At 36.8% G+C, this 288,358-nt stretch overlaps 3 protein-coding genes across 11 annotated transcripts; 1 reads left to right on the top strand and 2 right to left on the bottom strand.

Moving 5' to 3' along the window:
- Positions 1 to 439: 439 nt before the first annotated feature.
- On the bottom strand, positions 440 to 60,460 carry Dcbld1 (discoidin, CUB and LCCL domain containing 1). 3 transcript variants are annotated; one of them, XM_076858314.2, is made up of 12 exons: positions 60,259 to 60,460; positions 39,903 to 40,115; positions 26,204 to 26,338; positions 24,411 to 24,462; positions 20,656 to 20,728; positions 13,606 to 13,739; positions 7,877 to 7,917; positions 7,075 to 7,182; positions 6,083 to 6,170; positions 5,061 to 5,110; positions 3,434 to 3,553; positions 440 to 2,230 (listed from the first exon to the last, which is right to left on the bottom strand). In XM_076858314.2, exons 1-12 carry the CDS (start codon positions 60,368 to 60,370, stop codon positions 1,701 to 1,703), a joined length of 1,656 nt encoding a protein of 551 aa, XP_076714429.2. In that variant the 5' UTR covers positions 60,371 to 60,460; the 3' UTR covers positions 440 to 1,700. The 3 variants fall into 3 exon arrangements, with proteins under 3 accessions (XP_076714429.2, XP_076714430.2, XP_076714431.2); XM_076858315.2 differs by lacking the exons at positions 440 to 2,230; positions 3,434 to 3,553; positions 5,061 to 5,110; positions 6,083 to 6,170 and adding an exon at positions 6,563 to 6,680; XM_076858316.2 differs by lacking the exons at positions 440 to 2,230; positions 3,434 to 3,553; positions 5,061 to 5,110; positions 6,083 to 6,170 and adding an exon at positions 7,719 to 7,763 and having other exon boundaries at positions 7,096 to 7,182.
- Positions 60,461 to 100,883: 40,423 nt separating this feature from the next.
- On the top strand, positions 100,884 to 226,414 carry Ros1 (ROS proto-oncogene 1, receptor tyrosine kinase). Of its 3 annotated transcripts, none has more exons than XM_076859793.2 (44): positions 100,884 to 101,006; positions 107,915 to 107,959; positions 110,578 to 110,637; positions 112,367 to 112,393; positions 118,683 to 118,743; positions 122,141 to 122,289; positions 123,326 to 123,464; positions 129,984 to 130,185; positions 130,815 to 130,891; positions 132,349 to 132,471; positions 132,919 to 133,103; positions 133,864 to 133,961; positions 137,149 to 137,645; positions 138,917 to 139,129; positions 139,865 to 139,975; positions 140,923 to 141,101; positions 143,127 to 143,318; positions 146,616 to 146,716; positions 159,115 to 159,332; positions 159,656 to 159,816; positions 160,189 to 160,333; positions 162,448 to 162,710; positions 164,632 to 164,695; positions 164,978 to 165,180; positions 167,118 to 167,320; positions 168,189 to 168,475; positions 171,341 to 171,520; positions 183,538 to 183,740; positions 185,087 to 185,231; positions 185,984 to 186,216; positions 186,304 to 186,480; positions 192,462 to 192,630; positions 193,540 to 193,657; positions 196,285 to 196,475; positions 198,135 to 198,218; positions 201,423 to 201,558; positions 202,895 to 203,057; positions 204,665 to 204,729; positions 206,129 to 206,258; positions 212,119 to 212,216; positions 212,465 to 212,668; positions 213,750 to 213,884; positions 220,505 to 220,668; positions 226,104 to 226,414. In XM_076859793.2, exons 1-44 carry the CDS (start codon positions 100,884 to 100,886, stop codon positions 226,412 to 226,414), a joined length of 7,032 nt encoding a protein of 2,343 aa, XP_076715908.2. The 3 variants fall into 3 exon arrangements, with proteins under 3 accessions (XP_076715908.2, XP_076715909.2, XP_076715907.2); XM_076859794.2 differs by having other exon boundaries at positions 159,118 to 159,332; positions 171,344 to 171,520; XM_076859792.2 differs by lacking the exon at positions 112,367 to 112,393 and having other exon boundaries at positions 137,149 to 137,646; positions 138,876 to 139,129; positions 159,118 to 159,332.
- A 12,039-nt stretch (positions 226,415 to 238,453) lies between these two features.
- On the bottom strand, positions 238,454 to 246,326 carry Vgll2 (vestigial like family member 2). 5 transcript variants are annotated; one of them, XM_076859799.1, is made up of 4 exons: positions 246,053 to 246,326; positions 243,433 to 243,742; positions 240,879 to 241,400; positions 238,454 to 239,513 (listed from the first exon to the last, which is right to left on the bottom strand). In XM_076859799.1, exons 1-4 carry the CDS (start codon positions 246,131 to 246,133, stop codon positions 239,473 to 239,475), a joined length of 954 nt encoding a protein of 317 aa, XP_076715914.1. In that variant the 5' UTR covers positions 246,134 to 246,326; the 3' UTR covers positions 238,454 to 239,472. The 5 variants fall into 5 exon arrangements, with proteins under 5 accessions (XP_076715914.1, XP_076715913.1, XP_076715912.1 ...); XM_076859798.1 differs by having other exon boundaries at positions 240,879 to 241,403; XM_076859797.1 differs by lacking the exon at positions 238,454 to 239,513 and adding an exon at positions 239,596 to 239,654 and having other exon boundaries at positions 240,879 to 241,403.
- Positions 246,327 to 288,358: the final 42,032 nt, after the last annotated feature.

Below are 288,358 nucleotides of genomic sequence, written 5' to 3' on the forward strand. Positions count from 1 at the left end.
ACAAATGTGAGCCAGACAAGGCTTTCTCCAAATACCATTTTTTAAAAAGCAATTTAAACTAAGGTGACCATTCATCAGAGGTATTATCTATAGTAAAGCTAGCATCAGTCTATTCAGGTTTCCTATGAATGAGTTTCAGAAAAGAAAAATGTGCTCTTTGATTTTAATTTTAACTAGGAAGGGATTTTTTTTTTTTTTTTAAATTTCATTATGGGAAATTGGTTTCAGAGTGAGCCTCTCAACAGCCCAGCAAACAGGGCACCAATGAGAGTCAGGGGTACTCTGATTTGGCATAGTTTATTACAGTCGGTATGCACATGAAACTATGTAAACTCCAAAAAATGGTTTATCCTCCACAGTAACCAACAGAGTCTCCCTTTATCTTCCAGCACCCTTGCTACTTTATATACATTTCACAGAAAGTGATAACTATACGAAAGGGTTATAAATATGTTTTTTTAGAGGAAAAAATTTTGGTTCATATTGTCCATTAAAAAATGAAACACTCTCCTCTTTGGCAAAAGAGGTTAAATCCCCACAGCAAACTCAGATAAAAAATCAATGAACATGGGTATAGCTGAGATCTGGGCTACTCCAGAAATGTAGACACTTTGGGGTAAATTAAAGCTCTTTTTAGACAACCTCAGTCACTTTCATTGGAATACATTTCAAATAATTTTATTCTGTTTAGGGAACAATGGAAGTCACCAGCATGCACCTTTTATGAAGGTCATGAAAAGTGTGAGTTTCTGTCTTCAGCAATATTTTTAATTTGAGGTACAGAAACAACTGACAGTAATTCAGGCTGTAATTCTGTGCCACCTCATTACAATTTGTGGAAAAAACAGTTTGGGTTGCTTTTAAGTCTCAGCATTTGGCTTTGCAGTTCAAAAGGCAGATTTGCATTTGAAGGCTGCATAACATTTATGCAGTTCCTCAGAGCCCATTGCCTCCTGGCCTAGAGTAGCTGGAGTACCTGAGGGTCAGAGGATAATGGGCTTCTGTGGCAGGCCACTTCACATCTGCATCTGAAATGCAGCATAAGGAAACTAGCAGCTGTTGAGGTGGTGTGTGTCGTTATTCAATCTACAATTATGATTCCAAACAAGCAACCACCCTGGTGTGGTTTTCATACTTCAAGTAATTCCATTTCTTCCAGGAGAAGAATGTTAAAAATGCTTTTAATTGTAGTTATCAAAGGAAAGGAAATGAGCCACAATAACAAGATCAAGTTTAAACAGACCTGCTGTTAACACAGTATCAGATAATCAAACTTTGAAAAAAGTGAACACATACTATTACTATTTGTTTTTGCAACCGCTGCATTTTTCACTTAACCTCTGCGCAGAACTAAAATCTGACAAAGCAAACTTAAGTTACTTTAATTCTTGTTAAATACAATTCTGTACAGATTGCACATTTTGCAAGAAAGCAGCTCAATATCACAGTTAGAGAAATGAAAATGCCATCAGAATTTTTTCCTCCCATTTTTCTAGTCCAACAAAAACCAACAGGCTCTCTCACCTAAGGGTCAGAACAAAACCAGCTGCAGAGTTTTGTAAACAGTATGAGAAGTTCTCTCTAGGATCCTATTGAGTCACGTGCACGCACACACACAACTTGAACAGCACTCTCCCATCTTCCAGTGACTGGCCACAGCCGCAAGCTCAGTACCACAGCAGGTTTCTTTCACATTGTGTTCACAGAAGAGCGGTCACGGCTGTCTGGTTGAGCGGGGTGAGGCAGTCTCTGGGGGCTGAATAACCATCATTCACCCGGGGATTCGTCTCTGGCTTCTGAGAAGCGGAGTCTCTGTTCTCTGCAGCGAAGCTGCTGCTGGCTTTGGGCTTGTCGTAGCCCCTGTCCGCAGGCTTAGGGCTTTGTGGCAACTGATAGTCTCCGCTCTTGGTGGCCCCTGCCTCAGGGGAGAAGCTGCCGGAAGAAAGGGAATGTTTGTGAGCCGGCCTGGGCCCGGGAACGTGGTAGCCACTCTGGGCCGAGAAGGTGTGGGCCCGCGGCAGGTGCCGCTCCACGATGGGCGTGGCGTACTCGGGCTCCACGTGGGTCAAGGGCAGCGCGTACTCGTGGCGGCCAGCGCGCTGGGGGCAGTCGTAGTGGCTGCTGGCCTCGGCGCCCGTCCCGGCCTCGTCGGCGTCAGTGTCTATGGGCCGGAAGGTGGAGCCCTTCCTGGCGACTGTCCCGGTTCCAATCATGAGAGGCTGCTGGTAATCTGAAACCAAGCGAATAAAAGGCACAGAGTTTGTGCACGACGTAGGTACAAGGACAAGCCAGCTGCCTGTCGCTTGGGGATGCTCTGCTTTCCCCTCCACTCAACTCTTCACTGAGTGCCTACCTAATGTGTCCCAGGCTCTGTGGGAAAGACCACAAGCGAGTCACAGATAACAACCAGGGACTCTACAACCACACTGCCTGCTTCAGGAAGCCTCAAAAGGCCATAGCAATCTAGGGAAGGGAGACAGTAAATTGCACCTGAGGTAGAGGGAAAATAAGCTGCTTCTCGAGATGCCAATTTTAGAGGTGGAGATAACCCTGAGGAAAAAAGAGAACAACCATGAAAAGAGAGTTTGATATGGCCAGGAATGAGGGATGCTGATTAGTTTGTTTAATGGAAATGAAGAACAAAGCAGGTTGGGAGCTAATGATGATGGTGAAGATAATGAAAGAGATCACATTTGTTGAGCCTAACTGTGCCAGGCACTATTCTAAGATAGCAAGATATTCACAACTTAAATCTTTAAAAATAACCCTCTAGTAGGAATTATTACTTTGTTTTACAAGTAAGAAAACAGAGCAAGACTATGTTAACTTTTTCCAGATCACTTGGCTAGCATGATTCAAACCCACATTACAAGTGCTTGCTGTTAACCATCTGTTAGATATTGGGATGTGCTGAGTGCCTTGCTAGGGAGTTTGGTTTAATTCTGTAGAAACCTACACACTGGCACAATTAGAAGTAATTCTGAAGGCAGACTGAAGAAGGAAAGATAAAAAATTGAGAAGTAGCAAAGAGAGCTGACACATAGATGGCTTCTTAGGGACACTGTTCCTAACATTGGAAGAGTTTCTCCATATAGCTCCCCCTCCAGGGCAGGAGCTGTATTTAATTCATCTTCCTAGTCCCTCTTTTCCAGTCTTAGTCAAAACCTTGGTAACAAAAGTAGATTAAGGCCTTTCCTTACTAATGTTACTTTGGGCCATCACAATGAATCTCATTATGTGACCCACAGGTGTAAGAGACTCAGCTGAGTGGAGCTGCTGGATATATTTTGGTGTTGGTTTATAACCATACAGAGTGCAGGAAAAAATAACATTTCCACTTTTTTAAAGGATTATAGTGTTATTTCCATCCTGTCTCCCCTTCCTGCTGGGCAGCAGCTATCTGCTAGCATTGTCCTGGAGGTGTGACACTTACCTGCCATATCACTTGTGATGAGATCTAACTTTTGTGTCATCTCCTTCTCATTGTCATAGGTGATGGTAAACTCAGCTGACTGATGTCTGGCAAAGGGATATTTAATCTGCTTCCAACAACCTGAAACAAAGATCATGTGAAGCAAACTGATGTCAGAAATGTAATCCATGTACTCTAAAATGTGTTCCTTAATCAATCAGAGGTCAGGCTGTGGCTTGGTGACTGACAGTGACAAATGCACAGCCAGAATGCCTCAGGTACGAATGATGAGAATAGCATGCTAAGGCCAATACTCGATGACAATAGCAAACACTACTACAAGGATGTTTCCACTGGTTTTAAAAGTGTTTGTGTACTGATTGTGTCCCAGATTATCCCTGTGTGAACCATCTGGACATGGTTCTCTGTCATCCACACTAACACAGCATTCATGACCCAGAAGGGACAGCACAGCTGGCATTCAGACTCAGCATCTTCAGGCCTTCACTGTATTTTCTGGTAAAGTGAGGAAAGGACCAGATAGGGATCAGGTGCAGGTTTCAGAGTACCCTTAGGCCACATATTGCCCAAGCAATGAATTAGCTGGGGTCCAGAGAGAGACCTGAAGATGCTTAGAGTGCTGGACTACCTAAATGATGGGGCTGTTGTAACTTCTCCTTCATGACAGTGTAGTGACTTCAACTCCATGGCAAAAAAAAAAAAAAAAAAGCTTATGAATGATAGGGATAATATTGAACATATAAGTAAAGTGGCCATGAAAATTCTGAATTAAAGTACAGAGGCAAGCAAGTCCCGCATGATGGTGCATGCTTGTAATCTCAGCTACTCGGGAGGCTGAAACAGGAGGTTTGTAAGTTCCAGACCTGCCTGGGAAACTTAGCAAGACCCTGTCTCAAAACATATACAGAAAGAGACTACACACAATAAAATTTCTACCTTGTAGAAATTTAATTACCCTGTTAATTTAAAGGTTACTAAAGCTTAATAAAAAAATAGTTTCCCCCATCCATAGTTTTGCTTTCCAAAAAAAAGAGGACCCCAGTCAACATGAAACAAAAATATTATATGGAAAATTCCAGAAAAAAATTACAAGTTTTAAATTCTGTGCTGTTCTGAGAAGCATGATGAAATCTGGCACTGTTCCGGCTGAGGCTATGATTCATCACTTGTGTAGAATATCCACTGTGTGTATGCTACCCACCACCTTCCCTTTAGCCACTTAATAGCAGTCGCAGTGATCAGATTGACTGTTGCAGTATCACAATGCTTATGTGAACCTTATTTACTTAATAATGGCTCCCAAATGCAAACATTGTGACACTAGCAATTTTATTTCCGTATTTTATTATAGTTGTTCTTTTTTATTGTTAGTTATTATTGTTGATTTCGTACTAACCTAATGTATAAATTAAATTTTATTATAGGTATGCATATGTAGAGAAAAACATAGTATGTATAAGGCTCAGCACTATCCATAGTTTCTGGCATTCACTGAGAGTCCCCCACAGATAAAGGGGGACTGTGGTATAATTATGAGCCACTGGGCTCCTTATGTTTTCAATCAGCAAATCCTGTTACTTCCTCAAAGACAGAATAAAATTGCAGATGAAGAACGGATTTAACCAACCTGTTTTCTGGGCCTCAGCTGATATATATGGATTTCCTTTCTTCTTCCTCCTGTCAAGACAAAAAATCCTATTTAATAATTAAAAGCAAATATATCTACCTCTGTCTCCTTGCATAACATAAAGTTCATAATAGTACTTACCTCATAGAGCTGATGTGAGGATTAAATGAGAGAGCAGCTGCCATGTGCTCACAAAGTCATATGAAAATAGGGTTATATATAAATTTATCTCACTTATAATAATGGTCACAATATTTTCACTAAAGGATGTGTACTAATTTTTTGTATATCAGAAAGTAATGCCTTATTATTCTATTTTCACATTAGCTCATGCAGTCAATGAATCCTGAAAAAATTCCTCATGACCATGTGCTCTCACTTCATCTCAGTTTTGTACACTAAAGTACAAAATTGTCGGTGTCTTTAAAAGAATTTAACTCAAACATGTTAAGCTAAGAGTCACAAATATCTTCCTGAAGCTTAGAATTCTATGCCCTTGCTCATGTTAGTAAAATTCTTCATTCTGTTTGCACTATTATACACATTGACACATTATGAAGCTGTTTAAAAGGCAGAAAGAAGACTTCAGAATGATTTTCATTTAAAAAAATCTAACTCCTGAAATATGTTATAATAAATATGGAATAAGCTCCTTTATTTTATACATGAGAAAATTGGGGTTTGGAGAGACTGGGATGGGATCATAACATGGGCCTCCTTGTTTCCATTTAATAAGTCTTCCTACTGTACAGGTAGGAGAGAGGACACCTCAAAAGGAATGTGTCAGTGCCCAGACTCTCCTCAACAGTGCTCACTGATTAAGCCTTTATCAAAGGACAAGAACTGCCTTTCATAAGACATCAGAATTTTTACTTCTATCTAACTTGTTTTTAAAATAGATTATTATTTTATCTTGAAAGCAGTCATGCTGCTCTACATATGAATATCCAAAAAGTAAACATTTTGGGTGTATGATTGCTTACATAATTAGAGGAAAAATCTAAAAATGTAAAGTCACATACTTTCTAAGGGCGGCAAAGACCCCCATTCCAGCCAGCAGAAGGGCGACAAGTAGCACCAATGGGATCGCCACAGTTGTAATGTTTATTCCTAGAGAAGGGGAAAGCCACCATGTTACAACATAAAGGACCAGTAAGGGGAATAGTTAACTAAATAATGGTATATCCATTGAAAAAATACCATAAAGATATTAATAATTGTTTTTTAACTATGTAATAACATTAGAAGAGTCTCATGATATGTCAAATGAAAATATATGCAACAAAACAGAATGTAAGACATGCTACTATTTTGTCTTAAAGTAAAAAATATAAATACAGTTGACTGAATACAATGGAATATGGTAATTATCTATAGATGCTGATTTATGGTTCACCTTTAGCTTCTTATTTATATTTTTCTAATCATTCCAAATTTTCTAATGTTGATATGCAAATTATATTCTGGGGAAAATAAAGCACTTTCAATGTACATTACCTGAATATACAATTACGTGTTCAAAATTCAAAAAGTATGAGAAGGTATGGGGAATAAAATGACTTCTCTCTCCCTCTCGGTTCCTCTTCTATTAGAATCCAAATTGTGTTTTTTGATATTCTTCTAAAGATATGGGAATTATTCCCCCTTTTATACAAATGACCATATAGATTGCTCCATAACTTATGTAAGTTGCCAGTGTATCTCAGACAACTTTCCATATTACTAACACATTCTTTTTTATGGCTGCAGAATATTCAATTATACAGATTTGCTATTATAGTTTTCCATAAAATATGACCTGTTTGAAGGACATACAAGTTTTTCTACTCCCAAGATTATATCAAATAGTTGTAAACAGAGAGATATCATTTTACATATGTGCAAATACCACTGGACCATCTTCTCCAGCATTTATATGATAGAAAAATAAATTCTGTTAAAACTATTATGCTAAATCTTGTGGGGTACCAGTTACAATACTCCTTATGAAACCATGAAACCGTAGCTTCTCTACCTGTGGGCATGTCTTCTGAGGGGATGGGCTTTGTGATTGTCTTCTCGTCTCTTTCGGTTGAAACATCAGTGTTTGAAATTGTTTTGTGCCATACCAGTGAGTCATTCTCTGGGAAAAAAGGGTGTTGGAGAAACCACATTAGTAACAATGATGTGTGAAGGGGATGACAAGAATCTAACTCACTGACTCGCCGTGAGTCCTACCACCATACATTTTCTTTTCTAACCTACATTGCCCCTGATTTCAACACACTGTAGTGTCATAGGACCTTAACTCTTCTTGGACAGGTAGCAGACAATGTGGATGTAGCAAATAAAGGCCAGATTCCTCTTTTGGGGCAAAGACACATTCATATTGTTTTCCTTAAAATAATTTATTTTATGCTCAGGGAGAATATTTATGTGGATTATATTTCATGATGGGTGAACTAAAAAGTTTATTTTATATACTCATGTCCAATCACCTTATTCAAGATAAGCCAGATTTAGATATAATCTTTAAAAGCTTCTCTTCTTAAAACTGAACATAAAGGAATTATCTGAATAAAATCAATGTCATTCTGTTTTTCCTTCTTTCTGACAGAAGTTTGAGAGATGTTAGCTCGTGAAGAAAAACCTTTTCTACGTAATGCTAAGGGGACTTACTGTCTTGCATATTTTTAAGTCACAGAAAATTTGGTGCTATGTGACCTGTGGAAAAAAGAAAATGCTTTAAACTATATGATCTTGTGGGGTTTGTAGGAATAAACTATCACTGGAGAAATTTTAAATGATCAAATTCTTAAGGAAACCGTGATCCTTACCAGTGGAGGTAAACAGAAATCGCTTTTCTGACAGGGAACCACTGAAAGAATAAAGACAGATACGAGGAGTGAGTGGCTTCATAGATCTGAGTGACCCATACAGGGCCTAGTCCCAGGGCTCACAGAGCCTTCCCACAGATGCCGCCTCAGTAATCTCTGTGACACCCTGTGGGGCCCACTGCTGTTATCTTCATCATCATATTTTATGGATCAGGAAACTCAGGCCTATGGAGCTGAGACACTTTCAAAAATTCATGCAGGTGACGAAGACCAGGATTCTGAGACATTGCTTTTGAGTCAAAATCCTGTACTGTTTCCCTCATGCCACATTAACAAATGGCCTTCTTAATAGAGAAGGAATGTACAGAAATATAGTCTCAAAAACGATCATAAATCCCAATTAATACACGGTGACAGAGACAGAAAGGACTACTCCCCTGAAATCTCCCTTCACTTCAGCAATCACCTTAAAAGCCCCATACTCATTGTCAACAATCAAAGACCATGGAGAGAAATGAAGAAGCCCAGTCATTTTTATAAAATGGGCAGGGCATGTACAGCTGCCTTTTCTACAGACTGCTCTACTGTTTCCCTAAGGAGCACTGCTCTGGGGACTGATGGCCTCAGCCCCGTCTCCCTTTCCACAACCACACTTCTACCTACTCTGGCAACCAGCACCAAGCCACGAACTATGTCCTGCTTCTGCACAAAAAGGCAGAAAAGCTGGAGAGAACTCACGACATCTCAGTGACCTGGCTGGAGCACTCCTCCTGCTACCAGATGCTCTTCCTGCCCTCCTGACACCCATCCTCTGGCCTTTGGGCCCCTGTAGCTCTCCAGCTTATATTACCCACATAGGAGAGCTTACCAAATCAGCCTAGTTCTATGGTTGTCTCCTTCAGTGAAGAGATGCTAAAGCCCAAGACCATCTCTACCTTAAAACAAACAAACAAACAAACAAAAATTCTCAGCAAGTCAGTGATGTGAAAACTACATAGAATGAATAGAAATTCTGGAATCCTCAGTGTTACTCCCTTGTGTAGTACTTACTATATTAGATACTGGAAATAAACCTAAAAAGTAATACACCATGGCTGCGTTCAATTATTTCACATTCTGAGAATATTTCTTACAATTCTGCTTAATTCTGAATTATATACTTTATGGGAATAATGGAGAGAGAGAGAGAGAGAGAGAGAGAGAGAGAGAGAGAGAGAGAAGGGAGGGGAAGTGAGGGGAGGGAAGGGGAGGGGAGGAGAGACAAGAACGAAAACATAAAACCCATAAAGAATCCAAAATAATCTGTTTAAGAATGTAAGGACCAAAGTAAGGACCTTCCCATCAAAGGCTCTCTTGAGAAGTGTCAGGTAATAAGGCTCTGTAATAGATTTTCTCCTTCACATTGTTCGTCTACTCTTAAGAACAGCCTCCACAAATCCTGGACTTCCACATAAAGGTTCTATTATAATCTCTGCACTGAATATAATGCAGGTGCCAATCATCTCTCCTGTGAGAAAACTTAGACCACTTGGGCCATGAGACCTGCCTACATTCAGCATTAACGACGATGCTGGGACCAAGACCTAGCTTTCATCACACTTAAAAGAAGGTGCACATTGTTGCAAATAAATTTAAAATTTATTCTGAGAATCCCTTTTCTCTGATTTTCTCTAATGTTCCTGTACTGAGTCTTACACTTGAAATTTGGCCCAGGTAAGCCTGAATCATACTGCTGTGACCATGAAAGCCTATGTTCTCTCCCACTGCAATGAAAGAGTAAAATGTTTATTTTTACTTCTTGATGACCAAAGAGAATGCATGTGGATAGAGGGATAACTTTGGCATTGACAGGGAGAAGAAGACAGTAGGCAAGGCTCTGCTCCTAACAGGTATGTCAAGCTTTCTTCCAGTTTCAGCATAATATCTTTTTCTCTTTTGTTCTACTGAAGTAGCCAAAAGTGACCACCTAGAGAATGCTATAGGTAACTAAGCCTTCTTTCTCTTTGAAAAAAGAAAACAGCCCTGGGGAGTGGGAGGTGGTTCAGAGGTTCTGGCACACTGGAGTGAATGAATTCAGATTATAGGAATGAGGAGACTCCCCGAGGCTACAGAAGCAAGCAAGAATAATCTGATGTAAACACAAAGAAAGGCTTTCCCTGCGGATGGCCAGAGCCCTCATCCTCTGTCTGAGGTCAGTCCCTCTTCCTGATTCCATTCTGGTCTCCTCGGATCAAGGAAATGGCCTGACCCGGGGATGAATCCCAGAACCCTGGATATTTACTTAAGGGACTCCTTCTTCCTCAGCTGCAGTGCTTCCTTCTCTGTTTTTTCCTGAACGCCAAACAATCATGTGTGGGAACAGAAGTTCAATGACCGCATGTACAGTGGCTTCCCAACAGCAAAACAACACGGATAAAAACAACTGTTCCCTGAAGATTTGGGAGTTCAAGTGAGTGGAAGTGACTGTATTAACATACAGTTTATTCGTGACTCAGAGCAAAAGTCATAGAACTAGAAGGAAGAAGAGACCTTGATATAATTCTGGGCTATTGAAATCCCACCAAAACAAAAATCAGACAATTATTTTAAATAACTATGTGCAATATAGAGCAAACCTTTTTCCAGTTCTTTAATGGTTTAAATTTACGTGGTGTTTTTTTTTGGGGGGGGGCATGGACATTTAATTTCAAATTACATAAAAGTTATCTACATGTATTACGTCCAATTGATGCAGAAATCATTGAAAGAGTGAAGGCTAGTTTTTTAATCTAATAATTTGTGTGTGTGTGGGGGGGGGCAGGTGCCAGGGATTGAACTCAGGGGTACTCGACACTTAGCCACATCCTCAGCCCTATTTTATATTTTATTTAGAGGCAGGGTCTCACTGAGTTGCTTAGCATTTCGCTTTTTGCTGAGGCTGGCTTTGAATTTGCTATCCTCTTGTCTCCGCCTCCCAAGCCAGTGGGATTATAGGCATGTGCCACCACACCTAGCTCCAATAATTTTAATAACTTTTCTTCAAACATAAAATAAAATCCAAGCAGTATGAGTTAACCTTTATCTATTTTTTTTTAAACAAAAGAAGCATCTGATTGTATACAAACATAGGCAAGAGATTTGAATCCAAACACCAAGTCTTCATTCCTATTTGGAGACAAAGGTACCCAACAGATCTACCCTGGGGCCTCATATCTTCCTGAAATAGCATACTAGTGTCAATAGAAGAAACCATCAAAAGACTAGAAAGAGAGAAATCCTCAGAAGTCATGATCAAGTGGACGTTAAAAGACAGTGCATAACCAATCACTTTTACTATAAATCAAGGTCTAAATGTTAATGTTCCAAAAGTTTGGAAACTCACTTAAGTTTTTACATATGTGAAAAAAATGTGTGTGTGTGTGTGTGTGTGTGTGTGTGTGTGATTTTATTTATTTGAATGAGGATTTTAATTTTCTAAAGGAATCCTGTTACTAAGCTGTTATATCTTCAACTTTGGCACAAATTTAAAGACTAATTTATCTCTGATTGTTCAGATAGTATGGAAAGAAGACTTTGTGGCCTTTCATAACTAGAAATCCTATCCAGAAGAGGAAAGTAAATAGAAAGTTGTATAGGTAGAAAACACCTCCATGGGTGGGGGGTAACCCTGCATGTCCAATGTGTAATGCATACCCTGTCCTTAAGGTATGACAACCTTTGTGGATTACACCAGTAGAGCTGGTGAATGAGTTAGACTGGATCACACTTGCAGGTTGCCCACTCCTAAACCAGACTGGGAGTTGCCAGAGTTCTGCTGTTTCTCCTTGGTCACCCACTAGCCTCCTGCTGGCCAGGAGCATGAGGACAACACAAATCCCCTCTGGCGTCCCTCCTCAGACCTTGACTCTATCAGGGTATTCTTCCTAGGCCTTGTTCCTGCCTCACATCAAACCCAAGGCTCACCCCCTTCATGATAGTGACCCAATCAACTTCCAAACCCCTCTCCTATGAGCCTGGGCCAACATCCCATCTTGAAATCGGTTTTAGTCCCAAAATTTACTTGTGACTTCATTATGTCTCTTTTTGGAATTTAGAATATGTTTTAGTATAAAAACATTTATCACCTATGGTCAGGATCACTATTTGATTCATGACATTGCTATGTTGTAATACATTAAAAAAAAAAGTAGACAAGAGGAAAATTGTGTAATATTCTCGCCATATTCAATGCTGACTTACTTGGGAACCTAGTTACCACCCAGAAGGTGATTTTTACCCGAGGGGCCAGACAGTGAGGTTGGAGATCTTTACACCGCCTGGTGACTGGCAAGAAGACAAGGTTCCTGTAAGCATCATCTGCCATAGACATGCTGGGACTCACTAAGTTGCTGGCTGAAAGGAAGGGCAGCCACAGGCATACTTAGTCATGTCTGGACGCAACTGATAAGGACCATCATCTAGAGACAGACAGAACGCTGGAGCGTAATAACAATGAGCACCAACTTGGAACTGTATATAAACCTCCTGTCCTGAGACATCAGAGAGATTTTCTCCAAGGACATGGGTGAGACTGGCTGCCTTGCTCCCTAGACTGACTCCACCATTCCTGACGTCCAACTGTCAACTGGAGAGAACCACCCGACAATGACAACATTTAATCTTCATCTAGTGGCATCGGAGGTATTTTGGGGCTTGTGGTTGCCCTGGGATTGCATGCTGTGTTTGCTGTGTTTAATTACTGTCAATTGAGTTAACTACTTTTGACAATTAGTGTGATCACTTATACACTTGCATTCAAAGACAGTCCGCCTCCAAGTAATTATTAAAGCACTGCTCACGACACTGACTTACTTTTTCCCACTTTTGGATCCCCAAATGCCTATACTCTCTGTCTTGTGCCTTATCACTGGGACTAAAACTATGTAGAAACCTGTCCAAAAAGACAGAGCTGAAGTACAAAAAGACATTTCCAGGAGCACAAGGAGAATGAGGAAATGAAAGAGAAATCTGGGGGCTCCCTCACTAGTTGTCTGTCCTAGAAGAACCTCCTTCTCCACCACTCCAAGCTGCCTATTCACATATGCAGACATCTGCAGCACAAAGCAAGCCTGCAGTGGGTTCCACACAGCTCTTGTGTTCTACGTCTGGACTCCCAGGAAATCTGAAAGTATGGAGCGCGTAGGTTAAAATGTTTAAAGCAATTGACATACTGTTTCCTTATGAAGTAAAATGAGAAGATAACACCAAGTCAAGATCCTAACAACATTAACAAAAGTCATTTTTTTTTTTTTAACTTCCATTTCTTCACTACTACTCATCATTAAGAGACTATCTCTAGGAAACTTCTGGGAATCTCAGTGGTTCTAAAAGGGTTTATTTCAGTTTCCTGTCCCCTTCAGTATCTTAAGTAAAATCATAGATAGCTAGTAATATACTGAGACTATAAAATCAAAAAAAGAATAAGCCTTTATTCTCTCCCACTAAAGCACCTGAGAGTAGAAATACTCCCCTACTACGAGGCTTCAGATGTGGGCCATTTTAATTTACATGTCAGCCTAATGAGTGGGCTTTTTTTATTACTACATTTATCTTCCACACAGAGACTGTAAATGCTGCTTAAGCACTCACACTTATTTATCCCAGCTGGCAAATGCTTGGTATCACATCCCTGCTGCCCTTTCAAGGCTGTGAGCTGATTAATTATGGCCTCAGTACTAGTTTCCTCTTAGAACAAAAAGTAAAGTACTTACATCCTTGAGAGCACACCATTGGCCAGGATGCCTTCATAGCGGCTTATCCCCTTGCGCAGAAGCACACTGATCCGGCCACCCAGTTCATCTGCAATTATTCCTGCGTGGATAGCAGCTTTACACAATAAAGAGGTCTGAAACACAGCAGAATCATTGTTCAGAGCTTACCGAAGAACACACTTAAGATTTGATTGGAGCTTTCCATTTTTATTATGTGGTAATTTACAATAATGCCCTTCCCCCCACAAAGAATAATGCATTCTGGTGGCCATGGCTTTATGCAGTCAATTCCCACAAGCACTCTGAACTGGCCCCTGGAGCTTGTTTTGTTCTGGGGCAAATTGTGTGGATCTGCCAACCTACACATGTGAAGAAAGTCACCTTTGGTCTCTGAAGCTCCAGTTGATCTGCCACATGAGCAATTCCAATGCTAAGGGAGATGAAGAATGATCTACCCAAACACTAGCAAATTTGCAAACTCATCTGCAAATAAAATGGTGGTTATTTCAAGCTACTAAGTTTTTAGGTGACTTGCTATGCATAAAAAGATAAATAAGTCGGGCACACCAGTAATCCCAAGAGCTCAGGAGGCTAAGAAAGAAGGATCACAAGTTCAAAGCCAACCTCAGCAAGAGCGAGGTGCTAATAAGCAACTCATCGAGACCCTGTCTCTAAATAAACTACAAAATAGGGCTGGAGATGTGGCTCAGTGGTCCAGTGACCAAGTTCAATCCTCAGTACCAACAAAAATAAAAATTAAAAAAAGATAATGGACCTGACTTAGACCTGGTTTGCCAGAAACACATACTAGGTGTTGAGAAGGTGAACTCTCCATACCAGAGTCTCATCTATTAATTTAGAGATTCAGCAAGGCTTCAAAACCATAATGGTAGCAACAGCCAAAGAACACAAAATGGAACAGAAAATTCAATGTGGGTCTTGGAGAAATGATGAAAACATCACAATCCACAGCCTTATCTGATTTTCTGAATGCTTTCAGAGAAAGTCAGCCAGCAGGTGCCTGCCCAGCCCTGCCTGGCTTGGGCGAGGCTTCGGCAGGCTGCAGGATGTTCTGGCAAACTGAAGCAGGAACAACTCACTGGCTCTGGTTGATACACAGTGATGGGATTTGGAATTGGGTCTTTTGGAAAATGGGTCTTCAGCCTGACTAAAACTTTCCTGTGGGGCACCCAGGTTCCGAACACAGAACTATGTGGGAAAGTAATATGGCAGACAGGCCCAGGATTGAAGAGCTGAGACAATCATTTTGTAAATAAACTTCAGCTATGTTCCACTTCCCCCTGATAGCTTATGCCCAAAGAGAGAATAGCAGCTCATGAAATTGTGAATATCAATAACTGACCTTAGGAGTTACTCTGTGGTAAGGAGTGCTATTTACCTTCCTTGTAATAGAAAATTTCCCTTAGATTTAAGTTACATATTAGCAGGACCAATGAGACAAGTCACATTTTGTAAGTATAAAAAATAAATAAATTTGAGAACTTTTGTAGTTTTCAATTTAGACACTTCATATTTTCCAAACTAGACTAGATTTGCAGAGAAAGTCAGTTTTGTACTAACTGCTATCATAGCCAAAGAGAGGGAAGACTTCATGACAGAAAAGAAAATGAGAATGCTGAGACCCAGAGGCAGATGTTTCCTGACTGGCGGGTGGGGTGGGGTAGGGCAAATTTCATTTTTTTTTTTCTGAATTTGCTTTCATTTAAAAGAAAATATCCTATCACTGGCTTAGATTCTTAGGGTATAAAATGGAGAAGCCAGTTGTAAAAAATAAATAAATAAATAAAATAAAGTGCTGAATTTAAATTGAGTTTGTCATCTGGTTCTGTCTCTAACCCCACTAGATAAACTGAGTCATTTCTATGCTCTTGGCCTGGCTTCCCAACTCATCTGGGCAATGAAAAGGACTAGATCTTATCTAGTGTCTATTCTGAGGTTCTGTCACCCTGTGATTCTTAAGAGTACCCAGTGTACTTTTTGTAGGGTCCATATATGTCTGCTTCTCTAAAGAATGAAAACCAAATCAGACCACCAGTCTGTTGAGCAGCTATTTCGACCATCCTTAGGACCATGCTTTCCTCGGAATTCTGCCTCGGGATGGGTGGGTCTTTATCCCAAGAACCCTGCCCTATGTAGAGCTCTCACTGGTTTCAAGAGTGCAGATTCACAGGTCAACAAGCAGCAGAACCTCCCCTCATCTTTGTCCAACAGATATTCTCATTTCCTACAATACCCACTACTGAAGAAATCCAAAGGCTTATGCCCTTCGTATGGAATTTATCTAATTGCAACTTTTATTTTTTTCCCTGATATTTAATGTAGGCCATAGGATAAATCTCCAAGAGAAGAGCCATCAGATCTGCCTGTCATATCACTGTAAAATTACCAGCCTTTTCCATGATTATTTCCTTTTAAAAAAAATTCATCAGGCTGGAAACATATAGTTCAATGGTAGGGTGCTTGTCTAGCATGTGTGAAGCACTAGTTTGATACCCAGTACTGCAAAAAAAAAAAAAAAATCATCCCCTTGCCCATCCAACTTAAACAAAATTGATGTCTATTTTAGTGTAGCTTTTTGGCATCAATTTAAAAAATTCACCTTCATTGAATCTGATTTCTTAAAAAAAATTCCCTTTTGAGTAGAGATAAAATTTATACTGTGATTATCTAGCTACATTTGGAGTCTTAACTCTCACTCAAATGTAAATATAGGAGAGCCATATCATTGGCCTGTGTTAATTACTGATTTACTTTAAACAACATTTATTAAACAAAATGAAGTAATTTAAGTATAATAATTCCTCAGAAATCGGAGGAGAACACCTGCAGTTGAAGATAGACCATGTCATCTACACTAAATATTTTTGAAGCTCACTAAGCCACAAAAGATGGTCAAACAGATTAGCATGAAATAAGAGTAAAGCAATTGTCAAATCACACCATAATTGAAGCATTTTCTTAAGTCTTTCCTTAGGAAAATCCAACTTGTTTTAAAAAAGTATTGATAGGGCTGCATGCAGTGGCACACGCCTGTAATCCCAGGGACTTGGAAGGATAAGGCAGGAGGATACCAAGTTCAAAGCTAGCCTTAGCAACTTAGTGAGGCCCTGTCTCAAAATAAAAAATAAAATGAGCTGGGACATGGCTCAGTGGTTAAACAACCCTGGATTTAATCCCAGGTACTAAAAACAAACAAACAAACAAACAAACAAACAACAACAACAAAAAAAAAACCCAAAAAGTATGGACAATGCATTAAAAAGAATTGAATATAAAAGTCAACATTTTAGGTTGTGTTTAAGCATGAACCAAAAACAGTAAGTTGGAATAAAGAACAGACTTCAAAATGTTGGTGGAATGATGGTAAAATGATGGTAAATTATAAATATATTCTAGGGCTGGGGATGTAGATGCCTGTTCTAGTATGTGTGAGGCCCTTGGTTGGATCCCCAGCACTGGGAGGGTGGGTTAAAAAAATAAAAATTAAAAAAAAAAAAAAAAAAAAAAATATATATATATATATATATATATATATATATACATACACACATAAATATACACACATAAATATAAATTTGTATACATAAAAATTATAATAATATAAGTACACACATAATTATATTAATACCTTCATAATTATTATATCAATATTTTCTTTTTTTTTAAGAGAGAGAGAGAATTTTTAATATTTATTTTTTAGTTTTCAGCAGACACAATATCATTATTTGTATGTGGTGCTGAGGATCGAACCCAGGCCGCACACATGCCAGGCAAGCACACTACCACTTAAGCCACATCCCCAGCCCATATAAATATTTTTTTTTTATGAAAGAAACACATTATTATAGAAATGTTGGAAAATATAGAAAACAATAAAATCATTTCCTCCTCACTCAGAGATAATCATTCACAATACACTGTATCTCCCTGAGTCCCTGAGACTTTCCATGAATGTATACATGAGGCCTGGTTTCTCTTCTTTCCCACTTGAACTAGGAACACACTATATGGACTTTATTTTATATTACTTCTTGATTGTTTTTTGAGAAGGAGCATTACCAAGATGAACTAACTAAGCCATGTTTCCCACTTAAAAGCAGTAGGTACAATCAGCAGGCTTACAGGTGCCAAGAGAAAGACTGTTCTGGAGGCAGGTAAGCAGGTCTTAAAGAGAAACCCACACTGCTTGCCTTGCTGACATTGGAAGCAGACACCAATGCAGATGCCTGAATTCTAAGGAGATAGAATCCAGAAAAAGACCAGTTAAAGTTGTCATTTCTTTCCTCTCGACAGATCATCCCCCATCTCCACACCATTGTATCCCTCTGCACACAAACTATGGCCAACAAATTTTTGCAATGTCTACATGAGTTTTTCCAGCCATCCTTATCCCATTTTGCATTGTTCAATTATTTATTACATGCACCTGAAATTGGTCTCCCTATAACTTTTATCCACTGATTCTAGTTTTGCCATTTGGATCCACACAGAATGAAACAATGTGTTTGCTATAACAGCTCTTTAAAACAACATATTCTCTCCTGAAATATAGCACCTGCTTCTTCAGTGACTCCTCTAGTATTTTGCTTTACAGATTCTATCATCCTAACATAGGACATGCTTTGGTTTTGCAAAGACTCTTCCAAGAAAGACTTGCTACACTGAATACATTTCCCAAGATGAAGATGCCATCTGGAGCAAACTCTAAGACAATGCCTATGATCCCTGCCTCCAGATACCCGCCTTGTAGAATAACCCTAGTCTGTGGCTGGAGTTGTGACATTCTTTTAATTCATAACATATGGCAAAGGAGGGGGATACCATCCCTGTGAAAGTATTACATAAGATTGTAATCTGTTTTATTAGGAGACTCTTTTACTAGAAGATTCTCCTGTAGTGGCTTTGAGGAAGCAAATGGCCATGGTGGGAAGGCCCACATGACACCAGCTGAGGACAGCTTAGCCCCAGTCCATGAAGAAACTAAGGCAACAAATCCCAAGTAACCAAACGCTGCAAACACCATGTAAACTTTGAAAGCACATCTCTGTGAAGCTGAGCCTGGGAAGATCGGAGCCCTGGCTGACACCTTGGGTGAACCCTTGTGAGATCCTAAAGTAGAAAGCCAGTGAAGCCACACCCAGACTCCTAACCCACAGAAAATGAGAGATAATAAATACATGTTTTTTTAAGTCTTAAATTTATGGTAATATTGTTATGCTACAATAAATATCTAATATTCCCACCATATAGACATATACAAAAAAGATACTAGTCAACTTTTCTTTAAATTGATTAGCTTTCAAAATACAAATTTTCCCTTTAGATAAAAATCATTCTAAAAGCAAAGGGTGCCAAATCAGTTAGTAAGTCAATGGGAAATCTATTTGCCAGCACTTGCAGATCAAGTACAAAATCCACCACGTAGGAAACCATTTACCTGTGTCACTGAAAAAGATAGCTGTCAAGAGGCAGCAAGATTAACACCCAGGGAAAGAAAAACCTATGCTCTTTCTCTTATTGTACATAATTCTTAATGCTTCTTGTACAAAACAGTAAAACAGAAAATTAAAATTTTCTATTGTTAGGGGAAAAAACCCTGTACTTCAACATTTTAATTCTTTGAGCTTATTTCCTGGGATCATTTGTGCCAAGTAAATCTTCAAACTTAAGAAGTATAAATCATTTTGAGATTAAAATAATTTACATGTCAACTGAATATCCTGTATCAAACTTATAATTAAAAGCAATACAGGGAAAAGGAAACAAAAAGCAACATAGTAAAATCTGCCACTATCAGAATCAGGATGTACTAAAAAGTAAAAAAAAAAAAAAAAAAGTCAAGTTTTTATTCCTCTCTGCCAGAGATAAATTGTCAATCTTTAAAATGTGTAAAAGGGTATTTCCCCCTATGCTTGAAGACATAGATGAATAACTTTAAGAATAGTTCCAACACTATATAGATTTTTCAATTTCTAATCATTCAAACCAATTCCCCAAAGCCAAGCTGTAAACCTATTTTAAATTGTAATGTTAATTTTTAAAAACTTAGATACCAGATTTCTAGCATAGAAATCTGTAAATAAAAATAAATGAAGGATTAGGTATCTGTAGATAGGATATATAGCTTAGAAAAATGATCTCCTGGGAATTTATTTTTGCCTTGAAATAATGTATATAATCTAAATGGTTTCACTTGGCACAAAAACTGGGGGTGCAGGGAGGGAGGGGAGAGGGGAATAATCTACAAGTGGAGGGCAGATGGCTTTACTGGGCTCAGATACAATGTCACTATTCTGTGATGTGAATATTCATGTCATTTGCTCTATTATAGAAACCAATTGAAATATTAAAGAAATAAATAATAAGAAAAGGACACAAATCTACAACCTCTTTTAAAAAGTAAACGGATGCTAGTATTTGGATCTGGAATGTCCTCAAAGGACCATATATTAAAGGTTTGATCTCCAGACCATGGCACTACTGGGATGTGGTATAAACTTTAGAATGTGGGCTTAATGGGAAGAAGTTAAACTCCTGGGAGTGTGCCCCACAAAGGAAACTGTAGGACCCTTCCCATTCCCTTCTCTGCTTCCTAGCTGCCATTAGGTGAGCAGCTTGCTTACCACATACTCCCCCATGATGCATGCCCTCACCATAAGCCCAAAAGCAACTGGGCCAATTGGTCATGCACTGAAACCTCCAAAACTGTGAGCTAAAAATAAACTTATCTTCTTTTTAAGTAGATTTATCTCAGATATTTGTTATAGTAATAGAAATCTGACTAACAAAACTCTTGGTGTTGAAAAGATTTTGTTTTTCATTTCATTTATAATATGCATAATTGGAAATGCTAGAAATAGGAATTAATGCATGCATAGATAACCTTGGTTTTAATTTAGTTTCAGAAAAGAGAGAACCATGCATCCATTTAGAGTTTTATATATTAATTCACTTTGAAATGAATTTAGACAAAGCAACCAACATTTCTTTTAATTCCTTCCCTCTCTGCCATTACCCTCAATTACTCACATCTCTATAGCCATCTATTATGTTCCCAGAAATGTCTCCTGCTATGTCTCTACAACCAGCTGGGCAGAATTTGCTGGAAAAAGAAAAATAATTTGTATTTATTAAATTATACTGAAACAGAAGAAATATTATACTATACTTAAATTTAAAAGTACTTTCTTTTATAGAATAGAAGGGGATACTTGCTTTAATGACAAATCACAAAACTGACTCATGAAAACAAGTTGATGTAAAATGTTAATCTAAAAGCAAGTTTTACCCAGTAATTATTTATTTTATATGAGGATTGACCATAAACTCTATACTAAACAATGCGTTTTCCTAATGCGTTTTGATTCAAAGATGTCTAAGAAGTATTTTTAAGGTAAAAGAAAATTGTCATCTATATAGTGTAATCTCATTTTTATAACAACAAATGCTTAAAATGTATAATAATTTATTTATTTTAAAAATAGTTTTTAGGGCTGGGGATATAGCTCAGTTGATAGAGTGCCTACCTTGCATGCACAAGGCCCTGGGTTCAATCCCCAGAACCACACACACACAATTTTTTTTTTTTTTAGTTGTCAATGAACCTTTATTTTATTTATTTACATATGATGCTGAGAATCCAACCCAGTGCCTCACACATGCTAGGCAAGTGCTCTACCACTGAGCCACCACTCCAGCCCCTGACAATTTATTTATTTAAATATTTTTAGTTGTATATGGACACAATTCCTTTAATTTTATTTAGTTTATGTGATGCTGGGGAATTGAACCCTGTGGTTCACACAGGCTAGGCAAACACTCTATCACTGAGCCACAACCCCAGCCCCTGACAATTTATTTTTTATGAATAAAAATAAGGTAAAAAAGAATGCTCCTGAATTCTCTCTGAGAATAAAATTGTAAGGAATTTTCACTCTGTATGCTATATTTACCATAATATCTTCAATCTTTGTGCTGGCACTGATAAAAACAGAATGGAAGCTACATATGCAAATTTAAATATTTTAGTAGCCAAATTAAAAATATAAAAGTCATAATTAATAATATACCCCAATTTGTTCATTTTTACATGTCATAAAAAACTATCAATGAAGATATTTTACTTTCTTTCTTCTTTTTTCCTTTTTATTTTTTTAAACTTAGTTCTCAGTAACTGAGGTGTATTTTACACCGTCAGCACATCTCCATTTGAACTTGCCCCCAGTTCAAGCATTTGATAGCTACAAGTCACCAGTGGTTACTGTACTGGGTAGTACTCATCTATGTATGTTTAAAATTAGGGTTTGGTTTACTGAACAGCCATCTTTCAAGAACCTTTCGAGAAGCACATTATGAAATATAGTGTGGCTGAGGGTCTTAGAGATATGAACAAATTGGGATATATTATTAATTGTGCCTTTTACATTTTTAATGTTACCTCCTAGCTAGCTGTGTGACCCTAATACTGCATATACTCCCTCTTCATTCAGTTTTTTTCACCTTTAGTTCCTTCAAGAATTAACATATCAGTAGGATATGAGAGAGAATGATTTACATTTATGAAATTAAAAAAGGAAGCTAAGTCTTATGAGAACATTAATAGCTTTGAAGATGAATGACATATGCTCTAGTTTCTATATATGCCAGTTAATAGTGTTTACTTGGTTTGTTTAAAAAGAGTGTGCCAGACCACATTCCAAAATAACAGCTGTTTTTATTGCATTTCCTTTCAGTTTTCCCTTGCTGTCTCAGCAAATTGTACTGTAATGACAACTAATTATCACAACTATCCAAATAAATATACCAAATAAACTATCCCAGTAACCTTTTGGAGTACTGGTATTAAAGCAGTAATCAAGGAATTAACAACTAAAAATAGTGGGGAATCTTACTTTAGGTTCACAATTTCTTAAGAGTCAGTTCTCTTCATGTCTGCATTTAAAATGTTTTGGATATCAGGAAAGTTAAAAGGTGCTAATGATACATATAATGTGAGACCCCTGTAGAGTCAAAACAGTAATAGCTCTGTTTCAAACACATGAAGAGCAACTTTAAATAAAATACATAAAGACTAAATAACTTTATGTGAGTGAATCTAATCCAATTTTGCTGTCAAATGAATTTAAAGTCACATTAATCAGATTAATGTCACCAAATGAGTAGCAAAGGATTTCAAAGTTTTTCATATTTCAGGATTATGGATGAGGGATATGAATCCACTACAAAATGGCTGGCCTACAGCTTAGACCATCTGGCATCATATTGCCACCCTGTGGCCTTGAGTATTTTTCCTATTTCTAGGTTAGAAAATGACCTCGGATGCCCAGAGGCCTTATCACTTTGAAGGCATGGCTGGCAAAGCCTTAGAGAAGCTGGAGTATGTGGGTGTGGGATAAATGGCAAGACTACAAGGCAACACTGCATTGTTACTCATTTCTGGTTTTCCCTTTCCTCTACTATACAGTATTAACCAACACTGGAGTTGGTTCTGTACATAAAATAATCACATTCAGAATGTCCAAATGTCTGAGATATTATAAGCACAGGTTGTTAAACCCTCTCCCCTGGGATGTACTTTAGTAGCTGTGTGGGCCTAGGCAAGTTACTTAATTGCTCTGTGCCTCATTTTCAGGATAAATAAGAACACACCTTATAGGAACAATCGCATGAATTATTCCTGTGCTAAGTGCAGGGAGAGCCACTAAGGAAACACTCTAAAGCACTACAGTTTTTGTGGGCAGTGATCTCTAGACAAGCGGTTCTCAGCTGGGGGTGCTTTTGCTCACCAAAGACTTTTAACAATGTCTGGAGACAATCTTGGATATCACAGTTGGCATGTAGAGGGGAGAAGCCAGGGGTGCAACAATGCACAGGACAGCCCCACACAATGACAACCAGAAGCATCACCAGTGCTGGGATTGAAAATCCTGCTAAAGACCATTTTATTCTATAGAGGAGGAAATGTGTATCAAAGAGATTAAGTAGACATTCCAGTTAAAGTAAAGTGGGGAATGACAATTTTCATCTCCTTATTCTCAGTAGCTTTTTTTTTTTTAATTCTTTTTCTTTTCTTTCTTTTAAGTGGGAAAGACAAAATAAAGCCCTCCTTACCAACACTCACCTATGAAAGAATTACAAAAGTCACTCCCAAATACTGATCAGGAAAAAAGTGTACTCTAGACTCAATTATGGCTCTTTGGTAAAACAATAAGCAAGTTATAGCTCGTGGGCCAAATTCGGCCTGCTTCTTGTTTTGGTAAAATTTGGAGCGTAGCCATGTTTATTTGTTTACATGTTAGCTATGTTTGCTTTTTCACTACAACAGCAAAAGATGCTGTATGAATCCATCCCATGTATTCTAAAATATTTACTATCTGGCCTTTGATAAAAAATGTTTGCTGACCTCTGCTGTATTAAAAAATCATTTTTGTTGGGTACGGTGGCACATGCCTGTAATCCCAGAGGCTTGGAAGGCTGAGTCAGGAGGTTTTTGAGTTTAAGGCCAGCCTCAACAATTTAGCAAAGTCCTAAATAACTCAACAAAGTCCTAAATAACTCAGGAGACCCTGTCTCTAAATAAAGTACAAAAAAGGGCTGGGGAAGTGACTCAGTGGTTAATCGCCCCTGGGTTCAATCCAAAAAGAAAAAAAATCATTTAAAATATTCAGCATTAGTTAAACCATGAATGGTTTAAGTACAAATACAGTACTTTCTCTGATTTCATATTAAAGAAAACATAATGTCTAGCAACATGGCTGAAGTGCAGTTGGGACACCTATATTTACCTGTATTCTGTCTTCAAATAGTGGTTACCTCGTTCCAAACACGTAATTAAATCTGTCATAAATAAAGATAATTGCAGTTAGTAAACCAAGTGGAAATTAAGGCACTCATATTCTAAAGATTTCTTTTTAAATAAAAAAGACAATTTTAAAAAAGCATTTATTCATTATCTAGTTATCTGGATTTTCCTGTTTAAAAATAAACAAAAACTGAGGACATTATCTCTAGTATGAAATCAGTTCCTTTCCTTTCTTTTTTCTATCACTGTGAGGGTTTTTCAATGTTATCATCTAGTGCATGATAAGAGAATCTATTTTCAACAGAAAAACCAACACCAGTTAGTTATTATCCACTACATACCTACACAGATCCTGTGCATAACTCCCCTGACAGGAGGAAAAGAATTTCAAAAGCCCAGCATGGTTCCTACAGTTTCCCAGGAACATTTTATCAACAATTTAGTCAGTGGCCTCCAGTGACACAAAAGCAGGTATTTACCCAGAACACCAATAGCATATCAGTTTTGATCATTTAGGGTCAAGCACTTAAAACAGAGTATGCTTTCTAGAGTTATTTACATAACTAAACTAATATTCAGCAATTGGGAAGTTAAAATACTATAAATCACTGTTTTGTTTTGTTTTTTTTCCCCCTTTTTGATACAAGTAAATGAACCCATGGACACTCTTATTACTGAGTTATACCTCCAGACCTTTTTATTTTGTGAAGGGTCTCAGTAAGTTGCCCAGCCTGTCCTTGAACTTATGATTCTCCTGCCTCAGGCTCCTAAGTAGCTGGTATTAGAGATACCACCACAGCCAGAGATACTATGTGGATCTCAACAAATTCAGATAAACTTACTTCAATGCCCTAAATATTCCACTCTTGATATAATAGTTTTTTTCTTTCATAAACCTTTTCAAGAATCGTAGGAAGCAAGATACAGTGAACACTGGCCATGTGGCCCATCAGATCTAGTTAGCTGTGAAAGAAATGAACAGCGCATCCCTTTTCCAGAATATTTCTGCCAGAGGGTACTGAGGGCAGAACTTTTGGGCACCTCTGTGACCCTGGGAGGGAGTGAAGTGGGCTGCATAGTAATTACTCTGGAGTTCAAGGAGCCAGGACAGGAGGACACACTTTTTCCCTCTCCTCACTTTGTGTTTCCTTTCCCTTCTCTTTCACTCAAGGTTAGCTCCAAGGTTAAGACACCATGTGAGAGCACCTTCTGCATACTACTTAAATTGTGGGTGTCTCCTGAGATGGGGTCACCAGTTCAAAGGCTTGTCCCCTGAGGAAAGGGAAGCTAGGGGAGAACTCAGAGAAGACCAGGCCTTAGAAGGGCCAGGAGAGGAGCCCTGAAGAAGTATCACCCAAGGGGCTGGGGATGTGGCTCAAGCGGTAGTGCGCTCGCCTGGCATGCGTGCGGCCCAGGTTCGATCCTCAGCACCACATACAAACAAAGATGTTGTGTCCGCTGAAATCTAAAGAATAAATACTAAAAAAATTCTCTCTCTCACTCTCACTCTCTCTTAAAAAAAAAAAAAAAAGAAGTATCACCCAAGCCTTTTAGGAAAAATGAGATCCACCTTAGGCCACATAGGTCAACAGATCCATTTATGACATAATGATTCCATTCAAATCTAACCACCTCTACTTATGAAGACAGTTTTCTTCTCTTCCCTCACATCTTAATTGTGCACTTCAGATCACAATTCTGCCCAGAGAAGGTGATAAGTACTGAGAGGAAGTCTTAGATAGCATTTACAGATTTGTGTTGATTCTTATGCTATACCTGGATGGTCGCTGCTGGCATAGGTCAGCAAGAAACCTCGACCAGAAATGTGGGATCCACTCTCAAAACGGACAGTTACTTCACTTGTATTCAGCAAGAGTTCTCTCGGAACAGTCATTCTTCCACAATATGGACCTAAAAACAAAGCATACTAGTGGCACATTTCAAAATTTACACCAACTGAAAAAATTGCTTATGTTATTTCTTCCCTTAAGGGTCAAATTTATCACATAACACATAGGTAAGATTCTAATCCTTATCCCTCTGGAATTTTGCTTGACCTGGAGATTGATAATTTGTGACTGAGTTGTGAACTTGATAGGAACACTAGGCTAAGGGGTAAAGTGGCATAGGTTGTAGTTAGTTAATCATGAACAACCTGGATAGGTTTTGATTTTGAAAAAAGAAGACTAATAAACACAGATGCATTAGGTAATAAAGAAAATATTATCACAAGAAAGATATTCTAGGGTTGTTCTAAATTTGCTCAAAGAAACTCATAAATTCTGAGGTTCCAGAATGTAGACTGCCCAACGCATGATGAAAATCTTACTCATCTTACAATGTTCATGTTTGTCTCTGTCTTATAGAAACTTCTGCTTAAACCATACAGTGTATTTTGATGGATACAATAGGTTTACAAAAAGCAGAAAAATGTCTAAAGTCTTGTAATACCATAGTATAAATTATGTAGTTTTCAAAAAAAAATTCTTGAAAAGCAATAAGAATCTCAATGAACTTTACAAGAGCAAAATTACATTTGCAGCTTAAAAAACAAACAACAACAACAAAAACCTTTTTTAAGACCATTCAAATAAAAGTTTAGCTTGCAAGTGTCACCTTAAAAGTCAGGTAGGTAAAATAATCTCTATGAAATAGGGATTTGGATGCAAATTTGGAAGAGAGGTATTCTTCATGAACTTCTCTCAAAACAAGAACAATGATCAAGTTAATGAAAGAGAAGGAAAGGAAGAAAAATGACCACTTCCACTCAGTGTGAATAAAACTGTGTTACACAAACCACAACCAACAAAGGGACTGAACTGTTTAACATCCAGGAGATCATGAATCAACTAATCCTTTCTCTCTAGCTATGAAGGATTTGATCTCTCTCCTATCCTGTCCAGGGTTCACTTCTGGAGATGTGACAGAATAAGCGTGCTGGGTGCTTACCTGCATGCCCTGCATCTCTGCTGTTCCTTATTATTGAGTCATAGTTAATTCCAAATAAAAAATGACCATGTCCTTCTTTAGAAACATCATCACATATAATTAAAGACTAAATGCTGCAAATTACTTAAAATAGTATACCTAGAACATAGTGAAATCAATATAAAAGCTTATTAAATAAATAAATGAACAAATTAAAAATGAACAAACAAATAATGCCTATTTTCTCTTTAGACTGCATTCCAGGGAGCAAGGAAGTTTTATATCCATCTATTTGGCTCCAACAGATTGCACCTGATAGGTGCAGTTTGTCAAATATCGTATGGATTGAATTGATCCAAATGGTCTTCTATTTACAACAGTATATTAAAGCCAAACCCAAATAAAAGGATAATAAAATATTTTTAATTTTGTCACTTTAAAACAACATGGAAAGCCAGAGGTGGTGATACACACCTGTAATCCCAAAGACTTGGGAGGTTGAGGCAGGAGAATCATAGGTTCAAAGCCAGCCTCAGCAACTTAGTGAGGCTGTAGGCAACCTAGTGAGATCCTGCCTCTAAATAAACAAACAAACAAATAAACAAACAAATAAATAAATAAATAAATAAAGAGCTGGGGATGTTGCTCAGTGTTTAAGCGCTTTGGGTTCAATCCCTGGTACCACAAAAATAAAAACACAGAAAAGTCAAGAAGAAAACAATAGAGAAGAAAAAAAATAGTGTAATGGATAATATAGATTTTTATGTTTTATATTTTAATATTGCTCATAAATATTGTAGATAAGCAATAGAGACTAAATCTATTTTAATATAATGAGGTTGAATGACAAGCATTTTAAAAATTTTTTAATGTATTTTTTTGTTGTAGGTGGACACAATACCTTTATTTTATTTAATTAATTAATTAATTAATTTTTTTAAAGAGAGAGAGAGAGAGAGGGAGAGAGAGAGAGAATTTTTTAATATTTATATTTTAGTATTTGGTGGACACAACATCTTTGTTTGTATGTGGTGCTGAGGATCGAACCCAGGCTGCACACATGCCAGGTGAGCGCGCTACCGCTTGAGCCACATTCCCAGCCCCTTTTATTTTATTTTTAATATGGTGCTGAGGATTGAACCCAGGCGAGCGCTCTACCATTGAACCCCAGCCCCAGACCAAATGACAAGCATTTTTACAAGATTAAATTGAGTCACATTGATTTACTTGACTTAATTATCAATGGGAATGTTTGCTTTTTTGTTTTTGTTTTGTTTAGATTTTTATGGAAAAGTTGAAAGGAAAGATTGCAAACTTGTATTCATTTTACACAGATAAGTGTATGTTATCACACTAAGTTGTGCAATATATATGATTCCCTAGACTCAAAAATACAGTATATACAGTAATACAGTAAAACTCTAATTTGGTTTTATCCTCCCAAAGTTATGATGGGCATGTAAATACTTCTGGAAGAAGCTCAAAGAAAGAAAAGGTAAACACACTCTCCTGTAATTCCCTTATGCCCCAGACACCAACCCCTCTCACATCTACCAAAAATGTGCTGCAAAAATGTAACTGAATCCTAGAGGGAGTGGAATACACCCTCTTTGTGTAAATGTCATGATCAAGAGTCATTTTCATGGTTTCCTCAAAATTGCCACCATCACAACAGCAGGAGGGAATGATCTTGGCATGGGCATAGGAGGGAGCCCCAGCTACAGGGTGGCCTGTAGCAAAACGGATGTTTTTTATATAAATATATATAAATATTTATAAATATATATAAATATATATAAATATTTTTTATATAAATATAATAAATATATTTTATATATTTATTATACCATCTCAAGGCTTGACAGATGCAGATTCCTTAGAGACGAGATATCAGTAACTACATTCCTAGCATTAAAAGGGAAAAGAGAGAAAACAGAAAAATGGGACTGACTGTGAGAGAAAAAAAATAATTCATGGGAAACCACTGAAAGGCCCTGGTCTGTCCTAGCCATGTTCTCTGTTTTCACTAGATGGTATCTTTTCTTATGAAAGCCTTTCTCAGCCCACTCCTGCCCAAAGGATGTAAAGTCATCTACTGCATAAAAATATTCTGGTCAATGACAGACTATTTTTATTTTGGTGGTCCCATACAATAGTAATGGAACTGGGATTCCTATTGCCTTGTGTCACTGTGGCCATTGTTGTCAGCACAACATGGTAACAGTAACTTCCTAGGCTACTAACTGTATAAAAGTACAGAGCATACAAGCATGTGCAGTACATATGCTAGCTAATGTTAAATAATTATAGTACTGGTTTATCTATTTATATTTTTATCATTATTTTGGAGTGTACTCCTTCTATTCATATATTAAAAAAAAAGGTTTACAGTTAAAGAGTAAGCCACATGTCACCAGCAGCAGCTTCATACATCTCATGCCTGCCACATCATGGGTTGCATCAAGGACCGTGTAAAGTGATTGATCTGTCCCATCTAGGTTTGCATGACGACAGTCTGATGTTTGAACAATGACAAAATTGTCTAACAGGGCATTTCTCAGAATCTATCTCTACTGCCAAGTGACAGTAGAGACACGTCTCTTCACTGTTATGCTCTGTCTTGACTTTTAAGAAGGGTTCACACCTGTATTTAAACATTTACAAGGACAAATTTAATTGGAAATGAAAGCTTAATGATTTCTAATTTTGACCATGGTTATATTTTCTAGCCCAAGCAGTGTTACTGAATTTGCAAACCTCTCTCAATTCAAAGCCAGAATGGACTCCAGCTTTTTAGTTCCCTCTAAAAAGAAGACTTGCACTTTCCAGGGATGTTTGCTTCACAACCAGCAGGGCCACACTACACTGGGACTTGCCACCTAACTTTTACCTTTTGTGGAATGTAACTGGCAGCCTTGGATTGTGGGAAGAACTGTCAGTGATACCAAATGCAACCATTTTGTGGCATTTGGCATCAGACGTGAGAGACCAAGACCTAGTAGACAATGGACTGATTCCTTGGACAAAAGGAATAAAGGGCCAAGAACCCTAGGAGTTGCCTTCTTTTGAGCCCAGTAGCCCCATTCCTCTCCGCACATCCCCTGTTTGGGGCTACTGTTCCCTTAGCAGCTGAGAGGAAAACCCTTTATCTTTCCATCCATGAATAAAGAGAGCTGTCCTACAAGGAAGAATAAATTGCCTGTTCCTAGCCAAGGCCAGAATCCTCTTGATTCTCTGACAATCTCTGAAGCAATTTACAGCATTTCTCCATTCTCCATGAACTGTCTGCCCAAGTCTCTGGGCATTAGGAAGCAATGGGAGTTTGATTAAAAAGTGTTTCAGGCCATTCATTCAGGTGCATGTGTGGTTTTGATCTTGAAATTGATGAAACTATGTTATTGTTTCATCTGTGAAAGGGACATGTTTTTTAAAGTGCTATGACATCTTTAGAAAAAGACAAAGAAACCTCACCCCTCCATAACCACACTCTCAGTGGTAAGAAACAGAAACACTAAGTCAAATACCTAACTCCTGAGGGGGTTGGCATAAATTAAGAGGAACAAGAACAAAACAGCCTCCTAAAACCCCTGGTCAGTCTTACAAAGCTCCTTCTGAAGTACACATGTATTTTTCGTAATAGCTAAGAACGTGCCTGGTGGACCTCAGTGGCCTTGCCTGGGAGTATCACTGGCAGAGGCAGCTACATGGCACACCCTCAGCTGCCAGAGAAGTGGCTCTGGGCTTGGCCTGGCTTTGAGGCATGCTGATAAAACAACTTCCAGAAATGCTGAAGCTGCAGACACATTAGATTTGTGTCCATTTTCCATTTGCTTTTTCAATGCAGTCCAATAGCAGGGTTTGTCCTTGCTTGCTAATTGTAGTAGAGTCATTGTGCAAAATTACAGAATTTTCAGGGCCATTTTCTTTGAAAAGGAGATAAATTAGCATTAAAAAGGGATATTCCTAGACTGTGCCATTAAAACCATAGTCACGTAACAATGTAAGTGGTATCCCTAGAGAGTTTTGGTCTCTGGTTCCCAGACAAAAATCAGTGACAGATGACAAATGAACAGGCGGGTTCCTAGACAAAGGTGCAACTTTCTTTGGGGTTCAGGGACCCAGGTCAATAGTGCCTTAGCACTGGAGCTTATTGCTGTTCCCAAAAAGATGACAGTTACTGACACAGTTTGTCTTGGGAAGTATTTGGGAGGAAGGAAAAGGAGGAGGCCAATAGCTCTTTCTTCTGGACACATATGGTCATGTTAATGAAATATTTAGAGTGGAACATTTTAGTTGATTTGACCTTTAATATGTTTAAAATTTCTTTGAAGTTTTGATTTATCTTTAAAACTCATAATTCTAATCAATAATACATCTGAGAGACATAAACTACTTATAAAATAGAGGTTTCTGATGTATTGTTTCCCCTCTTCGGGCTTTTAAAAAATCAAGAGACATTACAATTAGATCTCATTGAAGTATGTCAGATATATATCATTCTAAAAAATAATCAGAGAAATATTATGATTATGAGTCAAAACTCTTACTATTGCTTCCTGCTTTCCCCATTTCTTTTTTTTTTTTTCTAGTGCGAACGTCAACAGTTGACTTCACATCATTGTACTTCTAAGTCACTGACAATGGTTAAAAAATTGAGGTTGGAGGTGGAGATATAGGAAATGCAAGAGAACAATTCTTGAACTTCCTGATTTTCCTACAGTGCAAATCATTTAGCAGAACATGATTAATGTAATGACTGCACGTAGGATCCTGTAGTAAAGCAATTCCTTGTCTCCCTGGCCAACCTGCCTCCTCTAAGTATTTTAACTAAAAAGCATTTTTTTTTTAAGTTTTAAATTTATACCAGTAGTCTGTGAGTGAGTGATTTCTCATAATCCCATCTTATTTTCAGGATACACCTGTGGAGAGGCCTGGAGAAGTTTCCCTTTCTTCCAGCAAGTGATAAATAAGAACTGTAATAGGGGTCTTCTAAAGCACAAACCAAGGGATCAGACAGTGTGGTGCTTAAGAGTGGATTTTTTTTGGAGCCAAATGAGCACTTGTATCTTGCTAAATAATCTAAGCATATTTCTTGACCTCTTTAAGCTTCAGTTTCCTTATGTACAGTGGTTAGTAACAGGACCTGTCTCACAGGGATACTGTGAGGGTGAAATAAGTCAGGAACTCTAAGGTACTGAGCACATGGTTGAGTGCTCAGTCACAGGCACCTTCTACACTATTTCAAAGTCTTTTCCACATAATGAATGTAGACCTAAAACTTTATGGACATTTATCTGAAATGCTCTGGACCAGGAGTGTTTCAGATCCTGAAGCTTTTGAATTTTGGAATATTTGCCAAAATTTTACCAGCTGAACTTCCTTAACTTTTGAATTTTGGAATATTTGCCAAAATTTTACCAGCTGAACTTCTTTAACTAAAAACCCAAAGCCAACATGTTTTGAAATCCAAAGTGCTCTAAAATCCAAAACTTTTTGAATGGACATTGGATCGTTTAATGCAGAAGAGATGTCTATAGATAGAGAAATCTTACTGTGAGTCTTCTTACAGTGTGAATAAATACATCTTTTCTAAAAATCCAGACTTTTATATTTTGTTTGTCAAAATCAAACTACATACAACCTGATGTTGATTGAGCATCTGCAATTGTAGGGCTATGCTAAGCATTAAGCGATAATAAAAGGATGAATAAAAGGTACTTTGTGGTTCAGAGAACCCCATATCTGGTAGAGAAGACAAAATAATTATCTCAACTGAAAATGGATACTCTGCTGAAAGTTTAGAAAAGGTTATTGGCAATGAAGATAGTGATTGAAATTGCCAGACATTTGAGAAGTTTCTAGGGCAGGTAGCCCTAGATTTTGGAACTTGAAATGTGTGTGTATGTGTGTGTGTGTGTGTGTGTGTGTGTGTGTGTGTGTGTTAGAAGGAGCAGGAAAAGCAGGAGAAGGAAGAAAAAGAGCTCATGAGAGCAAAAACATCAACAAATGCAAAAACATACCAGGACAGGAAACTGTAAGATATATTTAGGAAGAGGCATGAAGTTAACAGTTTTAGAGATGAGGCTGGAAAGGAAAGTACAGAAGAGAGAAAGAAGTGTCTTGATGTCATGCTAGAGAGTTCCTTTAGCCAGAGGAGCACAATTGACAATTTCTGAAACAAAGAATTATTACCACGATATTTAACAAGATAACCTTGGATGAAATGGAGACTGGCAAGAGGAGAGAGGAAAACCAGGAGGATTGTTCATAAAGAAATACAGGTTTAGTGCCCTTTATCTGAAATGCTCTGGACCAGAAGTGTTTCAGATCCTGAAGCTTTTGAATTTTGGAATATTTGCCAAAATTTTACCAGTTGAACTTCCTTAACTAAAAACCCAAAGCCAACATGTTTTGAAATCCAAAGTGCTCTAAAATCCAAAACTTTTTGAATGTCATGAGTGCTTAACAAGTTTTACATTTCAGAGCATTTTGGATATCAGATTTTTGGAGTAGGGAAGCTCAACTTGTAGATATAGAGATGTGACCTGGTATTATCAGTGAAAAAAACTTAAAAAGCCAGGCTGATCATACTTAATGAATGGTCTTAATGAATAGTCTTGATGAATAGGTGTTTTCTGTTCATTTCACAAAGATAAATGGAGAATATCCATATACAGAGCTAGTTCTGGCTCAGGGAACACCTGCCATTGGCTTGGAATGATTTGAGCAAATTCTAAGGCCACTGAAACATACCAGGAGTAAAGTAGGGTATGCCGTTGTCGTTCAGTCTCTGCTTGGTGGAAGGACCAAGGAGCATCTTAAGACAAGGAATAACAATGTGCAAGATCACTGGGAGGAGGAAAGGGTGGGGGAGGAAGGACAGAGCTGATGAGGCTAACAGTTACTGAATGCTTATTCTGAGCCAGACATCATTCTTTAAATGTACACACATATGCATCCATCACCCATAAGTGGTAGACACTATAATTTGCTCATTTCAAAGATGAGGAAATGGAGACACAGAAAGGCTAAGTAATTTGTTCAAAGTTAAAAATATGTGGTGAGAAGTATAAAAATTTTGTCAGAAACAAAAACTCAATCCATGCTGAAGGCCAGCCTGAACAAGGTCCTTTTGAGGTCATAAGGGTCTATGAGAACTGGCCAGTATCTGGTTCCTGCTAAGACCTCTCCAGGAGTATTTCAGGATGTCAAGGAACAACCCAAACTTCATCCATAGGGAAAAGGTCAGTTTTTAGGGAACAGAGTCAATCTCTTGAGAGACCAAGAAAATGAAAATGATAGTTCCTCTGGGGTCCCCAAAGACAGTGGTGGCACAATGTACCTGTAAGTGAATTCAAATCCCTAGGTCCCTTCTGGTCAGCAAGACTGGAGATGGAACTTAGCCAGAAGGCAAGTGAAATTTTAAAGTTAAGAATAAAGATCACCTGTTGGGCATGGTGGTGCACAAGGGTTTGGGAAGCTGAGGCAGGAGGATTGCAAGTTCAAAGCCAGCATCAGCAACTTAGCGAGGCCCTAAGCAACTTGGTGAGACTCTGTCTCCAAATAAAATACAAAAAGGGCTGGGGATGTGGCTCAGTGGTTGATTACCCTTGGTACCAAAAAAAAAAAAAAAAAAAAAAAAGAATAAAGATCACCCATATGAACTCAGTCTTTCCTCTTCAGTAAAGCAACCTTAGACATTTTATATTTAGGTGCCTGAGTTAGCACCCATTTTTTTCAAGATTTTTTTTTTTTTTTTTTTTTTTTGGTGGTGCTGGGGATTGAACCCAGGGCCTTGTGTATGCTAAGCAAGCACTCTACCAACTGAACTATATCCCCAGTCCCTTTTCTCCAAGATATTTTAATGTTTCATGTAGCAACCTACTATTTTACATCATGAACATAAAAGTGGGGGGAGGGATGGTATGCGAAGCAGTACAAAAGCAGCATTCTTAAAGTCCTACATAACAATTTTAAATTTAATGAATAGGTGTTTTCTGCTCATTTCACAAAGATAAATGGAGAATATCCATATACAGAGCTAGTTCTGGCTCAGGGAACACCTGCCATTGGCGATGGTGTTGGGGACTGAAAGAAAGACTACTTAACTAAAGGTTACTTGTTTGAAACTTCAATCTCCACCTTTAAAAGTAAGTGTATTCAGTCTTAGAACAGATTTACTACCTTAATCAAGTTTCTGTTATTTTACATGTCCAAATAGAAGGTAAACTTGTTTCCCAAAATTATGTTCCAAAAACAAAGCATCACCTTTTATATGAGTCCTGTTGAAGTCTCATAATGATCTATTTGAAGAACAAAGAAACAACCATTCAGGAAGATGTTTGAGCTTGACAGAACCTAAAATCAATACAATTTTGAATGTGCAAAAAGAGTCCACCTGACAAGATAGTGAAAAGGAAAACAAGAAAATTTAATGCAGATTTAGTTCTTATTTTGTGGGGCAGGGATCTATGACCTCACAATTTTCAATGGAAATTGGAAATTGTTATAATATTATGCCAGCCAAGAATGTATCATCTGAAATTGGAAATTGTTATAATATTATGCTAGCCAAGAATGTATCATCTGAATTTAATCATAAGGGCACATCAAACAAACCTAAATTGATAGATACTCTATAAACTAACTGGTCAGCACTCTTTAAACCATACAAAAGATAAAGACAGGCTGAGTAACTATTCTAGATTAAAGGAGACTGAGAAGCATGGCAAATAAATGCTTTGTAATCCTGAATTGAATCCTAGACCAAAAAAGGGACATTAGTGTTTCTTTTGAAGGAAATCTCAGTTAAACTGAGAAGCATGGCAAATAAATGCTTTGTAATCCTGAATTGGATCCTAGACTAAAAAAGGGACATCAGTGTTTCTTTTGAAGAAAATCTCAGTTAGTTTGGTCTCTTAAATAAAAACTTACAGTTCCCTTGGTACTAGAAAAGACAATGTTTACTAAGCAAAGTATAGTACTTATTAAAGACTTTTTTTTTTTTTTGCTAAGATAATAGCACACACAATCTTGAAAAAACTTATCCAAAGAAGAGGAAATGGAGACACAGAAATTAAATTTTTATTGAAATGTGAAATTAATTTTTATTGAAAAGTGAAATTAATGTTTATAATATCTCAATAACTTGTTTTTTCTATAAAAATCTTAACATATTTTCTAAAATGAAGTTGATACATTTAACATTATAAATTTTTCTGTCTTTTGAGTGTTTCAAGGGTATTTTGAAGAGACAGTTTCTTCACTCAGCCATAGACATAAAAATACATTCTTGGGCTGGGGTTGTGGTTCAGTGGTAGAACACTCACCTAGCATGTGGGAGGCGCTGGGTTCAATCCTCAGCACCACGTAATAAATAAATAAAATGAAGGTATTATGTCAACTACAACCAAAATATACATAAAAATATATGCTTTCTACAGATACTGGAATCTGAAAGATAAGCTACAGTTGTAATATACATAACAAAGAGAGTAATATTATCATCTAGCCTGTATCAGACCTTTTAACACTGATGAAATCAAGTGTACTGTGAAAGCTGTTGTGGCTGTTGACACTTATTTACAGTTCATTTTGTTACCAAGAATGTGGATCTTAAAAATGCCCAAAGTATATGAAACAAATATTTTAAAACAATATTGACATGGGGATGAACTTTTAAAAATTAACTGCACAGTGATAAAACTGTGCAGCTGCAGCATATTCACAATGATTAATGTAATCACATTCCAAGTATGTCCACTCTTGGCGGAGCTCATAAACACTAATGCCAGAAAACATTATTCTTTTTCAAAACATTAACTCTACATTCAAAATTCTGACAACTATGAGTCTTAAAATACCTTGGCAGTGGGTTTTAACAATTAGTTGGTTAATGAAAATTATCGAGCTGGATAAACTAAAATTAATCAGCTGCTCAGCCCTATATACACAACTGCTAGAGCTGCCATATATCAAAATTTGAGAGGCTATTCCAGAATGTACTGCTGTAACTCAGGGGGCATCCCCTCCACTGCTGGCCCAGGCTATACAACTATGGATGTCTGGGATCCCGTGCTGGCCACAGGGCCAGACATCTGCAGTCATGCTGATCCTGTGAAACCCTCCCTCTCCAATGTAGAGGTGCCTCCCATCCTTCTACCATCCTACCCTCCCAGGGAGCTGGGCAGCTGCCACACAGGACCCACAGAAAGACAAAGCACTTCTGCTTCCACCCCCTTCTGCATTCCTTAGGGCAATTCAAACTGACCAAGGGACTATTTAACTCAGTTAAAATAGATGTCTGGTTAGTGTTTTTGGTAAAAGAAAACCTTAAAAATAGCCACAAAAGAGAGAATTCTGAGTACCACTAAACATTTTATCTTAAGAACACTCCCAACTAAGAAAATTACTTCCTCCTTGTGATTTAGGCAAAATTGCTACATAACATAATAATGGGCTGGTCTACCTTGGAAGGTAATAATTCAATGGCTTTCTTTGGGTGGTAGAACTGGGAGATGGGAGCAATGTCTTAGAGCCACAAAGATAAAGAAATCAATCTTTCTTTTAGCCTTTAGTTTAGCTAGCTAGCCATATGGTCCTGGACATGTTACCTAATCTCTTTGTGCCTCAGTTTATCTGTAGAAAAAAGTTAATAATATTTACCTGAGGATGGATGTTGGGGATTCTAGAAGATATATAAAAGGGTCAAGTGTGTGCCTAGCAGCATAATAGGGACTGAATATGTTTATTTCCTGGATCATATACTCTGTTTTAAAAAGACAAATATAACTTTATACAGAAAAATTTTAAAGAGAAATAAAACATTTATTTGGCTTTACTGTGACAAATGAATTGCAATTCCTAGTGAAAAGTGTGTCTTGAAAACTCTAGAATCTAGAAATGCGGAGTGCAGCACCCTGAAGCCAAGTTCACCTATGCAACTACAGAAGTAGTTAATCTCATTCTTTTCCTCCTTTTTGTATATTTGGGAATATACATCAAAGTTGATGGAGAAACTTCCTGGTGTGGGAAGCTGCATTTATTTTCCAAGTCCTGCTTTGGAAGGATTTGCTCCCCTCTGTACTGCTGCCACCTCACCAAGGCAACAGGGATGAGCCTCCACTGCTCTGTCAGCAGGTGGAATTACCTGCTCATTTATTTTCCAGGCAAGGAGATGCTTCTCCAAAGGGGCCAGTGTAGGAAAGTCGTGTTTGGTCCTGCAGCAGCCGTCTCATATTTTACACTGAAGCTCTGACACTCCCTCCCTCCGTGGCATCTGAAGGGAATCCCTGGCTAAGGAATTCCTTGGCAAGTGCCTCCCTGAGCCAGTTCACTTTAGATTATCAGAGGTTACTGAATTATCATTGTCTCCAGGGGACTTCAACATTCCCACAAGTGTCATTTTTCACATTTGTGCCAAACTCCAGTTATAAAGTTACAACCAATTGTATGAAACCACCACCTTGACTCTGTCAGAATAATTCAGCCATCATTAAAATAGGCATAATATTCCAAAAGATTAAAAAAAACTTAGATGTTTATACCTTTGTGGGCTAGACAAGTTTAGACTTCTAAGTTGTCTTGGGGCTGGACTGGGTTTCTAGACTGTGAGGGAGGCACTAAGAGCAAGAAAACTACTGGGCAAAAGGATGAAGATAGGTGGACAGTTGAGTGTGTTTGAGAAACTACCTGTAGAGCTAATGGGTGACAGATTGGAGTTGAACGAATACAGAATTAAAAAAAAAATTCCTAAATGCAGAAGAACCTATATAGAGAATTTTGTCTTTGTCTAACTCCAAACCATCTTCTGGAGCTTAGGATTAAAGGGTTGCTGTTACTTGTGACTTCACACTCTGATACACTTACACCACATCTGGAAGCACAATAAAGCTAAATTTCAACAGTTACTTAGGAAAGTATCTTTTGCACTTTGTGTTCCCTTTCCCAGAAAATTCCTGTGGAGTTCATTCCTTCACTTCATTCAAAACTCTGCTCAAATGTCCTCTTATTGGAGTGACCTTCATGACCATGCCTTCTGATGTAGAACAGACAGGCTCAACATCATCACAGGATGCCTTATTTTTCTTACTCCCTGTTTTTCTTTCTCACCACCTGTCATATTATAGATGCTTTTATTTATTTCCTTCCTTCCTTTAGCTGCAAGTATCAGCTTCATGAGAGGAACTTTATTTTTTAACTGCTACATTTCATTTCTTTACAGTGTCTGAAACACATGGTCACTATTTGATAAACATTGGTAAAATGAGTGAATGAACTGTAGACATTTTAGCCAAATGTCACATATCTCAAATTCTCTTTCCAGCAAGACTGAAACCCAAATGAAGCTTCTGAGATACACATCTCTTCACTAGATGTCCACTGTTGTTTGAACTTATGAGCAAATACATCCATCTAACTTATCCCAAGAGTTTACTAACAGCAAGTTTCTCTTTCTATCTTCCCAGGCTGTAATATTAATTAGCACATCATATTCCCTTCTCCCCAAATGTTCCATGCTCCCAGAACACCAAGTCTGTTTTCTTACCATACTGATCTGAAGAACTGGTGAAGAGAAGATAGTCAGAAGCACAGGTCTGGGATTCGATGTCCAAATCTCCCAACCTCAGAATTAGCCTCTTCCCTTTTGGGACTGTGATAGTCTTTTCGCAAACAGTGTGATTGGGGTAAGTTCCTGGATAATTCTTAGATGTCATTGTTCCACTATCCTGATAGGTCACTATGTGCCCACAGCCATCACCTGGTAAAGAATAAAAGATAAAAGACATAAATGCAATTAATTCTGAGAACTTACAGAATCCAGTACAATTTTATTCCTTTATTTTTCTGAGAGAAGAAAAAGCTAATCAATGAAGATTGAATTACTAAACAGTATTTATCATTTTAGGTTATTTCATTTCTTGCTTCCCAGTTTAGTCTTCTGAACACTGATGATCAAAATGTTTCATACAGTGTATTAGAACGAAAAGCTATTATTTTTCTTATCACATATCTACCCATCTGAATTTGTCCAGTAGGCCCTTGACTCATTTGTTAAGACACTCCAAAAACCAACATCATAAAATAATTTGAAGCAGAAAAAAAAAGTTACTCATCTCAGACACTTGTGCTGATAAATGAAATATTATATTTATATATATATATATATATATATATATATATATATATATATATATATATATATATATAAATATATAATGCCCCTGGTAGAATCCCAGGCTTACACTGAGAGGACTTGGTTTAGGTGCAAGTCACTTAGCTGGGGAGTGAGCCTACTGGTCATTTCGTATTTATGTTTTATTTAATGACAGTCACAGGTTTGAATGTTCCTGATAGACTCAGTATGTATCCTTAGAAAACATCAAGAATCTACTTGCCACATTCTAGACACACGTTGACTATTGGACACCCAAAAATAGCATGAGCTACCCCATGGACTCGAGTAAAATGGATGATAGTCACGCATTTGAATAACTAATTTTAGATGCCACGCACTCTCTACCAAGGGATCAAACAAAATGCCTAAGGGGACAAAGAAGAAAAAAGCAAGACAGACTCTGTTTCTGTGAATTATTAGCATTTCACTAAAACAAGAATTATTTTAAGACTTTCTGAATAAGGAAGTCCATCAATTAACCAACAAGTTGTTTCAGTTGATTAGTGATCAAGTTAATCGCACAAATATCTAAGACATGTACAACCCATTGGGCTGCAAACATCCAGATTACAAAAAGCCTGCGGCTAGTGTGGTTTCACAAAAACAGAGGAAGAATTTCTGACCTCAGCAGGAGTGAGGGAAAGCAGAAATCTGTTGAAGAAGGATCTCTTTAAGGTAGTGCAAGAAGGTCTCTCCATGCAAAGATCTGCCACAAAGAAGCCATAACTGGGAATCTGAAGGACCCAAAGAATCTCATTCCGCCCTGCCTCTTCCCTAGTTAGAGGAGGTCCCATTTGGAGTTTTCCACTATTCCACTTCCTTCTTGCTGAGGCTTCTAGCCCAAAGGGTAAACAGGACAAATAGTCAAAACAGCTATACAACTCCAGAATCTATCTGAACTCAGGAGCCAAAGCCGAGGAAAAGGATTCACCCATTATCTAGACACTTGGACAAAGATTCACCCATTATTCAGAAACTTGGACAAGGTTCTTGGCAGCTCCTGGGTGGGGGAAGCAGAGTTGGTTCTAATGGAATGCCAGGAAGAAATATTGGAGAGACAGCTAAGATAAAACGACCATGAAATCTTGAGATCTAAAGAAGTAGTTGTGAAAGTTACATGGTAGGAAATAAAGACCTACAGATTTTTCTCAATAGGGAGATAAGGACAGGGTATCAGAAAAAAAAAATGATCAATTGGTTGGATAATATTCCAGGAACTAGAAAGGAGAGAAAATTTTATTAGAAAAGCAGCAGGCAAGGTGGGGAGGAAAGGAAAGAAAAATGGGAAATTCACAGACAAAATCAAGTCTCAAGCTTGGGTTGGTTATATAGAGAAAGACAAGAGGGAAAAAAAATCCAAGTTTTGAGTGAAGAAAAATGACTGGAGCACTGATGCTAATACAGAAAAGAATTCCAGAAAGGAAGCAGGTCTGGGGCAAAGGTTGTAAGCTTGGTTGTAGAGTTTAAAGTGACAACTAAATTCCCTGGCTCTTGGGCAGTTGTCAGTAAGCACAAAATTGTTGAGACTTAAATGAATACTACACTAGAGAGAGGCATATTGTATAGAAGCAAATAGTGCATAGAGCATTGATTTAAATTTTAAATTATTTTCTTTCCTTTAAAAGCTTTAATAGTAAGTCAGGTGCAGTGATGTATGCCTGTAACCCAGTTGGGATCACAAGTTCAAGGCCAGCCTTGGCAACTTAATGAGACTCTGTCTCAAAATAAAAAAGAATGAAAAGGGCTGGGGATGTAAATTGGTGGTAGAGCATCTCTGGCCTCAATATCTAGTACCAAACAAACAGACAAAGCCAAAAACCAAAGAAACTGCACTTACAGTTTCTCTTGGAAACTGGAAGACATGACAATCACATTGTCACAGTGCTAGTGAGATGGTGGCTGCCCCTTTAAAGGAAACAAACTGGATCTGGTAGTTCCCCACTGGATCCTTGTCACTTGCCCCACCACTGTAGGACTGATTTTTGAGCACACTGAGAAAGCACCCCTGGGGTAACTAGTGTACAAACAACTGTGCACATAAACATACACATAACTTCTCCAAGACACCAAGGTAGGGCTTGGCCGAACATTTGAACACCCTTTTCCTATTAGAATTCTCCTCAATAAAAGAAGAAAAAGAAAACTCTTATTTAAAAGATAAACAAGCTAATATAAAATGAGTAGCAATTATGTGACTCAAACTGTGTGAGGTTCTTGTATTCTAAATTTTATTTTTTAAAGGGTGACATGTCACAACAAAGGAACACCCCAGGGTGTCATTTTCATTCAATCCTATAATTCTACTTCTTTCCAACAACTTCTATTCTAAAACCCAAGAGGAAACTTGTCACCCAGAGAGGCTGGCAGGATGAAGGCAGGTTTGTCTTTGACATCCCCATCCTTAACATCCCTATCCTTTGCCTGGGGACTTGGAGCTCCTTGGGAAAATTCCACTTTTCCATTAACTATCAGACTGAAACCTTATGAGTCTTTGTTCTGCCAAAAAACTGAATTGAAAAGCAACTGTAGAGTCCCAATTTATTAAAAGGAAAACTGTCATCAAAAATTGAAGTTTCACTCTTCTTCATGGAACTAGACCATGGAGTTTCCTGTGACAAGCTTTAATGCAATGTAGTTAAATGTGGGTCTTACTGCATCAGGAATTTTCATCCAGTTTTTCTTCTAATGATGTCCCAGGACTAGATAGAATATGCCAAATGGGAAAATGAAAAACTAGCAGGGAGAGAAAATGTCTATCGTTTCATGTTCTGAATAAGACAGACACATGTAAATGAAAAAACAAGAGAAGTACTGTTTCCATGATATGATCCTGACACTCAGGCAGCCTAAATCTCACAGTTAGACTCTTTAATTCAGAATCCTGGACAAGGGAGTAGATGATATTTAAGAATCCATCAGCTCAAGTTCCTTATTTTGTACATCAATGTGAACATTCTGGTTGTGATATTGTAGTATGGTTTGCAAAATATTACCATTTGGGAAAACTAGAAAAAGAGTATACAACATCTTTCTGTGTTAGTTCTTATAACTATATGTGATCTATAATTATCTCAAAACAAAAAATATAAACATGCTGAAAAAAATCTGGTTAAAAAATCAATGTTAAAAAAAATCTGAGCTGGGCACAGTGGCACATGCCTGAATTCCTGCTACTTGGGAGGCTATGACAGGAAGATGGCAAGTTCGAGCCTCATCAACTTAATTAGACCCTGTCTGAAAACAAAAAGTTAAAAACAGGGCTGGGGGTGTAGCTTAGTAGGACATGACCTATAGTACTTAATTTTTGTGTTTTTTTTTTTTTGGTCAGTTCACTTAAGTTTGGCTGGTAGAGGTAAAAATGAGGGGACTTTTAATTTCTATTTTAATACTTTACTATTTGAGCTTCTTGTTATCCTGTGTTTCTTCTATTTAAGTTGCTTTCATTAAATGAAGCATTTATACAAGTTTGTATTGAAGAGATCTTTCTGAAATGAGAACCAATAAAGGAGGCCAATTTTATTCTAAAACTTCTGTATACCAAATCCATTATCCCAGTTCCTTCCATTTGTCTAAGGAGCATGAAGCCCTGTGTCTGAAGAGGCTCACAATACATGTTCCAGTTCATAGATGAGAAAACAAAAGATAGATTGACTTTCTTTAGAGCTGGTGGGTTTTTCAAACATTTTAGTCTCACTGCTGTATTTGATTGAACAATACTTGTGTTTTTGTGTTAAATCTTGAAAAACACCTGAATTTCTGCCCTATCAGACCATCCCTTTTGATATTTTTACAACATTCTTCCATTAAAAGGGATAGCTCCTAGTGAGATGTAACAGACTCTGGCAATCTTATCCATAGATAATCAAACTATTTGGTAGAAGGTTGAACAACTTGAAAAATGGAGGGATGATACTTGCTATCATCTAAACTCACAGCCAGATCTCAGTGTGACTACATGTGAGGAGACATATTATGTGTCTCCCTGGAGGATAAAATATACATCAATACCTATGAAGCACTCCTGCCCAAAAGCAAAACATGTGAATCAACAATAATTGATCTTGAATCTCATCAGTTTTTTCCTAGTCTACAGGAATCACAAGGGATAGAAGCACAAATTTACTGATTCCAAGAGGATGTCATTAAAGCCAGGCATGGGACCACATGTCTCTAATCCCAGTGACTAAGCAGGCTGAGGCAGAAGAAATCCAAGTGTGAGGCCAGTCCAGGCAACTCAGTGAGATTCTGTCTAAATAAACAAATAAGCAAATAAGCCATTAGTTAAATCCAGGCTGTAGACATTCTGGGTGCAATTGACATTGTTTTCACCATATTGAATTGTAGGAAGAAACACACTTATCAAAGTGTTAATTTTAGATTAAAGGAGATTAAAGAGCCACAATAAGCAAATGAACCTTGTTCGAGTCCTAACTTGAAAAACTAACCTTATAAAACCTTTAAAAAGAGAATTGGCATATTAAATAATAAAATATCAGGAATAATAATTAATTTTATTAGTTGTGACAAGAGTATTGAGGTTATGTTAGAAAATGTCATTTTAACAGATGTCTACTGAGTTATATAGGGCTGAAATGACGTGAGTACTGGGATTTGCCTTAAAATACTTAGCAAAAAAGAGGAGAGACAGTATAAATAATAAGATATGGGGACATGTTGATGGTTGCTATAGCTGCATGGTGAGTGGCCACAGTGCTAAAAGAAATTATAATTCAAAAGTAATAAAAGTCAATTTTTAAAGAAAAAAAAAATAAAGCCATGGTTTTATGCTTAAGTTTCATGCAGTGTAGGGAGGAAGACTGGTGGACAGAAAGCTGCAGTGATGCTGTCATGCATAGTGACAGCTGGATTAAACTGCCACCTACCTACCTAACATCAAAAGGTGGGGGAATTTGGGGAGAGAAGAGGGAAGGAGGAAGTTTCGCCACAGGGAATTGTCTGCTCTTCAAAAGCAACTACTACACAATGTTTATCTTTTCCTTTCTTTGAACTATAATTTAATTGCCAAAACACATGGTGACTAAACTATGTATCATTTCCTCCTTGCCCCAGACTGAAAGCTCTCCACTTCAGAATATTTCAAGGGTGGTCCCTCCCTCCATGATGGGCCTGCATTCTGGTATTTGCTGAGGGTAGATGGTCTTCGAGTCCAAGCAACCACCTACACCTCACAAAAATAAAACTGGACGAATAAAATTTAGGTTTTGGAAAAAGCTGTGAGTACTCATAAATATTTTACAACTCTCAAAGTGATCTGTACACAGAGTTAAGTATTTTATTTCTGAACATTTGGAAGCAATTTCATTAGAAAAGAACAAACTATAATATTGCCAAGCAATGTGATATTAAGAAAATTCATCATGTTTTGGAAGAACATTAAAATTTAAAACAATATATAATACATGCATGGATATGTAATAAAAGTGCTTAGTTAAGAAATACTTTATTTCTGTGGTATGAGTTTAAAGGCAATTTTCATCTTATTACTTTTATTTTCTAAATTTTCTATAATACGAATCCATCTAAATCAGAGGAAAAATAATATTGTTAAAAACACCAAACTCATCAAATGCTCTTTGTAGCAATTAAAGCTACTTTCAGCATTATTCTTATAATACAGACAGGAAAGAGGCTCCATAAACCAGGATGCTTAAACTGTCATTAAAAATGCATGCAACACACAGCTCAGAATTTAGGATAATGGTAGTTTTTACTTCAAGGAGCCCATGGTCATGAGAGACATATTCACAAATAATTCTCAAGAGTAAAGTGGCAGGCACAAAGCCAGAGATATGGACTCAACATCTATTTTCCAAATAGCGGATATGCCTCTACCTATTAGCTTTTAACATCAGTAATTCAGGAGGTATGGGTATATAAACTATTTTCTAAATAAGCTTAAAATGAACCCTATATGCTTGTCTGAATGAGCCAACCTTTTATTTAGTCTACTCTAATTCAACCCACAAAGAAAGGAAAACAATAACTTCCTTAAAAGACTATTTCCTTTTGATAAGAAATCATGTTCCACTAACAGAAAAGCAAAATAAGATATACCTAGTATGGTCTCAGATCTGCAATACTAGAAAGCATGACTTAAAATTGAAAAGAAAACTGAGTTTGCACTTGTAAGAAAATGATTTGGGTGAACTACAATGAATATTGCCAAATTGTCTTTCCGACTATTTACTAACTAGTCTCTAAACTATGACGGCAGTTTCAAACTTTTTTGATTATGAGCTATAGTTAGCATATAACCAAGTAAACACATATGCATACACATGCATAAACAACACATAAAAGTTAATGATACAATGCTTTTATTATATGTGAGGCACTGTCATATTCTCTCTTTTATTCCATTTCATTGTTTATTAAAAGAATACTGGTTGTGCCTACTGAGTTGATTTCATTATTTACTAGTGGGTTCCCACCAACAATTTGAAAAGAGCACTCTCTAAAATATCATAAGAGTGAAACCATTTTTTTAGAAAAATGATTTCATTACAGTTGCATCCTCGCTTTTCTAAAGTTCAAGTCACAACAGGTCTGAAAACACACAATCATCCATATGTGGGTGTGAGAAAATTTCTTCCCATGTCTAAGATCAAGTGAGCTTTTGATGACTATAATCTTTTCAACCACAAAGACGAGCTTGCAATTATTACAAAGGTCTTTGTCTGATGGTAAGGCAGACAGATTTCCCTAGGTATCATTAATTTCACTGCCAGCCATACTCTAAACTTTGTTCTTTTCCAATTTGTGCTTAACTTTATATTTTGGATGTTGCCATAAGAAATAGAAAAACAAAGGCAGAAGCGTCTCAGTGGCTATGTGAAAATAAAGAGAGGTAAAACAAAGTCGTGATGATAAAACAGAACAATTATTCAAAATCTTTAGTTTTCCTGAAAGGAAAAGGCATAATACTACTATGCTGAAAATAAATCACAGCTAATTGTGCAAAACTATTTGGTAATCTCTTTCAATCTTATTACATATAAAACAGATGCTAATGATATGACTAAAGATCTAATGAAGATGATAATAATTTTGCCTGAGCAGATAAAAGACATTTGAAAGTAAAAGGAAATACTAGAAACTTGTCAAAAGTCTCTTCAAAGGAAATTCTCAATTCCATGTTTCCTATAGCCATATTTATCACTGAAAAAAATCAAAACCTAATTCAGTATTACTCTTTAAGGTACTATAAGTACAATCAGTGAACATTCTGTAGTTCTTGGTCATTCTCCAGTTTCATGATTTCCACCAGAAATTAAGGATGTTGTGGGAGTGTCTGCACACCTATCATTTTCTTATTTTGTAAATTATTTCCCTATGCTTGGGAGGTGACAGAGAACTACAATCCTTGGTTCTGGCACAGCGCTGCCCAATACTGACTGTGTGGCCTTAGGTGAGTCTTTTCACTTCTCCAAGCTTTAACTTCATGTGTAATATGCAGACAATGGAAGTGCCCAACTCATAGCATTATCATGGGCATTAAAAGAAACAAAGGCACAGAGACAACCATATGTTAAGAATTTAATTTGTGTGTGTGTGTGTGTGTGTGTGTGTGTGTGTGTGTGTGTTTGTACCAGGGATTGAACCCAGGGGTGCTTAACCACTGAGCCACATCCCCAACCTTATTTATTTATTTATTAAATTTTGGGACAAGGTATCACGAAGTTGCTTGTTAAGTTGCTGAGGCTGACCTTGAACTTGTATCCTCCTGCCTCAGCCTCCTGAGTGCTGAAATCACAGGCATGCACCACTGTGCTGGGTGAATCTAATGTATTTTAAATTGCTATTAGTATTATTTCAACATACTACAAATATTAGAATATAAAGACTCTTGCTTTGAATGAGCTGATTTTGCCCAAATTCCATCACTCATTGATTGTATGATCTTAAGAAGTTACCCATTTTGTTTGTTATCCATTTTCCTCATCTTTGAAATTACCAACCATAACAGGGTATTGGTAACGATAAATGAGGCTGGATGTGCTCAATGCTTTAAACTGCTGAGAAAATCTAAAAGTCTAATAAGAATGCATTCTCCAACAGTAATATAATGCCCAATTCCTGCTAGTCAGCATATCCTTGAGTACTCGTACCACAAGTCCTTGAGAAGTATAAGGAAATTGTTCCCTTTTCCCCAAAAAGGAGATGTATGGTAAATGAATAAACCTGCTTCCTCCACCACAGTGCATCTCAAAGCCCTAGCAGTGCACAGTGAAGCTCTAATAGGGGAGGAGGTCAGCTTGCAGTATTTCCCAGGAGGCTCCTTCCTCATCAGGCATCTCCTGGGAGTAGGAACATATTGGTGAACTTCTGCACTAGGCTCTGACAAGTGGGACTCACAGAGAGATCCCAGAATGGGGCTTCTGAGGTTCTAGATCCAGCGTGGAGAAGTGGACTTCAGCTTTTAGAGTTCTAAAAATGACATTGCAATTGTACTATGTGATTTGATATTCAAAAGCAAGAGTTTCCACACTGTGACTAGGTGACAAGTGCTTTGGAGGCATTGACAACAAATTCGACACATTGGTTAAAAAGAAGTTTCTTAATTTCACAGATAAACATTTAGGAAAAAGAACTTGTTTATGCAGCAAAAAATGTCTAAGACGACTATGTTGAATAGATGCTCAGAATAAGGAAGTCAGAGAAAAGTGGCCACTGACCTTTACTAATAATGTCAGGATATTGACGTAATGTTCCAAACTGCTGATTCTTAAGTTGAAGATAAATTCAGAAGTCTTTCCTGACTCTACAACACGCTGTGTTTTCTAATCTTGGTTTCATGTTAAACATGGATCCACCAATACTCAGATAAAGACACTGACACTGTCTTTTCTGTCTGAAGTCAGAACATACAATTTACTAAATACCAAGTTATATCAGTTATAGAAATTAAATTGGTAAACATCTTCCCTTCACACACATCTGTTTTCACTTTCACACTTATTGTTTAAAAAAAATCATTAAGAACCAAAAAGTTAGTGGAATGGGAGGAAAATTATAAAATTAATTTTGAGAGGGTCTTTGCCAAGAATTAGCATTTATCATGCATTTATTGTAAAAGGTAACACCTACAGATTACTCTGGGGGCTTTTTATGTTATCTTGATCTTTATAATCATAATTGATAGGTGATATTGATACTTTTTAAAAAATATCACATATATATACACACAGATACAGACATATAGACAGTGATATCTTAGACAACAAAGGTATATCCTATAGCTTATAAGACAGGACATTTCCAATGCAACAAATTGAAACCTACACACCCTTTCTTCACTATGTGTCCCTCCAAGTCTCCCTATTCTACATGTGAAGAAATGGAGGCTCTGAGAGGCAGAATAACTCAGCCTTTGTGGCTGAGCTGAGATCTGAGCCTGTCTGGTCTGACTTCAGAGACAGTGGGACAGAATCACTATACTCTAAGGGTATCTTTACCTTAGTCACCCAGCTCAAAGGTCAGGAAACTGAGGCAGATAGATTTAGAGCACTGCCCAAGCTTATATTACTGCTGAGCAGCACAACTGGTATTCAAACCAACAATACATTTCATTATTTGCAGTTATATAGTTTTTATCTCAAAATTAACTTGAGGAAAATAGTCATGTTTAATTCAAGGTTTCTTATAAAACTTATATGAGAAATCTCATCACTATCTTTTTAATTATTTAAGTACTCTTCACTAGACTATGAAGGGAACAGCCTAATGAGAGGTGACTGTTTCACCTCCAACAAAGATTGTTCTCTTTGCTTAGCACTCCTGTGGCTCCTAAAAGATGCTCTGTAAATGAAGCTGTCAGTAGATCAAAGTGCTGCTTCCCAAACTTCATTCTGCACACTGAGCACCTTGAGATCTTATGCAGGGCCTGGAAATTCTGCATTTCTGAAAAGCTCTTGGTAATTACTATTCTGCTGGTCCCTGTAAGGTATACTCTGAGTAGGAAAAAACTAAAAAAGTCCTCAATATTGATTTGAATCTTGAGGTGAATCTTTTTTTTTTTAAAGACACACCCAAGGGAGAGAGTAGATCATCATATTTTTTATATTTTTAGTAGATGTTCACAATACCTTTATTTTGTTTATTTAGTGTTTTTATGTGGTGCTAGGGAACGAACCCAGTGCCTATGCGTGCTAGGCAAGCCCTCTCCCACTGAGCCACAACCCCAGCCCCTTGAGGTGAATCTTTTTAAAAGTAAAATGTCCTTGATATATCAGTTTTATATTTTATTTTAACATCTCTTCCTAAAATTGGAATACATCTGCTTTTCAATTTTCCAATATTTATTTTCATTCTAGATTTCATTTATAAGTCCAAATCAGGCAATAATAAGATCCAGGATCTATATTTAAGCAAGGGTGGTATTTATGACACCTGGACGAGAACGTCAATTTAAGGAATTACTTGAGTGTACTGTGGAAAATACACAAGAAATGGAATGAGAAGGTTTGTAGGCACATAAGTGTATGTACTATAAATAAGAAAAGTGTCATCAATATTTACTAATCAGAAAATAGCAAATCTTAGTAGGGAAAGAGAGCATGTATAATAAGGTATGAAATACAAGTTGAGAAGAAAAAATAAACTAAATAAAACTCATATCACATTCCACAGCCTGGAAAACAACTGTTTTTGCACATTCTGTATTCTACGCTGCTGAATTTATTATAATGTGATAGAAGCAAATAAATTAGCTACAAATGGAAGTTTCAAATGTGTTATTGTTTCTGCAGCAAATGTGATCACTACTGAGAAAAACCAAAGACTATTAACTTAAAACTTGATTGCATAAGCTGGGCATGATGGCACATGTCTACAATCCCAGTGACTTGAGAGGATGAGGCAGGAGGATCACAAGTTCAAAGCCCCAGCAACTTAGCGCAGCCTGAAGCAACTCAGTGAGACTCTGTCTCAAAATAAGAAATAAAAAGGGCTGAGGATGTATGTAGCTCAGTGGTTAAGCATGCCGGGGTTCAATCCCTGGTACCAAAAACAACTTTATTGCATAAATAATGCTCTGACACTGTTCCTCCAAGACTTGTTTTCTTTCTTTTAGTTAATTAATTTTACTATATATCTATTTATTTATTTATTAATGCTGGCGATAGAACCCTGGTCCTCAGGTATGTCATATCTTTGAGCTACATCTCCAACAAAACCTCTTTTCTTTAACTTGCTCTCCCCTAGACATAAGCATACGATAGGCTTCTTTATGTGATGAGCAAGTGACCATATTAAGAATTAAAATTCACAGAGTCCGCACCTGCACACATGAAGTGAATGTGCCTGGGAGAAATGATTCAAGCTTTCTGGATCTCAGTTTCCTTAATATTCTTGGAATTGTTGGGACTAAATTAGATATTTTTAAAAACCACACACATAGTAAATCTAGATGCATATGAAGACAGGGGTTTGAAAATTTATTCCATGGGTTGGGGTTGTAGCTCAGTGGTTGAGTGCTTGCCCAACATACATGAGGCACTGGGTTTGATCCTCAGCACCACATAAAAATAAGTAAATAAATAAAATAAAGATTAAAAATGTATCTCCATGGATCAGCCAACGGGACAAGCAACCACAAGTGACTGCACACTTGAAGCCATTGAATGAAATGTTGATGGGGAAGTAGTTTAACTAGAAGACTATCATTCTACAAAGTATTTGCAGGTCTTCAGGAGAAAAGGCAACAATATAATGGAGGTATCAAACTGTCACTTCCTAAAATCATGGATCATTCTCAGCATCATTAAAAATATGTGCATCTTATTTTAATTAGAAGTGCTTGGTATGTTTACCTCAATCTAATTAAGACTTTAAGTCTAACTTCAGGTTTTTCAGAAAAAATATAGGGGATAATGACCAATGAGAAGAAAGCAGTCAGTACAATTAGAATGTGAGCTGTGTCATAGGACAGGGAAGCTGGCTTCCTCACAGGAAAAGAAAGGACATGAAGGTGAGGGTCAGTGGAAGACTGAAAATGATTCAAGAGATAGGACAACTAACTGCAATTTGAGACCTTCCTTGTACAAATCAAAGGTATAAAAGATGATGCTTAGGAAACGGGAAATTTGAATAGGATTTGACAATTAGATAATGTAAATTCAGTATTCTTCAGTGTGCTCATGGCATTGCAGTTCTGTAAGAAAATGTTTAAAGATGTAAATGAAATATTTAAGGAGCCAGGTACAGAGGCACATGCCTGTCATCCCAGCTACTTAGCTTGGGCAACTTAGTAAGAGCCTGTCTCAAAGTAAAAAATAAAAAGTTCTGGGGATATAGCTCAGTGGTAGAGGGTCCCTGGGTTTGATCCCTAGTACTGCAGGAAAAAAAAAAAAGGATAAAAATGTTATAAAATTTTTCATAGAATTTTAGTTTCTTCATAATAGACTTTGAAGTCTCGAAAGATTTTTAGACTTTGCTGAGCTAGTTGTGACAGCAGGTACAGAGCCATTTCTCTACCTATAGGTTTAGGTCATCTCCTATTTAACTCGTTGGCTTCCCAAGGGGCTAGCAGAAAATTGAAAAAAAGGCAAATCTCGGTTCATTTTATTCTCATAACAAGCAGTCTACGTTCTAAAGTCCCTGAAGTAGGAGCAATTCAATACATAAATCTCATGTTCCGGTGATCCCACGGGCTATTAAGTCTCCCCGTTTACTCCTTGAACTGAAATCAACCATGTTTCAATCTGAGTTGAACTTGCTTTTGTGAGACTCAATAAAAGGACTGAATTAAATCCACTCAACCATTTAAAAATTAAATGGCAAACACAGAAATGTTTGCCTGTTTTCCCTGTAGGAAATTTTATGCACTGGTAATTCAAACTTAACTGGACTTTAGTTTTAATATCCTTTTCTCTTGTTCTTCATCAGAAATAATAATGAAAACTCTTTTTTTGGTTCAAAAATACGATGCTTCATAAAAGAGTAATTTACATACAAGTTTTAGGTACATCCACTAAGCATGCTCAATTGCAAAATGGAGCCATATAATACTAATTTGCAAGGATTTTCATTTGTGATGAAAGAGAACAAAGACTGTGTTCTTTCTCCTTGCAGTAAGATGTAAATATGGTAGGCAGTGAATAAAAAGGCTATAATAGTGGTTATAATTTGATTTGGAAAATGATGATTATAAAACCAAATGTGGTTCTCAGACTTCAAATAGTCTAATATTTGACATTCAACCCCTTTAATATAAATTAAGAATCTCATCTAAAAAGGATTTAAAAATACACCTTACCTTTTTTTATGCTTAATATATTTAAAGTTATGTACTTTTTTCAAATAAAGTATGGATGAGCAAATTACTTCTAATTTCATAAGGAAGGAAGAGTTATTTGTATAATACACAGACAAAATTCTTGACAAGATTCATAGTTGATGTATCAGTCAAGATGAAAATTCTCCTTTCCCATTGGATATTAGTAGGAAGCCGTAAATGACTTTGAAATAAATCTTTTGGTTTAGCTAAAAGCAAATTATAAAAATAAATATCTGTAGAATTTTTCCAAATATTATGGTTAGAATCTTTTTATAAGTGAGTTTGAAAGAAACAGAGCATAAAAGCATGTACACCTGTATAATTTAATGAACAAATTCATTAAATAATAGCAAACAAAAATATGATAAAAAAATGTGCAGAGTATATAATAGATTGGGTATCCATGTATTATGGCTGTTGTTTATATTTTACACATACTTTATAAATAATTTCATGTCCATCTGATATTTAATAAAAATAAATAGTAGACAATAAACAGTGTATAAGTGTGTGTACACATATCTGACAACTTGGGTTAACACAGTACAAACATCACAAATGCCTAAATAGTGTCTCTAAATGATCACTGAGGTGAAATAGGTCCCTGCTGTCCTATACTCATTGCAGATCTTAGGGGTACACTGACTTACCTGGTCCAGATCAGTGTGCCACCTGCTCTTTTATTCTCACAACTGCCGGCACCTAACTCATGGCAGTTTGTAGCTGATGCCCAAAAGAGACTTCAGAGATTCTCAGCCCTTTCCAGAGTTGGAATTCAGTTATTTTCTTGAATACATGTGCAATGTTCTCTGAGGTTTCATAATAGTCCTATATATAATGTCTGCTGAAATTAAACAGTTAGCCTTTAGCTCATTCTTTCAAACCTCAGCCACAACATGACTGCCTCAGCAAATGCTAACTCAGGAAACAGCTTTTGGGAGCCTATTCTCCACCAGGCACTGTACTGGGTGCTAGTGGTAAAGTAAGAGACTCCTACTCAGATGGACATGGTGGCGCATGCCTGTGATCCCAGCAGCAAGGGAGGCTGAGACAGGAGGATGAGAATTCAAAGCCAGCCTCAGCAACTTAGCAAGGCCCTAAGCAACTCAGCAAGACCTTGGCTCTAAATAAAATATACAAAAAGGGCTGGGAATGTGGCTCAGTGGTTAAGAGCCTCTGGATTCAATCCCCAGTACCTCCCTTCCCCCCCAAAGAGGCTTCTTCTCACTTTTGCTCTCATGAATTTGAGAGAATCCCTCAATCCCTCTCTAATCTCCAAACAATCCCTCCTCTTCAAACCTGCTAAAAGGCAAATCTGGTAGTTGGTTCAGTGTACCAGGGCTTACAGTTTCAACTTCATTTTCACATTGGGTTAGAAATCACCATATGTTCCACCCCACCCCCAATCAAGTAAGTTTCCTCTACCCCACAAGGCAAACAATTACTTCTTAAAAATATATACAAAGCAGAGAATGAACATCTGGAACATGACAACGACATGACTCTTCAGTTGCAAAAATACAAAATTACTTCACAGTCTAATGAGGAAAAAAAAAAGAAAGAAAGAAAGAAAGAAAGAAAGAAAAAAGACCTGAAATTCTAAAAAATATAGTTTTCTTTGCACCCCAAATGCCAGACTTCTCATACAACCAGAATGAGTTTCTCTATTTTAAACCCATACTTTCAGACGTTTTACTTACAAACAACAGTTGAATTAGACACACAGTTTCATTATTCTGCTGCTTCCAGGATTTAATTCTCAATGAGTCAGGTGTGAGTCTTTAATGGGGCAAGGACTGTTTCACTGGGTCCTCACCCCTTGAGCACTCTTCCCCACTGAGCACCCAAAGATGCAGGCTGCTGTTCAAGGCACAGACCTCCTCGTGGACCTTATATTCAGGTAGGGGGAAGACAGTCCAATGAAAGAGGTTTTGTGCTCTAGAAAAAACTGAAAGAAGAGAAGGGGAAGATGGTGTTCTGGGAATGGAGGGAGGGTTTCATGTGGTTAAGGAAAGTTCACTTTGAGAGATAACATATGGACAAAGACTCAAGGAAGAGGGAGCCATGTGGATATTTGGAGGAAGACTGGTTCAGGCACAGGAAACTACCTCTGCAAAGACCCCAAGGGTAGACGGGTGCCTGACCCCTTGGAGAAATAGCAAGAAAGCCAGTATGGCTGGACAGTCCTGAATATGTGGGAGCATGACAGGGAATAAGGTAAGAGAGGTGGCAGAGGAGGCAGAAGCCCTAATATTTTTCAAACTAATAGTAATAAACAGTAATGCTGAGTAAGGTAGCTGAAATTTTTGAGCTTTAAATATATACTAATTGCAACACCAGACAGGTTATGTGCAATATTTCCTTAACAAAGAAAACAATCCATTGCTCTAATATGTCTAGAGTTCACTCTAAGCTTTAGGAAACACAAAGAGACAAATCCCAAACTCTTTAGGATGTATTGCCATGACCAAGCTTTCTTTTATTTTCTGCCTTAACCTGATCAAACCTTTGTCATGTATTTTAATAACAAAAAATACTAGAAGAAATACATAGATGGATATGTTTTCATAGTCTGCAATTAATTAAACTTCCCCAAGCATCTTAAAAATAAAAATATAATTTCTTATAAATGTCAGAAATTTTACTTATTTCCAGGTTGTAGGGGTTCCCACCCCACTCCCCGGGGTGGATGTGGTTCAAGTCTGTCTCAGTACTTCAAGGTTAAAGGGCTTAAATTATGAGATGAAAAGTTAATAAATATAGTACGGGGCATGATTCAGAGTTCAAATCCTGCTTTAATAACATGCTTTGAGCTCTCTTGCTTCCCTATGACATCTCTCACTCTCTCCTTCCCTTTTCCCCTTACACCATGAACAAAAAAATTCCTTTGATTTGTTCACTGAATCCTTTAACATAATGTCTTTCTTAATGTTTCTGAGTGTTGCAAATTATGTCTACTAAAACCAAGAGACATGGTACATATTGTCCTGCTGGTACATTCTCTCCTTTCTGCTATACTTCATTTAAAAGGCATCCTTACATGTAGAAATAAGCGTGCAAGAGAGCTGGGCTTGAAAATTTAATTAGTGGACACTGTAAACATACCTTCATAAAGAACTTTAGTAGGTTCTTTACTACTTAGTTTCCACTAACTAGGAAATGGTCTAAAAATATCTCCTGAATACAAAGAAGGTGTTCAGTTCAACTCAAGAAATATTTATTGAGTGCCTCTGTCAGATGCTAGAAAGACAAAGATGACAGTCCCAGTCACTACCCTCAGGAACTCAGAAGACTCCAGGGCTGACTGAATCTCAGACTTTTTCCTAGACAGATAAGATCAGGGAAAGTCTGGGGGGAATGTATACACTAGTGTAGAAGGTGCCAGAATAAACTTGTACTTACTTTTTAAAAAGCCACTCACCTAAAACATCAGATATCAGTGGAACCCACGTCTAACCACACACATATGACTGAAGACTGAAGAGCAGACCTTCTAAGAGTAACAAATGAGCAATTGTAAGCATCCAGGTTTTCAACTGACACTTAGAAGTTTCTTCAGAGGTTCAACTGATTATTTTTATTTCCCCCCACTACTTAAATCAAAAGAAGGAAATTCTTAGTACCCATTTGCAAATATTTTTGTAAAGAAAGAATTAGAGATTTTTAGTTTGTGCAAATACAACAAAAGAATTAAGGATATTTTATTCTACAAAACTTACATGAAGGTAGTAAAGCAGGACTAAACCCAATCCTATGGATTTATACAAATTGAATCAAAATTAGTGGTCAACTTACATGTCATATTAAGTTGACATGTAACTTAATATGGAAGTTACATGTCAAAAATCATGTGAAATAGTCTATGCAAATATCTAATTTTACTTAAGTGGGTCCAGAAGAACAGTGTGAAAGATTAAGCTGAAGTCAGCCCACATTGTTCACCAAGTGCCTAGGGCTTAGCAGGCACACCAGGAGGGATGGACACTTTGTAAATAAATTCAACAAAAGCATGATCTATATCAAGCAGCAGTCACACAAAGAAACCAGCATAACTTCATAGGGTCACCAGACCCTAACAAACATGCAAAAATTCAAAATAATTTCATTGATTAGGCTTATAAATGTTTGAGTTAGATTATGACATTTGTTTCCTGAAACATAACAAATGAATAAAAGTCTATTACACAAATGGTAGCCCTTCAGCCAGCCCAACCCTAACATTTGAAAATGTTTCCACCATCTCAAAGGTGATTTGAATCAGAATTACCTGGGGGAACTTTGTGAAATTGCAAATTCCCAAGCCCCACCTTCTAGAAATCTGATTTAAAATAAGGGACAGAGGCTTTTTAAAGCCTCCAGAGAGATTAATTATCAGATAGGTTGGGGAGCCTGGAGAACCAAGAAGCCTCACATTAAGTTGAATCCATGAACAAGAAAGGTAAAATACAAAAAAAAAAAAAAAAAAAAAAAAAAATATATATATATATATATATATATATATATATATATATATATATTGTGTTTTTTTTCTCACAAGAAATAGGCTATTACATTAAAGCTGCCCTCTTCTAAACAATGAGAGACCTGATATCATGTATGACCACCATTCAACTACACACCAGGAGCATACCTCAACTTTTAGTGGGTATCCATGCTTAAACTTATGAACACTTGAAAAATACATGACCAAATGCTAGTCTGAAAAATCACAGATGTAAAAAATAAAATTAAAAAAAAGAAAAACAGAACAAAACAACAAACAAACCCCCAAACAACAAAACACTGACTATGCCTCTTTGCTTAAATAAGATATTTTTCTTTTTATACTGAAGATGTTTTTCAGTAAAAGACCCAAATATAAGCTTTACTTTTTTTTTTTTTTTTTTTAGGTGCTGAGGATGGGACCCAGGGTTCCTGGCACACTAAGCAGGTGCTTTACCACTGAGGTACATCCTCAATCCTAACTTTACCTTTTGTGTGTGACTACATACCTCCATCTTTACTGTCTTAAAAAAATTCCTAACTATATAGAATGTTTTGCAAAAACCCAAAAGACAATATTCTCTTACATCAATCTTTGACAATAAAGTCTCAAATTTAAAGCTTGGTAAGAATCTAAACAATCACACTTCCCAGAGAACTGTTCTACACTGTGCCCAGTTAACAGCCTGGATGGCCACATGGAAAGAAAAGTGACAGCTTTGGCCAGATTAGTGTGGAGACATACTTTTGGATAAATTGGTAAAAATGTACAGTATAAAAGATGCATCTTCAAACAGTGACCTGAAAAAAAACTCTAATACTTCAAACGTCCATTGTAAAAATCTTGTATATTTAATAAAACTTTACATATTTATTACAAAATTTACCATATGTGTTATGGTGACTGTCAACAAAGTAACTTTGGGGTTAGTCTTTTGACAAATTGGTATGCAAGAAAACTCAGGAACCACTACCTACTGGAATGGATGGATGATTTAGTGGAAAAAGTGCCAGCATTTGGTTTAGCTTTGAAATTTGTTTCACCAAAAAACACAGCGGTGACGGGAGCTGTCAACTATTCTGCATAGACTACCTGCTGCTAAATAACCTGTTATACAGGGGCAAAAGCAAGGGAGGAGAGGAAAGAAACAAAAGCTAAAAAATACTTGACAGAAAGCTGGCCGGTCTATCAAAAAAAGAACTAATTTGGGAGGATTAATGAAGTAGAGCCACCTAGGGCTGGTAACTAGTTTCCGGCTTCAGTCTGGTAGACAGAGAGAAGGTAAACTCGGTTGTGGGTTAATGAGTTCCAATTTGAAGTCAGGTCTGGAGAAAAGGTAGTCTGGTCAGGAGGTGACACTCTCAAACACCCTAGAAGGATCCGGGCCAAGCAGGACACTCGTGAGGAGAAACGGTCTGGCCGCCTGCTCGGAGGTCTACCTGGGGGCGGGGAGGTGGGGGTACCCTCCCCAACCTTTCACCAGGAGCAGACAAACGCACACGCCAGGATTCCAGCGCCGCGCGGGAGGAGCGGCATTGGGAGGGCCCAGCCGCCCAGCCTGAGCAGTTGTTCAAAAGGAGACTGGAGAGAACCGACCCTTGCACAGACTCTCCCCTAAGGCGACCCCTGGGCCAAGTCACTTCTCACCGGGCCGGCAGAGTCAGAAAGTCTGGAAACTGTGTGATCTAGGCTGGGAGACAGGAAAGAGAAAGTGGAGGGGCGCCAAGTTGATTTTCTCGTTTGGTAGGGAAGTAAGGAGTTTGTGGGGGAGCGATCGGAATGCAGTAACTTATTTTACCCCGGAGCCGCGGCCTGGCAGAGCCAGCGCCAACAGTGTAGGCAGCCAGCCCGACTTCCTCCCGCGCTGGGTCTCTGGGGCCGGGCCTGCCCCGCAGCCCGCCCGCAGCGCCCAGGGTCCCCCTGTCCGCCAGACGCGCTCTACTCACCGAGCTCCTCCGCCTGCAGCCAGAGCGGGGCGCAGACAGCGAGCAGCAGGGCCAGGAGGCCGGGTCCGGGAGCCGCAGCCAGCGCGTCGCCGCCGCGGGCGCGGGGCACCATAGCCCCTCCGGGAGCCAGCTTGGCAGGCTCGTCCTCCCTCCGACCGGCCCTGCGCCGCCGCTGCCCCAGCCGGGCCGCCTCCTCCGTGGCCCAGCTCGGCGCCTGGATGGGGCGCCGCCGCTGCCCGGCACCGAATCCCATTGGGGCGGCCCAGCGCCCAGTCGGGCGGGGGCGTCTCCGGTCCCGCCCCGCCCTGCCCCGCCCCGCGCTGCGCTCTAGCCCCCAGAAGAGGGAGTCGTATTCCTAGGCGGTGACCCGAGGCGGGACCGGGACTCCCCTCAGGGGAGCTCCCTTCTTCGCTTCCCCGCCTCGCCTGGGCTCCACCTGTTCCATCACCTGTGAACCTGGGAACCAGAAGAACGCCAGGTGGAAAGACCAGTCCAAAGCCTAGTTGTGCGGTCATATTCCACGGTGTCTGAGCGCGTGGCAGGCGCTGCAGCAGAGACCCTTATCCTTCATGACTTTGCCAACTCGGTGGGGGTGGCATGCCAGTGATAGCACCTGAAATAGTTTGACGATAGGATGTTGATGGTGGCAAGTAAAATCCAGTTTAAGTCTCCCTATTCATTCATTCATTCATTACCTTCATTCAAAGTTATTCAAAGTTAAGGCAGTGTGCTAAGTTCAGGTGGCGCTTGCAGACATTTAAAATGATAAGGCAAGCACAAATGACATTAAGTGACACGAAGGGTGTTCTGGTAGCACATTTAGGGAAATCTAATTAGATGAATGGTGAAGGGGCTACGGGGCGGGGTGGGGATGGGGGGTCTACCAGAAAAGATCTCACACTAAGTGGCATCTAGGCTAAGACTTGGGGAACCCGTGCGACTTGGAAAAGCAGAACTTGGAGGACAGAAGTAAGTAATCGGCAGGGTGTTCAAGGACTTAGGGAAGAACAGGCTGAGGGAGCGAGTGAACACGTGGGTGTAAGGCCAGAGGTGAAAGTCAGTGTACAGTGTCGGGTCTAGAACTTGTAGCGCCAGGCAGGCCACGAAAAGGATTTTTAACTTGGTGCTCGGTAGCCACCGAAGATTCAGACGGAGCAGTGACACGGTTTGATTCACTGGGTTGTGACTGACAAAGGCTTGGGGGAGGCATCTTGGAAGAGTGAATTACAAGCCCATTACCGAGTAGTTGAATGGGGGTAGTAACAGTGTAAATGGACGAGGGGCGATTACATACTCGTTTTAAGGACTCTGATTTCTCTAAACTTCTAGTGGTCTCTCAGCACTTCCACTGCGCAAATTCGTAAACTTTGCACCGCCCGGTGGTGTACTGGGGTGGTTACACCTGGAGTGCACGGAACGGGTGTACTGTGGGAGGGCGGAGAGGAAGCAGCAGCCTCTCCAAGGCCGAGTATTGGTCTATCACGTGATCTATGGATAACAGCGAGGATCTGCTTTCATACATCCTGTTCTTTTTGCTTCTGTTTTTATTTTTTAACTTTTGAAATTGAAAATCAGAATTGTCTTTGGGACTTTGCTTTCCCAGAGGCAGCGACCTTAGAGTGGGAAACAAACAACAAAACCTTGTCCTTTAGAAATGAAACCCAACCAAGTGATGAATCCTGGGTCAGCCACAGACTGGAATTTGATTTTTTGGGGGCCTCAGTTTTATTGGGGAATGTACTTAACTCTCCTGATGGTTGCAGATGAAATTAGTATGTATTTAAAGTTCTAGTATGTGAAGGAGGTACATTAATAGTAGGCTTAATCATGTTTAAATTGAAAGTAAATTTATTTCCATGAAAATAATGGTCTTTGAATGTCCTTGTGTGCAACATACATACACCATAAAAAGACACCTTGGGGCATGAAATCCCTTCCTAACTCCAGCTTTTTATTTTCTTATTTCTCTTCATTCTTTTTTAAGAAAGTGAGTTTGGACAGCTGCTGCCAGACTCTAACAGGTTTGGCCCTGTGAGATATGTAGGAAGCAAAGACAATGGGAAGCATTGTTTACCAGGGAGGAATTCATAGAGTGCAGCAGGTGGGCTCCCAGGGATGACCTTTCCCATTTCAGCCAATATCTTGATAGGAATGGCCTTATCTTGCTACACCAAAATCCTGAGTAGGATAAGGAGAGAGATTTAGAATCTAGTAATAATGAGGAAACAAAAAGACCAGCTGGATCCTATTGTTTTTCATATACTATTCTTTCCTCGAAATATAAAAGAAAATTTTTAGTTAAGAAAATCATAGTAAAAGAAAAACGTGAAGATACAATACATGATAAATTCTATTTCTGTATATAATAAAATAAACAAAGCTTATTAAATTAATATACATAATTCACATAGATTTTTGTTAAGCTTATGTGACTTTTAATCTTGAGAAGATTCCATTTTGAGTTTTTAAAATAATGCATTTGGGAACCTCTAAGCCAAGTTCCAGTAAAACAAAAATAATCTATCCACAAACATCTCACTAAGATGCAAAACTTCCCTAGGGAAAAATCTTTTATAAAGCTACTTCACATTTAATCCTTTCACCACTTATCATCTACTCTTTATTTTGCATATCTCTTTGCAATTTATGCTTATATTTTCTAGCTCTTCTGTAAAGATAAGAGCTGGTCAGGGCCTGCCTTATTTTATATATAAAATATGTGCTCTATCTTGCTTAAGATAACAAAGCAAGATATGGTAAGATACAATTCAAGCAGAACTGTAAATGTAGTATGATTCTAAAATAGTTAGAAAGCTTCAAAAGAGTTTGTGGTTCAATTTGATGACCTTGTCAATTTTATCCTCAACATTTAGTAACTCTGATTTTGACTCCATGAAAAAGAGATCTGAGATATAAAATTGAAACTCTTATTTACTTTCTCAGTACTCTCCTCTTTTCCATTCAATTCAGTGCATATGTTTTAAACATTTTCTATTTGCAAAACAACATGGTGAAGGTATAATGGAAAGAAATGCAATTAACATCCCTCTCATTTATGATCTAATAATAAAAATTAAAGAAAATTAATTAAATAGATTGATAAGTTAAATGATAGGAGATGTTCAGGGTGCTATGAGATCACAGAGGAAGGGCATATAAATCTGGATTTTTAAAGTCTAGAAGGGTCCAGGAGGGAATAAGATAGTAACTAGAAGAAAAATAATTTTTGTCAGATAATTGAACTTGTGAGAAAACTCAGAAATAGAGGTCACAGGGTGTTTATTAAGATTGGAACATTAATTCATCAGTGAGCTTGAGTCTGAACCAGTGTGAGAGGCAGGAGTAGGATCTGAGACCGCTGGGAAGAGAGAAAGTGAAGGAACTTATTCAAATGTCCATTTTAAAGAAATCACTCTAGCTGCAGATTGGGTAATAGATTGGAAAGGGAGGTAGGAGATCAATTAGGAGTCTGTCACAATTCTCCAGACCGAAAATGATTGAACCTAGATCACTTACACTCAAAGGGGGTCCCCAGACCAGCAGCCTCTGCATCCCCTAGGAGCTTGCTAGAAAGGAATACTCATGTCTCCAACCCTACTTGACCTTTGATCACAATCTGTTTTTTTTTTTTTTTTTTGTAGCAGGGATTGAAACAGGGGTGCTTAACTACTGAGCCACATTCTCAGTCCTTTTTTGTATTTCGTTTAGAGCTAAGGTCTTGCTGAGTTAGTTGCTAAGGGCCTTGCTAAGTTTTTCTTTTTTAATATCTTTATTTTTATTTATTTATTTTTATGTGGTGCTGAGGATCAAACCCAGTGCTTCACACTTGCAAGGCAAGTGCTCTACTACTGAGTTACAAACCCAGTCCCCTTGCTAAATTTTGAGTCTGGTCTTGAACTTGCTATCCTCCTGCCTTAGCCTCCCAAGCTGCAGAGATTACAAGTGTGCACCACTGTACCCAGCCAGAATCTGCATTTTAAAAAATTTATTATTTTTTAGTTATAGATGGATACAATACCTTTATTTTATTTATTTCTATATGGTGCTGAGAATTGAACCCAGTGCTTCACACATGCTAGTTAAGCACTGTACCACTGAGCCACAACCCCAGCCCTGAGAATCTTTTTAATATGAACACAGATCAGGATAAAGCCATGGTCATATCTGAGAGACAAAGTACAGAAAACCAAGACATGTTTAATCTTAGGGTATAGGCAGGGGGAGAGAAGAAGGTTTAAATTCTAAATGCAACACTGAAACTAATTTGAATCATCTACATTATTTCCTCATCTCGAGCTTCCTATTGATTTTTTAAAAAACTTTTGTTGCTGGTGTTCATCAAGTAACTATGTCATCTAAGCTCCAGAAAGGATTCTTCTTAAATGCTATAGCTCACTGTGTCAAGGTATTATCCTCTAATCCTCTCTTTTGTGGCCCAGAAACTTGATTTATGTCAATGTGTTTGATTTGGGGATAGTGCTCTGTGATCAATTTACACACACACAAGTATATAAACTGGTATTAATATCTATTAAGAATTAACAGTGAGAACAGTAAACATTCTCCTTAGCCTGAAAACAACTTTGGAAGCTAGAATTCAATCTCAGCATTTATTAGATGAACATGAAAGAAAAGGAAGGCCAATTATTTGAGTGGTTCTGATATTCTAAGGTAACAAAGTAGAGAATCCTTCTCACTGGATCCTTCCCACTCCTCACCTTTGTTAAAGAAAAATTATTTTGACATTTGTAAACATGGAATCCAAACTTTATGCAGGGCTATTGTAATAGGTGTGAAGGCTAGGGCCACAGGTAAGAGCTCAGTTCTTTAAAAACAGTCAGGAATTTCCAACCAATGGGCAGAGTGAGGGGATCAGAGATGGAAAATTAATTAGATGAGGCAACTACATAACTACATAACATAACATCAATATGTTACTTTGCCTCATAGGTCTTCCAGCCTTTAGGGTATTCTATAAATAGCCCAGTGAAAATATACCTACTCTTGGGACCACGATTTGGAAACAGTTGTCCTAGAGTTGTCATTAAGAACTAATTCAGATTACATACATGAAAGTTCTTCAAATACTATGTTTTGAAATGGCACAAAACTTATTTACTGAACCTATTGTTTTCCAAATGTATTTGAAATTTTGTTTTCATTTTTGTTTTTGGATGGTGTGGAAAGAAAGTGGGTAAATATATGTCCCCCGCCCCTGCAAGTATACTCAGTGAACAGAGATGAATGAGGGCAAGATGCCTTTATCCTTTTGACTTCCCATTACCAACTCCAATAGCTTGTTTCTGCTGTCTCTAACTCTGAGTGAGACTGAGATGGAGGAGAGTTTGGAATGTTTAGTAGAGCAGGTAGAGGAGACCTCCAGGCTTTGCTGTCTTCAGTGTTCCCATTTCTAGTTCTTGGGACTCAGGATTTCACCATGCCCTGGGTGATTGGCCTGTGTGAGGAGGGAGGGAGTAGAACTTGGAAGGGCTTACTTCCCTCTGGCAGACAGAGCCAGGGTCCTTATAAGTCTGGGAAATCTTCCCATAACTATGCATGTTTATAACAGCACAACTATCATTTGGAAACCCCAAGATAAAGTAGAAGAATCCTCCATTTCACCCACAGGGGCAGCAAATGATTAAGACCAGGGGCCAGGTCTCAGGAGGGTCAGCTAAAAGATTCAGGTACCTTACCCTGCTGAGAGCCATAGCCAAGTAGGAATGGCGCATGGCATTTTTGGTTGAAAGGTGATGCCAGCAAGCCATTGAGATGATAATGATCATGTTAAGATGTGCATTCAATTGGAGATTAGACGTAGGAGGGTTAAGGAATTCCGGAGGAGGGATTTCCTGTTGCTGTAGTGTGTCCCGGGAGAAGGCCAGGACGCCTTCTGTGTGTGGCATTCGCGGGAGTTTTGGAAATAAAGTTTGTTCCTGCTTGAGTGGCTCGTGATTTTGTGCCCAGCCAGACTGCGGCAGTACCCTTTTTTGCTCTGGCCCCTCCATCTTAACCTAGAAAGAAGTAGGAAGACGTGGAGAAGCAGCCTGGGAAGCAAGTGGTCAACAGGGAGAGGACGGAAGCAGGAATGCCATATGTGGGGTGAGGGGCTTTAGGGTGCAAAGCTTAGTCTCTCCAACACTTGAGGCCAAGCTTGATCTTCAAACCTTTAGGCTGTGACCAGTGAGAGATTAAAACCAATGTTTTTTGAGCTGGGGAGGTTGAGAGGAGGGGATAGAAGAGCAAAGCAGCCCACAGTACATCTTTACCCCAGTATCCAACCGGCATAAGCTCAAGTAATATATGGCACAGGGAAGGCCCTAGACAAGGAGTCAGAGAACTAAGATCTAGGCCTGGCTCCACACACTGTTCCCTGGTAAAAATCCCTCTTCCACTTTGTTCTTCAGTTTATTCACTTATTTATATATTTTTTGAAATATTTATTTCTTAGTTGTATTTGGATATAATACCTTAATTTTTATTTATTTTTATGTGGTGCTGAGGATCGAACCCAGGGTCTCGCATTTGCTAGGCATCCACTCTACCACTGAGCCACAAGCTCAGCCCCAGTTTATTCATTTATGCAGAAAAGAGACTGGACTGGAAAATCTACAATACTTCCTGCTTGCCCATTTGAGATGCTATTCTGATGCTCACTTGAACCTCTAGGGAAGAAGAGGCAATCTCTTGGGGTCTCTGGAAAACATTACTGGAATTTTAAAACATTAAACCAAATAGAAAGAACAACAACAACAAAAAGCTTCTTGGGAAGAAGTGTTCCAGTGCCCTGGCTTCCCACTCTGAGGGTCTGATATTCAGATCTAAGGACTGAAGTTACCCCAGAATAGGTATCTATTGTGGATTGGGTGGGAAGACTCCCAGGGAAATACCCAGGAATGCTTTGCAGTGTCTGCAGTAGGGAAGTTATGGTGCACAGTACAAATGAGTGATTGCCATGCACAAGACTCTCTGGTGGGAGTTTTCGGTAAGGAGGGAGGTCCTGTACATGAAGGATAGGGAGTATGCAGGAACTGTACATTCTCCTCACTGTTGCTGTGAGCCTAAAACTGCTTTAAAAGTAAATTTTACTGATTAAAAAAAAAAAAAAAAAAGAGGAATCATGCATTTTTCTAAAGTCTTTTACCTCCTACTTTCACAAATTGTATCCCAAGAAAGGTCTTTTTGAAGAATTGAATTGAAATATTTGAAGAATTGAATCTTGCCACGTTTGGGGAAAGACAAATTTTAGCTTTTCAAAGAGGATTTCCTCCACCATCTTCTCTGAAAATCTTAATGTTTCTGTCATAGAACTTGAAATGAACATGACTCTAGGTCAAATTGAGATGATCATAGGTCAGAAGAAAATAAAGAAAAATCTTGAAATCAAGAAGTTGAATAATTAAAAAAAAAATTCTGAAGTGTTTTATCCAGAAAATCCTCTTCGTTAATAGATCTTTTCTTAGAATAGAGAATGTAGGACTAGGAAATCTAGAGTACCTCATTCTTGGTAGCAGAAGTCCCATCGGAAGCCAGGTCATCTATTTCTACCTTCCCTCTCCTTGCCCCCCTTTTTTCTTACCACTCTGTTTTTATATCTCAAACTTAACCAAATAAGATCTTTAATCCTATAGTTTGACAGACTGTGTTAAAATATGAAATAAATAGTTAATCTTCCACCCCCTGTTTCTACCTTTCCCTCTTTGCAGTTCTAAAGGATCTTCCATTCTTATTTTATGAACCATGTTACAAAGCTTTTCCCATTTTTTTTTTTTTTTTTTGTACCAGGAATTGAACCAAAGGGTACTTAACCATTGAATCACATCTCCAGCCCCTTTTTATTTTTTATTTTGAGACAGGGTCTCACTATGTTGCTTAGGGCCTTGCTAAATTGCTGAGGCTGGCTTCAAATCTTCGATCCTCCTGCATGTGCTAGCTACCATCCCTGGCAGTTTTTTCATTTTTATATTCCATAAATCTCTTTGAAATGTTAATAAAACACATCTTAATAGAGATTTACTTTTTAAGAAGAGCTATTGAACAGAAACAGCATTAATCTAGTCTTATTTTCTAAGCCAAGGTTTTCTGTTCCACTTGATTGTGAACCCAGTTTGCATTAATTCCTAAATCTTCCTCTGTGAGGTGGATACACTTCACTCTCCTCCCAACTAACAATGGAACTTGGAATTATTTACCATTCATCAGATTTGGGTCCTGATGACTCATCCCATCTCTATACCCACATTCTCAAGTCTCCTTTTCCCTCAGTTACTAACTATATCTGAGATTCAGAGAGCAACTTTAGGATGTCTGAAATCACTAAACCCTCCCTGGAGGCCAAGCTGATCCTGATTTTCATTAGAAAATCCATAAGTCCAGTTGATTTCTAATTAGAGACACAATAGAGCACCATTAAAATAACAAAGCACATTATAAAATGTCACAATGTTGAAAATTGTTGAGACCAAGCTAAAGGTCAAGATGAGGCCTTAGGATTAGGATGGGGATCTCCAGAGACAAATAAACAAAACCACCTACTTTGGAAACAGAGTCTACTCACTCATAGAGTATGGTATGTTTCCTGCTATGCTTTAAATGTCAATGCTCAAAGAATAAAAGTACAAGAGTGGAAATGATAGGTTGTGGAACTGAAATTTTGTTGGGATCTCAAGTACTCTTACACAGTGTATTAGGCTGCTTCTGCTAGTGGACAAGATTGATGAGATCATCTTAGAACAGCCTTTTCCTTTCTACCTGCCCACCTCTTATGACCTTAAGCTTATTTTCCCCTTTGTTCTTTTGTATGTATTATCACAGAAATTTCATAATCTTCTTAATCCACTCCACAGAAAATTTGCTCTAGAAATTTACTATGTGATCTATGATCAAAATACATTATATAGAAGGAAGCTAGAGGCTGGGATTGTGGCTCAGAGGGAGAGCACTCACCTCACATGTGTGAGGCACTGGGTTCAATCCTCAGCCCCATATAAAACTAGAAAAAGATAGAAAAAGCTATTGGATTTCTTTCTGCAAAGATGGAGTAGACATTTTTTTTTCTTTTCTTTCCACTAGGTACAATTAAAAAATAAGAAGACTTTGGAAGGAAAAGAGAGAGCAGACTGCTTAGAGATATGGGGACCTGAGGAATGACACAATAGTGACTTCCCTTGGTTTTCTTCTTGCTTTACATATCACAGAAGTGGAGCTGGAAAAGACTGTAACCAGCAAACACCAATGGGTACAACCAAACAAGAACAAAACCAAATAACAAGAAAGAACAAAAGCTTATTCTCTCTAGTCAAAGGCCAGAAAAGGGTCAGCAGAGCAAAGCAAAAAGCTTTTAACTAGTAACTAGTCTAATCCATCCAAGGACCAGAGGCAAAGCTGTGGCCCTGCTTTCATTCATATCATCAAAGAACCCTGCCTAGAGAAAGAGAGCTAAAACAGAAGGATTAAATAAAATCCGGAGTCTCATAGCATAATAGAAAAATGTCCAGGTTTCAGTCAGTCATACCAAGACCCCGAAAACCTGAAACTGAATAAAAAAAAAAAAATCACACAAAGATTATAAGTCAGCCATGATAAAAATACTTCAAGGAACAAATATGAAAACACTTGAAACAACAGTAGCAACAAAATAGAAAGCCTTAGCAATAAAATAAAGCGCATAAAGAAGAATCAATTAGAATTTTTAGAACTAAAAAATGCTATAACAGACATTAAAAACTCAGTGGATGAGCTGAACAGCAGAATGTGAGGGAATAAGGAAAGAACTGTGAACTGGAATAGAACAATGGAAATTGCCTTATCTGAACAAAAGAGAGAAAAATAAGCAAACATACAAAACTGAACAAAGATCATTAGCACAGCTTCAGGGACCTGTGGGACTATTACGAAAGGTCTAAAACTAGTACCATGGGAGTGCTAGGAGAGGAAAGAAAGATCATGGCTGAAAGGATACTTGAAGGAATACTGTCTGGAGCTCCCAAATTTAGTAAGAGACAAAACAACCAAACCAAACCAAACCACAACAGAAAAACCCTACAGTTTGAAATGATGAACAAACCCCAGGCAGGATAAACCCGAAGAAATACATGGCAAGAACATTATAATAAAACCTCTTAAAACTGAAGGAAAAAAAAAAAAAACCTGAAAAGCAATCAGAGAAAGGCAACACCTGTGTATAGGGAGAAAATGATTACAATGTCGTCAGAAATCTCTCACCAGAAATCATGGAAGCAATAAGGAAGTTGCAAGGGTGGTACCTCAAGAAAAGTCAACCTGGAATCCTATACCCAGAGAAAATGCCTTTCAAGAATGAGAGACAACACATTCTTAGAAGAAAGAAAGAGGGATTTTTCTCTAGCAGATTTGTGTAAAAGAAGAGCCAAAGATATTTTCTAATCAGAAAGGAAACAACAACAAAAAAAGAAACTTTGTAATATTAGGAAGGAAAAAAAGAATAGAGTATCCGAAATTATGGGCAAATAAAATAAACTTTCATTCTTATTTGGGATGTTTTAAATTATGCTTTGGGGCTGGGGTTGTAGCTCAGTGGTAGAGCGCTCGCCTCGCACGTGTGTGAGACCCTGGGTTCTATCCTCAGCGCCACATAAAAATAAATAAACAAAATACAGATATTGTGCCCGTGTAAAACTTAAAAAATATTTTTTAAAAATAAATTATGTTTAATGATTGAAGCAAAAATTATAATACTGTATAATGTGGTTAAAATGTTTGTAGAACTAATGTATAAGATAATTCTATTGTTAATGGGATAACTAAAGGCTAGTAAGATTTCTATACTTTAATTGAAAGAAAAAATAATGGCAGCAATAAACTATAATTAAGATCTCTATGTCCAATTAGGCAGAGGGACGTGAAGGAGGGGAGGGGATATGGGGGTAGGAAGGACAGTAGAATGAATCAGATATAATTACCCTATGTACATATATGCTTAGGTGTAAACTATCAAAACATGTCCATAGCTTTATGTGACCGGTGTGATTCTACAACATGTACAGTCAGAAGAATGAGAAGTTATACACCATTTACTTATGATGTATCAAAATGCATTCTACTGTCATGTATAAGTAATTAGAACAAATCAAAAAGATCTATATGTCCATATCTATCTCTTCATTACATACCTACCTAAAGTATCTAATAAAAAGTCTTATAGCTGGACGTGATGGTGCACACCTATAATATCAGCTACTTGGGAGGCTAGGACACAGGATCACAAATTCAAAGCCAGCCTGGGCAACTTAGCAAGACCTTGTCTCAAAGTATGAAGTTAAAAGGAATGGGAATGTAGCTCAGTGACAGAGGGTCCTTGGGTTCAATCCCCAGTGTCACAAAACAAAATTTTAAAAAGTGTAAAACACCATATAAAGAGATATTCAAAAACACTTAGATGAAAGCAAATAGAACTCTAAAATATGTTCAAGAAAAGGATAAAAAGTCAAGAAAAAGAAAACAAAAATATGCAAATGGGAGAAAACAGAAAAACCATAATGGCACACTTACATGTATTTCACAAGCTCAGCTTGTTCTGTCAATAAGAAAATTCCTTCAAATATAAAAATTTAGGCAGGTTGAAAGTAAAGAATGTAAAAAATATGCAAATACTAAAGAGTAGTGGGAGTGCCTATATTGTCTGATAAAATGACTTCAAGGCAAAAATTTATCAGATAGAGAAGGATATGATTAAGAAATCAGGCCAATCCATCAGAAAGACATAGCAGTCCTAAATGTACAAATACCAACAACAGAGTTATAAAATTTATGAGGAAAAAACTGATAGGAGAAGTAGAAAATACATAATTATGATTAGAGACTTATGTCTCAATAACTGATGGAACAATTAGGCAGGAAATCAGAAATTACACATAACTCAACAAGACCATGTATACAGCACTTCACCCTAAAAAAGCAGAATATACATTCTTTTCGATCATCTGTAGTACATATACTATATGCCAGGCCATAAAATAAACTTAAACCAATTTAAAATTATTGAATTCATACAGTATATTTTTTTATTAGAGTGGAATCCAACTAGAAATCAATAACAAAAACTTCAAGGATTTAGAAAAAGAAGAGCAACCTAAAACTTGGTATGATTGATTGGCACTATATACTAGTGGTAAACATGTAGATATCAAAAGCAAAAATACCATATCAGTTAGAATCACTCAGAAATAAGATGCTTAGGTATAAAGCTATCAAAACATGTCTAGGGCTTAAATGCTTATATCTAATAGAAACCAAAGAAGATCTAAATAACTGTTGAGTTATTCTTTATCGGGAAATCTCAACCTGGTAAAGGTGTCAATTATTCTGAAACTGGTATATAAGTTTAATGCAATTCCTATAAAAATCTCAACAATATTTTCATAAATATAGATAGGATTATCTAAAAATTTATATAGAAAGCAAAGGAGCTAGAATAGTTAACACACTTTTTTTTAAAAGTTGAATTAAGCAGGGAAAATAGTTTTTTCTCACATCAAGACTTAATGAACAGTTATAGTCATCAAGATTGTTTGGTACTAGAGGAGAAACAGATACATAGACCAATGGAACATAACATAAAACCTAGAAATACACCTATACGAATACACCAAGTTACTGTTAAAAAAAAAAAAAAGCTAAAGCATTTCAATAGAGGAAAGATAGACTTTTGGCAAATGATGCTGAAGCTGCTGGGCATCCACCGTCAGAGAAAGAAGTGGGACAATTATGGTCCCATGGTCTTAAATGTAAAATTTCAATTTATGGAATTTCAGGACAAAAAAAGAGCCAATCTTCAGAATGTGGGGCTGTTTAGAAAGTTCCTAGTTTGTGGATATCAAAAAGCACAATACAAAAAGGTCACATTGGTAAATTAGAGTAACTCTATGTAAAAACATTTTACTCTGCCAAGAATCCTGCTAAGAGGATGAAAAGATATGCTATAGAGAGGAAAAAATATTTTCAAACACATATCTGACAAAGGACTAGTTTCTAGAATGTATAAATAATTTTTTTTTAATTCAACAGCTAAAAGACAGTCACATTAGAGAATAGGCAAAAACCCAAGAAGTAGTTATACAGAAGATGCTCTATGGATAATAAATAAGCACATGAGATGTTCAACTCCATTAACCAATAAGGCAATTCAAGTTAAAACGACAAAGAGTTATCAGCCCTAGTTATCACAACAGCTAAAATAAAAATGACAACAACACCAAATACTGGTAAAGACATGGAGAAACTGGATCACTTATACAATGCTGGTGGGATGATATAATGGTATAGCCAATATGGAAAAGAGTTTGGTGATTTATTGAAATACCAGACTTTCAACTACTACATAAACTACATAATAGCAATGACAATCATGGGTAATTATTCTGGAAACAGGAATACTTATGTTCATATAAAAAACTGTACACAAATTTTTACATCAGCTTTATTCACAATAACCAAAATCTAGAAGCAACTCAGATGTCCTTCAATGAATGAATGATTAAACAACAGAGCACTACATCCCTATCATGAGATACTCTTCAGCAAAAAATAAAAAAATTTTAAAAAGGCACAAACTACTTATATACACAACATCTTGAATGAATCTCCAGTTTCATTTAAGATTATCCTGAGTGAAAAAAGCCAATGCTGAAAGGCAATGCCTGTATGATTCCGTTTCCTTAATACTCTCAGAAGGATATAATTATAGAAACAGAGAACACATTTTAGTGGTTGCCAAAAGTTAAGGAGAGGAGTTGTAGTGGTAAGACGTGAGTTAGGCTATAAAAGAGCAACATAAGGGATCCTCATGATCATGTAAATTCTTTATATCTTGTCGGTCTTAATGTCCACAACCTGGTTGTGACATTGCTGCATAGTTTTGATGATGGTACCTGTGGGGAAACTTAGGCCAACAGCACACCAGCTCACTACCCATTATTTCAATGCATGTGAATCCAAAATGATCTTAAATTAAAAAGTTAAAAAAAAAAAAAAAAGCTGCTGAGAATATATACCGCTCTGGAAGGACCATAGCAAAACAAGGCTCTAATGGAAGACCTTGTAACTAACTGCAGATGCTAAATTAGTTTGGGCCTTTGCCCTTTGATTTGGGTTTGGCTTGATTTAAGATTGACTTGATTTGTGAGTTTTTCTGCTCAGGTATGGACAACTCTCTTCTCTCTTCTCATTTTTCTCTCTCTTCTCATTTTTCATTCTACTATCTAGGGCAATATTATGCACATTCACTGAAGGAGTTAGATGAGGATATTCTTATTCAACTTCCATTCTGTAGTTACTAAGTCTATTTATCCACAAAACCCTGAGACTAAAACAAAACAAACTTTCCTACTGAAAGCAAAATATATTATTTTTATATAGATAAAATAGGTCATATATATCTTTTATTAAGTTTGTAAATAAACTCATCATACAGTTTGATTGTATGGGAAACATAAACCTGCCAGGCATGGTGGCTATAATCCCAGTGGCTCAGGAGGCTGAGGCAGGAGGATTGCTAGTTCAAAGCCAGCCCCAGCAATTTAGCGAGGTCAGCAGCAACTTAGTGAGACCCTGTTTCAAAATAAAAAATAAAAAAGGCTGAGGTTGAGACTCAGTAGTTCAGCACCCCTGGTATCACTCTAGAACAAAAAATAAACAAACCAAAAAACCCCATGAGTAGCCTATCCTAAAATATCACCAGAAAAAAAAAATGCAGACTCAATTAGGTGTCAGAAATAACAAAAGTAAAACAACAAGGCAATCTAATTTAAAAAATTTTTTGCAAAAATTTAAGGATTTATATTTTGCAAAGAACACAATGGACAAAAGGTTTAGATAGATGAAAGATTAGGAAAAGATATTTATAACTACTAAATATACAAAGGACAAATATTGGGAATATGTGCATATCCACAAATCCCCCCAATACAGAAAATTTTGCAAAAAAAATGGGCAAAGGATATTACAATCATTCCCAGAACCTCAAATGTCTAGCAAGCATATCAAGAGCTGTCCAAACTTGTAAGTAATCAGATAAATGTGAATAAAATGCAATGAGATACCAGCTTCTATCCATGAGAATGGTAAAAATAGAAAGACTAAATTGAGTGGGGTTTTGGGGTAACAGGAGCTCTCCTGCTCTGCTGGAGGGAATGTAGACTTGTACAGCCATCCTGGATGGTGATCTGGCTATCCTTAATCAAACTAGGTAGATATATCGCTATGATCTTGCCAGGACTTAAAGGGGACACACACAAGAGGTGGAGATATTGGGATATCCGTCATTTACAAAGAGCACAAGAAATGTAAAGGTACATCTTGAGGCAGTATATATTGTTAGAAGCAATGAACTTGTATGTATAATAGCACAGATAGACCTTATCAACTCGGTCTAGAGTTAAAAAAAGGTAAGATCCAGAATGGATCCTGTGTATGATCTAAATTTACATAAAGTTTAAAAATATACACTGAAACATCAATGATTTTTTTCCAAGCTGCATGATGCATAAAAATTCAAGAAAACTACGAATCACATTATAGCTGTTGCCTATAATGGGAAAGGGAACAGGGATGATATATAAATAGTGTGATAACAATGTAAATAAACAATAGAAGAACTTTAAATGGATACTTGATGATATTATGACATGAAATTGATATGCTCAACTCTGGTGCCTAAGGTAATTAAAAGAAGAAGCGATGAAGTCAGGGAAGGCTGGTTATATGGAATTTAAAGCCAAACAGACTTAATGTAAAAATCAACTAAGAGGTTTTGGAAAATTTGGAAAGATACACAAAGCATGAACAGCTGAGTACCTTCTATTTCTTTGGGGAAAAAGCCTCCACTGTGTGGGACAGCTTAGGTTCAGGGCTCCTACAATTGGAAGGGCAAATTTTCCCCTCTGTAGTTTAACCGGTAGGCCCGACTGGGTCGCATATTTTCAATGAGTTATTAGTGGCTTCCATTCTTTATTACTCAATTGCTTACCACTGGATGAATAAAGAAGGTGTTGTCTATTGGGAGTAATTCTTGGTATGCAGCTTCCATAGTCTTGCTGATAATTTAAACTGTGTTGTTATTATTATTTGGCAACCAGTTTCCCTACTGTCTTACCCATCTGGATCAAGTACAGCCTGGACTTGAACAAAATCAGCCTACTGAGGTGAGGAGTGAATGTCTTGTTCTCGCTGCCAGAGAGGAGTGAAGCAGTTGTTGGAGCTTCTTATCAGAGCCTGTTGACTAGGGTTTGTGTGTAAAATTACGTTTACAGATCAAACTTGCTTATCAGGCTTTTGCTGGATGCTTTTAATTATTACTATGTAACCAGGGTGTGGGATACTAGAAAAATGAAAAGGGGGTTGTGGGCAGGCTGGGAACACAGGCAGCAAAAGAGATAGCAAGGGAACCAAATAACATTTAAGAAACTTAGTAATCATAGAAGTACCTCCTACAATGCAAGGGCTGATGTCCCTAACCTCAGGAAAAAGGTAATTTTTTATTCAATATATTTTGCTCATTAAGGGAGAAAATATCAAGTACATTTTCAATACCGTATCACTTTAAAAAAAAACATTTGAAATGGTTAACTTCAGCTTTTTGAGAAATGAGTAATGTACAACACCTAATTACCTAGTCTTATTAATAAATGAAGTATGACTTAGTATTACTATTTTAAAATAATTATGCTTATATAAAGTCTACTTTTATGTTCATTTAAAAATGTACACCTTATCCTTCTCTGTGGTTATCTAGGTAATAAAGCCATTATTATAGATTCTTTACACTTTCAAGATCTTTTCTAAAACCAGTTAAATGTGTTTTAAACAAGGAAGTGTCTTCAATTGAATCATTATATTGAATGCCCCATTGCTTTATAGAATGCTGTGAATTTGCATTATGTGTGTTTTATTTCAAGCAATTGTAGACTTTGATCAGAAGAAACATAGTTAAATATTAATCTGTAATAAATTTGTATTACATATATATGTTGCAGAATTTCTTTCCAGTCTCAGAATAATAATAATACCTTTTAACTTTTAATTTCTTCATTTCCAGTTGGAGGAAAACCTTGGCTTGCATTAATGTTTCTGATATCATTAAAAGCACATATCTTTCAGTGTGTTAGAAACACAAACCTGATCTCTGCAAATGTCAGTCACTCATCCTGACTCAGAAGGAATCAATATGAATATGAGTAGACATCATTATAGAACAGAGTAGAAATCTGCTGGGAATTATTTACCTATCCCATAAACTCCAGAAAGAGAATATAAAATTTTTTTTTAATTATTATTATTTTTGCTTAAAATTCAATATGTGATTACTGTGAAACAATGAGACATTTCAGAAGTATAGAATAGAGTCTTGTTTAATTGACTTTCATTCTACCCAGATAATATTTGTTACATTTCATGTGAACTCCCCCAGAGCTCCCAAAACTGAGCTTTAATTTTTGCTACAGAACACTACTAGTTGAATATAATTATTACACCATGACTATCTTGCCCATCACATAGATACAATTTTTAAATGCTGGTAAATTTGGTTTAATGTATATAAAGTTATAATAAGGACTTTGACAAATCATTTGGTTAGACAGGACTCACTGCACAGTCCATTCTTTGGCACAAGAAAAGCTGGTTAGGCCTGTTTTTCTTGGTTTACCCAAAATGTTTACATACTCATTTGCTTCTGGACTGTCTGTATATATTTTACTTTTAATAAATCTAGGACAAAATTAATTTTCTACCTTTTTTTCTTTGTAGGAAAAACGTCAGCTTGTACTGGAATGTAGTTTAAACTTTGATGAGAACAATAGCTGCCTTTGACAAATCGAGAAATACCTTTTGGATGGTTATGTTGAGGTCTTTGGATCTTCGATAGATACAAAAACTGAAAAACCTGTCATTTCATGATTTTAATTACTGTAACTCACTCTTGGCTTATCAGTAGGGTTGAATAAGTAGAAGACTAATTAAATAAGTGGATAAAAGTACTTATTAAGCAAATGGATAAACAAGTGGCTCTAATAAGAATGTTGCAAAATTTTCTTATCAATAACTAAAAACACAAATTAACTCACTCATTTGTTGCTTAGTTGTTGTTGTTGTTGTTATTATTGTGTGTGTGTGTGTGTGTGTGTGTGTGTGTGTGTTTGGGTGGGTACTGGGGATTGAACCCAGAGGTGCTTAACCTACTGAGCCACATCCCAGCCCTTTTGAATACCTTATTTCGAGATAGGGTCTCACTGAGTTGTTGAGGGCCTGGCTAAGTTGCTGAGGTTGGCTTTGAATTTAAGATCCTCCTACCTCAGCTTCCTGAGCCTCTGGGATTACCACTGCAGTCGGCTTTGTACTTTCAGTCCTCTAATCATCTGTTCATTCATCCATCTATTCATCCATTCATCTTTCTACCCACCTATCCCTTCAAAAAGTACTTTTTTGAATACCCTTTCTTGGTGTGGCCCCGTGGAGGATATTAAACAAACAAACAAACATAGAACAAACATCACTGACATTACCAAGAAGCTAAACATGCATGCATTAGAATTACAATGAAAAATTGAAATGAAAATTACAGACACAGATGACTAAGCTTCATAACAATGCCAATAAGACAGAGGATGGTGGGAGGAATATTTGAACTACACTGTGATCCCCCAGATTCAGCTTCAAACTTCTCAGAAAATCCATAATTCAGTTATTTTTCTCAGTGCTCAGTAATGTGCATTACTCTTAAAACTATCAAATGCATCTGTGATGCTGATTTTTAGATCTTTCTGCAATGCTTTAAAAATTTTATCTTCTTTGCCTTAAAAATCATTATTATTTTTCTTTTTCCCATATTTTTATTGATGCATTATAATTGTACATAATGATGTAACTCATTGGTACACATTCATACATGTACACAATATAACAATATAATTTGGCCAAGGTCATTTCCCTAAACCTGCCTGAAAAATTATAAATTTGTAGAAATTTCAAACAGAAATGAATAAAGCAGTAAGAGCCTTGAAATATGACAGGTGATGGAAGAATGAGAGTCAAGGATATCTATAATAAAAATCAATTTTGATAGAGGCCAAGTGTTCTGCCTCAGTACTTCCAGGGCTGGGGCTTCAGCTCTGCAGCTTTCTAACTTTTGAGGTAGGGCCAGTGTCACTACCATGCTGTGTCTTGGGGTGGTCTTCCAGGTATTTCCCATGCAGGATGTTGTCCTTTCTACTGTGTTGAGCCCCAGGACTGATGGATGCAGCACTGAGTAGGTCTTTGAGCTTTCCAATCTCACCTTCCTCATCTGCATGTGTGCATGAAACCACTTTGCACGTTGCAAGGATTAGGCATCCAGTCCAACAGTAAGGAGTTTGATAAGTGGTCACTATTATGATTGCTTACCATCAGGCAGTTCTAGTTTGAACTTCAGGGCCACTCTGGCAGCAACCTAGATTCTCAGAGATGAGCACAGCAGGTCCAATAGTAGCTCCTGGTGACAAATCATCATATGCTAGGAAAGCCTGTATTGCATTCCAATGCAACAGCAGCAGGAAGTTATCTGAATTCTGTCACAAGGTGAGCAACCATCCCTAAAAGAAACATCAAAGACAGAGTTCTTAGAAGCAATGTGCATATCAGATGAGTGCTCCTACTGCTTATCCTATTAAATAGGAAATCATAGGAGCTATTGAAAAGCTCTAAGTGGGAATTGACTGGCCTCCTGAGGAAGAGAAAGTAATTGTGTCAAATAATTATGGCAGATCACTTTACACCCGTCAGGCAATAATATTTAGAGAGTGTATTAGTCTATTTAATCCATACTAATACAGCAACTTTCACACACCTAAGATATACATTTTGTGCCTCAAAGTTTCTCTGCAGTCCTAGAGGGCACTCATTAATATTAGAAACAAAAATGTCTCAGTTCAATCCAATTAGAATTATTCAGCACTGTTGAGAGAAATGTAGAAGCAGGCATTTTGAAAACTAAAATGAAAGTTCATAGAACAGAGTAGAGAATTTAAACAAGTGCAACTTTATTTTCTCCTCTTTTAGATTTTTACTGCCTACATGTTTGAATTTCAGCAATGCTATGATAAATGCCTAGTCAACATGGGCAAATGAAACACAAGCAACTAAGATTAAGTCTGAAGATTACTGGAAGAAAACAGATCACAGCATAAAGAGTCCTTAAAGATCAGATTGCTTTTTAATTCATGACATTGTGATCTGACATTACAAAGGAAGAAAATGTGAATGTATGCCAGTAGGCTTATAGTCAGTCTGTGTTGGTTTTTCTTTTGCTAATTATCTTTACTCAGCCTTTGAGTCTATAGTGCCTCATTATTAACAGAAGGTGAAAGCTGGTCTGGTGCACAAGTCAGAAACCTCAACAGAAGCTATTTCTTAAAGGTTTCAATGTTGTTTTTCAGTTGTGAAAAGGGACATATACATATATAAAATAAAAATTAGTCTTGCAAATGCTGATATCTGTTAAGAATGTTGTAGAAACAGGTTCAGCATTCAATGAGTGATTGGACTAGGATATTTTTTAGTTTAAGAACTCTAACATACTCATGTTTTGAAACGGGGAGTAAAGCATACGGAAGTAATTTACTCCTAAAAATCAAGTATTGAAGCTAGTGAATGGTTAACTTAAAAACAAAGACTCAAGATTATCCTTATAATGTCCCTGACACTCACCTGAATTTCAATATCCTTTCTTAAATAAAAGGCAAGAGGTGAAGTTACAGTACACCAAATGGCAAACACATGTGTAATACCAGAAAAGGCAACCTGCGTTTTGTGGGTATTTTTTTTTTTTTTTGGTGGAAATAAGGCTGAAAATATTAAATTTTGTGATTTAGAAGGCTTCTAGAATTCTATAATTCTGTCAAAGGCAATGGAAAAAAAAAAAGACTGTCTATAAAAGGTCTGAATCAATAGCCATTGAACTCTTTGGTCCATTTTATACTTCTTGTGTTGAGCATGTGGTTTGGAGATATCTATAGAGAGTTCTGTGGGTCTGTTTACCATCATTGATGTTTACCAACCATTGATCTTGCAAATAGTTGATTGGCTTTATCTGTTTTCCCATAAAATCACACACAGTTCAAGCAAAAGGTGGGATTTATTAATTTTGCACTTCCTTTAATTCTATTTGGGTTTGTGGTATGTTGCACTGCCACCCTGTGGATATGAGGTCTTTCAGCTTTTATCTAGCCCTATCTTTTTTCCCCTTGGAACATTTTTTTTTTTTAAATCAGTGCCTTATAATTGTACATAATATTGGGATACATAATGCCATATTTGTACATACACATAAACTATCAATCACATTTCCCAGTACTTCTTCTTTCCCTTCCCTCTTCCCTCTCCTGATCCATTTGCTCTATTCTACTGATCTCCCTATTATTATTATTATTACATTATAATCATATATAAAAATGGGATTCACTGTGGTGTAATCATACATGCACACAGCATAATTTGTTGGATTTCATTTCCTAGTATTTATTTCCCTATGCCCTCTCCTCTCTGATCCTCCACCTCTCCTCCCCTTTGTTTACTCCTTTTTTAATTTCACAACTCGTACCCTGCCTAAAAAGTATGCAAGACAAATAGCTTTAGCTATTATAACTTCAAAATGAGTACATGTGAAAATTCTAGGTATCGTTCATTATGTAAGAATTAAAAGAAGAGTTGTTTTCTCTTAAATGAAAGTGTATCACATGACAGTTACTACATAAGGCAGTTTCTTTAAATAGAACTTCATCAGAGAACACAAAACTCATCCCAAGAAGTGGATTTTCTAGAATTACCTTCTGAATTCAGTCGCAGTTCAAGATGACTAACTGTCTTTTTTTTTTTTTTTTGCCTGGGACCAAAAGTGTTCCTAGGACTCAGGATTTGCACAGAGATTTTATCGTTATTTGTTTCTAGTAATTTGTGACAGACTTATGGGAGATCACAGGAATTTTTTTTAGGCTAAAAGGAGAATCTGATGAATCAAAAATAAATGGATGTATTGTTATTGGCAACACTATGTATTATATCCCCCAAAGTAGAATCAACCCAATTATTTCCCAACTGTTGTGTAGATAAATAAAATATGGCATATTCATACAGTAGAATATTATTAAGCAACAAATTAGAATGAAGTGCAGACATGTACAACCATGTTGATAAACCTTGACAACGTTATGCTACGAGAAAGAAACCAGACACAAAAGACCATGTGTTGTATGATTTATTGATTTGAAATGTCTAGAATAAGTAAATCCATAGAGACAAACAGTAGGTTAATGGTTGCCAGTTTCTGGAGGGAGGGGAATGTGGAGTGACCTTTAATGGATAGGGGTTTCTTTTCAGGTTATGAGAATATTCTGGAATTTGGTAGTGGTGTTGGTTGTACAGTTCTGTAAATATACTAAAATCCACTGAATATCGCACTTTAAATAGGTGAATTGTGTGTGTGTGTGTGTGTGAATTATATCTTAATAAAGGTATTTTAAAATAATATGTAACAACAAATCTTATCATCATTTACAACTATAATGTACCAATAAAAAATGTGGAAAGGAGAAAATGAGCAGATCCTTGATGTTATGTTCTCACTGTAGCAGAGAAGATGATGAGTAGGAAGGCAATATATGAAAAGCTAATTTACATGTCAAAATTTCTATGATTAACTCCTTTCAGTTCTACAAACTATAGAATCAATTAACTTGGAAATGGTTCAAGAGTGTAAGGAAGCCATCCATCTAGGGTGCAACCTTAACTTGTATAGAGATCTAGATTTAATGTCAGGTGCATCTGGGTTTTGACTCCTGGCTCAATCACATAATTGCTAAAGCCTCAGTTTCCTCATCTGTAAAATGATTTTGATAGTAGCGTTCACTGATTTGAATTGCAAGAAGAAAGGAGGGGTCTTGCAGAATTTCATGGCTGTCTGACATTCATATCCTGCTTTTCTTTTATTATTGGGGTTGTTTTGTCTCGTTGCCAGGCACTGACCAAGGGCTGACTCTGGGTGAAGGAGGGAAGGCTTCTTTGCTCAGGCCCTGCTTCAACTTTGTCCTTTGGAAGGTGGCTCTGGTCTGGCTATGCTGAAAGGTTCTCAGAGCTGCCACCAGAGGAGTCCCGTGGGGTTATAAATGCTAGGGGAGTTTGGGAATTTCTGGAGAGAAGTTCCTGGGTGAGATGACCAGGTGCAATCCTTACTGGTAGATTGCACCTGGAAGAGCTTTTTGCCTCAGGATCTCTGAGGGTGGGGCTTTATTGCCCAAACCTCAGGCAATTCTCCAGGTAGACAGTAGATAGGGCGTGATGTTCTCAAGAACCTTCTTCCTGAAGGACCTGATTTTTTTCTTGTTACATCTTTTATTCTCCCTTCATCTTTGTTTTCTTCTCACCAGTCACTGGATACCATTTTATTTTATTTTATCCTATATTTTAAATGCAGTGTTTTCTTTCTTTCTTTTTTTTTATTTTTTTATTTTTTAGTGTTACTTTTAGTACAAAGCATGGGCATTTAGCAAAGGTTTTTACAGATTTCTTGACAAACTGTTTTGGTTGCCTTCTCATTCCTGGTTTTCTTTATATCACCAAATCACCTTTTTAACTTTCCTTGGGCTTTATGAGCCAGGAAACCAGCACCTCTAAGGCACTGATTATGTGGCCTGACACAGGACGTGCCTGATGAATGCTGGCTTGTGGTGAGTAAATAATTTGATTTATAACAATGACACTTTGAGATGTGGAACAGAATTCCATGTACTGTTTGTCACGTCCCCTACCGCTGTCTTTTCCCATTTACCTAAATATTCCCTTCATTCAAAGTCTCTGAGGTGGGTAATCTGCAAAAATACAACTGAATGTCTCAAAAATGCCTTAGCATGGTCTCAACTCAGATACCTGACTCTGCATCACCACACATCACCACACATTTTGTATGCTGTGCTTGAACCAGAGGAGTCCTGTGGGGTTATAAATGCTAGGGGAGTTTGGGCATTTCTGGAGAGGAGTTCCTGGATGAAATGACCAGAAAGTTTTACATGGTTAAGTCAGTGTCAGCAGGGGAAAATGACAAAAAGCTCTGGCCACCACCGATCATGCTCATGCTGATGGGGAATGGTGGGGATAGCAGTGCAAAATCTAGATATGGTCCTGATTCCCCCTCCACAGGTCAGAAGGAAATCATGCAGAACCCATCTGCAAGGGAATCAGAGAACTCAAGGGATGAGTGAGCTTATTCTTACAGAAGAAAGAAGAACATTCAGCAGAATAGAAATTGACCTAAGATCAAAGCAGCCGAGGAAACCTGCTGAACTTGTATTTCCGATAGAACCTGTTGGGAGAATTTGCTATTGTATTTAACTGAAAATTCTTCACGAAACCAAATTGCTATTGTGTTCGACTTTGAAAAAATCTCTCTGAAACCCAATGAGATAAGAAAAGTAGTGGAACTCAAGGAAATTCTTTTAACTGTAGTTGACACTAGTAGCTAATCTCCTCTCTTACTCACACACAGTCTAAAATTTCAGGGAATGACTTTTAAAATTTAATAAGTATTTATTGAATACATATTAGGATGATTCATGAAATTGACTATTTTTAGGTTAAGGTATTTGAATATCCTACGGTTGCACGTTTTGGCCAAAGTAGTCGAAGGAATAAGCAGTGAAACCTCCCATATTCTCAGGAAATTGGCAGACTATTGTGAAATATACCTTTAAACAAATCATTAAAGAGAGAGCAATCTGTAAATAATAGTAAGGGTGCCCGATATAAGTAAAAGAAACCTAGGAGGAGCCATGGGACCATATACTAAAGAAGCCAGGCCTAGTCTTGAGGGTCAGAGAGGGGGCCCCTGGGGAAGGTATGGGAGAGATAGGTAGAAGGAGCCATATGGAGAGAGGGTGGGGCCTTCTGGTGGTGGAGACTGATGGGAGCTGGCCTTTCTAGGGGGGAAGGAACCAGAGGGGTCCTAGCTAGTTGGGTTAACATGGGAGGAGAGCAGAGGGGGAGAAGCTGAGCATGTAGCTGGGAAGGATTTTGTGAACTACATCAACTTTAAGGATTTCAGATAGTTCTAAGGGGAATAGGAAGGCACCAAATGTTTTAAGTTAGTGAGCAATTAGTATATTGGAGAAAAAAATGAAAGCAGAGCTTCACGATGGAGATGGGGTGGTGATAAAGAAACCCCAGTTTTCTTGTAACTTGAAGACCAGCTGTTAAGAGAGCCCCTCAAATCAATTGAGCAATGTTTGATAGTGAATATTTCAGTAATAATTTAGGGCAAATATAAATGCAACTAAGAAAAGCACACCAATGACTAGGGTGGCTGCTTTGGGTCATCACCCACTCTACATAATACTCCAACGTAAAGCCATTGTGGCCGTGGAGAGCGCATGGAGGCTGAGTAAGACCATTTAATATCTGGGACAAATCTTACGAGTATATGAAGACACCGTGCTCCTGAGATTTAATTAGGCCCATCCTGCACGTGTTAGTGAAATACATAACCAGGAAAAAATATAGACTTTTTCTTTTGATTTTTTGACATTAAAACATTTCCCATTTGATATCTATCTAGTCAACATTAGAAAACGTTTTTGGAGCACCTTTGGCTTGCAGGGTGCTGGGCTTCATCTGTTGTCATCAACATTTGATATTCTTGCTTTTGTTATAGTGTATCAATTTAGATGTTTCTGACTAAGAATCAGAATAAGAAACTGAAAATGTCTTCAACCATACAAATAATATCTCACTTAAATACGGATGGAAGTAGATAGGCCTGATTTTATTTTTAATTGATTTTTACATTAAAACATGCATGGAATAAAATGCTAAATTTGCATGAATTTTAAAGCCACATTGGAGACAAGGAGAAACTCAAAGCCCAAGTCCAGAGAGCATCAGCCCCACTTAACTCTTAATTCTCCCCTGCTGTCAGGGTTTTCACAGGGAGAAGACTTAGACACTTAGGGCCCAGTGATCCTGGGAACATAGTGGTCTTCAAGATTAGAGCTCATGACTGAGGTCTAGTTTTTTTCATACATGCTAAAGTGATTTAGTAGGATAAACTTTTCAAAATTCTAGAGACCAGGCAATAATAGTGTGATGATTTAAACTACATCTCCAGTCATAGATATTATCTGTTTGAGAAATATCTAGTGTGATGTAAATATTTATTTAAGGAATGTTACTATTATAACTGATAATAATAGGCTTAAAATATTCCCATTACCTCCAAGAATTTGATTAAAATTCTAAAACTGAGATATGATTAGTCATAGCAGCAACTGTAATACAATTTACTATGGTCCAAGGATTATTTCTCTCCTATACCTGATTATATGTTTGTTTGCTTGTTGGTTTGGGTGGGTAGGTATTTCTAAACTTTAAATTGATAAATATAAATGAAACACACTATTCCAGTGATCTATTCCAGACCAGAGAGATGAACGATGTGCTGAAGACCCACTTACAATATTACCTGGATTAAGGCAATTTAATGTTGATGTTAAGGATAAAGTTTCAGATTTTGAAATCTGTGCATTTCAGCCCCATTTTCCTACCTTCTGTCTGTATGAGTCTGAGAAACTTTAAAACCTCCTCAGCTTCAATTTTCTCTATTGCAAACTGAATCTGCTAACAATTATTTGAGTCTTAAGAGTAAACCATTTTCCAATAAATACCACATAGACAGCACTTGTTAGTATGAGGTAAGAGAATACACTGCAGATCTGCTTCAAAACAGCTGTGAACTCTCGGCAGAGGCCATTAGAATCATTCTTAGTTGAGTGTAAATTTCAAACAGGGGTTAAAATTTGATGTATTATATAAAAATTAAAATAGCATATCTTCAAAAATTTTATTGCAGACTCTTTTCTCCATAATGACAATCTTTTAAAATAGGAACCCTGATAGATGCCCCAAAAGCAGTTTACTTCCTATTCACAAAGCAGGTAATGGGCATGTAAGCTCCTGTCCCTGGTGATAGGGTGGCTCTGTGCCCTGCACCACTGACTGTGCCTTCATCCACTAATGCTCTGTTGCCTGTGGTTGAACCAATCGGCTTCTCCAAGGACAGTCTCTGAAATGGCAAAGTAAATATTGCATTGTTCTATCCTAGAGGGTTTCACAATCATTTTGCATGGTGAAATTTTTTTCCGACTAAAGGATACAATTGGAAACTTTGAAATATATGTTGCAATATTTGCAAATGCAGATATTTTCTAAACTTGAAGTCCTGGTTGCCTAGTTCTTTATCTTCTATGAGTTTAAACAGTACTTTCTATCATTATAACAACAATACAAACTTCTAAAATAAAAACACTTTGCTCTCATGCGGACCTTTACTTCTAAGTGGTCGAAATGCTCTCAGTAAAGTTATGTAAGAGAGACTGAGAAATCTTTTTTTTTTTTTTAACTAATTTTAATTTTTAAACTTGTTCCTTTTAGATAGACATGACAGTAGAGTATATTTTGATATATTATACATATACAGAGTATAACATCTTAATTAGGATCCTATTCATATGGATGTTTATGATGCGAAGTTCCACTGTGATGTGTGTTCATATATGAACCTAGGAAAGTTATGTCAGATTCATTTCCCTATCATTCCCATTCCTCTCCCCGCTCCTTTCCCTTTATTCTATTCTTTGTCTAATACAATGAACTTCTATTCTTCCCCTCTTCCCTTGTTGTGTGTTAGCATCCACATATCAGAGAGAACATTTGACCATTGGTCTTTTTGGGATTGGAATTTTTTTTTTCACTTAGCATGATAGTCTCCAGATTTACTAGCAAAAGTTATAAAGTCATTCTTTTTGGCTGAATAATATTCCATTGTATATATGTACCACATTTTCTTTATCTATTCATCTGTTGAAGGGCACCTAGGTAGGTTCCATAGCTATGCTATTGTGAATTGAGCTGCTATAAGCATTGATGTACTATGTCACTGTAGTATGATGATTTTAAGTCTATTGGATATATACTGATGAGTGGGATAACTGGTCAAATGGTGGTTCTATTCCAAGTTTTCTAGGGAATATCCATACTGCTTTCCAGAATGGTTGTATCAATTTTCAGTCCTACAAGCAATGTATAAGTGAACTTTTTTCCTCACAGCCTCACCAACATTTATTGTTACTTATATTCCTTTTTTAAAAAATATTTTTAGTTGTAGATGGACACAATACTTTTATTTTATTTATTTATATGTGTGTGGTGCTGAGGATTGAACCCAATGCCTCACACATGCTAGGCAAGAGCTCTACCACTGAGGTACAACTGAGCCCCTTGTTATTTGTATTCTTGATAATTGCCATTCTTACTGGAGTGAGATGGAATACCAGTGTAGTTTTAATTTGCATTTCTGTGATTGCTAGAGATGTTGAACGTTTTTTCACATATTTATTGACCAATTGTATTTTTTCTTCTGTGGAGTATCTGTTCAGTTCCTTTGCCCATTTATTGATTAGGTTAATTTTTTTTGGTATTAAGGTTTTTTTTTTTTAAATTAAAATTTAAATATCCTGGGGATTAATGCTCTATCTGAGGTGCAGGTGGCAACGATTCTTTCCCATTCTCTCTTCACGCTCTTGGTTGTTTCCTTTGCTGTGTTTAGTTTGATACCGTCCCATTTACTGATTATTTATTTTACTTCTTGTGCTTTAGGAGTCTTGTTGAGGAAGTCAGTTCATAAGCCAACATGATGGAGTTGGTTCCATTGGTCTTCATGTCTGTTTTTGTGCTAATACCATGCTGTTTTTGTTACTATAGCTCTTTTGTATAATTTAAGTCTGGTATTGTGATGCTTCCTGATTTACTTTTCTTGTTAAGGATTGCATTGGCTATTGTAAGGTTTAGTTATGGTGTCCCCAAAAGCTCATGTGTGAGACAAAGCAAGAAGTTTCAGAGAAATGGTTATGTTGTAAGAGTCTTAACCCAATCGGTGAATTAATCCTCTGAGTGGGATTAACTGAATGGCAACTGGAGTGGTAGGGTATGGCTGGAGGAGGTGGGAATTGGGGTATATGGCTTTGTTGTATATATTTGTACCTGGAAAGTAGAGATCTCTCTCTCTCTCTCTGCTTGCTGCTCATCATATAAGTTGCTTCCCTATGCCACATTTTGCCACCATGTTGGTCAACCTCACCTTGAGTCCTGAGGAATAGAGCCTGCTATCTATGGACTGAGAGCTCTAAATCATGAGCCCCCAAATAACATTTCCTCCTTTATACTTGTTCTGTGCTTTAGGAGTATTTATTTTACTTCCTGTGCTTTAAGAGTCTTGTTGAGGAAGTCAGTTCATAAGCCAACGTGGTCAGGTCCTTTTGTCACAGTGGTGAAAAGTCTGACTAGAATAGCTTTTCTGGGCCTCTTATGCCTCCAAATGTATTTCATGACTGCCTTTTCTATTTCTATGAAGAACATCATTGAAATTTTTATAGGAATTGCACTGAATCTGTATAGTGCTTTTGGTAGTATGGCCATACTGACAATATTAATTCTGCTTATCCGAGAATATGGAAGATCTTTCCATCTTCTAAGATATTCAATTTCTTTCTTTAATGTTCTGCAGTTTTAATTATAGAGATCTTTCACCTCTTTTGTTAGATTGATTCCCAGGTTTTTTTTCCTCTCTCTTTTTTGGAGGGTATCATGAATGGGATAGTTTCCCTAATTTCTCTTTGGCAGATTTATCATTGGTGTATAGGGATGAAATTTATTTATGAGTGTTAATCTTATATCCTGCTACTTTGCTGAATTCATTTATGAGTTCTGGAAGTTTGGGGGTGGACTTTTTTTTTGGTATTCTAAATATAGGATTGTGTCACTAGAAAGTAAGGATGTTTGAGCTCTCTTTTTCCTAATTATATCCCTTTAATTTCTTTTACCTAATGGCTTTGGCTAGAATTTCAAGGACTATGTTGAATAAAAGTGGTAAAAGAGGTCATCCCTGTATTATTCCAGATTTTAAAGAGAATGATTTAAATTTTTCTCCATTTAGAATGATATTGGCCTTCAGTTTAGCTATATAGCTTTCATAATGTTGAGGTTTGTTCCTACCATCCCTAGTTTTTCTCATATGTTGAACTTGATACTATATTTTGTAAAATGATTTTTCTGCATCTATTGAGATAATCATGTGATTCATGTCTTTAAGTATATTGATGTAGTGAATTATATTTATTGATTTTTCATATGTTGAACAAACCTTGTATTATTAGGATGAAACTACTTGATCATGGTGCACTATCTTTATAAAATATTTTTAGGTTATTTGCCTGTATTTTATTAAGAACTTTTGCATTTATGTTCATTAGGGATATTTGTCTGAAGTTTTCTTTCCTTGAGTATTTTTGGTTTTGGTATCAGGGTGATACTAGAATAAGTTTGGAAGGGTTCCCTCCTTTTCTATTTCATGGAATAATTTGAGGTGTATTGGTGTTTATTCTTTGAAGGTCTGGTAGAACTTGGCTGAGAATCCATCTGGATCTGTGCTTTTCTTTCTTGGTAGGCTTTTGATGGCATCTTCAATTTCATTGCTTGAAACTGATCTGTTTAAATTTTCTATGTCCTCCTGTTTCAATTTGTGTAGGTCATATGTCTCTAGAAATTTGTCAATGCCTTTGTGATTTTTTAATTTTATCAGAGTATAGATTTTCAATGTAGTTTCTGATTATTTTCAGTATTTCAATAGTGTCTGTAGTGATATTTCCTTTTTCATTGTGAATTCTAGTGATTTGAGTTTTCTTTCTTTTTCATTCTTAGATTGGCTCTTAGTTTTATTGATTTTATTTTATTATTTTCAAAAAACCAACTTTTTTTCATTAAATTTTTTTTGTTTCAATTTCATTGATTTTGGATCTGATTTTAATTATTATCTGTCTTCTACTTCTTTTAGTGTTGATTTCTTTTTCTTTTTCTAGGGCTTTGAGATATACTAATAGCTTATTTATTTGGTGACTTTCTATTCTTTTAAATAATGTGTTCAGTGCAATGAACTCTCCTCTTAGAACTGCCTTTGTAGTGTCCCAGATATTTTGATAAGGTGTGTCATGATTCTCATTTACTCTAAATAATTTTGAATTACATTCCTGACTTCTGCTACTATCCATTAGTCATTCAATAGTGTATTACTTCATTTCCAGGTGTAATAGAGTAGCTTCTATTTTTTATTTTATCATTTCTAATTTAATTCCATTATGATCTCATAGAATGCAAAGTATTATCTCTATTGTTTCCAAGAGTAGCTTTGTGGTATAAGATATGGTCTATTTTACAAAATGATTCATGTGCTGCTGAGAAATATATTTAGTCATTGACAGATGAAATATTCTATATATGTCTGTTAAGTCTAAATTATAAATTGTATTTCTTACAATTCTATAGCTTCTTTATTTCTATAGCTTATTTACTTAGTTTTTATCTGGAGGAATAAAAACTAAATAAAGTTTAGTTATGGTGAAAGAGGTGTGTTAAAGTCACCCAGTATTATTGTGTTGTGGTCTATTTGATTCTTGAAATTGAGAAAGGTTTGTCTGATGTACGTTGATGCTCCATCGTTTGGGACATAAATATTTATGATTGTTATATCTTGTTGATGTCTAATTCCCTTAAGCAATATAAAATTACCTTCTTTGTCATCTTTTGATTAACATTGGCTTGAAGTCCACTTTATCTGTTATGAGGATAGAAACCCATGATTGTTCATGAGATTCATGAGAATGATGTTTTTTTCCCATCCTATTATAACTCTTCAGTCTGTTGATGTCTTTGTATATAAGATGAGTCCCTTGGAGACAGCACATTGTTTGGTCTTTTTTTTTTTTTTAATCCAACCTGCCAGTCTATGTCTTTTGATTAATGAGTTTAGGCCATTTACATTCAATGTTCTTATTGAGAAATGATTTTTACTCCCTGTCATCTTGACTTATTTCTGGTTTTTAATTTGAATTAGTTTCTCCTTTGATGAGTCATCTTCTAGTGTAATTCTTCCCTTTTCTGGTTTTCTCTTTTATTTTTCATTTGTTCTGCAGGAAATATTTTATTGAGTATGTTTTGTAGAATAGGCTTTTTATTTGTGAATCCTTTTGGCTTTTGTTTATCATGGAAGATTTTTATTTCATTGTAAATTCTGAAACTTAATGTTGCTGGGGATAGTATTTTTGACTGACATTCATTTTCTTTCAGAGCTTGGTATATATTATTCCAAAACCTCGTAGTTTTTAGGGTCTGGTTTGAAAAATCAGCTGAGATCAATATTAGTTTCCCTCTAAATGTTACTTCTTGTTTTTCACTGGCAGCCTTTAAAATCCTATCCTTATTTTGTATGTTAGGCATTTTCATAATAAGGTGACTTGGTGTGGGTTTGTTGTAATTTTGTATATTTGGGGTCCTCTAAGCCTCCTGAATTTGATTTTCCATTTCATTCTTAAGGTTTAGAAAATTTTCTGATATTATTTCAATGAAAAGTTTGTGCATTTGTTTAGTTTGTATGCCTGAGCCTTCATCTACTTCAAGAAATCTTATATTTTGTCTTTTCATGCTATCTCATATTTCTTGAAAGTTCTGTTCATGGTCTCTTGACATCTTTTCTCCATGGTCAACTTCATATTCATGATTATATATTTTCTCTTCATTGCCTGAAACTCTGTCTTCTATGTGTTCTAGTCTAATGGTGATGTTTTCCATTGACTTTTTAAAAAAAATATAAAAATATTTTTAGTTGCTGATAGACCTTTATTTTTATTTATTTATATGGGGTGCTGAGAATCGAACCCAGTGTTTCACACATGCCAGGCAAGTGTGCTAAGCCCCAGCCCCTCCATTGACTTTCTATTTGGTTTATTGATTCCTTCATTTCAAGGATATTTGCTTGATTTTTTTTCTTTTTAGAATCTCTCTTTACTGAAGTGATTTTTCACTTCCTGTATTTTCTCTCCAATTTCACTCCTTATGTCCACCTTTACCTCACAGATCTGTTTAACTGTACATTCTGAACTCTTTTTCTGACATTTCTTCCACTGTAGTGGTGATGAATTCTGTTATTGAAGTTTGTTTTGTTTGGGTCTATTTTTTCTCCTGCTTTTTTATGTTGTTTGTGGGTCAACCCATCCAACAGTATGGATCTGAGGTAGTAGAGTTTCTGCCCTATGGATGTAGAGTGTCCCTGAAGGTTTCCAATACCCCACAGCTGAGGGGGAGACAAATAATAACCAATGAAAACAATATACAACATTAAACCAAATGGTTTCTGCTATAATATCTATGATATTAGTGGCCAATGGTTACAATACACAGAAATGATGTGATCAGTTATTACTCATAGAAAAAATGATACATTTGCAAAAGGGTTTACAATTTCAAATGATGAATAGGGAAAGAATAAAAAACATGTATTTTATGATGATTTTGAGGGAGGAGGAAAGAAAATAGAAGTAAAAAAATTAAAGGTAGAGTGAAAGAGAGCATAATAGAGATTGGCTGTTAGCAGAAGAAAAGAGAGAAAGAGAATCAAGGGAAGTAGATAAGTGAGAGAAAAAATACACAAAATAAAAATTTTTAAAAAATTAAAAGTAAAAATATAAATAAAATAAAAGTAAAAGGATACAAAACAATACCAAAATATACTGACTTAACATTCTAGCCCTGAAATACTGAGCCATGAAAAAGAAGTGACTGCAGCAAATGCTAGAAATGAGAAAAAAAAAAAGAGAGAGAGACAAATATGTATATGTATAAATGTCCATGAACCATCAGGTCATATTTGAACAGAAAAAAGGGGACAAAAAAAAAAGGTCTTCATGTAAAATTAAAGAATTGTTTCCACTGGAGTTCAAAAAATTCTTGGCTTCCATTCAGCAGTGTTAGATGGGACGGGCTGGAATGTGAAGTGGCTCCACCCTCAGGGTGGGGTTGCTGGAGTGTGAGAGGAGATCCAGTAGGTGGAGTTCCTGGAAGCAGGGTTTAGGCCTAAGGCTCCAGGTTCTTTGTTGAATGGCAATTGGTCTGAAGATTTTAATTCAGTACACCTCCAGGGCCCAGGAGTTGCTAGTCCATGCTGGGGTTCCACTCACGTGGTGGAGGAGCCAATCAATCCTTAGTGCCCTCCATTACCCAGAGACCCTACATTTCCTGGTTCTCAGGTTCAGTCTCCAAATTCAATCACTCCTGCCCTTTTAAATTCCTACTGGATGGATCTCTCCCATTTAGTCCCATGAGTCACCAAACTCAAGGGGGAACAGGGGCCTGAGTGAGTTTCCACAACCTGTGTAAATCCCTCTTCACATTTCTCCTGTTCACTTAGGTACTCTCTGTGCCTTGTAGTGTGGGTTTGCCAGGAATTGACTCCCCTAGTTGCAGACCTCTGCACCATGGCTGCAAAATTACTCTTCCTCTGTCTTCTGCAGGTTACCATGAGATATGTAGCTTCTTTTCTGTACAAGGATATTGTGTAGCACGCCGTTCAGGTTAATTCAGCAGTATCTTTGATCTTTGATCTCTCCATACCCAGACAAACCATAGGACCCTTAAAAATTCAGGTTCCTTTAATTCCCTCATCTCTCCACTCTGCTCACGGAGGGACTGCTTTGGTGGATGCTGGTGGCAGTGGCAATGGTGCTGGGGATTTCTTCCTTATTTTATTGTATCCAATGTCCTAAGTCCCCAATCTGTTTGAATGTCTAGTATTAATTCCCAGTAAAGACACCCTCCCCGCTTTTTTTCACCCACCTTGCTGAGAAGCTCTCTATCTACTTTCTTGGTTTTATGTCATGGAGAAGCCAGGAAAGTGACCTCCTCTATTCTGCCATCTTGAAACCCTATATATTAAGAAATATTTTTATTAAATATAAATAACTAAAGAAAACACTGTTAAGTTTTTCTTTCTTTTAGCATTTAAAAGAGCAGGGCTGTGAGGAATTTATAGGAATAAAATACATTGAATCTTTAATGCCACATTCTACCTCCTGTTAAAACTCTGCACATATCAAAGTTCTAGAACTTCACTTTGCACTCAAATTAGTTTTTAAGCAAAGAAATCTGAAAGATTCCCATTCTTTTCATTCCTAGATGAACTTTGATTTATACTTGGAAGGAAAATTTTTTTAGTCTGAAGTCTATTAAAAATTAATTGGTTTTGTGCTCAGACTAATTAGTCTTAAATGGTAAACGGGCATAAGGGATATAATTAGTAGGGTTTCCTTTTGTATTTTCCTTTTCCCCTTTTATTGGTTTCATGCTGTCTGTAATAAGGTCAATGTTGAAGTTTCCTCCAGCTTAATAATGATAATGATGATTATGAATTTCTTAAAGTGCATGACTTAATTAAAAGATGAGTCCTAGGGATTGCTTCTCATGGGTCAATTTCCCCCACCCTGACTGCTCCCATCTCTTATTGAGTTCCCTGCCTTTGCAAGTGCCATCATTGTTCTCTCTGTCTCCTTTGCCCATCAGCTAGTTTAGGAAGCTGCCTTCTATTTTATGTCCATCTGGTTGTGCCTAGAATGAAGATTTGAAAAAGTAGCAATTCTGGCCCAAGGAGTTGAGGTTTGGTGGGGGGGTCTGTAAAATGAAATGCTGTGTGCTGTGGTGGGATACTGTGGGATTCCCTGGCCTCAGTGCCTCAGATTATTCTAACAGCGTTAGAAACAAAGACTGGACATTCTTGAAGGGAAAGGATAGAAAAAAACCAGATTTTAGATTCTCATTCCTCTATTCTGGAGGCTAGAGGAGGTAACATCTCAGGAGCCTGCCTTTACTTTTAGAAACCTTTTATTTTTAGTCCTAAAGTAGTTTTTACTTCAGGGCTAACTTTAGGTAAAATGCTTAAGTGGTCATCCAATTTCTGGAAATATCTTCCATTAAGACACAACGTCATATATGACCAGTGAAACTCCATATCATGTACAACTTCAAAAATGGGATTCTAATTAGAATAAGTTATGCTCATGTATGTATTATAACATGTTACAATACACTCTACTGTCATGTGCATCTAAAAAAAAAACAAATTAAAAAAACAAAACACAATGTCTTTTAAACATTATTATTTTAGAAGTAAGTATACTTCTTAAAAGAGCAACCACATAAATACCAACCCTTTAGGACTTTAGGTTTCTGAAAAACCTCCAGACTTGGAAGTGTCATGGAAAAATGCCCTGAATGACAGCAACAATATGATGATAATAATAACAAAAGTCCTTTAAGAATTCAGAAATAAATACTTAGAAGAGAGAAAAAAAACCCCAAATTATATCTTGACATTATTATTTTTTATTCTCTTATTATAATAAGTAAAGGCATTTGGTGATATATCCCCTTCCGTTTTTAAATCACAGCAAAGTAATGCAAAGAATAAGAATGTCAAGCACCCCACCTTTGCATTTCAACCACCAAGGTCCTAGCCTAAAAAAAAAATTTAATTTGAGACTAATATACCAGGAACAAATTGCAGAGCAGAAACTAAATTTTAATTTCTGGTTTTCACTTCTGTTCCTCTTGGCTGGGACCTTTTGAGTTTCAAAAGTCAGTTATCTAATACTTTTGTCTTTTGCATTCTGTAGCATCATCCCTTTCCCAAGGCACGAGGATGAGATGCATTGGGTCAAAGGAACTTAACTGGGGACAGTGCTTTATAGATTGATGACAACATACTCCATCAAAGAAACAATGATAGCCCTGGTGATGCTCAGTGCATCTTGGCTAATTTCAAGGTTCAGCTTATGTGCTGTGATACACTCTGACCACACTTTCAGTAAAATTTGATGGCAGAAGTATATGCTTGAGTAAGAATTTTCTTGCATGGCACATTCATAGGTCCTGAATGTTGACGTGACCACCCTCCTCTAGCCTAATAGTAAAATGGTAGTGGATCCATGTTTGGGGCTCTTTTTGATGACTCTACAATTTCACTTCCCTTGAATTATATGATGTTGTCAAAAGAGCAACTGAGTTTGACTACACAGGTACTGTATATTTTCAATAAATATAACTTCAGAACTGATAAATGTATCTGATGATATCAAATCATTTCCATTCGTAACTTAATGTGAAGATCATTCCAATGAAGAAGGATCAGAACATGGAGAACATTTGAACAACTTCTGTCACAAATGCTACCTGAGTCAATCTATGAACCCAGGTCATTGTTTCAGAATGTGATCTCTTAATTACAGAGATTATCTTATGGGAAATTTGATTTATTGTAGGGGATTAAACAGCAGTTTCAATCCTGTTTTGGGGATAAAATTTTATTGTTTGTTGCTAAGATTTTATTCAAAGACACTTTGGAGGAATTTTCTTGATCTGAGCTTTTTGGGTATTTAACATGAGATGAATTGGCAGGATTGTGAATTCTCTTTTTTTAAAATGCTAGAATAGACTGTTTTTAAAATTATTGTTTTTAAAAATTTTTTTGAGTCTGTAATATGTGTTCAGAGTACAAAATTCAGACATTACAAATCGGTAGTCAGGAAAGAATTTTTTTTTTCTTTCTCCCTTGAGAAAACAACTGTGATTGCCTCTGACTATGACCCTCCCACCCATGTGGTTTACTATACAGGCAATCCTCATTTTGCTTGGTAGTGCAGGACCATAAAAATAACTATGTAATCTGAAAACGTGCAAAGTGATCTCTTAATAATGACTGGGAAAAATTACAATTGTTTCTTACCCTCCTGTTCTCATCCTGCAACTTAATCCAAAGAGATCTTCTTTTTTATGCTTTTACAAATCGTCAAATTTCTTTCTAAGATCAATATTAGATATTTTATCTTCTGGGTTTTCAGATATTCTGAAATATCTCCAAGAGATTTATTAATGTGTTTTTTTTTTTTTTGCCAGCATGACTTCCTCTGGGGTATATTTTTCATCACAATGTCTTTCTTCATTTATGTCTGTTATTTACCCTCATTTATTTCCTTTGGCTGCAGGTCTAAAGTCTCAAATGCAGCAATATTGTTATTCTTATGGTGCTATCATTTGTATCTTGAATTTTCCCCAAAGCCCATGGGTTCAAAGTTTGTTCTCCAGAGAAGTGCTGTAGGAGGTGGTGGAGTCTTTAAATGGTGGAGTCTAGTGGAAAGTCATTGGGAGGGTACCCTCAAGAGGAAAAGTCCCAGCCCCTTCATCTTTTTCATTTACTCCTTGTCCATGAGGTGAGCAGCTTTGCTCCACCACATGCTCCTGCCATGATGTCTGCCACCCCACCAAGAGACTGAAAGCAGTGGTCCACTTGATCATGGACTGGAACCTCCAAGACTGTAGGCCAAAATAAACTTTCCTCTTCAGTTGATTATCTCAGGTATTTGTTATAATAACAGAAAGTTAACACACATGGTCAATGATTGCTAATTCTCTAATTTTGTTTACATTTGATTCAAATTCCATTTTTTTCACTCTGCTGTATTTAATCTTTTTTGGGGCAATTCATTTTTTTCAATTACCCATTTTTCAAAATTTCATTTTGCAAAATGTCTTATGGATTTACCACTGAGGGGCAAAGAGACAATACGATTACATGCCTTGCTGCATGTGCATAAAGGGAATATCAGGTGTGCAATGACCTTTCACTGATAGACTGATATAAGTAATTCTGCAGCGAATGTTCTTGAACACATTTCACCTCACACAAATGCAAATTTATGTGCTGGTTAAATCCCAAAAACCAGCACAAATGCAAACCACATAAATGCAAAATCTTGAAATTGGAAGGATATTTCGTTTTCCCACCTCACCAATAAAGTTAAAACAAAGAAATGAGATAAAAGAATGCATGTAAGTTTTCAGTGGATCCTATTTGGTGCTCCATTTTGTCAATGAAGTAAAAGTTACAAATGTTGCTTGTGCTAAAAGGGCAATAGGCACCAATAAGCCAACACAGTGGCACATGCCTGTAATCCCAGTGGTTTAGGAGGTTGAGGCAAGAGGATTTCAAGTTCAAAGCTAGCCTCAGCAATTTAGCGAGGCCGTAAGCAACTTAGCAAGGCCTTATCTCAAGATAAAAAATGAACGCTGGGGATATAGTTCAGTGGTTAATGCCCCTGGGTTCAATCTCTTGTACCAAAACAAACAAACAAACAAACAAAAAACACACCAAAAGAACATAGTGAAGAAGAAAATAAATTAAAAACATTTTTTAGTTGTTAATGGACATTTATTTTACTCATTTATTTATAAGTGGTATTGAGAATCGAACCCAGTGTCTCACACATGCTAGGCAAGTGCTCTATCACTGAGCCACAAGCCCAACCCCAAGAAGATAAATTTTATTGGAATGATAAAATCTGTTACGCAAAATACCTTTTCTCTGATTTAAAAGTGTATTTTGTAGAAAGATGGTCAGATTCCTCCAACCAAGATATTGAGTAGCTAGATGATCTCCTTATATCCCTGAAAATGCAAAAAATGAACAAAGAGTAGGTGAACAATAGAGAATTTTATCAAGAAAATAAGTTTTAGGGGGTTAGTTGGGATTGGTTTCTATTTAGGTTTATGTTGCATACAATCTGTCAGCATTTAGTGAATATGTTTGGCTAAAAAAAACCTCATGCATGGGTTACAACGAGAACCTCATACCCCTAAAACAAGGTTAATTATATTTGCTAGAATTTATTTAATAAAACAAGAACATTTATTTGACACTTCAGATTATCATTAAAAAAGAACATTATCACAAAAATATCTGACCTTGAAGAATTCGAACTCCACAATCTAAAAAAATAGCCATCCAGGATCCCTCTGCACCTTATAGATTTCAAATTCTTTGTTTTAGAATTTGACTTAACTTTATCTTGACGCTGGGCTAACTGAAATTCTGCATATTACTTCCTCTTCAGGGCAGCTACACTTGTTCATATCTGAGGTCTCTCTGGTGGCTGGTTTCTGTCTCAATAGGCCTGATAAGAGTGTTTTAGTTAATATGTACTAAAGTTCTGCAAGTGTTCTAACAAACTTCCTTGTCTATAACTCACCCTCAGAGAATTCGTCTATTAATTTCAACTTTGTTTGCTCTTTAATTTTAAAACAAGTATTTGGTTTCGAAGTGTTCTGTTTTCCCTTTCTCTTGTAATACTTGGCTTAGATGCTTCTATTTTTTTTAAAATAATTATTAAAATAGTGTTACTGTTTGCTAAAGCTGAGGTGGCCAAAACCCAATTTCCTGCATAACTGAACCAACCTCAAAGAAGTATAGTGGTGGATGATCCATGGGAGCCTTCTACTTTCAGACTGTGCAAGTGTCACAAGCTTGCCAACACGCAATTTACGTTTTCTGCTTTGTTTACTTTCCATGAGAAGCGCTGAGGTCTAACCTTTTAGTCGGTGAGTGACTTTCCTTATGGGAGTAAAAGGAAGCTAAGTCATGAAATAGCTGCTATGTGATTGTTACAAGCTATCTAGGATTCAAAGGTCTAAACTATAGGGTCGAAATATTATTTCAAAAAGGCAAAGATACTCGAACGTTGTAAAACAACAACAAAAAAATCCACTAGCCACTCTTTCAATTGAAGTGATGAAGCCTAAAGAATTCATATAGCAAAATGGAGAAAATCAGAAGACCAGCCATCTAAAAATCCTCCACTGGTGAAGTGATGAAGAACATTCACTGGCTTATCCTGAAATTTATCAATTCTGTGACTCTTGGCTGCATATGGATTTCTGTGGTGCAGTGTACAGTTTTAAACAGCTGCCTGAAGTCGTGTGTATCCAGCCTGGTAAGTTTCAACAATCGCAGATTTGTCTTTGCAGGAACTGGAATATGAGTTCCACTTGTTACAATTGATAGAACAGTTTTCTTTTTATGAGAACTTTTCTCATGAGAAGTGGTAACAAGGAAAGGTAGGTTTTTTTTTTTTCTTTTTTTTCCCCCTGAACTAAGTCAGGAGTATTCACGATTGTAGAGGATAAGTCAGATAATTTTGTTTCTTTGTCTTCTGGTTATAGATTTTAGGGGGGAATTGGGAAAATGAGGCTTAAGTGGATGCTTAATTTTGCACACTTTAAAAATATTTCATTTAATTGATCACAATATGATTCATATTTGTCTTAAATATGAAGGGGTTTGGCCACAGTGTAAATTTTCTAGTTCTGCAGTAACAGTAATATTTGTATCATGGGTGGATCACAGTACAGGGAGCTGGATGACAGAAGCAGATGCAGATGCCATGTAAAACACTTCACTTCAAAAGAAAAAATTATTTGTAAATTCTCTTATTTCTGGCTGTGCATAAGTAACTTTTAATTAATGAATTTTTTTCATATGGAAATTTGTTTTCTTATTTCTTGTTTTTTACACCTTCTATACCTTCTGCATATGTTGCATCATATTTTTCAGTTGCAATTTAGTTGTGCCTTAAACAATCATGGAATCATCTTTAAAAATCAAGTATTTGCTGGCTAAAGAAAGATGTTCTTTCCTATCTAAAGACCAAGGAAATAGCATGAGAGCTTACATATGATACATTGTCATATATTTAAAAATAATGAAATACTAAATATGGTCATCACTATTATGCTAACATTAGAGATAGAATTCTGTGGCAGATTAAAAAAGAAACTCATGTTACACACTTTTAGTTTGATTTAAATTATAGTTTAAAGCACCACTTAAGCTTACTATAGATAATAGCATTTTAAAAATAGATCCATGTTTTATAGAAATCTTTGCTGAAGATCTCATTGCCTTTAATGTTGAATATTGACTTCAGTTTTTTATAATTGTAATCCAAACTTAAAAATGGAAGCATGGCTGGGCTGGGGATGTAGCTCAGGGATACAGTGTTTCACTAGCAGGTGCAAGGTCCTAGCTTTGGTCCTAGTACTGCAAAACAACAATAACGAAAACAAAGAAAACAATAGAAGCATGGAATTACTAATTGTTTTATCTCTAAAATGATTTTCTGGTTATAATAAGATTATGTATATGTTGTAAAATACTTTTAAGGTAAAGAAATGGAGAAGGGGGAAGAACCATATAATCACACTACTATTAACCTCTAATTGTATTTTTAGTGTTTTCTCCCAAATATATCCTCAAATATATATTTACATACAATTCTACACACGGTTTGCACCAGGCCTTTTCATTTCACATTGTATTATGAGTTTCCCCCTAAACCCTGAGTATCACTCTAATTTGTTAATTTCCCTGCTAATGGATCGAATTGTGACTCTTCAGCACTGTGGGCTCCATGTTTGGTTTGGTTTAGTTGTATTTATTCTTGTCTTTCTGTGTGGGCTGCTTGGGTCAGGTTTTGGCTATGAGAGTGGACAGCTTGTTCCTTTATTGAGCTGCCTTCCGCTCCCCACCTACAGGAATGGCACAGCTGATGAGGTGGGGGACAGCAGGAGAGACACAGCCTGCCAATTTGACCAGAGACTGTGATAAGAATAATCTGATCAGGGCCGCCCACCCAGGACTTGGAGGGTTGAATGTGAGCATAAGCCCTGGATCAGGGCAGAGGCTGTGTGGCTTATTATGTCCTGGGCCATTCTCTTAACAGGGATGTTTGCTGTAAGGTCATCCTTGATTTCACTGAGTGATTCTTGATATTGAAGCATTTTTTGATTTAATGAAGAAACAGTCTTGAACAAGAGGATGTTAGAATTGCTGGGCAAGTGGCTGGGGTTGTGGCTCATGAGCACTCACCTAGCATAGGCAAGGTGCTGAGTTCAATCCTCAGCACCACATAAAATGCACAAGTCTGAGTTCTGGTGCTTGAAAATGGGTGTTTACATTATTTAAGGGATCTATACGTGTTAGTTGAGTATATTAACTGGCAAGTATGCTTGAATTCCATATGCCATCTGCAGCAGAATAAATAAGTAATGTTCTTCAGAAAACCAGTATGGGAGATTCTTGATAAAAAAGAAAATAATAAACAAAATTAATGGTCACATAATTTGAGGAAGTGCATTTGTTCCACCCTTTTAGTAGATCTGTAGGGCACAGTATAAAGGATTTGTTTAATCACAATTTTCTAATCTTTGGCAATACAATCCTTTTTTTGAGTGATAAATCCCAGCAACTAAGGAACTATGTTGAGAAGTGTTCAGTTGGAAGTATCAGTTCAATCCAATAAAATTTCCTGGGTATCTATGTACAGTCAGCTCTGTGGTAAGTCCACTTGGGATTATAAAAAGATTATGCAATTTCTGCCCTATTGGAAGTTACGGCATGTTAAGATATTAAGGCTTCCAACACTAGACAGCTAAAAGCTACTACAAATAGGTTATATCGTAGGTTTTAAAATATTGGAGGATGATGATAATAACTTTTTTATTTTATTCTAAAATTCCAAAGGAATCTTCCAAAATCAACTGAGAGATTATTAGGAACCATAGGACACAGAGAGTTGTCTGGTTTTAAAAAATCATGTACAAATATCATTATCTTTCTTGTACATCAAAATGTAAAATTAAAACAGTGTAATGGAACAAAACCATAATCCAAAACTTCTATCAAGCGTCCAGATATTAGTACAGTTTATATTGACATAAGAATAGACTGGACCATAAAATGGAATATATTCCAGAAATAAGTCCATTTCTTATAAGGGAGTGTGGAATATGATAAAGATGAGAATTCAAGCCAAGAAGGCACCATCTATTTTTAATAAAAAATAAATACCTACATTACTATCAGATTCAAATAAATTCTAGGAAGTAATTACGCAAAGGATGTGATTGAAATACACACAGACAAATAACAAATAAAAACCTCATTTGTCCCACTAAAATATTAGAAGAAAATAGGGCTGAATGTTTCTATAATTTTGGAATGGGAATGCTTTGAAAAGCCTGATTTAAAAAAATCCAGTCTCCCTAAAAGATGTTATCAATAAAATTAACTATTTAAATTCAAACTATTTGACAATAAACAGAATACAATACAACCAAAGGCAAAAAGTGAAAAAAAGAGCCTGACATGGTGGCATTCATCTGTAATCCCAGTGGCTCCGGAGGCTGAGTAAGGCAGAAGGAGCACAAGTTCAAGGCCAGTCTCAGCAACTTAGCAAGGCCTAAGCAACTTAACAAGACCCTGTCTCAAAATAAAAAAATAAAAAGGGCTGAGGATGTGGCTTAGTGGTTAAGTGTCCCTGGGTTCAATCCCTGGAACTGGTATATAAAAAAAAGGATGAAAAAAAGATATTACATAAATTATTAAAAAATTAAGTTTATTTATTATTATTATTATAAATAAAATTTTACCAATCTTAAAATACATAAAAACTGTGTAAAATAAGTTCAGAACTTGAATAGCTTCTTCAAAAAGGAAGAGGTATGGATAGCTAAAAATTGAGTGATAGATACTCACATTTCACAGAATTGCAATGTAAAAATGAATTTTTAATTCCTTCATCAGGTTGGCAAAGATAAAATCATTTACATTTGGCAAAAGTATGAGAAAGCTGGCATTTACATGTACTATTGGTTGGGATGTACATTGATAAATATCTAGAAAACAGTGGGATGAGTTAACTAATAATAAAATCGAAAGTGAAAATATACCTTCAAACCTGCATCTCAAGAGATTTATCTAATGGGATTATTGCATAACTAACCAAAGATATGTATGCAAAGGGCTCTTTATAGCAAGTTTGCACATAATATTAATAATAGAATTCTAAGACCTGCTCTGTACAATAAAAATTAACATATTGTTTAATCAAATTTTCACAGAACTTTATGAATAATATATAATCCTATTCGTGTGTCAGATGAGAACACTCAGTTTAAAATTCCTTATTGAGAGCAAGTATAATATGTGGGATGAAAATGCAGATCATTCTGCTCTGTTCTGTTTATTAGGATAGGAATCAAAGAATGAGATTATTTTCAACTGAGGTGGGCAGAACAGAAATGCTTGTGCCAATAAGTGGATGTTAAGTTAAAAGGGTCTGAGAAGTGGGCCTGAGTTTATCTCTTTGAGACAGATAATTGGAGTCATTGGAACTAAGGTAAATTGCTGGGAGATCCTAAGGTCCAAAGAGAGAAATATGAATTTGGTGCTAAGTGTAGGAGGGCTTGTACATTCATGAGAAGCACAGGCTTTGTAGGCAATCTACCTGCCCTTTTCAAAACTTTGCTCTGGCAGTTTACTAAACCCCCCTGTGCCACAGCTCTAAAATGGGACTAATTCTAGCATCCGCCTATAGGGTTGTTGAGATGGCTGAGTAAGATTTAGTGTAAAACTCCTATAAGAGTTTCTGGAACACTGGAATAATTCAATAAATGTTTGCTATGATGATTATGAGGAGAGGAATGGAAAATGAGTGGAAAATAGGGAAGATGTGACAAAACATGTTCCTTTGGAAATTTATACACCTGACTCATGAAGACACCTTTTCCAATACTGCCTGACAGGCACTCCATTCAGCCCATTAAATTTAATCTCCATAAGTACCAGAAAAACTCATTACTGTTACAATGTGACTTTATGTTGGCCAAGAAATATCTCTGTTGTTTTATTGTTTAAAACACAACACAAAGACTACCCATCATCTACTTTTTTGCTTTCATGAACTAATGTATATTTTGAAAGAGATTGGAAAAAAATTTAATTAGGAACTCATTGTCTTTCAATTGAGTTTATATAATTGAGATTGAGTCATATAAAGGGGAATCAAAACTTTGCTTTGAACAAATTTGTGGAAGCAAGGTATTATTAAACACTTGGTTAAAAGATTAATCGTTTAGTCCTTTCTAAAAACAAAATGTTATTATTATTTAGATCTTATGAAAATAAAAAATATATAAGCAAACTTCTTCTTTCCCCCAAAATATAAGTGGATAGGGAATAGAGTTTAGAGAAATCTTATTCACGTATCAAATGAGAGGGGAAAAAAGACAACCTTTATTTTTTCTGGTTTCTGTGTCTGATTACTTTTGAATTTAACCCAGATAATGCTAGGCCATGGAATAATGCTTCCAAGGGATTTCTGGAGCATTATGAAGTGGGAGACCACATGAATTCATGGATTTATTCCTTCCTCAGGTATTTATTGACAATCTGTCATCCCTCCTGCACTGTTCTTGGCATTGGGGATAAAGTGAGAGCAAAATGGATGGAAAGGAGGAGAGTATTCAGTGAAGTTAGTGATGGAATATCTTCTATTGTTCCTTTGAACAACACAGGCTGTTCTAAGGCCTCATCAGATACTTAAGCCACCTCCAGAACCTCCTTGGGATTTTCTGTCATCTCCTGTGACGTATCTTGTTTGTAGTATTGGGTCAGCCAAGGACAGATGCCATGTACCTTGCTGGATTAATCACTTCTCCAATTCAGTGGTTCATATAATCAAAGCTTTAAGAGGAGGCTCTGATAGGTACCAACTAGAATTACTAGAAATATTTACTTAGGTTGCCTCTATCTCTGATTCTGAGTGAATCAGTGGAGCATATGATTGATTTTATGATTGAAAATTAGTCCATTTCCATGTGACACTATTCAGGTATTATCTCATTATCATGGGCTCAGTACAGCCATCCTTTGCCAATTTTCTTTTTTTTATGTTTAATTTAAAAATTTTTTTATTATTAGTTGTTCAAAACATTACAAAGCTCTTGACATATCATATTTCATACATTTGATTCAAGTGGGTATGAACTCCCAATTTTCCCCCGTATATAGATTGCAGAATCACATCGGTTACACATCCACGTTTTTACATACTGCCATACTAGTGTCTGTTGCATTCTGCTGCCTTTCCTATCCTCTACTATCCCCCCTCCCCTCCCATCTTCTCTCTCTACCCCATCTACTGTACTTCATTTCTCTCCCTTGTGTTTTTTTTCCACTTTCTTCTCACTTCCTCTTATATGTAATTTTGTATAACGATGAGGGTCTCCTTCCATTTCCATGCAATTTCCTTTCTCTCTCCCTTTCCCTTCCACCTCTCATCCCTGTTTAATGTTAATCTTCTTCTCATGCTCTTCCTCCCTGCTCTGTTCTTAGTTGCTCTCCTTATATCAAAGAAGACATTTGGCATTTGTTTTTTAGGGATTGGCTAGCTTCACTTAGCATAATCTGCTCTAGTGCCATCCATTTCCCTGCTTTGCCAATTTTCTACTGATGAAGGACTCCATTCAAATAATGACCAGGAAAGGATGAGAAATTTGGAGACCCTCCCCTTTATTGCATATTCCTTTTATTTTGTCCCATTGAAACTTCTCTTATTAAAAATTGAAAATTGTGAGAAATAAACATAACTTGTATGACATTATGAATTTGTATTTTTTCTGCTTTTTAATGAGTAATTGAAAAAAGAAAAATCTGAGAATAATTCATCTGACTTGATTAATTGACTAACCCTCGAATTACTTGAGTCTCTATGAGACTCTCTTCATCATCTTTCACCACTCTTTAGAGTCACACTCACTCCCACCTTGGTAGTTCCTGCAGAACACTTAGGCATTCTATCTATAATTTGTAGAAGCATTTTATCTAGTTTCATGATGGATTTAATGACTTGGAAACATTTGGTTTCTCTACTTACAGTTAGAAAACAATGAGGAGGCAATACGATGATTCCAGGATGTTTTTTTTTAAATAAAAAAAGGTGCAGTTTGTTATGCTGAGCCCAATTGATACTGGTACTTACCACCTCCTTCTCTATTTCAGGCAAGGCAGCTTGACATTGGCACACCATACAACCTGAGTGAACCAGTGAGTAATGGTTTCCCTTGTCAAGAGCTTCACCCTGTTTGTGTTAATATAACAGGAACAACGATCAGGTTTTGTGACAATAAGGATAATTACTAAATAAAATCTCATTTACCTGTCGGTTTTAGTCTGCTTTCTCACTGCTGTGACTAAAAGGATCTGAGCAGCACAGTTATATAGGAGAAAAAGTTTATTTGAGGGCTTCCGAGGTCTTAGTCCATAGAAGGCTGCCTCCATTTCTTGGGGCTTAAAGTGAGGCTGAACATCATGGTAGGAGAGTGTGACAGAGGCAAGCAGCTCACATTAGAAAGCAGAGACTCTACTTGCCAGATACAAATATATACCCCAAAGCCACTCCCCAATTCCCACCTCCTCCAGCCACACCCTACTACTTCAGTTACCACTCAGTTAATACTTACCAGGGGATTAACTCACTGATTGGGTTAAGGCTCTCACAACCCAATCATTTCTTCTCTAAACTTTCTTGCATTGTCTCACACATGAGCTTTTGGAGGACACTTTGCATTCAAACCATTAATAATATCCCTGCTAAAAAGTGATCAATGGAAATAGTGAGGAGTCCGGATTATGGAATTTGTTTAAAAATGAAGTGTGTTAAGATGGAAAAAGCACTGGAGTAACCCAAGATTGTGATTTTTGATTCTGTGTAGCTGCATGGTTTTGGATAATTTGCTTACTATTTCTAAGATTTAGTTTTACTATGTATTGTTTGAGAGAGTTGGGCTAGACAGTCTCCAATGTTTCTTCTAAAATTACATTTTATAGGAAAAGGGTGTGTGGGGGGACAGGAATGTGGAGAGAAACAGCTTACATCCTGGTGATCAGAAAACAGAGAAAGACTCCACTCACCAAATACAAATGTATACCCCAAAGCCATGCCCCTTTCCCACCTCCTTCAGCCACACCCTAATACTTTAGTTACCAATAAGTTAATACCTACCAAGGGATTAACGCACTGATTGTGTTAAGGCACTCACAACCCAATCATTTCTCCTCTGAACCTTCTTGCACTGTCTCACACGTGAGCTTTTGGGGGACACCTCATCCAAACCATAACATAAACAAATGTTTAGTGACTCAAAGTATTGGTCTGAAACAGGCACAGAGTTAGGTAGCAGAGATTTACGGAATAAAACAGTCTCTTTTTTAAGAGGATCCTCAACCTTTTGAGACATATATAAAACCATGGCCAGACAGCATCTGAGAACCAGAATAGTGATGTATTGTATGGGTGTGGGTGGATGGGTGTTAAAGGATTACATACAAGGAAAAAAAGAAAAAAGAAAAAGGCTCTGTAATTCCCTGCAAGACCTTTAAACTGAAATTAGAAAGAGGAAGAGATTTTTAGAAGATGAAGGAAAGGCATATCAATAAAAGGGATTTTTTTTTTCAAGGAACAAAGGTGCAAAACAGCTTAACTTGTTCAGAACAGTAAAAGTTTTTCAGTTTGTTTGAAAAATGCAATGTGTATGGAATGGGAGGGATGTGGAGGAGGAAAACTGGCAAGTTAGGTGAGGCCAGGTCATGAAGGGCGCTGTATATCATTCTTGGTAACTTGGCCTTAATCCACAAAATAATGGAGAGACAGAATTCAAGGTAAGCAAAGGTTGTGACCAGGTTTAGTTTTAAAAAGATCACTCTAAATAGGGAAACAAGTTCATGAGGCATTTGGCAAGTGGTGAAAGGCAAAGCAGAAAATCAGGGCAGTGAGTGAGGAACCTGGATGGATTTCAGTTAATGACTAGATGAGTCAGTAGGACTTGGTGATGGCTTGTCTATGAGGATGGGGGATAGTGCATGAGAGGAGAAGGAGCCCTGATTCCTGGCTCAAACAACTCATTAAATTGGGGACATGTTACAAGAAACACAGGAGAAAGAGAAGAGATGAGGGTGGAAAACAAGGAAATTAATGTTTCATATGCTCATTTGAGGTGTTTGCAGGGACTCAAGTAGAAATGTCCAAAAGAGCAAGTGGATATGTGGATCTGGAGTTAGAGAGGAGCAGTTATTAATTTGGTGGTTATCCACATGTGACCTGTGGAAGGAATGACCAATATAGTCACAAGTACGGAAAGAGCAAGTAAGAAAAATTGTGCCAAATCAGCCCAACAGGAGGTCAGGGCAGCTGTGGGAAGATGTTTGCAGGGCAGCTGTGGAAGACAAGCTAGCAAGTAGGCAGCTGACTTCCTAAATGGTCTACCTACTAGGTTTTAGCATGTCACCTTTTGCTGTGTCCCTAGTGTTGGGTTTCGCTTGCTAAGTGAGAATGGCCTGTGGACCCAGGCTATACTTGATGCCACGCTTCCCTGGACTCCACCTGTTGCCAGTGGACAGTATGTTCTGGAAGGTTGGGTGCTTCCTGGGTCAGGGCCTGCCCAGGGTTTAACTCCCCTCGGCAACCTGCTGCCACATCAAGCCCTAGTCTGTCTGTATCTACAGCTCTAATTAGAATCCAAAAGGTCCTGATCCTTTGGAGGCCTCAACCTCTTAGTAGTTTTGTTTCCAAAACATGGGAGATACTTTTTGTTACTATGCATTTCCAGATGACAAGAAAAAGTCACATTTCTTCAGTCATTATCATCTGTTATTGTCTCTTGCAGTGCATCCAAGGATGTCATTTTTGGAACTCTGTAGAACAGGAAAACTGTGCTTTAAAGTGTGTAAGTATTAGCTATCTTTTAATTTTGATATTGATGTCTCCCTTTAGAGAAAAGTTGTCTAAGAGGATTCCCATTTGCATTGCCATTTCCAGCTAGTTTTCTTAACCCTAAAGAAAAAGCATGACATCCTGAGTAATAAGTAGTAATGGGGAAAAAAGCTGAGATCAGCATTATAAATGTATCATCTAAGGAAGGTTGATGCAAACCAGGGATGCCCAGTTGCTCTACTATAAAGACATTTTAGTAGAATGTTAGGTATTTATTACATTTTCTATCCCTGTGCTTCTCAAAGTTTAATGCTCAAGATTCCAGTATACTGTAATACTAAAAGGTATTTAGTATACAGTATACTAAAAGGCAAATTCTGATTCAGTAGTTCAGGGGTGGGGCCTGAGATTCTGCACTTGTAACAAGTTTCTAGGTGATGAGACACTAGTGGTCCCCAAACCACATTTTGGATAGGAGGGCACTAGATCATGTTCAAAATTTCTTTGTAGAAAACATGGTAGCATAGCAATCTAATCCAGAGGTCCACTTCATTTAAGAAATTGATCTCAGAAACTTTTTTCATTTAACTTGGATTTGTCATTTAGTGTGTAACTTAATTAAGGCACTTAATCCCTTCATTCTTTACTTTTCTCACAGCTTGATTAGGATAATAATACAATCTTTCTTTGAAGGATGGTTACTGACATATTATAAGTATTCTGATATCATGGATAGGAATTTCGTCATTTAAAACTGGGTTCATTTGTTTAGGTGTTCATGTCAGAGGTTAAATCAGTATGAATCATAATAATGTTGGGTAATACTAATATTATTTTATATTAATGAGTAGATTATGGCAGCAAAGTTTAAATAAGGACACTAAACTCTCTCTCTCTCTCTCTCTATATATATATATATATATATATGTGTGTGTGTGTGTGTGTGTGTGTGTATATATATATATATATATATATATATATATATATATATTCCTTACAGTCTTTCTTATTTAGGCTTCTGTTACAGGAATTATTTTGTCCATTCCCATATTTGAAGCTGTGGGCCTCATATAGTGGAAGTGATTAAAAAGAGGAGCATTTGTCCTCTGGACTTGGTAACTGCCATACACTTCTCACAAATTGCAACTTATGTAATTATTTTTGTCTAGGTGTATGTTTAATATTTTTTCTCCAGTATATAAGCTTGATCTGGGGAGGACAGTTTTCAGACTGTATTCTCTGCACTCACTACTACAAAGTAGTTGTTCCATCATCAATACTTGCCAAATGAATGAATGGGAAGTACTATTTGTTGTCAGGCAAGAATTCAAAAAGCAGAGTTATTGATGGAGCAGTCAGTCTGAGCATAAGAACCTGCTGGCCTTTGCTATCCAGAGCTATGTGTGATGATTTTCATTTCAGTTTGTTCCCCTTAGACCTCTGCAGACACTCATTCATTCCCTAATCTGTTCACAGATTCTCTCTTAGTTGACTGAGATTTTCTTGCAGACATCATACACTTCCATTTTTACTAATTATGCAAATTACATGATTTTTAGAGCCATGCATACAATGACCTGCCTGGACAGAAGGTCCAGCTCTGGGATCCTTTTTGTTTTTTGTTGGTTATTAATGGTGGGACAAGAAATTAATTTGGAAGAAATGTACAGCTAAGCATCATTAAAATTATTTACAACTTTAAGAATTATAAGTATTTATTATTTCTTTTTTTTTCTATGCAGAATGATACCTATGCCACAGTTTGTGAGGTGAGTTGACAATAACATATTAAAAAAAGATGTCATCAAACCTCATGTTTTTACCTCCAGTCTTTAAACAGCTATTAATCTTCTTGGAAGTGTTATTATTGTGGGTGTAAAAATGAAGGTATAATTCTATTTTGGGGAACAAATATTTGTTGTGTTTTATGTATATATGTACATATATAATAATGTATATATGTGTGAATATATATGTGTATATGCACATTCATATATATGAATATGTATATACACTATTCTATATGTATCAGCATGTATGCTATGTCAGAGTATATACATATAAAATATATAGTACATATATATTATATATATCACAACAAACATTTGTTGTGTTCCATGTATATATATGTACATAATATACATAAGACACACAAAATATATATGTATCAGTATCTGAAGGTGATTGAAATGGTTCTGGGAAACCTTGTAGATTCCAAAATCCTCAGATGCTTAAGTCCCTTGTACAAAATGGTATAGTATTTTCATATAACCTATGCTCTCCCTCCTATACAGTTTAAATTATCTTTAGATTACTTCCAATACCTAATACAATGTGAATTTTTGCTATGTAAATAACTATTATGCCAGATTGCTTAGGGAATAAAGTCAAGGAAAAATAGCTATACATGTTTAGTCAGGATTAAGTTTTTAAGAAAATTTTTCTGCAGATATAGAACTTACCAATACAGAGGGCTAACTGAATATTATTGTATTCTGGTTTGAAAGTGTATAATTCCTGGAGTCTGGGCAGAGGGCAAGGGTATTGGGACTGGCAGGGGAGGGGAGAATGGAAGGGCACGTCCAGAGGTATCTCTGCCAATGGTGTCTTCTTCCCCCAAGCATATGGTGTGCTACCATGAAATTCACCACATTAAAAGAGAACCTTGCAATTGCAGATTTATTATTTAACATAATCCTTTGCCAACACTTTGAAACACAATTTTTCTCTCTGCTGTGATAATGAGTGACTTCACACTGGCTTGGGCTTCCATGCAGGTCTCTATTGTCCTCTGAGCTCTTCTCTCCTGCACTTGATTTTCTCCTCTTCTAAGAGACCTTAGGATTTTGATCTCTTTCTACTGAGTCTTCTTCAGCTAAACTTATCTGCCCTGGATTCCATCACCTCAGAATTAGGTTACTTGACAATAGGTGATAAAGAAGCAGCGGTATTATTTCTCACTTCAAAACCTTGTTATGTTCTATTTAAATGTCCTGGTAACCAGAGAAGAGGACTATCATATCCTGCCTGGGGAGGGGGTAGAAATTATCATCCCTAGTAAAGCAGAAAATTCCCTTTTAACAGAGGACAAAAACAAGAATAAAAAATATTAAATTGAAACATTTTCTCAAATTGTCCTTGAGAGTGGGTAGAGGTGGCAGCTGGCTAAGAAGAAATAAAATGGGGGTGGGGGATTTGCCCCATAAATAGACAATTAAATATCTTTCCTGATTGAGATTTTAAAAAGCAAGCTTCCTGAGGACCTTTTATTCGATTAAAGAAAAATCATTTGCAAAGAACAGTCCCTAAGGAGATTGTGCCGGGGTGAGGAAAATCAGGGAGAAAGAGCATCTCTCAGGCAATGAAGCTGCCCAGGATTGTGTGGCCTGAGTTACCAGTTCCTCATTAATCATTATACTGCTCAATTGTCTGTACTTACAGATAGTAATCTATCTGTTGGTTTTATGATTAATATAATCTATTTATGCTTTATATTTTACACTTTAAAATATTACAATTTAAATAAAGTAGGACTGAAGAGAAAGGCATACGTGTAATATAGATAGATATATTTGAACTCAGTGTTTCACGCTTTGGACAATCATCCTCTTTCATCACTAACGTTTCTACCTAGGAAGCTTGAAATTTTTGCAATTCACGTTTCTTGGAGGAACATCCTTGAAGTGAAAGTTTAGGGAGATACAACTTGGAAAATGATAATGGCAAGTGAGATGGCTTGTCCCTGATAATCTGAAACACAGACTGGATTTTATCACAGCATCTCAGCCTTTGGGCTAAGATCAAGAGTTGATTTTATTGTTTCTGAAAATTTTTTTATGATTCCTTATTGTCTTATTCTCTGTGCCAGCCAGTGGGTTTTCCCTCTTCCTTTTCCACAGAAGTCACATTCCTGCCTTGAGGCTTTTGTCCTTACCACGCAGATCTCTGAAAGACCCACTCCTTCCCATCGCTTAAGTTTTGGCTTGAAGGTCACTTCACAGTCCTTCCTGATCGCCCTCACGGAAGAAGCCTCCTTCCTGTCTAACCATGCCCCATACTTGCTTTATTTTTCTTCATAGCATTTTTCATTTTCTTAACTTAAAAAATAAAAAAACTTGTTACTTTTTTTTTTTTTCCTAAACATGCCTTGGTTATTGTCTGTCTTTTCCTGAGAATGTAAGTTTCACAAAGGCAGAGAGAATTTACCTATCTTGTGCACTGACATATTTTTAAGCTTAAAACAGTGCACATAAAAGATACTTCATTATTCATATATATATATATATATATATATATATATATATATATGATTATTTGTTTATTCTAATTTGTTATACATGATGGCAGAGTGCAGTTCATTTCATATTACACATGTAGAGCACAATTTTTCAAGTCACTGATTGTACACAAAGTATTTCCACACTATTTGTGTCTTCATACATGTACTTAGGGTAATGATATCTAACTCATTGCACCATCATTCCTACCCCTTTGCCCCCTCCTTTCCCCTCCTTCCCCTTTGCCCTATCTAAAAAGTTCCTCCATTCCTTCCATGCACCCCCCCATCACCATTATGAGTCAGCATCCTCATATCAAAGAAAACATTTGGTCTTCAATTTTTGGGGGATTGGCTTGCTTCACTTAGCATTATATTCTCCAGCTTCATCCATTTATCTGCAAATGCCATGATTTTATTCTCTTTTAATGCTGAGTAAAGTTCTATTGTGTATATATACCAAAGTTTCCCTATCCATTCATCTACTGAAGGGCATCTAGGTTGGCTCCATATTTTAGCTATTGTGAATAGTGCTGTTATAAACATTGATATGACTGTGTCCCTGTAGTGTGCTATTTTTAACTCCTTTGAATATGAACTGAGGAGTGGGATAGCTGGGTCGAATGGTGGTTCCATTCCAAGTTTTCCAAGGAATCTCCATACTGCTTTCCAGATTGTACCAATTTACAGTCCCACCAGCAATGTATGAGTGTGCCTTTTTCCCCACATCCTCACCAAAACTTTTAGTTGTTTGTATTCTTAATAGCTGCCATTCTGACTGGAGTGAGATGAAATATTAGAATAGTTTTGATTTGCATTTCTCTAATTGCTAGAGATGTTGAACATTTTTTCATATGTTTGTTGATTGATTGTATATCATCTTCTGAGAAGTGTCTGTTCAGGTCCTTGGCCCATTTGTTGATTGGGTTATTTGTTTTTTTGGTGTTAAGGTTTTTAAGTGCTTTATATATCCTAGAGATTAGTGCTCTATATGATATGCTTGTGGTAAAGATTTGTTCCCATTCTGTAGGCTCTCTATTCACCTCACTGATTGTTTCTTTTGCTGAGAAGAAGCTTTTTAGTTTGAATCCATCCCATTTATTGATTCTTGGTTTTAATTCTTGCACTATAAGAGTCTTATTAAGGAAGTTGGGGCCAAATCTCACATGATGGAGATTTGGGCCTACTTTTTCTTTCTATTTGGCGCAACGTCTCTGTCTCTGGTTTTATTCCTAGGTCCTTGATCCACTTTGAGTTGAGTTTTGTGCGTGGTGAGAAATAGGAATACCTTTTTCACCACTTCTATTTAACATAGTTCTTGAAACTCTAGGCAGAGCAATAAAACAGATGAAAAAAATTAAAGGGATATGGATAGGAAAAGAAGAAATCAAATTATGAATTCAGCAAAGTAAATGAATGAATTCAGCAAAGTAACTGGATGTAAAATCAACACCAATACTTAACTCTTCTTAAAGGAATGAATGCTTTAGGAAACAATGCTACAATTCTTATGGTGAGTTGGGAGTGTGTCTTCCTGTGTGACAGAAGTTAGAAAAGGTACCTGGCAGCCTGGGAAACCAAGGGTGGAGCAAAAGGGAAACTCAAATACTATGTGAAAGTGGGAATGGGAATTGAGACAGCAGACTGATATAGCCCCAGGCAGAGTAAACAGTGGGAAAGGCAGCTCACTAACCAGGAGTGTGCTGTATTAATGTTCCATCTGGGGGCTTACAGATCAGATGCTATAAATTGCTTAGATCCAACTCTCTAGATTTTCTCTAGACAACTTGAGCTTAAGAACACTGGATATTCTCATTTGAAGTCTAATGCTGGATTGCCTCCATGAACTGAGAAGTGGGGGAAGGGAATGCTAGTTGATAGCTTTGCCTCCTCTTGAGACAACATTTAAACTCTCAGATGGATGGAAAATTTACTATATGTTTCCCCTGTAAAAAAATAGGGCCACCATTTTCCCTGATTGTCAGGATTAGCTATATTTCTAAATGATCTATATTTCAATTTCTCTCTTTTTTCTTCCTTGGTTTTCTTTATTAGAAAAGAAAACCTCATGTTATGTAATACTTTTTGTTGTTGCTTGGTTTATTTTCTGTAGTTAATGGATTGTGTTGAATGTGTTTTACTGAAATTTGCGAACAGCATGTGAAAGTACACTAACCTTTAAAGTTAAATTATCCTGAGCCCAAACCAAGGTATTTAAATTAATCCTTAACTAAGCAAACCTGGGCTTATCAGACTCCACTTCCTTTCAGTGCACAAATCAAACACTGAAAAGTTAGTATTTACAAGTTACAGCCCTTCTTTTCAGGGTAAATATAGTGTGCCACAGTTTCCACTATCAGCATGAGACATGTTGTCCTAGGAATAATTATAAATTGAAGGCAAGCAGGAAGATTGATCATGATTGCATTGTGCTTTTATGATGTGTGCTCTTTCTCCAAGTTCTTTTTCTTTTTTTCTGTAGTTAATGTTAATGCATCTGTTAAAAGTTGCAGATTTGGGTTCTTTCATCAGATCCATACTCTGTTTTTGATTAATGAGATAAGGTGTTAATCATCATTATGTAGTAGATCTTAAAATTTAACATTGGTATTAAGCTATCCATTAAAATCTTCAGCAATAGACAGGGACGAGAGGTGGGAGGGAAAGGGAGAGAGAAGGGAAATTGCATGGAAATGGAAGGAGACTCTCATTATTATACAAAATTACATATAAGAGGAATTGAGGAGAAAGGGGAAAAAACAAGGGGGAGAAACGAATTACAGTAGATGGGGTAGAGAGAGAAGATGGGAGGGGTGGGGAGGGGAGGGGGGATAGTAGAGGATAGGAAAGGCAACAGAATACAACAGACACTAGTATGGCAATATGTAAAACAGTGGATGTGTAACCGATGTGATTCTGCAATCTGTATACAGGGTAAAAAGGGGAGTTCATAATCCACTTGAATCAAATGTATGAAATATGATATGTCAAGAGCTTTGTAATGTTTTGAACAACCAATAATAGAAATTAAAAAAAATCTTCAGCAATTATACAATTTTTATATAAATGTCAGTTTTTAATTTTTCCAAGGAGAACATGGACAACATGAGAAATAGGCAATCTACAAGCATCATTTTAGGCTAGAATTTTAGGTTTCTAGTTCATAGAACTTTGACCAGGGTGGCATACATATAATTCCATTGTCAGGCTTAGTGCTTTTTCAAACTGTAGGGTAGGATCCATTAGAGGGGCATAAAATCAATTCAGCAAATCAAGAGTCACATTAAACACTGAAACAGAATAAAATGGAATAGAATTGAATATATAAGAACACTTACAGGTATAGGGTTTCTTTTGGGGTTGATTTAAATGTTTTAAAATTATGTTGTGGTGGTGATTGCACAACTCTGTAAATAACACTAAAAGCCACTGAAACTATGCTCTTAATGGGTGAGTTTTATGGTATGTGAATATATCTCAATAAAACTGCTAAAATGGGGGAAAGTAAGTTAGTTTTAAGAATCTTTTCAGTGTGTATATGTATCCTAGATTGTTTTGTTAAATGATTTTTAAAATTTTTAATTTGTATTATTATTTTTACTGTGGAATATGTTCAAAAACAGTCTGAAAGGACTGATCTAATTTTACTAGCAAGAGGGAACTTTATTACAGTTGAAATAGTTGCTATAAAGATACACAGGTCCTCAGAATTCAAATTCGAAGTTTATTAGCAAAACCAGCACAAAGGCTGTACTGAATTGTGTCCTACCTGTCTTCCATAGAGAGAGTTCTGTGAAGTCGGTTGCAGTAGTGCAGAAGGTGCATATGAAGAGGAAGTACTGGGTAAGAAAATGCACTTGACCATTATTTCGCATCTATACCAATTAGTGACTTGCTCTTATCAAAGTATAGTGTAAAGCTTCTTAAAATATCAAGACTTCTACATCTCAGTAGCATCAAAAATATATTTATAGAGAAAATTAAATTATTTCAAAAGTTGAGAACATTCTGAGGCTTAGCAAGACTCTTCTTCCCAACATAGTGGGAAATGTGGCACATGACTTATGTTTAGGACCAGATTTTGCCCTCATGATCAGTATACATAGTCCCTTCTGTCTTAGTGAGGGAGCGATGTATATTCTGAGCAGATTTGATTTAGGAAATGCCATAGTTTTAATATCTAAAAGTATAGGATTATTTATTCAATGTGCATTACATTATTCTGCCAACAGTTATTCAGTTGAGTACCCAATATGTGCATGGCTCCCTTAAAAGGCACTAGGAATTTGTGAAATGTATAGAAGCTATACTTCTCAGTGTTAGCTTTTGAGTAAGTAGAAAATTTGAGTGTATATCATCTCTCTCTGCTTGATTTCAAAGTAGGCTAAGTGTTTGTGAGTGGCTTTGCCATAATGTATTAAATCTCCATTGGTTTCTGAAGGGCCAATTCTTTGATAAGTCATAGCCTGGCTGTTAGCAGTTATCTTTTACAAAAATCACTGGGGTCTCCTCCCATTGAGAGACAATTCCCTCCATTGTGGGGGATGCTTGGCTCTTCCATATGTTGAAGCCCTTGTTTCACTGATTTCTTCCTTACATTTTGGCTGATGGAAATCAAAAGGATGTTGTCACCTTGTTGTCCTTATTTAGTGTCCCACCAAACCAAACCAAACCAAACCAAAAACCCCACTTTAATGTTTCTGTGGAGAGACAATGGACACGTTAAAACATGTTTTTCCTTCTGTGTTGTGAAAGTTAGCTGTAGGTAAAATTTATATTTTTGTGGTTTTAAAACTGTATGTTGAAATGCCCCAGGGCATCACAGGGGCCTCTGTGAGGAGCCTTAGGGTATATTCAGACACAAGAGAAATGTAAGGATGGTCAACATCTGTTGGACACTGATGGATCTGTTGATTAGGGGAAGTTCATGACATAAACAACACATTGCACTGAAGTCCTTTCCATGACGTTATCTCTTTGCAATGCTGGGGTTTTGGGTGATTTCTGGAGTAACAAGCAAGTACCACAGGAAACTCAACAGGAAACAGGAAATAAGGATGGAGATACCTAATCAGATTATAAGACTAGAGAAGCTATGTAGTGCCCAAAGGGCACATAGATGTATTATTATGAAGTAGTTTTTATTTAAGGATGAAATAAATATATGATTTTGCCCTTCAATATATGTATTATTTTTAAAGCATCTATTAAGTTGTTAGGACATACATATTTATTGTTAACACTACTTAATAAATGGAACTATTAGGTAGTTATTTGATCCAAAGAGTCTAAAAAAATTACTGTGATGCTAAGAATTCCAGACATGAGAAAGCTGGAACCTTTGATTTATACCTTTTTCTTACATTCTAAAGTTATATTGCCAATTTAATTATCTAATTCCATTAGAATACAAGTATAATCAATGCTTTATTTAATTTCTCATGGGCTGTTGATCAATTTCTATGTGTGACTAACAAATGAAATGTACCGAATGTAAATAAAAGCGTTTAAGCTTATAGACTGTATCTTTAGTTTGTTATTATAACCTAAGATTATGCATCTAAGACTCTGTTTGTCTCTAGCACATCACAATTTTAGACACTTTCTCATTTGGGGGAAAATAGCTAATAATCCATCAAAATAGTAATAGCTATTTTTTATTTAGTATTTATGAGCCAGGTACTATTCTAATTAATTTATAAATATTAGCTCCTTTAGTCTTCAGATGAATAAATACTATAAATAACCTCATTTGACAGATGAGACAATCGAGGAGTAATGTTTAAACACGTTCTTGGGGGCCTAAAGCTAGTGAGAGACATAGCAGGAATTACAACCCCGTTCTGACTGCAGTCATGATGTTATGACTTCCACTTAATGAAAGTAGTGTGTAACAGCCAGCTTTGCTTTTTCATTTGACTCACTCTTGCCTTGGTATTTTAGAATAAACTTTCCTTCCCTCTGATTTTTCGTATGTATCACAAAACTTTGACACGTTACGTCTCTATTTAGCTGTGAAATTAAATTTACTTATACTTACATAACTCTGGTTCCTCTACCCTGTTTGTGATTTCTGATGCTTCCCAGTTTTCCTTCTTTGTCTGCTGATAACTCCATTACTGAAATCCTCTTCAAGTTATTTGTAGCACCTGCCAATCCTTGATATTCAGTGTTTGACCATTACAGACTTGCGGTGAGGAGTGTGCTTTGCTTATACAGCTTTCATACCCCCAAAATGAACCACAAGTAGATGAAGCAGGAGAGAAGGGTTATGCTAGACTGTTTTGTGAACTGGCCCCTCAGATGAAAATGTCTTTAATTTTTTTTTGATTGGAGAGTATGGACTTTAATTAGTCTATATCCATTACCTGTAGGGATAAGAATTTTCTTTTCAAAGAAAGATTGTTAGTCTCGGGATTTGTATTTAAGAATTTTAAACTTCTTACCAAACCTACCAGTCTTTCTCAAACAAAGTAGTGATTTTTTTTTCTATAACAAAGTTGAAGTGGGAAATTCATCACAATTTTGGATAAATTGAAAAAAAGTAAAGTAAAAGAATTTCATCCCAGGACTGGGGTTGTGGCTCAGTGGTAGAGCCCTTGCCTGGCATGTGTGAGGCCCTGGGTTTGATCCTCAGCACCACATATAAATAAACAAATAAAGTAAAAAAATCCATTGGCAACTAAAAAATATATATATATAAAATTCATCCCAGTGGTACATACCATGCAGGAATCTAACCTCTGGTACAGTGCCTGGCAAGTTGCATCCATTAAATGTATCCTGCATATTGTAATTTATCTAAATGTTTAGAAATCATGAAATGTTTTATAATGCAAAACAGTGGGATGTAGAGTCCTTTTCCATAAATGCAGTAACTCTGTATATATAAAAATTTTGTTGACAAGATGCGTAGTAACAGCAAAATTATAGTATAAAATTTAAAAACTGCCTTGGGGTATATATCCTTGGCAACAGATGGTTCTGCTGTGCTATGACATGCTTTTGGTACCTCCCATTCTTGCTACTAAGAAAGTGGTAAAATAAGAGAAAATTGGATGGTCTCAAAACACTTCAAGTTGCCTTTTAAAAGAAGGGAAGACTGTCTTGAAAATGTACACCACTTATTGTTCAGGTGAGTGATTAGAGAATGCTGATAACACTAGATTAAACAATCCTATGTTTCTCCTGCTTTGATGGACAGGAGTATATGGTGAGTGAAACTTTGTTTTCTCCCCAGAAAATACAGACCTTCCTACAGCACCCTTTGCTTCTTCCATTGGAAACCATAGTGTGACATTACGATGGAAATCTGCTAACATTTCTGGAATAAAATACATCATTCAGTGGAAATATGAGCAACTTCCAGGAAGCTGGACCTACACTGAGGTATGCAAAATTGTCTTTGTATCTAAATAAAAACTCCCAAATTATTCAAGTGCCAAAATATTACATCTAATTATAGTAGTTCCCCTTCCATCTGTAAATTTTATTTCTGAAGTTATCTGCAATCAATGATGTTCCAAAAATATTACATGAAAAATTTCAGAAATAAAGAATTATCAAGTTTTAAATTGCACATCATTCTGAGTAGCATGATGAAATTTTATGGATTCCTGTTCTGTTCCCTGGGAAGTAAGCCATCCCTTTGTTCAGCATATACCCATCTGTTATACCGTTAGTAGTAGCTGCCTAGGTTACCAGATGAACTCTCACAGTATTTACATTACAGTGTTTGTATATAGGGTTTGGTACTCTCTGAGGATTCAGTTATATTCTGTGGTCTTGAAATGTAGTCTCCCCATGAATAAGGGGAAACTACATATAGGCATTCTAGAAAAAGATTTAAGCATAAGTGGTTGGAGTAGATGAGCTTCAACTTTGGCTACTCTGTAAACTCTTTATTTTATGAAGAATATATAATGTTGGCCACATATTAAATTTCTTCAGACCAGAATCACATAAGCATTTATTTCATTGGTCATTATCAGCCCATGCCTCCTAAATGACTACATCTAGGATCAAGGGCAGGAGAAAGATTCTCACAGGCACTTGTTTCAGTTTACAAATGCTGTCTATCATAACCATTCAAAACTGTCTTTTTTTAAATAAAAACATGGGAAAGTTCAGAAAAAAATAGTTCCACAATACCAAGTATAATAATACAGAAATACTTATGTAAATTGTTGAGGAAAGTGCCAAATAATTGAATCTATATTCTCAGAAGACAATTTCTGTGTGAATTTGCAGATTGGTTCTAAGTTCACTTCTAAGCTCCAGCCCTCTGTTTCATCCCACCTGGCAGGATCTAGGTGGCCCAATATCCAAAAGACCATCCAACTTCTACAAATTAACCTGTTCTCTTAAATCACATTGTATGGTGGTGATATAATAAATGCTGATTATTGATCTCTCATGGATCTAGGCTGTGACCAAGCTCTCTTATGAGGTAGAGTCTCTGCATCCTTTCACTGAATATATTTTTCGAGTGGTTTGGATCTTCACAGCCCAGCTGCAGTTGTATTCTCCCCCAAGTCCCAGTTACAGGACACATCCTTACGGAGGTATGACATGCATACATTGTTATGGAATAAGGACATTATTCCAAAGCTTTGGTTTAATTTGTTTTTATTTTGAGTAATAAAATAAATCTATTCCTTTGTGATCAGAACAATGACCCCTGATCTGATAGGACTAACAGTTTGGTATAAGAGCAATATTTTCTGTAATATACAATAAATAAGATGAAGATATTCTAAAATGGCATGGTCCTGTGTGCTATCATAAAATAAACATTTTGACCAGAGTTTGTGCTTTAGAGGATTAGAAATGTGGGACTGGGAGAGGGGGAGGCTGTTCCAGTATTAAATAAGGTGGTAAGAAGAAGGCTCATTGAGTTGGGGGTGGGAGGGTTAAATTTGAACAAAGGAGTCCAGGGAGTCAGTCAAGAAGACATGTTAGATACACAGCAATCCAGGCAGGAAATGGCCATACAGAGGCTTTAGGGCAAGGGCATCCCTGGCCATTTCAAAGGACAGCCAAGCACCCAGCATGCTGGATGAAAGTGAAGAAGGTGCAGGAATAACAGATAAGGTCACAGAGTTGGAGGGGTAGAATATCAGTCAGCTTCAGAGACCTTTGTAAAGACTGTGGAAGGAGATTGCTGTTGGTTTTTGAACAGAGGAGTGATGTGATCTGACGTGACCTCTCATACATTTTGAAAGGCAGTATGGAGAATGGACAGTTGGGGTAGGTAGAAGCAGGCAGACCTAGTAGGTGGCTGTTACAGTGGCCCATGGTGTGTTAAGAAGTGTTTGGTTTTATATTTATGTCTTGAGATATTTTTTAGTCTTTCTGCTACTTAGGTTATAGTATTTTGGGGGGCTATGTAGCAATTATATCTGTGAAAAGATTAAGCTCATTGCTTGTTTTTTTTTTCCCTTCAGAAGTTGGTTATTTGGGTATTATAATTTTAATATCATCAGAGGAAGATCAGATATTCTTTTCATTCATTCTACAAATTTTCTTCAAACACCAATTATATCAGTTATTGTTCTAGGAACAAAAGCAGCTGAAGTCCAAATACTTGAAGGATTTACAATCCAGCTACTGGAGAAGGCAGAGAAGTAATTAAGCAAATGTATTTATTGACTTTGTGAGAGAATTCAATAAGTAGCATCCTTCTTCCTGAGTTCTGAACTAATGAAAGATAATGCATATAGGTCTGCGGATGGGTGCAGGAATATCATCATTATTTATGACAAAGTCTAAGTTGGATGATGTAGCTTAGCATAAAAAAAAGTGGGATGAATTGCTAACAACCTGCTTAGACCCAGCTTAGACTTTAGAAGGGAAAGTTTTACTGTGCAAAGCTGACTAATTGCTGCCTCTTGCTGATTTTATTAGACAGGAAAGGATAAAGAAACCAAAACATTTCTTTCAAGATCTCTGAACTTGCTGGGTGTAGTGGTGCATGCCTGTAATCCCAGCAGCTCAGGAGGCTGACGTAGGAGGATCACGGTTTCAAAGCCAGCTTCAGCAAAAGTGAGGCACTAAGCAACTCAGTGAGACTCTGTCTCTTAATAAAATACAAAATAGGGCTAGAGATGTGGCTCAGTGATGGAGTGCCCCTGAGTTCAATCCCTGGTACCAAAGAAAAAAATCTCTGAATTATTACCTCCACCTGACAGCAATGGCTGTTACCAATGAATAGGAACTTGTGTTTCTCTGTAAGGAGAACTAGGGTGGGTAAGAGACAGGAGTATTTACACAAGATTCAAATAGGTATGACAGGAGGAATAAGAAAATATCTCAATAATCAATATAGTATAATTTTGCATAGGAGTAAGGAATAAAAAGAAAAATAATACAGGATAAGTGATAAAGAATGTCTGAGGAGGAGACCTAGTTTGGATGAAAAGCTAGTCAGGGAAGGCCTCTCTGGGAATGACATTTATTCAGGGCTTTAAATAACATAGAGGCAAGAAGCTGTGCAGATACCCAGGAATGAGTTTCCCAGGAAGGAAGAGCAAGGACCAAGGAGCAGCGTTGGCAATGAGCTGAGTTTATTTGAGGAATGACTGATGAGGCTGGAAGGCAGTGGGTAAGATGGAGAGAAGGAGATGAGATACAACAGGGTAGTCAGAGGCCTGGTCACATGGGGCCACATAGTCTGTCATAAAGAATGTAGTTTTTATTCTAAGTGTGACAGCAAGTCTTTGGAGAGTGTTAAGCTAGGGGTTTAGGATTGATTCAAGTTTTAAAATTTTCATTCTGGCAGTTGCATGGAGACTGGTGGGTGGAGATAGGCCAAGGGAAGGAGGGAACAGTCCAAGCAAGTCATGATGGTGGCTCTGACTAGGGTGGTCATGATGGAGGTGGTGAAAAAATTTGCCATATATTTTGAGGATAGAGCTGATGGAGTTGAAGAATGGATTTGGTGAGGAGGATGGAGGATCAATCTCCATAACTTAGAGTTTTTCTGAACACCTGGGTGTTGCCATTTACTGATGAAACTTTGAAACTACTGATGAAGTTTTGAGATGTAACTTAATTCCCTGCTTCTCCCAGCAGGTGAGACTGGAGTTTCTCTCTTCTGCTCCAAGGTGGGGTCTGAGTAAGGTGCAGGCCTCTGTGGCTGAGAAGTGCTGCAGCTCTTCATGGTGGGCTATTCTCTCCAGGGTTGCAGCAGACCCCAGGAGCTCACCATCAAATCCTTCTTTCAGGGTTGTTGTGTTGTGAATTCCAAGAATGAAATCCACAGACCAGGATGAGTTAGTGTAAGAGTAGGATTTGTTGAAGAATAGAAACAGGAAGAGAACTCAAGAGCAGGCTTTTTCTCCCTGAGTGTGCTAGTCTAGGGGTTTATATAGCACTTGAGTCACTGTATTGGTCCCAACTTAAGCTAATTCGAGTTTGGAAAATTATTAATGCTGTTGGTCAATTCTTGAATCCCAACTTCCATTCAGGTCTGCCCCACTTCCATTTTCTACCCTCAGGAAGGGGGAGGTTGATGTCCTGATGATCTGTTTGCAGGTCCTGGCTATAGAGGTGCAAGGAGTGGGCTTCTCCAGGAGAGATACCATGCCCAGGCCTGGTCACTGAAGGGTGACAAGTCAGTGTACCTTAGTTCCCAGTGCCTCAGGATAACCATACCTGCCTGGCAGGTTCCACATGAGCACAAGTGGTGCTTGCTGCCTGTGTTCCAACTCACCAAGGTTGCCACTCTGCTGCTTCATGACTCTGGGACCGCTTCCTAGCTTGGACCAGAAGGTCGGATGCACGCTTAGCAGCCTGAGAGCCATGTGGCTTAGATGGAGGGAAGACTGGTGCGGGGGCAGCTTTCCTAGGGAAAATCAAATGCCTGTTTTGACCAAGTAAAATTTGAGATGCCTATCAGACATTCAAATGGAGTGGCCAAAGATGCAATTAAATGTGTGAACTTGGAACTCAGGGGGTAGGTTAGAGATACCCTAAATACCAATGTATCCTTCATGCACATATAGATGTGATTTCAAACCATGGGCCTGGAGGTTATAGGATAAGAATAAATATATGTTGAAAAGAGGAGAGGGCCAAGTTTTAACCCTGGAGCATCCCAATATTTGGCAACAAGGTCAAGAAGAGGAAGACCAAAGCCAGTAAGGAGGAAGAAACTCTGGAGCTCATGGTCTCATAACTAAGTGATGAAGTGTTTCAGAAATGAGGGTTATTAATGACACAGTTTCATTATCTCTGGAAAGTAACCAAACTTATCTTTTCTGCCTGATTACAGCTTCACTATTTTTCCCAACTTTGTTTAGAATATTGCTCTGTCAAAATGTAGTTTAACTAAACTGTTCTCTTTGGAATGCTCCTATGTTCTTAAAGCAACACTAGTTCTTTTATTTTAACTTTTTTAGTTGTACATAACACAATACCTTTATTTATTTATTTATTTATTTATTTATTTATTTATTTATGTGTTGCTGAGGGTGGAACCCAGTGCCTCACACATGCAAGGCAAGCACTCTACCGCTGAGCCACAACCCCAGCCCCAACTAGTTCTAAATAAATGCTGCTGTTGTCACATTTAAAATATATTTATGGGGTATCTATATATGCATAGATCTGATTCTGTCTTTAAGTAGCTTACTCTCTTACAGGGGAGATCAAGCACATGCTTAAATGACCCTGAAATAAAATAACTCTTAATAAAAATAATTTTAATCAGAAGTACTGACAAATTCCTGTGGAAGTTCAGAGGAGGGAGATATTTCTAGAACAAAATATCAAAGAAATTTTTCTGGAAGAGGTTTTCATTTGTTGATTTGAACATTAGGTGAGACCCAGCTGACTATATGAGTAGAGTTATAGAGATTGAATTCTAAGGCATCAGGGGGAAAAGTGAGTATTCCATCTGCTTGAACCATAGGATACAGGAAGAGAAACAGAATAACAGTGGGAAAGAGACTAAGTCCAGATTCCAAAAACATTGAATGGAAAGCTTTATTTAGAAAGCAGTTGGGGGTTATGGAAGGCTTTAAAAGAGTAATTGCTTTATATGGTCTTTAAAAAAAGAATTTTGGCAACTACATAGAATGAATTGAGGGGATAAGGGGGATTGGAAAGTTAGACCAACTGGGAGGCTATTCTAATATTTTTAACATTTCATCAAAGACAAGTTTAAAGAAACAGTATGTATATGGGTGTATTTTTTGATTTCTTTTTTTGAAGATCTGACTTCTCTACCAGGGAAGGAATTCCAGCCTTGAAGCCCTGCAGTGAGCGACGCTAGGGCACACACTCAGGGAGACTTGTTTGATACATTAGAGTTAGCTGAGGCAGCTCAGGAAGACTTGTTTCAGGATGCATGGGCACCCTGCCTCTCAGTCCCAGAGATATGACTGTGTCCAGAGAGCCTCAAGTGGAGCTTGGTCTTGGATTTCAGCAGAGCTGGGCAGCTGATGAAATTGGTTGGGGCATCTCTGCCTTCCCTGATGAGAGCCCTGTTCTTGCTTATTAAGTCTCAGGGTTTGTGTGGCTGCTGTGCTGATTATTCTCTGACCATCTCTGCTTAGAACATTAGACATTGGTCTAGGGCCATGTTTGTAAAGTTCCAGATCAGAATGTAATACGTGGATTCTTCCCTGCTCCAAGCAATGCCTCATGTACTCCAACATTGCTGAAACATTTTCTAGAGTTGGAGAGCTACCATGGTTCAGTTCTCATGGCTGGTCAAACTAAAGTAATGAAGAAGACCAACTTCGCTTTCCATTTCTTAGCCTTTCTTTTGGAAACGATAACCCATGTTCCCTCCAAGTCTTCCACACCTGGTGTGGATCTTTTCCATGCAGAGCATCTCATGTTTAAGATTCTCCCTCACTTTTCTAGCCACGTCAAAACTTAGAAACTTATCTGCTCTGTGTTCATTGTCTTCTAGTCCTATTCTCTTACAGCTATGAGAATTGTGTGATTTTTAGATTGTGTTTGCTTTAACTGGGGCTTATTAGGAGACAATTCCTTAACTAGGAGGATGATGGTTAGACAAGGAATGCCACCCTTTCTTGGGGGATTTGTTGTGGAGGCATTTGAACTATTACACATCATGCCATGTTGGTGGCATTTAACTTGCCTGAAGTGGAACAGATCATATCTGGGCATAATGACCCTAATGGGTTAGGTTTCTTTTTGACAGTTTGATTCTAATTCAGTGGGAGATGATTCCTTCTTTCCTGTTAAAACAAATGTGAATGAATACATAGAGCCACAGAGTGTTATGAAGATATTTGTCAATGAATGTTTAATCATCCAATTCGTGCTTTTATTCTTGGCAAGGGTGGGGGCACTGTTGTGGCCAAGTCACCTGGTTTCTCAGGGACTTTGAGGGGATAAGGAAGGTATTGTCTGGATCACCAGAGCTGATGGCCACAAGAGTGAAGTAGACTGATCCAATTTTGGCCTATCTGAATCCACATCTTCAGCTGAAACCAGTGTGACTACAGCAACAGGAGGGAAAGATCCCAGGACCTTTTTGTTCAGGTTCTCTTCTCCTTCTTAACTTGGTTCCATCCTGGATTCAATACATTTAGGTCTCTAGAGAGTTTTGACAACCCTTTTGCTAGAATATTTATTCTGTTTGTATACTTTAAAATTTTATTTTATGTCATACATTAGAAGTGAAGAAAATAACATTTGAAGGAGTCTTTTGGTAAACATTAATATTTAATTGGTATGATTTAGTGATCCAGAGTTGCAGATCATGGATTCTTACCATATTCTATCACATATTTTGAGTATTTGCCAAAATATTTTATTTCTGGCTAGGTCTTCTGGTGTATGCCTGTAATTCCAGTGACTCAAGAGGCTGAAGTGGGAGGATTGCAAGTTCAAGGCCAGCCGGGGTGATTCAGTGAGACACTATTTTAGAAGAAAGAGTAAAAAGGGCTTGTACCACATTGGTAGAGAGCTCCTGGGTTCTATCTTCAGTACCATTAAAAAAAAATTCTGTTAACTTTTCAAAAACTGAGATTTTTTTCCTGTACTATTTTAAGATCATAAATCCTGTACATTTCCATTTTTCATTATGTCATTATTTCTTCTAGTTCCTGAAACTGCTCCATTCATTAAGAATATTGAAAGTTCAAGTCCGGATACTGTGGAAGTCAGCTGGGCTCCACCCCAATTCCCAGGTGGACCTATTTTGGGTTATAACTTAAGGTTGATCAGCAAAAACCAAAAACTAGATTCAGGAACACAGAGAACCAGTTTCCAGTTTTACTCTACTTTACCAAATACCACCTACAGGTAAGATTTCAGTGGACTGATGCAAGGGAAAATGTAGGCAACATGGCTGTAAGCATAATTATTTTTTTTAAATAACTAACATAGTTTAAATATATTTTGAGAATTGTCACTGACTCCATGCTGTTGGGTTCCAGTCTTGGAACTTCTATGCTTATAAGATCACATAATCCTCAGCAAAAAGTGCTTCTGTTTTATTTAGAGGATCCATATAAGTTTAAGCTAATAAAAACATCATAAATATCACAAATGACATTTCTTCAATAGATCCAACATGAACAAAGTAAGGAGGAAAAATTCTGGTAATGATATTTTTATTTACCATTGGGGATTATTTTATCATTGTTAGCTTCTGTGGCATTTACTAAGGGATCTTTAAATTAGAGGAAGAATGGGGGTTATGCAGATAGTAGAGTTCAGCTTTGACCTCAATGACCCTGAACTCTTCCGTGGGAAATGCAAACAAGGATGTGATTGATGGTCATTTTAGTGCTGAGCAGTGACACTAAGTAACTAGATATATGCATTGCCACACAGTCCTTTAAATAGAAATGTTATTGCTTCTTCTATTTATATCTCATGTTCACACCATGCCATGTGAAACACATCTCTCCAAATTGTTTTTGGAATAGGTTTTCTATTGCAGCAGTAAATGAAGTTGGTGAGGGGCCAGAAGCAGAATCTAGTATTACCACATCATCCCTAGCAGGTATGGCCCAGGGTCGCGCTTTTGTTACATAGAAGTTAAAGGTGACAAAGGTAGGTTCAGAATTCAGTGGTATTGAGTCATCTGGTAGACCTCAAGATCCCTCCTCTTCTGCCCAAATGTATGTCAATTTTGGGTACTTTAAACGTTTGATTTTAAGTGGTTAAGTACTTGACAAATAGAATTAAGTGGTTAAATTAGAAGTTTTCATGTTAGAAGTTAAGAACTTAAAAAACAGAATTTAAAAATTTAAGAATAAAAAAAAGTCTCAAATGCTTAGTTTCAACTGAAATCACAAGGATTGTGACTTATTTTTATACACCTAAGGGATGCACATAGCCTTATTTCCTTACTCCCTACATTATGTTCTGTTTTCGGAGTCCTATCAGACATCTTATTTCTGCAGTCTCCATAAGTTTTTAAGTATATCTGGAGTTCGATAATTTATATTTTGCCATTTTGAATATTTAATCTACCAAATCATCTTTTTTATTGTTTTGCAGCAATAAAATAAAAGGATAGCTTTTTGGCTTTAATATTTTAACCATGGCCCTGAGTGGTTAAATTCTTACTGTATTATGCCTATATGAGCAAAATAATAAATGAAAATGCTTTCTAAGAAGCATTAGACATTTGGGGCCAGTATTAGTAAAATGGTTTGGAACAACAGTCTAGGACTTATAATTCTAGGAGTCTGCTGTTTTCACCAGAACTCCATTTGTTGACTTGACCGCCCCTTACCCTCATCTGCACATGCCTATGCCAGAGGGTATTGAATGTCATCTATCACCAGCCTTTAGTTTTTTTTGGCTGTTCCTAGACTCTAGGAAAGGAGAGGTATTTTTGTTATGCAAGAAGTATATCCAAAGGGCATGTTAAATATAGATCTGTGTTAAGGTTGTTATGTGATTATTGCAATACAACATTAATTGGCCTGAAAGTGTTCATCAGCCATGGACCCTGCCTTGGTCTCTCCTGCCTCAAAGGGAGGGATATTGAAGACAACATAGATACAACCAATGTCTGTCTATGTGTGTGTGTGTGTGTGTGTGTGTGTGTGTGTGTGTGTGTGTGTTATGCACCAACCTGTTTTGGCTGTGAATGGACTACTTCTACCAACCAATGCTCCTGTCTGGGGACAGTGAGTGGAGCTCCTATTGGGGCAAGGATGTTGGGAATGGTAATACCTCATGTGATATAATTCTGGGGGTACTTAAGGGCACACACACACAAGACCTGCTTGCCTGCCACAGTACTTCTTACCTCTAACCATGGAAAAATGTGGATTATACCATAGATGATATGCCCTAGTGCCTTCAGAGAATATTTGGGCTCTTTTAAGCATGATTTCCCTTTGCTTTGAATGGTAGTGTTGATATGTTTTTTTTTTTTTTGTGTGTGTGTGTATGTTAGTGTGCATTTGTTTGGTCTGTTTACCTAAAAATCATATTGCTTTTCAGTTCAAGAAGAGGAACAGTGGCTCTTTTTATCCAGAAAAACTTCTCTAAGAAAGAGATCTTTAAAGCACTTAGTAGATGAAGCACATTGCCTTTGGTCAGATGTTATACACCATAATATTACAGGTCAGTATCAGAAAGAAATGTTTCCTTAAGGTGAAAAGAAAGACTTGAAATTTCTAGAGGAAATGCTTCTAGATTGGAGGAATATTAAAAACATATTTTGGGTCTGGAGGAGCACTCCGTAATAGAATATGTGCTTGGCACGAAGGAGCCCGGGCTTCTTTCTCTAGTACCCAAACCAAAAACAACAGCACAAACAAACATAATAAAAAACAAAATACAAAAAATAAAATAAAACAAAAAACCCCCATTTTTAATTTTTTTAGTATATACTCTTTTAAGTTCTTATAATCTATTCTATACACATAAGAATAATTTACAATAACATTTTCTTCTAAAATAGAATCTGATTACTTTATTAAACATTAAAGAAATAAATATCATGTAAACTCTTTTTTTTTGTCCTGGTTGTTATGTAATAATGTGCATGTATTTGTGTGCCTCTTTTAGGAATATCAGTTAATGTCCACCAGCAAGTTGTTTATTTCTCTGAAGGAGCTCTCATTTGGGTGAAGGAAGCTGCCAACATGTCTGATGTGTCTGACCTGAGAATTTTTTATAGAGGTTCAGGATTAATTTCTTCCATCTCTATAGACTGGCTCTACCAGAGAATATATTTCATCATGGATGGACTGGTTAGTCTCAGAATTTAAAGTGAATAACGTAGATATATACTGATACGCATATCTTGGTATATTTAAAAGTAAACACAATTCCCTCATCCAATACATACTCACTTAGTACTTACTTAGGACATTAAAGTAGCAATCAATCCTAAATCTGGTCTGCAAGAGTATCTAGCCTTTACCTAGGACTAGTCTTGCCATACTAATAGAACATTTTAATTTATGATTTTCCAGAGTTGTGAGTTAATATTAATGATAATTTATCCATGATAAGATAGTGGCAGTACTGGTATTATCATTAGATAAAACTATCCATCAGGATCAAAGTCAGTTGGAGGCATTTTTAATTATATTATAACCCAGGGCAACTGTAGTAGGCCTCTAAAAATAAGTAGTACTAAAGCATTAGAGAAGATATAACCTTGATGTGTTTCAAGTTATATTTCTTTGGAAGGTACAGGCTTGTCACAGCAAGCCAAGAATATCACTATGCCTGGAAGCACATAAGCTTGGATATGGTTTACACCTTAAAAATAGTTTGGTGTCTCACAAGCCTGGAAAATAGGTACTTGTATTTCACTGATACCAATAGAATATGAACTCATTAGGATATAGGATATAGAACTGGATTTTAAGGGCTTCTTTTATTTTGTGAAGTGTTTAGTGAGTAGCACAATTCCAAGCATAGAACAGGGACTCAGAAAATACTTGTTGGCCAGATTGAGCACAGACAGACATTAATCCTACTGATATATTTTTGGTTCTATAGGTATGTGTCTGTGATTTAGAAAACTGCTCAAACTTTGAGGAAATTACTCCACCATCTATTATTGCACCTCAAAAAATTGTGGCTGACTCCTACAATGGGTAAGGTTTAGCCTTATAAATATGATTTCTTATACATTGGCAAAAATCTTCATGGATCTTATTTGGTAATGGAATACTGCTAAGTGGCACTGGGTGATCCAGTCTACACATCTTGTTTTACATAAGTTTGATTACATTTCCAGGTAAATTTTTCATTTATAGATCCAAGAGAACATTTTTTTCAAACTTTATTGACTCCTCTTCTACTTCTGAAATATGGGTATATGTAAAGACCTTTGGTCTGGGCCTCAGAGTCCTGGGTTTAGTTCTTGATTTCTGTTTTAGTCAGGTGTTTTTTTTTTGTTTTTTTTTTTCCTGCTATGACTAAAAGATCTGACCTGAACAATTTTAGAGGAGGAAAGTTTTATTTGGGGCCTCACAGTTTCAGAGGTCTCAATCCATAGGTAGTAGGCTCCATTCCTTGTGGCTCAAGGTGAAGCTGAACATCATGGCAGAGAAGAGTAACAGAGGGAACCAGCTCACATGATGATCAGGAAGCAGAGAGAGAGGTCTTCACTTGGCAGTTACAGATACCCCAAACCACACCCCAATTCCTATCTCTCCAGCCAAGTACCACTCAGTTAATCCCTATTAGGGGATTAATTCACTGATTGGGTTAAGACTCTTATAACCCCATCCTCTAAACTTTCTTGCATTGTCTCACATGTGAGCTTTTGGGGAATATCTCACATCCAAACCATAACAATTTGTCTATGGTGGGACTCAGTATCTCATTGTATTCACTATGAATGTATTTTGTGAACTCCAAATGAGTACAAGTGTGAAAAATGAAAACACAGATTGTTATTTTGGGGTTATTTTTTCTTAAATATATCCAGATAACCAGATTAGTAACTAATAAGCCAGGTAAAAGTGGATACAATTAAGCATTATTTTTTTTCTATGGGAATAAAATTGTTTTCATTTTGAATGAAAAAAAATATAGCCCATAACATATATTTTACACAAACTAAAATTTTTTGAAAAATTGGTAGAGTGCTTGCCTTGCATGCACAAGGCCCTGGGTTCAATCCCCAGCACCACAATAAAAAAAAAGATTGATTATTATTGCTTTAACATCAAACTTTTCTATTCATATTCTCTTAAAATTTATTAAAAATTCATTTTTGATTTTAGGTTTGAATGGATCACTGAATTTTAAAGAGTATTTTAAAAAACACTGTGATATAGGGCAAGTTCTTTGAACTCTCTAGATCTTATTTTTCTCATTTGTAAAAGTTTAAAAACCTATGACATCTAACATTGTTGGCAGTTACACAAAATGTTTCATTCTGAGGATAATAAACTTCACCAAGTCAATTCTTAAATGCAATGTATATTGGTAGCTCTTTTTTCCAATTAGGATAGAATTGATTTATGCTTAGATTTTGAAATGTGACTATAAGTGATCATGATAACTACTATTTATACAAATTTGTTTATACTTGTGTTTCTAAGTATATTACTTCCAATAATTCTGTTTATCCTTGTTCAACCCTATGAGGTAGGTACTTTTATGAAATAAAGGAAGTGAAGTACTGGTTGATTTAGTAATTGTCCAAGGTCACACAGCTATTTTGTTATGGAACCAATTTGGGGCCTTGTCTTTTCATCTCTTTGTACCATGTGAGAGAATTTCTGTAAAAATCAGCATGTAACTTTTAGCCATAATTTGTATTGAATCTTCTATAGGACACCTGATGTATGAAGCAGTTTTCTCTCCTGGTATTAACAATATTTTTTTATGCTGTTATTTCTGTACCATTGAGTTATTCCCTAGTTGAGTATGCACTTGTTATAAACCTTTGCTCATCTCCCCTCCCTGGTTCCCTTTGCCTCCTGCCTCTGTTTTTTCTCCTCCTACCTCTGTCCTCCTTCTCCCACTCCCCAGCTCTTCTCCTTCCTTCCTTCTCTTTTCCTTCTGAAGTTGTGATCAGAGTTCAAGATCTACACTCTTTCCTGCTTCAATACAGGAATTGTTCATTTTAGGGGGGCAGGTATCAGGATTGAACTTAGGGCACTCAACCACTGAGCCACATCCCCATCCCTATTTTGTATTTTATTTAGAGACAGGGTCTCACTGAGTTGCTTAGTGCCTCACTGTTGCAGAGGCTGGCTTGAATTTGTGATCCTCTAGCCTCAGCCTCCGGAGCTGCTGGGAGCTGGGATTATAGGTGTGCACCACTGTGCCCAGTGGAATTGTTTGTCTTTATTCCACAAATCTTTCCTCTTACCTACTCTGGAATTCCTCTAATTTTTTTGTGGGGGGAAAAGCAGAAAGTTAAGAGCCTTGCATTTTGCCAGCTATGAAATTCCCTTGAGAAAAAGAATGTATCTCAAAAGGCAGTTTATATCTCAGGGTGTTACTCTAGCACTGGAATCTTGAGCATATCAATAAAGAATTGGAACAGGGGAATAAGAGTGAACTGAGCAATGACAAGGAAAATGGTCTTGACGGTTGTGATGGAGGTTGGAATGCTGCCAGTGCAGGGGGCTGTGATAAGAATTTACCAAGCACAAGTGTACTTTCATTAGCCTCTGTCTTCATGGTCACAAATTCTAAATAAGTTATTTAGTGATTTTATGTTTTAGTGCCAATTTAGTGCCAATCAGTGATTTTACATTTTAGTTAAAATTTCATTTACACATTTGATGATCAGTGAAATATTTTGGTGGTGTGTTTTCTTTTTCATTATTGAAAGATGACCTGCCTGCTACCATGACATTTGTCTCCAAATTGTGTGTTTTCTTTAAAGTTTTGCTTTCTTCCATTTATCATTTACAATCTATAAAAAATTAACTGATAATTACACTTAATTCACACAAAAGTTTTGTGTATTTTGGAGGAAAATGTTTTATAGTAAATAGCATATTTATCCATGTAATTTTTATATAACATGCTCTCCTTTGAAGGATCTTTTCTGTTCTTCAATTTCATGATACCTTAAAAAAACACTTATAATAATTAAAAGATGAAGTATTACAAGTAATGCTGAAAGTTTGCAAACTTAAATGAATAGAGCATATCTTTAGAAATGACCTTTATCCTTTTGTACCTCTGGGGCTCTGTACTTAGTGATTCCAGAGATACATGATTCTGATTGTACAAAAGGTTAAAGCAATTAGCTGAGGAGGTTGCTTGTCACCTTGCACTGAATCACACCAGGCCTCTTTGTTCCCATGTCAGGTATGTCTTTTATCTCCTGAGAGATGGCCTTTACAGAGTTGACCTCCCTGAGCCACCTGGCAGGGATGCTAAAGCTGTGCACATCGTGGCGAGTAGTACCTTGAAAGACTTTGCTGTCAAGCCACAGTCCAAGAGAATCATTTACTTCAACAACACTGCCCAAGTCTTCATGTCAACATTTCTGGATGGCTCAGCTTCCCATCTTGTCCTACCTCAGGTCCCCTTTGATGATGTGAAGAGCTTTGCTTGTGAAAACAATGACTTCCTTGTCACTGATGGCAAGGCCATTTTCCAACAGGACACACTCTCTTTTAATGAGTTCATTGTGGGATGTGACCTAAGTCACATAGAAGAATTTGGGTTTGGTAACTTGGTTATCTTTGGCTCATCCACGCAGCCGCACCCTCTACCAGGCCGTCCGCAGGAGATCTCTGTGCTATTTGGCTCTCACCAAGCCCTTGTTCAATGGAAGCCTCCTGCCCTCGCCATAGGAGCCAGTGAGTACACTGTCCACTGGGTGGCTACTGGCCTTATTGGAAGGAGAGGATTGGCATTGGGATTCAATTTTGAGAGCCCACATACTGTTAGTCACTGCTACTTAGCTAAGAAAAAGTGATTGTACATTTGTTCTGCATTTATTACTTTTCCAATAGGATGATCTCTATAATTCCCAGGTGGATCCTAACAGAACAATTTGGCCATTTATTGACCATCTACTAGGAGCTAGACTCTGACACCCTGGTCAGAGTGAATTTACTAGCCAAGAGGATAGAAGACTGGGGTTGAGATCTTGCATAAATTTGAGCAAGTCTCTGAAACTCTTTGAACTTGGATCATGTGGGTATACAGGAAAGCTCTTGAGCCAGTCTGATTCAAATGGTGATCTTGACTCTAGGCAATTACTTAACCACTTTGTGGCTTGGTTTCTATAACTAGAAAATGAGACTTTTAATAATATCTTTTAATGGGACTGCAGACAGATTAAATTAAGAGACAGAAGGAGAACACTTAGAACTGTATCTAGCACAGAGTTCAGCAAACTTTTTACTAAAGGAAGAGCCAGATGGCAAATAATTTGAGCTTTGTGGGTTGGGTGGTCTCTGTCACAATTACTCAGCTATCCCTGTGGTGTGAAAACAGTCATAGATATTATGTAAAGGAATAACTGAGGCTGTGTTTTAGTACAATTTTATTTACATAAATGGGTAATGGGTTTGATTTGACCTGTGGACTATTTAGTTTGCCAACCCCTGGTCCACTAAGTAGTAAAATTTAGCAAACATTGGCTATGTTTCTACTTTAATACAAAGTTAATTATTACTGTGTGCTGCATATCTCCAAAATGGTTGAGAATCAATGGAAAATTTCCCCCCATATTGATTGAGCTTCTTGGAGGTACTGTGCAAACATAGAAATTATATTGGAGACTCATCAATAGACATTTTTATTAACAGCCTGATTACATCCGGTAGTGTTATAGAGAATGTTTCTGCAGTCCTATGAGGCCAACAATATAGCTCTGACTGCAGGACAGTTTTACTGGTGGGAATGATGGCCCTGTCTGTACAGCAAAGTGAGTGGCATGGAAGGAATGAGCACTGTCCCAGTCTTTTTGTCATATTGGTGTTGATGGTTAGCTGAGTAATGGGCATTACTGCCCAATTATTCCTCATTCGAGATGAAGCTGTTGAGGAATTTATTGACAATCCTTGGTTTGCCCTTATTGTTGTCATCCTGGTCAATGACATTGTTGAACTCTTTTTATTAGGCCCTTCTGCATGGCAGAACTGGACCTATGAGGTGAAAGTGTCATCACAAGACCTTCATGAGATCACTCACATTTTCTCAAACATAAGTGGGACCATGCTCAATGTGCCCAGGCTGCAGAGTGCTACAAAGTACAAGGTTTTTGTGAGAGCAAGTTCTCCCAAGGGACCAGGCCCCTGGTCAGAACCCTCGGTGGGTACTACCCTGGTGCCAGGTGAGAGTCTGTTTTGGATACAGGAAGTGATTCTGACAAAAAGAGTCTTAGCCCAAGAGTCCTTTAAAATTCTGTGCCCTTAATATGTTGAAAGAAATTAGAATGAAGATGTGTCAACTCTTGAGGATTCACACACACTCACACACATACCTGAGATCAGGAAAGAAAGCAAAACAGTGTGAAATTTGTGCTTCTAGCTTGCTGTTTTAAACTTTACAAGATATATTTGAGGAAACAGGATAATTTTCTTTTTTCATGAGTTTCCTCTTTCTCATGGCTTACTAAGCCATAGCGTCTTTGAACTCTGAAGGTCTTTAAGGGAGACGTTTAGGGGATGCCAATTATGTCAAATTCTATCCTCTTAGCTGAAAGAAATGGAAGGCTAACTGTATCACTTACACTGCGGTTGTTATCACAATTACTTCTGGGCACTTGGAATGGAACCATTTAGATAGTAGCCACAGACCAAAACTCTGCCATGACCATGACACTATCATAGAGGCAACATGGCCACACAAATTTATTCACATTCAATTTCAAGTCTTTATGTAAAAATCAGAAGATGTGTTTAATATGATAGATAAATAATTCTATAAAGAATATAGAATTACTGATGTTCCTCCATAGTATTTTTAAAAATCCTGATAATTCTTTTACTTTATAAAAGAAATATTATAAGACATTTACCTTAGAAAACATGCTTTCTGTGATATTTCTTTCTATTTCATCAAATAGCTACTGAACCACCATTCATCATGGCTGTGAAAGAAGATAGGCTTTGGAGTAAACCTTTAAATAATTTTGGCCCAGGAGAGTTCTTGTCCTCTGACATAGGAAATGTGTCAGGTAAATGCCCTTGTTTATGTAGATGACAGGTTTCTCCTCATATGGCTTCCTAAGAGATTCAATGAGTGAAAAGAATTGTGGGTTTTGCTACTAGGTCAAAAGTGAAAAGAAAAAAAAATATTGACTGGATGATACTGCCAGGGATATTGTGTTCACAAAATGTGAGGTTATTTATTGATGTATAATCAGTTCAGGAAGTCTTTGATATATTGCTCTTGTATTTTAATCAATAATTGTCACCTCATAGGAATAGCCTATTTCCACTCCAACAGCTATTCTTAAATTAATATGCTATGTACTTCCTGTAGGACTGCAGCAAGGAACTACTGGGTAGAGTTCTCAATAAGGTTTAAGAAAGAAATTGTGGACAAAGATGATTATTGAGTAATAAATGGGGAGTTTGGCCTAGGAGAAAAATAACTCATCATCCTAAGGTGATATAACATTGATCTTGCCTGAAGATGATGTCTTTTATAATCACCTAATTATTTTATTAAATGGCTTGGCTATTAAAAGCACAACAATGTTTCTTACTAACATGGGATCTGGATTTAGGGGGTAGAGTAGTGCTAATGGAAAGGATGATACTTTGAAGTTGGCTGGAATCTGGGCTTCCTTTTTTTTAGCTGTGAGGATTCAGACAGAAGAGTTAATCTTGCTATATCTTATATTTGCCGTCTTAAACATAGGAGTCATTCCTACTTCATAGCTTTGTTTTAGGACGTGTAAAGTCCTGGGACAATGGCATAAAGGGGATGCTCAATGTATATTAGCCCAGTTCTAGGAGTTGAAATTCTTAGTTTACATGAATATTCTTGACAGATCTCTGAGATTCTAATGCTTTAAAATTATACTGCAGTGTCTGTGTGATTTGTTGACTCACCTGATATATTTTTTTTGGCATAGATGAGAAATAACTGCTAATGACTTTTTGTCTTTGTTTGGAGACATGGATTGGTATAACAACAGCCTCTACTACAGTGATGTGAAAGGTGACGTTTACGTGCGGCTGCTGAATGGGACGGTTATCTCTGAGAATTATCACATACCCAACATTGCAGGAGCAGGTGCTTTAGCTTTTGAGTGGCTGGGTCACTTTCTCTACTGGGCTGGAAAGACATACGTGGTACGTTAAAGCCTGGCATCCTGGGTGCTCTAATAAATGCCTACCTACTTCAGTGACTAGCATGTTTTTTTTTAACTCTTTTTTCTTCTCAGTTACCACCTATGCTACCATTTATGTGATATTTGTCTCTATACCTGCTCAATCTTAAAGTGCATTTATGTGCAAAGTTCATTCAGGCAACCTGAAGGGAGTTGAGAGGGGTTATTCATAGAATGCTTTCTAAAACAGTTTAGTTTAAAAATAATTTTGAAGAAAGTGGAAGAGTGGATATAAGAATAGATATTAGTGTACTAGTTATATATTTTTATTAATATCTTAAAATATATGCAATAAAATGCTCACTTGAGGATCAGTATCTTGGCAGTAAGATAGTAGACTCCAAAGACTGATTAAAGGAAACTAAGTAAAAAAACTATTCTTAAAAGTGTAGATGAGGATAGGTAAAGTTGATAAGGATTAGCAAATCATCCCCTGGGAAGAAGGGGAAGAACTTGGAGAGGTCTATAGCTGTAGGAAAGTTGCTGACATGAACTGCGACTTTAGACGTAGAAAACCAGCCACTATCAAGCTGTGTAGTCTGGGAAGGAGTGAGCTGGGGAATTAGTGTCCAACTGTCTTTCCTCCTGCCTGCTGATCTGCTATTTCCATTGCCCAAACCTCACTAGAATCCAGAGAAGAAGATATAGCAGATTACACAGTCCATTGATGTCAGCCCCTGGGGACACAGAGGAGGGTGGAGAGGGATGGAGAATAGACCTGCAGTAAAATGAAAACATTCAGCACATGTTTGCAGTGAGACACACTGCAGAAAAAGGATGATGGTCAGTGAGGAGAACACTGGCCTGACAGATCAGAAATATGGGATTGAAATTGTTTTCTAATTAGGAGGGTTCTTATTGTTCATTCATTAATTTGTTCAACAATTATTTATATATTACCATTGAGTTGATAGTCTTGGGAGAAGGCAATAGTAGAAATTCAATAGTAGAAATGTCCCTGCTCTTAAAACAACAACAACAACAACAACAACAACAACAAAACCCAACAGCTTAAAGAGCTATCATTCACATGCCATAAAATTCATCCTTTTATTGAGTAAAACCCAGGGGTTTTTACTGTGTTTGGCATTGTGTGACCATTGCCACTTGGCCTAGCTCTTTTGAGGAGATATATATAATATATGAGATATATTTCATCTCCTCAAAAGAGCTAGGCCAAGTGGCAATGGTCACATAATGTATATTATATATATATATATATATAATAAAATTAACATAAAAAGTATGTGTTTAGAGGGAAATTCACAAGTGTCAGACATAGGCAAGCAGAATAGAGTTGAGAGGGGTTATTCAGAGAATGCTTTCTAAAACAATTGAGTTTAAAAATAGTTTCCAAGGAGTGGAAGAGTAGATATAAAAACTGTTTTCAAGTATTTGCTCTATCTCTTTTGAAATGGCTTAACTTCAGGGCAGATGATTGCTCAACTTTGTTTAACTCAGTTTACTTGCAAGGAAAAAATATATATAAAAAAATTTCATATACTTAATGTGAAGATTACAGAAGCAAATATCTTAAAGATAAAAATAAATCTACAGTGCCTTTCACATAATAGTTATTCATGAATAGTAATAATTAATATCAGGTAGAGAGGAGTAAGGAAAGAGGTCATTTATCAGGATGTACACATCTTTTTCAGGAATCCAGTCAAATATGTTTTTATACCTAAGTGTTTTGATTGGATGCATAATTGGGAATATAGAATATTTTAATTCAAAATAAATTTATTTCCCTTCACTTTAGAGACATGAAAGGAAATAAGATCCATGAAGGCAGGATTTGTGTGTGTTGGTTATTATGTTTCCAAGGCTTAGCATATAACCCAGCATGCAGTGTTGATAAGTATTTGTGGTTGAATAAATAAAGGGATGGATGAATGGGACAATTTGACAATGATTACAGTAAGTTATTAAAAAATATTGAAGTCACTTAAAAATCATTAACTGACTATACCATTATGTTTTCTAGATACAAAGACAGTCAATGTTGACTGGTCACACAGACATTGTGACTCATGTGAAACTACTGGTGAATGACATGGTGGTGGATTCAGTTGGTGGCTATCTCTATTGGACCACGCTATACTCTGTTGAAAGCACCAGACTAAATGGGGAAAGTTCCCTTATATTACAGGCACAGCCTTGGTTTTCTGGGAAAAAGGTGACAAGTTAAAAATAAGATCTGATCATTTAATATTAATGGTAGTGTTCTGTAGTTATAACACAGTCTCTGCTTATTGTGAGTAGCTGAGGTACAATCCTAAAGGAAATACTACCATAGTAAGATTTTGGTGTAAACAAAAATTTTATTGGTGTTATTTGATGTCATAATTGATTATACAAATTCAAATATAGTATGGAGAGTTTTGTAGGTTTTTTTTTTATATATTGAATGGACCCATGTTTAATATCTTCTTAACTTTTTGGTGTTTTATTATCTGAATGACTTTGAGTATTTTAGGGCTTCTTAGTGGTGATTAGGTATTTTGTTGATTTTAATAAGTTTTGAGTAGTAACAGTGTGACTCCAAGGCAAATTATTTGACTTCTCTATATCTGTTTCCTAACGTGAAAAAATGGAACTATTATTATTTTACCTATTAGGATTATTTTAAAGATTAAATAAGATAATCCATGTGTTGTAGTGGGATTGTCTCAGGCACATGGTAAATGCCCAATGTGAAGCTCTTAATATTGTAATGCAACTTGAAAAATATACCAGATAAAGGAATATTTCAAAAATAGATGTTACTTTTGTATCTTAAACTTCTAGAAGTAAAACTTACTTTTTAAAAAATCTATTTGTCTTACCCCTAGGTATCTATTTAATTTCTGAATCTCATTTTTTTTATTAAGAAAGTAATATATGTCCACTATAGAAAATTTGGAAATTACAAAAAATTAAGAACTAAAACATTTGTACCATTTTTATTTAATATAATCCCTTAAATTTTTCTTATTTTTGACTCTTTTTTTTTGTAGAGACTTATAAGAAGATATACCAGATCATTAAAAATATACATATATATGAGCAGACGATTGAGTCAAATGATCCCCAATTCCATAGGATAGATAAGCTACAATTCCTAGAATATTTAAAGATATCTAATTGGTATATACAGATTATAGCCAGATATTTTAAAGAGACAGAAATTTATACATGATATCTGAAGATTGATCAATCTAGTCAACTAATTGAAAGGTCCCTTAATTCTATTTTTGAGACACTTGAGTCTAAATGCAAAAATACACACACGTTTTATGTAATTGCTAAGGAAAAACACTTTTGTTTTTGCAAAATCCTATTTAAGATAATATTTTAAGAGTATCTTGTCTCTTCTCCCAGGTCTCGAGTGACCGTGGGGATGTTTCCATAAATGAGTGAATCATTAAATTTCTTAACATATTGGGAAAATACATCTTTAAATTCCCACTCCAAACCCCTCCCTCCATGCTGGTACGCATTGTGACTGCTTTATAAATCTCTGTTCTACTTCTATGGTTTGATGTCTGACCATCTGCTCCATGAATGCTAGAGGATATTTTGAAGCAACACCTTTTGCACCCAGCAAAGCTTTCCATCTCTCTGCTCTTCCTTTGTGTCACTCAAATTTATCAGTTGGACACAAGATACTTTCTTCCAGCAAATATAAGAAAATAGAGTCAGCCAATTATTAATAGAAAAACGATGAAAAAGGAGAAAGAAGGAAGAGATTCATCTAAAGTGAAAAAGATACTTCTTACTACATCCGATGAGTTCAACTTTTAGTGTAGAGTACATTTTACGATGGGGTTAAATTTCAGCATAAAGGTTTTGGTTTAGATCAAAGAGTGTGTTTTCAAGGTATGGATGTCACTAGACATAATGATGGCTACCAAAGATTTATGGAACACCTCTGACTCTGTTTAAATATGGGGCTGCTGATGGATACAGAGGAATGGCAATGGCCCAACACCTGAATTTATTTATGGTTTGACTACTTTGCAAGTCCCTAACAAACGGACTTGTAGAACTTTTTTTTTTTTTTTTTTTTTGAGACAGAGTTAATTTGTAATTTAGAAAACTCTGCATGTCATAAATAACTAAACAAGATTAGCTTGACTTCACTTTAACTGAGAAAAATAAATCCATAAATCACTTTTAGCATGAAGCAAGGACATGATTCAACTCCCCAAAGGCTGGTAACTGCCAGAATAGACTTTTACCTTTTGGGTTGGCTTAATTCACTTGAAGATAGAATGCTGTGATTTATATGACAACTGAAGGGTTGTTGCAGTCAAGTGCCTTATGACTTTCTTTGTAGCAGGGTAACCTGACGAGAGTATTTTTAGTTATTGAATTCCTTGTTGTGTTTATTTTTCACTGACTCATTATTTTTGTTTAAAGGCTGTTGTTAACTTTCTAAAGATGCAGTCATCCGTTTTAATTCCTTCTGCTACCTCTCAGTCTCTGGGTCTTTTATAGGGGCCTTCACTACCCTGAGGTCAGGCTCCTGGTAATCTCAGTTTATTTGAAAAATATCTGTGAAGCCAAAGAACAACAATAGCAATGGAAAAGGAGGCCATTTTGATAGTAACTTTTATTGTCTATACTCTATTTCACAGGGGAAGTAATCTTTCCTCTGGTCTCATCTAGGCAACTGACATAAGATTAAGATAGGGATTACAACAAGAAGACTAGAGTAGTAAGAAGTGGTTTTCAGATGTCTTCTAGAAGTGGCACTTCACATGCACATGATCATCTAATTATAACACATAAACACCCTTAGTGTATTATTCTTGCCAAGTGGTACATCAGGATTTTTTGGTTGTAATTAATAGAAAAATACAATTTAAAATGGTTTAAACCTTTGGTTGTCACCCTTGGTTGCACATGGGAATTACCTGAGGAGTTTTAAAGCATAATGGAAACTGGATTTAATCCCCAGGAATCATAATTTAATAGGATGCAGCCTGATAATAGGTTTTAAAAATATTCCACGTATGATTCTAATGTGCAGCTCTGTTTGAGAACAGCTGGTTTAAGCAATAACAAAAGTCATTGCCTCATGTGGCTAAAAAGTCCAAAGTTATGGCTAGTTTTAGACAAGGCTTGATGCAGGATCAAAGTTTCAAATTCAGGAGGTTTGGAGCGTGGTTGAGAATTGGTTTTCGTACCAGTTTCCAGATGATGTAACTACTGCTGGTCTGAGAATCATACTTTGATAACAACTGGAGCTTAAATATATAAAGGTGAATAACAGTTACTTCCTGATTTTTTGAGAATTTTAGAAAACCACCACTTACATTCAAATACAATAGCAAGAAGAATAATCATATAAATCTTATATTCAACAAAAGTGGAAATCATTGAATTTCTTATTACAAAGATGTTAAAGAGAAATCTAAAATTGAAGTGTGATCACAAAATTATACTTCAAATGTGTGTGGTTCAATTTCTTACTTTATTTTCTATGTAGGTAATTGCTCTAACTTTAGACCTCAGTGATGGGCTCCTATATTGGTTGGTTCAGGACAATCAATGTATTCACCTGTACACGGCTGTTCTTCGAGGACAAGGGTAAGAAGTGTCCCTCAAAGACAATAATTGAAAAGAAAATGATGACTTGAGCCTTAGTGACAAACTATACTGTATGAGAATTCTTGCTTTCATTTGACAAGTATTTACAAATTACCCACTGTGTTGCAGGCATCGTGTTTATGAGGAAAGATAGGTTTATAAACAACTTTTTACAGTACGATATTGTAAGTGCTGGGATGGGTTATGAGACACTGAGGAGAATATGAATCAAGAGCCCAGGAAATGTATAGATACATGTTCTGCTTATTAACAAAGAGGACTGCACATTATTCAGTACAGGCAGAAATCATCTTGTGATATTCCAAATAAAATCTTAAGAGTGGAGAGAACCACATAAATAACTTCTTTATTTGTGTCCTCAAACTAAGGAACTCTACTAAGATGACTCTTCTTGGCATCTCTAAATCTTCTATATTAGTAGTGTTTCTTCATATATAATTTTTTACATATTTTTTAAAAATTGGGCATAATATATATTCACATTCTGATCTTAAATATTCGATTATACCAGTTTTGATGGAAGTATTTTAAAACATGCAACATGTCCGTCATCACAGAAAGTTCCTTGTGCCCCTTATCAGTGAATCTTCCTGTCCCCACTGGATACATACATTTTTGTATCTGTCTTCTTTTACTTGACATATTATTTTTTGTTTGCAATTTATCAATGTTGTTTTGTACATTAGTTTTTTCTTTTAATGACTGAGTAGTAATCCACTGCATGAACATACCATGATTTGCTTATCTATTACTCTCTTAATGAACACTTGGATTGCTTACTAAATTTGGTTTTCATGTACAAAACTGTATGAATATTGCTATAAAAGGCTTTTTATGGATGCATACTTGGATAAATACTTTGGAGTGAAATTAATGGAAGATAAGGCAGATACATGTTTATAGTCTTAAGAATTTGCCAGTTTTTAAAAGTGTTTGTACCATATTTATATAGTACATTGTCTTGACTTCCTCACCAAGCTGCTGAGGCTTGCTTTGAACTTGAGATTCTCCTGCCACAGCTTCTTGAGCGACTGAGATTGCAGGTGTGTGGTACCATGCCTGGCATCCAACTTTATTATTTCCTAATATTTTTATTTTGGCTATTCTCAATCTTTTGCCTTTCTAAATAAACTTTAAAATCATTTAGAATAAAGCCTTATAAAACTTTAAATCTCTTTTCTGTTGAGGGAGAATGGATATCTTAAAATAAGTGAGTCTTCCAATCAATGAAAATGGTATCTCTACATTTAATTTAGATTTTATTTTATTTATCTTAAAAGTGTTTTATAGTTTTCAGTGTACAAATTTTAAATATCTTTCATTAAATTAATTCCTAAGTATCTGTTTTTTGAAGCTTTATATATTATATTTAAAATATTCCATTTTCTAAATGTTCATTATTAGTCTGAATAAATACAATTGATTTTTTGTATATTGGCTTTACATTTTGATGCATTGTAAACTCATTTATATGTTTTATTCATTTTCTTATGGAATACTTCACTAAAGCATTGTTATTGCCACATAATAAGAGTTAGGGAACGCTTCTTCATTTTTTCTGAAAGTGTTTGTATAAAATTGATATTCATTCTTCCTTAGCATTCACCAGTGAATTAATTTGGTCCTGGAATTATCTTTATAGAAAATTGTTTGATTATAAATTCAGTCCTTTTAAATATTTGGAATAGTTAGGTTTTTATTCCTTCTTTTGTAATTCCTTTTTCCATGGATTTGTACACTTTGTGTGGGTTGGCTAATAGCATTTTATTGTAATACCTATGGGATCTGTAGTAATATCCTTTATTGGTACATTTTATTGATCATTTCTGCCAAGTGTTTATTAAATTTATTCTTTTCAAAGAATTGGCTCTTGGTGGTGTTAATTTTCTCTATTTTCTATTTCACTAATTTCCAATCTTACATTTTAAAAATTTGTTCTGGGTGTAATTTCCTCTTCTTTTCCTAACATTTTAAGGCAAAAGAAAAGGTCATCATTTTCATATCATTCCACTCCTCAATATTTCAATATTGATATGATAGCTTCAGTATTTCAAATTATAAGTTTCTTTTGAGGAGTATATTATTTGTATACTATAAATTTCACTGTCATTCAGTTTAAAGTATTTTCCTTATTTTAAATTTTTATTTGTTCTTTTCAGCTATATATGACAGTAGAGTGAATTTTGACATATCAAACATACATAGTATAATATCCTGTTTTTGTGGTTGTCAATGATGTGGAGTTATACAGGTCATGTATTCATATATGAACATAAGAAAGCTTAGGTCTGATTCATTCTACTATCTTTCCCATTCCCACCTCCCTTCCCCTGATTCCCCCTCTCTAATCCAGTGAACCTTCTCTCCTTTTTCTTCTGTGAAGGCCTGTTCAGTTCCTTGGCCCATTTAGTGATTGGATTATTTGGTTTTCTTTGGCGTTAAGTTTTTTGAGTTCTTTGTACATCTGGAGATTAGTGGTCTATCTGATTAAATCTTTGCAGGTGGCAAAGTTTTTTCCCCAATTCTGTTAGGTTCTCTCTTCACACTCTTAATTGTTTTCTTTGCTGTGAAGCTTTTTAGTTTAATTCTGTCCCATTTCTTGATTATTTATTTTATTATGTATTTTACTTCTTGCATTTTAGGAGTCTTATTGAGGAAGTCAGTTCCTAAGCTGACACGATGCAGTGTTGACCCTATGTTTCTTCTAGTAGGCACAGGGTCTCTAGTCTAATGTGTTGGTCCTTGATCCATTTTGAGTTCAGGGTGAGAGATAAGGGTTCAATTTCATTCTGTTTAGTATAAATTTTCAGTTTTCTCCAGCATCATTTGTTGAAGAGGCTGTCTTTTATCCAGTGTATGTTTCTGTGCCTTTGCCTAGTATGAGATGACTGTATTTATGTTGGTTTGTCTCTATATCTTCTGTTTCATTGATCTTCATGTTTGTTTTGGCACCAATACCACACTGTTTTTGTTGCTATAGCTCTATAGTGTAATTTAAGGTCTGGTATTGTGATGCCTCTTACTTTGCTTTTCTCCATGAGGATTGCATTGGCTATTCTAGACCTCTTACATTTCCAAATAAATGTCATGACCACCTTTTCTATTTCTATGAAGAATATGACTGGTATTTTGATGGAAATTGCATTGAATCTGAATAGCATTTTTTAAAAAAATATTTTTTACTTGTCAGTGGATCTTCGTTTTATTTTTTTACCACTAAATGACAACCCCAGCCCTGACTAGTGCTTTTGGTAGTATGGCCATTTTGATAATATTTATTCTGCCTATCCAAGAACATGGGAGATCTTTCCAAATTCTAGGTCTTCTTCAATTTCTTTCTTTAGAGTTTTATAGTTTTCATTTTAGAGATCTTTTATCTCTTTTGATTGATTCCCAAATATTTTAATTTTTTCGATGCTATTGTGAATGGAATATTTTCCTTAATTTCTATTTTAGTTGATTCATCACTGATATATAGGAACACAATTAATTTATGGGTGTTAATTTTATATCCTGATACTTTGCCAAATTGATTTATGAGTTCTAGAAATTCTCTGGTGGATTTTTAAAAAATTTTCTAAATATAGAATTATGTCATGGGCCAATAGAGATAGTTTTCTTCTTTTTCTGTTCATCTTACTTTAACTTCTTTCTTCTTTTAATTGCCCTGGTTAGATTTTCAGTACTATATTGAATAGAAGTGGTGAAGGAAGACATCCTTTCTTGTTCCAGTTTTTAGAGGGAATGCTTTCAATTTTTCTCCATTTAAAATGATGTTAGCCTTAGATTTAGCAGAGATAGCTTTAATAATGTTGAGGTATGTTCCTATTATCTCTAGTTTTTTTAGTGTTTTGAGCATGAAGGGGTGCTGTATTTTGTTCAATGTTTTTTTTTCTTCTGCATCATTGAGATAATCATGCAATTCTTGTCTTTAAGTCTATTGATATGATGAATTATGTCTATTGATTTCCATATGTTGAACCAACCTTGCATCCTTGGGATAAACCCCACTTGCTCATGATTCCCTATTTTTTAAGTATGTTTTTGTACGTGATTTGACAGTAACTTATTAAGAATTTTTGCATCTGTGTTCCTTGGGGATATTGTTCTGAAATTGTCTTTCCTTGATTGTCTTTGGTTTTGTATTAGAATGATATGAGCTTCATAGAATGCATTTGCAAGGGTTTCCTCTTTTCTATTTCATGGAATAATTTGAGGAGGATTGGTGTTAGCTCATCTTTGAAGGTCTAGTAGAACTTGGCTGAGAATTCATTTGGTGCTGGGCTTTTCTTTCTTGGTAGGTTTTCTTCTTTTTCTAGTGTGGGTAGACACAATACCTTTATTTCACCTTTACATGGTGCTAAAGATCGAACTCAGTGCCTCATGCATGCTAGGCAAGTGCTCTACCTCTGAGCCACAACTCTAGCCCCTCTTGATAGGTTTTTGATGGCATTTTCAATTTCATTGCTTGAAATTGATCTGTTTAAGTTTTCTATGTCTTCCTGTTTCAATTTGGATAGGTCATATGTCTCTAGAAATTTATCGATGTCTTCAAGATTTTCTATTTTTTTAGAATATAAATTTTCAAAATAGTTTCTGATTATTGTCGGTATTTCTGTAGTGTCTGTTGTAATATTTCCTTTTTCATTGATAATTTTAGTAATTTAAGTTTTCTCTCTCTTTCTCTTTATTAGCTAGGCTAAATATTTATCAATTTTGTTTATTTTTCGAAGAACCAACTTTTTTTGTCTGTTTTGTTGATTTTTTGGTTGGTTTCTTTCATTTCACTTTTATTGATTTCAGCTATGATTTTAATTATTTTCTGTCTTCTATTGCTTTTGGTATTGATGTGTTCTTTTTCTAGGGCTTTACAACATATTGTTAGGTTATTTATTTGTTGACTTTTTATTCTTTTAATAAATGAGCTCAATTCAATGAGCTTTCCTCTTAGCATTGCTTTCATAGTGTCCCAGAGATATATGTTGTATTGCTATTTTAATTTACCTCTCAGGATTTTTTTTTATTACATTACTGATTTCTTCTGCTATCCATTGGTTATTCAATAGCTTATCATTTAGGCTCCAGGTATTAAGAGTAGCTTATATTTTTATTTCATTATTGATTTTTATTCATTCCATTATGATCCAATAGAATGCAAGGTATTTTCTCTATATTTTTGTTGTTAAGAGTTGCTTTGTAGCCTAAGATATGGTCTATTTTAAAGAAGTATCCATGTGATGCTGAGAAGAAAGTATATTCAGTCATTGATAGATGAAATATGCTATATATGTCTGTTAAGTCTAAATTATTAATTGTATTTTTTTTTAGTTTCATACATTCTTTATTTAGTTTTTGTTTGGAGGATCTAACCAGCGGTGAGAAAGGTGTGTTAAAGTCACCCAGTATTATTGTGTTGTGGTCTATTTGATTCTTGAAATTGAGAATGGTTTGTTTGTTGTACGTAGATGGTCCATTGTTTGGTGCATAAATATTTGTGAATGTCATAACTTGTTGAGGTATAATTCCCTTAAGCAGTATGCAATGTCCTCTTTTGTCCCTTCTAATTAACTTTGGCTTGAAGTTCACTTTATTTTATATAAATACAGAAACCCTTCCTTATTTACAGGATTCATGAGAATGACATTTTTTTTCCATCTTTTTACCTTTAGTTTGTGGATGTCTTTGCCTATAAGGTGAGACACTTGTAGGAAGCATATTCTTGGGACTTGTTTTTTAATCCAATCCACCAGTCTGTGTCTTTCAATTGATGAATTTAGGCCATTTACATTCAATGTTATTATTGAAATATGATTTTTATTCCCTGTCATTTTGATTTATTTCTAGTTTTTAATTTGAATTATTTCCTCCTTTGATTGATTTTTCTTCTAGTGTAGTTCCTCTTTTTGATGGTTTTCATTTTTATTTTTCATTTCTTCTTGAGTATGTTTTGTAGAGCAGGCTTTCTCATTGTGAATTCTTTCAACTTTGATTTTTTGTGTGTGTGTGGAAAGTTTTTATTTTATTGTCAATTCATTTTCATTGTCAATGTCAATTTCATTGTCAATGTTGCTGGGTATAGTATTGTGACTGGCAACCATTTTCTTTCAGAACTTGATATATATTAATCCAAGACTTTCTAGCTTTGAGTGTCTGGGCTGAGAAATCAGCTGATATCCTGATTGGTTTCCCTCTTGTTTGTCTCTGGAAGCCTTTAAAATCCTATCCTTATTTTGTGTGTTTGTAGGCATTTTCATAATAATGTGCCTTGGTGTGGGTCTGTTGTAATTTTGTAAATTTGGTGTCCTATAAGCCTCCTGTACCTGATTCCATTTTATTCTTCAGATTTGGAAAATTTTCTGATATTATTTCATTGAAAAGATTATGCATTTGTTTGGTTTGTATCTTTGAGCCTTCATCTACTCCAATAAATTTTATATTTAGTCTTTTCATGCTATCCAATATTTCTTAGAAGTTCTGTTTATGGTCTCTTAACATCTTTTATCCATGGTCAACTTTATTTTCAAGATTATATATTTTGTCTTCATTGCCTAAACTGTGTCTTCCAAGTGGTCTAGTCTGTTGGTGATATTTTCCTTGACTTTTAATTTGGTTTATTAAGTCTTTCATTTAAAGGATTTCAGCTTGATTTTTTTTTCAGAATCTCTATCTCTTTATTGAAGCGATTTTCACTTTCTGTATTTTCTCTCTAATATCAATCCTTACATTGTCCTTTACCTCACAGATTATTTTAACTATGTACATTCTAAAGTCCTTCTCTGACATTTTTTCTACTGTGATGGTGATGGATTCTGTTATTGAAGTATCTTGTTTTGTTTGGGGCTATTTTTTTTCCTTGCTTTTTCATGCTGTTTTTGTGTTTATCCATCTAGCGGTATGGAACTGATGCAGTAGAGTTTCTACTCTTTGGACTTATATTGTCCCTGAAGGTTTCCAGTACCTCACTGTTTAGGGGAAGACAAATAATAAGAATAACCAATGCAAACATTATATAGCATTAAACCAAATAGTTCCTGCTATGATATCTACAATGGTCACAATAAACAGAAATGGTACGATCAGTTATTGCCTACAGTAAAAACAATAAGTTTGCAAAAGTGTTTACAATTTCATGTGGTTGACTGGGAGATAACAGAAGTGATGATAACAGAAGTGATGATTATGAGAGAAGAGTAGAGAGAATAGAAGTAAAAAAATAAAGGAAGAGTGAAAGAGAACAATAGAGATTGCCTGTTAACAGAAGAAAAGTTAGAGATTAAAGAAAAACAGATAAATGAGAGAAAAATATATGAAATAAAAATTTTAAAAATTAAAAATAAAAATATACAAAAATACAAAATAAAACTGAAATATTCTAATCAAACTTCCTATTCCTCAAAAACATGATCCATGAAAAATAACTGGTTTCAAAAATGCTAGAAATGAGAAAAAAACAAAAAACAAATATAAATATGTATTGATGTCCATGAACCATTAAGGTCACAATGAAGCAGAGAAAAGAAAAATGAAGAAAAAAAATCTCTTAAGCTAAAATGAAAAATAAATAAATAAATAAAAAGTTAAAGAATTGTTTCCATTGGAGTTCAAAATATTCTCAGTTACCCTTCTCATCAGTTAAGTGGGGTTGCTGGAGTATGATGCTTGTTCCATCCTCAAGGTAGAGCTGCTAGTGTGAGAGAGGTAATGCTGTAAACAGAACTCTTGGAGGGGGCGTTAAGGCTTAAGGAGGCTCTAGGTTCTTGCTGGATGCCAATCAGTGTGGAGATTTTTATATCAGTGCACCTCCAGGGCCCAGTATTTTCCAGTCTGGTACCTCCAGCCACAGCAGTGGCTATTGGTGCTGGAGATTTCTTCCTTATTTTATTATATCCAACCTCCTTAGTCATAAATCTGCTTTGACTTTCCAGTATTAAATTCCAGTAAAGTACCCCCCTTTCTTTTTTCATTCACCCACCTTGCTGAGAAGTTGCCTGTCTGCTTTCTTGGTTTCACACTATGGAGCAGCCAGGAAAGGAACCTCATCTATTCCACTATCTTGAACCCTCCCCAGTTCAAAGTATTTTCTAATGTTCCTTTTTTTTTTACTCATAGGTTTTAGAAAAAAAATGTATGTTGTTTAATTTTGGAGTATTTGTAATTTTAAGAATATTATTTATGTTAATTTTTATTTAACACCATTGTGGCCAAAAAACATGTTCTGTTTAATTTTAATCCTTTTATATTTATTGAAGTATTTTATGTACTAGCATGTGATATATTATGCTGAATATTCTATGTGAACTAGAGAAGAATGTTTTCTTTGCTTTACTTTCTGCAGTGGTCTATAAATGTCAAGTAGGTGAAGTTCATTAATAGTGTCATTAAAATATTTTTATCTGTCTGTATTATCTATCACTGAGAAAGAGGTGTTAAAGTCTTGCACTGTGGTTCTAGATTTGCCTATGGTTTGCTTAGTTCATGTATCCAGGTGCTTTGTATTTAGTATGTACAATATCAATTTCCTTTTTATTACTGTAAGCTAAACTTATTCATTTATGGAAATATTCTGCATCATAAAGACTACTTTGTCTGATATTATTATAGCCTGGTCAGCTTTCCTTAAAGTTTATGTGATACATCTCTTTTTCATTTCTTTACTTTTAATCTATTTGTGTCTTTAAATTTGAAGTGTATGAACTGTAAATAGCATATAGTGTTTTGCTTTTTATGAAGTGTTATAATTTCTGCCTTTTAATTGGGTGTTTGGTTCATTTACATTTAATATAATGATTAATATGTTTGGATTTAAGCCTACTGTGTTGAAGTTTGACTTTCATTTGTATCTTCTGCTCTTTGTTTCTTTGTTCCTATGTTTCTGCTTCTTTTGTGGATATATAAATACTCTGAAACTGTCTCCTGTAGTGAAATTTTAATTATGTCTATATTTTCACATTGTGTTAGAATTAAAATGCATTTTTAGCATTTTTACATTATGAATCTTCAACTTATTAAATGAATATTCAAAATATTATTCATGAATAATTTGAAAACTTTATGACTATATATTTTCAATTATTATCCTCCCACATTTTGTGTTCTTAGTATCATAATTTTAATTCTCTGCATACTATAAAATACATCTACTTTTGTTATTTTAGCTTAAACAGTCAAGTTTTTAACTTTACCCAAATAGCTACACATTTGGAATTAAAATATAACACGTAAAATATTTAGAGGGAAAATTTAGGGATTATTTTTTTCCATAGATAAAGATGCTGATGTCTAGGACATTCATACATTTGCCTGATGTCACGTGGTTAATTAGAGGGATGCTTAGGAAGGGAGTAAAGATGATCAGCCGTTATCCATCACATCTGCACTTGTGAATTTTAATGGAGTTTCCCTTCAAATTGCTCTTCCCCCTCCTATGTACAACCATTCCTTTTAGTTTATAAAAGAATAAACCTATAAATAGTGTAACAACTTCTTCTGACTTAGAAGTTGAAAAGGGTGCACTTGTCATGAGAGTTCAGATATATTTAGCTATGTCAGGGCAGATTATACTGCTTCAGAGGATCCTACATCCTTGCTGTTCCCTCTGACTGAACTGTTCCCCTAGCCTAATTCCCCTAGGTAATTCATGTTCGGTCTACATGACTTGGCTCAAACATTGTTTCCTAAGGGAGGCTTTCTCTGACTGTCCAGGCCCAGTTAGATCTCCTTGTTAAGGAACTCACTTTAATTTTTCTCTCACAATCCATTCAATGATGTAGTTACTTGAAAACTATTAGCCTATTCATCAGGGCTGAATATTCTATAAATGCAGTGATTGTATTTGTCTTATTTACCACTGTATTCCTAATGGCTAATATAGAACTAAATACACATAACATTTATTAAATGAACCAACTCTCAGTAGAATACTTGCCTCATATATCTTATGCTTTATGGAAGGCTTTATGGTGCAAATGCTATGTTGTGATTTTTTTTTAGCTAAGTTTTGATTCAAGTTAACTTGTTAAGGAATGAAGCGTTTGGGGTACTGACCTCCTGAAAGTAAGGTAATTGTGTTGAAGTTTTGCAGAACTCTAGATATTAAGAATTTTGGGGGCTAACCTAGATATGTAGGAGAATTTCACATGAGGGAGGAGACTTCACCTGGAAGTAAGGAACAATCCAAGTCAGTGAACTAAGGGATTTGGTCTTGTCCTGCAGAAAATTCTCTATCCTAGGGACCATTTTAACAATGCTGAAACATATAACAAAACCTGAGAGCAAGGCTGACTAAACACCTTCCCACTGAAGGCTGCAGCAGCCCTGTGGGTGGTCCAGAAGCTTTCTCAGACCAAGTGCATACTGCTTGGTGAGTGTTCTTCCACCTGGAATTCGGTTTTGTATATCTCTTCCAGAAGGTCACTGGAAAGTGCCACTGAGAAGCAAAAACAACAAAATGTAAAATTGGACAAAGGGGTGCAAGTACAAAGCCTTCACACCTCTGTAGGAATGAAAAAATAGTGTCTTGCCAGAAAAAGGACCATAGGAATGATACTGGTGACTATACATTTTCATCATAAGATTCACAGTTCCCAGCTGTGATGTTCCAAGGTAACTTTTGTTTTTTCAAGGAAAAATAGTGAAATTCTCAAAAAAAATTAAAAAATTATTTTGATTTCAAACGCCATACTTTATAATTTTGTAGAGGAGAATGTCAACACTCTAAAATGATTTACACAAATTATTTTTTAAAAAAATCAATTCACCACTCCCAAACACTGAGAATCTCTGAGATAGTTTACATGGAATTCTAGGCAACAGGCATAAGTTTATAAACAACCATACAGATTTTTAAAGTAGAAGTCATTATTAACTTCTCTCTCATTGAGAAAAAAATCTACAAACAAGTTGAACAATAGTCTCTTTGAATTCCTTATTTGGAAAAGGAGTGTTTTGACTAAACCATAGAAGCTGATAACCATCACTGAAGAAGCAAATATTTGTGAACAGGAAAAAAATGTTCACAAAACAGAAGGATCACACAGGCTGATGAGTGACAAGTAAATAAGATGACTAAGAGTAGGGGAGAGGTCTGAATCAGTGAGCAGAAGCCATTCAGTGGACAGTGCCTTCTGAATTGGTTTTCACTGTTCATCTTGTTGGGTACATCTGTTCATGATGGGGTGGTGAGGGTCACAGAATTGTTTTAATCCATCTTTTTATTTCTTGAGAACGTCATGATAAAATGAGATCACTTTCTTTCATATATAGAATTTTTTGGTATTATTATATCTACATTTTATACATGGTCAAATGAGAGTTTAAATTATTTGCTTGAAGTTGCATATCTAATAGTTGGTTGAACTAGGGATTCCACACAGTTCTGTTTGGCTTTGAAGTATTGGCTACACTGCAAATTTGTTAATCCACAGTGGGACATGGTCATATTCAGGAACGGGTGTAATCATGAGGGCATGTAGGCCACTCGCGCTTGGTGTCATGTGAACCAGATTAGATATGAAGTGGTTTCTTGAGTGACGCTGATGGATAGACAGGAAGAATGACCACACAGGGTCTTGGCAAAGTTTGTGACATGCAGAGCTGTTCTGTGTCTGTATGGACTGGAGTTCCCATGGCTACCACAGTCAGGAACTGTTATTCTTGTCAATTCTGGATAAATTCCTGAAAATTCTTGGTCTTTGGTAATATCCTTTTTTTTTTTCTTTCCAAATCTCTCAGACATAATAGGCTTTCCTTTGTTTTCTTTTAGGTAAAATTATATTGGAAATCTAGCTTGTACTATCTATAGCACTGGTCTATTGCATTGTTCTTGTTTGGTCTCAAAACCCTCTGCCTCACATTTGTCAGTGCTTTTTGAGCCTTTTGTACAGATGGCAAGTTTATCCTTGATGCATTGGTTTTTACTGGTTTCACTTTTTTTTTTTTAAATCAGTATTTTCTAGTACTATCATTACCTTGCCTCATGTCTTTCTTTTGTTAATGCAAATGTTGTAGGAGTACATGGGATAAACCAAAGATGTGATCTCTGTGATAATAAAGTTATGGGAATTCAAGTTGCACCTTTGATGTAGAGTATCACCAAAATCACAAGCATTTGTCAAAAGCTGCAACTGTGTAAATGATCCTGCTAATGCAATATCACATTAACAAGAAAAAAACCTAGAAAAATTGGCTTATGTCTGTTACTTTAAGAAAAATGCAAAAAATCTCTTTAATAGGGAAGTAGAAGTAATGCCAATTATTGTTGCAAACTATGTCCCCTATATTTTCCTATACACATGTATTTATTACATATTTTCATGAATACTTGCATGTACCAGCTCTTTCTCTACTGCAGATGCATGCACTAATTTGCATTGTTTCAGCAGGACTGAGGATATCATCATCACAGAATTTGCAGCCTGGAGTACTTCTGAAATTTCCCAGAATGCACTCATGTACTATAGTGGTCGACTCTTCTGGATTAATGGCTTTAGGATTATCACAGCTCAGGAAATAGGTCAGAGAACCAGTGTGTCTGTTTCAGAGCCAGCTAAATTTAATCAGTTCACAATTATTCAGACATCTCTCAAGCCTCTGCCAGGTACTTCATTTTATTATTTCTGTGTACCCTTTATCCCCATACCTTCTGTTAAATGAACGTTTAGGTTGGGAATTTCTCTTAAGAATTATGTTGTAAGAGGAGAAAGGTGAGTTAATTTCTGTTGGTTTATTTGTAGTCCGTTTAATTTGAATCCAAATTTCTCAGTCTGAAAAAGTCACAAAAAAGATAGTTTTCAGATATATTAAAGAAAAAAAAATTTGTTTTAGTTCTAATTAATAGTAATTTCTATTGATTTTCCATGATTCTATATAGATTGATAACCTTAAACCCTTTCTCCCTTCCTTTCTTTCTCCATCCCAAAGGGAACTTTTCCTCTACCCCTAAGGTTATCCCAGATTCTGTTCAAGAGTCTTCATTTAGGATTGAAGGAAATGCTTCAAATTTTCAAATCTTATGGAAAGCACCTCCTCCTTTGGACTGGGGCACCGTCTTCTACAGTGTGGAATTCAGTGCTCATTCGAAGGTATGGTGTTGGTTCTAGTAAGTTCAATTTTCCAAACAGTCTGTACCATCAGCATCAGCCCCTATGCAAACTGATATGTACTTTGTCAATTAAGCCCATTTCCTGTTGCTTCCATACCATATGGTTATTGGGGTTATTCCTGAGAGCACTGGTTTATAGCCATTCTCTGCTCACTTTGTGTTAACTGTTATGTTGGATACACTTTAACTGGAATATATAGTAAAATATAGGATTTACTAAAATGAACATTTCCAAAATTGCAAGTGTTGACTTCACATGTCAACTGAAGTTTTGAGATTTTAGTTAATTAGGAATGAAAAATTTTCTAATTCTTCCTCTGAGAAAATGTTTTTTTTGTGTGTTTTATTTTAGTTCCTGGCTAGTGAACAACATCCTTTACCTGTATTTACTGTGGAAGGGCTGGAGCCCTATGCCTTATTTAATCTTTCTGTCACTCCTTATACCTACTGGGGAAAGGGCCTCAAAACATCTCTATTACTTCGAGCACCTGAAACAGGTATAGGGGTAAAAATCTCTCTTTAAAAAAAAAAAAAAAGGCAGAATCTCAGTTCCCATTGTTTGGAATGGGTAGTTAATAATATTTTAAAATAACTTTCAGTTTTGTAGATATGTTCAGATTCACTACCCTTCAAATAAATATTTGGAGATTAGAGTAGCATTATTAAATAAATCTGCATAGTTTATTCCAGAAGAAGTAAATTTCAAAGATTTCTTAAAGATTATTTCACTTTGTTGTAGTGATGCACAAGATGCAAAACCACAAATAGTTTCAGGAAATTTCTGAAAATTTTCCTTAGGAAAATGGACATTTAAAAGCAGAGATAATTTCTTGGAAGGCAGGTGTTCATAAACATGGTAACTCAGAATGTTTTATGGGTGAATAACTTATGCCTAAATATTATGTTTTTTGTCTTTTGCAAATAGTAGCCATATCTTTGCATGTATATATCACTTTAAAGTGTATAAAGCACATTCATATGTATCATTCCTTTATTAAAAGTTTATTATATAACCATTATGTGTCAGAAAGATCATTTCATCTGATCCTCACACAGCTCTAAGGTGCATAGGACAGGTGTTATAGATTATTCTATAATCTATATGAAATGGAAGCCTAGTAATTGCCCATGGGAGGGGCTGGGACCTAATTCAGAATTTATATTCCAGTTTCAGCAAGTCTCCATTCAATCACTTTTGCAAATGTTGGAAAATAATAACTTCATATTAATTTAATTTACATATACTTCCTATCCCAGGACCTGGCAGGTGGCAAGAGCTCAATAAACATAGATATTCATTAACCATTGCATTTTTTTACTGTTACAATTCATTCAACAATATTTATCTGTGAGTCTCAAAACAGAAACATAGTACACCTTGGACTTGTTCTTGTCTTGGGATATCAAATTTGGTGGCACTGTTCTGTGGGAAATGAACTTCATTGCATCCATCAAGGGATCCCATAGTGGGACAGGCTCAACATCTGCTGGATGTTGGGGGCAATAAAAAAGAAGATAGGATTTGGCTGTCACCTTCAGGATATTTGCAGTGTAGCAACACATTATTCAAATTGACCAACAGTTATTAAGGACTTACTTGTGTCAGTCCTACATCAGATTTGGTGGAGAGTTAACAAGGAATAAGAAAAGATGCTTTCTCTGACAGAGCTCATAAGATGGTGTGGAGATAAACACATGCACTGCTAGCATAATAGCAACAGGACAGTGAAAACTGAGTGGAAATGTAAGTGAGTAGATGACATTGTGAAACCTTCATGCATTTCAAGCTGCCTCAGATATTTTTAGAAGAGGTAGAAGGACATGGACTAATATAACCATGGAAGGTCTTTGGGTATCAGAAACTTTAGCTGGGTTCTGAGGGATGGAGAAAGAAGAGGCTCCCCCATATGAGAAACACAGTATGGCTGGGGTTGAACATTAAGGAGCAATGCCATTGGAATGGGGGCAGGTGTGGAAACTCGTGGAAGAGTCTTGAAAAAGAAGGGGATGTCTATGTAGAAGGACTTAGAAATCAGGCAGAGGAATTTCTCTTGATTAAAGAACTAAGAGATTGAAGTTTTTGGTTTGCTTCTAGCAACCAGGTCATATCTTTGGGATGTTGTCAGCTTTCTCCAAAACTTTCTGCCTCCTAGGGAGTTTAGGGTGAGAGGATCCCTAATATGCTGTATTTTATACCCTGAGCTGGCTGAAGCCTGTTTAAAGTTACTCTTTCCCTTTCTGATGACTGACTTTTCTACCTCCAGCTAAATTTCTCTATGAGGATGAGAGTGAGTGTTGTATTTTGTAAGAGAACCAGTCATTTTCGATCTACACAGGGCACAGATGAGAAAAAAATGTGCTTAAGTGGTAGTGGGAGGGATTTGAGTTGGACACAGGAAGCCTTTCCTGTTAGTAAGACTTGCTGAAACATCAGGATATATTCTTGAAGAAATCTATGGAATTTTCTCTCCTGAAGATCTTTAAGAATGAGAGACATGTACCTCAACTACCTGAGAAGAGAAATACTTACTGCTAAGATATGCATACCCTGATTATGAGTGGTTAAAGCCTTATATTCTTTTCTGTCCTATCTGTGCCTCTGTTTTTTCAGTTCCATCAGCACCAGAGAAACCCAGAATATTTATATTACCAAGTGGGAAACACCTCAATAAGAATGAAGTTGTGATAGAATTTAGGTGGAATAAACCTAAGCATGAAAATGGTGTGTTAACAAGATTTGAAATTTTTTATCATATATCCAACCAAAGTGACTTGAACAATACATTTAAACAATGGATTGCCGTCAGTGTCATTCCTTCAGTGATGTCCTTTCGACTGGAGGGCATGAGTCCTGGGTACATTGTTGCCTTCCAGGTACGAGAGAGAAAACTAAAATATGGGAGTCTTGCCTAGTGCCACAGAGGGTTAATTAAAGATCTAAGTTGAGAATTCCTACTCTGTAATAAGTTGAAGTGCACTGTGATCAGAGGGGTCAAGTGGGCAGCAAAAATGTACAGGAAGGAGAAAACAGCTTGGGTAAAGAACATCTCAGCAACTTTCTGGCATTAAGGGTACTTTTCAGATTCAGAATAAAGCAATATTTGTCAATGTCTTCATCATAGGTCAGGCACCATGATTGTATTCTTATATTCTTAATCTCATTTGAAGTCATACTGTGAAGAAAAACCCTGTGAGTATCAATTATCAAAGTTGCATGACTAGGAGGTGATATACTATAATTCAACTTATAGTATATAACCACATCAAAACACCCCTGTGAACCATCTAGATGCCCTGACTTGGTAAATGCCAATAAAAATATAAGCTGAGGTTCTGCATAGTTGATATCTCACAATTAGCACTTATCTATAGACAGAACAGAAGAAGAACATCAGTTAAGAAAAAAAATCTATTGTCATTGCATTTTGATAATTTAAATATTTAATATGAAATAACTTTTCACTTACAGTAGGAGTCTTGATGATTTTCATATCTCCATCAATTACTATGCTTATGACAATTATACATATTTAGAGTTAATTTCCATTTCTTTTTTGGAGAAATGATGTTTTCAAGATCTGAGTTTCCGATGGATCTTTTTTCTTTTGGTAAAATTCTAATTTAATAATTATTTTGATAATTAGGCTTACATATACTAATAAAAAAGATTAAAGATAATATATATTATTTAATTTATTCCAGTTAAATACATATTCTGGCTAAGTATATCTGTCTATATGTAGACAGTTTCAAATTTCAGTCACCATAAAACATGCAAAGTGATATGTATGCATGGATATGAATGAGTTTCATTTAACACTGTTCTGTGTAAAAAGTTAAGATTACTATATACAAATGTACCAGTATAAATCATCCAGATGTTAATATGCAGAGCACAATAAAGTGTATTTAATGCTAGACATATAATAAAGGTCATCCAAAGTTCTGTTGATTGAGATAGCACATATACAAGTTTTGAAAATGGTAATGATTTGTTACTCAATAAAAATTTGACTGTTAGGATATGGAGTGAAACAATGGAAAGAAAATTATGCAAACTTTGGACGATTTAGTTGTTGTGCCTCTTTCTACATTTGTAATTATTAGATGAATTACTTTAATTATAATCCAGGTCCAGTTTCTACTCCTAGTAGTTGTGAGGATCGAAAGAGATAATAGCTGGGCACGGTGGTGCATGCCTATTATCCCAGCAGCTGGGGAGGCTGAGGCAGGAGGATCACAAGTTCAAAGCCAGTATCAGCAACTTAGTGGGGCCCTAAGCAACTCAGTGAGACCCTGTTTCTAAATAAAAATATAAAAAAGGGGTGAGGATGTTGTCCTGGGTTCAATTCCTGGTATTCCCCATCCCCTTCAAAAGAGATAATATATGTGAAAATCGTTTGAAATGCATAATTATTTTTAATATAAGTTTAATTGTTTCCTTTTATAAATGTCCATGCTGTACATTAAATTCGCAGATGTTTTCAGAAATTAGTTTTTTTTCTTTCTTTGCAATAGAAATTATGATATTTTTTGAAATTTTCTATACCCCCAAACAAAACAAGACAAAAAAAAAAAAAAAAAAACTAAGAAATAAAATACCCAGCAACGTAAGTATGGGACAATATATTTATTTATTGCCATATACTTAGGCTTAAGCAGCTATTTGAAATTATTGATATCGTGTATCAGGAGTGAAAATAAGACATTCAATAATTTGTCAGTCTCAGAAGTTATTTATTCCCACAGACAATACTATTGAATGTATCCATTTGTTTCCTTTTCTTTCCTTTAGGTTCGAGTTTTCACATCTAAAGGACCTGGACCATTTTCTGACATAGTAAAGTCTTATACATCAGGTATATAATCTGTGTAACAATTTAAAAGCACCCTTACCCCCATGGATATCTTTAGAGATATGAACAGCAACTCTGAAGTTGAGGTGAAGTAAAATAATCAATTTTTCTCATCACCAAAATATTTTTGAAGAATCTAGGGTTAGAAGGCTTAAAAGTCTTCATTGAAACTATTAGATGAACCCAAAAGAGGCCAGTGGATTTAAAAACCACCCTATACTGGCTCAAGAGACTTTGCTAATCTGATTTTCTCATACATGATATCTATTTGTTTTTCATTTTCAGAAATCAACCCATTTCCTTACCTCATAACTCTTCTTGGCAACAAGATAGTGCTTTTAGATATGGATCAAAATCAAGTTGTGTGGACATTTTCAGCAGAAGGAAACATCAGTGCCGTAGGCTACACAGCTGATAATGAAATGGGTTATTATGTTCAAGGAGACTCACTCTTCCTCCTGAATTTGCAGAATCATTCCAACTCTGAAGTACATTGCTCTGTAATTCTTTTGAAATGAAGGAAGTGGACTATTTACATATCATATTACCTTATAATTAAAATAAATGTCCAGTGGTTGAGCTACTAGGATTAGAGTGACTGAAAAGGACAAATACTGTATAATTATTTAGCTACAAAGACTATAGATTTGGGCAAATGTCATTCAGGATTAATTTTCAATTACTGTGTTTAAGGTGTTGTGTTAGAGAAGTGTGTTAGCTTTCTGTTACGGGAACAAATACTTGAGAAAATCAACTTATAAAGTCAAAAGACCTATTTTAGCTCACGTTTTGGATATTTCAGTCCATGGTCATTTGCCCTCTCTACAACATCCCCCTCCAAACCCCCGCTTTTGGACCTGTGGTGAGGCAGCACATCATGTTGGAGTGTACATGGTAGATCAAAGTTAGCTCACCTCCTGGACAAAAGAGAGAATGAGGAAGAGACTAGGGTCCCACAATCCCTTTTGAGGGCATGCTCTCCCAGTGACCTAAAGACCTGCTACTAGTCCCCCTTTCATAAAGATTACATTAGTTCCCAATGGCACTGTGAATTGGGACCAAGTCTTTAATGCATGGGTTTTTGGGTGACATTCCAGATCCAAACTATAGTGAGGGATTAAAAAAATTACAGGCCTTGCTCCTAACAAAACTGGTCTAGTATTAGTCTGACATCAGGAAGCCACTGCTGCACAGTAATTAAGAGGGCAAGTTTTGGGATCTGACTAGCCGGAATTTATTTCTGGCTCCATTCTGTGACTAACAACAGGTTATCTAACTTCTGTGATTAAATAGTGCTTCATCATAGGGTTCCCATGAAGATTAAATGAGAGAGTCTATTAAAACACAGCACAATGCCTGGAATGTGGTAGGCATTCACTAAATAATTAGCTAATATAGAAATCAGACTAGTGTAACTGGTAGGTTGTGATCAGAATATACAAGAATCACAGAAATGAGCATCAATCCAGGCTGAGGTGGTGGTGGTGCGGGTAGAATGGAAAAACATGTTGGGCACAAGGAAGATGAGCCAAGGGAAGGTAAAGAAAAGCAGAGAGAGAAGCAAGTGCCAAGGCATTCCAAGGAGCATGCTCAGGAGGTACAAACAGAAGGAACATGCAGGTAGGGGGTGAAAGTGGAGGGAAAGTAAACAGGCAGCAAAGCTGGAGAGGTAGGCAGGAGCCCAAGCATTATGAACCTCCTTTACCAAGCTAAAGAGTCTGGTATCAAGCTGGCAGCCAGCAAGAAGCCATCAAAGAAATTTCATGGGTCATAAACTTGGTCAAGTTATATTTTAGAAAGACCTCTTTGTCAGCAGTGTATGTCATGACTTGGAGAGGTAAAACTGAGACAATTAGGAAGGAATCTCAGAAATTCAGGCAGGAAATGTTGGGCTTGAGTTAGCCAGGCAGTGAAGTGAGTAAGGTGGGACACATTGGGAGATATTTAAAGTAAGATTAGTTCACTGTGTATAGATTTGTGAGGAAAAAAAAATGAAGGGGAACCACATTTGTCCTATTTGGTTCCTCGGGTGAATATTGGAAATCCATAAATATATAAAGTGCAAAGGAAAAGGAGATTTTGGGGTATCGCAATAAATTCTGCTTTATGGGGTCATCCATGTAGAGATGTTCAGTAGGTAGTTTGATATTTGAATTGGTAACTTGAGGGATCTTGGCTGAAGATGTGGATTTTTAGCACTGGTCTGTGGATAGTAGTTGAAGTCAAGATAGTTGAAATTACCTAGGAAAAATACACAATATAAGAGGATGGCTCATGTTACAATGCTACACAATCCAGAATTATTGAGGCTTTGGATTACAAAGGAGGAGTGCAGTAAATAAGTGATATGGATAATTACAGAAAAGTCTTCACATTAAAAAAATTAATAATACCTTTTTGGCTGTGTTCTTTACCTAACTTTAAGCTTTTCCGAGATGCACTGGTTTCTGATATCACAGTTATCACAATTGACTGGATTTCAAGACATCTCTACTTTGTGAAAGAATCACAAGATGGAATCCAAATATTTGATGTGGATCTTGAACACAAGGTGAAGTACCCCAGGGAGCTGAAGATTTGCAAAAGGAATTCAACAATAATTTCTTTTTCTGTATCTCCTCTTTTAAGGTATGTTATCCTATCTTTTTCTGTTGTGATGAAACCAATGTCGACATATTTAATGTAATGTTTTTTATGACTTAATATTAGAAAACAAGATGTTCAGCATTCTTGGTTCACTACATTAACTTAGAGTCCATAATTTTGCATATGAGCTCATAACTACAAATATGTAATTTTAATCCATACAGAAAATTTGACTGATCTAAAGTTAGGCTAATTACTAAGAGGAAACCAATAGTAGAGTTTTGTATTAATGGATCTAATAATATCATAAGTTGGTAAGGACAAAAAGAGGACTGAGACAGTGAGAGATGATCAAGAACAGGTGTACAACAGGTTTTGCCTAGCGGAAGCTACCCTGGGCTCAGCCATCTTGGCTTAATTAATGTCTTCATCAAATGAATTTTAAGTTCTCTATTTAGCAACTGAATAACAATTTCCCAGGCTGGAAAGACATATTTTTATTTGTTCCCTAATAAGTTTAGGCTATTCTGAAACCAGAATACTAGTTCACCAGGATACTAGTATTAAGAATAGGAACAAATGAAGAAAATAATGGAGATGGGTAAATGAAAAATTAGAAAATTTACAGCCATTAATGACATGTAAGTCACTTGGACTATAAATATCTAAGTTAATTATGCACGAAGGCTTTAGTTGTAAATACACTAGTTGAAAAATCATTGGAAATGGTATGAGTTGGACTTCTTGTGTCTTCCCCAGCTCATAACATTATTAGACTCTTGGACATGCTCTCTCCTAAGGCTGCATTTGTCCTCCAATTATACAAATGGTTGATCTTCATTAGAATCTACTATTTGAAATGATATACTTTGCTTATTAAGTTGGAGGGACTTTTTTTTCCCCTCTGTAGTCGCTTGTATTGGACAGAAGTTTCCGATTTGGGCTCTCAGATGTTCTACTACAGTATTATCAATCACACCTTGCACCGCATTCTGCAACCCGCAGCCACAAACAAACAAAATGGAAGAAGTCACTGTTCCTGTAATATGACTGAATTTGAGTTAAGTGGAGTGATGACTATTGATACCTCTGAACTAGAGAAGCCACGAATATACTTTGCTAAAGGGCAAGAAATCTGGGCCATGGATCTGGAAGGATGTCAGTGTTGGAGAATTGTCATGGTGCCTGCCATGCTTGGTAATATGCTGATGCGTGCACATAGATCTTCACCAGTAGCAGCAACTCCTCCCGTCCCATTAAGAAGGGGTTGTATTCCACATATACTTAGAGGAATATGCTTATGATATTTGCTCTGGATTATGCCAACTGTTGTAGAATTCAAATCAAGTTGTTTACAGGCAAATTGTATGTAGGCGTTCACATAATTTTCTAAATCAGTGTTTTAAAAAGATCTGTAATTAACAATAGACTTAAAATTTAACCAACTTAACTATATATTCTAAGCATGCTACTAAATGCATGCCCCATTTAATCTTCTATTTCTTAAGTGAGGTAGAAACTGGTCTCTTCATTTTATAGATGAGAAAACTAAGGCTGAGAAAGGAAGTTCCAGGGTCACAATTAATAGAGAAGTCAAAACAGGGCCAACCACAACAGCCATGATCTTACCAGCACCCTACTCTATTTCCTCTTTGACTTCACTTTCAGTTGAGTCGGTCAATACGCGGCATCTATCTGTTGAAATTCAGACTTACAGAGGAAATGTTTGAAAGTCTGAAATGATTTGGGAAGTCTCCTAATTAGGAGTAACTCCATCATAAAAAAATAGACTCTAGCCCATATGCTCTTAACAGTCTTCTCTTCATTGTCTAATATAGAAATCATAGGTGACATGTGATGATTTAAATTTAAATGAATTAAAATTTAACAAATTAAGCATTTACTCCCTGAGTTCTACTACCCACATTTCAAGTGCTTCAAAAGCCAGAAATGGTTAGTGGCCACTGTACTGGACAATGTGGGCATAAAACCTTTCCATTGTCACTGAAAAGTTCTCTCGACTAATGCTGGAATATAAAGTGAAGTTTTGACATTAAAAACGTGTGTGTGGGGGCTGGAGGTGTGGCTCAAGCGGTAGCGCGCTTGCCTGGCATGCGTGCGGCCCGGGTTCAATCCTCAGCACCACATACAAACAAAGATGTTGTGTCCGCTGAGAACTGAAAAATAAATATTAAAAAAATTCTCTCTCTATCTCTCTCTCTCAAAAAAAAACACACACAAAAAAACGTGTGTGTGTGTGGGCGGGGGGGGGGTTGTTATTGTACATTTGGTTTTATAGACATGTCTCCCAGAGTCTTTTAGAAATAATTCTATATACCCTCAGTAGGATTAAAAGTAGAGATGATGTTTTGAATTTCTCCTCTTGTCTACTTTTTGTGACAGACTCTTTCTTTGATCAAAGGAGTTACACTACTTTGAGCACTTTTATTCCCACACCTCTACTTTGACCTTACATGTCTGTAGTTTACCAAGTCCACTTTTAGCAAAAATCCTACCAAATTAGTTTAGAGAAAACCCTACCCTTGATATCTGATCAAGTTCTTCATCCCTACTCTTGATATATAGGCCCTGGCTGATCTTTAGCAAGAATCCTGTTAGGCTAGTGTATCAAGAGTCTTCTTACCCTTGATGTCTCCTCAGTAATTTTCCACCCACTAACTCCCTCTTTCTAGTTGGCTATAAATCCCTACCTATCTTTGTTGTATTGCAACATCTGTCTTCCCTATTACAATATTGTGCTAGTCTTAAAAATGTGTTTCTTATTTTAATAAGTGTCAGAAAAATCTTTTCTCTAAAATCAAATACACAAGGATTATCCAGTGAGCCCTTATCATATAGATAAAGAACAGTCTTTCATAAATTCACGATTAGAATCCATAATTCTAAAATCAGAAAATTAGATGCCTTTAGAGATTATTTAGCTGTCATGTTGAAAGAAAGCCCCTCCATAAAAAATAACCTTTATTGAACACAGGTTTATTAAAAAAAATACTACTTTATAAGAAAATCTGTCTGTTTTTGAACAATTCTGAAATTAGATTTTTTTCCTGATATTTAGCCAAAATCTTTTCTCCATTTCTTCACTGGTTTTAACCTTTAAATTTATTAAAAATAAATTAATCACTTTTTACTTGATAGCCATTTAACTATGTAGAGATGGTGTCATAGTCCATTCTAAGCATTTTCTTTAGAAGAAAATGTATGTATCTATAACTACTCTTCAGTGACGTAGCTTCTAGGACTTTCTTTGCCTTAGTTATCTTCCTGTTGTCTAACTCCAGTTAATTAAATGTCACCCCCATAATAATATGTTGTCCTTTTATCATGTCCTGGTCAGTGCAGGGGGACTCTGACTTTCTAGGTCTTCTTACTGAAGATAAAAGTAGCATCAAGTCTTTGAGTTGTCTGCTGTTTAAAAAACTGATAGTTTTTTTTTTTTTCACATAAATTGTTAGTAAACCAGGTCTCTTTTATTTGTTAATTTATAGGGTTTATTTTAAACTTGAATTTAGGATTTTATGTTTGTTTCTACTACATTTCAATTCATTTCCTGATTCTGTTGTGATACTTTAGAATTTCAAGGTAGTAATTGAACCTACTGGTGACAGTGATAATTGTGTATTATCTGCAAATATCTTTAATATGTTTATCATGCATTCATTTCAAACTATGGATAAAAACATTGAGTAAAGCACTGAGCCTTGGGCCTATTACTGTTACAGATTGCTATTGTTCAACTTGGAGTAGCATAAATGGTTTTAAATCCTGGCTCTGACCTTAATTAACTATGGCCCTGAGTAGATGATTTAAGTCCTTCAAATCTCAGTATACATTTTCACAAAATGAAGCTGATAATAATAGCATTTACCTAATTTATTGACTTTATGTGAAGCTAAAATGAGAGAATACATCATTAAGCCAAATAGTATAAAAGTATTTTTTTTAATATTGAGAAAGAGAAAGACTCAAAACAGCACTTACAGAAAAAGTTTAGAGTAGAAAACTAAAGATATATGATTTGTTCTTTATGTTTTTATTCAGCAGAAAAGACACTGGCTAGCCTAACTGTGGGTGGGGAATTTATATATTGGATCATCACAACAAAAGAAAACACCCAGATTTATCAAGCAAAGAAAACAACTGGGGCCATCCTCTCCCAGATGGAGGCCCGAAGGAGTAAATGTATCTTGGCTTACAGTTCAGTTATGCAGCCTTTTCCAGGTAAGAAAGTCACAATCAGCTTGTCTCCTCCTCTAGGGCTGTCCTTCTAGTCACTTTGTTATACTCTCAACTGTGTTCCAAATCTATCAGTCTTCAGGTTTGCCCTGGTCACAAATTACCTCTGTGTGTTTGCACAGCTTGGGTTGCAGAGTCAACTTTAGATGTGGGAAACCTCTGACTTGAATTGTCTCTGTTTTTTTCTCTTTTCAGTCACATAATTTCTCTTATTTTTGTCTTTTTTCTACTTTAATGATATCTTTGGCTTCCCAGTGGTGTGTAAAAGCATTTCATAAAGTCCCAGTTTCTTTTCAAGGTAAAGTGCTATATTTATTGTAGTATGATGTAGTATGCATTATATATTGAAGTGTTATGTGCTAATATGTTGGGGTAATATATAGTGGCATTTAATATGTGTAAATTGGTGTTGCATTTTTACTTAAGTTCCCCCCCCTCCCCTCCCCTTTTTCTTTCTCTCCTTTTCTGTTCTGCTAGGAATTAAATCCGGGCCTCATGCATGCTAGGCAAGTGCTCTACCATTGAGCTGTAGCCCCAACTTTTTATCTTTTTTTTTAAGGTGTCACTGATGAAATTTTTAGTGTTGTTCCTCTAGTCCTATTTTTCCCATGACCTCTTTGAATTTATGGAATTATTTATAGAAATGTATGTATCACATTAAAGCAGAACTGAATATTTTCTACGGGGAGTAAAAGTAAACTTTAAAAAAGCTGAAAACCAATAAACAGAAACAAAGACTGCATTGCATCATCTCCGGTAACATTCAAATCTCAAGCAGTTTGAGTTTTTTTTATCAAATTCTCCTTGCCATTAAGGTTCAGGTGTCTTCCTCAATTAAGCATAAATCTCTCTTAGAGAGTAACAAAAATGAATGAAATAACCTTCCTGTGCTTAAATATATTGTTTTAAAATATGTAAGTTGAAAAAATATAAGAATTAATAAATAGGTTTACTTCATATTTTGGTGAAATAATTCACTTTTTACTATAAGAATACTAAGAGATTTAAAATGTTTATGGGACTTGTGGTTTCTGACCCAGCATTTTAGAAGCTTGAAAGGTACCATTCTTCCCTAATAGTAAGTAAAAGACTCCCACCTTAGAAGTCCATTGATCTGGTCTGTCTGAATAAAACTCCAATCAATAGTACTTCCTATTCCATTCTACCTTATACTGTAAAAAGGGAAGGTGAAAGCCATTTCAACCAGTTTCAGTAAGTAAAAAAGCAAATGGAAGACTCAACTCTTTTTAGATCTATAAGAAAAATGAGGTCTCAGCCCCTTAAACTGGAAAGAAAGATGGTAAAAGTAGAGAATTGCAATTTACTGGAGAAAAAAATCCATAAGCAAAAAACCTTGTGGGAACTAGTGCCAAGGGTAAGGAATTCTGAACTAGAACTGATGAATTGCTAGATACTTCATGGATTACTCTGAGAGTTAAAAACTCCAGGGGCATTTAGTTGGGGGAGCTCCCACACTTATTCTGAGTTTTCTCTCTAGGAACTTGACCTGGTTCTCACAGTGAAGATCTTAGCACATCTCCTTGTGTTGCCAGTAGGAGGAAGGGAAAAGGAATTGTTTCAAAATACACTAGAGCATTCTATTCTTCTTAACAAGCTTGGCTCTTAAGAGAAACTATTTAGCCACAGTTTAACATTCTGGGTTTTTACCAGAATATAATTTACCTTGGAAAATGGAAGTACTCAATTCAGCCCACTCTAGCCATGCAATTTCATTTAAGAGTATGGACTAAGAAGAACTTGTAAACCCCACAGTCCAGAGGCACCAAATCAAAGTCTGAAACCTAAACTAGGACAATGAAAACACCTTCTCTACTCCCTCAAAATCACATTACTAAAAGTCTACTTATAGCAATTTATTTTACACAGTACATCAAGTCTTACTATCAGAAAAAAATTAAAAGGCATAAAATACAGACTGAAGATACAGTGAGAGTCAGAATGAAACTCAGATGGCAGGGATGTTGGAATTATCAGACTGTGAATTTAAAAAGCTGTAATTAGAATGCTAACAGTTTTAATGAACAAAATAGTCAGTTACAAGAGCAGATGGTCATTGTAAACAAAAAGATGGCAATTCTAAGAAAAAAAAAAAAAGAAATGCCAGGAGATAAAAATAAAAATACTGTAACAGAGTGAAGAATGCCTTTAAAGGGCTTATTAATAGACTGGACAGGGTGCTGAGGAAAGAAACTCTGAGCTTGAAGAGCTCTCAATAGAAACCCCCAAAACAGAGCCGTTCAAGAGGGCAGATTAGAGGAAGACTGCATTTCCAGTTGCTCTGTGGTTTGGAATTCAAGCAGTGGGAATATTGTTTCTCATCAAGGTGGGTGAAAGAGGGAATTCACTGAAATTCAATATCAGACAGATTTAGAGACTCACAAATTCAGAGGCATTACATGAAGAACAAGAAAGCCTACATTGGCGACAAACCAATTGAGGCAGCAGAGGCGATGCTGGTTCACCACAGAGGGGAGGAGCAATATAAACAGAGATAAACACAATAGACAAACCTAGTACAGAAAAACATGTAGATCAGAAAATCAGCCTGCACTTAGCTGATCCAGAGGTCGCATGGTTAATTAGTGTTTGCGAAGTACTCTGTGTTTCTTAACTGGAAAGTGGAGAGCTGAGGCAGGAGCATCTTGAGAAGGCCACACTGCAGCTTGCTGCTGCAGAAACCTGGGAGATCCTAGCAAACATACTGTCCTGAGAAGCTCCTGTGATGGGGCGTAGTGTCTGCCTAGCAGAACATGATTAAAACAGGGACAGAGATTGTACTTGGGGTGGGGGTGGGAATTCAAGGCAGATAAATAGAGGGGAGTACAACCTGCTTTTCCTCGAGTCTGGTGGCTGTTATGACCAGCTGAAGAGGATCTAGAAACTGAATAAGCCAGTGTGAACACACTCCTGGTGTAAGCCTGAGAAAGTTGTATTCATGGGCAGCAGGGTGTGTAAGACCTGTGGAGAGTTGTCTCCCCTGCCCTGTGAATAGAATTCTTGGAGGTTCCTGAGATCCAGACTCTGAGCAGAGATCTTCATCTCCTTTTCCTTAGGGGTGTGTTGATTTAATCTCTCCAGAACAGCTATCATTCAATAAAGTCTCTAAGGCCTGAGTTGAGGTAAGCCTTAGTCACCAGAATTCCCATCTTAGAACTCCCCAGCAATCCCACCCGGGGAGTCCATTGAATTTCTTGACAAAACTCCAATCAATAGTACTTCCCATTCCATTCTTACCCTGGTGAGAAGGGGAAGCTGAAAGCTATTTCAACCAATTTCAGTTTTTAGGCTCCAACACAAAGAGAGAAAGAAATCAACATTCTCTAGCCCTGTGCTTCCCCTTCCTTAGTGCATAACCCAAGAACAAATGGAAAGAAGGACAATTGGGCACAAGCAGTGACCATCCATCCTTGTTGACAATTATGACAACCTCAGTGAAGACATTTCTTTCATTTTTCTTTAAGAATATTTTTTCTTTTCTTTTTCCTATTGTTGCTCTTGTGTGTGTGTGTGTGTGTGTGTGTGTGTGTGTGTGTGTGCTGTGCTACTTGGTTTGTGGATATATATACCTATGTGTATTTTTTAATTTTTTCTTCATTTTTAGCATTTTTAAATGTTATTTTTCCTTGTCTTTTGAGGATTATGGCTTTCGTTTTCTTATTTATTTTTGTTTTGCTTTGTTTTTGTTTGTCTCTCTTTCTCTCTGTTCTTCTCTTGCTAACAGTAAAGTTCTCTTATTTTTGCTTCCTCTTTCTTTTTACTTTGTTCTATTTTTCCTCTTGCTTCTAATTTATGTCCACCACTTGCTACATCTCTTCTGTATTCTCTCTGTTTACATTTGAAAATTCTGAACTTTCTTTTACCTTCCCATAACATTTTCTTTTCTTTTAATGAACAATATTTTTACCATCTTTTAGAACTATTTGATTTATATAACTCCTGCCCCCACCATTCATGTGGATGCATTTATTAGTACTATGCATCACATAGCTGACACTTGTTGTTTAAGGCGAGATTATTTCCATAGCTATTTATTATTTTTGCCATTGGCAATTGCTGACCTTACCATTTCTGTTTCTGTGGTAATTAATGTTATAGATGTAGGCACGGGACCATTTTTACTTGTTTGCTTTGGTTGTTGCTATTGTTTGTTTTCCCCTGTACCTTGAAATTCTGGGAATTTACAGAGACACTACAAGTTCACAGAGTAGAGACTCTACTGCTGAAATAAACTCAATCAAGTGACAATGCACCTTACCCCCCACACAAATTAACCACACTCAGACTTCACTGATAGTTTAATACAAAGAATAAACAAGACAAAAAACCCATACTAACAATCAGGCCCCAAGTAGGTCCTACTTGTGGCCATTCAATCCTATAGCAAAAACGGAATTAACAAAAAGATTTGGATGACACATGTATGAGGGATTTTAATCTAGATAATTTTAGAATACTTTGGCAAAAGAAGATTATGTCCTAAAAAAGCACACACACCAGAGTTAAAGAGAATGCCATCTCAACAGATACCTAAAACCCAATACAGAATACAAGAAAGATGAAAAAACAAGGTAGCATGACACCTCCCAAAGTTCATAATTCACCAACAATTGACTCCGAAGATATTGAAGTGGATGAAATATCAGATAATTAATTCAGATGAATTATTATAAAAATGATCAGTGATTTCCAAGAGCACACAGAGAACAACTGAATGAATTAAGGAGTCAGTTCAGGATATAAAAGATAAATTCAATAAGGAGATAGAGATATTTAAAAATAACCAAACAGAGACTTTGGAGATGAAAGGCATAATAAATCAAATTAAGTGTTCAGTTGAGAAAGTCTCTCTAGTAGACTAGACCATGCTGAAGACACAAGTTCTTGGAGCAGGTCTTGAACATTCAGACAGTACTAAAGAAAAGAAAATAAGTAACAATATCAGAATACACAAGACATCTGGAAACTTAAGAAACCAAATTTTAAGAACCATTGGAATTGAAGAGTGTTGTGAGATGCAGGCTAATGGCAGAGATGATCTCTTCAGGGAAATAATAAAATTTCTATACCTTGGTAATGAAGTGGACATCCAGATACAAGATGCATTTAGAACTCCAAACAGACCAAACAAACAAACAAACAAACAAAAAACAAAACGAAACAAACACTCCACGACACATTATAACTAAAATGCCTCACAAACAGACAAGGATAGAATTTTTAAAAGCCTCAAGAGAAAAATGTCAGTTCACTTTTAGAAACAAGACAATCAAAATCACTTTTTATTTCTCAGCACAAACTCTAAAATCTAGTAGGATAGGAATAATGTGTTCCAAGCCCCCAAAGAACTCAAAATTGTTATAACCATCAAAGCTATCCTTCAAAATCAAAGATGGAATAAAAACCTTCCAAGATAAACAGAAACTAAAAGAATGCATGACTCCTAACCAGCACTACAGAAAACACATAAATACTTTGCACAGAAGGAAAAAACAACAAACAACCAAACCCAGAACTCACAAATCAACATATCTCATTTGAAGAGTAACTAGGAAAATGAGAAACAGGACCAATTTAAACATTAGAAATAAATAAAAATTGCAGAAATTAATACATATTTCTTGTATTAAGAAATATGTATTAACCTTGAATGTAAATGCTTTTACCTCTCTAATTAAAAGACAGGATGGCAGAATGGATTTTAAAAAAGAAGATCTCACCATATGTTGTTTGCAACACTAAGAGAGCCACAGGCTGAAAATGAAAAGATGGAAATTAACATATCATGTGAATAGAATCCCAAAACAAGCAGGAACAGTTACTCACATATCTAGCAACACATACTTCAAGCCAAAATTAATTAGAAGAGAAAAAGAAGGTCACTTTATACTGGTGGAAAGAACAATCTAGTAAAAAGATATAAAGATAGTAAATATTTATGCCCCACACTTTGGTATGCCTGATTATACAAAACACACACTATTTGTATTAAAGACTCAAATAGACCCTAGTACAATAGTACGGGTAATGTTAGCACACTTCTCTCATGAATAGATAGGTCTTTCAGACATAAACTCAGTAAAGACTCTTCAGATCTAATTATATATATATATATAATCAATTTGGCTTAATAGACATTTATAGAACATTTCATCCCCAAACAGCCAAATACACATTCTTTTCAGCTACTCGTGGAACCTTCTCCGAAACAGACCATATTTTAGGCCACAAAGCAACTCTTAACAAATAAAAAAACTGATATCATACCCTGTGTCTTATCTGATCATAACGGAATAAAAATAGAAATCAACACACACACACACACACACACACACACACACACACACAAAGTACAGAAACTGTATAAACACGTGGATATTAACCAATGCATTTTTGAATAATGAATGATGAATAGGTCAGTTTCCTAAGAAAACATAACAATCCTTAATGTATATATGTCAAAAATCCATGTGACAAAAACTGATAGACTCACAAAGGAATATAGATGACCTAATATTACAGTTGCAGACATCAGTCTTCATCTATTAGAAATCAATGGATCCAGGAAGAAAATCAGCAAGTATAGATTTAAATATAGCAACACCATCAATTAATTGGATATAATGGACATTTATTGACTACATTCAGCAGCAGCAGAATATACATTCTTCTCAAACTCACATTCAATATTCATCAAGATCAAGCACACTCTCGGCTATAAAACATACTTTTGAAAAATTTAAAAGAACAGAAATCACACAATATCTATTCTCACACTATAAGGGAATTAAACTAGAAATCAATAACAGAGTGATGGTTGGAGATTAAAAATGCATTTCTAAATAATGTACAAGCTAAAGAAGAAATCTCAAGGGAAATGCTGAAATGTTTTCAACTAAATGAAAGTAAAAACACAACCTACACAAAATTTTTGAGAATCAGGAAAAAGCTGTGCTTAATGGAAAATTTGTAGGATCAAATATCTATTTTTGAGAAGAAAAGAGATTTGGAAAAACAATAGCTTTCCAATTTAAGAAACTAAGAATAGAAAATTTAATCCAAAATAAGTAGGAGAAACAAAATAAAAAGAATTAGAGCAGAAAACAAGAAATAAATACAAGAAATCCATTAAATCAAGAGTCAGTTTTTCAGGAAAATAAAATGATTGATAAACCTCTAACCAGGCTAAGAAAGAGAGGACCCAAATTACTAATATCAGAAATAAACGAGGGAGGGAACATTATTATAGATCCTTTTAATGCTAAAAGGATAACCAAGGAATATTATGCAGGACTATGCCCACAAATTTAATAACCTAGATGAAATGGACCAATTCCTTTAAAGACACAATCTGCTGAAACACACAGGAAGAAACAGACAATTTGAATAGGATTATATCTCTTAAAGAGGTTGAATCAATAATAACTGAAAACAGAAGCACCAGACCCAGTTAGTTTCAATAGTGAATTCTACCAAACATTTAAGAAAGAAGTTAAAAAAATAAAATAAAATACAAAAATAAAAGAAAAAGAAGTTATACCATTCCCCACTATTTATTTCAAAAGATAGAAATGGAGAATTCTTTCATGTATATTATAGAATGAGTTTATTATATGAAGTCAGCATTACCCTCACACTAAAACCAGACAAAAGAAAATTTCAGATAAATATCTCTCTTGAATATTAATGAAAAATCCTCAACAAAGTGTTAGAAAATTAACTCTAATGATATATAAAACAATCATATGACACAAATAGGATTTATCCCGTTTATTCAAATCTGATATTTGAAAATCAATTAATGCAATCTACCACATCAACAGGCTTAAGAAGAAAAATCACACAATCATATTAATAATTGCAGAAAAAGCCTTTTGTAAAAATCCAACACTAATTGATGATTAAAAACTCTTAGTAAGCCTAGAATAAAGGGGGAAATTTCTTTCTTTATTTGAGGAAGAGTATTTATCTATCTATCTATCTACAAAAACTTGCAACTAACATTATACTTAATGTAGGAAACTAGAAGCTTTTTGAATAAGATCTGGAACAAGACAATGATGTCCCCTCTTGCTCCTTCTTTTCAACCCAACATGCAATAAAACAAGAAAACAAAATAAAAATCAAACTGATTAGAGAGGAAAAGATAATTCTGACACGATCACCTATGCAGAAAATCTGAAAGATTTGGTAAAAAAAAAAAAGTTTCAAGAATTAGTATGTTATTTTATGAAGTTTGCAGGACATTATATGAAAAAACAAGTTTTGTTTTCCTCTGCAGCAAACAAGTGAAATTTGAAATTAAAAGCATTACTATTTACATTAACATACCCCAAAATGAAATACTTGGGTACAAATCTAACAAAAAATATATAAGAGATACATGAAGAAAACTATTAAACTTTGATAAAAGTAATCAAAGGAGGATTAAAGAAATGTTAGAGATATTCTTTGTTCATGTCCTGCAAGACTCAATGTTGTCAAGATGGCACATCTTCCAATTTGATCCATAGATTCAATGCAATCCCATTAAAATTCCATCCATTTATTTTGTGGATAGATAAACTGAATCTAAAGCTTATTTGGTATGGTAAAAGACCTGGACTAGCAACAATAATGAAGGGGAAGAACATAGTTCAAAGACTGACACTACTCAACTTCAAGTCTTTCTATAAAGCTAAAGTAATCAAGACACTGTGGTATTGGTGCAAGAATAGGCAAATAAATCAGGAACAGAGAACCCAGATAATAGACACACATAAATATGATCAAGTGATTTTTGACAAGAGGCAGAAGCAATGCAGTGTAGAACTGATGGTCTTTTAAACAAACTGCTAGAACAACTGGATGTCCACAAGCAAAAAGATGACTGTGGACAAAAACTTTATACCCTTCATGAAAATTAACTCAGAATAGATAATAGACCTTAAGGTAAAATATTTAGAGCTAAAAAGAAATGAGCTATGAAGTTATGAAAAGACATGAAGAAAAGCTATATACATAGAAATGAAAGAAGTCAATCTGGAAAGCTGCATAGTGTATGATTACAACTGTATGTTTTTACTGGAAAAGTAAAAACTATAGCAACAGTAATAACATCAGTGCTGGCTAGGGGTGAGAGAGGAAGAGATAGACAGTACAGAAGATTTTTAGGACAATAAAACTACTATCTAACCATGGTATCTCTAATGGGGGAGGCTGTGCATGTGTGGGGACATATACTGGGAAATCTTTGTACTTTCCTTGCAATCATACAGTGAACCTAAAACTGCACTCAATAATAAAGTCTATTTTAAAAAGTACACGTGATATTTGTTTGAAGTTGAATAACAGTTGCCACACACACACACACACACACACACACACACACCCCTACACTTAAACAGTCTTAAATGTAAAGTGAATTTTCATTACGAGGACTCATTAAAATAAGATTAATATAATGATGTATTATTTTCTTTGAAAAAAAAAAAGCCATCTACTTTGTTTTGCTGTTTTCCTGGTACATAATTAAGGGTACTTTACCTCCATCTGCTGGAAATTTTAAGCAATTACCAGTTCCTTTGCTCCCTTTGAGCCTGAGGCATTTCATATCTTCAAAATGAACAGGATTAAAAAAGTAGAAGAGCAGGTGCGGTGGTGCATGCCTATAATCCCAGCGTCTCAGGAGACCGAGACAGAAGGATTGCAAGTTCAAAGCCAACCTCAGCTATGGTGAGGTGCTTAGCAACTCATTGAGACCCTGTCTCTAAATAAAATACAAAATAGGGCTGGGGATGTGGTTCAGTGGTTGAGTGCCCCTGATTTCAATCCCTGTTACAAAGAAAATGAACAGTAATTACTTGTTTTCTGGTCCTGAATGACATTTACAACACTTCAGTATGTACCACCATGTTTTAAAACAAAAATTTTTAAATGACAAAAATACCATCACCTTTGAAACATTATTACTCTGGTGGCTAACATGAATATCCCATTCCCGGTTTAGACCAGAAATCAGCACAAATGAATAAATACTATTGTATAAATATTAATTGAATTGGATAATGGATCATTTTGTAACTTTATAAAGTTCTATTTCTTTGAATCCCCATGTCTTCCAATTGTTTTCAAAGTTAAGTTCACAGATTTCTTACATATTCCCTATTCCTGGAAATTTTTGAGATAGTTTTAACTTTACACACTCTTTTCTGCATTTTGGGAGTTGTATTTGGAATCCCCAGATCAGGCTAGCATTAGTTCCTCTGGTTTTTAATAGCTTATAATGAAGATAATAATAACTACCATTTATTAAAAATCCTCACAATGTTCAGGGATAAAGCAATATATATATATAAGTATTTATGGAATAGATAATTACCCATTTACAGAATAGCTAGAGTATCCTTCCCAAGGTCAAAAAGTTAGGAAGTGAAGGAGCAAGCTTGATCAAGTCATTGGCACTTAAATACTCCCCTCACCCCCCTCATTTTCTTGTTGAATGTAAAGGATGCATTTTATATTTTGATAACACAAATTCATAGATATTGGCAGCATTTATTAAGTACCTAAAATATGCCAAGCACCATCCTGGGGACAAAGATAAATTACATACAATTTTAGTCCAAGAAACATCACATTCTAGTGGTCAAGAAATAAAACACCAAAGGAAAAGCAAAACAAACCAAATGTGGCTAGTTCTATGGTGGAAGAATATAAGGGGTGTGGTGGGAACAGAAGAGAGAGACTCTCACCTGAATGAGGGTACAGACAGGGCTTCCCAGGAGAGATGATGTAGGAACTGAGCCCAAAGTAAGGGTTCCTAGGTGGGGAAGTTCCTTCCAAACTGAGGAGACAGCCAATGTGAAGGGCTCTCTGGGTGGAAGTTCAGCACTGAACCATAATATTTATAATGTGATTGGGTTGAAGAATGACTTGCATAATCAGATATAGGGTAGAACAGAGGCCAGGAGCCAGATTGCAAAGTACCATGGATCATTAGTCAAAAAGTTAGCTAACTCTTTATATAAAATCTTATTTGGAGTTATTTGCATTTGTGTTATCTTTGATCACACTGTATTTTTATATGCATTTTATGTTAATCAAAATTTGCATATTAATCAAAGTGGTTGGATTAGAAGCTGCATTCAGTTTCAAGTTATGGAAACATGATTTTTTTTTTTTTTGGTGGTGGTGCTGGGGATTGAACCCAGGGCTTTGTGCATGTGAGGCAAGCACTCTACCAACTGAATTATATCCCCAGCTGAAAACATGATATTTTTAGGCTTCTACTGAGTTTGCAATGGAGTTGTGCCACTGCACTGGTCAAGAGCATATCATTCCCATTCCCACTGTAGTCTCCATGAATGGTTCTTCCCAGAGTTATGCAGGGTATAGCATGTTCGGTTGTATGTGGTGTTCAGGCAGCAATGCTATCAAGCACCTGGACTTCTGTCTTTCCACAGATTTCTTTTGCATGACTTTTAGTCAGTTCTTACAAAATAGCTGTTGCTCCTCTAGGTATTATATCTGCATCCCGGACAGGGAGAAGGTGAAGGGCAGGGGCATGTAACAGCATGCTTACTCTTTATTGTGACGGAGATAACTGCTGCTCTGGATGACCCATAGAGCAGACGCCCATCTTCCATCTGAAGGGTTAGAGTGTGCCAGGGCTTGCCCAGGTTGCTACTGAGATTCAGAAACTGAGTTTTCCCTCTGGGCATGCCACCTTAAACAACTTTATATGAGTGAGTTTCAAGAAAAGGAGGATGATATTGGGTAGAATCTAACAGTGTCTGCCATACACAGTATTGAGATGGAGCTTTTTTTTTTTTGTTTCTTCAAAGAGAACATTATTTCCAAAGCATTTTCATGCTTATCCTTCCTAACAAAAGTTATGTATATTCTACAAATTTCTTTCTAACCTTTGATATTATCCTTAATGCTAAATAAGTCTGCTGTTTCTCTTCTACATATATCTCATCTTTGTTTTCTTTTTATTTTAGATAAAGCATTTCTGTCTATAGCTTCAGATATTTCAGGACCAACTATACTTAATGCCACTAACACCAGTCTCACAATCAGATTACCTCCAGCCAAGACAAATCTTACTTGGTATGGCATCACCAGTCCTACACCGACATACCTGGTTTACTATACAGAAGTGAATGGCAGGAAAAACAGCTCTGACCTGGTGTATAAAATGCTGGTAAGATTAGAGCTAGTGGTTTTGGGCTTTGCACAAGATGTCTTTTTAAAATGTAAAACTATTAGCTATAGTGAAGCATTTCCCATATACAACTTCTTACAGTCGATGATTCATCAAAACAATGTATTCTAGTCTTCTTGTCTGGGAGTAAGTTAGGTTACTAGGAAATGTGTTAATTCCGGCCAGCTGATGGATTGTCATAGTAATAGTTTCCTGAGTGTCCTGAAAAGTGGGGTTTGCTCCCTCCCTGACTATTCATCTCCAGAGAGTGACAGAGACTTGATTTTGTGGTCTACACAGCAGATTGAAGATTGAGGAGTAACAAATGAATTGGACAGAAAGAATATTGCCATATATGCTTCTTTTCCATAGCATTTATGTAATATAAACTTGTATGTTATATTTATGTCTATATATCCTACATATTGTGAAATGCAGTGATCTGAGGAATTATGTCTGTTTTTAAATTACCATTGTATCCTTAGCAGTTGCATAAGAGCTGGCACTGTGCAGGCATTTGGTAAATATTTCTTGAATGAATGAATTGATAGGCAATATTTATTCCATCATTGGCATTAGTGTTTCAATAGTTCTAGTGATGACATTATACATACCCAATATGTATAATTGCTTCGTGCTTGGCTTGATTTAACCAGTTCGAGAGGTCAAAGTAATCCTCTTCTATTGGACATTCAAAACTGTCTGCTCAGCCATTCATACATGATTCTTTGTTACTTTTTTTGTTTTGTGTTCTAATCTTTTTTTTTTTTACACATTTCTAAAAGTTGTTTCAGAAAGAGATTAAATCATTTGGCTGATCAAAATTGGGCTTTGAACAGATTTCCTTTATTGGAGTTAGTCTTATTGTCTTCACTTTGACTAAGATGGGTCCTCAATCTTGGCTTTACCTCACACAATTCTATCAGGATATCTGTGGGTGAAACACAGATATAGTATTTTCTTAAAATTTCTTAGATGATTCCAAAGCACAATCAAAATTGAGAATCATTAAGGGATGTCTTTTTACCCTCTTAAAATTTATTTCTAAGAATGATTAGATGATACAGTTTTATATTTTACTGTATTCACTTGTATTCCTCCTGCTGAATTTCTAATGTCATACTTAGGAAATAGTTTCCTATGTGAAATGAGTTGTTTCACAAAATGACAATCACTTGGCATTTATTTGTGGAGATATTAACTCAGGTCTTTGTAGATTGGAATGTGGCATTATCATGAACAATCCAGAATTTAAAATAAATCAGCCTTTTTATCTTTGTGTAAATAATTTCTGCTTGTTTATATAAAATATAAGAATCAGATATTGATTTTTGAATTAATTTCAGGAGTCTCAGGAGAGTATAGCTGTTATAGAAAATTTGCAACCATTTTCAACATATATGATACATACAGCTGTAAGGAATTATTATTTGGATCCTTTGGAACATTTACCTCTGGGGGAAAAAATTTCAGGAAAAACTAAAAGTGGAGGTGAGTGTGGGTTTCTATAGGTGAGTTGGGAACTTGTGTGGATTTCTAGAGTGAAATTTTATAATGTATATGTTTATGCTTTTCTTGATCTAAATGCCAACCAATAATTATTATGTGAGCCTTTTTAAGTTTAATAAGGAAAATGAATTTGTAGAAAATGTTTTAAGAATTTGACTCTATTTTAACCACTGAAGAAGATGATAACTCATCAAAATAGAAAGGAGTCAGGAGGTGATACATCAAAATCAATAGTGCTCCACAAAGAAACTCATTCTTTGGTCTCACCACACAGTGTCGCTCTCTTTCCATGTACTCACAGCTCTCTGTACACAGGAGACAGGAAAACCAAGACTTCTTTTCTATGTGTATTGCACTGAGCCCACTGAGATTTAAAGTCACATAACATCTCTATCTTAAAGACAAAAAGTCTATAATCCAAAAAAAGTGTTCTAAGAGGTGATGAACATTTTTTCAGATATTTTGATGATTTTCACAAAAGTCATCCAAATTGGGTAATTCATGAAGGGTCCTATCCTTGAGCTGGAGTCAGGTAAAGTTGTAGTCATTTGGAGAAAGAGGCAAGAGGCTTAGGCAGCCTGCTAACTTACCATTGTGTAATAGACTGACTTTCCTTCTGGACACTGTTAGTCATTCTGCTCCCATGACACCATCCTCAACCAAGACTTCCTCTCTTCTTTGCACCTTTCCATGCTGTTGCAACATCCCTTATCCTTCATTGCTATTTATTTCAGTGCCAGAGGCAGTTTGGCTCATTAACACAACCGTGTTGTCGGACACCAGCCTCCTTGTATCTTGGAGAAAATCTCAGAAGCCAAATGGACCTGAAGAGTCAGTCCGATATCAGCTGGAAATCTCACATCTTGCCCTAATTCCTGAGACTCCTCTAAGACAAAGTGAATTTCCAAATGCCAGGCTTGCTCTCCTTGTCACTACACTGTCTGGTGGACAACAATATGTGTTAAAGGTACAGAGTGTATGGGGCACTTTTATTACCATTTTACAGCACAAAATTTTGAAAAGCAGCTGTTTTTCTTTTTTCTTTTTAATAAAGGTTCTTGCCTGCCATTCCAAGGAAATGTGGTGTGCTGAAAGTCATCCTGTCACTGTCAAAATGTTTGACACACCAGAGAAACCTTATGCCTTAGTCCCAGAAAATACCAGTTTGCAGTTAGATTGGAAGGCTCCACCTGATGTTAGCCTCATTAGATTTTGGTTTGAACTCCAGAAGGTAGACTTTTAATTTAAATTTTTATGTAAATCTTATAACAATACACTAAGAATAGATGATTGCATTTTTATAATTTCTACTTGTTATTTTCACTATCCTATATTTATGTGTCTGTTTGTATAAATACAGGACTACGTATGTGTGCAAATTTGTAAAGATTGGTTGAGAATATTTGTTAAGTAGGACCTTGAAAGAAGAATAGCCCCAGCAGCTTGGGAGGCTAAGGCAGGAGGATCGCAAGTTCAAAGCCTCAGCAACTTACTGAGTCCCTAAGCAATTTAGTGAGACCCTGTCTCAAAGTATAAAGTAAAAATAAAAAAGACTCTGCCTCAAAATTTAAAAAAGCCCAGTTGTTAAGTGCCCCTCAATTTAAACCTTGGTATAAAACAAAACAAAACAAAACAAACAAACCCCCAAAACCATAACACATAGTCATGGCTTATTTCTTTAAATATTATTTCTTCACAATTTTATGAAATAGAATAAATCATAAGGATTTTTCATGTGTTCAGAGCTTTTTCCTGTATAAATTAATAGCATATTTGATAATATTCATTGATTCAGGTCTGGCATTTAGAGCAGTAAGTTATCCATACTAACTTCTGATAGAAAGAGTTCCTGGGAAAGTAATTTGCTCTTAAAAAGTTCAATTTAAAAGGTGTATATTACAGTTTAGTAATTTCATAATGTTTTTCTTAGTTTTGATGTTATCAGAATGCTTATCTGTTTTAACAACTTGGTGGTTTCTTTAGAAATAAAAGAAAGAAAAAAACAAAACCCCAAAACTTGTTTAGAAATGTCCTTTAAACCATTGGAGGGCTTTGTCACACAGGGGAGAAGTAAAATATAAAGCCAGTTTATTTCAAACTAGTTTAAATAGTTCTTTATACAAACTCTTCATGCTTTAACCAATACAAAAATGCCTGTTGAATTTTAAAGCATCAACTAATCTGATTGATTTCTTTCTAAGGAAGGTTCACGTTGATATTTATAGTGATATACTAAGAATTGATTATTCAATTTTTTAAATTGTTACTTTTCTTTTTCACTATAATATATTTATATATATATATATATACATATATATGTCAATATATGCATGCATATTTGTAAAGATTGGTTAAGAATATTTTGTTCAATTGTAACTTAAAAACAAATCAGTATAGTCATCGCCTCACTAGGTCTTTAAAAACAAGTTGTTACCCAGGATCTTTTTAAAATTTACTATATAAAATATTTCTATGATCTTGTACTTTTTAGATAAAACTATGAAAATATAGAACTATAGTGAACATTAAGTTGATAAAACCAAAGGCCATAGTTTAATAGGATTTTTTCCCGATTGAACATGTTTCCATTGAACATGTTGGCATTGAAATGTAGTAAGGTTGGAGAAATTGTAGGACCACCTTTTTTTTTTTCTTTTTGGACATCTCTTTAAGTATCTTAATGCAGTTGAGTCTAAAGTCAAGGGAAGAGATGTAAAGTTCATTTTCTAGTTTAAACAAATTAAATCTAAAAGGACTTTGGAAATAACGATGCTCTAGCTTCTCATTTTACTGATAAGAACATGGAGACCCAGACGCATGCTATGCCAAGCCAGATATTACTAACCAGATATAGGAGTGTCTCAGAGCTAACTCATTCCTATAGCAGTCCTGCTTGGGTAATGTCCTTGGAGAGAACTATTAATCATTAAGTCACCCATCCCATTCAAATCTGGGAAAAAGAACAGCAGACAAGGACCTCTTGGGTCCAGTCCTCATGACTTTCAGGCAATGAGTTTTTTTTAAAAAAAATTAAATTGGTACATTATAATTACATATAATAGTGAGATTCATTATGTCATATTCATATGTACAATATAATTTGCTCAATCTCTTTCCCCAGTATATTCCCTTTCCCTCTCTACCTCTCCCTGATCTAATTGCTCTAGTCTACTGACCTCCCTTTTATTGTTATTATTATTATTATCTTAATTAGTGCATTATGATTATCTATATATGTGGAACTCATCCTGGCAATCTATACATGGACATAACCTAATTTGGTAGATTCTGCTTTCCAGTCCTTCCCATGTCCTCCTCTCCTCCCTTCTGCTTGATTTTCTTCCTCAATATTATTGGTTTTCCTTCCATTTTAATGAGATCCTCCCCTCCATTTTTTAAAAATATTTTTTTCTCTGTCTCTAACTTTTGCATTGGAAAGAAATATTTCAATTTTTTTTAAACATCAGAAATTTATTAGTTGCTCAAAACATTACATTGATCTTGACATATCATATATCATATATTTGTTTCAAATGGGGTATTTCAAATTTTTAATTTATGAGTTAGACTTATTTTACTTAGCATGATGTTTTCCAGTTCCATCCATTTACTAGTAAATGACAATTTCCTTCTTTCTTATAGCTGAGTAAAACTCCATTGTGTATATATACCACATTTTATTTATCCATTTGTCTGTTTATAGCCACCTAGACTGGTTTCATAACTTGGGGATTATGAATTGTGCTGCTATAAACATTGGTATGCATATCTTACTATAGTATGCTGATTTTAGTTCTTTTGAATAAATACCAATGAGTGGGATAGCTGGGTCATATGGTAGTTCCATTTCTTCTCTTTTGAGAAATCACCATACCATTTTCCAAAGTGGTTGTACAATTTAAAGTCCCACAATGTATAAGTTTACCTTTTTGCCCCTGTTCTTTTTTTGGGGGGAGGGTGAGTATTGGGGATTGAACTCAGGGGCACTTGGCCATGTTTTTGCCCATGTTCTTGACACCAACTATTGTTTTTTGTTTTCTTGATGGTTGCCATTCTAATTGGGAGAAAAATCTCAATGTTGTTTTGATTCACATTTTTCTGATCACCAAGAATATTGAACATTTTTTCATATATTTGATGGCCATTTGTATTTTTTTTTGAGAAATGTCTGCTTAGTTCATCTGCCCATTTTTTTTGGTATTAAGTTTTTATAGTTCTTTAAATACTCTGAATATTAATCTCCTGTCAGAAGAGTAGCTGGCAAAGATTTTCTCCTAATTCTTTAGGTTAAATTGTATTTTTTGTTGTGCAGAAGCTTTTTAATTTGAAGCCATCTCACTTATTGATTCTTGGTTTTATTTCCCCATAAAATACCGATAAAATTCTTCACAGAACTAGAAAAAAAAGTCATTAAGTTCATATGGAAGAATAAAAGATTCAGAATACACAAGACAATACTGAGAAATAATAGTGATATTAGTGACATCAAATAATACCTGATCTCAAATTATACTACAGAGCTACAGTAACAATAACAGCATTGTATTGGCATGGAAACAGGCATGAAGACCAGTGGAATGGAAGACACAGTCTAGTCTACATAGATACAGTCATCTGATTCTTGACAAAGTTGCCAGAAACATGTTGGAGAAAATATAGCTTTTTAAACAAATATTATAGTATTTTAAACAAATACTATAAAATAAATACAAAAATATGTTTATTCTTTATTTTTTAATTTTTATATTTATAAAAATAAAAATAAAAAAAGTATTTAAACAAATTCTATAGTGTTGGGAAAACTGGATATTCATATGTACAAAAATGAATCTAGATTCCTATTTCTTACCTTGCACAAAACTCAAAGTACATTAAAGAACTAGAACCCTAAAACTGCTAGAAGAAAACAAAGGGTCAAAACTCCAATATATTGTTGAGGGTACTGACTTCCTTAAAAAGACTCCTAAAGCTCAAGAAATAAAACCAAGAATCAAGAAATGCTTTTCTTTTTATATTTCCTATTTTCACACTTTCTCAACAGATTTCTTGTAGACCATTTAGAAAGTCATGAAGCTGAAAATGCAGGATACTGTCACTTTTACATGTATGACCATCTTTAGTGAAGCATTAATGGATGAGTACAGTGGTTCTGAGGGGACTGATGAGTGATCTCTAGTTAGAAAGCTCTTGTCTTTTTTGAACAACTTGAACCTTCCTCATAATGACAGGACAGCTAGGAATGATTTCAGAATTCTGAAACTCTGAGGGGTGAGTGGTGAGAGAGATGGATATCTTCATAATTAATAAGTTTGCTTTACAAAAGAAAGAGGAAAAACATGATAAACTTTGCCTTTGTCTTTTCTGTCACAGTTTTGTTGTCTGAAGATGGAGCAATTTAGAACACAAGGTTAAGTTTCTATCTAGATCTTGAATTACATAGATTTTAATTTTTTAAAAATCCAATAACAATATAAGAAAAAAATCACAAGTGTGCCAAAGAGGAAAGGATGTCTTCAATTTAAGATTACGAAGGAATAAGTCCTTTTAATTTGATAATTTTTTCATAGAAATCCATTAAAAATGTTTTTCTCATCAGTACAGACAAATGTCTATGAGAATCAAAAAATTCTGAAGTGCCAGTCTCTGAGATATTATATCCTACAACCTCCCAAACACTGCCCAAATAACTTGAAAATCTCTTTGGGGTAGCCTTCATCCTTGCACTTGTTGGTTTCTTGACAAGTGGAAGGTTCTGACTCCCTTGTGACTTTCTGGGAGAGTTGACAGCACTTCTCGGAGTTGATGGCCTGCCCATAGCATTTAGTGCTGTAGGGAGGCCAACACACTGCCATTTTCCAGAAAATGCCCTCAAGCAATCACCTCCTGTATGTTGCAGGAGTTCTGAGAATTTCTGGATGGTGTGTAATGTTGGATCATCTAGTGTAGTTATTTCTACACCAGATCGTTAAGGAGGCAAGGCCAAAATAATGTTTTTTAGCTAGGAATTTCTCTCTTAATCTCTCTTTTTCTTACATGCATGCACACACATACATACACATTCAGTTCAGAGTTAATGTTGCATATTCAGTGCATCTATTTCATCAGGCATTCATACATTTATGAATTTAGTGCAGGCAATGTCCCTAACATCAGCATTTCTCAATTTGCATTCTGTTTCCTTTCCCCCCATTTCTTTTTGTAACATGATGGTCTACTTCCTAAGGTGCAATAGAGAATGTTCCTAATTTAATTGAAAACTAATGTGAAATGTGCATCTGATGAAATGATGTGACCTTCTGAGTACTAAATGAAAAAGGAGATGCAAAGTAAAGTTTATTTATGGAAACTGACCTTCTTAGGAAACTCTACTAGGAAAAATACACCAAGAACCCTTGACAATATGCCACATCCTTGGTCTCCTATTTGTACAACTGAAATAAATCACCATTTTCAAATAATAACTTTAAGAATCCAAATACACAGCTTTTAAAAAAAGAAATAAATAAGTTTCAGATAGCTTTAATTAGAGAACCAGTATCTAAAGCAGTATGAAAGCAACATTTCCTATATTTAACTTTTAACTTTGCTACTTAGTAGCTGCCTGATAGTGGGAAAAACTTTCATTTTTGTAAAGATTTACCCTTCCTATGTATAAATATAAAGGATGCTGGTCATGTGTTTGAAGAAGGTGGTAGGAGGGAAAACTCTAAATGTTTTAATTTGTTATTCACTATGGACTTCTTCAAAGAATTGAAATAAGTGAAATTTATTATTTTAGTTCATTTCAATTCTTTGAAATAAGTGGAATTTTATTATTTTGAAATGAACTAATCCCTAGAATTGAAGTTATCTTTGTTTTGTTCTTTCATTGCTCCTGAGCTGTGAATTTGCATTCTCAGCCATCTGGTTTAATTAGGTGTTTACTTTTAGGCATAATGGAAAGTTTCAGCTCAGAATGTTCCCCATGATATATACTTAGGTTTACATGTCCCATCTTGGCTTTATTTAAGAATTGTCATTCAGGTCATTTAGAGCTTGTCATGAGAAACAATGGCTATAGGTGGTGAGAATAATGTTTGGGATCAAACATTCATAAAGAAGCTCTGATTCTTTAGTAGAAAATAACTTTGAGTTCTAATCACTTGCCAAAGGACTATACATTTAGGATTTTCTTAAAGAAACAAAAATGTTAGTTGAGACTTCTTTTTCTAGTGGAGATACAATGAGTTTTACCATGTCGAAGCTTCATGCAGCAAAGGTCCTGCTTATGTCTGTAACATCACAGATCTGCAACCTCATACTTCCTATGATGTCCGAGTAGTGGTGGTTTATAAGACAGGAGAAAACAGCACCTCACTTCCAGAGAACTTCAAGACAAAAGGTGAGTATTAACTGACTTGGCACTCAGAAAGTCTACAAGGAGCTGGAGTGGTGGTGCACACCTGTAATCTGGATCGCAAATTCAAACCCAGCCTCAGCAATTTAGTGAGGCCATAAGCAACTCAGTGAGACCCTGTTTCTAATAAAAATATTAAAAAGGGCTGGGGATGTAGCTCAGTGATTTAGCGACCCTAGGTTCAATCCCTGGTACCAAAAAAAAAAAAAAAAAAAAAAAAAGCCTACAAGTTCTCAAATCTTTTTTCATCTCTTATTCACCAATCTTAGAGGTTGAAATTTTTGCTTCACAAAGAGTATATTACTATTGCTAGAGCCTAAGTGAAGAAATTGGAAAGTCAGGAGTCTTTAAAGGCAGTAGCAAGATAACACTGCCCTAGTCTTGTAAGATCCTGAGCAGAGCACAATTATTTCTCCTTTTAGCATTCTGATTTCCTGTCCAACTATGATATCTTTCAGGAAGAACTAAATTAAGAAAAAAGGGTAATTCAGTGTTCAACAAATACTTATTAAACAAATTCTATATTCCAGATGCTAAAGAAATAGAAAATATCTAAAGTCTATTAAACTAATTCGTATTTTAAAAGATATACCATAAATCCCAATTGATCACTATAAGAGTAGAGGGAAAATGCTCCAAAACTTTTTTTTTTTAATTTGCATTCATCACTTATTTTGTGTCAAGCTAGGTTACACTGTTAATACTATAACTAATGCATATAATCATCACTAATAAAACTTCTGATACTTATTTTAAAAATCTACTTATATCAGAAAACTTCTGAATATTTCCTATATGTATTTATTTTTCCTCAGAATATTTTATAGAAAGATATCAATGCAGACTAATTTATTCATCTAACATATTAATCAACATGTTCTTTTTTCCCCAAAGCTGGAGTCCCAAGTAAACCAGGCATTCCCAAATTATTAGAGGGAAGTAAAGATTCAATACAGTGGGAAAAAGCTGAAGATAATGGAAGTAGACTTATGTACTATATCCTTGAGATCAGGTATGTCTGTTTGCAAAAGTGCTTTATAAACTACAAAGAGCTAAGCAGTTAGCTATTAGGTGACCTAAAAGTAATAATATTTATGAAATTATATTTACATACAAACACAAAATATCTTCAGTTTAAGGACCTTGGGTACATTGTTATGTTCTTTGCTCAATTCCTAGAGGTCACCCATAGTATTCTAATTATAAGGCCTATCATATCATTCTCAGAAATCTAAAACTTCTCAATAATCCTTAGAGAAATTATTCAATCATAGGCTCAAGCAACTGACATTTACTTAATATCTATTCTGCTTAAGAAACTAAGCTGATGTTTGATGTTAGATGATGGTAGGTATGTAAATTCTTGATACTTTGTTTTGGCAAGATAGAACACTCTCTAATGAGAACTGTCCATGAGCTAGGTATTTTTCAGAATGTAAAATTAGAGGAGGCAGGGACTGAAAATGTGCTGTCCATGAAAACCAGCAGCTGATGTGCACATGAAACCTCAGACCTAGCCAGTACTAGGAGCTGAGTGAACCATAACTGGCTCTGCAGGACGGATTTCATGCCAACTTGAAGGGAGAATTCCAAATTCCAAAGACACTCCCCTCACGGGACTATGAAACCATCTTTTAAGAAGCTCCAAGGACTAAAGTCACTTCCATAATTATAGTTCTGGCGACTCAAGCTTAGATCTATTTTTGCATCATCTTGCTCTGGCATTCCCATAACTTCAAAAAGTTTTCCTGCTTATGTTAGAGAATTTACTTGGCCATATCTCTAGTTGAAACCTCTGTGAAAGTTCTGTTACTATTTTCCATTCACAGTGAAATACATTCTGACCTGCGGAATTATCACAGTGGCCTGTATGTTTATCAACCAGTCCACACTACGGTTTCTGCTGGGACTTCTTTACTATGGTCCCCTTGGCAACACCTTTAGGGCATGATTTCATCTGAATAGTTTGTATGCTCCTTGTCCCAGCTTTCCATTATGAATACATGGACTCCAGGATGAATTGTAACTTCAGTATCTTTAAGTTAGTTTTTTAGTCAGGACACCCTAGTTAGTGTGCTTGCTGATGGTATAGTGGTTGTGCAAAGTGTATAAACTTGGGAGCTGAACAGGCTTTTAGTTTCCTAGGACTACCAGGACTATCATAACAAAGTAACACCAACTAATTGGCTTAACATAACCAAAATGTACTGTTATGATTCTGGAGTATGGAAATCTGGAATCTAGACATCAGAAGGAACATGCTCCCTTTGAAGGCTCTAGAAAAACTCCTCCTTTGCCTACTAGCTTCTTGTAGTTGGCAGAAGTCCTTGGTGTTACTTGGTTTGTAGATGTATCACTCTGTTCTCTGACTCCTTCATTACACGATGTTGTGTGTGTGTATGTGTGTATGTGTGTCTGTATCCAAAATTTCCTCTTCTAAGAAGGGCACCAGTCATTGAATAAGGACTTGGCCTCATTCAGTATGATCTCATCTTGACTTAATTATATCTGTTAAAACCCTTTTTTTCCAAACAACATCAAATTCACAGGCTACGGATGAACATGGATTGGGGGGAAACATTATTCAATCCAGTACATAGGCAATGTTTAAATCCTTGCTCATTTTCTGTTTTAGAACTTTGTTTTTGCCACTTATTAAATTTCTAGGGACTTGTTTCTTTTGTTTAAAGAATAAATTTGCCAGTGCTTAACACGAGACTTCACTAAGTGTATAAAAGCACTTTGTCATAATACTTTACTCAGGAAGGTCCTGAGGATACCCTGCTCCTGTAAACAGTTGTGACCAACTTCACTTCCCTGATGCTCTTGATGTTTTTGTCCATTCCCTGCCCTGCCTGAGGCTCAGCCCTCCATATCCTGTTGTTCTTTCAGAACCGCTCAATTATCAGAAGCAGAAATAGCTTCTACTACATACCCCTAAGATCGAGCGGCTTAGTATCACATCCTAAAACTGTTAGGATCTGAAATTTTCTTCATTGTCAGAGAAGATGTAAGATCTTGAGCTTGCCTTCCATTGATTTCATTTAAAGTCATTCTAGTTTCATCTTTTGAACCTAGAACTTGTGCTCTTTTTCTGTTTCAATGTGGATTGGCTTTGAGGTAGAGTGTAGACTAATAGAAAAGGAAGCAAGGACCCTTGGAATCTCAGCTATAACAACTTTGGTGACTGAAATATCACACCGTCCTTATCAATTTATAGTGTGTATTTTATCCAGATATGGCATAAGTGATTTTCCCAATATCATAGGAAATTAAAAATTAAGAATAATTGAAACTTTCCTGTTAAAAATTATGAAATAATTGTTGTTTGTGTTTAAATGCTGAAGAAATCTTACACATTCTAAACAGCAAGAAAAGGTTTGCTATCTTTCTCTTGTCCACTGATTATTCAAAACTTTTTGGATGGGCTGAGTTGCTTGGCTCATCTATGAGTAAGGTAACTTTGTAAACCATGCTGAGTTCTACGGCCATACCATGTGGGAGAAATGAGATCCAGGGTAAAGTGTACAATGAGACTCTCTGGAGTTCTGCATTAAAATGATATCTGAATAACCAGAAATAACACATATATTGTCATGTTTATATTCTGTGTTGACTATTTTAGTGTTTCTTTTGCAGGGAGAACACTTCAAATTATTCAAAAAACCAGAATTTAAGGTGGAAGATGGCATTTAATGGATCCTGCAGTAGCCTTTGCACATGGAAGTCCAAAAACCTGAAAGGAACTTTTCAGTTTAGAGTAGTTGCTGCAAATAGTCTTGGATTTGGTGAATACAGTGGAATCAGTGAGAATATTATACTAGTTGGAGGTATGTCACCATATTTGCCTACACACTAGCTTACTACATAAAAGTTCAGTGATAAAGATATGTGCATCCTTAACTTTAGTACCAGATATGGTGATTGCATAACTTATTCAACTTATTGTTGAACTATTCAATTCATCTGACGTGGTCTTCCTATATAAAGCATCATTATCACCATGTCATTTTACTCTTCAAAATAACCAAATACTCCTTAATCACTACCACATGAACTCCTGGGTAGGCTTCCAAGACATCCACAATGTGGTCTTTAACTACTCAGTCTTTTATCCTGTTCCTGGCACTCCCATCTTACATGCAATAATACTAGGACCACTTTTTTTTTTTTTTGTCTCTTTTCTAATACTTACCTCTTGTACTGTGTGCCTTATTTTAGTTTACAATACTTTAACTTTCTAATCACTTTGGCTGGAAGTCTCAGCAGCATATTTAATCTTTTCCTCTGTGCAGTCACCAGGTTCTGTTGATTTTACCATCTTGATTTCTCTCTGATGAGTTTGTATTTTCCAGTTTTCATGTTGGGTTTCCTGATTTAAGGTATTCTTTCCTGCTTGAGCTGTTGGCTTAAACATGCTGCTGACAGTACTCTAGCTGAAGCACATTCTAGCTCACTTAACCCTGTTAAATGTACCAAAATGGCTTTTTATTTGCTGCCACTACAAACTTCTATGTGGCATATTAAGTCTTCCATGACTTATCTTCCAATTGTAGTTAATTTTTCCCATTATTTAATCCTGTGCTGTAGCTGTACTAGACTAATTAGAAAATCTTTTGTCACTAGGTCTTTGGTTTTGTGTCTTCTTTAGCCTAGAAGGTGGGACTCCACCCCCTACCATGTACTGGAATTGCCTTTCTTTAATTTTCTGCCAATTGAAATTCTTTTCATCCCTGAAGACCTGACTTAAAAGAATCCATCATGATGTGTGACTGACACTCCTTAGGCAAAATCAATGATTTCATTTTATGTACCCCTTTCATATGAAACTTTATCCTTATTTGTATTATGGTTAGTTATCTATATAAGATCTTAGCAAACATTTCCTGAAAAGAAGCAAATATAGCAAATATTTTTGACCTTGCAACTATATTTGCTTTCTATAGCATATCTTTTTAAAAGTAATACTTTAAAATTATAAAAGCCATTCTTAACTCATGGGAAGAACAAAATAAGGCTGTAGCCAGATTTGTCCCACAGACTGTTGTGTGCCAAACTCTGGTTTACATGTTATCTCTTCTATGCAACTGAAAATCCCTAAGAGAAGACACCATGTTTTCACGTTTGCTCTCCTCAGTTTAATATCCATGAAATTAGATGTATATGAATAAAAAATAATAATCCCGACTATATAATATATAAAGACTGAGACTTCTTTGTCTCGAATTCATTAAAAAAAATCATACGTGTTTCTTTTGTCACCTTAAAATAGCAAGTTGGGTAAGTGTATTTCAGTTGGGTGTTGGGACTTTTATTTTGATTTTCCATGGAGTATATACTCTCATCATAGATGATTTCAAACTACCAACTGGCTTACAAAAATCAAGTAGAAGCTACCTCTGGCTAATCACTCTGTAGGTAGTTGGGTCAGATTGGGACAATTTGTTTTATTCTGTGAATTAATTTATTTTTCTCATTTATTTCATTAGATGGTTTTTGGATACCAGAAGCAAGTTTTGTACTTATCACTGTGGTTGGAGTATTTCTGGTTGTTACAATCCCATTGACATTTGGTAAGTGTCAGAGATTTTAAAAATAGGTAACAAACTATGGTTTGTTTGATTTTGTACTGATTGATTTATCTTGCGGTTTATCTAACCTCCTGCATGAGACATTACCTGATTAAATATATTCATATAATTCAATGTTATCCTTGGCCATCCTTTTATAATGAATAATTTCTGTGAATTTTTTTTTAATTAAAGGATGTGTTAGTAAGTTTTCTGTTACTCTAGAGATTTATTTCAGCTCACAGTTTTGAAGGTTTCAGTCCATTAATGACTGGCCCTGTTTCTTTGAGTGTGTGGCACACATCATGGCAATACATGACCAAGCATGGCCCTTACCTCATGGCTAGGAATGAATGAGGGAAAAAGGAAGGGGATGGCGTCCATTTTCCCCTTAAAGAGAATGCCCTCAGTGATCTGATGACCTCTCATTAGGCCCCACCTCTTAATGTTTTCACCACATCCTGACAGTGTCCAGGTGAGGACTAAGCATTAAACATATGAACTTTCAGGGACATTCCAGATCCAAACCATGGCAAGGGTAACTATTTTATGAAAAATATACCTGTGTATACACTTCATGATGTACTTTAGATAAAACTATTTTCAAGGTCACCATCTTCTAGCTTTCTTTAAAGCAGTATTTGTTTCTGATCGGCTATAACAAGTGTTTTGTGGCTTTCATATTGAAATAAATAAAAGAAAAATAACCCTGGGTACAAAAAGAGTGTAGGATTAGTTGGGAGGCCAGTGACAATTTTTGGTCAGGATAGTTTTGGTCTCCAGCCTGGTTTGGAATGAGCAGGGCCTCTTTCTCAGGAGATCCATTTCTGGCTTGTAGGATCCATGCTTACTTTCAGATGTCTGACTGGCTTATTTCAAAACCCTGCTTAATTATAAATGACTAGGAAAGCAGAAGAAGTAGTGTAGGTAGATTGTGAGTTAGCTACTTCCCATTATTAATTTTAAGTGGATGTGCTAGTCTTAAAATACCCCACCCTCTTTTAAGATTTAGTTCAGTGATGAGACAATAGAGTAGCAACCCCAACACAGTCAGTCAGAAATAGGGCCCTTAGGGTGATCCTAGGGATCATATGTTCTGATTTTTCCTGTTGTTTCATTGTAAATATCAATAGCACTCTCTTTCAGTTCTCAAAATGTCTTGTTGGTTTGGGTTCTAACATATATGGTCCTGTTCTCTGTTGCTGACAAGCTGGAACATTGTGGGGAAAGCATAATGCCAGAAAAGGAACTCAAGCACAAAGTCAGGAACCTGTAGCTTATTTTGTTATAAATAAGAGAAAATTGAAGGGACAGTTGGAAGCGTAAAGCCGATTCTCTGAGGATGAAGAAAGCCAATGTTTCATTCAGTGTTCTAAATCTCTATTCTTTCTCTAAACTGATTGGGAGTCACAAGGTATCAGAGAGCACTTTGAACTTGAATCGAGATTTAATTTCAAAGATTCCACTCAGACAATATGAGAAACTCCTTCAGCAAAGTGGGAAAGCTAAAAATTTCAGCTGACACTGCTAGGATTTTAACCTGTGGTTCCAGGGAGTCTAAGTATTGCACAGCTGATGTTTGTGCCACTAAGCCGGCCCCTCCACAGTTACACATATGACTGCAGTATATTTGGCAGTTGGCATATAGGCTTGACTGCTTGTCTGCTTTCGTGCTAGAAAGGATATTACATGAAGAACCCTTCATCTGACCTTTGTTTGCCTGCTTGTACATCACCATTGTTTAAACCCATGACTGTAGTGGATGAACATGAGATAATTTCAGACAACCTATTGTGTGCTTTCAAGACATTCTATGGATCTCTGACTTTCTCAGGACTTAAAGGTCTTTATTCTGTTTGGAACTCATGGTTTTTTGAATGTAGCTAAGCTAATCCAGTTTTTGCTTTCATTAGCAGTGCATGTGGTTTTGCTAGTAGTGTGTGAGTGCATGAAAAAAGGCTGAGTTATTAAAATGGTGAGAAGTAGCAATTCTTTTAAAATTTGTATTGTGCTGAGGTTTCTCATTGGTCATACTTATAAACTTGAAAGAACGGTTTAAAAATAAGCATTGACAGCCTTTGAGTTGGTGAGTGGTTTTATCTAATGTGCAACATTAGCCTTATGCTTGAGAATAGAAAGGAGATAAAAAGCTGTAAAAATACAATTACTCACCTTAGAACTTGCCCTTTATTGAGGGTGGTAAGATGTACCAGAATGAAAAGAGCACTACCTGTGTTAAATAACATGAAATGTACAAGACAGTGACACAATTGGTCTTTGAAATTCAGAGATGAGAGAGCCTCAGAGTTTGCAGAGGTCTCAGATGATGTCACCAAAAATGTAGGGCTTACCCTGGGTCTTTAAAAATATAGAAAGCACATGAAAAACATCTCAGGGTTGAAAAACTGCAGTAGCAAAGTTACTTGCAACTTTCCCCTTTATAGTGCCTCCAGAGGAATTTCATGTGAATAAAACTCTAACCCTCTTGGATATAGAAACTACTATGAAATGAAGTCCACATTTTAACTATCATCTCCCAAAGCATCTTTGCAGTTTTCAACTTCTGAGTCAAAATTACACTGTAGATTGGAGATCTACAATTGCATTTTAATCTTTGAAAAATAAACTTTATATTATATCTGCTTATGTTATAAAAAGACAATATAAATTACTCATGACTCCAAAATGAAAGGGAAAACCTGCTAATGGTTGGTGGCTTTTATTCCAGTTATTTTTCCATATATTTGAATATTCATATATAAACAACAATAGATTTAATAATTTTGCATTCTGTCATTATATTGAAAGCATTTTTTAGTGTGCCATTCTATTGAAAGCATTCCCTCAGGTCTACTAAATGGAATATGTCTGGAGTCAGAAATGAATGTTTCACTAATAGTTATTATGCAAGTATGTTTTGATTTATTTTGGGTCATTTTGAGAAATAAATTCTAATATTAAGATGCTTCAATTTATTTATAATAATATGTTAAGCTTTACTCTGAGAAGTGAGATAAAAGTGATGTATATAACTTGTATATTTTTAGGACATTTTATCTGGATTTAATACTGTGGTCACATTTTTTAATCAAGTTCTATTATTTTGTGAATTGTGTTCTTATACACAAGCATTTAAAGTGTATTAGCATGTCCTGAAGGAAAAAGGAAGCAATATTTTATTTTTTAAATTCTTTTTTTGCTTTAAAGTGTGGCACAGAAAGTTCAAGAATCCAAAAACTTCCAAGGAAGGCCTGACAGTTCTCCTAAACGAAGACAAGGAGTTGGCAGAGCTGCGAGGCCTGGCAGCTGGGGTGGGACTGGCTAACGCCTGCTATGCAATACAGTACGTAGCCTGGGCATTCTTTATGGAGCTCCAATGCAAAGAGTGGGTGACAATATGCCCCTTATTCTGGCATAATTATTGATAACTTTCTCTTCCAGTCTCTGATGTGACCAAAGATGATTGGCAAATTATGTGGTTATCCTATAAAATAAATACAGAAAAGTCCATTGCTTTTCAGTGTTTTATCATGTAGTTAAAAAATAAATGAAAGAAGAAAATACCACATTGAAGAGAGTAGATGGTAACGTGGTTGGTTCCATTGGAGATAGAGTTTGAGATGAAAGGAAATTCCCAGCATCTCATATTAAGCCAATTTTAGCCCATTTCAGAAGTGGCATGGTGATTGCCTCAAAATCTCTTTAAGACAGATGAGTTTTGATCTTCTTTTGTTATTAAAATTGAGGGAAATACTTAAGTGTTTCTTTGCATGTTTCTTTATATTATAGTATATACAAAAAGAAATGGTACTGGTATGTTCTTAGGTCTTGCTTCTAGAAATTTATAATTCATGACATAAAAACAAAGGGTTTAAAGTAGATACAGAGGCAACCAGATATTTGGAACTGACTTTTCTTTGACAAAATACTCAGCATATCTGATATTCAAGATTTTTCTTTTATAAATCTCAAAGTTACCAGGGATTGAATACAAGGGAGCTTAACCACTGAACCACATCTCAACTGTTTTTTATATTTTGTTTAGAGACAGGATCTTACTGAGTTGCTTAGGGTCTTACTAAGATGTTGAGGTTGGCTTTGAACTAAAAATCTTCCTGCCTTAGCCTCCCAAGCCACTGGAATTACAGCCGTGTGCCAATTGCACCCTGCAAACCCAAAGCTTTAATCTAGAGACTCCATCTCATGATAGTCCAAGTGAGAAAACTGGCTTTCTAAATTAACCTGTTTTGGTGATGGGGTTGATTTTTTTTTTGATCATAGTAAATTCCATTTTACAAAACATATCAGGTATATGAAACTGTTGAAATGAAAACTCATAGACTCAGATGCATCTATTGCTAATTTCTAATCATTTTTCACACAAATTAGCAACCTGAAGTTCATAGCTGCTAACTTTGATAGAACTAGTTTAAAAAAAAATCTCAAAGCAACACATACACATGCATGTTTCTGTTGAAGTGAAGATGCCTGGAAGCAAAGTTACTTGCCTTCTGTAAAAGGTGGTGGAATCAAGAAGTATTAATAGGAGCACAGAATTTCATACACTATATCACATGGAACCGACAATGCTGCCATGCCCTGAGATTGTTCTTTCTCTCTCAAACACAAACTTTAAGCTGTATGTATTTTGTGAGAATAAATATGCTGTTATTTTACAGTACTCTTCCGACCCAAGAGGAGATTGAAAATCTTCCTGCTTTCCCTCGGGAGAAACTGACCCTGCGCCTCTTGTTGGGAAGTGGAGCTTTTGGAGAAGTGTATGAAGGGACAGCTGTAGACATCTTAGGAGATGGAAGTGGAGAAATCAAAGTGGCAGTGAAGGTAACGTGGATCTCTGGACTTCTTGACCAGTTAGGTCACCATATTTATATGGGTTGTCATGGATATGACTGTAATAAAAGTTGGATGCTTTTAGCTAAAAAGAGAACCAAGAGTAGGGTGAATGTAGTTAGCAATAGTGTATATGTATCTCTCAAAATAGAAGAGAGGATTTTTTAATGTACTCACTAATAAATGATGAAAGTCCTTGGTTTGATCATTAACGAATCTATACATAAATCAAAACATCACATTGTACATCTCAATATGTACAAGTATGTCAATTAAAAATAAAATTAACTTAAAAATTGACTAATAGAATGTAGAAGCCTATCCATAGCTACAGAAGTCACTATCCTCCCATCCCTCCCATTTCCCAGATAGGTTGTATGATCAACAGAAAATCTCCAGGGTTTACATGACCTCTAAGGCTGTTAGCTGAGACCTGGTGAACAGTTTTTCCCATCAATCATTCTAAATGAAAACTGGAATTACAAAATACATTCTCAAAGAATCAGAGCAGGGTTAACAAGTGTTTTCTCAAATAAACAGGTAGTAAATATTTAGGCTTGCGGGCCACACAGTCTCCGTCTCAACTCTTCAACTCTGCTATTGCAGCTCAAAAGCAGCCACAGTGTATATGTTCTATTTAGTGTGGCTGTGTTCCAATAAAACTTTATTTATGAACATTGAAATTTGTATTATGTGATTGTTTGTCATGATATGCTTGATATATCTTTAAGGAAGCACTGGGTACACTCTCGTATTTTTGTAAAACTTTCTTTTGGTAGAGGGATAATGAAACTGTTAATGCAATTGTGCACCATCATGATCACAGCTTATTAGGAATTTATTGCTTTGAGGGTAACCTGTACAACCAGAAACGTGGCAAAATTCTCTCCACTTCTAAATAATATGCTTTAAAAATACTTTAACTTAATCCAGTCTCAATTGGTTTAAACAAATGTTTATTGGTCTCACGTAATGAGATGACTGGTGGTTTTGGTGCAGTCCTATGTCCTATGCCAGTATCTCTGAAAAGAACCTGGCATCACATCTTCATTCAGTCCAGGGGAAAGGGAGTAAAATGGTGCTAGATATATATGTTCAGGAATGCAAATGTTTTCCACAAGCCTCTCTCCTGCTCAGCAATTTTTTCTTGGGTCCAGAACTGAACTAAAACTCATTTACAAGGAAGGCTAGAATTTCAGGACAGATTTTCATGAGTAACTTACACCAACTACCTAAGACTTGGCACCTTGTCCCTAAAAAATAAATTTGGGTATTGTTAGCAAAGAAATCAGGGAAATACATATTGAGTAGAAAATTTTGAAAAGTAAGATATTGACCTGTTAAATGCTAAAATTGGTCTCTTTTTAAAATTCCCATCCTTTGGAGAAAAGTTGTATAAATATTACTAGATCTTTTATCTAGTGTATTTTCTTACATTAGCAATAAGAGGAGGTTTACAGGTCACACTCACATGCTGCATCTGTGGTCTATTTACAGCTTTCAGGGTGAAGACTGAAAAACAAAACCCTCTCCATTAACCCTCTGAGCTCACAGGATGGCTGCTATACTGATTACTGACTTGTTTTTCTGTTGCACAGACCTTGAAGAAGGGCTCCACAGACCAGGAGAAAATTGAATTCCTGAAGGAAGCACATCTGATGAGGTATCAGGGTAGCTCCAAAATAATTTTCTCTTACTGATGTGGATAGGAAGCTTTTGTCTCTGTGCATTGGATTTTTAACGTGCAAAATGACTGGTTGTAACAAATTTTACTCAAAGCAAACATGACTGAAAAGTTTGAGAGGAAATATGTCTGTACTAATAAATATTCTAGGGAGGCCAGTCAGCTGAGCCAGGGTACAGGCAGCCCTTAGGCAAAAGGTTCTCCTTTCTTTTATCTTTGATAAGGAAGATTCTTTGCAATGAATTCTGAAGCTGTTCAACTTTAAACACATCTGTGTTCTAAAATATGTGATAATAGGTGAAGTAGACCCTGTAAGGGAGAGTTCTCTTAAGCATTATTTGATATCCCTTTCTAGTAAGCCTGTCTGCAAAGTTTCAATCAATTTATGGCCATGATATATACTCAAGGACATCATTTAAAAATGTTTTGTTGGCACATTATGATTATAGATAATAGTGGAGTTCATTTCATTGTGACATATTCATGTTTGTACATAACACAATTCCCTCCTTGCCTCTGCTTTACTCGTTTCCCTTCTACTTATATATACACAATGTATATATAATAAATACCTTAATTATTATATTATAGTTATATATAAATGTTGGATTTGTTGTGATTTATTCATACATGCGTATAGCATAATTTATTTTCATTCCTGTTCCTTTCCATTCCCTGCCTTCTCCTCAATCCCCTAACTCTGTTCTACTGATCTCACTTCTGTTTTATCAAGAACATCTTAAAATGAAGACTCAAGGAAGCAGTTCAGGGAATCCTTGACTGTGAGTCCCAGATGGTAGGCTGGGCTTATTTTGATGTCTTAAGAAACCAGTAGAGCAGCCAAAACCTGTAGACTTGAGTTGTTTCTCTAAAAGGGAAAGAATATATTTCAGACTTGTGATGACCAAAAACATCACCAAAGATTCCAAACAGCTTTTGAAGAAGGCTATTAGTCAAATTGCTTTCTTTTCTATCACAAATGGGGTTGTGGTTCAGTGGTGGAGCACTTGACTAGCATGTGTGAGGCACTGGGTTCCATTCTCAGCACTGCCTATGAATAAATGAATAAAATAAAAGTCCATCAACAACTAAAAACAATATTTAAAAAGAAATATTTAAAAATTTTAATATAAATGCTATTTCTTCTAAAATCCACCCTGTTCTATCCACATGCATTGGCCACTAGGGGTTGCCACATTACCTCCATAAGGCACATACACAGACCAGTAGTTGGAAAAGGAAGCTTGCACCTATTAAAGAAAGTAAGTCAGGGATTCTGAAGGAAACTATGGATAAAGAATTTGTCCATTTCATAAGGAGTCTCAGCTAGGTCTCCTGTTGCTGTCATGTCCTTAGTCTTTGTCTTTCTACCTTTTAGCAAGTTTAATCATCCCAACATTCTGAAGCAGCTTGGAGTTTGTCTGCTGAATGAACCCCAGTACATTATCCTGGAACTGATGGAAGGAGGCGACCTTTTAACCTATTTGCGTAAAGCCCGGATGACAACGGTAGGCAGAAGGGTCCACGCCATTGATTTCCTTGTGCCAATGCCTATAGCTTCCCATTAATTTTTATTTCAACAGGTTGTAGTTTGGGCTGGTGGTAGAACCTTACAAGGTTTCCATGATAACCTTTAGCATTAGATTGGGACAATTTGAGCCTTTGTTTAGTATTTAATGGGGAAATAAGTCCCCTCATGGTCAGAATTGTGTTTTTTTCTGGAACATAGAGATTGTGTGCAGTTGGAATGGCCCATCTCTTTACCTTATCTATATGCCTGTTCATCCACGCTATCAACTCCTGTCAGTTCTACAGTTCTGCCTCGGATCTAGTCTTCTCTTTTTCAGTGTGGACTCTAGAGATACTATGAATTAGTGGACAGAGTCAGGAGGTGACCACCTGTGGGAATCTACTTTATGTTTCAGTTGAGAAAACATGTGAGACAAGATATTAGAGTTTAAATCTGTAGATTTAAAACATTTGGATATTTTCCTATCAAATATATTATATGACTAAAAGATTAAAATGTATGATAGGAGCCCTGTACTGCTTGACTTTCCCACCTCCCAGGCCTGCACATATCTTCTGCAAGTGTTTAATACCACATCCTTGAAGACTCTGCTTACACTGATGTACATTGATCTTGGGAAGAAATCTATCCATGTCCCACTATGACAGATGAAAATTTAACTTATATTTCCTCCTATATCTGCCCAATCCCACCAGCATTAGACACAGAAAAATTTTGCTTTTCCCGTCCTCCAATTTTTTGTCACATTTTCCAAATACATCAGTACTCCATCTTTGCATTATTGCAGCCTTTAATTATTATATGCAACTCAGTTACTCAAATGCTGGGATTTTGATTCCATCCCCCAACCCCATGCCTGCTTGGGTTATTTTATTAAATGCCTCTTATTTATTTATTTTTTCCTTTGCTTTGCTTGCTATTAGTTAAGCTAGGATTATATCACTTTTCTCAGTATGGCTAGTCCATCAGGTAATCCAGCTGTTCAGTTTTTCCGTGGGTCCCTCCTTCCTGAGGCCACACAGGTGCTTGTCCTTCAAGCTGCCTGCACATCTGCTATCCCAGAGATTTCCTTCAGGTGTATTCTGGTCATGGATCTCAATTCTTTTTATGCTGGACCCTTTTACCCTCTATCTCATGACTTCTTTGTTTTTGTTTTAGGAAACAGCAAGAATGAGGAAGCATGCATGTGAGGCAAAATTTTGTGCTTTTTTGCCCCCCCCCCCATTTTTCGAAAAAAATATCTTTTATTCTTCCCTTACACTTGACTGATAATTTGGTTGGAATCTATATTGAAAAATCCTCTTATTCCCAAATAAAACCATCTTTGTTTTCTAGCTTCTACAACTGCCACTAGGAAATCTTACGCTATTCTGATTCCTGACTCCTGGTGATCTGCTTTTTGCCCCTCTTTTGGGAAAATTTTAGTGAAATTTTGTGTGTGGTATACTCTTTTCTGGACAATGACTGAAAAATCAATCCTTTCCTTTTTTAATATTATTTTTTGATAATAAATACAGTTCCTAGTTTCTTCTATTTCCTAGTTACAGAAATCATCTTAGTTGGACAGGGGGCTACTTTGTTTCAAATTCTCTTACTTTTGGCTATTTTCTGTTATTTTTTATCTCTTGTTCTTTTTCTCTCCATTCTGATAGACTTTCTAGACTTTATCCCTTAAAATTTTTATAGAATAAAGTTTCTGTTATCATATTTCAACTTTTCACAAACTTGTTCTTATACTTTGCATTTTAAAATAAGACTCTGTTTTTTCTCACAGATTCAAAATTTTGTCTTATATTTCTTGGGATACTAATCCTTTTTTAAAAGTTAATTTGCTTCCAATTCTTGATTTCATTTTTTCTCTTTGTTTTGAAATCTGTTTTCAATGTGAGAAGGTTTTCTCAAAATGTTTGGTGATTTCTTTTTCCTGGTGCTGGGGATCAAACTTGGGGTGTTGCATATGGAGGCAGGAGCTCTACTACCGAGCCACACCTGCAGTTCCTGTTTGGTGAATCTTGGCTGGTCTTTATAATTAATGAGGCCCAAGAAACTGACTGGGACCTATGTGTGTAAGAAAGTTTCCTTCTGGTTGTTAAGCAGGCCCCTGCTGCTCCCATCTGAATCTCTTCCCTGGTGTGTATTGGTTTCAACAGAAAGGGATTTGCTGGTCTTTTCTCCCTGGGCAATAAAACCCTGATGTTTTAGCTCAGGGAGTCAAAAGGGGATTGGAGGTCTCAAAGGTCAGTGTGGACTCTCACTTAATTTCATTCTTCATTGTCAGCCAGTGCTTTAATATGGTGGTAGTTGTTGTTGTTGTTATTATTATTATTTAACTCAGAGTTATTCTGATTTAGATTTCTATTTTCTTCTTCTTCTTCTTCTTCTGCAGAGAAAAGATGCCTGCCATGCTAGGGTATCTGGGATCTAGTTAACCCTGAAAGAACTAAACATTCACCTTGCTTTCTGTCCTGACCCTTATCCCTGCATTCAGAAATACCTGCCACCTCCATCTGGAGCTATTATGGGGTTGTATCATGAAAAACAGGTCAATTGTGTATTCTCCTTCTGCTGGAAGTCAGCTGTCCCCAATCTTGGCTCCCTTATGTAATCTCCATCTGCTTTCCTTCTTCCAAAATGTCTTATCTGTTATATCTCTTCACCTGACCTATTTGTCCTTGTGAGTTTCCAAAATACACGCCACTCCCCCCATCATCATTTTAGTAAGTGTTAGGGAGAAAGTAGAACTAAAGATGCACACATTCAAAGAATGTTTATTTGTATGTTTTACTTTGGTGGCATAAGGGGGAGAGAATGAAGACGGACCAAAAGAACATAGATCTACTTTTTAAAAATGTTACCTATTGACCCAAGATCCCAATGGTTATAATGGCTGATTTTCAACTATATTCCAAATCTTTTGCTGCTTTTCCCATGGGTTTACCTGTGGGCTGACCAGAAAGTTTCCAGGGCTTCATCTCACTCACTGCCACCAGAGAGGACAGGATGCTGTTAGATTCTGTGTGCCCATGAGGGAATACCCAGACATGATGTCCCCCCTCAGGGTGATGCATTCTAGACTAGCCACCTCTACACAGGGATGCTCAGAAACACATTCTAGAAGAACCAGCACAAGTTACCTCCTTGTCCTGCTTCCACAGTGGTTAATAAGGATTGACTGCAACAAGGTCTAGAAACTTCAATTTGGGGAACTCAGTTTCTTCATCCATAAACTGAAATATTGAATCAAAAGCTTTCTAAGGTTCTTTTTGGCTTTGATGTTCTAGGATTGGATTAAGATAAAAAAGAAAAACTATCAAAATAATACAAATATACAGTAATAAATGTGTTATCTTCAAGAGCAATTTCATTTGTTCAATTTCTGTTGGTATTTATTATATGACAGTGAAAGATGTGGTTCTTTGTCTCAAGGAACTTGCCACTTGGTAGGGATGGCTGTCATAAGTCACATATCAATTACCCTCAAGTAGACCCATTAGGAAGGACCCATTAAAGTGGGGTGGAGAATATATTGCTGAAGAGGAAAGAGAGGTGATTCCTAACTAAGAAAAGCAAGGAAGGTGTCATGGTGGAGGTCATCTGTTCGGGACACAGCTAAGGTAGGAGATATAATGGTTACATTATATCTTCTCCTGAGTGGTTAAGGCTTTGAATAGGGATGGGACCTGGAGAAAGTTTAATACATCTGAAGGGTTTAGCAAGACACAGCAGGCAGTAGATGCGGGCAGCATCTTAAGTCCAGGGGGCCCAACATAGAATGATGAGGTGTTCCCATCAGGGATAAGAGGAGGTGATAATAGCCATGGATCCAAGCAGGTAGGCAGGGAGCCTTATGGAAATCTCGTCAGCAGTACAAGGAACAGGGCAGTATCATTAGACTGAAGTTCAGGAGCAGGATTCTAAATCAAGAGAAAGTCTTCATGAGTAGAGTAGATTTTACCAAGATCAAACAGAGTTCCATTCACACACAGGAACCAGTCAAGCAGTCAGGATGCTCAGGAGAAGACTAAATTTAGGCCACGAGATAGTCATCTAGTGGACCTGAGCAAGGTTGGAGCGGGGATGATTCTTGGTGTAAGGTCAGACCCTAGCTAATCCACCTTAGGTGTAGTTGTGTGGGGCTATGGCAACACTAAATCCCATAATAATAGGATTATCACTAGTTTCAGGGCAAGATTTGAGATTGTTAGAGAAGGCTCCGAGAGCAGCACTTAAAAGCACCTCTGCATGAGGAATTGAAGGATTTGGAGGTTGGGAGTCATTTGAGATGCTCATTAAAGGATGTGGATGGAAATCAAGAACAAGGAGGTCATCCCAAGGGGGGGGGGGTAAATATCATAGGAGAAAAAAAAGAAGAGAGGTTGAGAAATACAGAGAAATTATAAGCAACAACAAGTATCCCAGAATGACTGAAGCAAAAGATCGTGAGAGGAAGTAAAATGAACATATAGAGAGGCTGGTGAAGTCTGGGGCTGCCACAGGTCGGGGTGGGGTGGGAGGTACTCAGGAATTTATAATGGAATTTACAGGAAGTGGCACAACAAGGTGATCTAATGGAAGTATAAGAAGCTGAAGAGATGGGAAGTTTCTCAATGCATCAGATTAGAGATGAAAAAAGCCCAAGCCAGGTAATTGCAGGAAAATAGAAAGGCACAGACAATGTATGATCATGTCCTTCAGGAAGGAACTTTGGTTTTGTTTTTTTTTTTTTCCCATATGTTGTGAATAAAATTTTTCACTAACTTTTTTTCACCTGGAAATCATTGCAACCAGTACTGGCTGCAGTTTATATTTGCGCTGGCTTTCTTCTTCTTCCTCCTCTTCTTCTTCTTCCTCTTCCTCCTCCTCCTCCTCTTCTTCTTCTTCTTCTTCCTCCTTCCTCCTTCCTCCTTCCTCCCTTCTCCTTCCTCCTTCCTCCCTTCTCCTTCTCCTTCCTCCTTCCTCCTTCCTCCTTCCTCCCTTCTCCTTCTCCTTCTCCTTCCTCCTTCCTCCTTCCTCCTTCCTCCTTCCTCCTTCCTCCTTCCTCCTTCCTCCTTCCTCCTTCCTCCTTCCTCCTTCCTCCTTCCTCCTTCCTCCTTCCTCCTTCCTCCTTCCTCCTTCCTCCTTCCTCCTTCCTCCTTCCTCCTTCCTCCTTCCTCCTTCCTCCTTCCTCCTTCCTCCTTCCTCCTTCCTCCTTCCTCCTTCCTCCTTCTCCTTCTCCTTCTCCTTCTCCTTCTCCTTCTCCTTCTTCTTCTTCTTCTTCTTCTTCTTCCAAGAGTATTACTAACAATTTTATGAGACTCATATGAGAAAGTAGTCCATAGTCTTGATTGATATGTTAGAGTGTCAGAGCCAATAATTAAAACAAGTAGAACTGGTCAGATATTATTACTACTCATGAGAAGAGCTACTGTTTATCAAGTACCTGCTGTGTCCCAACAATATTAGATTTTATTTTTTTAAGGTCAGTATTACTATGCCCATTTTACATATGAGAAAGTTACTTGGTTAATTAAGCAAGTTCACACAACTAGTTAATAACAGAATTAGTTTTCAAATGTTGGTCTGATTGATCTTATAGTGTGAGATCTTTCCAATAAAGATCCCATATCAGCTCTCCTTATTATAAATATAGTCTTTCATTTATGTATGTTTCGATAGAAAGCATATAAAACATTTTTCTCTTATTTGAATTATTGTAAACATAACTAGAAAGTCCTTCAGAACATCATATACAAATGTGTATGTGAATATATATGTATGTGTCCAAATAGTCACACTTATATGTATATATTTTGTGCAAATTGGGAAAGCACTAATAATTTTTCCTTAATTTCTCACAGCTTCATGGTCCTTTACTCAACTTGGTTGACCTGGTAGATGTGTGTGTAGATATTTCAAAAGGCTGTGTCTACTTGGAGCAGATGCACTTCATTCACAGGTATAGACTCTATTAAAGAGGAATATATTGTTTAAAGGGTTATAATAATAATAATGAACCCTTTAAATAATATTACCATACAACTACAGGTACCATATTACCTGTAGTTTGGACACATCACACAAAATACTTAACACATTTTCATTCTTTCAAAACAGCAATATTTCTGTAAGAAGTCTCTCTTCTACCTTCAAGTGTTACTCATCTGTTTTCTAGAACTTTATTATTAAATATAGTTTCTCTCATAGGGATCTGGCAGCTCGGAATTGCCTTGTGTCTGTGAAAGACTATACCAGTCCTTCACGGATAGTAAAGATTGGGGACTTTGGACTTGCGAGGGACATCTATAAAAATGATTATTATAGAAAGAGAGGGGAAGGCCTGCTCCCTGTTCGGTGGATGGCTCCAGAAAGTTTGATGGATGGAATCTTCACTACTCAGTCTGATGTATGGTGAGCCTAATGGGACACAGAGAAACACAGGCAGAAACATCAAACATCCAAGTCAGAAAGGATCTTAAAAGAACATCTAATCCTGTTTTTCTTTTAAATGTGAGAAAACAGAAGACCAGAGAGGTTAAGCGATTTTCTTCAAGCTAATTTGGAAGCTGGTTGTCAAGATGGAACTATTCCTGGGTCTCTGCCACTTACATTCCTCTCCCAGTCAGTTTTGATCCTTTATTTTACAATTGTATACTAAAGAGAGAGATTTACTTCAAGTGTTTTATCACTTTCCACAGGCATTTAAGTATATGACAAATACAAATTGGTGCTTATGAATTAATACCCAAATATGTGCCCAAAAGTCTGCTATTTTAGGTTTCTTGGTGATTGATTCACAGGTAGACTTTAAATCATAGATGGCAAAAAGAGTAGGATATTGGGGAGGTTTGGACATATTTTTATTATTTGAATAAGATTCCTCAGTTTTGCTACTTGACTTCCAACTTTTGATTAGAGTTGCTTAAATGTAAAGATTTGTCCAGTGACTGTTAAGTTGAGCTGGCCCTAGGCAAAATTGTGGTTGAGATAAACTTGATTCTTTCTATGTTTACCAGTATTCTATCCCCCTCAAATGTGAGAAATAGTGAAGTGCTCTCTTGTTTACCCACATGAGTGTCCACATACTGATGCTCTAAAGCCATGTGCAGTGGAATCCATAATAAAGTTTTAGCTGGGGGAGGAACAGTGTGCAAGCATGTATGCACACACACATCTGTGTGTGCATTGTACATGCATGCATGTACATGTGTGTATGTGTGCATGTGCATCTGTGTGCGTTTGTCTCTGTGTGTGCATGTGCCCCCACTAAGTTTTCCTATTTCTTTTGAAGTATTGTTCCATAGGCAGTGTACTGTACTACATTTTCTTAAGTTCTAACTTTTTTCAAGTCTCTTATTTGCCTGTTATGAGGCCAATAATGTCAACCACAAAAGTAGGCCCCATAGTCACAGGAATAATTTATGTTGAAGAAGCTATTGTAAACCTGATATCTCTAATAAGTATAATTAAAGCCAACCCTTTATATCTTTAGGTCTTTTGGAATTCTGATTTGGGAGATTTTAACTCTTGGTCACCAGCCTTATCCAGCTCATTCCAACCTTGATGTTTTAAACTATGTGCAAACAGGAGGGAGACTGGAACCACCAAGAAATTGTCCTGATGATCTGTAAGTTAATCATATTAACACAAGCATCCCCCAAACAAAAACGTATATTATCTTAGGCCTCATTGATATGGCATTTTAAAATAAAAACTGGAATTTATATATTTGTGTATGCCACATAATCTGTGGACTGATTGTGACACGTAATTTACTAAACACATTATAGTTTCTTCTTATTTATATATGCATGTGACAGCTCACTCAGAAACAAACATTTGGACAGTAGAGTTTATACTCATGTCAAGTTAATTCTAACTAATAGACATAGCTTTGTGTGTATGAATAAGTACGTTTGTGTGTGTGTACATGAATTTGTTACTTTTATTTTGGGAGATGTGATTTGGATAATATCTTAATTAAAAGGCCCTATTAAATAAGAATATACTGTTTCAAAGTCATATTGCCTTTGTTAATCTAACTGATAATTTTCCATGGGAAATAGTATTACTAAAAACTATACATATTGTGATCTGTTTATGAACTTAACACAAAATGACTAAATATTAGTGACTCTATCAAATTGATCCTCACCACTATAGAATTCTAATAGTGATCCCCAGAAGAGAGAGTAAATTTTTTCCCAATCTGAGTGAAAACAAATTGCTAGGTTATTATGCTTAGGTACTCATTTGCCTCCTGTGAAGAACCTCAGAAGAAATATCAAGTCTTGACACTTTACCTTAGAGGTTCTGAGAGAACAAATGGTTCTGAAAGAACAAATATCTCAATTATATACACAATACCAAGCCGAGGATTGTGTGGAGTACAAATGTCTTTATACTAGCACCACAGCTCTTCTGCATCTTGGAATGTATTTTGAATGAAAAGACACACACGGTGCAGTTGGGTGACCAGCCAGCATGTAATAAAGTGCTAAACTGTGTGGTACAGACAAGTGCAAAAGGAATTAGCAGTATGCGGATGCACACCATGGTTGTACTGCCTTGACTATGCAGTGTTATTTAGAGGATTATTCAGCCCTGAGCCAACAGATGATTAAAAGCTGGGCACCTTGATTGGTGTTCTACTGGTGAATGTTTCTGCAATACTACTCATTTCTGATTTAGCTTTTACAACTTCTGGAATATTTTTAAAGAGATCAGATATGCACACACTTGATCAGATTTGGTAACAGTGCCTAAAAAAAGGTATTCATGAGCCTTTGGGGGAGAGATGGGGAAAATCTGCAAATTAGAGATAAGAAATCATTCAAAATTTAAAAAATTTCACCTATGACTTAAGGAAAAAAACGCAGCATACCTGAATATGAAATGAAGTTTAAGTAACCATTAATCTATTTTGCATTCTAACACTTCTCTCAAGCACTGAGAAATGTCCCCCAAAATTTCAATTGCAGAGTTTTCCTTATGCTCTTAAATTTTTATTGGTATGTCCCCTTGAGGAGCGGGTAATGTGCCTCTTCATAATTATACAATATTTTTGCACAGGCACCTTAGTAATAGGTATTGAATTATAAATTTTGACCGATTTATTTAATTATTTTGTTTGGGGAGAATGGAGATGAATAATAAATTGCTGATTTGCACTGCAGAAAATATAGGTCTGATGAATTTTGTTCCATCCAAAGGTATGCACAAATGCAACTAGAAGGAGGAGGAAGAAGAAGTGCTACAAAAATGCTAGAAAAGTATTCCTGATAAGAAGTGGGAAAAGATAATATTCTATCTGGTGTTGTCTTGAATAATTCATCAGTTAAATACATTATTATCCTAATTTTTATGAAAATCCAGTTTCCTTGAAACCCAGATTTTTCACTAGGGGGTGTTAAAGTTCATTTCTACATTATTAATAAAAAAAAAAAAAAAAGGGAGCAATGCTCCAAGATTTCCACGTGCTGCATGACTCTGCAGAGCTCCAGGAAGGGTTAAGATCCACTGCCAACCTGCAAAACAAGCTGTGCTAGGAAATGGAGCTCTTGGTGATGCCATTCAATCTGGACACGGCCTTAAGTTGTCATGATAAAGATTAACTACTCTCTTTAGAGTACAGAGGGAACTGATTTTTATTTGAAGCAGTCCTCTGAGATCACAGGCCCAGCTTAGAGGTTGAAAGTCTGCACTGAGCCACGCTGCACCTTCTTCTATTCACTGCTTAAATTCTCAGCACCTGGATGCACTCTGGGTCAGGTGAGCCCATAGATGGCTATGCTGTTTTATCTATTAGTGGAATGCAGGATTCAGAGCATTCCTGCCCCTCTCTCCATAGGCTCAGATGTGTGGAGGGGGAAAAGCCCAGCCATCAGTCTTCTCTTCAGCTTTAGTTTGCACAACAACTACACCAGTCTGAGAAGAAACAGGATCAAAGGGCAGTCTACCTCAAGTGAGAGCTCTTGGGGGTTCTATGACAGATGTGTCACAGCAGCAGGAGTCTCACCCTCTTCTTTTCATTCCTGAAAAAATATGTACAACTGTATCCTAATTGGGTCTCTCCAAGACTAAGTATAATGGTAAGGGGTTTTTGAAATCTGTATTTTATGAGCTTTGTTTAAATACCTGCCCCCTTAACACTAAAAGATGCTATGGAGTTTTCCTTTGTTCAACGTCAATGGCTTCATGAATTCAAGGACTCTAATAAGCATAGAGATTAATATTGAACACAGCTAATGAGTCCCATCCTATTTTGAAAAATAAAAATCAAGGCAAAGAGGAACAAAGAGTTCAAACAGAGAGTAGAGGAATTTGAAGCTGGATACTTAGACAAACAAGATACTTCAAGCATAAATGCATATTTTTGTAGAACTAGTGAAGCCAAATCATGTAAATTTTAATGAACTTGAAGGACCAGCAAGTTTATTTAGACTATTATCTGAGTAATACCTTTGATTATTTGTAACTGTGATTAGTTCAGTATATAAAGCATGATACTGAACAATGACAGGTGCACTTTTTCTGAGTGACAGTCCCCCTATGCCACAGCTATAGTAGCTGTAAGTTTACTGAAAAAGGCAAGAAATTCTGTCCTTGGTATTATGAAATTCTTAAAATTTGTCTCTCTATATTATTCCATTGCCAGTTTATTGCTATTTGAAAGCACAGGTTGTATTCTTGACTTTTAGATGATTGATATTTAATATAGCTCCTCTTATTCTTCATTTGTCCCTGGATGGTGGAATTGAAAAGTTTTATATACTAACAGAGCACGTGTTTTGCCATCAAGAAGTTATTTTAAAAAAGGTGTAAAATTAAAAAAAAAGAGTAATGATTGGATTCAATGTAAATTAAAACCTCCAAAGATGAAAAACAGTAGGAATAACTGCTTAAATGGATTACTAGATGAAACAAAAGGCAGAACTTTTCAAGGGTACAGTGAATGTATAGATGAGGGGTAGGTGACTAAGTGTCAGCCATGAGGATGACTTCTTTGTCCTCACCCTCCTCTTCCCCTTCCTCGCTTCCTTCTCCCTTCCTTCCTTCCTCCCTCCCTCCTTTCCTCCCTCCCTCCTTTCCTCCCTCCCTCTCTCATGATCTACTGAACATATGGAAACTTTTGTAGAATGAAGCAGGTTATAAATAAATAATATAAGTAAAGTCTTCATCACTATGTCAAGTCTTGAGAGATTTTATCTGTACCTTGGTGATATCTTTGAAACATAATCACATTTATTCTCAGATATGCTTCTGGTGGATAATTACAATGCTTTTCTCCCTCCTCTTAAATCTCAACACAACACTGAGATTAGACATCAACCTTCTTCTTTAACTGTTTAAGTTCCATGATTTAATATTAGTTTTTATATCTTATATCAAAGTCTAATAATACTTCATTGTGATCTGTGTATCATCCTTATTTCTAAGTGGCAAGGGTTATAAAGAAAAATGTAATTGATTAGGATGTGTTTCAGTTATTTTTCAGCTATGACTCTAATTTTGTAAAAATGGAGCCAAGTTTTGTATTATCTGATCAGATTATAAATTTTGTGTGATACATATGAAAAGTCATCAGATCAATATACAAAGCAAACAAACAAAAACCAAAAGAACCAAAAACCTAATGTTTATATTTCCCTATCATACCCTGATATGCTAACTCTGACCTGAGATACTTGTCAAGAAGTGAAGTAAATGGAAGTGGAGTTCATATGTCACATTATAGGAGATTGAAGATTATAATCCTAAAATAGATACTAGTTATTTTAGACTCAATACCCATGATGATTTCTGGGTCATTGTCACCTGGTGAGTGAGAATAATCTTGTTTTAGTTCCATTATCATTACTTTAAATCAAACCACCACTCTCTTTCTTCTAGCCTTCCTTAATAGCTTCCAATTGGCCCCTCTACAATCCACTGTCCCTCTGTCAGCTAGAGAAATCCTTGGAAAATGTAAAAAGCATGCCTTCTTTAAGACCTTCAACAGCTTCTCATTGTAGTGACATAAAATCCAGCTCCTTGCCTGGTCTGGGAGACCTGCATGATCTCACCTTTCTCTTCTGATCTCATCTCATTCTCTCCCCTCAATGACTGTACTTCAGTAACACTGGCTTTCTTTCAGGTTCTGATTGTGCCAAGCTCTTTCCAAATTTAGGACTTTACACATGCTTTTCCCTCTTCTAGTGTGCTTTCCTATCCACGCCCTATTCCCATGACTAGCATCTTATTTTCCTACAAAGTTCTTGGGCTTAAATGTCATCTTTGCAGAGAGACCTTTTGTGAGCAACTTACCAAAAATGCTCCATCTCTATTAGAACTCATGTTTATTTTTTCTTAAGTGCTTTTAAAAAGAAGTTAACATAATTTGAACAATTTATTTTTCTTCCAGTATGGAAGAACTAATATTTTAAAACTCCTCTCAATTTATTTATTTATCATTTCTTCTCTCTGCCCCAATCTGCTTCATAGCTCCAGAAAAATAAAAACTTAGAGCAGGTATTTGACAATTTTTGTAAAATTTAGTAGACTTGAAAACCAAGTTTTGGAGAAGGAGATAATTATTTAAAATCCTTTAGTTCTTTGTTAGTGTATTAAATACCAGGTGTGAATGATAACTGTATATAAGAACAGTCTAATAAAAAAGAGAAATCAATAGAAACCTCACTACTTACAAGTTCTGCGGAAATGTAGAAAGAAGAGAACTTCATATATAGCCTTGGGAGGGTGAAGGTATTGGGTAAATAGGTTCTCAGTCCTCTTCAGGCTTCAGACAAATCAGGTGAGCAACCCCAAAGGCTTAGAGCAACTGCCCACTGCCTTCCAGTTTGGAAGGAGCATAAGAGGTCACTGAGCAAGGGACCCCCTACTTTTTCAGGGAGAGACCTACCATTATTAAGAAGGTAGAATGTTATGTCTAGATGGAAACAGTCTAACTTGCACTTCTAAATTTCCTTTTTCCCCTATGTCCTGTTAAGATTTTGTTGACAGTTAGAGGTTCTTCCATGGGCATGTGACAGAAACAGGCATAGATTTCCCTAGTCTTGTCAAGGGACACAAGAGGGTCACAGAGGCCACCACCTAGAGAGGCAAGGGAGGAAGTGTTCAGTGGGAATGGGCAGGTAAAAATTTTATGATGTTGGTAGCAAATACCTACAGAATGAACCAGCTCAGTTGCTGTTATCAACTACTAGATCAACCTCTGAGATTACTGAAGAGCTGGAGAGAACAGTGGAGTTCAAAGAATCCTTAACTGTGTCACTAAACATCCCATAGGCTTCTTACCTGGTGTATATCCTGATACCATTTTGGAAAAGAGGGGAGAGGGGACAGGATTAGACTGGAAATATGAAAGACTGAATTAGTATCCATTATCTTAAAAGATTGTTTAAAATAGTGAATTAGACTAAGTTATAAACTGCTTTGTACTAAATGAATTTAACTACCTTCTGCTTGATGGAGACTCTGAGAAAGATCTAATTTGTTACAGACAATACAAAAGAGTTATCCTTTTTTTCCTGCTTATATGAATCACGGCATGATAAATTTTGTCACTCACTGTCTTTTTTTGTACATGTCACCTACAAGAACAGGAGTCCCATGGCTGCTTCCCTAGCTCCTGTTGGAGTGCTGGGGTAAAATAAGTATCGAACAAATGTTTGCTGAGTGAATAAAAGCATATTACTAGTTTAGAGTGTTACACAGACATTTCATAGACAATCATTAAGGAAAAGATAATATTTAATCAACTAATTATGAATATCTGGGGAACTAAGTCTCTCAATGTAATAAAGAGTAAAATCTCTGAAATCGATTCTGGTTTCCAACTCTGGTTCTGCCACTAAGTGGTATGTGTGGACTGGAGAAGATCTTAGATTTTGTTTTAAATATCAACATTCACAGATGATGTCTTTTAAACCTCAACTTCTTCAGTAATTTTTAAAGCTGTTAATTTCATGATATGTAGTAGATATTTCTAACATCTTTCCATCTATTTGTTTGGATTAATAACTATTAAGATAATGTCAGTTTTTTTTAAAGAAAAGTGTTATCTATTAAAGGTACTATTGCAAGCATCTCATAAATATGAATCCAAAGTTTTTGTTTGTTCGCTTAAATAAGTTAAGAAATCCTGGAAATAACTCAAAGTTTTTCACTTCTAAAATGATCTTACCTAGGTTACCAATAATGATGTCCAATCATCATTTATTTTTCTGTATTTATCCACATATTCAGGTGGAATTTAATGACCCAATGCTGGGCTCAAGAACCCGAGGAAAGGCCTACTTTCCAGAAAATTCAAGACCAGCTTCAGTTATTCAGAAATTTTTCCTTAAGTAGTATTTCTCAGTGCAGAGATGAGGCAAACTCCAGTGGAGTCCTAAATGAAGGCTTTGAAGGTAAGTTTGATTTTTCAAGCATTTTCTAGTTTTTTTCCCCCAACGAGAACTGATCAAGATTAAATGGAATGTACAGAGAAGATACTTTAGGGTAGGTAAGAGATAATATACTGTCACCATTGTCATCACAATTAAGTGACGATGATGAAATAATTTTTCTCCTTGAAAATTATTTTGTTTTCTAGACTATTTTTTTTTAAATAGTGCTATGATCCCTGAATTTATATTGTAAGATAATTTTAGGGAAAGAATTAACATGCTAGGCTATGCTTTCATGAGATCTGTTCACCTCCTCCTCCCTGCCTTAGACTAGTTTGGACCTCAAGTGCAGAGTTGGGTTAATTATAGTCTCTCCATTTATGGCACATTATTATCACTGGCCTATGTGGGGCTTCTCTCTTATTTTGTTTATTTGTTCAGTCCCTTTGTCCCCATATTCCTCTCCTGTTCTATTTCCTCCCTTCCCCAGCCAGGCAACCATTCTAATTACTTTAATGAATATCTTTTTATTTGTATGTTTTCCTGCAAAATGTGTATTGTTTGGTATGTGTGCCTGTGAGGGACTAAGAAAGATGGCGGGCCTGTAGAGAGAAGGCAGAAAGGGAAGAGGAAAGCCACAGGGGGGAGCATTGTCATGGAAAACCAAAGGAGAAGGGCTCTTGAAGAAAGATTAAACAAATGCTGCACAGACAGTCAGCTTTCCAGAGGGATGTATGGATTTTTACAGTTGGACTTACATTTCATTTTAAAATTCAACTCTTTGGTCATGGAATCCTTTCCTTCCAGTATGCAAACCACACTTTATAAAAATCACAGAGACTGCCGCAAAAGGCCTGAGGGTTTATCTGTATCTTAGACTCTATCAGAAATTTCCATAGACTCTTGGAGGTCTGGGGTGAAATCTTTTTACCATGCTCTATCACTTAGTTGATCTATGAAGCTGAGAAAGGTAACAAATAATATACTGAAGATACAGAACAAAATCTGTTTTGTGAAAGTATTTTAATTGCAATCTTAGTTAATTTTATTTTAGCACTTTTTATGTTCCACTCACTATGCTATGTAGATTCACTTCTTAAATACTCCAATAGCTGTATGAAGTGTTCTAATCAGTCTTACAGATGGTGAAAATGAGGTTTAGCAACTTTCCCATGATTACACTGCTGAGATGGGGCCAGAGTTTGGTTCCATTTTTGCGCCTTTGATCTCAGCCATCACATATAGCTGTGGCTGTGGCAAGGAAATTGCCCACATATTCCCCGATGATGTTATCAATAGTGTCCTGCACAGCGAGATGTAATAAAATGACTTCTTACTCCAGGGCCTGTTGGAAGAGATACACCATTTTGTCCTGGTCATACCAAGTTTATTTAGGTGCCCATCTGTTGGCAGTAAGAATTAAAATTCTATGGCTGGGGTTGTGGCTCAGTGGTAGAGCACCAGCCTGGCATGTGTGAGGCACTGGGTTCTATCCTCAGCACCACATAAAAATACATTGATTAAGTAAATAAAGGTTTTGTGTCCATCTACAACTAAAACATTAAAAAAAGAATTAAAATTCTAAATGTTATTCATAAAAGTACAGAAGCTGACATAAATATTAAGAATAATGATATAGGAAGAGTTTAACAGGGAATATAATTCAGCTATGATAACTTAGAAAGCAACGAGCAGTTCTGGGCCTTGAGGGAAGTGTAAATTTAGTAAAAGAGCAACAATCATTCTGTTATTTGCAAAGGATGTAAATCCTGAAAACCAATAAAGAAAAGAGGTATGAAAAATACTAAAAATTTGATAATTGAGAGCATGATGGAACAAGAGAATCAGGAAAGACAAAGAAAATACAGTGAAAGAGTTTGCAATCTTTTAAGGCTAGGAAGAGTGGAACAGTTCCTGCAAGGTGAGTCTAAACTTAATTGCTTTTTTAAAAAATAAAAATATGTTAGTAACGCTGCTTTGTTGACGGTTGAGTATATTTAACAAAGCAATAAGGTGTCTGTCTTCATTGTTATTGTGGAAATATGTCAGAAGATAAGAAAGCCATTGGAAGGTTTTTTTGTTTTGTTTTTTTTTTAAATAAAACACCTTAGAATTACAGGAAGCCATGCCTATCCTATGGTCCTACTGACCTAATGGGGTAGAGAGGGGATAGAGAGAGAAGATTAGTAACATATCTGGGCATCTAGTAAAAATATCCCAGTGACTTCATCCAAACATTTGTGTAAACATCACCTCATCAGTCCCAGAGAGTTCCACAGGAAACAAATCTAAATGCTCCTCTGCTGTTCTAAACATAGCCAGTCAGCCGGCATATGTCTCGTCTGTAAATACCCTGTCTTACTCGGAAGGCTTTATTTTAATATTTCCCTCTTAAAGAGGTTACTGAGCACACGTTGTATTTTTCAGGGTATCTGCCTTTAGGTCTGACCCGTGGGCTATTAAATAATTTCTAGGTAAAAATAAACAAAACAATCTGCTCCCATTACCACTGTCTCTCAGAAGCTTTTTATGCAACAAGAAGATGTATTAATTGCTGAAAGCTTGCCAGGGTCAAGTTACTAAATATTGCTGTAAGTGCTAGGAACCAATGAAGTAGTTAGCTAATGTCTTTTTTTTTTTTTTTCTCTGACATGGCAGCAAAATTTGCCAAAAAAAAAATATTGATCTCATATAAAACATTATTTCTCAAAACCTCAACAAGCAAAAAAAAAAAAAAAATTAAAATTATGTTTTGGTACAAGTTTTCCAATGTAATATTTAACGGTTTAAAGGTATGACATTGATGTAGCTGGTGGGAAGACCTATATTATAGATGTAAGTATTTGTTGAAATTCTAAACTTTCCTTTAGCCTAATTTCTTTAAGCCCTTTAAAAAAAAATCCTAATTTTTCCTAATCATGGGTCACTGAACTACTCAAATATCTTATTTCTTCCTAACATTTTAAAATATTTTCTATTGCTACCAGCACACCTAGCAAGTTATTCCTGGGAGTTTCTCAATGACTACTAGTACATGTTGGAAATAATCATAACAGCTGGGTCCTTCAACAGGTTTCAAGCATGGATTGGCATCTGATGAAATTTTTCTATGGGGGAGATATTTTACAACACTGTCCGACTACTTATGAGGTTAAAATGATTTTTCAAATGATTCATGTGGTCCATGATGATTTTGAACAAAATGAGATGATGCCCAAGGACCCCATTTGTAGCTTGGCCATCTTGTTCTTCAGCAACAGGGGGGATTTTCAAAAGAAATACACACCTCATGATATAGAGTGGGGATATAATTTGTATCCTCTTATAATACAATTAGTTTTGTAGTTTAGGTGTGGAACATGATAAATAGGTAGATCCATTAAATTCCCTAAACAGGTACAATACCCCTAATCCTTTGAAATCATTTTATTTTTTCTCCTATATCAATTAAGTTCATTCCAAATAACCCAAACCTGGGTGCACATGGGGGCTATGTGCACAAGGTAGGCAGGCCAGCAGGCCTCACCCAATAAAGGCACATGTAGGAATGCCCTTCCTGCTCAAAGAGTGACGAGGAGAAAGGGAAGGGCTATCATCTGTTTACTGAAACGTTTCTGATTTTTAAAATGATACTTTATGAAAAGACAGCAATGCTTCTGATTATAAATTTCTCATCCAGGTAGAAATACCCAGAGAGTGGAAAGCACTGCATAAACAAGCAAGCAAGCAAGCAAACAAACAACAACAACAACAAAAAACAAGCAGTTCTCAGAGTTAATGTTTCTATATTGATGTTTATATTGCATAAGTATCATTTTGATTCCTTATAATTTTGTGATATGTCTCTGAATCTCTGTTGTTAGGTTTCTATGGGACCTCTTACTTCCCTATGTGAGGAGGGCACCTTTAACCCATTTTGTCCCATAGTCTCATCTGGGGAATGCCTGCGAAAACGTAAATTGGCAATAAGTATACTACTGTGGTAATTCTGAGACAATAATTGAGTATTTATTATGTTCACAGAATTGAAAATGTATGACATAAGTAGACAAAAGCAAAGTCATATGAGCATAATTGTGAAGAAGGCCAGTCACCCTCTCACTGCCCGTTTTCCTGCTGACAGCCACTCCTCCTCGCCCTTGGGTGTCAGTCTTTGTGCTTCCCAAGGACTTCTGCAGGGCACACTGCCCACATGGCTCCTCCTCACACAGCATGGCAACTCTACCCACCCTGCTGGGAGGATACAGACTCATTCCAGCAGAGTGAACTTTGGCAAATTATTTAACTCCTCTATGCCTCATTTTCCTCATCTGTTCATTGGGGTCAATTCTAGAACCTAATTAATAGGAGAAGAATTAGTTAACATACATATATAATTAGAATAGAGTCTGGTATGTAGTAAGTGCTCTAAGAGCTCACAGAATCAGTAGTAATCCTAACAGTTATTAATGTTTCATGTCATTGAACTTCTCCCTCGACCCTGTGATCAAAATTTGCTAGGGTTATATATGTTCCCTTTTAGGGTCATAAGCATGCCAGTTTTACATGCCAATTAGTGTTAATAGTTTCATATGATATTTAACCCAGGGGGATGACTGAGGAGGACCAACCACTTTAGCTGCCTGGCTGTTCTTCAATCCATACCAGCTTGTTCCTGCCTTTGGACTCTTGTTCTTGCCTTTCTCTCTCCTTGGATGATCCTTTAAGATAGGCAAATGGTGAATTCCCGTACTTAATTTGTGTCTCGGCTAGAATTTCACTTCATGAAAGAGCACTTTGCTGATGCCCCATCTCAAATAGCAGCCTGTTTCCACCACCATAATTCTCTTGCCCCCTACTCTGCCAAATTGTCCTCCATCATGCTTCTCAACACCTGACATAGAATCAGCTGTCTGGCAGTTCATTGTCTGCCTCTCCCCATTAAAATCTAAATTCTGAAGAGCAGCAACTTTGTATCATCAGTACCTAGAATATAGCCTGACCTGTATAGGCATTCAGTGCATATTATCTTAAGAAGTAATTAAATTGCTAAATCTAAAGGAATAAAACTTTTAAGGTACTTTTTTGGATGCTGTGGCAGGTTGGAGGATAAATATTTTATACAAAGAGCCATCTGGGAGCCACCTAATTTCTGGCACAAAGACCATGACCTGTTCCATTTGTTAAGGCAGAGTTAATTGCCTCTGCACCCTCACTGTATTTAATATAGACTTTTATTTAATTGTACATCACCTTCTATAGTTATATAGCTGCTTCCTTACTAGACTGGTGCAACCACAAGGGCCAGGAGAATGTCTTGTTTTTATGCTTGTCTTCCCAGCACTTAATGGTCCTCATAAATGTTTGCTAAACAGATCTATAAAGTTGGTGTTGTCATAATTCTCATACAACCTGTGTATTATTACAAATAAAGGAAATTGAGTAGGTGCTAGAATAACGTTCTTGCTTCTTCACAGGTGAAGATGGCAATATAATTAGTTTGAATTCAGATGACGTTATGCCAGTTGCTTTAATGGAAACCAAGAACCCAGAAGGGTTAAACTATATGGTCCTTGCCACAGAATGCAGTCAAGGTGCAGAAAATTCAGAGGGTCCTCTCTGCCCCAAGGAATCTGAATCTTGTGGTCTGAGGAAAGAAGAGAAGGAACCACATGCAGACAAAGATTTCTGCCAAGAAAAACAAGTGGCTTACTGCCCTCCTGGCAAGCTCGAAGGCTTGAATTATGCCTGTCTCGCTCACAGTGGATATGGAGATGGGTCTGATTAATTGTGCTGCCTGCGAAATCAGAGTTGAGAGAAACACACCCACTGAGTGGTTACAGAAAGAAAAGAATGGTAGATGTGGTGGTGGGCTGACTCTAATACTGACAGTTCCTTAGTTCTAGTCTGGGTTCTGAGAGCCTTTTGGTTTCATTTGCTGCAATCCTCATACCAACAGCCTAACCTCAGTGGAATTATGGGGTGAATAACCATGTGTGGAAAGCCCAGGAAGAGACATTAATTCTGGAAACAAAACACTGCTGTCCTCTCCCATGTAGTCCTTGAAGATATCACCTACCCTTCAGCCTGGGCTGCTATTAAAAAATTTTGAGACAGAAATAGGTCAGTTCAGGGACCTGAAGGAAGAAGCACACTGAGGAGCCCACTCAACTGCAGATTGTCTCAAAGAGAACTGAGGAAATGATTACTGATGTCTACACATACAGGAGGAGCCAGCACCGGTGATACAAGAATCATTTGGAAAGCTATCACTCTAATAAACTATCTTTAATCATGGCTATAAAATTTTTTGTTTTTGTATTTTGGAAGCTTAAAAGAGTAGCTTCAGACATATTGAAAACAGGACCATGAAGATCTTTGAGTCTTAAAGTTGAGCATTCTGCAATCTCTGGATTGCATAAAAATTGTTCTGTGACTAGTGTGCTATTATGAAAATTAACTAATATAAAGATTGTTTGGGGGGCTGGGAGTATGGCTCAGTAGTAGAGAACTTGCCTAGCATGTGTAGTTCTGGGTTTCATCCCCAGCACTGCAAAAACCCAAAACAAGTCAGAACAAAAATGTAACAATAACAAAAGAAAAAGAAAGAAAATTTGCCATGTCTATTTTTATGCATAAAATCCTTAAGGCTGTGTCTAGTATCATCCTTGAAATTAAGAAATGTGATTATAAAATGCTAATTCAAACTACGTGATTTTTAACAATGGTTTAAAATAATAAATTCTTACATGAGAACTATTTTAAAAATTCTTCAGAGAAATATTCTTCCTTGAAACTGATATATATATATATTTTTGGAATTACCTGTTTAAATCTCAAAATCCCAATCGCATCAACAATACCACTAACTATTTTCTGTGTTATTCAGTGGCTGTATATGGGATGTATACAGTAAAAGCATTCTGATTATGACATTTGCTAAAAACTACTGTAGAAGAGGACTATGTGTCTGCTTTCACCTTGGATAATTAATCTTTTAATTTGCCTGCCACCTGAGAACATGAAGAGATGGCTGGTTGAGTGTGAGCACAGGGAAGTGAATTCAGAATTCTAGGGGAACAACCTCTAAGTTAAGGTCCAGGATTTACTGTTACTTGCAACATCTGATACTCCTCTGATAATGGCAGAATGTTTTCTTTCAGCTCTGATGGGCATCTGTCATTCTTTGGGCTAGCCTAGGAAATGAAGTCCCTTCTTTCATCAAGGAATTGCTTCATCTTTACTGTTCTGGTGGGAGCTGTTCTATTTGCTCTCTCGGCACCTCTTTCAGGAAGAAGGCAGGCATGTCCACCAGTCCTTATGCCCAGACCCCACCACTTAGGCTTCTCATTGAGAGCTAAGCCTGTAAAGAAACAAGAACCAGAACAAGTATTCCCAGCAATGGTAGCAAGTACTGTTGGTCTGACTCCTGGCACAGAGGTGGCAGTGCTGTGGGAGGTGGCCTCTAGTGTCCATGGCCAGCAGAGTCAGCAGAGTGACTCTACTCTGGCAGCTTGTAGCCAGGCTGTACTGGACTTGTTCTGCTGTCTACTCTTTGCCATTGCTCCTTGCTCCATTGCCTTTAAGCCTGGTTCTGAAGCCTGCCCAAGACTCAGCAAGTTATCCCATTTTTACCCCTTATTTAAGTGCATCTCACCTTCTATAGATAGAGATTATATTCTAGTATGCTGTTTAGGGGAGTAGACTTTACAACAAACAAATATCCTTATGAGCAAACTCAGCATTCAGTAGTGTTGTGGAGTTCTAGATGTTTAAACTTTCAGTCAAGGGAGATCTGTTGAAAAACCTAGGATCCTGAAAAACAGAATGAGGGTATGTGGATGGATGTCTGCATTCAGCAGGTTTTTGTTGCTGTGACCAAAATACCCTAACAGAGCAACTTAGAGGAGGCAAAGTTCATTTGGGATCATGGTTTCAGAAGTCTCAGTCCAGGTTCTGCTGACTCCATTGTTCTGGGTCCAAGATGAGGCAGAACATTGTGGTGGGAGGGTGTGGTGAAGGAAAGCTGCTCTGCTCATGGTGGCCAGGAAGCAGAAAGAGTAGAGAAAGAGCTGTAGGTAAGATGAATCCTTCCAGGGTATGCCTACAGAGATTCACTTCCTCCTGCCATTTCTTCCCTGCCTACAGTTTCCATCCAATTAGTCCATTCAAACTAAGATGGACCAAAAATCATGGCTCTTATAATCTGATCATTTCACCTTGGATATTCCTGCATTAACATGGGAACTTTGGGAGAATATCTAATATCCAAACTATAACAATGTTCCAAGAATTTTGACTCAGTAGACCCTTCTGATCCCTCAGAGCATGTACAATAAGAGCTAGCACTTTGTAGAGGAAGTAACCAGAGAGGCCTCTTCTGAAACAGAAAACATACGTTGCACCCCTCTCCCCTCCTGACTGCCAGGTCAATATATAGAATTAAATCCCAGCATATCTTAAGGATTTTCTGAGTCTGAAAAGAAGGAAAGAGTTAATATCCCAAAGTAGCTCCAAGCATTAGCTAAAATGCACTGGCAGAAGCCAATTACAATTGAAATTACATTCTGAAGGTGTCTGAACTATGAGATGAGAAGGTAAAGTTAAATATGCAAGAATTCATTCAACTGAGACTTTTCTGGAATGTGAGATTTAACCTATGTGGAAAAGACCCATGGAGTCAAAGTAAATTTGTGGCTAGAGTGGCCTTGGATGTCTGGTGAAATGAATGTTGATTCTATTTTCCCCTAAGAAGTTACAGGAAGGAATAAAACGGTTGAGGAAGTAGAAATGCTGATATGGGCATGTTATGTGAGGCCAGAAGACCCCCTCCCCTATTCACCAAAGTCATAAGGACTATATTGATGTGAGGGCATCTCTAAGCATCACTAAGAAGTTAGCAATGGTTACTTGCCATAGCTGGACCCAGAGCTGGGCTTATAAACACTCATGGGCATGATAAAAGATTGAAATAATGGAGACAAGATAGCTTCAGTTGACCACCAGAAGCCAGGGGACCTCCTATGCATGATGATGGGAGGCATCCAAAAGCACTTGTCCATAAAGAGTTGTGAAGATGGTTAATAAAGCCCTTTGTTGCTAGGGAAGAATAAATGGGAAGCCAGTCTTGAGCATCCATGGTTAGCAGAAGGCTATTAGAGTTCTCTAGAGAAACACAACCAAAACTTGGGTGGATAGATAGATAGATAGGTAGCTATATTAGATAGATGATAGAAGATATGAAATTCTTTAGGGGAACTGGCTCCCCAAATTATGTATTATGTGAAGACCCATGTGCAAGCTGAAGAACTAAGGAAACTGGTAGCATGGTTCAGTTCAAGTCCCAAATCTTCAGACCCAGAAGAGCCAATGATGTAACTAATTCCAAGGCCAAAAGCTTGGGAAATTGGTGAGATGAGGATAGGGGGTATGATGTTATAAGACCCAGAGTCTAAAGACTAGATAAATAGACAGATAGATAGATAGATAGATCGATGAGAGAGAGAGAGAGAGAGAGAGAGAGAGAGAGAGAGAGAGAGAGAGAGACTAAGAGAGAGAGAGGGACACACACAGAGGGAGACAGGAACTCTCCTACCTTTCTTCTTTCTTTTTGTTCTATCTGAGCTCTTAGTTGACTGGATGATGGCTACCACACTGAGTGAGGGCAGATCTTCCTTACTCTGTCCACTAATTCAAAGACAAATCTCTTTCGGAAACACCCTTGCAGACATACCCAGTAATGCTTTACCATCTGGCTTCTCTTGAGTCAAGTTGCCACCTAAAATTAGCCATCCAAAGGAAAAAATGGAGGGGCAGAGGGCTCACACACTCATTCAAAGAAAAATCATGATCCTTATTCAATTCCTAGATTTGAGCTTGTTTTCAAAGCGGCAACCCATTAACTATAGAACTTGTTCTAGGTTGAAGGACATTATAATGCCATTGCAGGTGTACTGTAATGAGGATTCCGAGACACTTCAGACTGTTGGATACAGGATCTGAGCGGACACTGGGAGTCAGAGACCTATAGCATCATCATCACCCCTCTCTCAGAGGGGTTTGTGGGGCTAAAGTCTAATTTACAATGCATCCACTGGGTCCACAGCCCCACCCAGTGGTCATTTCTCTGCTCCTTAAATGTATAATTGGGATCTTCATACTTTATGGTTGCAGTAGCCCTCTCACCAGGTTCTTGGCTTGTGGGTAAGGTCAAAAGATACCACAGTGGAAGGTCAAGTGAAGCTCTGAAACCGCCTCTCTCCTTTCCCAACCTCGGCCCAAATAATAAAGAAAAATCAACATCAAGTTCCTGAAGAAACTAGAAGAATGCTGGAGAATGACTGAAAAGTGACAAGTTACACCTAATATTAGCCCCAACGACAGTTGCTAGGTCAGTCTAGAATATATATGTTGCTAGAACGTATGAATGTATGATACACATCTCAGCGTCTTCTTAAAGGATCCACACTATTGATGAAACAAATTCTACTGAGAAAAGAATTTCAGGTTTTGCTACAGGGACCCCCGGCCAAGACAAATGTGTAAATAGAAACCAAATTAGAGTGGAAACAAGAGAAAATAAAAATATACTTGAAAAGAGCTAGGTGATGACTCATTTAAGGTGTTTTGCCATTTGAAGAGAATAAGGGGCTGGGAGGTACCTTGGTGTAGAGTGCTTGCCTAGCATTCACAGGTTCCATCCCCAGCACTGAAGAAAAGGATGTATGTGGGTGAGAGGGAACAAGGATGTGAGGTCCAAGGAGAATTTTTTTGGCCTTGTTTTTGCTGTTTTATTCTCAAATATTACAGTCTCTTTTCTCTTAATGGGAATGATCCAATGGGGAGGAAAAACAAGAATGCAAAAAGAAGAAAAGGTAACTGTTTAAGTGATGTCCTTGAGCAGAACCCAGAGATTGACACTCAGGATACAAGCATGGGAAAAGGATATTTGACACTAATTGGCTCCTACTAAATGCGACAGAATCTCTCTCCACTCATTTTAATACTAGGATTTTCTTTATTGAGCAGGCTTCCAGAAGACTTTCTTTTTTTAACTTGTACTTTAAACCTTAGATCAACACATATTTTTAAATTTATTTGTATATAACTGAATAAAATATTTTAATGCACTAGTTTGTGTTTTCACAGTAATTTGGTGGTATCTGCTCATGGTGGCTAACACTAAGTGCGGGATAAAAAAAAAAATCTTATGTCAATGAGTGAAGAAAAAAAACTTTAGGACTACTGCAGCCTGTGAAGTCCTGAATTACAGAGGTTGGCTTTATACAAGTGTCAAGCAGCATTAGGTATAGGTGCTGAGAGTTCTCATACAGGTGAGATCATTTACTGTGATCTGGTATAGAGACAAAGCTTCAGAGAAGTGGCAGAACTTAAGCTAGACCTGGTAATATCTAGATAGTGTAACATTGGGCTAGATCTTATCTGATGGTAAGTTTATATCCTCTTGAAAACTGAGAAGACAGCTCTTACTTCTTTTAGAGCATTGATACAGACATAAAGGACAAGAAAGGCCAAGAAGCAGATCATGCAAACCATTTTCTGTATAAGAAAAGCATTTTCTTTTTCTTATAAGAAGAATAAAGGGTGTGAACTGAGTTCAAGTTAGAAATCTCTCTGATGAATGAGGTGACACAAATTAAATATGCACCCCAAAATAACACTAAAAATGTATTCAGAGTTTTATGACCTGAAAAAACATACACTGTTAAACTGTATAGCTTTTTAAATAGTCAATGTCTTACGTTTGCTGCTGTCCTGCAACACAGGATGTTTCAGCTATACCAACTGGTTAATGTAGGTGCAGATGGTGGCTGTGGAGTGTTGTTTATTTTTCTTTTTTACTTTCCATACATTTTTGTATCTCTGTGTGTGTGTGTGGGTGGGGGGGGGCGGGGGGAGATGGCAGTATCCCATAAGGAATTTTTAAAAATTTCAGTCCCATTCACAATATCACCATTCTTTAAACACCAAATGACTAAACTTCTCAAGTTTTCATGCAAAATCTTGATGTCTACCATTACCTTTTTTGTTTATTAACTAAATAATTTGGAATGGGTAACTACAAGATCAAGATCATGAATAATTTTCTAATTCCAATTGAATACAAATTCATAGTTGTTTTCCCTCAGGGTTTGGACTTAATTCCCTAGATCCTTTTTTTTTTTTTTTTTTTTTTTTTAAAGAGTGAGAGAGAGTGAGAAAGAGGGAAAGAGAGAGAGAGAGAGAATTTTAATATTTATTTTTTAGTATTTGGCGGACACAACATCTTTGTCTGTATGTGGTGCTGAGGATCGAACCCAGGCCGCACGCATGCCAGGCGAGCGCTTGAGCCACATCCCCAGCCCCCTAGATCCTTTTCTTACTCCTTTAAAAAAGTGTGAGTGAAGAATGTTTTTTTTTTTTTTTTTTTTTTTTAAAGGAAGCTTTTGAACAAGGAAGAACAAACATCTTAACCTCTGTTCTCTGTGTTTCTTACCAAAATCAGTCTGTTCACACCCTTCTGTCAGTTTCTGAGAGTAGAGAAGAAACTCCCTGAGGTAAAAATGAAATTTCACACGCCATAAAGCAAGGTGGAACAATTGTGATAATATAGCACTTTTACACAGTGCTTCCAGAGATATCAAGAAATTCCATAAAACAGCAGGTACAAACGTGAAAAAAAATGTCATAAAATGCTATGGAAAAAATATCCAGTTGCTTTCTGGAATATTGAGCAAAATGTACTAGAAGAAGAAAAAGGAAACAGGATTGTACATAGTAAAAGTAAATAGCAATAACAACAACAAAAAATAAACATTGGTTTGTTTTTTTTTCATCTTATTTATAAGCAATACCATTATTGGCTGATAATACATTTGCCAAAAAATGAGGGCAAGGCTGTTGTTTGAGAATTAGCAATAAAAGAAAGGAGTCTGTGACATTCTCACGGATGATCAAATCATAATTGTTGTTTCCATCAAATGCATCAAATGTGTGTTGAGAATTTAAAAAGCCTTAAATTTTTTCTCTCCTTAGTGAAAATTAATTTTGTTTAAAGTATTCTAAAGAAGCTTCCAAATTATAAGGTAAATAGTATACTTGCCTAAATGTAAATACAAGCAGAGATGGAAGTATGAATTTCAAAAAATTGATGGGGGCAAATTTTTCTGAACAGTAACTGTATCAGTGAAGTGGTACAAATAGTGATTGGAAATCAAAATTTTTAAGTTCTTTTGTTTTCTAAAGTTTAGTTTACCTTTAATGTAAATTTCTTTCATGTAATGATAATTGATAAACTTGTGGGTTTTTTTTATAGGAAATGAAAATGATGATGAGAGGAAGGATAGTTTGAGCTTTCCACTTAGACATTTTGAAACGTTGGGATTTAAGTAGAACTGGAGCTTACTAAGAGATTTTAAGGACAAAACAAAGGAATGGGAAACATGCTGCTTCTGTTTATCTAGGTGAAACAACTGAATTCCAGTAAAGCAGAGGAAATTTGGATATCTTAGAGATTAGCTTTTCAAAAGTAGACTGAAAAACTCAGAAAAATACTATTATTGAGAAATACTATCATTCGAGACTTGACACTCCATTATAGAAAAACTTAACTTTTCTCTTTTTGAGTTAACTTGTTTCTTTTTAAAGTAAAAGATTCCAGATGAAGGGTAACATGTTTTAATGAAAGTCATAATTATTCTAGTAAATTCAATATATATTTCTCTAAAGGCTAAACATTAATCTTTCAGCAAAACATTTTATTCTTTTTCCTGCAAGAAGGTTTGTCTCTCTCTTAAAGTCAACTTGGATTAGCACAATCACCTCTGCTGCCAGTGCCACTCAGCCTGGACGCAAGTTTGGAGGTCATGGCTGGAAACAACTGGGAGTTGTTCTAGGAGGCTGCCTTGCCTTTTTAGGTTATGAGGGTCTCTCTGTGTTTAGGATAACATGATTGACAACTCCACTCTAGCTCCAATTAGCACCCTATAATTTATTAGCTTCTGCTTTCAGATTATGCGTTAACTTCACAAATATTTCAACCACGGAAACAGAAGCTATCGAGTGTCTCTTTCCTGATCCAGCCCTCTGGGGCTGGAGTGAAATACAAGGAAAGAGCGGTACAGTTGGTCTGTCAAGTGAGAATAATCATTTGTGTCTGTGCATGTCTGAGGGCATGATGTCTCTAATTTCTCTTTAGCCTTGCGTGTATATGTGTGTGTGTGTGTGTGTGTGTGTGTGTGTGTGTGAGAGAGAGAGAGAGAGAGAGAGAGAGAGAGAGAGGAGAGAGAGAGAAAGAGAGAGAGATTGATTGATTTGGGATAAACAGATTTTATTTTGCAGATACTGTTTTTGTATTATTAGATTCACATTTATTTATGGATAATAAGGAAGAGTTCAGAAAATATGAAACTTGCTTAACTCTGTTGCTTGTGTAAATGTCATGCCTTCAATTACCTACAAATGGCAAGTGTAATAATGGCACTGTTCTTAGGATATTTATTTCTTTTCTCCAGATTTTAGGAGTATATAATAAATTCTAAAACTCTAATAAGGAAAAAATGGAATACAGGGAAAAGTCCTTAACAAACACAATCACAATATAAGTTATTTGCATGCAAATTGTCAATAAAGCAGTTTTATAAAGAAATCTTGTTTTTCAATTTATTTTTAAACACTTTCAAATATCTTCCTATTTCTCTCCTGTGCTTTGATATCATTATATGAATTACATTAAAATACAATTTATGGAAGTGGCATTGATATGCAAAGAAGTTTACCTAAGTCATATATTTTTTAATCTCCAATTCACTAAGCACTTAAAAAAGTGTTTCTTTGTTTTCTTGGATAGCACACATATGGGTGCCTATGCAGAAATGTAAGCTTTGTGATTCTAGTCAAGGAAGTTAAAGTTACCTTAAGACTTGATTCACCAGATGCAAGAGGGCACAGAAAATACAGTACTACTCAAAACAAGTGGGCAGAGCAGCTTTCAGTTAGTCTGAATCCCAACACCAACACTTCTACTCTGCCTCCTACCTAGGCAGGCCCCAATCAATCTTAAGGCAGTGCTAGAATTTGCCACGCATTGAAATAGAACTTCAAAGGGGAAATGAGACGGGGATAGCAAGTCCTTTTCAACTAAAGGAATAGAACAGATAGAATTCCCTGTAGCTGGCTGATGAGTTCTCAGCCAGAGGGCAATGGGCAAGAGGATTACTTCGTGGTGGAGAGACGTCTCTCCCCTTTTCATCACCTCTTCCTTGGCTTAGACCAAGTGCAAAAGGAAAGCTGTGGGTGAGGCAGACACCAGGGCCAAGTAATATGATTACAGGAATCTAATGTTTTTCTCAGACCCTCAACCAAGTATAATATATATATATAAACATCATGCTTTTCTAATGTCATACCTCATTTCCTCAAATGTCCTTTATTCGGCTACTAGAATCTTTAAATCTTCATGGTTTCACTAATATTAGCAAAGCAGGTATGGAAGTTCATAATTTATATGATTTGGTGGGTGGGCCTAGAGCATATCAGCTAGGACCACTGATCCCAAAGTTGTCTTCAATGCTTTTATTACACAGAACCAAATCTTAGATCTAGATCATCTTGCATTTCTACTTTAGGAAGGATAAAACAGCAAAATGCTGCACTTCAAGGGTCATCCCTGCCAAATCTCTGGAGCCTGGGCTGGCTCAGCAGTCTGAACGGTGTGTTCAAGACTACCCCAAAGGCCAGTTCCAGTGAATGAGTCTCCTCACCCGCAATCTGATATTCAGGTCAGATGCAGCTTAGGAGAAGTTTCGGTAATCAGAACCTCGTGGCTGGGAAAATGCTCCCTGAGGATTGTGACCACAGACCTTGTGAATGCTAACACTGGTGGCAGCAGGTAAAGAGCCTCTTCCAGTGGGGAATACTAGGAAGAGATGCCTAGCAGAGTACACTGCTATGCTTTCTTCTTCTATGACATTTATTAGTAGGTTCTGAAAATCACACGGGGACTTAATCCTTCTTATTTATGCCTTAATATGCCAGTGATCCATGCCAATGGAACATGGATTAAAAAAAATCCACAGAGAAGTCCAAAGTTAATTTTAGTAATTGCTTCAATGTCCAAATCTCAGGCTAAATCTTACAGGGCTTGGTTAGGTTGGGTGTGAAGAACTTCAGAGCAGTGTAGGCTGTTAAATACTGAAATGAATTAATAAAAGAAGCAGCAATAATTCCCTCCTGGAGAAGAATAGAGAACTGCATCCGACTGACTGGTCTAATGGTAATGCCATCTTATGAAGGATTTTGAACAATGTCCAATAATAGCTCCTTTGAGACCTGGGATCTTGTGAATGCCAGTATTTTCTTCCCTGCCTCTTTCCTCTTTCTTTATACATCTGTCGTGGAGAAGAAAAAAAGTTCAAAGTTGAACAGCAAAGTGAGAAATTATGACCGGACAATTACATTGCAGGGGTAACATGGAAGTGTCTGCACTTGGAGTCTGGGTTTGTATCTTGGTTCCTCCACTTACAAGTTTTATGACTGGGTAAATTATTCTTCCTCTGAGTGCCTCAGTTTTCTCATAGTAAGGAGATCATAATAATAAATGCCACATAAAAATGTGAGGATTAAATCTATTCATAAAGTCTTTAGATCATTGCCTGGCCCATGATAAATAATTAACATTAGTTATTATTTTCAGATCTGGAGAGTATAATCATACAGGACCTTTCATCTGAGCAAAACCAACAATATTCTTTTAATGATCATATTTACTTCACAGGTTCCCCCAAAATAAAAAAAGAAGATGGGTAACTCTGCCAAATTCATGCTTTGAGTAAGGTCCTTTAACTGCTTCCAACTCTTTGAGATTATGATCCAAGATAAATAATATTTGCCTCTCACATTACAATGAAGGTCAAGATTTGGACTAACATTTTTATGCTTCAACAATGTAAAAGGACAATTATGGTATAACATAATATCTCTCTCCTGGGTACTTTACTTGTTATTTTTATTAATTTATGGTGTGGTACTGGGGATTGAACCCAGGGGTACTCTACTACTGAGCTATATCCCCAGTCCTTTTTATTTTTTATTTTAAGATGGGGTCTCACTAAATTGCCCAGGCTGGCCTTGAACTTGCCATCCTCCCACTTTAGCTTCCCAAGTACCTGGGATTACAGGTATGCACCACCGTGATGCCTGGCTTCTCCTGAGCACTTTAGTAAAAGAACACAAATAACTTTAGCATCAATAGGGAGGAAAAGACATGAATCAATATATCTATCTATCTGTCTGTCTGTCTTTTCCCCTAGCAAGAGCTTTGGTCACTTAGCTTACTTTGTTAAAATATAAAACAACCAATATTTGAAAAACACTTTCAACTGATGACACCACTGTCGTAGAGGCTAGAATTTAGACAGTAACAGCAATTCCCTTCTGGAAAATAAAATATCTATATCTGACTGAATGGTCTACCTATAGTGCTCTGTGTACAGCCTCTGCGTCTAACTTCCTGAATACTAACAGAATAAGTCCTGTGCTTCCATAGACCATGATTTCCTCACCTGTAAAACAGAGGTGGGAAAGATACCTAACTGCCAATTTCTAGATTTGCTGTGAAGTGGAAAGGGATTAACAGATTTCAAAATATAGCAAACACTTACAAAAAAATGTGGTGTGTGTGTGTGTGTGTGTGTGTGTTGCTCATGATATTGCTGACATTAGATTACACTACTATAAATTATTTTATTCTAAAGAAAAACTAAGACATTTATTTTTATGAAACAAGACAGTGAACTTGTAGTAAATAGACATCTTTAATGTTTGTTTCTTCTTCCTTATCTCCTTCACCTTTGCCCACACACAGACCCTTTCCCCTGTTCCAATACAAAAGTGACCAATCACAACCTTCGAGACTGAGAAAAATATTTGAGATGTTGTTTACTCCATAGATGTTTTTTCCCCTAGTGGTGGGTGATTTCTTGTTCCTTTCCATGAAGACAGTTGGAATCTTTTATTGCATCTTTCATCTGGAGGATAAAGGGAGGGACAGAATTTGTGGGAGAGAAGGCAGAGCAGGGTTCTTCTTTCATTGTAAAATGTTCCTTGTAAAAAAGATGATATATATACATATATATATAATATATCCAGTGCAATTGCAATTGTTCTGCCAAACACTGGGAAGTGCCACCTTGGTCGATGTATTTCTGGAGTTTTAAACAGTTGTCCTACAACAGCTGCATTTCAGTAAGACTTGGGCAGGTGGCTCCAGATCAGCCACTTGCCACTCACATTCAGACTGAGGCTTCCATGTTCACAGTCCAAAGGAAAAAGTGTCTTTCTGTCTGGAGTGGGTGTTGTGGGAAGGAGATGGGCAGGAAAGAAGCTGGAGGCTGAGCCTTGAAGAAGGAAGAATTGGCTTCTTTTTACTTCTCTACCACAGTCTTTGTTGCAGATGTAAATGACATTTTTAAACCTGAGGATGTTGACATCAGTAGTGTAATGATCACACTGCCTAATCAAGTAATTCACAACAGCATAAAAAATATTTTTCCCATTCCATGAAAGCTTATGGTGTCATATCACCTGACTAAACAATCTCACCACAGATATTTCCAGTGATTTGGCCAAAATCATTGAAAATAATTCAGAGTCTCTGGATCTGCTCTTTTGGAAGAAATTAACTTTAGATGAGATTTCTGTAAATGTGCCTTTTAATTTTCTCAATACATGGAGAAGTTTGAAGTCTCTGCCTTCCCCCGTGTCCTCATCCACGAAGTGAGAGGCACAGATGCTGAGCCTCCATGGCTGGTCAGAAAGGAAAGGGAGGGGAAACCCTGGGTCAGCAGATCAGCTCAGAAGGGATGCACCACAGAGGGAATAACGAGGAGCTGCAAACCAAGATCAGAAGCTATTACAAACCCACTCCATTTCAGCTCTGAGTCACCAATTGCACTATGCAGAGACCTACAGGGAAGAAGTTGGGCTCTAAAACCAGTACAGATCCTTGCTTTTGTCCTGAGGCTGTAAACCTGAAAACAGAGAAGATAAAAGAGAGAAAGAGGAGGTGGGGAAGAGAGAGGGAGGAAAAGACAGAAGGAAAGGTGGGAATGAGAGGAGGGAGGAAAGGAGAAGCAGGGAGAGAGAGAGGGAGGGAGGGAGAGAGAGAGAGAACAAAAAGAGAGGGAGAGAGAAGGAAGGGGGAGGGAAGGCACAAGATATTTAAGGAAAAAGAAAAACAAACCACCACTGTTTTATTGTGAAAGTCACAGACTTCATCTAAAGGGGAAAGGGTGAATGGTAAATGAAAGTAAAATCAAAGCAAACAGAAAAGTAAATCTTCACCTGAGTGGACAAGACTACAAGCTAGTTGTTTCACTTTTAATATAACATTTTTTCATTTGTTTTAAAAATAAAAGAAAGCAAAAAAAATCCTCATTTATACCTTTCAAATTAAGTCAGAGATTTAGCATCTCAGAATTATCGTTAAAATCACAGTCTGTAAGTTTTACATTTTAAGATTCCTATTTAATTTGGCAATTAAGCTGATCTAAGAATCAAATGACTATCACTAGGAGAGCCCCAAGCAAGTCATAGAGTATTTTAAACTACACTCTCAGCAGGTACTCTAGATCTAGATCAGCGCTGTCCAATAGGAATACAGTGGGAGCCATAGGCATAATCCTAAATTTTCTAGCAGCCACATTAAAAAAAAAAAAAAGTAAAAAAGAAACAAGTAAGAATTTTAATAGTATGTTTTATTTAACCCAATATATTTAATATGCAACGTTTTGAACATATTTGAACATGCAAAATCAATATAAAAATATTAAGGAGGTGAATTTTACATTCCTATTTAGCACAATGTTTTTGAAACCCCAGTGTGTATTATGTACTGACAGCACATCTTAATTTGCCCTAGTCACACATACGAAGTGCTCAGTAGTCACATTGTGGCTGGTGGCTACAATTCTGAACAGCGCAGAGCTAGAACCTTCCCACCAAATTTTATTCAAAAAGAAAAGAGGGGAGGGAGTCTTCTGTAATATTTTACAGCCAGGTTAGGGCAGGGTCCTATTTTTTAACCCCGTCCACATCGATGGCACAGGGTTCTGTATCAGCTCAAACACAATCCATGCAGACTCTGACCACAGAGTCCCAGAGTCTCCCAGGACTAAAGGGGTCTAAGGCTTAGCCCAGGGTCGGGTACAGCGCTGGAGGGGCCCCGGAGAGGCTACACTCCCTCCTCCGCTTACCTGAGTCCACGCTGAGGCCCAGGCCCTGGGTCACGTCTCCCGTGGGGCTCACGAAGGGCCCCCCGGGTGCGGTCCACGCGCCGCTGGCTGGCTCGCCCTTTGCGGAGAGCTCGCAAGGTGGGCTGCCCGGCGCGGGGGCCGGAGCTGGTGCGAGGCGGGCCGGGCGCCCGGAGGAGGCAGGCATCAGCAAAGGACCGTAGCGAGGGTCGAAGTGCGGCGCGTAGACTTCATGCACAGCGGTGGGCCGCGGGTAGGCAGCGGCCTGGGCGCCTAGGGCGCCGCCCAGCGCGTAGGGGTGGTGGGGATGTGCGTGGTGCGGGTGTGCGTGGTGCCATGCCTCGGCTGCGCCCTGGTGCAGGTGGCTGTGCAGCGCCGCGGGAGAGTAGGGGTCTGCGGTGGCGAAGGGCAGCTCAGAGTGAGCCGCGGCCAGAGGACTGCCCAGAGGTGCGGGTACTGGTGCCTGGTACGCGCTGTTCCAGAAGGAGGCGGGAAAGCTGCGCTGGTTCATCGGGAAGGAGCTGTCTGCTGGCGGGGGAGGCGGAAAGGAGGAAACACAGGGCCAGGTCACTGCAGCTCTACAGGAACGCTGACCCACACTGCCTTTGGAACTGAACAGTCCGGCTCGGTAAGGGCGGGAAAGCTGCAACTGGGTGTGTGTGAGAGGCGGACCGGTAGCATCTGTCTCCGAGCTGCACCTTTACAAGGACGCAGCCCGTAAAAAGGAGGTCCCGGCACCCAGAAATCACCACAGCTGCTGGATTCCTCCAATTTTGCAGAAGTATCCTTAATGCAGAAACCGGACAGTGGAAGAGAGGAAGAACGGAGAGGTCCCTTCTGCCTGCACAAGTTTTGGGGAACAGGAAGCTTTACCCCACTTCAGCCGAGCTGCCTGAGCAGCCTCAGGGCAGACGCGACTTTCCTTTCTCTGTCCTCAGGCTCTCCTCAAGCTAAGACCCGTCCTCCAGTTGGCCGCCTAGCGATCTCACTACCTCCTCTTTCAGTCTTTCTTATTCCAGAAATTGTGCCCCTCCAATGTCTCTGATAGACTCGCAGTTCATCAACATATTTCGAAGTCTTGCTATTATTAGTTTTCTTTTTAGAAACCTTATTTCAAATATTTTTTCACCAAGAACTCAAGCAAAAGGGTAAAATAGATATATTAAAGGAGCTGTTGTATTATTTGCAAAGAGGGACATTAAGGGACAGGTTTTTAAATCCCAAATTTCAATAAACAAAGTGTCTGCATCAAAATAAGGACGTCAGGAAGAATAGTAATAGCAACAATAATAGTAATAGTCATTTTATCTGTTAATCCCTAATGCATGGTAGCATTTTAAGGGAACAGCGATTAAATTAATTAATTTTTTTTTTTTTTTTGCTTTTAGTAGGAAAGGAAAGACATACATTTAATTCAAAGCCCCATCCTCTGGGGGAAGCCATCTGTACTAAATATAAGAGAATTTCAAATTACTTGAAATGTATGCTAAATGGCAAACAGTCTTCCCCTTAAAATATTCAGGTAATTGGAGAATAATAATAATAATAAAGTCCTGTATTTAAACTATTTTTGGGGGGTCTTGTCTAAGGACAAGATTTATGCAAACTGCTAGACTCTTAGGGAAAAAGGGTGGGTGGGTGGGGAAAGGGAGCATCCTCATCTCCTCCAAAATGACAATTATTTTTAAACAATAAAGTCCTCATTTCTCAAGTTGGTACACATCAAAACTAAGCTCAGTGAGCAAGTTTATTAAATGTTTTCTCCTACCTTTGTCTTATTGTGAATAAAGGGAAGCTGAGATTTCAGAATAGAAGAGAGATTTGGTTGACTTAAGTAATCATTGTCTCAGACTAAAGTGGTGCTTTATGGGGAGGGAAGAAAAATCTTTAAGAGGAGATGTGTTGGGAAAACCACTACATTTGCTATTGAAAAGACATTTTCTGCTTCAAGATTTCCTAAGTAATTGAAACATGGCAAAAGGCATAGGTTGGTTTTAGGGCATGTTCTCCAGCAGACATTGCTTGCAGAAGGAGTCCAGGACTTCTGGGCAATTTTTTTTTTTTTTAATTGAAATTGGAAAAATGCCCATTAAGTTGTAGGTAAAGTTCCTGTGCCACTGAGTTTGGGAGGGTGTTGGAAACCTCAAATTTACATACATTCTAATGTTCCAGTCTTAAAGCCTTCTCTGATGATGGTTAGGATGGCAAGTGTTATTCTAATTTTAGAGACTAGTAAATAGTGACCTCAAAAAGGTTAAGAGACTTGCCCAAGGTCATAATGCTAGGAAGTGGTAGAGCCAACACATGAATCCAGACCTTTGAATTCCAAGACTTGTGTTTATTTCCAGGTCATTGCTCTGCTTTGCCTCTTTAAGAAGAAATATTATACCCAAGCCCTTTCTCCCCATCATTGTTCTTACTACTCTCCTCAAATGCCCTCTTTGCCACTTCTTTGACATCTAGTGTTCTTTCAGCTGCAAATCTTGGGCCCCTGTAGGTGAACCTCAAGTTGAGAGAGCCTTCCATCTATTCTTCCCAGTAGGATCCCCAAACTCACCTCGCCAGGGACCAGAGCTCCTTGGTGCTTTGCTGCTGGTACAGCTCGGGGAGTAGCTGCTAGGCTGGCTCAGGGCCCTACTGAAATGTTCATCCACCACGGAGCTGATGTCCCCCTGGAAATAGGTGAAGAGGACGCAGCGGGAGTTGATGTACTCTGCCTCTGGTGGGCGCTCTTTCTCTGGGCTGCCTTCCTCCTCTTTTATGCTGGCTGGGGTTTGGCTAGAAAATGAGGAGCTGCCACTGCCACTGCTGCTGGGGCTGGCGTTGCACTCTTGGGCTTCCTGCATTTTGGAGTAATAGGCTAGCTTCTGGAGAGAGAGAGAGAGAGAGAGAGAGAGAGAGAGAGAGAGAGAATGAATGAGAATGAGAATGAATGAATGTCAGTTTCAAAACAAATGGTAAATTGGGTTCAGACTGAACTCCCTCATCCAAATCCCTAAGGTATCCATGGGGAAAGTGGCATCTGTGTGTGTGTTTGCCTTGTGCCCTTCACATAAAACCAGCAATAGGACAAGGTCACCAGGACTTGCAACCTGCACCCTAGCAAGGGTGGGCTTCTTTAGAGGAAGGCTGTCATCCTTGGTACCTCTGCCTCCTTGAGTTACTACTGGATTGCAAGGAAATCTCTACTATGTGAGGATGATAGTTCCAGAAAGTGCTCAAAAAGTCAGGTTATGAGCTGAGTTTGACCTCAGAGCCCCAAACACACATTTTAAAAATCAGCCTCCAAGGATAAAGAGTACTTAAATCCAGGTAGGGCCTGACTGTTGCCTGCTTGAGAATCCAAAATAGAAGAACAAGATACAATATTAAACATCCTCATACTTTTAAAATTTTTTTTGGAAAAAAAAAACCCAAAATACAAAATACACTACCCACAACCGGGAATGTGAAAGAAGAACTGCCACAGGAAGTGAGAAAGAGTTTAAGTTAGTAACTAAATGGGTAAATGTGAGATGACATTGTGATTGGGGATTTAATAAATGCAAGTTGATATGTGTTTAGTTACCCATAAATTATCAATTTAAAAGTCTGTTTCCATTTTTAAACAGATCTTTTAAGTGAAGAAAAAGCAGTGCTCTATGAATATTTCCACCCTTAGTATCTCGTGAAAAGGAGCAAGAACAAGAAGGTTAACATCATGATTGTGAGGTTGGGTAAATCATGAGGTCTGACAGTGAGTTTATAAAACCAAGTGCAGCTGCTGAGAACATTTTCTTAGAAATGAGCAATGGCCTGAATATAGTGTTAAAGCATTCTGCAGGCAGAGATGGCCTTGGGGCGCGGGTGTTAAGTCATAGAAAAATTAACAGAGATCTTAGTGCAATAGATTGGTTCAGGGTCCAGGAGGAGAAAGGGCCAGACAGAAAACCAACCTACCTCTCTCCACCTTGCAATAGTTCTGTCCTGAGAAGGAGTGCATCTCAGAGGTTGAAGCAAAAAACAAATTTCAGTTATTTAGCAATGTTGCCACTTCCTAAAGGCCATTTTTCCACCTGGCTTTCAGTGACGTTTGGATGATTCCTAAAGTTAGCATTGCAACTACAAACTCCAGATTGGAAATTTTAAAGAGGGAAGGATGCGGGAAGAAAACTAGGAGCAAAACCTACCCAATCCATCGTTCATTAGTCCATTTCAAAGTAAACATTCTGAACTCAAAACTGATGAAAACGGTGACTGGACCATTATAGTGTATTTCAGTTTCCCCAAAGTGGAAGCCCAGGAACACATTTTCCAACCTAGTCTGGGCCCCAGGTGTGTGCTTTTGTTCTTTTCCCACAGTATCCTAGGTTTCTGCTAGATCAGCTGAGGAGATGAAGGAATCATTGACTAGATACAGCCCAAGGAAAAGAAAAATTGGTGGAATTAAATGAAACTTGAAGAGTTTGCAGGACCGGGGTTAAGTGGTCTTTTAAGTGAGTTTGTTGAAGCCTAGACTGCCTGATTCAGCTACCCAGACTTAAGAAATGGGAAGTATTATCTATGAAGCTCGATCAGTCAAGCGCACCCTGCACCCTAATGATATTGTCTAGAACCTAGCAAAGCAGAGATTAGGAAACCAACGCCTTCTTTGCGGTTCTGGAATTAATTGGCCCAATTGCCTGAGAATTAAACTGGAAGAAATTATTCCTGAGATAAGTAAGCTTACATAGACAATAATGCAAGGAGCCTTTGCATCTCAGACCTAAAGACAGAGACTGGCCTTTGCTTTTGATTTTGTTGCCATTCTCACCTTCAGGACCAAAGTTTGGTGTTCCCCGCTTAAGCTCTGCCTGAAGGCCCCCCGCACTGCACTAGGAGTCCTAAGTCCGACAAACTAAGAAAATCTATCCCGGATCCTCCTCTCATTATTCACAGGAAGACTCGGGTGCACATAAGCAAGGCTTAGCTGTCTTCCCAAGAGAGCAAACGGGCGAGCTAAAGGGGTTAGCTAAGTGAACAGCCAACTGGATGGCAGCGCGGGCAATCCCCACATCCCGGCGGCGCCAGGGGCTAGCCTGAAACCCTGGACACCCGAAACACTTCGGACCTTGGGGAACCAGCGGTACTCGGAAGATCGGAGGAGGGGAGTCATCAATTTTCCAAGTTTTGAGCCCAGACCCTAAGGAGAAACGTACCTGGTGATAGGGGGTGTAGGCGGCTGCGAAGTAAGGCTGCGGAGGACCATAGACTTGGTACATAACATCCAGACAGCTCATGGCTCCCCGCCGCGGAGACGGTTAAAAGTTTTTTCATTAACTCTGGTTCGGCGGAGCTCAGGGATGCTGCATGGGCGGCGCTTGGGTCTGAGCTCCGGAGTCATCTGCGGCGGAGCGAGGGCCGGCTCGCTCAGCGACTCGGGATCCAGCTGGCTCGCTCCCCTCCCACTCCTGCAATTTTAGCCGGGGCTGCGCTCCGGGACAGAGCGCCTGGGCTCCCGCTAGTGGGCATTTAAACCCCACGTCCCGCGGACGTGCTGACGCCACACCCCGGTCTCCGAGGGGGAGGGGTGGTGGGGGGCGGGGACCTGGGGCCCAATGGATAACAAGGGCAATCAGCCTAAGGGGCCACCGGCGTGTTTCTCAGAACTCCTTGCAGCAAGCGTGAGGCCAAGGGTGCCAGAGACTGTGGGATCCCGAACTTGGGGCCCGAAGCTTTGCACCGCTAGTAGGGCTTTCCTAGCCTAAAAGGAGTTGGGTGGGTGGGAGAAAGGGGAGGAGAGGAGTGGGGTGAAAGGGAGACAGGGACAACCGGGAGAGAGAAAGAAAGAGAAAGAGTATGAACTCCGCTCCTACAGAGAAAGAGTAATTGGGACTCTTACATTCAAAGAGAACGAAAGTCAGGGAAAATTCTGGTGGGAGAGGCTGATCCTCACATTGGAAACTGAGTGTGTGGGTCTGGGAGTGGAAAGGTGCAGCAGATTCTCTGCTCTAGGCTCCGGGTGATGTGTGTTCCCTGGAATTCCTAGGGGATCTGGGTCTTCGCAAACGGAATATTGAACAAGTCCAGGGATTCCTCCCGGACACAGAGGAGCTCCCACTTCGGGGAAGTGGTAGTGGCTGACTCCAGTTACCGCTTCACCTGCTCACCTCCTTTGCGCCTCCTCCAACCCGCTCCTCCAAACTCCCCAGTTGCACTTTCTAGGGTAGCTCCCTTCTGTCTCTCTAAAGTTGAATCCCCCACTTTCCCTTTGGTGCCCATCACCCAAACCGGCTTGTTCTGCATAGATCACGCTTGATCTCTGGCTGCACCTGCTTCGAAAAAACTTTCGAGGAGTCTCTTAGGGGGCCTTATTCAGCCTCCGAACACCTGGCTTTGCAGGCGGTGACCTCGTCAACCCGCGTCTTTTAACATTCACATAATTTTTTGGGACATGGACCCGTTGAATTTAAGGGGTATCCTAGAAACTGCAGACAGTCCAGAAAGGACTTCTGCTGCTTCTTCGACTGGTAATGACAAAAGCTGCGATGTTGTTTCATTTTAGAGAGGTGAAAGTGTGCACTACCAATTGTTAAGCCTTCCCCGGGCGGTTGTGTCTTTGGCCAGGAGAACTCAGCAGACTCGGACCTCCTACCTGCAAATATCTCCACCTCCCCAACTATCCTCTTTGCAGCTCCTTGGGGAAGAAAATGTAAAAGTTTAGGAATGAATTGAGACTTGGCTGTCTCCTTGGTAAGGTGGCGGAAAAAGGTGACTGGAATGTGGCGGGCCAGAATTAGGGACTGGCACAGAAGTTGGGATTATTGAGAGCCCAACCTCAAGAAAGAGGCAGTAAGGAGACACCAAAGCGAACCGTATTATTTACTCCCCTGTTTAAATTCAATAGAAAGTCTCCCAGATTCTCAGCTGTAAACATGCAAACAAATGCATTCTTGAAGAAACTTGTGTTTTAAAAGTGAATATTTTATTTCCATTTTTAAAAATCAAATCATTTTATTGCATGGCTTGGAGGAAAGGACTGAAAAAGCTCTGAGGAAGACAAAGAGATCTGACGTCCTCAGCAGAGCCACGTCTCTGAAAGTAGAAAGTGAATATTTTAAATCAAATCTTTCCAGATTGAATTTTTGGTTTGCCTTATTTATAAGTGAACTCCTTGTCTATAACTGGTTTCATAGATGGTGAGCGTCCTGAGCGATTGGAGTTTAATTAACTACAGTATAATTTATTTTTAATGAAAATTAAAACTTGAAGACAATGCCCTAGTGTAGTTTTACCCAAACCTCTTTTTAGTTGCTGGGCTGACCGGTGGTTGAGCTTCCCCACCCCTACGGTTTCGGTCAGTCCAGGTGCGCAGATGGCGCAGAACTTCCCTTCCACCCCAACCCTTCACGCCAGTGCCTGGAGAAGCAAAACTGTCTATCTGTGTCAAAAGCTAACCATTGACAGAAGGGCCACTGTATACCCCTCTGGATGAGAGAGGTAGAGAGTGCGGGCCCTAGTCTCGCCCCACACAGCTTTGCACTCTTGCTGCCCAGGCAGGGACCGCTCTATCCAGTCCCGGCCCTGGTTTGGCCTCGGGTTGGGTGCTTTAGGATGGATCTAAGGACACCTCAGAAGCCCAGGTGCCATGCAGTCACTGAGCCCACTAGCAACGACCAGTCTGGGAGATTACGTGAGTGTCGCACTGCGTTCCCTCTGTTCGGGCGGTCCATCCTTAAACACAGAAGTTCCAATTGCGAAGCGTGCTCTTTTCCTCTCAGCCTGGCCTCACCAGCTTGGACCGCTGATGCAAGGTTGCGCTGGAAAAGTGGAGTGAGACGCAATGGACCGCACATCTAAGCAATTACTTGGAAACTGCTCCTGTCTACACTAACCTTCCCTGTATGGCTCATCATTATTCCCTCCTCCCTGCGCCTTTGTCCATCCAAAGAAAACCACCACAACCTCTTAGATTTCGTCAAAGCCCTGTTAAACATTAATTATTTTCGAAAAGGGAGATTCAGCAAATTTTATACGAAGAAAATGAAGAGAATGTGATTCTCTTTGCCCAAGCCTCCTTTCTGTTCACATTTCCCAATCTTCTCTTATTTGCAACTGTTTTTCAACATCTAGTTGAAGTAAAGGGATGTTATGATGTCATGCAAGTTGAAAGGGACACAGGGAATTGGGTCAGTGTGTGTGAATTTAGGCAGGAAAATATTCCTTACCCCCCAAATCCAAAGTGAAGGAAGAATAAACATCTGGGAGTTTTAAAAATAGGTTCCAAAGATTGGAGCATATTCATTCTTTTCTTCCTATCTGCAAAGCTGTCATTTACATGAGGGTTGTATTTCCCAACCTAAGAGCTCCTCTTGTTTCTATGATGACACAGAAAGGTAACAACTAAATTTAAACACATTCCCAGACATTCCACCATCAAGTCATTAATAAAGAAATCGTATTTTGATTCAGAACCTAAGATTACAAGTGGAACATTGTGAAAAATTCTCTCTTCCCTCAATCTCTTCACTGCCTCTCTTCATTTCCATAAAAAAGCCTGCCAAGCAGTTAAAATGTCCCAGGATTTGGGTCCTAGGAACAAATGGATCAACGTGGGAAGAAAAAGAAACTATTACCAATTGCATCAAATGGTCTTTTAATTTTCCTAATTGGGTAGAGGGAGCATCAAAACTTATTTTAGAAACAAACTCCACTCTAAGATTCATAACAATTTGTTGAATTGTCAGGAGGGAGCCACATGAAAATAAAATTAATTCCACTACTCTAGCTGTAGTCTGCAATTTTAGCAATATCTAAAATTGTGAAAATCAATAACGTTTATTAAAGTTAAGAAATAAAATTAAATTAATCTTGAATGAATATATGTTTGAAGGTAGCATTATAATGAAATGCCTTGTTTCCTCTTCAGAAAGATTTGCCTCCTGTTTTTTATAAACTAGCTGATTTCTTTACCTCTGAATTTTTTTCTGTTACCTGTGTCATCATATTCTGAAAACTGCAAAAGAAGGACACATGAATAGAATTAATTTGGAGGACTGACTTCCAGGCAGCCCAGGCCCTCAATTGTCCATGGTTTATTTGGATCATGAAAGTTGGCATTTTGTGCTGCCTTATTCTGCCAACCAAAGGGGATGAACACAATGGTAATCTCATAGATTTTCCTCCCTAAACCCATCCTTGCCTGTTTAACTGAGGAGAAATGTGTTTGGATTTAGGAGAGCAGCTGAAAAGATTTTTGTGGATTCAATCTGTTAATAATATTAGTTGAAAACATTTGTGCAAAAGCTAGTGTTTTCAGGCATGGTATGTTACGTAGGAATAGTACTCTTGGCAATGGAGAATCTGAATAGGGGTTTTATTTTAAAGAAAAGAGTGGGGGGTGGGGAGAAACCCATGTACTCTCTGTAACCTCATTAAACAGTTTAGTGAAAAAAAAAAAAGGAAAAAGAGGGTTTGGTTGTTTTCATGAAAACTTATCATCCAGCGTTAGTTCAAATGAATAGGTGAGACTACTTTATAATTTATTGACGTATTTGAGTATTATTTAAAAAGTTAAATTTTGCCTTCTCCATAATTTTAACAGTTTTTATGTTATATGCAAGTCAACTTTAGCTTTGGTAAGACAGTCACAACTTTCTGAATTTATTTTTCTTTTGAATTCATGTCGATATCAAAGCCCATTTCTAAGACTGAGAAAAATGCTATATTTATCTTTCAGAAATGAGTCATTTTAAATGAGTTTCTAGGGATTAGTTTATGCAAAGATATGATTACACAAATTTAATTCCTATAACTCAAAACTTTAAAAATGATAGCTTATAAATAACATAAGGGGCAATTGAAATAGATATGTATCAAACATTTTGTCTTTTTTTAAAAAGGAAAAATTAGAAAGAAATTTACAATCTATAAAACTTAAGTCAGAGAGCATGTGCAAGTATTTTTTAATAGGAGATTGTTCATATCGGTTATGCATTGAAAAGTCACTCTAATTGCTTTTAATTTCTGACCCTATTACATTTTTTTTTCTTTAAAGACACATGGTCTGGAAATAGCCTAGAAAATAACACATCTGTGAAACTCCTTTTATAAAATACAGGAATATAGAGCAATTTATAGATTCAGAAGGTGGAAGCAGACTGAAGGATTTAAACTGTTGACTTAGATATTTGACAGTATTGGTGTTGATCCAGTCCCAAACTTCTGTTTATAAACTTCATTTCAGCAGAATGCTAAAGGGATTAAAAGGAGACCACAGCAATAACAGACAGAAGGTGAAGATATCCCTCTGAGTGTGATGACCTGTCACACGCTTCAAGAGGTCTTGAACAGCTTCTTAGAAACTCTGGTAGGAAGCTTCTCTTGGCATGCATGAAAGAATTTTTAGCACCTACTGCTACACTGGCATTGTCTGTCTTTAATTCCTTTGATTATTGTAACTGATTTTTAAATAAATGTTATGATGATTTAAATAAATTAGGTTTAATGATGCCTTCAATATGTCATGTAGTATGAGGTTTTGATGCATCAGTACACTTAACCTTTCAGACAGCAAAGCAGACTATATTTTCAATTTTTGTTCCTGACCTCATACTATAAATATGATACATCATATTTTAAGGTAAAAGTCTAGTTGTTGACTAAAAAATTCAAACCTTACCAGTTGTTATTATTCTTTCATCTTTCTTTATTAGAGGCATGAATTGGTCAATTTTTAACTCAATTCAATCCATGACATTTTTCTGAAATTTTAATAAAATTGGAATGTAAACATTTAAAAAGTAATATATCATTTTATATGCTTCCTGCAGAGTATTGCCAAGTGAATCAAAATGAAAATTTGGCAGATGTTCTGATAATTTGGAATGAAAACAAGATAACCATGACCACATTAAAAAAAAAATCAAAGTGAAAAATACAGTTTGCAAAGTAGGTTTTCACAAAAGGAAACTTTTTTTTTCTCATTAGCAAACTAATGATTATTCTTCTAAGCATAGCTAATCATTTCTCTGAACATATATGCTCAGAATGAGGCCATGACCTTAGTAATGTCTTTTGGTATTTGTGAATATTTTAAGATAGTGATTCTGAAATGCTTCCGAATGACCACATACTTTTACCCCCCTTAGCTTTCTTTTTCCCTGTTCATAACCAGTGGCAAATAGATTTGAAGCTTTAACCTGCATCAACCCCTGTATATAGCTTTCCTTCTGGGGGAGTGGCTATTGCAAGGCAGTGCCCTTTATTATGTTTGGTAAAGCAGGCTTTCAGTAATGTTATTTAATAACTCCAGTACTTAATAACTCTGGATAGAAAAATAGGCTATCTCTGTGCATTTTAAATGAAGCACTAAAAAGATGGAAAGATTGAAGAGATGTGAGTCAGTAAGATAGGAGAAATAAGTTCAATAGATTGATTGTACATCATGGTGGCTATAATTAATAATAAGCTGGATACTTGAAAATTGCCAAGAGAATAGATTTAAAGTGTTCTTACCACACACACAAACAAAAGTCACAAGTAGGTGAGCAATATGTATGTTAAATAGCTGGGTTTAGCCATTCCACTGTGTGTGTGTGTGTGTGTGTGTGTGTGTGTCTGTGTTTTTATATATATATATATATATATATATATATATATATATATATATATATGTTGTATATATAAATATATGAAATTTTATTTGTCAATTAAAAACAATAAAATGAAGACTAAATTGAAACAACCAAACTAACAAGTTAAAGAGAAATAAGGATCCTTTAACCTGAGCCACAAACCTGAAAGTTATGGAGAGTTACCTCAGCAGAAAGAAAATCCCAATAGGAGGTGACAAAAAGAAGACATGTCAAAACACATGTTGTCAACTAGTTATGTAGGCAAGTAGCCGGACAACTGGAGAGAACCTCCAGGATGTGAAAGGGGAGGGGAAGGGGGGGGTGCCTGCTGCTGATTGCCACCTTTCAAACACACCAAGCAGAGACTGCGACAAGCAGAGCTGATCCCTGGGTGCCCATCACTCTAAAGGTCACATATTTTGGGAACTCAGCCCATTGGTCTCATTTCATAGGACATTGCCTTGCCTTCTCTGGGAAAGCAAGACAGTCTCAATCTGATGAAATGATCTTAGCTACTTTCTCAAAGATGGAGGAGGCTGGGAATAACATGGGAAGACTGATGGACTAGAGATCAAGACACAAGGCTCTGAGTCATGGTGTGAAATGGGGTCACCCTCTCAGCTTTCAGTTATTCATCTGTTCAATGAAGAAACAGGACTAGATTATCTCTTAAGACATTTATGGCATCAGGCTCTGAAACTGGAACAAATTCACATTTGATTTGAAAGCAGAGTGTAATGTTTATAAACATTTTTAATATGAGTATAGGTACTTCCACTGTAAGATCCTTCTTGAAGAACATGAAGCATGTTACAAACTTTACTTGAAAAGCAGTAATTCTGGGTTTCAAATTCTCCAGGGTGAGGTGAGCTGTGAAAGCCGGAGATCTTTTAGAATTCCAAGGAAATGTAATTGCCTGTCTTAAGACTTTTGTCTTCCAATCATCTGGTGAGTGAAGTTGCGATCTCTGGTACCCAGTATCGGAAGCAGAATTACCCATTATATTTGTTTTCTGTAGGCCTAAATTAACATGTGTTACTCATATCTAGTGTCTGCTCCTTGAGAAATAAAAGTCCAACCTTTCTGAAATCTTGTTAGCCTGGGAACAGAAGGTTCTCAATCTTTTATTTGGAAAATCTGAAGCTTTCAAATGAGAACTTTTCATTTTTTTATCACATGATATAATTACTGCATATTTCGATGTGCAATGATATATAACTTAGTTAATAGAGAGAATGCATTTACTGGAATTGTTAATTAAAATACCCTGTTTGGGAATCAAGTGCCCTTAAATTCACCTGAGTATTTGGATGAAGCTTCTGCTGAAAGAAAATGAGCAAAAATACACACTACCTTAGAGTTCTCAGTTAGAAATTTTGTTACTTTGTTTATCCTAAAATATATTTGAAGTCCCAGGGCAGGGAACATAGCTCAGTTGGCAGAGTGCTTGCCTCACATGTACAAGGCCCTGGGTTCAATCCCCAGCACCACAAAAAGAAAAAAAAAAAAAGAATTTTTTTAATCAATTAAAAAATAAAAAAAGAAAGAAATCCTTTCCTGAGGAGCTGAGAGGAGTTTACTAATAGACTTGCTCTTCTGCTTTGAAACTATAAAAGTCATAAATGAAATATAGAAAAGGAGAACTAATAAACATGACTGGATCCCAAAACAAGATAAACTTTCCAAGAAAAGAAAAGAAATTAAAAAGAACTTAAAGCAGTGATCAGAGCTGGTGCCCTGGGTTTGCTGGGCTCTGTCTGGCCTGAAAGTTGCCAATCAGACTCTTGGCTCCTGCTGGGTAACTGGGCCAACTGAGTTTGGCCTCACTTCCTAAAACCAAGGCTTGTTCTGGGCCTCTCATGCCCACAAAGGAGGTTGAAAAGATGTTGTTGACATGTTGCTGTGGCTATATGTTTATTAAAGTTCTTGCCCTGGCTAGGCAACAGGAAAAAAGCATAGCCTCATGACCAAGAACTGTGCCACATGGCTCTCTGACAATGCGCCTGGACTTGGATTGTCCCTGCTATCAAAGTGGGGCAGGAGCTCTGAGCCACACACATAAGATTAGGTTGTGGGATAAGATATGTGGATGTGGTGGTGGGAGGGGCAGGTGGAGGCAAGTGGAAAAGTAATAGCAGGGAGGGTGAGGGAGGAAATATTTATAGACTTAAATACATTACTGTTTAGTTAGAACTCATGTGAGGTAAGTCTACCTCCCTTTTTCTTTGGGGATATTAAAACAATTTTTTATTAAGGTATAATTTACATAAAAAAAGTTTACTTTTGCAGTGTATAGTTATTAGCTTTGACAAATGCATGTAGAATTATATTCCCCATCACAATCAAGATATAAAACAGTCTATTTATCTATTTACCTATTCAAATTTCTTTGTAGTCACCTCTTGCCCCCCTCATTCCCAATTTTCCCTTGTAGTTTTGCATTTTTCAGAATGCCTTATAAATGGAATTATACAGTATGCAGATTTTCTTGAAGTAGTTTCCTTCATTTAGCAAAATAAGCATTTGAGTGAGATTCATCCAAGCTGTGTGAATTAATAGTTTGTTCTTTTTTACTGCTAAGTTGTAGTTCATTGTAACATTGTACCATAATTTACTTACTATTTACCTGTTGAAGAGCAGTTGGGAGGTTTCCAGGTTTTGTATTTTCCCTTTTATTTTATATAAAATAAATAAGTAAGCCACAGTATATCATGAGTAAAATTACTGCACATGCTATTTCCCAGCCACAGTCTCCTTAGGTCCAAATGTGAGCTGCCTTTGGATATGGTGCTAAGCCTTTCTCCTTGTACTTTCCTTTGGTTTGCCCATTAAGTTCTAGAATTGCTGGGTTATGTTGCACTTGAAAATGCCTTTTCAAACCTTTCCACACATTTTCAATATCAGTAATCCTCCTTTTATGGAAGCATGTCTTTATCTCAGAAATCAGGTTGAAATAATATATTCCACAGTGTGGATATTTGATCAGTTTCTGTGCTTCCCATTTACATGAGAGGGGACCATGTCTCCTGTGCTTGCCGCAATAAGCCTGAGATCTGGCACAATACAGAGCCCACACTAGCTCCCAATACATATCTGTGGAATGTATCAGATCCTTGCACTATAACTCTATGCAGATGATTTCCCTTTGTGCAATTCTGAACCAATATCTCTTCAACATCTCGAGGTTATTTATTTATTTAATTTTCTTCTATCTGCCTGTCTGTGTATATTTTTCTGAGAAAGAAATACCTATCATCCCTCCGTGACTAATGAATACTTTCTCTCATCTTATTATTACCTTTCCATCCACTCTAATTCCTTTGGTATCTTGATATACTCTCTTTTCTCTCTGTTCCTCCAATTACTGCTTGCCTTCATTCTAGAAACACGTGATGTCCCACAATCTAGAAGTCATCAGTCCATATTACTGCCCTCCCTCCCATCTCAAATAGCAAGCCATGGCCAGAGTTTAAAAGAACCTGGATTAAATGGGCATGTTGGTGGGAATGTAGGTCAGGAGGCACAGGAGGAACAGTCAATGAAGTGATCTGAGAGGCGGCGTGTGGAGGCTAAAGGGGAGATGAAGACCTGGAGAGACAGACTGGCTATGCAATCCGTCAGCTTCAAACAGCTCCAAAGAGGGAAAAATCTGAGACCTCAGCCTCATGTCATTCCCTTGTGTAAAACCACGTTCATTTTGAACATTTGTGGAGGCCAAGATGAGATGGTAAATGGAAACCCATGCCAGTTAAAAAAATCAAGATAACAAACTGATACCTAGAATAGGTTCTGTCTTCCTATTTTGAAAATAAACTTTTAAACAACAAATAAAAAAATGCATGTGAAGCTGTATTTATGTGGTAGATCTGGCAAGAAAAATAAAGAAATGAATTTAATTATTATTGAAGATGTTTTAGGGATTTTGTTGATGAGCTGGTAATGTGTGAATGAGTAACAATATAGTAAAATATGATAAAGCATGTATTTTTCTTGCCTGTATTTCAGCAAAATTCATAGTTATATTTTTATGAAGGTTTCTGCATATGTTTTCTATTAACAATAATGTCAACTAAACACCTGTCCTTGAATCACTGTAGTTCTTTGATAATTTTTATTAATTTCAGTTTAGAGAAAATTTGCTCTGCCAAAATAGGAAGTGGAATTGCCAGTAGATTCTTAAAGGGATAATTAGATTTGGAAAGAACCATGAATTCTATGAATCATATTTATACATTGTTAAGGGTTAGCATATTGAGAAATTACCATTATTACAGAAAATATTACCAAGTCTTTTAATTTCACTATATAACTTGCTAGCACTTTTATTCGCCATCTTTAAAAGCAATATCTAGCTGCGTGCAGTGTGCATACCTATAATCCCAGCAGCTCAAAAGGTTGAGACGGGAAGATGTCGATTTCAAAGTCATCCTCAGCAACTTAGCATGGCCCTAAGCAGTTCATTGAGACATTGTTTCTAAATAAAATACCAAAAAAAGGTTGGAGATATGTTTCAGTGATTAAGGCTCCTGGGTTCAATCCCAGTTCCAAAAAAAAAAAAAAAAAAAAAGCAGTATTGTATACAGTATTTAAATTCTTTTTCTCATAAAATTTTAATTTAAATATACTCTAAAAAATTTAAAAAGCACTATATTTGATCTACTATAGCCAGAAAATAATATAAGTGAATTGTTTCAGAATTTTTTTGTATTTGAATCCTCAACTTTATAGTCACATGAACCTCTCCTATATTTTATTTTTCTTATACTCTATTGGATGTTATTGTTGTAGCATAGTTTGTATTTCTTAATTTAAAATTGTTTTTAAATTTTAAAATTGTAAATATTTTAAAAGGAAAAACTACTGAAGTTATATCTTTTGGCAAGTTTGCTAATATTACTCATAGTAAGCAACAACTCATACTAATAAATGTGGCTAGCAGAAGTTCAAAATTAATTTTATTTCCTGCCAATGTCTATGAATCACTCTTTGAGGATCTTCTGTGGTTTGGCCTATCTCCTCATGCATCTCATATCTCGACTAAATTAAATTTAATTGTTTTAACAACTTTAGTCAGAATTCCTGTCATGAGTTTTGAGAGTTGCATTAAAGTCACCTTTGATATGTTTCATCAAGATGATTAGCAGATCCAGAAAATGTTTTATGTAATTGTTAAATGGTTCTCCCAAGTCATTATGATCTGCAAAGCTGAGGCCATGTCTCCTAGTAACAAATTCAAAGTATGCATTGTACTTGGCAGAAAGAATACTTTCAGATTTTCAACTAAAATTCGGCTCATACACCTTTTTTTTTTTTTTGCCATCAACATTAATGTCATTATCTTAGAAGACTTTTAAAACTAATATCTAAAATTGAAAGCTGTCTTTTAATTCTTCATGTAAGTAACAACCAATAAAATACCAATTGTGATATTCTTGGTTTCTTCTCCAGTAGTTTAACAATACATGAAATCAATGCCAATTTTCCCACAGGGCTTTTGTCCCTGGTGCAATATAATTGAGCTAAGTAAACGTGCTTTTTCTAATCATAGCTAAGGTAATTTTATTTTATTTTTGATTTTATGGCAGGTTTTAATATTGTATACTCATAGTTTTCACTATAGAAAAAATGTCAAAGCATAAAAAGATGAAAATGAGAGATATACATGCATAATATGGTCTTTATAAATACAAGAAAATGTTCATAGTAACTTCCTATGAGGACTAAGAATGAAGATCAGGAGCGTTTGATTTTTTATCCTTAGCACATGTAAATTTTTCACTAAAAATCATGCTTTTGGGCTGGGGTCATGGCTCAGAGGTAGAGAGTTTGCCTAGCATGTGTGAGGCATTGGGTTCGATTCTCAGTACCACATATAAATAAATAAAATAAAGGTCTATCAACAACTAAAAAAAAATATTTAAAAAAATCATGCTTTTAAGTAAAGAAAACTATAATAGAGGAAGCAGCTATTTTTTAGTGATAAAATCTTACTTCCTGCATTTCCTTTTTGTTTTTGAATTGGATAAGTGTCATAAATATTTCTTTTTCAGTTGACTTTTTATGGATGCATTATAGTTATACATAACAGTGGGAGTCATGCTATATGCATACAGGAACATAATTTGATTAATTTCATTCGCAGGTAACTTTCTTTTCTCTCCCTGCTTTCCTTTATTACTCATTAAACAAGTAATCTTACTTTGAATTTGTTACACTAGACAGTAATCACTTACTTCATTAATTTCATTTTTCATCTGTCTTAAATATTCAGGTCTTCTAGCATTGCATGTTGAAATCTTTTATATTGAATCCAGACCTCTTCCATTGTTTTCTGTATATATTATATGAGTAGTTCTTACATTTGTCTAAATAATGTTCACATAATATTATTCTATTAATAACATTACACCAACATTCCATACTGTCATTTAATTCCTTTGTCAACTGCATTGCTTAGATATTCATTGATATGGTTGCTTTATCAGTTCTAAAACTTGCATGTGTTCTGTTTAGTGAGTGCAGGTGATATCTTGTGTTCTTTCAATGAAGAACCTACGTGTTTCCCATCAAAAACAGCTTCAGTGAAGAAAGCTGATCTTGAAGGCTGATGTGAGACACAAAACAGCAATAGCGAGATACCTTGAACTTTGTTATTCCCCTGCATGGAATGTTCCTATTCTCCTCATCACAACTTATTTCCTCACTTGATTCAAACCTCTGTCCAAATGGTTCCTCACAACAGCTGTTAATGAAGTCAATATCAAACAGAACCCTTCCCTGTTATTTTCTATTCCCTTATTCTCCTTTCTTTTTCCATATAGCATACATGACCCCTTGTTCACTGTGTGTCTCCCCAACTAGAACGTATGCCCCAGGAGGACAGAGACCCTGCCTGTTTTGCTCACCATTATATCTCTAGTATCTAGAACAGTTACTGGCCTCTAATAGGTTCTTAAATATTTATAGAGGGAATGTACTTTCTATTCTAAACCTTTTTTTGGCTTATTAATAAATTTCTTTGCTCCAATCTAAAGGTCTTTTATTACTTGTTATTTTCTTAAATACTCTACAGCAGTGATTTGACATCATCTGACCACCAAAATTGACATCATTTATTGGGAATGTAAATTCTTGGGCTTCATCCTAGATCTGTAGAATCATAAGGTGGGGCCCAGTAATCCATTCTCACAAACCCTTTAGGTGATTCTGAGGCATGATACATTTTGAGAACTATTGTCTAAGTACTATAGGAGTTGGTATTGTGAATTGCATTCTTAATTTTATAGTCTCAATGTGACTTGTATTTAATATACATTGAATGTTAGAATTCTCTTTCACTCTTTTTTTGGATGATATTGATCAGACAGTATACTGGAACTCTCCCTTAGGGTATTCAAAAATCAAACATGGGCCTGGGGATGTAGCTCAGAGATAGAGTTAACATACATAGTTCCCTAGGTTTGATCCCCAGCAATCAGCACAACCATACATAAAAAACAAACCACAAGCAATTAATAAACATCATGATGACAACATTTGATTATACTTAAAAGAGTAAATTAGAACAATAATCTCCTATTTGCTCCCTTTTTAAAAATTTTCACACATATGTATTATTTTTATTAAAAATAAATTGCAAAAAAGCAACACATATACATTAAAGGGTTAAATCACATCAAAAGCAAAAGCATCACAGATAGTTGTTATACTATCCTGAAATAGTTCTATTTGCTCCTTTCAAAGAAAATAAATGATGCAATTGTTTCAATTCTTTTTTTTTTTCAGTATATTTTGTTGCCACAGAAATGACTACCAATTTCAGGGATATGATTTTATATTTATCCTTGTTTTTTTTTCTTACTCTTTCCTCTTTTTAATTTTAGTTTCTGAAACTTGAGAAGAAAATGGATTTGAGGTTGGGAGAAAAGTCTGTTTTGGAATCACGTTATGGAAAGAGCCAAAGTTCACTGTTCATCTGGTAGACAGAATAATTAGCACTTAGTGAAATTTCCTTTGTTATACATCCTTCATGGTCTCAGATCCCTGATCTTTCTGACCTTTATCTGAAAAAGATCAAAAATTGCTATTATTCTTTCTTAACTGGTGTGATTTGTGGGTTATTTTTGTGGTTTGTCACATATTCTAGGGTTTGTTTGCTAGAGGTACTCTAAAGGCCTGTAAAAGTTTGTTCAAGTTTCATGTCTAATCCAATCTCTTAATTGGTGTGGAAAGTCAAAAGACCAAAAAGACTGTATTCAAAATAATGAGATACTGGTTGGCCATGCTGTTTTACTATATTTAATTTAAGCTAACAATGGAGTGCTTTTTTTCTTACATTTTTTGAGGGGGCAGGAAAAAACTTTCAGAATCATAAATTCCATTTTTTCCTAAAAAGAGTAAAAGGATATTCATAAGGATGACTCCTGAGGAAGAAAAACTAAAAACATGACATTTATTGGAAGTTTTCAATAACTTGTGCATACTCTGCCATATCTAAAGATTTTTTTCCTGTATGAATTCTATTCTTAAATGTTAATAGTTGTTTTCTATGGACTAGTAAAATGGAGTTATATTATTTTTTTTAAAACTCTCTTTCTTACACACAAGCACAAATTCTATTTTGCTTATCTTCTCAACATTAATCAACTGACTTTCTTGTCTCCTTTCAGTTCTAAAGGATTTGAGATCTCAAATGAGAGGGGATGTTTTTCACAAAGGGACTGAGATTACTTAGAGACTTCAGGTCTTTGATGTGTTAAGTAGGAAGATTACAATTTTTTAGACACAAGTATACATACTGATGGCATGGATTTGACTTCCTTCATGGAAGTGATACATGACAAAACTATCCCCAAACTTCCCAGGTTTCACCTTGTCCTTCCTTCTGGATCACAGCTGACTGGATTAGTTGAATGTGGACAGGGCTGATGTAATGTGAGCCATGGGTATGGAAAGAATCCTGGACTTGGAAACATAACATCTGGGGTCAAGTCCCACCTTGGCCTCTTTGCTCTGCTACCTGGGACTGATCATAGCTCTTTTGACTTTACACAGGTTCATCACAAAAATCGGAATGACAGCATGTTATTCTTATTTCCCAGTGTTTCAGATGAAGTTGTGTTATGTGGAAAACATTTGAAAATGCCATGCATGATTCATAAGATTTTACTAGTATTATTTTCACTTAAAAAACATAAGAGTTTTGAGAGACATGAAAAGAGAGGTGAGGGGCAACTCTAAAAGTTACCAATATAGCCTAACACAGAGAATTGGGGTAATGTTGAGAGTGGTTGAAGAAGCACTGAATAATTGCTTATCAGATTATTTCTCACTTTGTCTAAATGACCTTTACTGGCTCTTCCCTCAGCATCCTAAATTAATTTCAAGATAATTGAATCTCTTCGTGGACTGTCACAGGCCTTTTTCTTTCTTGGGATATCCCTATTACTCTCCCAAAGACCATGTTGTGCAAGGCTGTTGAAACCTTGAACTCCCCTAGAGAAGGAATGGGGAGAGTGGCTGCACATTGAAAAATGCAAGGCATCTGGAAAGAGTGCCCAGAGGATGTAATGTGCCTCGGTGACCAACTGGCTGACTGTATCCTGTTCTCTCATTCTTTTATTCCCCCCAGACATCCTTGGTTTCTTTTCCAGCCCCGAGTAGTAATGGCTTCTTCATCTGGCACAGCCACTAAAGAGAGAGCATGAGGGCCTTCCCAGGCCACATTGGTCATGGCCTGTTTCTATTGGCCAGAAGAGATGATAGACGAGCAGCAGATGCTGCTGTCAGCCCAGCTCCATTGCTCTGTCTCCAGAGATTATTGGTACTCATTAGAGGACAGTCAGCTGCTCACTAGAGAAGCTCCAGAATCAATATGGGTTCTATATCAGGAATACTAGAGCTCTCAGAAGATAATAGCTACTCAGTTCTGTAGAATTGTAGTATCCACAAGGTTATCACCTCAGAACTTGAGGTTAAGTATGCTCCCCAAAGACTGCACTCTCAGAAAGGTAGTTTGTCAAGTTCTCTGATCTTCTCACTCCAGAATCTCTGAACGAGTCTACTACCAACCAGTGGGATGGTAGCTTCTACATATTCACTTTATTCTTGCTACTTGCACTCCATTTCACATATTTAATGAATGCAGTAATTCTAAGGCATGCCTTGGATGTACCAGTTTGTGCAACACCAGTTGTAGTGTTTTCTTGGCTCTAGGATGCCTGGGAAAACACTTTCCATTCTGCCTTTTTCTAGCCTTCACAAGAGTTTTATTCAGGAACCAAGGCAGGCCTACTAATCACTGATTTGTGCACACATTTATAATATCCCTGCAGTTCTAAGACCAAGTTTGAACTCTAGACATAGTTGGGTGTAGATGGGAACTGGGCTGGGCCTGTTCTTGTATGAATGAGACACTGCTAGATTCAGTTCATGGTAAGTGCACAAGATGCCAGCACTGGATGTGGGCTCTACTGAACAGCTGAGTGGTGTCTGAAGCATTGCAGTCAAAGATCTTTTTAAGCTGAAGGTGGAGCCTGGGACTCACAGAGGGTGGCAGCTGCTGCCATCCATCATTCTTTCCTTGGCCAATGGGAAGAGTGCAGGACCTGTCTGTGGGTAGCATAGGCTAACTGCTGACTGAAAAGTGAGGAAATTGTTACTGAGTCTTGCCAGAGAAAGCCCTGCAATGTCATGATAGAATACATGAAGGTGTCAGTCTTTTGTTAGGTCAAATACTTTCAGATTTAGAAATATTATGTGTATTTACAGTGTCATCACATACCAATTTCCTCACATTTTCTGATTGTGTGGTTTAGAGAGTGTGTTATTTTGGGCAAACTCGTATAGCTCATAGTGCTGCCTAAATATATTTTTAATGTTGAAAATTTCAAATAAGAAACATTAGAAATTAAGCTAGATAAGAAAAAAGAATTAATTAACCCTTTAATGACCATGAACAGGCTAAGAGTGAATATTTTAAAAAATGGCATAGCAATAAAATCTTTAATTTTTTTCTTTTTAGCAATGACCTCTCTGAAATGTAAAGGTGAATAGGAAAAAAGAAGTGCCATGATTTTCAGAGCTTGTCTTCTTTCCCAAGTCTTCCTTTCAGTTTAAAAACTTTGATCTCATGAATACATGAAATATATGAAAAACTTTTGATGAAAATTTCAATGAGAACAATATTTTTTGCTTACAAAACTGGCAAACATTTTTAAAACAGTAACACTTTGAGGTTTTACAGTGTGATAAAATGGTGGAAATAGATTGACAAAAGTTTCATGTAGAATAGTTCAGTAGTAAGCATAAAAATCCTTAAAAATATTTAGCACTACCCTTATACATAGATATTGACTCTTAGTGACAGTATCTACCTCTTCCCCTAACCCAGGATTAAAAACAGAAGGCTGTTCTTCAAACAATTTAAACACTCTACATGTGAAAATTTAGGGTTTTAAGAGGGAATTAGTTCTCCAGAGTAAATCTACTTTTGTTTTGACATTCAGGATGAAAGTATGCAGACTGCCTTGCATGGACTCCTCCAGAGCACCACAAAATAAGCCCTTCAGAGTTGTCCAAATTTTTGGAGTGGGAACTGTGTTCTGTGCACTCCATTATTGCTGAATCTTTGGATGTAGAATGCCACTAAAGCTTCAAGGCATGAAATGGTGAAAGGATTGCCAGCATCAAAGAGAAGTTAAATCCTTTGTAAGGCAAAATGGATGGTAGAGAATGCTATATTAGTACAATACTCACTGATAGCAATGAAGATGATAGAATATCAAAGTAATAGAGTATAGGTGGTAGCACTTAACCATCAGAAATAAGATGGGTGCAGTTATTGTAATGAACAAGTTCAAACTGGCAACTAGAGGGAGTTGACTGCAGAAAGCTAGAGATATGGTTAATAAAACACCTTGTTCCTTAGAGCAAGATATTTGGGCAGTCACCAAAGTGCTGCTCAATTTATGCAAGAACAATAAATCAAAACTGAATTATTGGGAGGAAGAGAAAGTGCTCCAATAAAAAAATCTTAATTCTTTGCCCCATCTTCTGGCCATTATTCAGATTTCAGGGTGGGATTCATTAGCTTGAAGGAAAGGTCAGGCCTTCAGGAGAAAGACTATAGTATTACAGCAAGTGGTTTCTCAGTCTTTCCTCAAAGGGACCCATGGCCATTTATGTTAAGGTCTGTAAACAAGTCAGATTGGCACCTGTTATTTTGCCAGAGAAATGTTAGAGTCTGTAAACAAGTCTGGATGGCGCCTGGCAAAATGCCAGAGGGAGTGGTTTGTGAAGTAACAAAAGCGAGCCATTAAGTGTGGAGATTCCTTATTGGTTGACTGCTGTATCTATTTTATGCTAATTAGATAAGCTGTGTAAAATGTATAAATATCACTCAGATCCTACAATAAACGACTTCCATTCCTGCTGCATCAAGATACATAAGTTATTCGTCACCCCCCCCCCTCGGTTATTTTGCTGCAGCCGGACTGCGGCACATTTACTCATGTATCTCTATACTAAAAAAAATAGACATGTATATTTTGGACATAGATTCCAAGGTGACATTGACACTAAAGGCCTAGAAGTACCATCATGGATCCCCTATTAAAGTGGAGTTCAAATAATGATCACAGTTCCATGATATAGAATTGGGGTGCATATATAATTGTGAAATTTCTCCTTGACCTTGGAGTGAAGACTCCATCATAGCAAAACAGGCTAAGTAGAAATTTCTGGATTAGATGGTAAATTAAAAACAATCTTGGATCCAAAAGTATCAGCAGAGATTATTGCCTCTTAAAAGGTCAAGGAGTGGTGGTTCCCATTATATCCTCATTAATTTATCAGCCTTTGGTTTCTACAAAGATCAGGAAGATTATGAAAGATAACAGTCAATTACCTAAAATTTCACCAGTTAGTGGCCCTGATTGCAGCAGCACATTCAACTGTGATGCCTTTGCTAAAGCAGATAATCATTCTCAGGAACATGGAATGTGGTCATTGATTTGGTGAATGTGAACTTTTTCATCCCTAGGATAAGGAAGGACAACAGTATGAATTTATGGTCTAGCTCCATAGACTGTGTCAAGTAACTCTCTATTCTCTGTTGTAACCCTTGACCATCTACAGATTTCTTAGAACATCATACTGGTTCACAGCATTAGTGATATCTGGTTAATTCAGGCCCTGTGATCTATCATTGGCAATATACTGACAGCCTTAGCAAGAAACTTCTACCTCAGAGAGTGGGTGGCAATAAACACCATGAAGGCTTGGGGATATACCATATTATTGAACAATTTAGGAGTCCAGAGTCTGGGGCATGCTGGGAATCCCTTCCAAGGTAAGGGATTATTGCATTTTATTTTTCCCACCTTTAAAAAGTAAGGTCAATGTCTTGAATTTCTTTTAGGGTCTCAAGATGGCAATAATGCTCCGAATCACATATTGGTGACACAAAATGTTGTCCAATTTGAATGGGGCCTAGAGAAGAAAAGCATTTTCAGCAGGTCCAGACAATAGTGCAGGAAGTTCTGCTTCTCAGCACATATGATTTGGCAGACCCTATATCATTAGATGCACATGTAGTAAGAAAAGATGCAGGTATGGTTTGAATGTGTCCTCCAAATTTCTTAGGTTGGAATCTTAATCCCTGGTGCAGCAGTGTTGGCAGGTGGAGCCTAGTGGGAGGTGTTTAGGTCACAATAGCTCTGATTTCATGAATGGATTGATGCTGCTCTAAAACTGTCTTGTGGATGTGGGTTCTCTTTCTTTTCTCCTCTTTGCCCTGGGGGGCACAGAATGTTCCTCCCTTCTGGAGGATGCAGCATTCAAGGTGCCATCTTGGAAGCAGAAAAACCTTAATTTGTTGGCATCTTGATCTTGCATTTCCCAGCGGACAAACTGTGAGAATAAATACTATTGTTTCTGGATTATCTAGCTTATTCTGTTATAAAGAAGCAAAATGGATCAAGCTACACATCATGTGCAATTTATGGCAAACCTCAATAGGAGAATCACAACCCAAACCCAGAGCGTTCTGAACTAAGACCATGCCATCTACAGTGGAGAATCATACATCTTTTGAAAATAACTTCTAATGTGCTGCTAAGGCCTGATAAAGAGAAGAACTTGACCACGGAATATTAAATGTCTATGTGGGACTTGGTGCTCATGCTCACTGTTGGGAGTCGGGGACCTGGGTGAGTGTTTCACAGGTGGAAGGGGGATGATGGTGGTGGAATTGTACCTAACCCTGAAGGAAATTAAGAAAGAGCCAGAGAAGCCAACTGACCTTGAGAAGATGTTCCTGCTGCTGCAGCAGCAGGTATTTGCCATCAATAAGAACTGCTGCCACCAAATGAATGAGTTCTCCCATGGAAACATACCCTCCAGAGAGCTGAAGATTTACCCTTGGATGAATGCAACTTGAGAGAATTGACTGGTTTAGTAAAAGAAGTCTCCCAGAAGCTAGAAGAAAGAGAACACTCTTCAATTTTTCAATATATTTTATGGATCTTAAAAGACTTGGCTACGAAATTAACAGTGTCATGTCTGACAGAAAGGGTACTGATGATTCCATGACATTGCAGTCACAGAAGTTCCAAACAGGCGAATATTTGGACGTAGTGATTACCCCTCTAAATCGGGCACCATCTCTTTCTGGATGTATGAGATTCTATTAAGTTCTATTTGCTGTATCTCAAATTTATTTTTTAGCCAGTTATGTAAAATAGACTTACATACTCTTTTTCTTATCCTGATTTTTGCCATTAAGCTTTTAAATTTGAAACAAATTGTAATGTATCTATTTTGGAGTTAGATATGAATGTACTATGGGTATAAATAGTAATAGAAAGTCTGTATGTTTCAAGTCTGCATCCAGGAAAGTGCTGTTAGCATTCTCTGTAAAACTGTATTGTTAAATATGCATATAGTTAGCCTGAGTATGAAAGTCAATGGAGGCATGGTAACAGGGTTTCATCACATATTTGGAGTGATGAAGGGTATTTTAAGGCCCAAAGTTGCAGAGCAAGAAAACCATGTAAGTGTATGAAATTTAGCCTAAGTCTGTAATATAGACTGGAACATGCAGCTAGAAAAAAAAGGACTGTGAAGTTGAGGCAGCAGAGGCTTTTGGAATGGCATGAACTGAGATATTGGCCAGCCTCTGTCTGGGTACAAGCACACAGGTCAGGGAAGAAACTAGTGCCATGGTGAGGACTCGTATGCTTTAAAAATGGAGACAGGGCATTTTGAAGGCAGGTACCAGTACAGATGAAACAAGGGTTAGAATTTAGGGTAAGGATAGGAAGATTTACCTTGAAGAACTGAAAAATGGAGAAAGGAATGAAGAAGGAATCTAGCACATCCTCTTAGGTGCTGGGGACTAGGCATTATAGTCTGAGTAAAATGAGTTTTACCTAGCATACAAATCTGATGATTTTATGGAATTGTTGTCTCTGTGACAGTAAGTTCACAGTGGCAGATGAGCCTGGAGCCTAGATCTAGTAGTTCTTTGATGCTATAATTTACTCCAAATCCCAAGATTGTTTATTTAAACTAGATGGATCTAAATTTTAAGTTTTTTTGCAAGGAATAACCATGATTACTTTTCTATTTGGGGGATAGAAACCAAATTAAGGAGCTTCAGAAGCCAATTTTTCGTATGCTGTGAACTCTTATCTTACAAGGGCTCTTCTGAAATTCCATGTCATTCTCTCACTTGTTTAAAATAAAGTGGTTTAACTGTTTTTTTCCAAATCCATCCACTGGTTGGTTCCAACATGGAATATTTCTTCTAAAGATTTCAATCTCCAAAAGTAGAGTTAAGTTAAAGAATACCTATTGACTTGCTATTGAATGCAATGCTGAGAATCAAAGGACTTACTCCTCATGTTCTTTTGGCTTTGGTAAGACAGTATGGCTTTAAGTAATAACTGAGGCATTTTCTTGGAGAGAAAACAGAAATGGTCACCATGACAGCCTCTTGCCCAGTGCTTTAGTGTCTGCCCTGACCACCTCAATTGCTTATAGATTTTTAGAACTGAAATTTTTTTCTTGGAACATGTGTTTCAGTACATGATATTGCCCATGTCTTTCCAGTCTTCTCAGCATATAAAACTGTAATTGTTACAGCCATACTTATTGACTAGGTAATGTTTCAGTGATCAGTTGTATATGTGTGTGCGTGCTTGTACATATGAGGTGCAGTATGACTGGCTGGAGGAAGAGCTGTTAAGGGCCAGGTTTAAAAAAATTAAACTTTTGTTTTGTATTTAAAAAGACTGAACTAAAACAAAAAAGTCTATGTGACTAGTACTGCTCATCATGAGCTGGAGTGTGTCAAATTCACTAAATTATAAAGTTAGAGATGCTCACCCAAATTCACTATAAAATGAACTGGTACATTTGAAATGGTCTTGAGCAGAGGTGGATAAGTAAGTCATGAACCAGGTGGCCCTTGAGTACCATGTGATTCACCACTGTCTCTTTTAGCTCACAAATACAGTTGGAAGGTGTGTGGTAGAGGCTTAGAAAAGGCTGAACTTAGTTCAGGAATATGTGGGTACAAAATCCAAATGAAACAAAGTTGAATTACAGCTCTAGATAGAGGTGGTCATGAAAAACAGCAGTAAGGGAAAATCTCAGTGAGAAGATATGAGTCATCCTTCCTTTTGGAAAAATAAATGACTGAAGGTTAGAATATATACAAATTCATGGGCAGTGAGGAGTATCTTAGCCACATTGGTGAAGAGTCTGAAAGGAGAAAGATTGGAAAATTAGAGGCAAGGCATTTAGAGAAGAGCTTGTGGATGGACCAGTGAAAGTAGGCATGAACTATGAAGATCTTTACATCATATATTAGTTGCCCTCCAGAGAACATCTATCCCAGAAAAGATCCTAAATAATCAGACAGAAGATTCTATTGATATTAACCACTAGTTATGCCAGTCATGAATGAATTCGCCATGGAGGCAATAATGCAGGACTATGCATGGGCCCAATAACATGGGTTTTCTCACCAAGACTGATCTCCTGATTGCTATTACTGAACATTTAAGCTATTAAGACAGAGAACTACAACAGAGAATAATACTGGGTCCTAAATAGGATAATAATCATTAAGCAAAACAATTGCAACTAGTGACAGGGATTGTTTTTGAACCTCTTTCCACTGGAAGAAACAGAAGTTCATCTTGTTTATAATCACCTCATATTTTGTATGTGAGTTTAATTTTCCTGCCCACAGGATCTCAGTGAATACTACTCTTTAGGATCCCTCATAATATCTAAGGGGCCCTAGAGACTCATTCTTCAACAGAAGAGGGACAGTAAATAGGGAAGCACTGGACCTATCATGTATTGCACCAGAAGTTGCTGGCTTAGAGAGAATACCTTGTGAGGACCTGCATCATTTCCAAGAACTAGGTATGTATCTCAATAGTTGAGTATTTTATGGTGCTTTGTCTCCACTTAGTAGAATGTATGGATGATGAGAATAAGAGTGAGTTTTCTTAGCCGGAGTCCTAGGGACCCAGTTGTGGAGTTTGTTTCCTGTCCCCACAATTCTGAACTCAGTGGGTTTAAGGCTCCTATTCCCAGAGGAGTTATCTTAATCTGGTTGTGTAGCAGTGACCAAAATAACATACCTTGGTAATTTATTAAGAAAAGTAATTTATTTTCCATAGTTCTGGAGTCTAGAAAGCCAACATCAAGGCACTGGCAAGTTTGTTGTCTGGGGAGGATCCCGTCTCTGCTTACCAGATGGCACCTTGACCCGTGGGTTTTCCAGAGGTGGGAATGCTGCGTCCTCACGTGACCGGACAAAAAAGGATGAACACCTTCTGCTAAGCCCTTTTGTAATGGCAGGAAAATATCTGTTGTTTAAGCCACCTACTCTGTGATGTTTCATTATGGTAGCCTTAGTAGACTAATATAATTATTGTATATGTTACAAAGTACACTCTCTTCTTGTAAAAGTGAATTAACTTTTAAGTAAACAAATGTAAGTGTGAGATAAGAAGTGTTTTTGTCCCAAAATTAAGTTGAATACTTTAAAAATGCTTTATTAAATTATGTCATTTGCAAGAAAATGGATGGAACTAGAGACCATTATGTTAAGTGAAGTAAGTCAAACTTAGAAGGTCAAAAGTCATATGTGATCTCCCATATGCAGAAGCTAAAGGGGGAAAAGGCAAAGTAAAGTGAGGGTGGAGCCCAAGAAAATCAAAGGGATAAGTAAGGATAATCAAAGGGAGAAGAAAGGGATCAAGGGATAAGTAGAAGAAGGGGACCAAGGGATGGGATGTGGGAATGGAACTGGAAAATGCTGGGGTGTGATACTGGTCAAATTATATTGTTACATCTTGTGCATGTATAAATACGTAACAACAAGTACCATAAATGTGTACAACTATAATGCACCAATAAAAATGTGGAAAAAAATAAAAATGCTTTGTTAAGGCCAAGTCATTAAAAGTTTTGGTTAGGTTTGGGAAGGCAGTATTAAAAGATGGGAAGAAAACGAAAAACAATACAGAACAAATTTCCACATAGTTTGTGAAACTTTGTAAGTGGCTTTAACTCCTCATTCCACTTTATAGAAACAAAGACTGGAAATCATAGACTAGGCCTCCCAATTGTGGTTGATGCATAATAGGTCACATGGTATTTAAGTTGGTAGTTTTGTCTCTGATATGAGGAATGACCTCAGTCACACATCAATGGCCTGTATGTCTCATCTGTGATAATTTTCTGTGCTAACTGTCTTTTCCAATTAACTGACAAACAACTGGTCCAGGAGCTTCTACTCTATTGAAAGTTATAATGGTGATTATCAAAATAACAATAATAACTATCTTCTCTAGGGGAGCAGGAGGCAGAAAATGTGGAATTTGTTTTATATTTAATATGACTGCGCAATATAGACTTTTTTGGTTGTATATGCAAGAATTATATTTATAACAAACACATGAATTAATAAGTAAAATCTCCATAGCTTCTTATTTCATAGGATTCCATGTTTAATAAGCGCAGTGCGTGTTGGAGATCAGGCTCTAGAGTCAGGCTGCTTGCATTTGAATCCTGACTTTACAATTTTCTTATAATGTGAGCTTGAACAGTTTATATAACTTCTCTGTGCCAACCATTGTCTGCAAAATGCAAATAACAATAGAACAAACCTGATAGACTGGTGAAGATTAAATAAGATACTGTTTGAATAAAGTTTTTCATCTTGGGGTTAGGCACATAATAAGAAACTGGTATATCTTAGCTGTTATTATTTTAGGAAATTTAACAAAAGTTCCTAGGTAAATTTATACAAGTTGCTTATTAAAGTATAATTTTGATAATAAAATCCCAAGACAACTTGAATGCCTAGAAATAGAGAAATGTTTAAATAAATTGTTGTATTTATAAGATGGCATGTCAGTCAGCTGTTAAAAAATCTTTCTTCTTAGGAATATTCATTCATATGAGAAAATTCTGATTGTATAATCTTAAGTGAAAAAGATATACAATGATTTATCTATACCTATATCTATTTTTATATTTATATCCTCAGTTATAAATCTCTAAATATTCACATACATATGTTATATATGTAACCCCAATTATATATAGCTATTATATGTAATTTAAAATATACTTAGTTATGTATAAATTATTGGAAATACATAGATATAAAAAATCCAAACTTTATAAAAGAAAAAATCTAGTTATATGTAAAAGGACAGAAGGAAATTACCAAAATGTTAATGTTGGTTGTCTCTTTAAGGGGGTTTGAGGTTATAGATAATTTTTACTGTCCTTTTCCATGGGCTTTTCCTCAGTGAAATTAGGGCTTGTTTGAAGAAAATAGCCCTAAAATGGACCTTATCCACTGCAGCCATGGTCACACCTCCAGCCCTGCTGGAGTCCTGGTGCTGCCCACTGTATCTGAGTAACTGCAGGAAACATCTGAGAGATGAGGGGTGGGGAGCAGGGGAGGATCAAGGTAGGAATGATAACTGATGCTCTTCAGGGTAGCAATACATCAGCAGGAATAATTACAACACAAGGAGATGTGGAATCCAATATGCAAGAATACTATCTCTGCAGAGGTTTTATATGGTTTGGTGAGAAATAAGGAGTGGGAGGAGGTGAAGAGAAAGCATGCACCTAGATGCATGGTTTAGGGGATCAGATATATCCCACAGTCTCTAGTGTTCCTTTCAAAAAATCAACTAGGTATCCTTTGCCTCTGCTTCATCCTTCAGATTCTTTTGTGTGGCCCAGCTCTCTTTCCCTTACAGGACACACACACATCTTTCAATACTGCCTGCTTCGTCCAGCCCACGCTTGCCAGCCCTCCTTTAATCCCTGCCTTCCAGCACCCTGCACACTCAGCGCTCCACACATTCCATGGGGTCAGTACCCAGCTTCCAGGGCTCTTTCATCATTGGAAGACCAGACCGTTGTTGCTAAGCAGAGTATACAGGGCACAACTGTGGCCAACTGTCTAACCCAAGCTCATTCACGGTATTTCTCAGTTTGCATGGATTATGAGTGGGGGAAGCAATGATTTTTTTCCAGCTTACTACAGAAGCTGATGTGTCTCGATGACCTCTTATGAAAATGATAGTTATGTTTTATGACCTTAATTTTACACAAACCTCAGGAAGCAAACATTTATCGAGTTTATTATTTACAGAAGAATGATTAACTCTGCAGGATAGGAGGAAGTCACAATGGCATAGATAGCACTGAACTTGTTTAGTGCACATGTTTGGATTGGGACAGGTTTTTCCTTATGTGCCAGTTTTTGTTTTACTAAATCAAGTGACCTAATGTAAAATCTGACTTTGATATGTGGAAGTCACTTGAAATCAAATAGAAGAAAAATTAAATCTGGCTTCACTTTATAAGTGCTATGATATGTAGTCAATTGCTTTGCTTCTCTGAGTTTTAATGTCTTCATTTGTAAAATGGAAGTAATGGCAGTTATTGTGACTATAATGAGAATATGTTTGTGAAAGGGCTTCTCTGTGTGTACTACAAGATAAATGTGAGCACCTCCGCCACCAATAAGTTTCTATTATGTGACATGAATGTATAGTAGAACTTCTTTTAATTTTGAAAAATGATTAATTGTTCAGTATTCATTTCTTTAAAAAGAATTTCACAAGGATCAGTACAATGAGAGTGGAACTTTCTATTCTAAATTAATTTCTGACATTCTTAAATTGATAGTAACTGAATGTCATTGAATATGAAAAGCTGGCCCAAGACATCATTAAATGATTCAGTAGATCGTTTTCTAAGTTTTTATGTGTATGACCAAATACAATATATTCCAACACAATCAATTTCCAAGACCATATGGTTAAACAAACAGGAAAGAGCAGTTTTAAAATACCAAGCATGATGTCTTTGTCATAATAGATATTCAATACATTTTTGTTGAATTATGAATGCACAGTGATTTACAGAAGGAAGGCTGAGACTCCGTTTCCCTGTGTGCAGCCCAGGGATGTTCATGATGGAAGGATTCTCAACTTCTCTGTGGCAGGTAACAGAAGAGCCTTTAGAAATCTTTCTCCTGTGGCTGATGGGCTGTTGACATTTATTGGATGCTGCCTGGGTGCTAATCACCTCACTCATTTACATCTTTATCTTTCATTTCTCTCAACTATGCCTCCCCATGGGCTATTCCTGAACTGAATGAGGGCGACATCTCCACAGCTTAGGAAACACACATACTTTCCAAGGACTTTTAGGCAAATTTACAACACTGAAGTTGAGAGAGGGAGGGTAGACAGTGTAGCTTGGGGTAAAATACTGAAAAACTAAAACATATCAAATCAGCTTGAACACTGTGAGATTGAGACCTTGACTGGGGTGATAGGAAAAGAATATTTATAGAATACCAACCATTCGCATAGGATTTAAAAAGAGTTTATGGCAGTGGTATCTCCCCTTTTAGAATGTGGGTGTCTTTATCTTAGTATTTTTTCATTTCCATTGAGGTATAATTGACAAAAACTCTCTCTCTCTCTCTCTCTCTCTCTCTCTCTCTGTGTGTGTGTGTGTGTGTGTGTGTGTGTACTTTTCTTGTAAATCTTTTTCCACATTTTAGTTGGCCCATTATTTTTGTACATGCTAATGGGATTTGTTGTTACATATTTGTACATGCACACAATACACAATATAGCAATATCATTTGGCCAGTATCACTCTCTAGAACTTTTCCCCTCCCTCTCTGCCTTCCACACCTTCATCTTTTTCCTCTACTGATCTCCCTTTGATTTTCATGAGATCCTCCTCCATCCTTCTTTTCCTTTTCTTCTCTAGGTTCCACATGTGAGAGAAAACATTGACCCTTAACCTTCTGAGTTTGACTTATTTCGCTTAACACAATGGTCTCTAGTTCCATCCATTTTCCTGCAAATGCTATAATTTCATTTTTCTTTATGGCTGAATAAAACTCCAATGTGTATATATACAAAAGTTTCTTTATTCATTCATCTGTTGATGGACACCTGGACTGATTTCATAGTTTGGCTAGTGTGAATTGTGCTACTATAAACATGGTATGCATTTACCACAATAGTATGATGACTTTAATTCTTCAGGATAAATACCAAGGAGTAGTATAGCTGGGTTATATTGTGGTTTTATGCCTTTTGAGGAACCTCCACACTGATTTTCATAGTGTTTGTGCTAATTAAAATCCCACCAACCATGTAAAAGTGTTCTTTTTTGTCCACATCCTTCCCAGCATTTATTACTGTTTCTATTCTTAATGACTGTCGTTATGAATGGCATGAGATGAGATCTCACTGTAGCTAAAACTGTATATATTTAAGGAGTACCACTTGACAAGATCACCAAAATCAAGTTAATTAACATATTCATCACCCCACAGAGGTACCGTTTTCTCTGTCTTGGTGTGTGGTGAGAACACTTAAGGTCCACCTTCTTAGCATATTTGCAGTATTCAATATAGTATTGTTAATACTGTCACCATACTGTACATTAATTAGATCCCTGAACTTGTTCGTCTTATAAATACAAACAAAATAAATATGGATAAGCCTGAAAACTTTGGAGGGTGTAGGATAGGAAGGAGAACATGCTGCACAAATTTGATACTACTTTTTCACCCTAAAGCTTTTCACAGATCTGTCACCACATTCTGAGGTGTCCCCCTTGAGCTGAGAAGTGGCATGCAGTGGGTGAGCTCAGGGCTTTTGGCTGGCTCTGGTCTACCTACTATGTGACCCTGGGTAACCAGATTCCAAGGCTTGCAGCTGCCTCCGTTGCAACATGAGGAGACCGTCCCCCTTAGAGGCTTGGGGATTAGAAACAAGGTTTTTAAAGTTCCCACCATACAGTTGTACACAACCTACTGAATTTCTTGAATTTGCTATTTCCCCTAAGTCCAGTCCTTTAAAATCACTTTTTTAGTTTATTGGCTTGTATCTGTGCTAGTCATTCTATCTGATTGATAGACACCAGAGTGAATTTTCTATGAAACAAAATTAGTATCCTGTCTCCACTTCAAAATATTTTCTATGTAAAGAATATCATGAACTCTTTCTTAAGACATTAAAAGAACTTTAAAATCTGTCCTTAGACTGACTACATTAAAGATTCCTTCCTACCTGGCATTCCGCATTCCCAAATCTAACTTCATGTTGAAGCAGCTTGCGCAGCAAGTTATTACAAAGTAAAAATGTATACATGGATGCTGCATTAAATTAGATGCAGGAATTACTAAAATTCTTAAGAGTTTGGAATTTCTGGCTTTGAAAACTATTGCAATATTGCAAAGTAAATATCCACAGAACCACTGCTCTGAAGGATCCCTATGTTTGGTTTAATGTTCTGCTATGGATTTCTTGAAATTCTTCTTCTTTTTTTTTTTTTCTTTCTTGAAGTTCTCAATGACTTCGTCTTTGAACTTTTTTTTATAAACAATGTCACAGGAAATAATTGAGTGTGGCATGAGTGGTGGAGGCACTCAAGGTAGCAAACTATATATGTGTGATCTCAGATCTATGGCAATGAACACCTGGGTTGGTGTCCTGGTCTCCTGGCACACATGTCTGGGACCTTCTGGGAGCTGTGGGAGCAATGGGATGACTAAGGCTGGAACCCAGACCTAGATTGGCAGTGGCAATTGTAGTGGTACAAGCAGAAAGCAGCACTGACTGTAGTGACCACAGCCTTGGGAGCAGAAGAGCTTTGCATGAAGTTACTGCTGAGGACTGTGGTAGAAAGTGGGTTTATTGAGCAATCCTTAGAGCCAGTCATTGTGCATCTGAACAAATATGAACTCTCAAGCTTGAGTACAGGGTCAGGAAGTATGGAGATCAGGCATTAGACATTCCCAGTAAATCACTGCAAAGAAAAAATGTACACATGGATATCACATTTCAGGAAACTATTAGAATTCTTTGAAAACTTTTGAATTTCTATTTTTGAAAACTACTGCAATATTGCAAAGTAAATATGTACAATTTAGAAATAGAAATTAAATTTAAAAATCATCACATTTGACAGAATAGGATGCCATTTTCATCTGAAACTGTGCATGAACCATAAATAAGAAAGACGATTTTAAAAGTAATTTTTCCTTGTAATTAAAGGCACAGAGATGGAATCCACAAACAGATACTCTGAATCATATACAAAGCATTAAGCTGATTTTAGTTTTTTGTAAACCTCTGTGAGTTTTAAAAATATGTCTGAAGAAACATAAAAGTGTCATTGTATAAATTTATAATTAAAATTAAAATCAGATTTGTGTGAAATTGATTTTTATGAAAAATCAAGTTTAAAAAAGTTATTCTGCAAGAATCATCAGTTCTAGATAACTAAAATTTATTTATTTATTTTTTAATTTTTATTATTGGTTGTTCAAAACATTACATAGTTCTTGACATATCATATTTCTCACATTTGAGTTAAGTGGGTTATGAACTCCCATTTTTACCCCATATACAGATTGCAGAATCACATCGGTTACACATCCACTGTTTTACATATTGCCATACTAGTGTATGTTGTATTCTGCTGCCTTTCCTATCCTCTACTATCCCCGCTCCCCTCCCCTCCCCTCCCATCTTCTCTCTCTACCCCATCTACTGTAATTCATTTCTCCCCCTGTTTTTTTCTCCCCTTTCCCCTCACTTCCTCTTGTATGTAATTTTGTATAACAATGAGGGTCTCCTTCCATGCAATTACCCTTCTCTCTCCCTTTCCCTCCCCCTCTCATCCCTGATTAATGTTAATCTTCTTCTCATTCTCTTCCTCCCTACTCTGTTCTTAGTTGCTCTCCTTATATCAAAGAAGACATTTGGCATTTGTTTTTTAGGGATTGGCTAGCTTCACTTAGCATAATCTGCTCTAATGCCATCCATTTCCCTGCAAATTCCACGATTTTGTCATCCTTTAGTGCAGAGTAATACTCCATTGTGTATAAAGGCCACATTTTTTTATCCATTCATCTATTGAAGGGCATCTAGGTTGGTTCCACAGTCTAGCTATTGTGAATTGTGCTGCTAATAACATCGATGTAGCAGTGTCCCTGTAGTATGCTCTTTTTAGGTCTTTAGGGAATAGACCAAGAAGGGGGATAGCTGGGTCAAATGGTGGTTCCATTCCCAGCTTTCCAAGAAATCTCCGATTACTAAAATTTATGTTGTTCAATAATTTATCACAAATGTATCCCAATCTTGTCATGACCTGCAAAACACCCTTAATAATTCTAGCAGGTTTGCATCATAGGAAAGATCATTCTGAGAATTTAAAATTATCAAAAATTATTTGTTATTTTGCATTTGCCATGAGCAGTTGATGTTGTTTTTAATTAGGCTGTTGGAAAATGAAGTCCCTAAATTTGTCATTTTTTTTACCTGATAAATTAATTTATTAAAAAGTTGGAGAGGGAGGGGGCATGTACTGGGGAATGGTATTGACCAAATTATGTTGTTTTTTATATGCAGGTACATATATGTAACAATAAATCCCACCAATATGTACAGCTATAATGCACCAATAAAAATGAGGAAAAAAAAAGAAAAGCCAGAAAAATTACATAATCAATGAAGAATCATATTAACAAAATAAATTTTATGTATTACATAAAATCATGCCACCAAAAATGTATTTTTGCAAGTTACCAGTTTATGTTGTTTGTCATACACCACTATTACTCCATTTATTGTTTTTAAAAAGAAAAAAAAAACTTATAGATCAGTTCCTTTAACTGAAGTTTCCTCCTACTCTTTGAACTGAAGTTTCCAAGAGGGAACATAGTGACTGAAGGGGCTTTCCTCATTCAGGTGCTTTGTTGTTCAAAGAGGAGAATTAATTTTGTACATGGTCCTATAAATTTCACAGCCGCCCTATCCAGCTCCTCCACCATCGCTCATCTCTTCTATGTAGGCACAAGATACACACTTCTTTCTTTCATTTCAACATTCCTTTACTTATGTTGTATCTTCTGCTTAGAATGCCCTTTCTTGGTTCCTCACCTATAAGAATCGTACCCATCCTTTCATACTCAACTTCACCCATAAAAATACTAGGACATCCTTATAGCACTTAGTCCACACATTCATCATGGTTCATTTTGTGCTATCATTAACTACTTGTATGTTTCTCTTTTTTGCCAGAATCTGATCTCATTGAGCATAAGGACCTCTACATTTTTTCTCCTCTGGGGGGGTATTCTTTTTTAAAAAAAATTATTTATTTATTCTAATTTGTTATATATGACAGCAGAATGCATTTCAATTCATGCTACACATATAGGGCACAATTTTTCATGTCTTTGGTTGTACACAAAGGACTTTGCTTCTTTAACAGCTGCCATTCCTCAATACCTAAGACCACAATTTCCATATTTTATGGAAGTTTCATGAATGTATATTGAGAATAAATGCAAAGTATTGAGAAAATCAGTTAACAAAATTAATACTGAGGAAATGTGTTTACTTTGGCTGAGACATCGATCAGTGTGTCTTTATTAGTCTGGTTGACTCTGCAAATGTTCCTGACCTCTTATTGCTTTAATTCTGGAGAATGACACAGAATCAAAGACCAGAGGGAAAGTAGAGTTAGCCTGATGAAATGGAACAGGGGAGAAAAGCACAGTATCAAAAGCAGAAGGGATGCCAAGAGTGAAGGCCCAGAAGCAAGAGGGAACATAGTGACCGAAGGGGCTTTCCTCATTCAGGTGCTTTGTTGTTCAAAGAGGAGAAGGAATGTGGAATTTGCTGCTCTTTCCTCCCAGGGCCATCAAATAAGCTTTTAGGGTCCATCTCTACATCAATAAGAATGTCGTAAAATATTTCAGTCAAATACTTAACACAATGCTTAGAACTTTACTAAAGTTTACATCACTTGATAAGTCCTTGGTTTGACATTATTGGTCCACTGAATTAATTAGTCTGTACAGCCAATGTTCTTTTTGGGTATATAGTGGATGAGCATGAGTTAGGTCCAGATTCAGAGACTGTGTCCCTACCCTTGTTGTCTAGGTCATAGCAGGAAACTGATAAGAAGGAAGGATCATGCCAAACCCATTTCTACCACCACTGAGGTCTTAAAATCAAAGCCTTTTGCATACAAAGAGGAACCCAGGTCTGGTTGTCTACATCTGGAGTGAAGATCATTATCCCCTGGGTGAGACAGAATTAACATTTTCTAAGAGTTCCCTTGGGATAAAATATTTTATTAGAATTCAGAACTTTAATAACATCTTAAAGTATTAAACCAATCTTATGATACATGTTGATTCTTTGATTTGAGCAACCCTAGGTAACAAATATCTAAGAATTTTACCCTGTTTGAGGTTGCAGGCCCATTCTATCTTTTCTGATCTTTGAAACAATTTCATTCTTATATGTTTCTTTCTCAAGTTTCCTGAGGAGTCAGTTACAGAGAACAAACAAATTTGTAAATATGCTATTTTTATTTTGTCTCTATAGACTCTTTACATATAGAAAGTGTAGATGAGATAGAATATGAAGATCTCATAAAATTGAGGAGACATGAACATATAGCAAAATTTAGATATCTACAAAATACCTGATGTGTTTATAAGCTGACAGATAATTTTCTCAGCAAATATACTTCTATTACGAATTATAACCAGGAGAAGAAGAGACAATAGTGAGTGGGATACACACACACACACACACACACACACACACACACACCCCTTCTCAAATGGGAAGGTGAGGAAAGAATGGAAGAATAAGGAATTCATATCTATAGTAAAAAAAAAAGAAGTACTGTGTATTATATGCTAAGTGCATCAAAGAACTTTAAAGATGTAACCTATGAAATTTTAGAAGTTATTAATGAAATAGTATAGCAAGATGAACACATTAAAATATTTTTTGAACCATTCCAGACATCATGGTCCAAGTTGGCATGTCAAGTCTTGTAGGTCATGCACTACACTTTTAACTGTAGCTCAGATTGCTGGGAGACACATCCTCCTTGTTAGTTTCAGGTGACAGCTCACTGTACAGGAGAGATCCACTTCTAGAGAAAGAGAGAAGAAGGAGAGGAAGATTTAGCACTGCATTTTCGCAGGGCAAGAAATTCCACCCTAGCTCCAATGTGTGTTGGCCTGTGGCCTGGGATCTTGTTAAACACATGACCGTCACTCTCTTGCCTATTTCTGGCCTGGATTTGGAGCTTGGTGGCTAAGCAAACCCCAGTTGGAGCTAAAATTAGGCAGTCAAATTATGACAAGATGTATTTGTCTTCAACAAAGAAGAAGAGTCTATTTAAGAGAGAGTGGATCTATCCACAGGTCAATGGAAGTCACATGTATCTTCACATGTATCTTAGCAAACTGTTTCTATTATGCGGAAACTGGATTAAAATAGACCAACTAACTAGACTGCGCTCTGCCTTATAGACACCTGGTATTGCCATATCAGAAATTCAAATTTTGCTGTGAATGGCCATGTATAGATGTAGGAAAGTGTAAGGAGTAGAATCAATTTAACAAACTTTTGATATGGACTATGAAATCAGAGCAAACAGATAAAACCATATCTTTTAGGGGAATGCAATTTTACATTGTAAAGATGTTAAAGTTTGGGTATTTTGTGTATCATAGAAGGAATGAATTTGATGTGGGAGAGTCAAGACATACCCTTCCTTTGACAAGCATCTCATAATAGAGGACTGTCATTGAAACTATAGCAGAACAGAAACGATTTCTTACATTGAGTAATATACCTTTAAAAATACTTTTATGTGTAATTGTTCAAGGATCTTACTAACTCTCTGGCAGCTCACAATGGGCACAGTATTTTAGGGGAATCAGAAATCAAATTCTTCTCTCCCATTAAGGAGTATAGGATCTATTGGAAGAGGCAATTAATAAATGGCAAAAATTAAAGAACAACAAAAAATTCAACTACAGTTTGAAATAATTGTACAAGAGATATTTGGCCTTCTGTAGAGTAATTTAGAAGAAAGTTATAGCTTCCAATTTCAGTGATTATGGAAGAGAGTTCCCCAAGCGTGTAGAGGGAGATTGATGCACAGTGATATAAAGAAAACAAGGAGTCTAAAAGTTTAAGAGAACTGAAGGAGATGGAGGTTTTTTTTTTTAATGGAAACTTATATAGGAAAGTAGTTGTGGTCACATAGAACATGTCTATGGCAGGCATATAGCTGTTTCCTTGAGAAATGAAGCTGTTACAAGTCTAGAAAAAGCCTGAAGAAACAGAGTTCATCAGTGCCCATGCAGGGACTCAAGCCTGGGCAACTAGACTCTGGTGTTCACTCTTTTCATCACCTAATACTTAAAAACAGGACGAAAGCACAAACTAAAACAAAAACAACCAAATAATGATTTCCCTCTTCTTCAAATCACTTCAAATAAAGAAACCCCACGTCTCATAATGATAGTTGATTTCTTCCCACTCGGCCAATGCTGGGACCCTCCCCTTCTCTCCTGATAACTCCAGACCTCAAGCACTAGGTTCTAGCACTAGCACTAGGTTTCAGAATGGGCACCTTCCATAGTGCCAACATTTCTGTTCCACTGGACCTTTTGGCAGGAGATACTTTCTGTCTGCAAAAATTATTTCAATAGTTCAATATTTAGAGGATTTAATTCATGCTTGGTAGTGAGCACCAAGGACAGAAGACATTTAAATATGGTGGGCTTACAACATCAGGTTTTAAAGTTTTGGTGTTTCTATTTACATACGTGAGGGAATGTAAGGCAGGAAATTGAACAAGGTTTTCCTGAGCATCTCTCATTATTCAACATTTCATAGTTTGATTATGTATCTATACTGAAGAAAAAAGATGTTTATTTTATTCAATGGCTTTGCTAAGGTTGCAGTGACCTTGCTGTTGAAAATGACCTGGACATTTCTATCCTGACTTTTTATTTGATCTTTCAGCAGTGCTCAACTGATGACAAGCCTTGCTTTTTGAAATTTTCTCTTCCATTGCCTGCTATATCCACCTACTTTGACTCCTTTCTCTTCGTTTCTATGAGGTCAGGGACCATGTCATCTTGAACACTGTGGCATATCAGTGCTAAGCACAATTCCCAACTCACAATGAATGAACATTTGTTCTACTAACTCCAAGTGAGACCCAACTAGTTATGCTGTCAAAAAATTATTTTATATGAGCTTTGAGAGAACCTTGTAATGGCATATGTGTTATTTTAAGCAAATCTAATAAAACCATTCAAGTAAGGTCTAACTCTCTCTGCTGGTCTTGCACATTTGATGCTACAGTATCAACACTCATTCAGACTATGAATGAGCACCTGTGTACACTAAGCTTTGTTCTAGATATTGGGGATACAGAAGTAGAACTGGCAAGACTCTTCAGGTAGGTTTTTATCTCTGATTTCATGGGATTTCCATGGGGCAAGAGCAAGGCCCCTTCTCAAAGAAGTAGCTACTATTTTTTTTAATCTCCATATCATAGATAAGATTTAGAAAAGATTTAGAAAACTTTAAGTAGTTTGTTCAATATCATGTATTTATCAAATATCAAAGCCAGGCATTGAGGAGAACCTTTCATTTCACCACCAGCTGTGCTGCCACCATTAGTGCTTGGCATCTTCTGTGCCCTTGGGACCAGGGCCCTTGGATGACCTTGGCTCTCTATGCCACTGAGGTGTATTGTGCCCCCAAATTGCCTCTCACTCCCTACAATGTCCTCCTCTGACCTCAGAGTTTCCATTCCTTTACTGTGTTGGTTCTCAACTAGGAATTTTAGAGAAAAACGAATCTGATTAATTGAATTCTTACAAAGTAGTGACAGTTGTTGCCTTGGAAAGATATTTTTATTTTCTTAAAAAAAGAAATCTTATTTAGGATGCATTCAACATTTCAGAGTTTTACTGAGTGTTTTTGATATTAATAGTCATTTAAACCTCACTATCTATAAGACATTTTGAATATCATTTTTATAACTCAGGAAACTGATGCTCAAAGAAGCTAATGTTGGTAATCCACATAAACTTATTGGCAGAATAAAAAGCAAATCGTCCCAGTGTTCAGGAGTAGATTTCAGGAGTTTGGCGTGCTCTACATGTATGGACCGCAATCCTACTGGTCCAATTCCCTTTTACATAGATTGCCTTCCCTCCCTCAGGCCCATTTCTTCACTAGCTGCACATTTTCTCTATTGACTGTTTCTGCTGCCATGGAAAGCTCTCCCACCCCCCACCTCCACCATCTTTGTTATCCTTTTAAGACATTGGGTTTTTTTCAAGGCCTTGCTCAAGTCCCTGACGGGCCCTTCCAACCACTGTTGATAAACTAGAATCTGTCAGACGAGTCAGTGCCCTTGACAAACAGATCAGTAAATTATTCTGAATATCACCTCTCCTTCCAATTATTTTTGCTATCTCTTCCCCACCCTCCTCTTTTACTATACTCTTCACTTTGCATACCATACTAACCAACACCTGGTCACATGGAATGAAGTTATTTTCATATGTCATTGATTTTTGTTTTCAGTTTTGGAATGCATTTACTTTATTAAATACTATTGAGAACACCAAAGAACTTTTATTTATTTATTATTATTATTATTTAATACCTTTATTTCTTTTCATTAATTTCTTTAAATTTATTTCATAAATTTATTTTATTTATTTATTATTTAATACCTTTATTTCTTTTCATTTGATAACGCCAAGGTCACAGGTTCGATCCCCTTACGGGCCACCAAGTGCCTCAGTCTGGCTGGGCACGATTCAGGAACCACCTGTCAAAAGAAACGAACTTTATTTTTAGAACACACACACACTGCACCACACAGCTCTTCAGGAAAACCCTCAGGAAAACCCCTCAGAGCCCAACTGCCACTCCGGCTTCCCACAAGCCTCTCAACCTCCCCCCCCCCTCCTGCTCTTGAGGCCGATTGGCTGGGTTGTGTGGGCAGAGCCAAAAAAAGTCCCCCAATGAGCAGCTCTGTGGTCTGAAAGGGCGGGGAAACAACCCAATGAGCATCACGGCAGAGGAGCCAATCAGTTGGCAGCTAGAAGTTTGCTGGGGCCGCTGTGAGCCAATCATCAGCTGGCAGATAGAAGTTTGCTGGCAGCTAGAAGTTTGCTGGGGCCCCTTCCGCTGTGGCTCTCAACATTATGTGGTGCTGAGGATCAAACCCAGGGCCTCGCATGTGCTAGGTGAATGCTTTACTGCTGAGCTACAACCCTAGCACCAAGAATTTTTATTTGTGTTGTTATGTCTATTGATATTTATCATACTAGACATAAATATTGAAAAATTTGGAATATTCACTTACTATTTTCTTAAAAATAACAAATCCCTTATATGCTGATACAAATCATGTGCTTTTGCCAAATATAACTTGATTTTCCAGATGGAAATTATTTCAGTGAGAAGAATGGCATTGCTTTACATTTTTCTAAGTCTCTTTAACATCTGGCTTAACAAAGGACAGTAAGATCATTATACCTGTTTCTGTATTTAATCGATGCCACTATCACATGTCATTACTTCCTAGAAAGCTCCACTGTTCAATCATATTAGAGTAAGAATGAAAAGGACAATTATCTTAGTAAAATTAAGAAAATAGTTTTTACTTCACAGAGTTCCCTGAAGTGGTTTCAGAGAACCCTAGGATTCCCAGAAGCACATTTTGAGAACCTTGTTAATATTATACTCTTCTTACTTCTCCCCTAGTACTGGGCTCCAGATAAATGTTCAATTTAAACTTATTTACTCATAGAAATTGAAATGCACAATTCTTCTGCTTGTGATTTTGTTTCGTTATTCTTGCACATAAAAACATACAGAAACCCATCAATTTCCATCCAGTTCAGAAGTACAGTGGTTTACTCTGTGAAGCAGTTAATGTGTGTGTGTGTGGGGGGGGGCAGAAATGAGAAAAATATGGAGCTCTTACATTATACTGTGCCATGGCAGGAGAAAGCTGGGGTTGCAGAGTCTAAGAGAATGCAGAGGAGGATGGATTTGGGGCAGTGTTTGCTGGATTAATATAAAATATGTTCAGTCAATATGATACTAAGGCTCAGGATCATGGAGTGAGTTGGTAAGATCTTATGAGTCATGACTTACTTGCAAGGTGGGTATGAAAACTTGTAGAGTTATTTTCCCTTCAATCACTTTTAAATCTCAAGTTGATTTGCTATTAGGGTACCTTCATATTTTGTATGGCTGGATGTAGTGTCTAAAAAGACAGGATGTCAGGTAACAGGTATTCCTGAACTCCCTTACAAATGGCTTTTGCAGAAGGGCTATGAATCGGATCATTTGGTGAGAGAATCCTGTTACGATTATGTAATTCCAGGTTTCAATGGGAAAGCTCTTCCCTGGAGGAAGTCCTTCAGCATGGACTTCTAACAAGCCAGATGAGAGGCTTGCTAACCGGATATGTGGATTTGGAGAGGTTCTCTAAATTCCTATAAATAGGAATGAAAAGCTCTGTAGTATTTTATGGAGTATGTGACAACTTTAAGTCATGGATTTGTTTTAGTTACACCATTTGTAGGGAAGGCGTGCAAATGTAAAGGTCCTTCTTAGCATTTCAAAAAGTTTTTGAAAGTGCCAACTGATTTCCCAAAGCTCCAGGACTGTTAATTTAGAAAAACATAAGAAAAGTCTATACAGGAAAACTGAGGCTCCAGCAATGTTTGCATGAAATCTATGGTCAGTCCTTCTTCAGAGTCAAAGGAGTGACTATAATTCGTTGGCTAAAAATCAGACTTAAGCAATGGAAAGGGAGGAGTGTCAAACACTGATGGAACTCCTAAGGATTTATGTCAAAGAATTTTCCTGGTAAGGAGGCATGTTTAGCCTTTTATAAAGGAACTATAAAGCAGGTGAGTTTCTCTTCTGAGTCATAGCCTTGTGTTGCTCAATTTGGGCTTGACCTTGCCACTTGAGAAGGTGAACCACTCGGCCTCTTTTCTGAAGTCAGCTGTTAAGACTAGAGGTGTCCTGACAAAGGGGAAATGAGACTTAAAGCTGGCTAAGAAGATGGAGGAAGAATAAAAAGGTTATGTGAACATCTTGCAACTTTGTTTATGTCTTTTCTTGGTTGGGAAGCTCAACTGGAAAAAAACCAAAAGGATAATTTAATTAACACCAAGACCCTTGAAAAATACAAAATTTATGAATCACTCAATCATGCTATTGTACATTATGCTATATTGACCCTTGTACACCTTACTATATTAACCTAATTGTGTGTTGGTATTAGCTGGATAGACCCTTAGGATTTTAAGTATCTTCAGCTGATTTTTTTTTTCCAGCAGAATTTCTTAAAGGATTTAAGTTCAATATTTCATAAAAATATTTTCTTCGTATTGTACAAAAATAGAAATTTCACTATTCTTTAAAGAAGCCAAAGGGAAGACCCCATTCTGGTTCGAGATGTCTCAAGGAATTTCTGAAATGTGTTCTATGAGTCATTAACAAATTGGAACAAATAGAAAATATGTGTAGAAAATGAAACAACCCTTCCCCCAAATCAAACAATGAAGGACAGCTGCTGACAGAGAGCTGGGATTAACAAAGGAGCAAGTGTATGAAATGCAGTGGTATTTGCCCAGACCCCGAGTTTCTCTCAGTTTTTCGGGCTGGCGGTGGTGACAGAGCCATCTGTCCTATCATTTTGCCCTCTGTAGTTAGCCATCAATTTTCCACAAGGGCTCTCAGTGACAGCTCCCTCATACTGACCGTACTTGGACACGGGGCGTATGACATGCTTTCAAAGAGTAGCTTCCAGGATTCAAGGCTTATGACACGGAGTCTATGGAGAAAGAGAGGGAGAGAGGTTTCCAGAGAAGCCAAAGGGAGAAGAACAACAGAAAGACGCTTGGGGAAACTGCTATTTTTACTTGTGTCACATTTTGCCTTGCAATCTTACCCTGTATGGCTGTAACTCTTGATCCAAATAGTAAACAATAGAACAGTTGTTTTGAATAAATAGAGAGGAGATGTTAACAGCTTATTCCTGAAAGCCAAAGAAAGAACAAAAGCATAAATTGTCCCAAATCTTAGTTGAGATGATTTTTTTTTTTAACTCACTGCCCAGTGGGTATTCTCTTCTCTTTCTTTCTCCTCTGCAGCTGTTCTACCCTCACTAGAAATAATATGCATAAAAAGAGTATTCTACACATATGCCTCAAAAATCGTCATGCTGTTTTCCTCCTGTGTGCACTCATAGTAGCCAGGGCTCAGGCTTGACTTTTAGAGCTCTAGGTTTCATGAGGTAAAATTTCAAGGATACACTTAAATATAATCTCCTCAAAATCTTCTTCTGATAAAAGAGCATGAGGTCATTGTGAATATTCAATAGCCTGCTTGACGTGGTTTTGGGTTTTTCTGGAAT

This window comes from Callospermophilus lateralis, chromosome 6 (genome assembly GCF_048772815.1).
Source record: "Callospermophilus lateralis isolate mCalLat2 chromosome 6, mCalLat2.hap1, whole genome shotgun sequence".
Lineage (NCBI taxonomy): Eukaryota > Metazoa > Chordata > Mammalia > Rodentia > Sciuridae > Callospermophilus > Callospermophilus lateralis.

Excerpts from the sequence above, each read along its gene's own strand:
- Ros1 (XM_076859792.2), top strand. The coding sequence starts at position 100,884 with ATGAAGAACATTCACTGGCTTATCCTGAAATTTATCAATTCTGTGACT. Across the intron at positions 118,744-122,140 it reads ATATGAAGAGGAAGTACTGG|AAAATACAGACCTTCCTACA; the intron begins GTAAGAAAATGC and ends TTTTCTCCCCAG. Across the intron at positions 139,976-140,922 it reads TGACATAGGAAATGTGTCAG|ACATGGATTGGTATAACAAC; the intron begins GTAAATGCCCTT and ends CTTTGTTTGGAG.
- Vgll2 (XM_076859795.1), bottom strand. The coding sequence starts at position 246,133 with ATGAGCTGTCTGGATGTTATGTACCAAGTCTATGGTCCTCCGCAGCCT. Across the intron at positions 243,743-246,052 it reads CCTACACCCCCTATCACCAG|AAGCTAGCCTATTACTCCAA; the intron begins GTACGTTTCTCC and ends CTCTCTCTCCAG. Across the intron at positions 241,404-243,432 it reads GAGCTCTGGTCCCTGGCGAG|CAGACAGCTCCTTCCCGATG; the intron begins GTGAGTTTGGGG and ends CTCCCCCGCCAG.
- Dcbld1 (XM_076858314.2), bottom strand. The coding sequence starts at position 60,370 with ATGGTGCCCCGCGCCCGCGGCGGCGACGCGCTGGCTGCGGCTCCCGGA. Across the intron at positions 13,740-20,655 it reads TAATAGATGGCTATAGAGAT|ACCTCTTTATTGTGTAAAGC; the intron begins GTGAGTAATTGA and ends GCTGTGTTTCAG. Across the intron at positions 7,918-13,605 it reads AATGGTGTGCTCTCAAGGAT|TGGTTCCCTGTCAGAAAAGC; the intron begins GTAAGTACTTTA and ends TTATTCTTTCAG.